The sequence below is a fragment of the Rhinatrema bivittatum genome, chromosome 14 (genome assembly GCF_901001135.1).
Source record: "Rhinatrema bivittatum chromosome 14, aRhiBiv1.1, whole genome shotgun sequence".
NCBI lineage: Eukaryota > Metazoa > Chordata > Amphibia > Gymnophiona > Rhinatrematidae > Rhinatrema > Rhinatrema bivittatum.
Window position 1 is genome coordinate 48,826,013 of NC_042628.1, and position 288,358 is coordinate 49,114,370.

The 288,358-nt window shown below is 46.2% G+C and overlaps 2 protein-coding genes across 3 annotated transcripts; both read left to right on the forward strand.

Annotated features, from left to right (window-relative positions):
* Positions 1-4,897: 4,897 nt before the first annotated feature.
* Positions 4,898-159,904, forward strand: FAM234A (family with sequence similarity 234 member A). 2 transcript variants are annotated; one of them, XM_029576783.1, is made up of 13 exons: positions 4,898-5,251; positions 26,194-26,445; positions 41,513-41,793; positions 59,904-60,017; positions 61,170-61,358; positions 76,496-76,626; positions 94,089-94,221; positions 99,615-99,756; positions 102,181-102,321; positions 129,125-129,203; positions 138,026-138,178; positions 143,727-143,826; positions 157,421-159,904. In XM_029576783.1, the coding sequence occupies exons 3-13, from the start codon at positions 41,529-41,531 to the stop codon at positions 157,630-157,632; spliced, it is 1,659 nt and encodes a 552-aa protein (XP_029432643.1). In that variant the 5' UTR covers positions 4,898-5,251; positions 26,194-26,445; positions 41,513-41,528; the 3' UTR covers positions 157,633-159,904. The 2 variants fall into 2 exon arrangements, with proteins under 2 accessions (XP_029432643.1, XP_029432642.1); XM_029576782.1 differs by lacking the exon at positions 26,194-26,445 and having other exon boundaries at positions 4,899-5,251.
* Positions 159,905-217,177: 57,273 nt separating this feature from the next.
* BCAM (basal cell adhesion molecule (Lutheran blood group)) lies at positions 217,178-277,983 on the forward strand. Its single transcript, XM_029576354.1, has 16 exons — positions 217,178-217,460; positions 243,025-243,152; positions 244,137-244,353; positions 256,788-256,858; positions 260,839-260,935; positions 265,364-265,546; positions 266,809-266,933; positions 267,117-267,273; positions 267,767-267,882; positions 268,049-268,190; positions 269,393-269,520; positions 270,322-270,460; positions 270,709-270,744; positions 272,292-272,433; positions 275,556-275,667; positions 277,025-277,983. The coding sequence occupies exons 1-16, from the start codon at positions 217,394-217,396 to the stop codon at positions 277,028-277,030; spliced, it is 1,866 nt and encodes a 621-aa protein (XP_029432214.1). The 5' UTR covers positions 217,178-217,393; the 3' UTR covers positions 277,031-277,983.
* Positions 277,984-288,358: the final 10,375 nt, after the last annotated feature.

Sequence of the window (288,358 nt, forward strand, 5' to 3'; positions counted from 1 at the left end):
AAGTCGATGAAAACGAAAAAATATATTATTCCACAAATGGCAGGGATGGCAACTATTATACATAAGCAGTGTATTTCTATCTGTTGGTTTTTTAAAAATAGATGTAGAGAAGTGACCATCGATAAAAGAAACTGAGGTCCAAAAAGAAAACATTGTGCGGATGAATATTACATGAATTAAGCCAGTCTAAGAACATTAATTTCTGTTCCCTTCCAAATGAGAAAGGTGTCATCAATGTATCTTAGCCACAGCATAATAAATGGCCAAAAGACAGAGGGATTTAAAGAAATTTAGTTTCAAAGTCCGTGACATAAAGGCAGGCAATGTTGGGGGGGCTATGGTAGCCCCCCCTTGGCTGTGCCTTTAATCTGTTGGTATATAGTTTTATGAAATGAAAACAAATTCTGGGTTAGAGCAATGCATGTTAAAGCTACCAGAAAGGGTATTAAAGGGGGTGTGATGTCTATGCAGGATGTAAGAGCTGATTGAACAATGGTATTGCTTCTTTTTGTAAAATGTTTGTGTATGATTCAATATCCATAGTGACCAACACTATCTGGGAAATGATATCAGGTAATCAATCAGAAAGATGAAGTGGGCCAAGTCACATAAGAATTTGTCATACTGGGTAAGACCAAGGGTCCATCAAGCCTAGCATCCTGTTTCCAACAGTGGCTAAACCAGGCTACAAGTACCTGGCAAGTCGCCAAACACTAAGTAGATCCTATGCGATTGATGCCAGTAATAGCAGAGGCTATTCCCTAAGTCAACTTGATTAATAGCAGTTAATGGACTTCTCTCTCTTTTTTTTTTTTTTTTAATTCTTTATTGATTTTTAAACATGACAATGTGAAATAAAGTTTACATCAATGTATCAGCAAACTTAAATTCCCATTAAACAGTTATAAAGAAACAGAAAAGTCTGAGATACATAAATGGAACAAAATCTATTGATCATGTTACAATATACGGAGAACTATTGCAGCTTACTAAATTATTCACTTGGTTGGGTAGGTGTTGCTGGCAATTTCTTTAAACTCTCCAAATAGTTTTTCATTTGTTCAAACATAGAAACATAGAAATGACGGCAGAAGAAGACCAAATGGCCCATCCAGTCTGCCCAGCAAGCTTCACACACTTTTTTCACTCATACTTATCTGTTTCTCTTAGCTCTTGGTTCTATTTCCTTTCCACCCCCACCATTAATGTAGAAAGCAGTGATGGAGCTGCATACAAGTGAATATCTAGCTGATAAGTTAGGGGTAGTAGGGGTAGTAACCGCCGCAATAAGCAAGCTACACCCATGCTTATTTGTTTTACTCAGACTATGTTATACAGCCCTTATTGGTTGTTTATCTTCTCCCCTGCCGTTGAAGCAGGGAGCTATGCTGGATATGCTTGAGGTATCAATTTATTCTTCTCCCATGCTGTTGAAGCAGAGAGCCATGTTGGATATGCATCGAAAGTGAAGTATCAGGCACATTTGGTTTGGGGTAGTAACCGCCGTAACAAGCCAGCTACTCCCCGCTTTGTGAGTGTGAACCCTTTTTTCTTCTCCCCTGCCGTTGAAGCAGGGAGCTATGCTGGATATGCGTGAAGTATCAGTTTTTTCTTCTCTTGATATTGCATTAAACATTTACACTGGTATCTGATGTTAACCTGTGCCCCCATCTTTCTAGCTTCTTGACTTAATCTAACAAAAAGTTTTCTACGAACTTGTGTGTCCTTTACAATGTCCAGATATATCTGTAATTTTTGGCCAAGAAACATTTTATTTCAATTTTTCAAAAAAGTTCTTAAGACCAAGTCTCTATCTGATGGAAAATTAAATGAGACTAAGAATGTACCTCATTGTTCAATTTGTTCTTCCGAGGGAGTTTCTAAATAAGCCGTTAAATCTAAGAATGAACTTCTCTTCTAAGAACTTATCCAAACCGTTTTTAAACCCAGCTACACTAACTTAACTGCACTAACCACATCCTCTGGCAACAAATTCCAGAGTTTAATTGTGCATTGACTGAAAAAGAATTTTCTCTGATTAGTTGTAAATATGCAACTTGCTAACTTCATGGAGTGCCCCCTAGTCCTTCTATTATCTGAAAGAGTAAATAACCAATTCACATTTACCCGTTCTAGACCTTTCATGATTTTAAAGATGAACATATGGTTTTGCTAAAGGGACCAGAGTTCTTAAAAACAGGTCAACAAACCGGGATAAAACTTCTAATAATGAACCTATACCAGATACAACTGCACGTACCAGGGGATTAATTAAAGATTTGTGGACTTTCGGGAGAATATAGAAAACAGGCATACAAGGAGAGGGTTCAATCAGAAAATGTGCCTCCCGTGATAAGGTGAGCATCAGATGCCTGTCTCACCAGTTCAGAAATCTGCACACTCAGTCTGCTAGTGGGATCTTCAGTGTGTGGCAAGTAATAAGAGCGGACAGCTAATTTCCAATGCACTTCAGAGGGATACTTTGACAAGTCCATCAAAACAATTCTTTTACCTTTGTCTGCTGGTTTGATTATAATAGAGGAATCAGAGTGGAGAGATTTTATAGCCAAACAGTTGTTTCTAGTAAAGTTTTGAAATAGCCATTTTTTCTTATTCTCAAAAAGATGCAAATCAAAAAGAACAAGTCTCTCAAAGGATGCCAGTAGTGGGTCTACCAGGTCAGGTTAGACCCACAATGATTTTTGATGAATCTGTGAACCTTCAGGGGTGGAAGGCCTGGTGGCAAAAAAGAGCTTAATATTTAGGTTTCTCAGAAAGCATTGAAAAAAGAGATGGGTTTCAAAGGGGTCATAGTATGGGAAGGGGATGAAGGACAGACCCTTTTCAAGGACAACAACTTCTGATGTTTTCAAAGTTTTTGAAGAAAGATTAATGACTAAAGAAGAGGGAATGGTTATAACCATGGATCCTTCTGGATGTGATGCTATGATTTGGTTAGACATAGAGCCCTTGTAGGGCTCTGAGGATGGTTGCAGCCACATGGATGTGGTTGGTGTGGTAAGAGATGTTCTGAGCATCGGTCCAAAAAAAGTAGGCATGTTGAAAGTAGATGAAACAAAGGAAGATTAAGTGAATTGTGGATTCTCCGGAGGCTTCGTCTGAAGAGGCAAAAGTGACCTTTTTCTTGGGAGGCTTGGGATTGGACAGCCATGGGTAGATATTTCCTTGTGTATAGTCCTGTTCATCACAGATAATTTTTTTTATATTTAAAAGATTTTAGTTCTTGTTGTAACTTTAGATTGTTGCTGAAATCAGTGAGTTGTGAAGAAAAGTCATCGGCATTGATTTGATGCTGCAGAGAATCAATTTATGCTGTGACCTGTTCCTGAAGAGCAGATGATCATCAAATCAAAACTGCACTTATTTAGAATCTGGTTCCACCAGTTCAAAAAGTGTGGGTCGTCTATATCCATTTTGGATTCTTTAAGGATCCATAAGCCACATGATAGAATTTCTGTTTTGGGGGTAAGTTGTTCTAATCCTTTATATATTCTCTTTCCATTTTCTACACATTCTGTGCTTAATATTCCTTCTCTGTGATTTTTCAGATTTCATACCGACTTACCATTTTCTTTTTCTCTCTCTCGAGTATTTTACTTTCTGCAGGTGTTTGTCTTTTTTTTTCGAACGCCTTTTTGCATTATCCTATATCATTTGATACTTCTCTTACATTTTTAAATGTCTGGAACCACTGAAAATATATTTTTCTAATATAAGCTGTCTTCTATACAATTTGACAATGTAAACACTTCACTTTATACATATTTGTTTATGAAGGACTTTATGTATATATTGTTCTTCCTGTTTTGTTTCCTGTGTATTTGAATATATTTATGTATATATTTGTTTATATATATATATACTTGTGTATTTCCAGTTATTGATGTCCTTTTGTTATCAACTTGACTTTTTGTTTTTAAAAAAGTTTCCATTTTGGCTAGGTGCCCTCCCGATGCAGTTTTTTTGAAACATGGCCCATGGCGGGAGACTGTGAAATTATTGACATGAATATTTTTGGCTGGATGCTGATAGCTTGAATGTTTCGCTTGCTTAGAATACAAATAAAACTTTGAACTGTTTGGACACTAGTTGAACTTTCCATGTCCTTCCTTTCCTTATTGGTTTCTCATTTTTGATGGTTGGACCTTCGCCTATTACCTTATTTGCTAAAACTAAAAGGTGACATAAGAGCAACTAACTGTCTTGATACGAAAATAAATTGAGAAGAAGAAAAAAAGGCTACTATCTTTTTCTAAAGAAGTAGCTGAAAAGGTAAGGAAAAAAGGGTTGGCGTTCATAAATAACGAGATCAAAGAAAAAAAGGAAGGCAGGTGACTGTCTAGAAAAGCTAATAGAAGAAAAAATAGCAAATATGGTAAACCAGGGAGCTTACTTTTTTTTTTTTTTAAGATCGGTTAATGATAGAAGGAAGCACAAAAATAGCTTTGTGAGACCCAAAAGTGACAGGGAGGAATAGATAGAGGCTGATGAGCAGCAGCACTACAGCAAACTACACAAATAGGATTGGAAGTGAGGTAAACATTTTTTTAAGGAGCTAGCCAACCTAAATGTAGATAAAGCCATGGGGTTAGATGGAAATACAGCCGTGGGTATTGAGGAAAGTTAGAGAAGTTCTTATAGCTCCCTTGGCTGAGCATTTCAAGGCTTCTAGAGAGTCAGGTGCCATTAGCTTTGGTAAACAGGTCGATGTGTTTCCTCTTTACAAAAGTGGAAGTAAGAAGGAGGCTGAGAACTACAGCCCCTATCATCTGACGCTTGAAGGCGCAGGAATCACATAAAGCCCAGGTTCCCTTAACAGTCCTAATTCTGAAGACAAAGTTCAGGCGGGAGCACCGAGGCATGCTGGGATTTGTCGCGCGATTACCGAGGACTGCCGGGAGGTGGTTCGGGGAAGTTCTCACTAGAAGAAGGCTGGGGCGCCCGAACCCCGAAACGAAAAAGGGAGTCGGTAACAGACCCAGTCCGAGGCTCACAGCTCAGGGAATCCGCACCCAATTCTGAGCTCGCTTCCCTGAGGACCGTTTGAAGCAGGCTTCGCCACAGCGCGGATGGTGCCGGGACCTGTAGTTCGGCTGTTAAAGTTGCGTTATCTCGTGCGCATGCTCCGTGGTTTCCAACCGAGGGAGGAGGAATTGGAGGAGTAGTGTGAGTGAGAACGACGGAGAGAGTGGCAGGCGCTGAGGAGAGTCTAGTAGGTGATATATAGCAGGTGAGTTCAGGGAGTCAGGGGTGGAGGAAAACAGAAGGTGAATCTCGGGGATGGAGGGTTTGAAAGGACAAAGAGTGACTATGGGATAGTTTAGAGGGAGGCGGCGGTGGTGTCGGATCTATTTAGAGAGTGAGGGGGATAGGGTCCTCTGGGGAGTTGGAAATACAGAGGGTGATTCTGGGGAAGGGGATGAAAGTCTGAGGAGGAGTTGAGGGTGAAGAGGTTGAACTTCAAACCCCTTTTTAACATTTTTCAATTGACTGCTGTGCTAACAGTAAATAATGGCAGATAAAAGACCTGCTCCATGCAGGTTACCCTTCCCCCCCCCCCTTCAGAAAGTTAACATATGTTACCCCAGTGCTTTATTTCAGTCCTCCATATGCTGAGTTATATATGAAAAATGCATCGCATACACACAAGGTGTTTCTTTAATTCTAAAATTAGCCGTCCATAACCAGTACAGCCCCATTTGAAGAAGGGACCTACAAAACCCTGAGAACATATAACATTCTTGTATTCTTATGGTTCAGAAGATGTTAATTGTCCTCTTATATCGTAAAACTGTGTGACTTGTTTTTAAAGCTAGCAATTTTATATGGGGCAATAAAATAAATCAAGATAATTCTCAGTGGCCCTGCTGACAGAGCAAGAGTCAACAGGATATAAACGCAGACCTGGGTATGCCATAGTATAAGTAAAGACCAGATTTAATAATTTATAAATGTAATAATTTTGCTGACATTTATCATCTGGACCAACAGTTCCCAGGTCATTCCTTAAAAAATAAGGAAGTGCCAAAGGCTCAAAGTTTTAGAGTGATAAAAAGCTTTATATATTATCCCTGGACACTAGATTATAACAGAGTTCTGTGTTGTAGTTTATAGAACTGATTTCATATGGACCTATATTCAGGATGACCCAAGGAGAGAATATTTTTATTTTATAAAATAAGCCATAATGAAACCAGATTTAATTTATGTAAATTGGCATGTATAGAATTCATCAAGATAACTAATGAAGGGAAGAAATGTTTTCTGGATCTAATGGAAAAAAGTGATCATGTTGGGACGGTAAACCATATACATGGCATAATAATTCTTTAGTGTTTTAATAGGTATGTTTTAATATAATTTTCATTGTTAATACCTTTTATATTATAGTTTACCATGTTTAAGGTATCTACAGCGTTCATGACATTAAGCAGACATTACTTTTCAAACCTATAACCAATATCCTATAGAGAAATGTAAACAATGTTCAAGATTGGTTTAATATTATATAAACTAACATCAAAAGTGGAGTTGAAGTGGGATTTTAAGAGACAGAAATTGGAGCTATTTTGATTGACACTAGTAGCCGGGTACATTTATATCCTGTTTCTTAATGAGAGCCAAAAGGCTTTTATGTGAGTCGTTGTTTTTTTTTTTGTCACCAAGCTGTGCTTTGTCCAAAATGACTTTGTATCATGAGGTAAAGTCACATTTTCTGTAAAAGCCTGTAAACCACCAGTTTTTCTATTGAAACAGATGACATACAAAATTCTTAGGTGGGGACATTTGTTTTAGAAAAGAAATAAGTGCCTCTGATCTGTGAGGGTAAATAAAATGTGTGTGAAGGCAATGTTTAGTAGAAAATATGGGATGATGTGTTTTTAAAAAAAAAAAAAAAAAAAAGGAAATTAATTATAGAAAGAGAGTTCAATTGGAAAAGGTGAATATAATAAAGTAAAATCGTTTAGACTAGTGGTTCTCAACCTTTTTTCTATTAGGACTCATCTGAGAGACGATGCTCACATGTGTGACACACTGAACACATGACTATCATGGGACTGAATATAAGCATATGCTCTGCATCCACAGAAGTTCCCCGCTACCTAACAATGGGTGTAGAGCAGAACTAAGGCATTTCTCTGTACAACTTGCCATACAAAAAAGATATTCTGATTCTGGTATGTCTTAACAACCACATCACAAACTCCCTCTACCACCAGGTGCATTGTAAAATAATATAAACAAATCCCACTTTGTACATGTCTGTCAAACCTGCCATACCTCAGCAGCACTAACTCCAAGAAATGAAACAGCAATAGCCCTACCCATGAAAAGGCAGCAATTCGCCACCAGTGCAATATAATATTGAACATAGGAAATTGCCATGCTGGGTCAGACCAAGGGTCCATCAAGCCCAGCAACCTGTTTCCAACAGAGGCCAAACCAGGCCACAAGAATGTGGCAATTACCCAAACACCAAGAAGATCCCATACTACTGATGCAATTAATAGCAGTGGCTATTCGGATTAACGAAAGAAGGCTTTCGTTAATCCGAGCTTGACTGTTATTTACTATGTGTGTTTTGTAATAATTTTAAATCGTTCTCACCTTTTCTATAATCTCTTACAAGTTAGCCCTGTTATTTGCCCTGTTATTTGTAACCTCTTGTTCGATGTAATTTCCAACTTTGGTTCTATGTAAACCGACGTGATATGTACCAGTACATGAACATCGGTATATAAAAGCCTTTAAATAAATAAGTAAACTTGATTAATAGCAGTTAATGGACTTCTCCAAGAACTTATCCAAACCTTTTTTGACCCCAGCTACACTAACTGCACTAACCACATCCTCTGGCAACAAATTCCAGAGCTTAATTGTACATTGAGTGAGAGAGAATTTTCTCCGATTAGTCTTAAATGTGCTACTTGCTAACTTCATGGAATGCCCCTTAGGCCTTCTATTCCCTGTATGTACCAGGATCAGTCCAGACGGTCGGTTATGTCCCCCGTCCCGCAGATGGAGTCAGAACAAAAACTCTGGGGGGAGGTCCTATATAACCTCACCTCCCTTAGCTCCCTCTTCAGTATCTTCTGACTCCAGCAGATGTGAGCAGGGGACGGTTCGTCCCCAGCACAGGGATTTAGCTTGCTAGGTCTCTTGTTGTTCTGGAGGGATCAAGTTAAAAAAAAAAAAAAAAAAGGAAGTTGCTGAGGGAGCAGGGGGAGTTTGTGGACAGGCTTGTCGTCTTCTTCCTGTCTCCCTTCTTTCTGCCCTTCCCTTGTGTGGGGGTAAGTGTGTTCTTTTTTGTTGAATTTCCTTTTTTAGGTAATTTTGTTGTTGGACATAAAAAACTCCCCGGTTCTGGGAGTTTTGTGTCGGACCGTGGGGGCGCGCGGCTGGTGCTGATCCCCCCCCCTCCCCCACCGCGGCGGTTTATTGCCGGATGACCCGCGGCCCCGCGACGTAACATTCCCCGGGGCCACCCACCGCTGGGAGGACAGATTCCTCAGCGGCGTCGCTCAGGTCGGCGGGGCGGTTGGTTCGCGTGCACGGTCTGGCCGGCGGTGGGGGGTTTTTCCCGCCGATACTCGCCTGTTCCTGCCTCTTCCTGTGCCTGACGATGTCGAGGTCTATGGCTTGCTTCGAGTGCGGTCGGCAGGGGGGCCGACTATCGCAAGGGGGGCTCTGCACGACCTGTCTTCCCGCGGGGGAAGACAGGGATAGCCCGGGAGACGGCACAGGAGCTCGCGACGAGGACCGCGCGGCTTGCAAGCACCAGGCCCCGTTCCCGCTGAGCGCGGGAGCGGCGGCCATTTTGTTTGCAGAAGGCGAGGCTGGCGTTTCAGTTCGGGCCGCGGAGAGCCCGGTCCCGGCGTCAGCGCCCGTTCTCACGCCTAGTGGGGAGCAGGAACAGCATTTCCCGGGCGGGGAGGCCCCGGACCTTCCCAGTCCGGGGGTGCACGCGTTCTCTCCGGAGTTCGTGGTGCTGATGCATAGGGCCTTTCTTCAAAGCAGCAGTCTGCCCCTGAGCTTTCCTATGGGGCTTCCTTCTCCCACACTGGCGCGCACGGTTCTTCCCTGGGGGGGGGGATCCTTCCCACGGAACGGTGGCCATCCCTCCGAGGAGCAGCTGGGACCTGGCTGGGGACACACGAGGAGCGCACTCGGGACCAGCGACGGACCTCCTACAGGATCCAACAGGGGATGACCCCACCTTGACAGCTCAGATGGAAGGGGACAATCCGAGGGTCCTTCGCATTTTCCAGGCGGATGAGCTGGATGAGCTTATCCCTCATATTTTACAGGAGATGGACATCGATGCCCCTCCGGATCCGGTCGCTCCTGATCCCAAGGTATGGAAGGGGGATCCCCTCCTCGCGGGTCTTCGTCCCATGGCTAAGGGCTTCCCCACTTGCCCTACTTTTTTGCAGTTGATCTCCTGGGAGTGGGATGCGCCGGAGGCTTCTCTCAGGGTCAGTAGGGCAATGGAGAAGCTCTATCCCCTTCCGGTAGATTTCCTTGAGCTTTTGAAGGTCCCGGCCGTGGATTCGGTGGTTTCGGCGGTCACGAAACGAACCACCATCCCGGTTAAGGGTGGTACGCGCTGAAAGACCTACAGGACAGGAAATTGGAGCTGTACCTTAAGAGGATCTTTGAGGTCTCGGCGCTTGGGCTGCGAGCCGCTATCTGTACTTCCCTGGCTCAGCGAGCGGGTCTATGGTGGGTGCAGCAGCTCCTCACATCACAGGACTTACCTACGACTGAGGCTCAGCAGGCGGACAGGCTGGAGGCCGTGATAGCCTATGGAGCGGACACCCTGTATGACCTCAGGGTTCTGGCGCAGTCCATGGTAGCGGCGGTCTTGGCAAGGCGACTGCTGTGGCTGCGCAACTGGTCTGCGGACGCCTCTTCTAAGACCCGTCTGGGGTAGCTTCTATTCAAGGGTAAATTCCTCTTCGGGGAAGATCTGGATCAAATCATTAAGTCCCTCAATGAGAATGCGGTGTACAAGCTCCCAGAGGATAGGCCTCGGTCTACGAGATCGTTCAGTTTCTCCAGGAACCGATCTCGCAACCAGCGCCGATCCAGGCCTGCGTGGCAACAGCAGCCACCTAGGACTCCGTCCTCATGCTCTCATTCCTGGAACCGGTTCTTTCGAGGGCGCAGGCCCGGAAAGGAGGGCCAAGGATCAAGCACCCCTGCGAAGACTGCGCAATGATGCCAGGCCGACCCACGAGTCGACTTCTCGGGTAGGGGGTCGACTTCCTCTTTTCTTCGAAGAGTGGGTCCGAATAACGTCGGATCAGTGGGTCTTGGATACCCTAAAACACGGCTACGTATTGGATTTTGTTCACGCGCCCAGGGACAGGTTTCTTTTCTCTCCTTGCGGGTCCGCCCACAAGAAGGGAGCCGTTCGGCAGACACTCGACCGCCTCCTATCCCTCGGGGCGATAGTGCCAGTTTCCGCAGCCGAGCTGGGCCGGGGACATTATTCCATCTACTTCGTGGTACCCAAGAAGGAAGGTACATTCCGACCCATCCTGGATCTCAAGACCCTCAACCGGTCTCTCAGAGTGCCCCATTTTCGCATGGAAACACTTCGCTCGGTCCTGGCGGCGGTTCGAGGGGAGTTCCTCGCTTCGCTGGATCTTACGGAGGCGTATCTTCATATCCCGATCCATCGGGATTATCAACGCTTTCTGCGCTTCAAGATTCTGGGACAACATTTCCAGTTCCGCGCTCTGCCTTTTGGTTTGGCAACGGCTCCACGCGTCTTTACGAAGATCATGGTGGTGGTAGCGGTGGCCCTGCGTTGGGAAGGGATTCTGGTGCATCCTTACCTGGACGACTGGCTCATCCGGGCAAAGTCGTGGGCCCAAGCCTTCCAGGCAGTGGATCGAGTAGTAGAACTGCTTCAGTCCTTGGGTTGGATCATCAACTTTGGCAAGAGCAGCCTGGACCCTTCTCAGACATTGACTTTTCTGGGCGCGCGGTTCGATACAAAGGAGGACAAGGTATTCTTGGGACCGGAGAGAATGAGGGCGCTGCGCGAGCTGATACTGCGTTTCATGGCTCTAACGACCCCAACGGCATGGGATTACCTGCAGGTTCTGGGGACCATGGCCTCCACGATCGACCTGGTGCCGTGGGCCTTTGCGCACCTCCGGCCCCTCCAGAAGGCGTTGCTGGTTTCGCGGGATTTTCAAGTGGTTCTGCCGCTTCCGGCACTTGCTCGCCTCAGCCTCCGCTGGTGGCTGCATCCTCGTCACTTGGCCCAGGGGGTGTCCCTGGAGGTTCCGGACTGGGTGGTGGTGACCACGGATGCCAGTCTCACTGGCTGGGGAGTGGTCTGTCGGGAGAACTCCATCCAGGGCAGGTGGACGGCGGAGCAGTCACGGTGGCCCATCAACCACTTGGAGACGAGAGCGGTTCGCTTGGCTTTGTGGGCCTTCCTACCTCTGGTGCGGCATCGGGCTGTCAGGATCCTCTCGGACAACGCGACCACGGTTTCCTACATCAATCGTCAGGGAGGCATGAGGAGTCAACATGTCTCGTGGGAGGTGGACAAGCTGATGCAGTGGGCGGAACTTCATCTCCTTTGCCTGGCAGCCTCTCACATCGCAGGCGTGGACAACGTTCAGGCGGACTTCCTCAGTCGACAGCACCTAGATCCCGGGGAGTGGGAGCTCTCTCGGGAAGCGATGCGATTGATTATTCGTCGGTGGGGGAGTCCCCACATGGATCTCATGGCCACGGCAGACAATACAAAGGCTCCTCGATTCTTCAGCCATTGGCGAGAACGCGACGCAGAATGGGTCGATGCGCTAGTCCTTCCGTGGCCCAGGCGGATCCTCTTGTATGTGTTTCCGCCTTGGCCCCTGGTGGGAAAAGTGATTCGTCTGATAGAAAACCATCAGGGACCGGTGATCTTGGTGGCCCCGGAGTGGCCCCGGCGCCCGTGGTTCGTGGACCTTCTCAACTTAGCGATGGAGGGGCCGTTACGTCTCTGTCATCTCCCGTGGTTGCTGCGACAGGGTCCCATATTTTTCGAGGAGGCCGATCGCTTTTGTCTTGCGGCTTGGCTTTTGAGAGGCGTAAGCTGAGGCGTCGTGTCTATCAGGAGGCGGTGATTTCGACGCTGCTTCGGGTTCGAAAGACATCCACTTCCGTCACGTATGTGCGCGTTTGGAAGGTTTTTGAGACGTGGTGCGGGTCTCACGCTATTCATCCGACCCACGCCTCGGTGCCTCAGGTCCTTGCCTTCCTACAGGATGGGCTGGACTTGGGGCTCGCATATAATTCCATCAGGGTACAGGTGGCGGCTTTGGGAGCTTTCCTACACAAGGGGGATGAGTCCTTGCTGTTCTCCCACCCGGATATCTTGCGTTTCCTCAAAGGAGTAAGGCACCTGAGGCCACCCACCAAGCCACCTTGTCCTTCTTGGAATCTCAACCTGGTGCTCCGAGCTCTCAGTGGGCCTCCTTTCGAGCCCCTTCGTGCTGCCACCCTCAAGGATCTCACTTTTAAGACTCTGTTTCTGGTGGCGATCAGTTCGGCGCGCCATATTTCTGAGCTCCAAGCGTTGTCCTGTCGAGATCCTTACCTGCGGTTCACGGAAGGGGGGGGGGGTGTTTCGTTGCGTACGGTACCCTCGTTTCTACCTAAGGTTGTGTCTGCCTTTCATCTCAACCAGTCGGTGGAGCTTCCTTTTCAGCCGCGGACTCCAGAGAGCTTCGTAATTTGGATGTCAAGCGATGTTTGATGCGGTACTTAGAGTTCACTAATGAGTTCCGGGTGTCGGATCACCTTTTTGTGCTCTGGTCGGGGCCTAAGAGGGGTCATATGGCTTCCAAGGCCACGCTTGCCAGATGGTTGAAAGGGGCGATTGCCTCCACCTATCTCGGCGTTGGCCGGTCTCCGCCGCTGGGGGTTAAGGCACACTCCCTTAGATCCCAGGCGACGTCCTGGGCGGAGAGCACGTCAGTATCTATGCAAGAGATATGCAGAGCGGCGACTTGGAAGTCCCTCCATACTTTCGCAAGGCACTATCGCTTGGATGTAAGGGCTCCAGTTTTTGGATCCTTCGGTGATAGGGTCATTCGAGCAGGGCTGTCTTCGGCCCACCCAGAGTAGGGAAGCTTTGGTACATCCCACTGTCTGGACTGATCCTGGTACGTACAGGGAAAAGAAAATTATTCCTTACCTGCTAATTTTCGTTCCTGTAGTACCATGGATCAGTCCAGACACCCTCCCTGTTTGTTTGTTGGGGGTTGTGTGGTTATGCCTCTGCTCGACTGTACTTCTGCTACTCTCCTGAGATCCCTGGGGCTCCAGGGTCTGTCTTGTTTCACAGTTCTGTTTGTGCAGGTTTCCCTTGGGGGTTAGTGTTTTCGCCAGTTTTAACTTCGTTTAATATGGCCTTTTGGGCATTGGAGGAGCTTGATCCCTCCGTTTTCCTTTCTTCTGGGCTTTGTTAGTCTGATTACTGAAGAGGGAGCTAAGGGAGGTGAGGTTATATAGGACCTCCCCCCAGAGTTTTTGTTCTGACTTCATCTGCTGGACAGGGGACATAACCCACCGTCTGGACTGATCCAAGGTACTACAGGAACGAAAATTAGCAGGTAAGGAATAATTTTCTTTTATCCGAAAGTGTAAATAACCGCTTCACATCTACTTGTTCAAGACCTCTCATGATCTTAAAGACCTCTATCATATCCCCCCTCAGCCGTCTCTTCTCCAAGCTGAACAGCCCTAACCTCCCTAGCCTTTCCTCATAGGGAAGCTGTTCCTTCTCACAGGACAAGCAGGATGGTAGTCCTCACATATGAGTGACATCATCAGGATGGAGCCCAATCACAGAACACTTTTGTCAAAGTTTCTAGAACTTTGACTGGTACCTACTGGGCATGCCCAGCATGACACTAATCCTGTATCCAGCAGGGGTCCCCTTTCAGTCTTCTTCTTTCCGCACAGTAGTAGCCACGCAGGTTAAGGAGCTCTCTAGAGATTCCTGACAGGAATTTTCCTCACGGAAACTTCTTTCAGAATTTAAAAAAATTTCTACCCCATAGGGGCCCCCTACCGATAACAGTACTCTGCGGTCGAAAGGTAAGGTTTTACCCTAGTTGTGGTCGATTCCCGTCGAGTTTTCCCTTCAGGGCCTACCGGCCATCGACCGCACCGCAGCTAAATGTTTGTCGAAGCCATGGCATCGGGTTTTTGTCGGTGCCCCGATTGTCCTCGGACAATGTCCATCACAGACCCGCATAGGGTTTGTGTATTATGTTTGGAGTCTGACCATGACATGAAAACTTGCACTAAATGTGCCCATATGATGCCGAAGGGCCGTAAAGCCTGCTCAAAGAAGATGGAGTTTCTCTTTCAGTCAAAACCCTCGACTCCATCGACCGCTTCAACTTCATCTGAGCCGAGGCCATCGACCTCTCGACAGCAGCGAGACACCGGTATGGCCCGACCGGCATTGACTACTCCAAAGGTGTCTATTTCTTTCTCATCGCCTCAGGAGAAGGACCGAGGGGAACACTGAGAAAAGCGTTGACACTATCATCGGAAGGCTCAGTCCGCTGATCCAGGCAGCCCTCTGCATCGGCCTCGATGGAGCCACCAATAAAGAAATCCCGTCCAGAGAAGGCCCCATCCTCCTCTGCAACTGGGTCACCGAGGTGTTCCCCACCTTAATTGGTGCAGGGAGCCGCGACTCCACTTTCACTGGTGGATCCTCCGGCTACGCCAGTGCTGCCTCCTACTCCGGAGCTGGGGTTCCACACCCCCAGGCTTCTGCGAGGAATTGGATTGGATGATCCAAGAGGCCATTGGTAAGGCACTTCAGGGCTTCCAACCTCCATCGGCACTAGTATCGATGCCATCCCCAGTCACTGACCCGATTCCCACGGCGCTCGCACCGCTGCTCGGCAGGCTGGATGCGTTGATCGGTGCTCTTCCACCGCTGGAACAGAGGACACCGGTATGTCCACTGCCTTCCACGCCGATACCTTTGTCATCAGAGGATGAAGAAACACAGGTATCTATACCACCGTCTGGGATCTTACCACTGACTCATCCATCGGTGCCTCCATCGATGCCGTCGGTGCCACCTCCTATGCTTTTGGTGCCTAGACCTGGTCCTTCGGGAATAGCACCACTACTCCCCTCTGGAGATCCTACGGGAGCTGGTGATCAACCTTATGATCCTTGGACTGGTGATTCCTCCCAGGATACAGATAATCTGCCATCAGAGCCCTCTCCCCCTGATGAGAGAAGACGTTCTCCTCCAGAGAATTTGTCTTTCTTTAATTTCATTAAAGAAATGTCTGAGACTATTCCATTTCAGCTTCAGACAGAAGAGGACACAAGATGCTGGAAGTTCTCCAGTTTCTTGATGCTCCTAAAGAAATCATGTCTATTCCTATTCATGAAATCCTCATTGATCTACTAAAGAGGAATTGGGAGCACCCAAATGTACGGTACCACCTGTCAACTGTAAGACAGATGCCACCTATCTTGTACAGGCAGCTCCTGGGTTTCAAAGATCACAACTGGATCATCACTCTGTGGTTGTAGAATCAGCCCAGAAAAAGGGAAAATGTTCCAAACCTCATTCCTCCAGGGAAGAAACAGAAATCCCTGGAAGCATTTGGCAGATGAGTCTTTCATGGATCAATGCTGATATCTCGTATTGCTTCCTACCAATTATACATAACCCAGAACATAAGAAATTGCCATGCTGGGTCAGACCAAGGGTTCATCAAGCCCAGCATCCTGTTTCCAGCAGAGGCCAAACCAGGCCACAAGAACCTGGCAATTACCCAAACACTAAGAAGATCCCATGCTACTGATGCAATTACTAGCTGTGGCTATTCCCTAAGTAAACTTGATTAATAGCAGTTAATGGATTTCTCTTCCAAGAACTTATCCAAACCTTTTTTTGAACCCAGCTACACTAACTGCACTAACCGCATCCTCTGGCAACAAATTCCAGAGCTTAAAAATGTGCTACTCTATTATTTGAAAGTGTAAATAATCGCTTCACATCTACTCGTTCAAGACCTCTCATGATCTTAAAGACCTCTATCATATCTCCCCTCAACCGTCTCTTCTCCAAGCTGAACAGCCCTAACCTCTTCAGTCTTTCCTCATAGGGGAGCTGTTCCATCCCCTTTATCATTTTGGTTGCCCTTCTCTGTACCTTCTCCATCGCAACTTTTTTTGAGATGCGGCAACCAGAATTGTACACAGTATTCAAGGTGTGGTCTCACCATTGAGCGATACAGAGGCATTATGACATTTTCTGTTTTATTAAGCATTCCCTTCCTAATAATTCCTAACATTCTGTTTGCTTTTTTGACTGCAGCAGCACACTGAGCCGACGATTTTAAAGTATTATCCACTATGATGCCTAGATCTTTTTCCTGGGTAGTAGCTCCTAAAAGGCCTGGATGCTGGCAAGCATGAGGTCCTCGCTGCGTATGACATCTTTGACACTGCCTCCAAGGTCTCCGCGTCGGGGTTTAGTGCTAGAAGGTGGGCCTGGCTGAAGTCCTCCGACTTAAGACCAGAGGTACAGGACAGATTGGCTGACCTACCCTGTGCTGGTGATAACCTCTTTGGGGACAAAATTCAGGAGACTGTGGTGCAGCTAAAGGACCCACACATCAAACTAAACAAAGAATCTGGTGTATCCATTAACATCAATATTGCTGTGGAACCACGCACAATTTTTATTGCGTTTGTAGGACCTCTGTGCTACATGGGTATGTAACATGTACAACCCATCTGTAGTTTACAGGTCCAAAATTACTTTATTTTACTTGAACCATACTCTTCCTTAGAGTTTTTTAGACAATTTTTAAAGTTATTTTTCTTTGTTTTATATAAAACTATTCAAAGACCCCACTAATCAAGGTATCATAGGAATACCGTACTATCAATGTATGTGAAAGCAACAGCTCTTCACTTCAAATACACATTCAGACCCAACTCTGACAGACCTTCCAGAACCTCTGGATATGAGGACAACTCCACCACATGTGGAAAAAAGAACATATTTGGGAGCATTGCTGCCAGCACGTAGGTAATCGACCCCCGAGACCATCTGGCTATACGAGCCGGGGAGTAATGCCAGCGATATAAGAGTTTATATCTATTCTCCATCAAGACAGCTGACATAGAAACCCGACCTAGATTACGAAAACATTCTTCCCATTGGCCCCTATCCCACGTGACCCCCAGGTCTGACTCCCAAGCTGTAATATGGGTTCCTTGAATACCATCTTGATCTATCAATAATTGATATATTTTTGAGAGATGCTTTTGAACTTTACCAGCCAAGATGCAGTACCCTTCAAAAAGAGAACGACCTTGCTGTAGATCTGTCTCCACTGCTTTGGTACTAATAAACAGGCCGATACAGTAAAAGTCGTGGGCGAGCATGACTTTTAAGGGGTAAAGCTAGCTAGTCGAAAACGTGCGTCCAAACGCGGGTTAACAGTGCGCTCCACCGGAGCCGCACTATACTGTATCGGCCTGAAAGTGTTTCAACTGGGCATAGGCTAAAAAATCAAACTTAGGGAGGCCATATTCCTGTCGTAAATGATCAAATGCTATTACTCCATTATGCCATAACTGCCCCAAACAAGTAAGCCCCAATTTCTCCCATCGAAGAAATACTGAATTTTAATCTCCCACCAGCAAAATCTCTCAAATGATGGATAGATGAAAGCAGCGAATATTGTTTGCTCCACACCAGTTTGCGTTTCTAACATCTCCATAAACGATAGGTTCATTGTAAAGGGGGTGGAAGGTCTTTGAGAGCCTGATTGGAGAGTCCCTCCGACCAAACCAGGGTGTGCAATGGGGTGTCCTCTATCAAGGGCTGTTCTGTTTCTACCCATTGCTTGGTGGAATTAGGATCATGGCATTCAATTACCGAATGGAATTGAACGGCCACATAATAGTGCATTAAAGACGGGAGACCCACTCCTCCCTCCCTTCTGCTGCTATATGACACCATCTTGGCTACCCGCTACATTTTCTTCAAAAGGGATTTCAACTCATGTTTTGGGAGGAGACAAGGTAAAACCTGAAAGAGATATCCCAGTCTGGGTAATATATTCATTTTAATGGTATTTATCCTACCAAATCAGGAAAGCTGAAGTCTGTCCCATTGGTTGAGGTCTCTCATGATACTTCGCATGAGGGGTTGGTAATTATTCGGAATTAGTGCCGCAATGTCAAGCCCTAAATTTACACCCAAGTAGTGAATGGGCCCCTGTACGTACCCGGATCAGTCCAGACTCCTGGGTTTTGCCCCCTCTCTAGCAGATGGAGAAAGAAGTTAAGGCAGAGTTTTGTTGCTAATCTAGGATGGTTCCACCTACAGTCTGGCAGTATTCTTCTGTCTCCAGCAGGTGGAGGAGGTGCAAAACCTTCAGTCTGTGGTTAGGGTCTAGCTTACAGCTAGGATAGAGTTAGGCAAAAGTTTAAAAAAAAGAAAAAAAAAGATAGGGACAGTTTCTTTTCAGGAGACAGACCGCATTGTGTTCCCGCAGGTCAGGGTCTCCTGTTTCCCAGGGGGTTGTGAGGTCCTGACAGGACCATCCCCCCTGGTTACAGAGGCAGCTGGTGTTGCGGGCTGAGGACCCATTTGCCAACACGCTCAGGTACTGGGGGTGATACTGGGGAGCCCGATTCACTCCCCCCCCCCCCCCCCCCCCCAGTAGGTTCAGGACCCAGAGGCTGCCGAACAGGTACATGTTTAAAAAAAAAAAAAAACGGCATTTTTTCTTGTTAGTGCGGCTTGATTCCCGTGGCCCTTCCGATCGTGGGGTGTGTGTGTGTTTTGGCACCGTTTTGCCGTGTTTTCGGGGGGGTAGTTTTATTTTGCTCCCATGCCACGTCGGGCCTGCGGCATGGCACGAGCACGCCTATCGTGGGACAGCCTATGCGCTGCGTATTTATTTATTTATAATTTTTATATACTGAAATTCCTGTATAAGATACAAATCAATCCGGTTTACATAGAACGGCAAATTGCCCTGGTCTTAAAAGCCCGACCAGGGCTTTTTACATGGAACAGTAAACAGTGAGTCTCCATAAGCTATACAAATAACGAGTTAAACAGTGAGTCTGAATATAACAAGTTGATGATAAATACAAATTAATAAATTAATAATTCAAATAAACAATGGTTTGCCAGATGGATTAACATGAAACAGAAGAACAGGGTGGAAGGGGGGGGGGGGAGCCGAAGAGGATAAAGATGAGGGCATAAAATGGATAGATTGCTGGATCGCATTCTCCGGGGGTGGAGGAAGAAGGGAGGTGCGGAAGGATGGCAAGGGGAGAAGGGGTTAGGAAACTTGAAATTAAGGAAGAAGATCGTGATAACCTAGTTACATTATGTGAATGGGAAAGCTTGCCTAAAGAGCCAGGTTTTTAGCTTTTTTTTAAACTCTGGTAGTCTAGGTTCGAGGCGTAGGTCTGGGGGGGGAGAGCATTCCACTGGTGAGGTCCTGCAGTTGAAAGTGCTCTCTTCCTTAATAATGTTTTTGCAGGAGGGGCAAATAGTGTGCCTTTGTAGGCGCTTCTGATGGGTCTAGAAGATGTATACGGTCGAAGTTGTGTCCTTAACGTGATGGGTGTGGTGTTGTGTATTGCTTTATGAATGATAGTGAGAGCTTTGAATAAGATCCTGTGTTTGATGGGTAGCCAGTGTACGTTGCGGAGAATGGGGGTGATATGATCTCTTTTATTGGTGTTTGTGAGGATTCTGGCGGTGGCGTTCTGCACCATCTGTAGAGGTTTGATACTATTGGTGGGGAGTCCGAGTAGGATAGAGTTGCAGTAGTCGAATTTTGATAAGATGATAGATTGTAAAACTAGACGGAAGTCGTTGAAGTGAAGTAGCAGTTTTAACTTTTTGAGGACTTGTAATTTGTAAAAGCAGTCTTTAGTGGTGATATTTATACATTTTTTAAAGTTTAGTTGGTTATCCAGCCATGTTCCTAGATCCCTGACGTCCGGGGCGAAATCAATGTTTAAGGTAGTGGATTGTGGGGAGCTTGATGAGTTGATACGTGAGTCGTGTGAAATAAGTAGCATCTCCGTTTTGTTGGAATTTAGAACCAGGTTAAGGCTGGAAAGTAGTTTAATTGGTTGTAGTCAGTCCTTCCAGTATGTGATGGTTTTTTGAAGAGACTCTGTGATTGGGATGAGAATCTGTATGTCATCCGCTTAAAGGTAATGGGTGAGCTTAAGATTTGAGAGAAGTTGGCAGAGGGGAAGGAGGTAGATGTTGAAGAGGGTGGGTGAGAGTGAGGAGCCTTGAGGTACACCTTGGTCTGACAGGACAGGCTGAGATTCCTTGTTGTTTGTTCTGACTTTGTAGGACCTGTTGCACAAGAAGGACTTAAACCAGCTGAGTGCAGTACCTTTGATGCCTATGTTTGCTAGTTGGTCTATGAGTAGTTTGTGATTTACCGTATCAAAAGCTGAGGATAGATCAAGAAGCACCAGAAGGTATGATTGTTTTTTCTCCAGGTTCAAGATGATGGTGTCCATGAGAGAAAGCAGAAGGGACTCAGTGTTTAGAGATTTCCGAAAACCGTACTGAGCAGGAGAGAGAATGTTGTGTTCTTCTAGGTATTCTGATAGTTGCTTGTTGACTGCTTTTTCCGTCAGTTTGGCAATCAGGGGAAGGTTTGCGATGGGCCAGAAATTAGCTGGGTCGGATGGTGAGGCGTTTGTTTTTTTTCAGTAGAGGTTTAAGAATTGCAAGTTTTAGCTGATTGAGTACTGTGCCTTGAGCTAAAGAGGTATTGATGATATCCGCAATGGGTTGTACGATGGTGTTTGGGATGGCGGTGAGCAGGTTTGTAGGTAGTGGGTCCGATGGATGGGAGGATGGTTTGATTTTCTTGAGGGTGTTTTCAATCTCCATGGCGGATGTAGGTTCGAAGGACTCTAAGCTGAAATTCTGATGAAGGTTGTGTTTCCGGGGGTGAGGGTGCCTCTGTGACCCCGAAGGGGGTTGTCCTCAGGGTCCAGACCGTTATGGGTGCTTTTGGGGAGCTGCTGGCTGCGATTCCTGGGCAGCGCAGGAACGGGCGCCATTTTAGGTCCCTCGAGGTCGGCGGCTGCGGGCGCCATTTTGCCTCCCTTGGGGCCGGTGTGTACAGCAGCGCAGGCAGCACCTGGGGAGGAGGACCTTCCTCAGAGTTTGTCCCCTCAGCGTGGGGTCTCTGAGGGGGACAGGCCTGCGAATAGTGGCAGGCATAATGCAGAAGATACTGCTGCAGGGGACACAGATGATACATCATCGGAGTCTTCATTTTCTTCCGATTTTTATCCTGCTTATGCATAAAGCTTTTAAAGCTCGCAAGGCGAGTAAGAAAAGGCCTCTCCTGGACTCCCAGCCCCAGCCTCCGAAGCGGGCTCAGGCTTTTCAGGACACGGGTTCCTTGTCTGACCAGCGGCCTAAGCCCTTAAGAACCCCGGTGGCTAACCCCGATTCTTCCTCAGACTTAGACCAAGATGACCAGGAGTTGCCTTCTCAGCCCCTGAGGGGGGTAAAGGGAGAGATCGAGCAACAGCAAGGCGGTCTGAGGGGGGTTCATGGGGCGGACGGGGATGATCCGAAGGTGGTCCGTCTTTTTTCGCAGAGATGAACTGGGACCCCTTATCCCTGCTATCTTGGGGGAGCTAGGAATCCAGCTTCCTCAGGAGGAGTCTCACCTAGGAGCTACGGACCCTGTGGTGTTGGGTCTACGGGGGCCTCCTTCGTCCTTCCCCTTCCATTTTTTCAGCCATGGATTTACTTTTTTAATGAGTGGGACACTCCGGACTTGGGCTTTAAGGTGGCGAAGGTGATGGATAAGCTCTATCCCCTACTCGAGGAGGCCTTGGAGCTCTTGAGGGTTCCTAAGGTGGATGCAGCCGTGGCTGTGGTCACGAAGACGACCACTATTCCGGTCACGCGTGGAACAGCCGTTAAGGACCTGCAGAATCGTAAGCTGGAAATTCAGCTTAAAAAGATTTTTGAAGTATCCGCCCTGGGGATCCGGGCAGCTATGTGTAGCAATTTTTTGTTGCGAGCAGGTCTGCGATGGGTGCAGCAGCTCCTTGCCAATGAGTCACTATCCCAAGAAGAAGCTCTACAGGCGGGACGCCTGGAGGCCGTCATTGCCTACAGTGTGGATGCTTTTTACGATTTGCTTCGTACATCAGCTAGGACCATGGTGTCGGCAGTGTCCGCACGACGTCTTTTGTGGTTATGCAACTGGGCTGCGGATGTATCTTCCAAGGCTCAACTAGGCTCCCTGCCATTTAAAGGTAAGCTGGTCTTCGGGAAGGAACTGGAGGACCTGGTCCAGTCCTTGGGCGAGAACAAGGTACATCGTCTGCCGGAAGATAAGCCGAAGTCGAGAGGAGTTTTTCCTTCCAGGTCTCGTTTTCGCAGAGGTCGGAGGGCCTGGACTTCTCGGGGATCAGTTTTCTTCCTTTCGTCACAACCGCCAGCAGGCAGCAGTCCTACACTCCGTCCTTTCGGGGGTGGCGTTTCAGTAGGCCTGGATCCGGCCAGGGCGCACCGGGTGGAAAAACCTTGCAATGATGGGCAGCCGGCTCATTCCTTGGTCCCAGTAGTGGGCGGCAGACTGACTCTGTTCTACGAGGAGTGGGCCAAAATCACGTTGGATCAGTGAGTCCTTTCTGTGATAAGACACGGTTACGCGTTAGATTTTGCACGCATGTCCCACCAGTGGTTCCTGGTCTCTCCCTGCAGTCAGACACCAAAGTGCAGAGCGGTACAAGAGACTCTACAGCAGCTTCTCGACCTCGGAGCCATCGTGCCGGTGCCATCGGAGGAGATTCGAAAGGGCCGGTACTCCATTTATTTCGTGGTACCCAAAAAAGAAGGAACCATTCTAGACCTCAAGCGGGTTAACAGATGCCTGCAGATTCCTCGCTTCCGTATGAAAACAGTAAGGTCCCTCATTGCATCGGTGCAATAGGGGGAATTTCTGGCATCTCTGGATCTCACCGAAGCCTATCTGCACATCGGCATCCGGGAAGATCATCAACGTTTTCTAAGGTTTTCCATCTTGGGATGCCACTATCCGTTCCAGGTCCTGCCGTTTGGACTAGCCACTGCACCCAGGACATTCACCAAGATCATGGTGGTGGTGGCGGCAGTGCAGCCCCGCAAGGAGGGGTATCTTGTACATCTGTACTTGGACGATTGGCTGATCAGAGCAAAGTTGGACTTGCGTTGCCAAGAAGCAATTGATCTTGTGCTGCAATTGTTACAAAGGGTCCACTGGCTCCCTCCCAGTCCTTGGAGTTTTTGGGGGCTCTGTTCGACACTCATAAGGGCACGGTATCCCTAACGGAGGAGTGTATGGTCAAGCTCCAAGGTCAGGTACAGGCCTTGCTAACCAAACACTTCCCAATAGTTTGCGATTACTTACAGGTGCTGGGGTCCATGACCTCAACTCTGGAATTGGTTCCTTGGTCTTTCGCTCATATGCGGCCCTTACAATCAGCGTTACTCTCCCACTGGAACCCGGTCTCGGAACAGTTTCATATTCATTTGCCTCTGACGGAATGCGCTCGCTCCAGCCTAGGCTGGTGGCTCAACCCAGACAACTTAAGACGGGGGGTGCCGTTGGTGATTCCGGATTGGACGGTGGTCACGAAAGATGCCAGCCTATATGGCTGGGGGGCAGCTTGTCAGCGGAAGTCGGTGCAGGGCATGTGGTCCTCAGAGGAGGGCCTGGTGGTCCATCAATCACCTGGAGACCAGAGTGGTGAGGTTGGCTCTGCAAGCGTTTCTTCTGATTCTCCGAGGCAAGTCGGTACCGGTTTTCTCCGACATTGCGACCACGGTAGTTTATATCAACCGTCAGGGAGGAACGAGGAGTCAACCCGGTCGCGTTGGAAGCTTGTATACTGATCACTTGGGCAGAATGGAACTTAATCAGCATAGCGGCCTCCCACATTGCTGGGGTAGAAAACATTCATGCGGACTTCCTCAGTTGACATTGTCTAGATCCTGGAGAATGGGAGCTCGCGGACGAAGCCTTTCATCTCATCTGTGCCCATTGGGGAACACCCTGCATAGATCTGATGGCGACCTTCAAGAACGCCAAGGTGCCACACTTCTTTGCCCGCCACAGAGAACCATGCGCAGAGGGTGTGGACGCCCTGGTTCTCCCCTGGCCAGTAGGTGTCCTGCTTTGTGTTCCCTCCTAGATTGCTCATAGGTCAGACTCTTCGCAGAATAGAATTACATTCGGCGGAGGTGATTCTAGTAGCTCCCGAGTGGCCGAGACGCCCATGGTTTGCAGATCTGGTCAATTTGACCATCGGCGGTCCCCTGAGGTTTCAGGCGCTACCAGACAGAAACTGTCCCAGATCAAACAGAATGAAGCCATTCAATTATTGTCTACTCTGCGGATATACACCCATCTTTCTTGAATTACAAGTGTCCATGCTACCTGAAAAGGTCATACAGATCGCATAATCAATTTGGATTACTCCCTTTGCAAATGAATCGCTGGCAATCTCAACCAGCAAAAACAATAGGAAATCAGTGTTGCTGGCAAAAACTACATCAGCAACTGGCAAAACCATGCTAAAGTTTTTGATGGTTCAAGACCCAATATCAAACCATTAAGTAGGGGGCAAAATTCAACTATTTCCATCAGTTTGGAACCAAATTTTTATTTTTTATTTATTTAGGGCTTTTTTTATACCGACATTCATGATACCAATCATATCATATCGGTTTACAAGAAACAATGGTGAAAAAAACATTAACATCAACATGAACAATAGGCGAAGGGAGAACAAGTGAACAAAAGTTACAATAAAACAGGGGTACATGAACTGGGAGGAGGAAGAGCCAGAGACATGGCTAACTCAGAGATAAATAGTATCTAGTCGTAATTCAGGATTATAATAAAACATATACTCAGGGACTGGATTATTTCAAATATATACATATCATATACTCAGGGCTGTAATAATATCAAATGTTCCTGACTAAATAGTGTCAGTTCATAAAACTCAGGACTAATTAATGTATAGTCAGAAGCCAAGTCAGGGATGTGGTACGTCGACTGGAAAACCATGGTGAGTTGTTATAGTTGTGGCGGTCATAGATCGGGGAAGGCTTGTAGAAATAGCCAAGTCTTGAGTTTCTTTCTGAAAGTCAGTATGCAAGGTTCTTGTCTAAGTTCTGAGGGCATGGAGTTCCAGATGGTTGGAGCCGCTGTCTAGAAGGCTCGAACTTTGGTGGATGAGAGATGTGTGGATTTGGCTGGGAGGGGGGGGGGTGTAGCGAGCCCTTGTATGCTTCTCTGATGGGTCTAGAAGAGAAGTGCAGCGTGAGTGGGTAGTATAAATCGATGGGTGTTCTGTTGTAAATGGTTTTATGGATGATGGTGAGACACTTGTGAAGAATTCTAAAGTTTACTGGGAGCCAATGCAGGTTTTTTAGGATGGGTGTAATGTGGTCTCTTCTGTTGGAGTTTGTTAAAATTCTAGCGGCCGAGTTTTGTAGCATCTGAAGTGGTTTGGTGGAAGAGGCGGGAAGGCCTAGCAGAATGGAATTGCAGTAGTCTAATTTTGAGAATATAATGGCTTGAAGTACCGATCTGAAGTCTTGAAAGTACAGTAGCAGTTTGAGTCTTTTTAGTACCTGAAGTTTGAAGAAGCAGTCCTTGGTTGTGTTGGTGATGAACTTTTTTAGATTTAGCTGGTTATCAATTATAACTCCGAGGTCTCTTGCTTGGCTGACCAGGGTGTTTGTGTGACTTGACTGTATGTTATCATTGTGGTTGAGAGATATAAGGAGCATTTCTGTCTTAGACGTGTTAAGAACAAGGTTTAAGGTGGTAAGGAGGTTGTTGATATCTCGGAGGCAGTTGTCCCAGAACTTCAGTGTTTTTGTGAGGGATTCGGTTATTGGGATCAGGATTTGGACATCGTCGGCGTAGAGATAGTGTTTGAGTTTAAGATTCGTAAGCAGCTGGCAAAGGGGGAGAAAGGTATAGGTTGAAAAGTGTAGGAGACAGAGAGGAGCCCTGTGGGACATCTCTTGTAGTGTTGATGAGCGGGGATTCCTTATTGTTGATCTTTACTTTGTAGCCTCTGTTCGTGAGAAAGGAGTCGAACCATTTGAAGGCCGTACCTGTTATCCCGATGTCCGAAAGTCTTTTAAGGAGAGTGGAGTGATTCACCGTGTCGAATGCTGCCGAGATGTCGGAGTATTAGAAGGAAGGAGTGACCAGAGTCCATGCCCATGATGAGATGATCTGTGAGGGAGATGAGGAGGGATTCGGTGCTTAGAGCTTTGCGAAATCCATATTGCGATGTGTGGAGGATGTTGTGATCTTCCAGGTATTCTGATAATTGGCTGTTGACAAATTTTTCTATGATCTTTGCCAAATATCAAAGGACCAATGGGTCTTAATAGTACAGCAGGGTTACTGTCTCTAAATTTCATATGCCAACCACTAACCCCTTATACAGCTGTGCCACAGTCCAACCCCATTCACTTTCCATTTTTGTAACACGAGGTACAACAGCTCATGCTGTAAAATGCAATTTAAGAAGTACTTTCCTTTCTTCACAGTCGAGGGTTTTACTCCCAATACTTTTCAATTCCTAAGAAGACTGGAGGTCTAGAACCATCCTAGTTCTCCAGAATCTCAATTAATATCTTCATCGGGAGACATTCAAAATAAGAACAAAAGACTTGCCATATTGGATCAGACCAAGGGCCCATCAAGTCCAGTATCCTGTTTCTAACAGTGGCCAAGCCAGGTCACAAGTACCTGGCAGGATCCCAAGGAGAAGATAGACTCCAAGCTGCTTATCCCAAGAATAAACTGTGGTTTTCTGCAATTCTGCCTTAATGGTTAATGGACTTTTCCTCCAGGAACTTGTCCAAACCTTTTTTAAATGCAGCTATACTAATAGCTTTTACCACATTCTCTGACAATGAATATGCGTTGAGTTAAAAAAAATTCTTATTAGTATTAAATGTATTTACTTAGTAACTTCATTATGTGTCCCCTGGTCTTTGTACTTTTCAAAAGAGTACATTGATTTAATGTTTACTTGTTCCTTGCTTCTCATTATTTTATAGACCTCTATCATATCTCCCCCTCAGCTGTCTCTTCTCCAAGTTGAAGAGGCCTAATCTCTTTAGCATTTCTTCATAGGGGAATTGTTCCATCCCCTTTATCATCTTAGTCGCCCTTCTCTGTATGTTTTCTAATTCTGCTATATCTGTCTTAAGATGTGGTGACCTGCACACAGTACTCGAGATGAGGTCACACCATGAGCGAAAACAGAGGAATTATGATATTCTGTTTTATTCTCCATTCCTTTCCTAATAATCCCTAACATTCTATTTGCTTTCTTGGCTGCTGTTGCACACTGAGCAAAAATGACTTATTTGAGTATGATCCTTCCATTCATTCAACAAGACAACTGGGTGTACATTCTAGTTCTCAAGGATGCTTATGCACATATACCATTACATCCTTTACACCTGGGGGAATTCTGCACCAAAAAATTAAAAATTCTGTGCGCATATTTTCTAAATTCTGCAAATTTTGCACATTTGTCAAAATAACACTATTTTTTGCAAATTCATTCTGCATTTCAATGCAATCCAATATTTTCATTTAAATAATAGTATAGAAAACATAGAGCCTTCCCATTTTTCTCACTTAATGATTTCCTTCTGGTGAAAGTATCAGACTGTACAGAGAGGAGGTCCTCCCTGCCTGGAGACTACACCTACAGAGCTAGGCGGTCTCCTGTGATCCTGACCCATGTCGTGCTTCCGAGGATCATGCTCTTCCTCTTCTGGCAGGCTTGTGGAGCCATTATTGATTATTGCCATGATCCTGCCTGCGATAGCATTTAGAGCGGCAGTGTGGCCTGGATTCTGCAAGGTGAAGGGGGAAATCTGTGGGAAGGGGAAATTCTGCATTCCACAGTAGCACAGAATTCCCCCAGGACTTAACCCTTAATTTCCTTACCTGGATGGCTAGCTTAATAGGCCCATCAAGAGAGAGAGACTCCAATCATCAATCCACCTTCTCCAGTGCCTTGGATTCATGATCAATTTTCAAAAATTAATTCTAGAACCAACTTTACGAATTCAATTCATTGGAGAAGTTATAGATACCATACAAGTATAAGGTATTCCTTCCTTCAGACAAAATACCAATGCTCTGCAAAATTGCCAATGTACTGCTAGAATCGACAATCACAACAGCATGTTGCCTTATTATACTCTTAGGACACCTAGTAGCAGTGATTCACATAGTCCCATTAACATGCTTGCACATGCGTTCTCTCCATTGGAGGTTGAGGACTTGCTGGAATTAGCTCCTTCAACCTTTACATACAAAGATCACCCTCACACAAGAAATAAAGGAAAAGATATGTTGGTTACAACCATCCAGATTGCAGGAAGGAACTCCCTTTCATCAAGAACCATATCAAGTGATTTTGGTAATTGATGCCTCCACCATGGGCTGGGGAGGACTCACAAGCCACTACAAAATGCAAGGAAGGTAGTCACTTCAAGAATGAAGATTACAAATTAACTTACTGGAACTCAGGTGATGCACTATGGGCATTCATTGACATCCTCAGGAGAAATACATATCAATACAAACAATCAAGTAGCAATATTCTACATCAACAAGCAAGGAGAAACTGGCTGTTGGATGCTGTGCCAAGAAGCCCTTCATATATGGCTATGGGCAATACAAAACTAGGCAACACTTCAAGCCTCTTATTTGTCTGCCATGGTGTATGCAATGCCTGGTAATCTCAGCAGAATAGTCCACCTGCAAAAATAGTCCTTGAATCAATCCATAGCCAACTGTCTGTTCAGGCTATGGGTCTCCCATGTATCAACCTTTTTGCAACAGAACCAAAAGTTAAATCAATTCTCCTTTCGACAGAGTACTCTATACAAAGTTCCAGACACCTTCCTAATCCCATGGAACACAGGCCTTGTATATGTTTTTCCTCCAATATCTTTCATAGGAAGGATTGTCCAGAAACTCATGAGAAAATAGGCCTCGATAATTCTCATCACACTGGTGTAGCCCATGCAACTGTGGTATGCTTATGTAGTTCAACTTTCCACCCGACCTCCCAGTCAAATGGGAGACTATTCCTCATCCCAAGTAGGCAGCTCTCTTTTGAATCCAACTCTGCCAACCCTCAAGCTGACAGTGTAGACGTTGAGTGCATGATTCTAGCACAGTGGTTTCTTTCAGAACCCATTCAGAATGTATTCCTCTCAGCAAGAAAGCCATCAGTGAGGCAAAATTATTCCTTCAAGTGAAAAAGTTACACAATTTGGTATATACTGAGAACCAAGACATTTCTTGTCCTATCTTCACCATCTTTCATGAGCTGGATTCATTGACACATCTGCGCATGTCTGTCTCAGCACTATCGCAGCTTAACGTTGTTTGAGCAATGACTACCTATTTCCAGGCATCCTTTGGTCTCAAAATTCATGAGGAGTCTCTTCTAACTACACCCACCAATTCGGAAGCCATTGGTTCCTTGGAATATCCAATGTAGTCCTCATGCATCTAATGCCAACTTTTAACACCAGAGATTGCATCTCTGAAATACTTAACCTGGAAAGTTTTCTTTTTAATAGCTGTTACTTCTACTCAAACTAGTGCTTGCAAATCATTGACAATTATCCATCTTACATGCAGTTCTTCCATGATAAAGTGGTACTCAGGATGCATCCCAAATTTTTGTCAAAGGTGATGTCTGCTTCCCATTTAAATTAAGCAATAGTTTTTCTGATGTTCTTTCCAAAACCGTATGTTCATGAAAGTGAGAAAACATTGCATGCTTTGGACTGCAAAAGAGCTCTAATGTACTACAAATGTACGCATTCTCACAGGAAAATGTCCCAGCTGCTTTTTTTTTTTTCATTCAGTCCCAACAGAGTGGGCACAGTTGTAACCGAAAGAACACTTTTCATTTAGATTACAAGTTGTATTCAACATTGCTAGACAGCAGCTGGACTCAGTCTCACTAATCCAGTTAAAGCTCTTCGGGTACAAACATCTTCCTCCATTGCACACCAGAGAAGTTCCAATTAAAGGTATTTGTAAAGCAGCTTCCTGGTCTTCGGTGCATACCTTCACACTACTGCCTAGATGCCTTGGCCTCCACAGACAGCAGTAGGACAAGCAGTGTCGCACCACTTCATACGTAAATAGTCTGCTTCCACGGTGGAGTCTGGGTTGCAAACACTATGCTTCAACCCTCAGCTTGGGACTTTCCACAGGTCATAGCTAATTCAGCTCTGCTTAACAATGGAAAAAATAATTTGCTTACTGTAAACAGTGTTTTCCATAGATAGGATGAAAAGCCATGAGCTGCCCACCCTCCTCCCTGGACAGCAGACTATCCATAATCTAGCTTTGGAACAAACTGAGGAGACTGAGGCAACACCCGTGCAGGAACTCCTGCACATGCTCAAGTCGAGTTCAAAGCTCTTCGAGCTTGGAGAGACAGTTTTTCAGTGTTGCCTGATGACATCAGCTACAGATCATGGCTAATTCATCCTATCTATGGAAAACACCTTTTACGGTAAGCAAACTTGCTTTTTTTTGGGATCCTGGATTGGTCACAGCTGGAGACGGACTGAGCTTGATGGACTTTTGGTCTGACCCAGTATGGCATTTCTTATGTAATAAGTTTCTATGTTCAGTATATTTTTAAAGAAACATTTTAGTAGGAATTCTCGTAAATCAAATATGGAGTTGTCTGATTGGGAGAAATGTTGCTTATTGGGTGTTTGCTGTATTAATTTTGCAAGTTCATCTTTGCATGAAGTGTTTGTTTAGTCTGCCTTACTAGACTCAATCTGGGCATGTTTTCCCTTGGATTAGGAATGTAGTATTAGTTGAGCTACATATTTATTTATTTGAATTTTCTATACCGGTGTTCGTGTATCAAATACATATCACATCGGTTTACATTGAAACAATGGATGCAAAATAGCATTACATAGAACAGGGGTTACGCGGAACTGGGATCCATGCAGATAAATAACTGGGGTTAAATACAAACTGCTAAAATGATAAATGAGTATAGCACCAACAATAAATGGAATTAAGAATTAACAATAATATTAAATTAAAGTTAGCAATAAATATGAAATTAAAACTAAATATGAAATAAAGAACAAATAAGTAGTTAAGCTGAAGAGCATACATTGAACTGTGGTCCAGCTCGGGATGACAAATCTCGAAGTTATGACAGAGGTGGGGGGAGGGAGACGGAACAAAATGGGGAACCTGGGTGAGAAGGGGGGGGGGGAATTTTGATTTATTTATTTTTATTTAGAGCTTTTTTATACCGGCATTCATGATATAAACATATAAATGGTCTATATAAATATAAATGATATATTTATACACATGATATAGACATATAAATGGTCTATATCATGTGGCATGCAAAAGACATTCCCCTTAACATACCACTCCCTCTATAAAGCTGGCACTGGGTTTTGTTTTCAAAATTCTCAAGCCAGTTCTGCTAATCTCATGATGTGAGAGTCTGAGAGTTGACCTGCAAGTTTTGAAAATGTGCCAGCATTACAGAGAGAGAGCGGAGTACTGTGTGGCAGGAGGAAGTAGGATCCACAGGATTTTGTCAGGTGAGCAGCCAGAAAAGCCAGAATCTGTTACACCTCTGCCTCCATTCTCCCCCACCATGACACAAGATTTTTCTGGGGACATCTGATGCCCTCCTGCAGTGGCATGTGCTGTAGGAATTAGGCTTCCCTTGCTCCCCATCCCTAAAAAGGCTGCAAAACGTCATGTCCATGCATCCACAGAGGCAGAGGCTGGCACATCATCACCACCTTGGGAAAAGTGGGGTTTTCTGCTACTGTGCCAAAAAAAGCATTGCTGAACCCTAGTCTATTTATTTCTATAATCTTCTTCTCTGGGTGCTCATGTATATACTTGACTGCAGTTTTTGCAGCACTTCCTGTAATAGGGCACTGTTTTCTGTAACCAGGCTACCTGAAATTATTTTCTGGAGACACACATTCTCTCTCTCTTCCCCCCCTTAACATTTCTATAGTGCTACATGAGATACACAGCTCTGTACAAACAACACATAAGAGACAGTCCCTGCTCGATAGAGCTTACAATCTAATCAAGACAAACATACAGGGTAAAAGAGACTTAGGAGTTTCTCTGTGTCTCAGAGAACTTGTTTGGTGACCCAGGAAAATATATCACAATCTCCTAAATATCCAGCTTTTCCTGGGATTAGTACAACTAGCAAATATTTTACTCTGCAAAACATGACCCTGCATAATGTTTCCCTGTACGTACCAGGATCAGTCCAGACGGTGGGTTATGTCCCCCGTCCAGCAGATGGAGTCAGAACAGAGCTCGAGAGTGTCACCTCATATGCTAGCGCACCCTCTGCTGGAGCTCTGTATCTTTCTGACTCCAGCAGATGTGAGTTGGGGAAATCAGGCTTTCCCAGAGTGACAGGTTTTCGACTTTCTTTTTGCTCTCCTTTGAGTTCTTCCTGTCATTTTTTCCTCTTAACAAGTTTGGATCAAGTTAGTATTAAAAAAAAAAAAAAAAAAAAGTTTGTAAGACAATTTTCTGTCAGGTTGATTTTTGAGGAGGCGTGCCTTTCGAGTTCTATTCTGCCTCCTCCTGCTATTCTCTACTTACGCTTTTGGGGTAAGTGTTATTTGGTTTGCGCCTTTGCCTTTCAGCTGTGTCAGCCGGTGGAGCCGGCTCCTGCGCGCGTTCATTTACAGTCCCGCGGCCCGGCACATCTTCCTCGGGCCTGGGCGCGCCGGCTGGGGGGTTTCCCGCCGGTGCCTGGGGACTTGTTGGGCGGGTTGTGAAGGCCACTTCGGCCCCCCCGCGGTGCGATCCTTTTCGGCCCCCCCCCCCCGAGGCTTCTCTTTCGTCGCGGCGTTCGATGCCGCGTTTCTCTCGGTGCGAGACCTGCGGCGAGCAGGGGTCTCGTTTCTCGAGGGAGGGGGTTTGCCCGCGCTGCCTTCCCGAGGAGGAAGGCGCCGCGTACGGCTCGGGTGCGCTCCCGACGCCCCCCTCCCCGCTGCCCGGGAAGCGTGGGCCGGCCATTTCCTCGCCAAGGGCGGGAATGGCGGCCATTTTGGAGAGGGATCCTGGCGCGGCAAACGGCCAGGAGGAGGATGCTGCGGCTCGGGGTGTCCCTCGCCTGCAGTGTAGCCCCGAGGAGGGTTTGCCGAATCGTCTGCCTCAGGAGCCCTCTACTTCTGGTGCGCCTCCCGGTCTGCCGTTTTTCTCCCCGGATTTTATTTTAAAAATGCACAGGGCATATTTACAGGGCCTAGCAGATCCGGGGGGTGCTAAGCTAGCATTACCGCCCACCGGGTCTCCGAGTCCGGCTGGGGCAGTCCCAGGAACCTCTGCTTTGCCATCCCCGCCTCGAGCTGTGGGAGCGGCTTCCACCACGGGATTCGACCCCTCGGACCCTCCGGATCCGGCGCACGCGGATGGACAGACGGAAGGAGATGACCCGCGCGCCCTACGAATCTTCCACAAGGAGGAGCTGCAGGATCTGCTTCAACAGACGCTGCAAGAGCTGGATTTGGATCCGCCTCCGGATCCTCCGGCGCCAGTGGCTCCAGCGGTTGTGACGTGCTCCAAAAAAGGGGATCCAGTCCTGGCCGCGCTCAGGCCTCGGGCGAAGGCTTTTCCGGTTCATGAGTCTTTTCTGCAGCTACTTACTGGAGAATGGGACGCCCCTGAGGCGTCTTTGAGGGTCACCCGTGCCATGGAAAAATTGTATCCGTTGCCGGAGGATTTCTTAGATCTTGTCCGGGTTCCTAAGGTGGACTCGGCGGTCTCAGCGGTGACGAAGAGGACGACAATCCCGGTAACTGGCGGTACGGCCCTACGGGACACGCAGGACCGCAAGCTGGAAACATTCCTCAAAAGAGTGTTTGAAGTCTCGGCCCTAGGCATGCGTGCCGTCATGTGTACTTCGTTGACCCAGAGGGCTAGTCTACTCTGGGTTCAGCAGCTCCTGACGTCCCAGCAGTTGCCTCCGGATGAGGCTGCTCAGGCCGACAGCCTAGAATCTGCCATTGCATATGGGGCGGATGCCCTGTATGACCTCTTCCGTGTGCTGGCCCGATCCATGGTCTCGGTGGTGGCAGCTCGTAGGCTCCTATGGCTTCGGAATTGGTCTGCGGACGCCTCTTCGAAGTCGAGTTTAGGGTCTCTTCCGTTTCGGGGGAAGTTTCTCTTTGGCAATGATCTGGATGAAATCATCAAATCGCTGGGAGAAAACTCGGTGCATCGTCTACCCGAAGACAGACAGCGACCCTACCGGCCGTTTGCTTCCACCAGGACCAGAGCTAGGGCACAGCGACGTTACAGGTCATACCGACAGCCGGGCCCTCGCGCCGCCCCCAGCAGACCACAGCCTTGGTCGCGTTCCTTTCGCGGGCGGAGGCCCGCGAGAGAGGGCTCGGGGCAGGGAAATCCCCCCGCCAAATCCACCCAATGATGCCAGAGCGGCCCACTCCTCCAGTCCGCCCATCGGGGGCCGACTCACGGAATTCTTCGAGGAGTGGGCAAATATCACCTCAGACCAGTGGGTCCTGGACACCATCCGGCACGGTTACGCCTTGGAGTTTGCCCGCCCGCCACGAGACAAGTTTCTTTTCTCCCCGTGCGGCTCCGAGCTCAAGAGAATGGCGGTCCAACAGACTCTAGACCGACTTCAGGCTATAGAGGCTATTGTGCCCGTCCCCTTCGCCGAGGTGGGCTCGGGGCATTATTCCATCTACTTCGTAGTTCCCAAGAAGGACGGATCGTTCCGCCCCATACTGGATTTAAAGGAGGTCAACCGGTCACTGCGGGTCAGCCGTTTTCGCATGGAGACACTGCGGTCGGTAATTGCCGCAGTGCACCGGGGGGAGTTCCTGGCGTCCTTGGATCTGACGGAGGCGTATCTCCATATTCCCATACGTCCGGACCACCGGCGTTACCTTCGCTTCAAGATTCTCGGACAGCATTTTCAATTTCGGGCCCTGCCCTTCGGACTTGCGACAGCTCCTCGGACCTTCACCAAGCTCATGGTAGTGGTGGCGGCGGCCCTTCGAAAGGAGGGTATCTTAGCGCATCCCTACCTGGACGACTGGCTGGTACGGGCAAAGTCCTTCTCCCATGGTCAGGCCTCGGTTGCCAGAGTCTTGGAGGTCCTTCGCTCCCTGGGCTGGGTCGTGAACCTTCTCAAGAGTTCCCTCGTTCCATCTCAACGCTTGGATTTCCTGGGCGCGACCTTCGACACTCAACAGGGCATGGTATTTCTGCGTTCCGACAAGGCCCTCTCCTTAAGGGAACACGTACGTCATTTCGCGGCCTTGTCGGAGCCCACCGCTTGGAATTATCTGCAGCTCCTGGGAGTGATGGCTTCCACGATCGACATGGTGCCTTGGGCATTTGCACACCTGCGTCCCCTGCAGGCGTCCCTGCTTTCTCGTTGGAAACCGGTCTCACAGGAGTATCAAGTGATTCTGCCCCTTCCTCCGGCGGCGCGGGACAGCCTAAAGTGGTGGTTGGTTCCGGCTCACCTGGCTCGCGGCGTTTCGCTCGAAGTTCCAACTTGGGTGGTGGTGACCACGGATGCCAGTCTCGTGGGCTGGGGCGCCGTCTGCGATCACAGCGCCACACAGGGACTGTGGGCCCCGGAGGAGACTCGGTGGCCGATCAATCGACTGGAGACCAGGGCAGTACGTCTAGCGCTCCAGCGCTTCCTCCCTCTGGTTCGGAACAGGGGGGTGCGGATTCTTTCCGACAACGCGACCACCGTGGCTTACATCAATCGTCAGGGCGGAACGAGGAGCGATCACGTCTCCGCCGAAACCACGCTACTGATGGCATGGGCGGAACTCCATCTCGCGCGGCTTGCGGCCTCTCACATAGCCGGGGTGGACAACATCCAAGCGGATTATCTCAGTCGGCAGCGGCTGGACCCCGGCGAGTGGTCTCTCTCCGCCGCGATGAAACTCCTAGTTCAATGCTGGGGGATGCCGCGGCTGGATCTGATGGCGACGGCTTCCAACGCCAAGGCCCCGCGCTTCTTCAGTCGCAGAAGGGAGCGCGGCACGGAGGGAGTAGATGCTCTAGTACTGCCGTGGCCAGAGGACCAGTTGCTCTATGTTTTTCCACCCTGGCCCCTAGTGGGCAAAGTCATTCGCAGGATAGAGAATCACATGGGCCTCGTGATTCTAGTGGCTCCGGAATGGGCCTGACGTCCCTGGTTCGCGGACCTGCTACTCCTGGCGGTGGACGGACCGATTCGGCTGGGTCACCTTCCCCGGCTCCTGCACCAGGGTCCGGTATTTTTGACCAGGCAGAACTCTTTTGTCTTGCGGCATGGCTTTTGAGCGGCGCCGCCTCCGCCGCAGAGGCTACCCGGAGGCGGTGATCTCGACGATGCTTAAGGCCCGCAAGCCTTCCACTTCCGTGGCCTATGTTCGAGTGTGGAAAGTCTTCGAGTCCTGGTGTGCCGGTCATGAGGCCCGGCCCACGGAGGCGACGGTTTCACTAATCCTTCAGTTCTTACAGGACGGGCTGGATAAAGGCCTCGCTTATAATTCTCTCCGAGTACAAGTGGCGGCCTTGAATGTCTTGGTACGGAACACGACTTCGCTTCTTCTACATCCGGACATCGCCCGGTTTCTGAAGGGGGTTCAGCATTTCCGGCCTCCGGTCAGGGATCCCTGCCCGTCGTGGAATCTTAATGTAGTACTCCGGGCACTGGCGGGTGCTCCATTCGAACCTCTCCAAGGGTCTACCCTTAAAGATCTCACTATGAAGACAGTCTTCCTCTTAGCGATATGCTCCGCCCGGCATATCTCGGAGCTTCAAGCGCTATCCTGCAGGGAGCCCTACCTGCGTATTTCGGATGCCGGGATCTCTCTTCGTACAGTGCCATCCTTTCTGCCGAAGGTGGTGTCGCCTTTTCATTTGAACCAGACGGTTGAGCTCCCGGCATTCTCGCCAGAGGATTCTCGGGCTCTTCGACACCTGGACGTGAAGCGAGTGCTCCTCCACTACTTAGAGGTTACCAATGACTTCCGGGTTTCCGACCATCTGTTTGTTCTCTGGTCAGGACCTAAGAAGGGTTCCGCCGCGTCGAAGACAACCATTGCCCGGTGGATCAAGGATGCCATCTCGGCGGCCTACATTGGTTCTGGTCGGGACCCACCCAGGGGCGTTCGAGCCCACTCTACTCGCTCGCAAGCAGCATCCTGGGCTGAGTCTCGTTCCGTCTCTCCTCAGGAGATCTGTCGGGCGGCGACATGGAAGTCGCTGCATACGTTTGCCAGGCATTATCGGTTGCACCTGGCTCCTTCGGGATCTGGTCACTTTGGCGATCAGGTTCTCCGAGCAGGGCTTTCAGGGGCCCACCCAGTCTAGGGAAGCTTTGGTACATCCCACCGTCTGGACTGATCCTGGTACGTACAGGGAAAAGAAAATTATTCCTTACCTGCTAATTTTCGTTCCTGTAGTACCATGGATCAGTCCAGACGCCCACCACTCTGGGATTTCAAGCTCCTGCTCGGGTTTCGACTGTATGGCTGTCTTGTTGCTGTTTTTTCCCTCATCTATTTTTCTTTCGGGGTTACAGCTCCTCACAAGTTGACTGTTACGACCTGAGTTGCAGGTCGTCTCTGTTATTGTTCTTGATGTTTTACTTACGTCAGGTTTCTTGATCCAACTTGTTTTTTACCTTGCTATTTTCAGCTTTGTTATTCATGATACTGAGCTCCAGCAGAGGGTGCGCTAGCATATGAGGTGACACTCTCGAGCTCTGTTCTGACTCCATCTGCTGGACGGGGGACATAACCCACCGTCTGGACTGATCCATGGTACTACAGGAACGAAAATTAGCAGGTAAGGAATAATTTTCTTTTCTCTTCCGTATTGAAGAGATTTGATTCCTTACAGGCTGTTTTACTTAGTATGCCATCTGCAATTAAATTGGTAGAAACACAATATTAGGCTCTTGTATTGGACCTCTCCTCAGAGATCTAAGATTACTGAAGGATTAGTTAATTGTCAGAAAACTTTGTAAAGCCTGGCTTTTCAGTTCTGCTTTTTATTAACTTTTTTTTTCTATGGCAGGTGAAACATTTATTATATCCTGATTGCTTTATATAACTTTTATATAACATTTATTATATATATTTTATTTTATATAATATAATATATAATTATATAATATATATAATATATATATATTATATATATATATATATATATAATATAATATATATATATTATATATATATATCTATATTATATATATATCTATCTATATTATATCTCTATCTCTCATTTATATAATCTATAATTTTATATAATATATAATTTTATATAACATTTATTATATCCTGATTGCTTTATATAACTTTATTGTTAAAACTAACATGTACATTTGTATATATATCTCGTATCATCATCCCCTGCCCTATTAACCGCTACCTGTTAATGTTATTATTGTAAAGCTTGTTCCTAAGTTATTATTATTATTATTGTAAAGCTTGTTGCTAAGTTATGTTACATTGTGAACCGAGGTGATGTTTTGCAAACGTGCCTCGGTATATAAGAAACCATTAAATAAATAAATATATGCACTTTGTTGGCTTACTGTGCTATAACTGATATAATTCCCTCAGTGGTAATGATGAGTTATAGAATTCTGGTTGTCGCATCTCAAAAAAGATATAATTGTGATGGAGAAGGTACAGAGAAGGGCGACCAAAATGATAAAGGGAATGGAACAGCTCCCCTATGAGGAAAAGACTAAAGAGGTTAGGTCTTTTCAGCTTGGAGATGAGATGGCTGAAGGGGGATATGATAGAGGTATTTAAAATCATGAGAGGTGTAGAACGGATTAATATGAATCAATTATTTACTCTTTTGGATAATAGACTAGGGGGCACTCCTTGAAGTTGGCATGTGGTACATTTAAAACTAATCGGAGAAAGTTCTTTTTCACTCAACGCACAACTAAACCCTGGAATTTGTTGCCAGAGGATGTGGTTAGTGCAGTTAGTGTAGCTGTGTTTAAAAAAAGGATTGGATACGTTCTTGGAGGAGAAGTCCATTACCTGCTATTAGTTAAGTTGACTTAGAGAATAGCCACTGCTATTATTAGCAACAGTAGCATGGGATAGACTTAGTTTTTGGGTACTTGCCAGGTTCTTATGGCCTGGATTGGCCACTGTTGGAAACAGGATGCTGGGCTTGATGGACCCTTGGTCTGACCCAGTATGGCATGTTCTTAAGATGGCCCAGGTTTACTTATAATGATCCTCTTATGTTTAACATACTGAGTTATGATATTAACTCAGTACATTATGTGCTTATTTTATTGGGTCATTTTATTTATTTATTTGATCTTATCTATTGACCACTTAAAGTCCATATTGTGAGCCTTGGGGATTCTGTTTTACTATTCCTGTTCTTTAGAAACCTTGTATATTCTTGTTTCTATTTTTGTCATAAATGATGGTTTAGATTTTATTTGCATGTTATAAGTAAGTTTGTTTACTATTGCTTTGTATTATATTTTATATGGTTTTGTAATGCAGCCGTTTTAGGAAGGGTGGTTGACAAGTCCAAATAAACTGTATTCTGCTATATATTAGTCTAGATGAACCTGCTCATGTTTAACTTACATATGTTTTTTTTAATGTGTACAGACTGTTGTGAATATAATTGTTTTAGCCCGTGGTTAAATATTTTCCTGCTTTTGCACATCTTGCAGTAGAACAGGTGACTGGGTGAGTAATAAGCTGAGTAATTTTGTCTCAGGATTTGATTGATTTCAAAAACCACTAAGCTTCACCATTGCATTTTGCTGGCATCAGCAAATGTATTTCCATGATCACAGACACAGTATATAATTGTATTAGTTTGGGATAACAGAAAGAAAGGAAACAGAGGAGCCAAAGGAACAGAAAAGCTGATGAACAGGATGACAAAGAAGTTGGCTGGCACAAATCCAGAATGCAATTTGGAACCATGCTTGGGAAGCAGTAAGGAGCAAGTGGCATCCTCTGAGGACTGGGTTCTGCATTTGGGAATTGATCAGGAGGAGTATTTTGGAGAGAATGAAGACAAAGTTGGGGGAGACCATAGAAAAGATGGTCATAGTACTAGAAAATGAAGAGTTGAGAGCATGAAAGAGGATCCTGCAAGAAGCTAAGTTAACGGGTTGATACAAGAAAACTTTGCGGGAGAGTGGGCTCTCCCTGCGTGTGCCCAGGCCACTCTCCTGGGTGCACGATCGAGTAAATAAATTAATGTAAATGAGGGCCCACGGTAAAAGGAGGCGCTAGGGTTACTAGCACGTCCCTAGCGCTTCCTTTTTTACAGAAGCGGCGGCTGTCAGTGGATTTGAGAGCCGATGCTCAATTTTTCCGGCATCGATTCTCGAGCCTGCTGACAGCCACGGGTTTGGAAAATGGATGCCGGCTAAATTGAGCGACTGTCTTCCAACCTGCGGGCTGTGGGCAGATTTTAAAGTGTTTTTTTGTTTTTAAATTTTTTGTTTTAAATTTTTTTTTTTTTTTTTTACTTTTGGGGCCTCCGACTTAATATCGCTATGATATTAAGTCGGAGGGTGTACAGAAAAGCAGTTTTTTCTGCTTTTCTATACACTTTCCCTGTGCCGGACGAAATTAATGTCTGCCTTTGGGCAGGCATTAATTTCTGAAAGTAAAATGTGCGGCTTCACTGCACATTTTGCTTTCTGTATTGCACGGGAATGACTAATAGGCCCATCAACATGCATTTGCATGTTGCAGGCGCTATTAGTTTTGGGGGAGTTGGCTGTCCGTTTTCGACACATTATTACCCCATACTGTATAAGGGATAAAAATAGCGCGGCGAAAACGCGCGGCCAAACGCTGTAGTAAATGTGCATAGATGATGAAAAGGTAGATATACCAGCATGAGAGAGATGATCCATGAAAAATCATTCTGGATTAAGTAGTGATAGAGAAAAATCAAGTGTAACAGAGGACCAGGCATGCATCCTCTTCTCTTTATGTGCACACTGTTGGGTATATTATGTCTTTTTGGCCATATTATCCTTAGGTCAGTGCATTTAGTCTTTAGCTGTTAGAAAGTGAAGACTTCTGATGTAGTGGAAGTCAGTGCCTTGGGTTAACACTTAAGCTTTATTCCTCTGTGCACAGTAAAGTAGCCTTTGAACAGGAATTAAGGGAAGCAGGAATCAGTGGAAGGATCCTGAAAGTTCTTTTCTTGATCGTGTGACAGTGAGGCAAGCTGCAATGGATGTCACCACACACTGTCATTACATTATCTCATTTCTTTCTTTGCAGGGCTTGCTGTTTCATCATGCCCAACAATGACCTAGAAGCAGAGATTCATCCTTTAAAGCGGGAAGATGAAAGACCACAAGAGAACTATGAGCGTTCAAGGGACAATGGGGCATTGTGTGAAAAGAAGTCAAGATTTTTTGATATGTCCTTTGTACGCATGGCTGCCTTCTTCATATCATTATTCTTGTGTCTGGCTATGGTGTTTGTCTTCTCATTTATCATACCATGCCCGATTAGACCTGCGTCAGAAAAGGCATGGAGCAAAGATTACCAAAATGCAGGTGAGTTTGGTGCAATGAACTCAGCTTATATGCATTATTTGCAATCTTGGTTTTGTCTGGTTATTAGTTGATCTAGGATTCTAGTTTGAACCTTTTAACTGTCTGGCAAGGTGCAAGTTTTGGTAACATTTGAAAATCCAGGGAGAGATAGTGGACTGCTGGCATTTGGAGGCACCCATTTTCTGTACTGTTAACCTGGTATATCACCAGTCTTGAATTCACAAAAAATCTTATACATTGGTTAACACTGAACAACTTCCATATCTCTAAATAGTTTCTCTGCTAATGCAAATTGCTAATGCAAATTGCTAATGCAAACCGACATGATGTGTCCTACGAATGCCGGTATATAAAAAAAGCTTTAAATAAATAAATAAAATAAATAAATAAATTGCTGCAGAATTCCAGTGGGATTTGTCTCCCCAGTTAGTAGTCACAATAGATTAAAAAAAAAACAAACCCCAAGTATTTTAATTTTATTAAGCAGTGTTCGCGTGAATGGATTGTTTCTAGTGGTATCATGATCAGACGTTGATCAGATGTTGAAATCTGGAAATGAGCAAGGATAATTGAAAGAAACAAATGAAAATGAGAGAGAATGTGAGAGAAACAAAGGGAAAGAATGAGAGAGGGGAAAGATGGATAGAGAAAAAGGAATGGTAAGGGAGTTAAAAGCATGGTATTGGAAAATAAGTGGCATAAAACCGTATGAAGCAGAAAGGTGCAAGGAAGAGACTCGCACTGTGTGGGACAAAAAGCCCCTGAGATACAAGGATGCAAAAGTGAAGCAAACAGAGGAAGGAGGAGATGTGATGGTGCTGAAGTCCAGAATAGAATAAAATAAATAAATTGTGGCCCGGCTGCGGATCCCCAGGGGTCTCTTCGGGTGCGGGTGGTCCCGAGTGAGGCCCCCCCCCCCCTTGACTCCCCCAGTGGACCCGGTCCTTCCGGACCCTGACCCCCTTTCTGATTCCGTGGCTACCTTCCCTCCCCTGGAAGGGGACGATCCCAGGGCCCTCCGTATGTTCCAAAGGGAGGAGTTGGAACCCCTCATCCCCTTTGTCCTCCAGGAATTGGGGTTGGAGGGGGCCCTCTGCGGATACCCTTACGGACTCCTTGCCCAAAAATATGGACCCGGTCCTGGTGGGACTCAGGGCTCCAGCAAGCACTTTTCCATTTTATCCCATGCACAAGCTATTGTTCCTGCGGGAATGGAAGGCTCCTGAAGCTGGACTCCGGGTGGGACACGCTGTGGACAAGCTATACCCCCTCCCGGAGGACAGTTTGGAAATGTTGAGAAATCCCTCAGTGGATTCCTACGTCTCTGCGGTCAACAAACACACTACCATCCCGGTGGAGGGATCGACTGCCCTGAAGGACGGACAGTACCTTAAGCTTGAAGCGCACATGAAACGCATTTTCGAGGTCCTGGCCCTGGGGGTCCACGCGACTGCCTGCAGCAGTCTCATGTTGCGGGCAGGTCTTAGGTGGACCCAACAGTTACTCGGGGCCCAGGACCTCCCGTCGGCAGAGGCGGAGCGGGCCAAGCATTTAGAAGCCGTCATCGCCTATGGGACTGATGCACGCTACGACCTCCTCTGCGTCCAGGCGAAAGCGATGGCCTCGGCGGTGTCCACAAGGCGCCTCCTGTGGTTGTGCAATTGGTTGGCTGACCTATCCTCCAAAGCACGGTTGGGCTCGCTGCCCTTCAAAGGAAAGTTGCTGTTTGGTGAGGACTTGGAGAAGCTTATGGATTCCTTGGGGGACAACAAGATCCATAAGCTCCCGGAGGATCGTCCGAGACCAGCACGCTCCTTCATACCCTCCCGTCCTCGTTTCCGGGGACAGAGAAGGTATACCCCACGCGGACAGGGTGACTCCACGAGGGGTTATTCTTCTCGGTCTCAGTCTTGGTTGCAGCCCTTTCGTGGGCGTCGTCCCTTTTGCGAGAGCCAGCTCGCGCGCTCCACCCCTAAGCCTGCCACTCAATGAAGGTCAGCCGGCCCATTCCTCGATCCCGTTTCTGGGCGGTCGCCTCTCTCTTTTTTTCGAGGAATGGGTCAAAATCACGTCGGACCAGTGGGTCCTCGACATTGTACGAGACGGGGTACGCCTTCGAGCTTTTCCGCGACCTACCGGATCTATTCCTATTCTCCCCTTGCGGGCGCTCCAAAAGAAAAGCGGTGGAGCAAACCATCGCCAGACTACTGAGCCTGGGCGCAGTTGTCCTGGTCCCGGAAAGAGAGCTTGGTGCAGGCCAGTATTCCATCTACTTCGTCGTTCCCAAGAAGGACGGAGCTTTTTGGCCAATCCTGGACCTCAAACAGGTCAACAAAGCCCTCAAAATTCCGCGTTTTCACATGGAAACCCTGCAAGCAGTCATTGTGGCGGTTCGCCCCGAAGAGTTCCTCGCCTCGCTCGATATGACAGAGGCGTGCTTCCATATCCCGATCCACCGCGATTACCAAAAGTATCTTCGCTTCCACATTCTCAACCGGGATTTCCAGTTTCGGGCCCTACCATTTGGCCTCGTGACCTCGCCTCACACCTTCACCAAGATCATGGTGGTGGTGGTGGTGGCAGCCCTTTGTCGGGAAGGCGTTTTAGTTCATCCCTATCTGGATGACTGGCTTGTGCGGGCCAAGTTGGAGGTTCTCTGCAAACAGGCGGTAGATCGAGTATTGGCCCTCCTCGCGTCTCTAGGGTGGATAGTAAATTTTTCCAAAAGCAACCTGCAGCCCTCCCAGGAGTTAGAGTTCCTGGGAGCCCACTTCTTGCCTTGTTCGCGGGCCCTCAAGTTGATCGGCCAGATCCGGGACTTGATCTCGCTGCCTCTTCCAACGGCCTGGGACTACTTGCAGGTCCTAGGGTCCATGGCCTCCACCATCGACCTAGTCCCCTGGGCCTTTGCTCATATGCGACCGTTACAGAAAGCTTTGCTATCATGTTGGCAGCCGGTGTCAGAACAGTTTCACATAGTCTTCCCTCTTTCACCCTCTACCATCGCCGACTTGCAGTGGTGGCTTTCGCTCCCCCATCTTCTCCGGGGAATGCCCCTTCAGTCTCTGCAGTGGACGATAGAGACCACGGACGCCAGTCTCTCGGGCTGGGGTGCGGTCTGCCTGTCCCGGTCCACTCAGGGTATATGGTCACCCATTCAGACTCACTGGCACATCAGTCGGCTGGAGGCCAGGGCGGTGCGTCTGGCTCTGCAGGAGTTCTTGCCCCTCATACACAGCAAAGCGGTAAGAGTGCTGTCCGACAACTCCACCACCGTGTCGTACATCAATCGTCAGGGGGGCACCCATAGTCGCCTGGTAGCCCTGAAGTCAGCTGTCTCTTTGCCTGGGTGGAACGACACCTGGATTGTCTGGCGGCCTCCCACATTGCGGGCAAGGAAAATGTTCAGGTGGATTTTCTCAGTTGCCAATCGTTCGATCCGGGAGAGTGGGAACTGTCGTAAGCAGCCATGGACCTGATCGTCAGAAGGTGGGGTCAGCCCCACCTGGACTTAATGGCGACCATGTGCAATACCAAGGCCAATCGGTTCTTCAGCCACTGGAGGGACCACGGCTTGGAGGGAGTGGATGCTCTGGCTCTTCCTTGGCCCACGGACGTTCTTCTGTACTTGTTTCCTCCATGGCCCCTAGTGGGAAAAGTTCTCAGGAGAATAGAACTCCACAGGGGGCCCGTGGTTCTGGTAGCACCAGAATGACCACGCAGGCCATGGTTCGCGGTTCTTGTCATCCTGGCGACGGACGGCCCTCTGCGACTCAGCCATCTTCCTTGTCTGCTCCGGCAGGGGCCCGTATTTTTTGACCAGGCCCTTTCGCTTCTGTCTAGCGGCCTGGCTTTTGAACGGCGGCGTCTAAGATGCAAGGGCTACAAGGAAGAGGTTATCTCTACTTTGCTTCAAGCTCGGAAGCAGTCGACTACTCTAACCTACGTGCGTGTCTGGAAGGTCTTTGAGACTGTCTGTGAGGAGTCAGGTGTCTCAGCGCGCTCCGCCCCCGGTCTCGTTAGTTCTTTCTTTTCTGCAGAGGGGTCCCTCCAAGGGCCTCTCCTTCAGTTCCCTTCACGTGCAAGTCTCCGCTCTTGGCTCTCTCCTCGGACGGGTCGAGGGTCATCCTTTAGCGGCTCACCCGGACGTGGTTCGGTTTTTGAGGGGAGTAAAACACCTGTGACTGCCCGCTCGCGATACCTGTCCTTTGTGGAGTCTTAATCTGGTCCTACGGGCCCTCTGTTCTGCTCCGTTCGAACCCCTCCGCGGGTCAACGGTAAAGGACCTTACACTCAAGACCGTCTTCCTTGTTTCGATCGCCTCCGCTCGGCGGGTCTCTGAGATTCAAGCGTTGTCCTGTCGGGAACCCTTTTTGCGATTTTCTGACTCCGGTGTTTCTCCCAAAATGGTGCCTTCTTTTCTTCCAAAGCTGGTGTCCGCTTTCCATGTCAACCAGTCGATAGAGCTTCCAGCGTTTTCCCCGGAGGAAATTACGGGTACCGCTGGTGGCGACCTTCGTAAACTGGATGTCAAACGCGTTCTACTCTGGTATCTTCAGGTTGCCAACGACTTTCGGGTCTCCGATCATCTCTTTGTCCTCTGGAGTGGTCCCAATCGCGGCAAGCCGACTTCCAAGACCACTATTGCTCGAGGGTTGAAAGAAGCCATTTCCTCGGCTTATCTCTGCCAGGGATGGACTATTCCGGAAAGCTTAAAGGCCCACTCGCTATGTTCTCAGGCTACTTCTTGGGCGGAGAGTCAATCGGTCTCTCCACAAGAGATTTGCAGGGCCCCCACCTGGTCGTCCCTGCATACCTTTGCTCGACACTACCATCTGGATGTGCAAGCGCCGATGTTTTTCTTTTGGGCGGCAGGTGCTTCAAGCGGGACTGTCTTGGTCCCACCTGGGATAGGGAAGCTTTGGTATATCCCACGGTGTGGACTGATCCGGGTACGTTCAGGGAAAGGAAAATTAGTTCTTACCTGTTAATTTTCGTTCCTGTAGTACCACAGATCAGTCCAGACGCCCTTCCCTGTCTGTTTTTTCTTTTTCTGTTCTCTCGAAGCTTGTTCTGCAGATTCACAGATTTTGATACCTAATTGTTTGCTATAATCCTGAGCAATTACACCAGAAGCCTTGGTTTTTCCAAGTATCAATTATATGCAAGAGCGTATAGTCCTACTATTTTCTCACATGGTTCTACAGTTGCTCCATTGAGCTTTCTAGTTACTTGCTTGATCCTGTTCTGGTTTTATTGTTTTCTGCTTTGACAATGGTTATACTGAAGGGGTTACAGGGTAGGCTCTGTCCTCATGTAGGACACCCTTTCAGTTTTAATCTGTCTCCACCTGCTGGAAAGGAGGCTCAACCCACGGTCTGGACTGATCCGTGGTACTACAGGAACGAAAATTAACAGGTAAAAACTAATTTTCCTGTAAAAAGTGAAGGGGGAGGGAGCGAAAATTAGAGGAAAAACCAAGAAACTAGAAGAACAAAAGTAAGAGGGAGGAAGCGAATGAAGGAAACGTGGGAAAGTTGGTACAGAGGGAAAAGGGGAAGGAATAGAGGTGGATGGAGAAGGAATATTAGAGGGGGAGGAGGAGGGAGGGGAGGGAAGGATGGGGCAAATTGGAGCAATGCTGTCTCCTACCTATTTTTGACAGTCTTGCGTTCATGTTACCTTTCTCCTCTTCTGTCCACATTGCTTCAAAAAGGCAGTTGTAATTCTAGTCTTGAAAATGCCTCTCCTGAGTCACTGTCTCTGTCCAGCTGCACCTGGTCTTTGTCCTTTTATATCTCTTCAAATCTATTGAACTGATAGTTCACAAAAAACCTCACAGATTTTTCTCCCCTTGCTTTCTCTTTGTGATTGTAAGCAATCTGAGTATTTTTAGAACATTGCATTTGAAACTGTTCAAACATGCCCTAGGTGCTCCTGTTTTATACCTCCCTGTATTTTTGGGGGGTGTATTCATTCAGTCAAGCACTCCTCCTATGCTTCTGTTCTCTCTGCATTCCTCAGCAGCTTTTGACACACCAAGCAATGAATCCTTCCTTTGCCTTATCTTCCTGTTCCATATGGTATTTCCCCCTTCTTCACAGCTGATGGAAACAGAAGACACATTTGGTTTGTCCTCGACCTGGTTGAGTCCTTTGCTTCCGGGACTACAGTCCTTTGGGGCTGCTTTCCCCCCCTCTCCACTAGTGGAAGCCTGCTCCTGGGAATCAAATCTCTTCATCCTGAAAGAGCCCCCTCACATCTTCCCCCCCTCCTTAGGGGGGGGGGGTGTCTGGTGACTACGTTGGTAGGGGGAGTTCCTCCATTTTAGGGGATTAGGAACCCAGGATAGGTAATAGGGCTGGGGGATGCTCCTTCCCCCTCCAAGTTGCTTTTGCTGGCTCTTTTCCCCTTTCTTTTTCCTTTCTGCTCTGGGATGGGACTTGCATAAAGTTGGGGGAAAAAAAGAGGAGGAGAAGCAACAGGAATTCCTATACCCCATGTGGAGGTCTTCCCAGCAAGAGTGAATACTTTTTTATTTCCCCCCCCCCCCCCCCCCCCCCGCCTCTGGTCCCCCTTGAGGTTCCAAAATAAGAGGAGAGAGAGAAGCTGTGTATCTGAGCACCATGGCTGTTTGGGATGCAGGCATGGCAGAACAATAGTTCTCCTAGGTCAAGCAGGATGGTAGTCATCACATGGGTGACATCATCAGATGGAGCCCGGCATGGAAGACTTTGACTGGCACACTCAGCATGCCACTATCCATGCGTCCACGCAGGGTCCCTGTTCAGTCTCTTGTTTTCTGCGAAGTTTTGCCTTGAGGTAGTGGAGCTTTTCTCTTCTATTCATTTTGGGGGCCAAAATGTCTGATCCATCTATTCTGGCATCAGGGGCGTTGACACCCGGAGGCTGGGGGGAGTCGCTAGACACGCTGTCCCTCTCCACTCCTCCATCAGGATCCTCTCGAGAGAGAGGGGCCAGAGATAGGCCATCTCCAGTGTCCACGCATTCCAAGACATCAGGATCTTCGCCTTCCTTGGTGCCAGGGAAAGACCGGACTGAGCATCGAGGGAAGCCCTGCAGGCATCGACACCAGTCACCGTCTGTACATGGCACTAGGACGGGTGCAGCACCGGAGCGACCCCTTGTAGAGGAGGCTTCAATTTCTCTCAGACCCGGGATACCAGGCATTCCCCACCGGTATCGGTGCTGGGCACCAAGCCTCCTCAGGCCTCCAAGGAGGCTCTGGTGACGCCGCCTTCTCCTCCTCCTCCTCAGTCCGTTCTGTCTTTATCAAGTTTTCAAGAGGAGTTGGATCGCAGAATTCAGCTAGCGGTATCAGTAGCCTTGCGGGGTATCGAACCATCATCGGCACCGGTTCCCATGCCAGTGCTGGAGCCTGCGTTCTCTCTTGGCACACCTGCTTGAGGTCTAGACGTCCTTTTGGACGTACTTCCGACTCAGCCGGTGCCCGGGGTACCCTCGGCCCAGTGGCCACCGATACCCTCCTCCTGAGCGATTCCTCCAGTTTGTGGATGCCCCAAAGGAAATAGAAGCAGTCCCAGTCCATGATATTTTCAAGGAGCTACTCCTCAGGATCTGGGAACACTCTGTGACCATTCCTCCAGTAAATCGGAAAGTGGATGCCACTTACTTAGTGCAACAAGCGTTAGGGTTTGAGAGGCGCCACCTCCCACACAAATCTGTTGTAGTGGAGTCCGCCCTCAAGAAAGCCAAGTGCTCCCGCACCCACGCCTCTCTTTTTCCATCTATCCTAGTCCTGCAGTGGCAAGCTTCAGCCAGGGGCATAGACTGCTGCTTTGTCCAGAACATGATACACATGCACCCAGGGTTGACCCATGATGTTACTGTATAGCACGATGGCTGGGACTCCCTCTGCACCTGATGAGGGGGGGGGGGGGGGGCTATGAAAACAGTAGTCTCTTTGCATGTTAAAATCTTGGCCTTAACTGCAGCAATCCTACTCTGCAATATATACTGAATCATCACATCAGTTCATATGCTCATGAAAGTGTTCAGCTTTTCTTAAAAATGTAAGATTTTGACAACACCATGTAGAAGATTCCATAACCTGATAAGCTTAACAGTAAAACAGTCCTTCCTTAAAATCAAGTTAAAATTTACAGCATGAAGCTGGCAGCACAGGAAATGTGGTCACTGTGTGCTCTGTCTAATCTAATTGTAAATCATTGACAACATCAGTTGTTAGTTATCCTGAGAGAGCCTGAAGTCTAATGGATGGAAAAAGTACTCCTTTTCAAAAATAAATTGTATTGAATTGTTGGCAGTGGAGAGAGCCAGCGAAATGGGTGCATAAGGAAAGGTATAAGCTGCAGGAGCCATTCTACAGCAGTGTTTGCTTTCTTATCTTTGTGAAAGAATGAAGTCTCCTCTGAGATTCACTGCCTCCAAGTTGCATAGAATAAAACTAATCTTTTTAAAAGCTGTTCTAATATCTGAGTTAGATTTATTTCTTTCCAGTTTTATACCGTATATTCTGAAACATCTCAATGCAATGGACAATTTAGAAACATTAACATAGAAAAATATACTGTACAAAATATATTTTAAAACAATCTACAAAGACAATCGGTACATTCACAAATATAGCCCACATCCTATAATAGGCCATCAAATAGATAATCTATAATATCCTATTTCTTAGCACCCAGACAGATGGATTCAGAACCAGTGGGTTATGCACCTCTGCTAGCAGATGGAGACTGAGCAAAGCTGACATCACAGTATATATACTCCTGCAGTGACGATAGCCTGCCAGTATTCTCCGTCTCCAGCAGATAGTGGACATGCATCTCCCTACTGGGGATTGTTTTAAGTTCTAGAAGGAGAAAAAGAAGGAAATGTAATTTGCCCTGCTCTCCTGAGGTGATACCAATTGGTCCCTCCCCCAGTTGAGAATTCCTGAGGTGATTTCTGTGGTTCCTCAGATGAGTATCTTGGTTCGTTAGCTGGTTTTTCAGCCGGCATAGACTTAACTGTTCAAACAACTGAATGGCAGCGGTTGCAGGAAGCTGAGCAAGATGGTGATGGTATATGCCTTCTTCCCCTGCAGCCGGAGACTGATTCTGTACTCAGCCAGGAAGAGCTGAGCTCAGGTAAATCTTTAAAAAAACAAACAAACACGAAGGAGGGTTTTCTGCAGGGCTCCTCCTTTTTCCTGTCTGTATGCTCGGAGTGTCGATCCAGCATTGTTCCTGCTCCTGAAGGAGTTAAAGGGACATAGGCAGCCTGGTGGGTTGAGGGTCTTTTTGGGTTAGGCCCCACTCTGAGGCTTTTCTCTGTGCACTGCATGGTAGGCTGTGGCGGCCATTTATGCACCCTTTTTCCTGCGCGTTAGACTGCCTTCTTCAGGGTGTCTGGCTGTGTGTCTAAGTTGTGCACAGAGTTTTTGGACCCTTAGTTGGATGCCTGTGTGGGCGTCCAGTTGGTAGCGGCATCTGATTTCGGCACACGCTTGCCTGTGCACTTGATCTGGGCTAGGATGCTCAGGTTTTGGGCGCTTATCGCGCACAGGGTTGTGTGCTCAAACTTTGGGACACCTAAATTTTGCATGCCTAGATTTGGGACACCTACATTTTGGACACACTTTTTTTTCCGCGCAAATTCAGCTAGACGCACACCTTTCAGTCGCCTATTAAGCATACTGACATATTGATGGTGCCTATAACTAAGCGCTTTTCCCTCTGTACTGCCTGTCCTATTCAGGCATCTCAGCCTAGCATGCCCACTATCTTTTGCCAGTGCTGCTTAGAAGCTCAAAGTGAATTACCTTTGTCTGATTTTGCTAAGCCTGGTTCTTCCCAGCCTGATGAGGGCCTGACCTTGAAACTCCCTTAACTAGTTTGTCAGCAGGGGAAGGTAGCTCAATGAATACAGTACAGGTGCCTCCTGGTTTTGGCATGGATCCTTCTGCCTTTTCTTGGGTGGAATATTTTCAAGGATTTTAATCCTTCCTTCAGGCACAGTCCTTGGCCCCGACCAGTCTTGCCAGGCTAGAGTCGCAGGTGGTGACATCCCGCACACCTGACGCTGCGGTTAAGTGCCAAAGTACTCCTAGATTGGCAGCTGGTCTTCTCGATAAGGACCCAGATGGCATGGATGATGAAGCCGATCCTTACTCCCTGGAGGATGGGAAAATTCCTCCAGGACTGGAACTGTATAGGGCTATGTTGTGGTTATTTCATAGAGATGAAATACCAGTTCTGATTTCCCAGACATTAAAGATGCTGGAAGTACCAAGGGTTGATTCTGAGCCAAAGAAGGAATCCCATTTTGATTTCATTGTGTAAAGCCTATTGGGGCAGATTTTACAATCTACGCACCGGCGTAGATTTGTTTGCACAACCCGGCATGAACAAATCTACGGATGATTTTATAACATGTGTGTTGTTTGAACTTATTTTATCCCTATTTATTAGTTGCCCCTCAGTTGTTCTTGAACTTTCATGTTTTCATTCTTGTTTACATTCCTATTTTTTCTTGCCTCTGCCTTAGTTATTATATTCAACTCTCTTCCCTTCCCCTGTTACAATGTATTTTCTTTGCTTTTGTTAATATGTGAACCGGCATGATGTGCCTTTCTAATGTCGGTATATAAAAATTACTAAATAAATAATAAATAAATCTCAAAGGGGTCAACAGTCATTTGCAGTGACTCATTTTTGCATGGAAACTTTGTGCTCAGTGGTAATGGCAATGCAGTCTGAGGAGTTTCTGTCCTCCTTGGATCGGTCAGAGGCATACCTGCATATTCCCATCTGGCTAGAGCACAGTTTTCTGGGATTCATGGTCTTGGGTCGTCATCAGTTTTGAGCAATTCCTTTTGGTCTTGCCACTGCGCCTAGAATCTTTTCCAAGGTTGTGGTGGTGGCGGCAGAGGATGAGATCCTGATACACCCATACTTGGATGACTGGCTGATTTGGGCCAAGTCATCCAAGGTGATCTCCCTGTTGCAGGAGCTCGGTTGAGTGGTGAACCTGGCCAAGAGCTGTCTTCAGCTAACTTAGTCGCTAGAGTATCTCAGAGTTTGGTTCAGCATGAAGCAGGGCAGGGTTTTCCTGCCGGAAAGTTGTATTCAGAAGTGATGGCATAGGTGCGTCTATTCATGAACACAATATGCCAGACAGTGAGGTCCTATCTACAGGTGCTTGGACTGATGGTGACCCTGGAAGTGGTGCTGTGGACGAGAGCACGTACGTGCCCTCTTCAGTGCTCCCTGCTGTCTCGTTGGAGCCCTCAGTCTCAGGACTATTCGATTTGGCTACAACAGACGATGGAGATCTGCTCTTAACTACAGTAGTGATTACAAGTGAATCATCTAAGAAAAGGGGTTTCCCTAAAATCTCTGGACAGATGTGAGCCTCCAGGGTTGTGGAGCTCACTTTCAGGAACTGATGGTGCTGGTGTCCATAAGTGACAATGATCAGTGTGTGAAGAGAGATGAAGAAAAGGCAGCAATATTAAACAAATACTTTAGTTTGGTGTTCACTAAAGAAGACACTGGAGAAGGACCTTTGCTGGTTGACAAAACCATTGGTGGAGATGGGATGGATGAAACTCAGTTTACAGAAGAGAATGTATGGGAAAAGCTAGGAAAACTGAAAGTGGACAAGGCCATGGGGCTGGATGAGGTTCATCGCAGGATACTGAGGGAGTTCAGAGTTGGGCTGGCGGGTCCGCTCAATAGATCCACTGGTTCTGAATTCATCTATCTGGTCTAAGAAAAGGAAATTTATCAGGTAAGTAGTAATTTCCCACTGTTTTTTATTTAGAAAACAGTTTGGTTGCTTTCATTTATAGTTTTCTTTCTTGTCCTTCACTCAAAGGACTTAAAATGAGTTACAAAGTATACTTAAAAATACAGTTACAAATCTCTCTATATATATATAATACGCCTCCATCTGATGTCTGTCTGTGCCTAGTCATTTGCTGCACTCTTCCTGTTCAGGCTGCCAGGAGCCACTGTGAGACGCGTGGACAGAGGCCCACATGTCTGTGCCCTGTTCAGACTCCTCACTTTGCTGCGCTCAGCTACAGTGGCTACATCCCTGCAGAAAAGCCATCGCACCTGAGAGCCACTCTAATGTTGCCTGCAACTCAGCGGGTGACATGTTAATACCAACTAGTATACAAATAATGAGAGCATAACAACATACCGTGTTTCCCCGAAAATAAGACATCCCCCGAAAATAAGACCTCGTAGAGGTTTTGCCAAATTGCTAAATATAAGGCCTTCCCCGAAAGTAAGACCTAGCACATAGTACATATAAAACGATCGAATTAGCTACGGTATTCCCTCGCCCCTGCCGTTTTGCCCGCGTTTAACCTGCTAACTTACCGCCTACCCTTACCCCTGCGTTAGAGGCAGGGGTAAGGGTAGGCGGCAAACTTTCCCCCAGCCCCCGCTCACCTGCCCTGGCTGCGTCAGGGGCTGCCCTGGTCTCCGGGGCAGCCCCAGTGCTCTCCCCACTTCCCGAAGCAATGAAAGCACAAAAAAATCGAAAAAGCAAAAAAAAAATAAAAAAGCGAAAAAAAAAAGTTGCAAGGGAAAGAGGACGGGCGATCCTACCCGCGGGACTGCCAGTCCTCTCCCCTCCTCCCAAAGCAAGGCGCGAAAAGCAGCCTTGCTCCGGGAGGAGGGGAGAGGACTGGCAGTGTAAAGCAACGATGTGACTTACTTTTTTCACAGCCCTCCTCCAGAGACGGACTTCGATAGACACAGATCGCGGCTCTCCTGCCTCCCGGTGGCGAAGATGGATGCCTGCACCGGCGAAAGCGGCCCCTGTACATGCGATTGGGCCGCTCAATGCGTGATGTCACGTGCCGTGACGCCAAACGTCGTGACGTCACGCATTGAGAGGCCCAATCGCATGTACAGGGGCCGCTTTCGCCGGTGCAGGCATCCATCTTCGCCACCGGGAGGCAGGAGAGCCGCGATCTGTGTCTATCGAAGTCCGTCTCTGGAGGAGGGCTGTGAAAAAAGTAAGTCACATCGTTGCTTTACACTGCCAGTCCTCTCCCCTCCTCCCGGAGCAAGGCTGCTTTTCGCGCCTTGCTTTGGGAGGAGGGGAGAGGACTGGCAGTCCCGCGGGTAGGATCGCCCGTCCTCTCTCCCCTCTCTCTCTTGCAACTTTTATTTTTTTCCGCTTTCGTTGCTTGCTTCGGGAGGAGAGGAGAGAGGACTGGCAGTCCCAAGCATAGGAGAACCGTCCACTTCCTGGTACCTGTCATTTCAAATGACATTTGAAATGACAGATACCGGTACCAGCATGTCTGTGAAGCGTTAGGCCAGCGCACCCAGGATACTGTATAGCGCTCTATACAGTAAAATGGGTTGCGCGGGCCTAATGCTTCACGGATGCTTCTTACCGTAGACGCAGCTTGCATTTTTTAAAATTACTGTACCGGTATAAAGTTTCAAGCCAAAGTATGGTATTACAGTAGGGGGCGCCGCGAGCAGTGGTATCCCGAGGGGAGCCAATGCCCCCGGGCGCAGGGAGGCTCATGCGGCCGTCAGTGACACGCATGTAGCAGGCAGATCGGCAGGGCCGTGGTGGAACTCACATCACCACGGCCCGAAGAAAATGATCGCGTTCAAACACGCTGATGCTCCTCCTCCTTCCTGCCTGCGCGACCCCGGAAATAAGCGTTGCCGGAGACGCGTGGGCAGGAAGGAGAAGGAGCATCAGCACGTGCAGAAGAGAAGCGCTTACGGGCCGCCGCAAATCATTGCAGCGGCCCAGGAAGAGGCCCCGGCAGCAGGGCCGCTGTGGCCCGAGAAGAGGAAGAGGCCCCGGCAGCAGGGCCGCTGTGACCCGAGAAGAGGAAGAGGCCCCGGCAGCAGGGCCGCTGTGACCCGAGAAGAGGAAGAGGCCCCGGCAGCAGGGCCGCTGTGACCCGAGAAGAGGAGTGTTGAGGTCCTCCTGGTGGCCGGAAGCCGCAATACCATCCCTGCTGTACAAGTGGTCCAGGAACTGCTGTGGGAAATCGTTCCAGTCTGTGGGAGCCAGGTACTTTTCAGCCCTTTTTTGTGGCCCTGTGTGTGAGTCAGGCAACCAGTGTGCCATTTTGATTCTTTAGGGGGTGTCTGCTTCTCTGCTGAAAGGTCTAAAGTACAAGAAATAAACAGTACTGGTACTATATTTTTACCCCTAGACATGAGCGCAAAAAGAAAGAGCTATTCCGTCGAGTACAAGAAAGGAATCGTGGAAGACTCTCAGGGCAAAAATCTTACTGCTTTCTGCAAAGAGAAAATGTTGAGTATCCGATTGGTCCGAAAATGGCGAGCAGATTACGGTAACCTCAGTCAACAAGTGGACAACGGAAATGCTAAAAAGCGCAAGTGTGGATCAGGTCGGCAACCATTATTTGCCGAGCTGGAAGACCTGATCTGTGAATGGGTTGTTGACAGGAGAGCAAAGGCTTTGGTTGTGAATAGGGCTCAGATTCAAGAAGTTGCCCTTGCAATGGCACCACAGTTCGATATAGCCCCCAAAGAATTCAAAGCATCACAACACTGGCTGGATAGTTTCCTTCAGCGAAGTGAACTGTCTTTAAGAAGATCCACAACACTGTTTAAGCTGGAAGATGCTGAAATTATTAAACGTGCATTTGCATTCAAGTCCTTTATTGATGACGCTGACTTATCTAAATACAATCTTTCCAACATGATTGCTATGGATGAAACTGCAGTTTTTATGGGCCAAGCATCTCAAACAACAATTGAACAGCGTGGTGCCTCCTCAGTGTACATTCCCTCCACTGCTTACGAAAGTGCACGTGTTACCTGTATTTTGGCAATTCATCTGGATGGCACTAAAGTCCCACCTTTAATCATTTCTAAGGGCACGAAGGATAAGATTGAATGTGTTTCAGGCATTTTTATTCTTGAAACTGAAAAAGCCTGGGCCACACAAGCAGTTATAAGGAAGTGGGTCGATTTAATGCTTCCGCTTGTTATGTGAGGGAGCCAAAGAGGTCTGCTAGTCTGGGACGCAGCCAGCACACACCGCACTAAAGACATGAAGACATTTCTTCACGCAAGAAGAATAGATTCAATAATGATTCCCGCAGGAATGACGGCCTATCTCCAGACTCTTGATATTGCAATAAACAAGCCATTCAAGGACAATTTGCGCATGCAAATTAATGACTACATTGAAAATAGAATGGAGAGAAATCAGCGTGGAAACTTTGTGAAGCCTAAACTGCAAGAGGTTGTGTCTTGGGTGAAGAATTCATGGGAGAAAATCACGAGCAGGCTACCTTGACAAAAAGTATTCATTTAAGGACAGTGCTATTGCTAGACATGAGAGATTTGGGCCAATAATTCTGAAAGAAATGCAGTTACAAGAAATTCACCAGGAAATTCAGGGTTTAGATTGTTATGATGATGTGCCAGAAGATGATGACATGACTGTCATAGAATAAATCTTGGTTTGTGTTTAAAAATATGGGGATCTGTAAATGTACCGTAAATGATTGTTGTACGGTACATAGAACTACCGCAATGTTAGTAACAAGAAATTCTTGATAGGATTCACAGTTAGTTGTCATCACAAACCAGCATAACCAGAATATAATAAATGTTCATTTTTTTGTTCAACAATATACCGGTATGTGAATTCTTCTTCATGAAAAAATAAGACATCCCCTGAAAATAAGGCCTAGTGCATCTTTGGTAGCAAAAATTAATATAAGACACTGTCTTATTTTCGGGCAAACAGGGTAACTCAGAGGCAACTGACAATCAATACAGCAAGTGAATCTTATTATGAAATCATTTGGTGGGTATTGAGAAGGTCAGGGATATAGGTGCCAGGTTTTGTATTTGGAAGAATCTATTTGCTCTGAATTGTTTTTCTTTTGATATTGTTGGCAATAAAAATTTCAAAAAGGAATACATTCAACCCCATATGATCTCTCAGTGCTGTTTAAAGGAGCCCACCACTTATGACATCAACTATTAAACTTGTAGGCTGGGCAAGCAAAGGAAATTGCCATCTCAACAATAGGCTTAAATGTTTGTTCATATAGGTGGTATAAAAAAGTTGTAAAGAAATAAGATGAAAGTAGAAACAGCAGCCATATCCATCTTCTAGTCACTCATCAGACCCCAGATTCCAGTTTTAGCTTAGGAGCATTTTTAGAAGTATTAAACATTCCTCGAATACCTCTGCTGAAGCTCCAGAAAAGTAAATTGCCATTCCAAGAAACCACTACAGGTTAGGCCAAAGCAATATTCAGCCCTTGATCACCATTCCTAAACTGAGGACCTAATACACAGAGCAATGGGGAAAACAGTCATGATTTTAGTTGGTACCTAAAGTTGCCTAGGATCAATTTCATGTGATAGTCAAATGTGCATTCTTGGTTGAAAGTAAGCAAAGCAAGTTTTTTTGTCTGGGGTATAAAACTTTACCTGGGATATATTTGTGAAATCTACATACTTTTATTTTTGTGCATAAAACAACTTAGTTTGGGTATTTGCTCCAGGTTGACTTAGAATTCTGAACCTTTTGGTGGTGTATCTCATTTAGGTTTTGCCAGTAAAAGCTAGCAGTGTGGAATGTCCTGCAATAAATGTCTTATATTGTTTGTCATTTCACATTATGTAGTGTCGTGACTCTGTTAATACATTATTTTGAAAGACAAAGTGGTCCATTCAATCTGCACAGTTTAGACTACTTCTTTCTGGTTCTCTCTAACTTTGGATAGATGAGCATATTAGTTCACATGCTTAAATCAACACTAGCTACCTCCCATGTCTTTTATTGAACTTTCAACTGTGTCCTACAAATGTCCATTATTTGTTTTTTTTTTTTTAACTGTACATTGCTTTGGGCTACTGCTTTATAAGTTGGCAGACAATTAAGATGTTTTAATAAATAAATGTCCCAAGCATAGCCATATTCTGTTATAGTTCTGGACTCCACTGTCTTCACTGTATTTTCCTCTCTTGATTTTTATCAAACCAATATTTAATCCAAGACGCCCCCCCCCCCCTTTTTTTTTTTTTTTTGGTCTGACTACCAAGTTGTAACAATGCATACAGCCACCAAAACATCCTGCCGCCTGATGTTCCTTGATGTTTGCTTTTAGCTATGGTTGCTCTCTGAAAGTTATCCCAGCCTGCTCCAAAGCCTGATGCAGTCATATTGCTGTTGTAAGGGTTATACCTACGGCAGCCATACTGCTACTGTTAGGGACATAACCTAACCTGACCCAATTTTACCTCCACTGTCTGCCCATTGTCTTTTTTGTTTTCCCCTCTTTGGCTCTATTATTGCTCTCTAGGTTCGTGTGTAATTTAGTTAATGGATATTTTAAGTACTATGCAATAATTATCTGCAGATGCTTGGAACAGCCTTATCTTAGGGACAGTAAGAGCAAAACCAGTAATTCAAGTAATGCAGAGTACTAATAATCATGTTATAGTCCCGGAGAAAACTGGAATTTGGGGAGGTTGTTGGCAAAGGGACCTATATTTTCTCAGAAGCTCAAATACATCATCTTTAGATAACTCTTATGCTGGTCCAGGATCCATAGTGTTAGGCAAGCAAAGATAAAACCGGAGATCAAGTAGGATTTGTGGTGTACAGTAGGAGGGAAGAAAGATAGCCCTCTGCTGTCAAGTTGTCTGTTTGCAAAGGAAGTGATATGTGTGGATGTCTTATTAATAGAAAGAGAAGTGTTTAAGATATAATACCTATCCTCCTTATGGTGCAATTTACGTTTGCGCTCCTTGCGACTCAAATATGGACTCAAATCAGTCCCTCCTGATGCAGCTTTCTAGCAAAACACGGGGTCCGTGTCGGGGGACCCGTTTGATAACCGCTGTCTACAGAAGATAAGCAATGGAGTTGCCGTTTTAAGTGCTTAAGAAATAAATGATTTAAAAATTATTTTCTAATTTTTGTTGATATTTGGACTGTACTTATTTTTTGCATCTCCTTTCGTGTGTGGAAATTTACATTCACTCCAGATGTATTGTATATAGTCAGATGTTAATGTATTATTGACTTATGCTATCAGATGTGTATGTTGGAATTGTATTTTATTTTGACAGTGACATACAGGTTTTTGGCTATGGAAGATGTGAACGAGGACAAAGTCCAAGATATTATTTTCGTTTTCAAAACATCCAATAGTAGCGGCTTCAATAAATCCTGCTCAGATGAAGGTAACTTGTACTCAATATAATTTTTAGACTGAAAAAATTAAAGATTTGTCTAATTCAACCCTTTTCTGGTTATTTATTGCAACTGATCTTGCTTTGGTAGTGTCTCTGGATCATCTGGGGTGGGTAAAACAAAACAGTCTTTCACAGCTAGTTGGAGAAAATGGCTTCATGATCCTCAAAACATTATCTCCCCGGACCAACATCTAAACTCAAAGCAGATCATTGTACATGCCATGTTTTCTGGGTTCTAGTAGCAACTCCAATCCTCTTTACATATCCAGAGATCAGCAGTTTGCACATCTGACCCTTAAGGGCCTCAAAACAATCTGATGAGCAGGTCATATTGTTCTAAAGAGAAGTTCTTCCAATTGAACATCCTAACAATCTACCATTTCCCAATTGTTAAGCTGATACATTTTTACTTACAGTAAGAAGACATGGCCATTGCTAGAAGCTTGAAAAATCCTTGTATATCTTCCTTTTTTTTTTTTTTTTCAATTGGTTTAGAATTTGTTGGCGGGTCATTGAAATGGAAAAGCTACCATCCCTGTCTTAATGACACCAATGAAGAGGTTTTGCTTATTTGTAATTGTTTGGTTGACTCTCTTTTCAGGTTGAATCATACAAAGTGGCATCAATAGTTTGATTAATGTTGCCCTTTTGTTCAGATTGTTTTTGTGTGTCAGATGCTGCTGCTTATGTATCGTCCATTATTCTCCTGACCCATTCGATATCTGTAAAATATAGAAAATTGTCAATAAACATTATTTAAAAACCCCCCAAACTTCCATGACTTTGTATATCCCCATTACTGCGGAGAGGAGAATAGTCAGGGTACGGGTGGTGAACAGAAGGGATTCCAATTAAAATCTTCTAAATGAGGGAAAATGTGCCTACCCTGCTCTGCTTGATTAATAAGATTTAGTAGTGTGCATTTGTGACAAAGTGACGTAATAAAAAAAATATGAGCAATTTGACTGAAAGCTCATCTTTATTTACTCAGCTGGGAAAACTGCTCAAGGGGTCGGAGAGAGGGGGGTAGAGTATGCAGCACTATACTAGATCAAGTGAAGAGAGGCAATCCACAAAGCTTCAGGCAACGTGCTGCCACCAGGACAATATTTTAATCAAATACCTGTTTCATTTTTGCAGGCTTTTCATCCCCATGTGCCTTTGTAACTGCTCTGTCGGGTACCAATGGCAGTGTGGTGTGGGAAGAGGCAGTCACTGAAGATATTATGTTCATTGAGTGCGGCATTGAGAGGCTTGGTGAAGCGCATTTTCCTGGGTGTCTTGTCATTGGAAAAGATAATGACCTCATCGCAGTTGATTCTCACACTGGTGAGGACTTTGTTCAGCAGAGTGCATGTTGGATTTCTCTAGTTTCTTAGCGCTGCTGCTCGCTTGGTTTCATAGCGCACTGAAAGCGCACAAGAGTAGATAATTGAATTACCTGTGGTCTGGCCAACTCTGAGGGGTTTGCCACAATACCCAATGCAAAATTGTGACCCCCTCAAAAGCACCTGCACAAATTTCCACCTGCTTTTTATGTGGGTGTTTTTCTTTTTAAAGCAAAACACACACAGCTTTGAGTATCTAAAACTACATGCATTATGGGGAAGGGGAACTTCCCTAACCTCTCCCCTGGGATGCCTATAAAGTACATGTAGTTGGCATATATGTGTATTTTTTCCTGCGTAGAGGGTGGCAAAAATCAAAATGGCCCCTTTCCACGGGTAAAGCTCTCACACCTGTGGAAATACCTCAGACCTAGTTATGGAGAGGGGTACCACAATGGTTAGTGCACTTTGCTACCACACAAGTAACAAATATGGGAGCTGCAGGCATGAGCATGTTCCTTAACGAGCATTTATTATCAAGAATTCTTCAGACAGAACTAGTTGTTAACCAGAGCAAAACACTCAAAAGGAGATACTTCTGTTCATTTATCCAAAGGATAGCACTCATGGCTGTGTACATGAGAAAGCTGTGAACACTGTCCATAATCAGTTTGTGGAAATAAGTAAGGAGAGCAGCCTTGAAGAGGGGGATAATATGGTCACAAGGGTGTAACAGTGCTCATAGGGATAGAAAAGATAAAACTTTGTCAGTGCAATAGACATAATTCTGTATTTTCCCAAGATAAACGTTTTCCATGATGTACCACTAGAGAAACTTCTCAAGCTGAAGGCATGGATGCAATTCCCCACAACTCACTCCAATTGCCAGTTGAATTTTCTGCTCAGTTGTCAGCAGCATTCTCCATTTGCTGAGGATTTGTATATTTTTTTCTAATATTTTTCCTTTGCAGTTTAGCTCCTTTACTGACAAGATGTTTGTCATCTCTGTGGCCAGAAGGAATTTTCTTTTTTTATCCAACCAGACCAGTCCAGACACCTAGGTTTATGCTCCCCTACAGGTAGTTGGAGACAGAGGTTTGTTGACATCACCCTATAATAGGATCCTGTACTGCATTCAGCCCGCCAGTATTCAATGTGAACAAGCTAACAAATTAACAAACTACAATCCTGAAACAAAATATAAAAGAAAAAGAAAAGAAGAGGAACAGCTGCAGCAGCAGTGTGAGTTAATCTGCAACTGAGAGAGAAGCAGAGGTGCTTGTAGGGTGTGGTGGACAGCCTAATCCATGGAGTGCCTTATAGTATATGTTGGAGAGGAATGCATGGCTGCAATACAAGAATGCAAACATGGCAATCTGTAGTCATCGGGCAGGAACCGGGAACAGTTCTCTGTGCTCTCAAAGCAGGATAGAAGAGGAGCAGCGTGATAGCTGGGAATTGCTGCTTCGGGGGATTCCTCAGTAATGGGGCCAACTGTGCAGGCCATTTCTGCCAGCCCAATGGATTTCTGAACTGCATGCCTTGTTGTTCAGGGAGCTTTTCTTGAGATTCTCAGAGGAGGTAGTGTTGATTTGGATGGGTCTTTCTCTTCTCCCTAAAGTGGTTTTACAGTTCTATTTCAATCAATCAGTCAATAGTGCTTCTTTCTTTTAAGAGGGAGTCCTGTCCATATGGCTTTGACTGGCTACATTGTTTGGACAAGCTCAGAGCCGCTCTTAGCTATCTGAAGGACACAAATGGTTTTAGGGGGTCAGATAATCATCTTTTTTGCTGTTTGGTGGCATCAAAGGCATTTATAGCGTAGTATTCCCCAAAGAAACCTACGCTCAAACAACTCAGGACGTTTAAACATCCCCCCCCCCCCCCCCCCATCAGAGATGCTCATCTGACAACAACCAGGGAAAGAGCTTTCTCCATCGCCTCCCCTAAAATTTGGAACTCCCTCCCAAAAGATCCGAGAACCCAACATAGCCTCAAAACCTTCAAAAAAGACCTAAAAACATGTCTGTTTCGCAAAGTCTACACTGACATTCATACTTCTGGTCATCCTAACACCCAATCGAACCTTCAACCATAACCACAAAAATAACTTGTCTCCAACCAACACCAAACAAGCCCTGCGTATTTTTTTTTCTTCTAGACTGGTAATGTTTAACCTCTATTTTATATGCATCCTGTTATACCTTTTCACAATTGTTAAGAAAATTACAACTTGAATCTTGTAAACCGTTATGATGGCTTCACTGAATGACGCTATATAAAACTCAAATAAATAAATTTAACGGTTTGTTTTTTTTTATACCGGTATTCGTTGGAACATCATATTGGTTTACATATAACTTGTAACAGGAGAGTACATGGAAGGGGGAAGCAGAGCTTAATACCAAACATTGTAGTTAATATTTACAAATAATAGAGGCAGCTATGAATGCTGGAAAAAGGGGGATGGGGGGGGAGATCAAGGGAAAGCGAATGCACTTACTCATTACTTGTATTAGGAGAGTGCGTTGGGAGGGCGAATGAGATTTGGGGCGGGGAAGTAGCGCTTGAGATTGAGCATTGCAGGTATTATTTACAAGTGGCAGAGACAGCTAAGGTGCTGGCAAAGGGGGGGTGGGGGGAGGGAGGAGGAGGAGAGATTCAGTTGCGGGAAATAGGAATATGACATAATAGGGAGCAGGGGGGAGGAGTGGGAGGGCTAGGGGGGGAATTTAGATAGGGGGTTGAGCTTTGGGGATTAGTTGCGATGGGCATAGAGGTTACTCAGGGAATGCTTGTTTGAAAAGCCATGTTTTTAGCTTTTTTTTTTTTTTTTTTTTTTTTAATTTTTTGAGTACATGTCTCAAGGTGAAGGTCTGGTGGCATTGAGTTCCAATGGGTGGGTCCTGCTATAGAGAAGGCTCACTCTTTTGTGGATGTCAGGCGATAGGTCTTGTGGGAGGGGATGTGTAGGGTGCCTTTGTGTGCTGTTCTGGTGGGGCGCTTGGAGATGTGTAGGTGTAGGGTATTGTCAGGCCACTTCATATTGCTGTTGTGAATGGATTTATGTATGATGGAGAGGTACTTATAGAGGATGCAGGTGGGGATTGGGAGCCAGTGAAGTTCCTCGAGGATTGGAGTAATGTGGTCAGTTTTACGTGTGTTGGTTAGTATTCTACAGTAGTCAATTTTTGTAAGAATCGTAGCTTGGAGGACGGTGCGGAAGTCATTAAAGTGTTAGAGTGGTTTGTTTTTTAAGGATGTGGAGTTTGAAAAAGGAATCTTTTATAGTTGCGTTGATGAATTTTTAAAAATTCAGTTGGCTTTCAATGGTAACTCCAAGGCTTTGTGCATGTGGCTGGAAGGAAGTTGTAGATGTGTATGGATTCTTGTCTATCAGGTGCTTGGTGATATGTTGCGAGATGATGATGACTTCAGTTTTTGCTGTGTTCAGGGCAAGGTGGAGGTTGGTGAGGAGGTGGTTTATCTTCTAAGGCAGTTCTCCCAATTTTTGATAGACTTGATAGGGAATCTTGGATGGGAATGAGAATTTGAACATCATCCGCGTAGATGAAGTGTGGGAGGCCAAGATCTGTGAGGAGCTGGCAGAGGGGAAGGAGGTAGATGTTAAAAAGGGTGGATGAGAGTGAGGATCCTTGGGGGACACCTTGAGTAAGTTGGGTGGGGGTGGATTCGGAGTTTCCAATTTTGACAAGATATTGCCTGTTCTTCAGGTATAAGGTGAACCACAGGAGGGCTGAACCAATGATACCAATTTCTGTGAGACGTCTGATTAGAGTCTCATGGTTGACGGTATCAAAGGCAGCGGAGATGTCAAGTAGGGCAGGGATGTAGGAGTGACCATGGTCTATACCTTTGAGGATAGTGTCTGTAAGAGAGAGCTGGACGGTTTTTGTGTTCAAGAATTTACAGAAACCGAATTGGCTGGGTGGGAGTATGTTGTGAGAGTATGTAGTAGATTAAGGAGGCAGTAAGTTCGGCTTACATAGCTGTTATTGTCCAAAGGACTTGGGCGCATTCAACTAGAGTGCAGGCTTCGTTGTGGGCAGAGCTCCATTTGATGTCTCCAGTAGAGATTTGCAGAGTTGCTATGTTTACCTCCTTGTGAAGCATTATCATCTGGATATCTGAGCCAGAGAAGAAAGACTCTCCTTGACTTTCAGGTGTTTAGAGTGAATTTCGAATCCACAATGCAGAATATGTACAGCTTTGGAAATCCACTGTTGGCTTAGTTAATACCTATTGGTTTCACAGTTAGGGGTTCAGGAGTCAAAGTCCTCCCTTGAATGCCCCTTTGTTAGTAGATGGGTAATGAATGGTTTCAGGATTGTAATTGTTAAATTTGTTAGCTTGGTGGGGTGCTCTCGCCGCAGAGCAAGATGGCCGCATAACTTTGAGCTCCCGCCCACCCCGAGCCTACTAACAGCATTTTTGCAGTTATAAACCTGACGAACCTGATTTATTCTAGCAGCGATCGCTGACTATTATACCAAAGATGGCACAGAAAAAAAAGGGGCCTGATTTGAAGCAATTTGCCTATACAAACGATGCTGACGCCGCCGGCGGGCCTAGTGGAGATCTTGAAGCCCCAGATTTGAGCAGACGCCATCTTGCTGACGAGTAGGAGCAGGGGGCGCTCGGAGATGCGACCTCCGATCTTCCTACACGGGAGGAATTCCGACGCTGGTTTGGAGATCTGCGTCGCGAAATCAAAGAACACAAACAGGATTTGCTCCATGCCATGGATGAACTTAGGGAGGAGATGGCAGAGATCGGGAGGAGAACGGATGAATGTGACGTGAGGCTGGAGGAGCATGCTATCCGGATCAAAACGCTACAAAAAACCTCAGACCAAACGCAGGCTGATTACACAACTTTAACTGCAAAATTGGAGGACCTGGACAATCGTGGGAGACACCATAATTTACGCTTTAGAGGCATTCCAGAAGATGAGAAATATGCTGATTGTGGGGCTACTATTCAAAGATTCTGCTCCTTTTTACAACTACAAAATGGCGCCGGGTCTGACGAAACTCCAGCGGCCACTATTGAACTCGACCGAGCCCATCGCTCTCTGGGCCCAAAACTACCCGGTAAGCCTAGAGACATTATAGTATGCTTTACTAGATATACCACCAAAGATAGCATATATCAAATTGCCAGAAAACGGCCTTCATGGGCATGGGAGAATAATAACATTCAGATATATGCTGACTTATCACCAATGACTCTCAAAAAACGGATGGAATTCAAAGAGGTCACTGCGGTGATGCGCAAAGAAGGTCTCCGTTATCGTTGGTTATTTCCTTTTGGAATTGCGATTACCATAGATGGCGCAACGACAAAAATTGAGACCGTGGATGGAGCAGTGGCACTCTTGAAAGCGGCAGGGCACCAAGTGCAGCATGCCATCACAGCAAAGAAGACATCTACCTCTATGATGGAAACTCCCAGGTGGCAGAGGGTGAGAAACGGAGGTAAAAGGTTGCGGAGGCACTCAGGAGATCCCGCCTCTGACCAGGACAAGGGGAAAGGGTGAAAGGTATTCTTCAGCTGGAGGGATCTCAATATTTCACAGTCTCATGGACCGGGGCACAAGATTGCCACACCTATCGGGACTGAGTTTAATGCACTGGTTTTGTCAGGTTTATTGTCAGTTTCACTGTTGGTTATTTTTCTATATGCAGGTATGCTGGCGGGACCGCTGTGCGACCTGTTCAATAGATCCCTAGAAACGGGAGTGGTGCCGAGTGATTGGAGAAGAGCGGTGGTGGTCCCGCTTCACAAGAGTGGGAACAGAGAGGAGGCTGGTAACTACAGACTGGTTAGCCTCACTTCAGTGGTGGGAAAAGTAATGGAGTCACTGTTGAAAGAGAGAATAGTGAACTATCTACAGTCCGGAGAATTGATGGACCAGAGGCAGCATGGATTCACCAGAGGAAGATCCTGTCAGACAAATCTGATTGACTTTTTTGACTGGGTAACCAAGGAATTGGATAGAGGAAGAGCGCTCGATATCATATACTTGGATTTCAGCAAAGCTTTTGATACGGTTCCGCACAGGAGACTGGTGAATAAAACGAGAAGCTTGGGAGTGAGTGCCGAGGTGGTGACCTGGATTGCAAATTGGTTGACGGACAGAAGACAATGTGTGATGGTAAATGGAACCTTCTCTGAAGAGAGAGCGGTTTTAAGTGGTGTACCTCAAGGATCGGTGTTGGGACCGGTCCTGTTCAATATCTTTGTGAGCGACATTGCGGACGGGATAGAAGGTAAGGTTTGTCTTTTTGCGGATGACACTAAGATCTGCAACAGAGTGGACACGCCGGAAGGAGTGGAGAGAATGAGACGGGATCTAAGGAAACTGGAAGAGTGGTCGAAGATATGGCAGCTGAGATTCAATGCCAAGAAGTGCAAAGTCATGCATATGGGGAGTGGAAATCCAAATGAACTGTATTTAATGGGGGGGGGAAGGCTGATGTGCACGGAGCAGGAGAGGGACCTTGGGGTGATGGTGTCTAATGATCTGAAGTCGGCGAAACAATGCGACAAGGCGATAGCTAAAGCCAGAAGAATGCTGGGCTGCATAGAGAGAGGAATATCGAGTAAGAAAAGGGAAGTGATTATTCCCTTGTACAGGTCCTTGGTGAGGCCTCACCTGGAGTACTGTGTTCAGTTCTGGAGACCGTACCTTCAAAAAGACAAAGACAAGATGGAGGCGGTACAGAGAAGGGCGACCAGGAAGGTGGAGGATCTTCATCGGATGACGTACGAGGAGAGATTGAAGAATCTAAATATGTACACCCTGGAGGAAAGGAGGAGCAGAGGTGATATGATACAGACTTTCAGATACTTGAAAGGTGTTAATGATCAAAAGACAACGACAAACCTTTTCCTAAGGAAAAAAATCAGCAGAACCAGGGGTCACGATTTGAAGCTCCAGGGAGGAAGATTCAGAACCAATGTCAGGAAGTATTTCTTCACGGAGAGGGTGGTGGATGCCTGGAATGCCCTTCCGGAGGATGTGGTGAAGACCAGAACTGTGAAGGACTTCAAAGGGGCGTGGGATAAACACTGTGGATCCATAAAGTCAAGAGGCTGCCAATGAAGAGTGGGTGACTCGCCAGAATGATGGCTACTGCCTGGAGTCAATACCCTTATTAAATAAACATACACAGGCTTGACTCCAACATCGCTCTAAGCTTCAACAGCAAGAGGAAATGTGGAAAAAAGGATTCACACTCACAAAGAGGGAGTAGCTGGCTTGTTACGGCGGTTACTACCCCAAATCAAATAAGCCTGATACTTCACTTTCAATGCATATACAGCATAGTTCTCTGATTCAATGGCAGGGGAGAAGAAAAGAGGGTTCGCACTCACAAAGCGGGGAGTAGCTGGCTTGTTACGGCGGTTACTACCCCAAACCAAATGGGCCTGATACTTCACTTTCGATGCACATCCAGCATGGCTCTCTGCTTCAACGGCATGGGAGAAGACTTATACGTCACGCATATCCAGCATAGCTCCCTGCTTCAACGGCAGGGGAGAAGAAAAACAACCAATAAGGGCTAATAACATAGTCTGGGTAAAACAAATAAGCATGGGTGCAGCTTGCTTATTGCGGCGGCTACTACCCCAAACTAATCAAGCTAGATATTTCACTTGGATGCAGCTCCATCACTGCTCTCTACATTAAAGGTGGGGATGGAAGGGAAATAGAACCAAGAGCTAAGAGAAACAGATAAGTATGAGAGAAAATATGTGTGAAGCTTGCTGGGCAGACTAGATGGGCCATTTGGTCTTCTTCTGCCGTCATTTCTATGTTTCTATGTTTCTATGTTTCTATGTATGAATAGTAACAAATGGGGCTCAGGGGTGGGTAGGGAAGGGCTCTGCGGGTGATCACGTCCTCTATAGCCTACACAGGGGTGCATTTAGCACGGGTCTGTGGAGAGCACTGGGAATCTGGTGGGGAGGGGGGGGAATGGGGGGATGGGAGCAGACATTACAGCACAGTTTCAGTTACCTGTGTATACGGAACTACTGAGAGTTACTGTTACTTCATTTTCTTATCCACAGCAAAGTCCTACTGTTGTTTTATTTTATCAAGTCTATTGGGGGGAGAGTGAAGGTTTCAAGATGTACGGGGACTTCCAGTCAGAAGGTTATATGGGAGCGCTAGTTGAGCGCGTACATTCTTCTTACTATCCTTATGGCGAAACTCACCTTATGATCTTTAAATGTTAAAGGGTTAAATAGTACCCAGAAGCGGCGGATTTTCCGCAATAATGTACAGCGCAGTGGGGCCGATATATTGTTTCTTCAGGAGACGCACCTTAAGAAAAGGTATGAGCATTTATTATCTTGGGCCCAATACCCACACCAATTTCATGCAGCGGCCTCTAAGCTAGCAAAATATACGGGAGTGAGTATCTTACTACATAAAGACATTCAGGGCACTGTAACAAATATGATAGCTGACCCTTTGGGGCGTTATGTGGTCATACAATTGTTAGTGGAGGCGACTACCTATACTTTCCTTAATGTTTATGCTCCTAACACAAATCAGCATACTTTCATCACTCAGCTAGGAGCTGTGTTGGATCGCATAGCCCCTGAGCATCTGATTATAGGGGGAGACTTTAATCTAACTTTACAACCCCATATAGACAATTCAGCGGGAGGGGGAGGGGGAACATCGAATGATCGCAAGTTTCTCCGAAAGTTTGTTCAGGATAGAGACTTGCTAGACATTTGGAGGCACCGCAATATTAATGTGAGGGATTACACTTTCTATTCACATCCGCATAATACCTATTCCCGTATAGACTATTTCTTAGTGGACAAGACGTTAAGTTTACAGATTATAAGACCAACTATAGGCCCCATCACTTGGTCAGATCATGCCCCTATAGGTTTAATATTGAATTTAAGCAATAAGAAGGCTGGTCTCCGCTTTTGGCGCCTAAATGACACACTGCTAGATGAGTCATTCTGCCAAACTTTACAGGAAGCTATCGCAGATTATCAGGAATTTAATACAACACAAACCCATTCCTCGCCAATATTGTGGGACTGTTTAAAAGTGGTCTTGAGAGGTAGATTAATATCACAAGCTTCTTATCAGAAACGGGTGAAAAGCGAAAAAATTGAGGCACTATTGTCTGATATCTCTCGCCTCGAAAAACAACACAAAGCTACTCTATCCTCTAGGGTATATGCCACACTTCAACGCGCTCGTAATGCCTTAGGCTTACTAAGAGCCGGGGATATAGCACACCAACTACAACTTGTGCGACAGGAACACTTTGAATGGGGTAATAAGGCGGGACGCCTCCTAGCTCGGAAATTGAAGCGCCAAGTCGCACAAAGCCAAATTACACGGATCAAAGCGTTAGATGGTTCTATGTTGGACTCTGCTGAAGCTATTCAACATAGATTTCGACAGTTTTATGGTTCCCTCTACTCAGCGGATAACCAAATTACTGAGGCTAGTATTGATACTTATCTTGCAAACATTGATCTCCCAAAACTTTCCGAGATTGAAAGGCTGCGATTTGAGAGTCTTGTTACTCCCATGGAAATATTGCACGCTATTAAAGACCTTAAACCACATAAAGCTCCCGGGTTGGACGGGTATACAGGTTCATTTTACAAGAAGTTTGTCACTCAGATTACCCCTTTTTTAGTAGCAGCTTTTAATGACTTGCAGGGGGAGGCAGTTTTACCTTCTGAAGCAAACGTAGCAGGTATAACCATATTGGCCAAACCCGGGAGGGACCCTGCAGAGTGTGGGTCGTACCGCCCAATTTCCTTGATAAACATCGACCTGAAAATACTCGCAAAAATTCTAGCTAATCGTCTCAATTCAGTTATGAATAAATTGGTGCACCCAGATCAGGCTGGATTTATTCCAGGGAGACAGGCAGCAGACAATGTGAGGAAAATTATGGACCTTATTTGGCAAGTGACACGGACTGAAACTCCAGCGATCTTGATGGCGGTTGATGCTGAAAAAGCATTTGACATGGTCCATTGGCAATTTCTGTTTAAAACATTGGAAAAAATGAACTTTGGTCCCAAATTTCTCAATTGGCTTCTTAAACTATATGACCGGCCGAGGGCTAGGGTGAAAGTCAATGGCGTATATTCTGATCCTTTTCCAATTGAGAGGGGAACTAGCAGGGCTGCCCATTATCCCCATTATTATTTGCGTTGTTTTTGGAACCTTTTACCACTAAAATTAGGGAAACGGGTACAATCCTGGGCGTCCAAGTGGAAGAGACAGACTATAAGCTGTCACTCTTCGCGGACGACATTTTGTTTACTTTATCCAATCCTAGACAGTCCCTTCCAGGGGTGGTAACGCAACTTATGGAGTTCAGTTCCGTGTCCGGCTTTCGCTTGAACCTTGAAAAATCAGAGGTCCTGAATGTTTCTCTACCTCCAGACCAGGTCTCTATATTGCAGCAACAATTTCCTTTTAAATGGGCGGGAGCAAAGATAAAGTATTTAGGAATTATTATAGGGCCTAAATTGACTGATCTATTTAGATTGAATTATACCCCACTAGTGGCCAAAGTGTTTCGAGATTTAGATATTTGGGACAATCTCCCTGTTACATGGACAGGACGCATAGCAATTTTAAAGATGTCAGTTTTACCTAAATTCAACTACCTGTTTCAATCGCTACCAATCCCAATACCGACCGCACTATTGAAAAAATGGCAGAGACGTTTTTTCGCATTCCTCTGGAAGCGGAGGCCCCCTCGCGTAGCGCGAGCGACATTATATCGACACAAATTGAGAGGTGGGATGGGGGTTCCGAATTTACAATGGTACCATGCGGCCGCTCAAATTAGTTGTATACTATCTTGGTATAGAAAAAATGAGCGACCTAGATGGGTGGTCATTGAACAAACTATATTGGGATCCACACCCCTCCAAGCTCTTCTCTGGCAACCTAGGTCGACATTAAGAATAGGGGGACTTCTAACTCCTACTCTACATACGACTCTTCAGTGCTGGGGAAAAATGGAAGCATTTGTTAATAGGAAACCGGCGATATTTTTTCCACACTCACTTATATTACCATACTCGCTTCCTTCCGGGATGGGACTCGACTTATGCTCAAACTTGGAAGACGAAGGGGATTAACACTGTGGGTCACATGTGTAATACTGATACTGTGTTGTCCTTTTCACAAATTCAGGAAAAATACTCTATACCATTCTCAAATCTATATTATTATCATCAAATTCGGCATTTCCTGATTCACGAACGAGTTCTGGTGGAACTTCAGAAGGGTAAATCCCAGTTTGAGGGCTGGTGTGACCTAGCGGACCGCATTCAGGGGGGATTGTCTAAGGTATATTTGTTATTGCAGGGATCCTTACCGGGGAAACCGGCCTACACTCATAAGTGGGAGGCAGAGTTGGGACAGACAATGGCAGATGAGGAGTGGGATCAGATATTCTCAAATACTAAGCGTAGTTCTATTGCAACCTCTCTTACTGAAAATGGATATAAAGTGTTATTTAGATGGCACCTCACTCCCTCTAGACTGTATAAAGCGGGCCTCAGACCGAATGCTCTGTGTTGGAAAGGGTGTGGTATGGAGGGAACATTTCTTCATCTGTGGTGGGAGTGTATACATGTACAGAGACTGTGGAAAGATGTTATGGCTGTAATTTTCTACACTCTACACAAAGAGGTTACTTTAACTCCCGCACAGGGATTACTTAATGTACCCGTTGATGGTTCCACAGCTGAGAGTAGGTTGGTTAATCAATTCTGTATCGCAGCTCGCTGTATCTTGGCAGCTTCTTGGAAACAGGTCAGAGTTCCGGATAAGGAAGTTCTTTACCAGAAACTTGATGTAATGTGCTCCATGTCCAAGATAACGGCTCAAAAGCGGAATCAGCAATTGCAGTTTCAACGGATATGGCAGCCATACCTTACATGGCGAAATGACATGCTTACACATGCTAGTTAGCATGACTCTTCCTGAAGATCATTGACACCCAGACTTGTTCAGATGATATCTTTGATCATTTTAAGTTTTATTATTAAACCAATCTTAGACAAATAAGACACTCATACTCAGTTGCGGTATCATATGAGAATTGTTTATTTGCTCAAGTTGCATATCTCCTAATTTCTATAACGAGTGTGGACATTGGCAGTGCACCCTGTGCTCGGTACCTGTCTTTTTCCCTGATGTTTTAGCTTTTCTCCTCAATGTACAGTGGATTGTACTTAAGTGGTGTTTGGTGTGATATTATCAGTAACTTCCTTATATATATATAAGGTATATAATTGTATACGTAATTGTTTTCTACATAGTAATGTCTGTATACACAGCTGCTCTGGTTATGTTGATGTTAATACTGTCTAATAAACTTTACATTACAAAAAAAAAAAAAATGTGTTAGCTTGGTTACATTGAGTATTGGCAGGCTGAGTGCAGCATGGGACTCTATTATAGGGTGATGTCAGCAACCTGTTCTCTGTCTTCATCTGCTGGTAGGAGGAATAAATCCAGGCATCTGGACTGGTCTGGCTGGATTCAAGGAAAGGAGGAAATTTATCAAGTAAGATTAAATTTCACCTTGTGTTTCAGTAACCTCTTAGTTAATTATTTTTTGTCAAATCACCTTTCTCAACACAGCGCAAGGGCTTTTCATTGGCTCAAAGCTCATGTGGCTATCAGCTCTTGTGCATACATAATCTCTAAATGGAGAATATTTGTGGAGGTAAAGCATTTTTAGTAATGTTCTACTCTAATGAAAATTATAGAGGAAAGAAGTTATTCCTCATTTTGATGGTTTCAGGAAATATGATAGGATGCCTTATTGTGCAGTCTTATACAAAATAATGCCAAAAAGTATCTCAGAATAATCTAATACAATAGAATGGTACCACAATATCAAGCCTTTCCTCTGTATAACACAGTATATGAGCATGCTTGCAATGGTGAGTCTGGCTCTGCTTCAAATGTTGGAGATGTTAAGAAGGCCACTCATGTATCCTGTAAGGAGTCGCACAAGACTTCCGATAGCTACTGTTACTTACCAAGTAACCAGCCATCACCGTATTTCCCTTCGGGAAAATTGGTTCCAAGTGATGAACGAGCCAGGATGTGGGAATCGTGGCAGTTCCCTGGAAACCTCGATACTACATTCAGGATCTGTTGATGCGCATCACTTACCATCTGCACATTCATTGAATGGGAATGACTTCCAATTACGGAATGCACTCTTCTGTTCTGAGCTGGGGGTAAGTGCGATATGGGTGCAGTCTATTGCACCTAATACATTAGGCATCCCAGCTATGTCAAAGAATCCATGCCGGATCTCCTGCAGTTGCCCTGGGTCCACTGGGAAATGAATATACTATTGCATACGTTTCATCATAGCCCTCAAGACTTGTCCAAAGTGCCGTGAGACTGAGGACTGATTCATCCCACAAACCAGTTCTAATGTATTCTGGAATCTTCCTGTGGTGAAAAAATGCAAGCGCACAGTAGTTTTGCCAGCCCAGGGACCACATGGTTTCGAGAGGCAATTGGATCAATAACATTGCGCAGGTCCTCATACAGGGTCTCAATTGCACTAGAGCTGAGACAGTGTGTTTGCACCACTTCTGACTCAGGTAATCCAAGGAGAGTTGTGCGTTGCTGAATAAGACGCTGCCTGCAAGGTCTACGGTTGGCTCTGGGCTGCACCTGAAAACATAACATAAGACATGCCATACTGGGTCAGACCGAGGGCCCATCATGTTTTTTAAACACAGACCAACCACATCCTCAGCTTATCACAGCTGTGTGGCAGGTGGGATCCAAAGCACATGTGTTTAAACAGATCCAAAACTTAACAGGGTTCATAAAAGGCCTTTGTTAATTAAAGACGCCCAAGAACTGAGGCTTTCACAGATGACTTGGAATTTGGCATCCATTGTTCTAATAATGGCCGTTCAACTTTTAAGTGTCCTTTTGACAATGTTACTGATGCCGAAGTCCAAGGCGTCTTGTCATGGCCTCGGAACTGGACGTCCAATAGACAAGTTTTTAATAAGAATTTAAAAGGATTTAAGCCATTTGCTAACCTGTGCTTGCGCCGCTAGGTGGTTCTCTGGTCTTCTGACGTTGGCAGGATTATTTGCTATCGCCCTCCCTTTTGTGGCTGCCTTAATTCTTGCTTGCAGACGCAAGAAGAAGGTCAGCACAATAAGGAAGTAAACAGTTTCCATTGAAAAGCAGGAATCCTTCAGGAACTGCCAGCTACCACTAGCTCCAGTACAATAATGCCAGGGTAAGGCAGGTGCAAAACTTTGAACATAAAATACTCGCTAAGGATGCACAAAATTTTGGCGTGTATTACTGCATCGGGTACTAATAGATAATTGTCACATATAAGTAAGATTAGTATGCCTTTGGCTCTATTCCCTACGCACAGATTTTGTGCACACGTTATGGATGTGCTGATACAGATATTGCATTGGCATTTCTTTAGCGCTTAAACAATGTGCGTCCAACTGCGCACTCACCACTGCGGTAAACGGAACGCATCAGCCCCATAGTAACATAGGTAAATGACAAAAAAATAATTGGCCCATCCTTTCTGTTCAGTTATTCTGTTTACATTGCTAAGAATATATCCCAGCTGCCAGATATAGAGCATGACAGCATATAGGATGTCGCTGCTTATCAAAGTAAGATTTGTACATATTGAAAGGCTGATGGGGTACCATGCGTATCCAGAACAGGGTACAGCTGAAAGAGCCTGATGAAGGGGATTTCTTAATCCATTAAAAAAATTGTTTTAAATCATGTCTGTGCCAATAAATAGCATTATTAAAACCCTATAATCTCCATAGCATGGCCAGCATCAGCCATCAATCCTACAAACTTTTTAAAATTGTTATTTATTAGAATTTTAACTTGTAAATTATCCTATGGATTTTTTAGCCCCCCCCCCCCCCCCCAAAAAAATTATTTTCCAGCAAATGGTGGTGGTTTAATAAATGCTTGAAAAGTAATGTTGGCGGGTAGAGACAGAGAGGGATGGAGGACAGAATGAGATGTGTTCATAACTAATACAAATGCATCTTTTCCAGGTAAAACCTTATGGAAGAAGCCCAGTCATTTTAGGGCTTATTCTTCTTTAATGACTCCATTATTAAAAATCCCAGATGTGGATGGGGATGAGATCCAGGATCTGCTGATTTTTACTACAGACCAAGACAAGGTAGATATTTGTTAAGTCTTCAAAATCTTTTCCAAAAGATTTTATATATGGAGCAGTTGAACTGAGTGTCAGCAACTGATGATCATGATGGTGTTAATAAGGGAAGATTAGAGGCTCCATGTTTTGCATCTTAGGGCTAAAGTCTATGAGTACTTTGTACCTATGTGGGCTGTTTTGAAAATGATCTTTCCTATGGACAAATTCGGCCTGCCCTTTCCTCAAGGGTTTAAATAGGTACTGTTTAAAGCATTTGTAAATATCACGTCCCCTCTCCCATCCCCACTTCATACCTTTCCCTGTCTTCTGGCTTCTTTTTCTGAAATCACAATGGAGGAAACTGCCCACATTATCTTCTCCAAATTCAGTACCTGTTCCTCTGACCCATTCCCACCCAACTCACATCTATTTCCTCTACAGTCATCCCTTCCATCTCAATCTCACTTTCAACTGCAATGTTCCTACTGCCTTTAAACATGCTGTAATCCTACCACTCTTCAGAAAAACTCTCACTGGACTCTACCTAACCTGCCAATCCTCATCCCCTCTCCCTCGGTCTTGATTTTCTTTCGAGCCATTCTTGATTCATTCCAGCCTAGTTTTTGCCCTTGCCAAAGTCTCCAATGATCTGCTTATCGCTAAAACCAAAGGCCTTTAGCCATATCCTCATTGACATATCTGATGCTTTTGACACTTGCTCTCTCTACCTCTTCCTTGATACTCTGACTTCACTTGGATTTCGGGAGTCTGTCTTATCTTGCTTCTCTTTTGCACTCTTAGCATGTTCTCTGATGAGAACTCCTCTACTGCCATCTCACTACTAGCTGGTGTGCCTCAGGCTCTGCCCTGGGTCCTCTTTTCTTTTCTCCTTATACTAATTCCCTCGGTACTCTGATCGCCTCCCATGACTTTTAACACCATTGTTCTCCTGATGATTCCCAAATCTACCCCTTCGCATCAGAAATTATTTTAAAATTTAAATGATTATAGAACCTTTCAATTGTACGTAACTGAGTCAGAAATTGCAATAAAGACATCATACAAGAAAAAGAAACAATGAATATAGTATTTCTCACAGAACAAGTAGGATGGTAGTCCTCACATATGGGTGACATCACAGGATAGAGCACAATCACAGAATACTTTTGTCAAAGTTTCTAGAACTTTGGCACCTACTGGGCATGCCCAGCATGGCACTAAACCTGCAGCCAGCAGGGATCCCCTTTCAGTCTTCTTTTTTCCGCACAGCAGTAGCCACGTGGGTTAAGGAGCTCCACAGAGATTCCTGACATGAATTTTCCTCACAGAATTACTAAAAACTTTCATACCCCACAGGGGTCCCTTCTTTGAATTTTTGACTCTGCGGTACTCCGGTACGTTTTTACCCATTTTCGGTCTGTTCCCGTCAAGTTTGGCCCTCGCGGCCCACTGGCATTCGACTGTACCGCGGCTAAATTTTTCAAAGGCCATGGCGTCGGGATTCCGTCAGTGCCCGGACTGTACTCGCATCATGTCCATAACAGACCCGCATAAAGTCTGTGTAATGTGTCTCGGGTGTGAGCATGATGTCCTGACTTGCACCAAATGTGCCTTAATGACACCAAAAGGTCGCAAGGCCAGAATGGAGAAAATGGGACTTCTCTTCCGTTCTCAAACTCTGACACCGTCTATTGCATCGAAGTCGTCAGAACCGGTACCGTCCACTTTGAGCCAGTATTGGCCACTGGCCGGTGACCGTCCGGTGTTGACGACTTCTTGGCCTTTGTTGACCTCTACTCCCCCTCAGGACTGAGGGGATCGTAGAGAGAAACCAGCATCGACACCGGAAGTCTCAGACCATCGATGAAGGAAAATCATCGACCTCGCCATCGTCCGAGCTGCCATTGAAGAAACCCTGTCCAGAAAAGGCACCGACCCTTTCTGCGACCAGGTCACCGAGGCAACCCTCACCCGGACAGGTATCGGGAGTCGCGACTCCGCCTTTAACGGTGGTCCCTCCGGCTATGGCTCTGTCGCCTCCTTCCCTTCCAGAGCTGGGGCTGCTTGCTCCAGGTCTCCTTGAAGAACTGAACCGGATGGTTCAGGAGGCCATCGATAAGGCGATGCACAGACTCCAAGGTCCCCCGACGCCGAAATCTGTGCCGGTCGCGGAACCAACCGTCGATCCCATTCCGGCAGCATTGGCACCGCTGCTCTCGAAGATGTAAGAGCTCATAGCCGCTTTTCCACCGATGGATCCTGGGTCACCGATGGCTCCGGTGCCTACCCCGCTTACCCTGTCATCGGGAGGGGAAACACCGTTCCGCATTTCTCCATCGGGTGCCACAGATCCATCCATGGATGCCCTTGATGCCTTCATTGCTGCCTCCAGTACTACATAAGAATATGCCATACTGGGTCAGACCAAGGGTCCATCAAGCCCAGCATCCTGTTTCCAACAGTGGCCAATCCAGGCCATAAGAACCTGGCAAGTACCCAAAAACTAAGTCTATTCCATGTTAACATTGCTAGTAATAGCAGTGGCTATTTTCTAAGTCAACTCAATTAATAGCAGGTAATGGACTTCTCCTCCAAGAACTTATCCAATCCTTTTTTAAACACAGCTATACTAACTGCACTAACCACATCCTCTGGCAACAAATTCCAGTTTAATTGTGCGTTGAGTGAAAAAGAACTTTCTCCGATTAGTTTTAAATGTGCCACATGCTAACTTCATGGAGTGCCCCCTAGTCTTTCTATTATCCGAAAGAGTAAATAACCGATTCACATCTACCCGTTCTAGACCTCTCATGATTTTAAACACCTCTATCATATCCCCCCTCAGCCGTCTCTTCTCCAAGCTGAAAAGTCCTAACCTCTTTAGTCTTTCCTCATAGGGGAGCTGTTCAATTCCCCTTATTTTGGTAGCCCTTCTCTGTACCTTCTCTATCGTAATTATATCTTTTTTGAGATGCAGTGACCAGAATTGTACACAATATTCAAGGTGCGGTCTCACCAAGGGAGTGGACAGTGGAGTGCCTCAGGGATCTGTATTGGGACCCTTACTTTTCAATATATTTATAAATGATCTGGAAAGAAATACGACGAGTGAGATAATCAAATTTGCAGATGACACAAAATTGTTCAGAGTAGTTAAATCACAAGCAGATTGTGATAAATTGCAGGAAGACCTTGTGAGACTGGAAAATTGGGCATCCAAATGGCAGATGAAATTTAATGTGGATAAGTGCAAGGTGATGCATATAGGGAAAAATAACCCATGCTATAATTACACAATGTTGGGTTCCATATTAGGTGCTACAACCCAAGAAAGAGATCTAGGGTTCATAGTGGATAACACATTGAAATCGTCGGTACAGTGTGCTGCGGCATTCAAAAAAGCAAACAGAATGTTGGGAATTATTAGAAAGGGAATGGTGAATAAAACAGAAAATGTCATAATGCCTCTGTATCGCTCCATGGTGAGACTGCACCTTGAATACTGTGTACAATTCTGGTCGCCGCATCTCAAAAAAGATATAATTGCGATGGAGAAGGTACAGAAAAGGGCTACCAAAATGATAAGGGGAATGGAACAACTCCCCTATGAGGAAAGACTAGAGGTTAGGACTTTTCAGCTTGGAGAAGAGACAACTGAGGAGGGATATGATAGAGGTGTTTAAAATCATGAGAGGTATAGAACAGGTAGATGTGAATCGGTTATTTACTCTTTCGGATAGTAGAAAGACTAGGGGGCATTCCATGAAGTTAGCATGGGGCACATTTAAAACTAATCGGAGAAAGTTCTTTTTTACTCAACGCACAATTAAACTCTGGAATTTGTTGCCAGAGGTTGTGGTTAGTGCAGTTAGTATAGCTGTGTTTAAAAAAGGATTGGATAAGTTCTTGGAGGAGAAGTCCATTACCTGCTATTTAGTTCACTTAGAGAATAGCCACTGCCATTAGCAATGGTTACATGGAATAGACTTAGTTTTTGGGTACTTGCCAGGTTCTTATGGCCTGGATTGGCCACTGTTGGAAACAGGATGCTGGGCTTGATGGACCCTTGGTCTGACCCAGTATGGCATTTTCTTATGTTCTTATGTTCTTAACCGCTTTACACTAAACCTCTGCAGGACCGGGCAGTACTCCGCACTCACCCTAAGTTCTTACCTAAGGTAGTATCAGAGTTTCAGTGAGAGGAGAGGATCACCTTGCTGGTGGCTGAAAGGAATCAGTAAGTTTTTGCTTGGGACATTGTCTTTTTTAAAAGTATTGGGGCAAAGTTAACTATTTGGGAATATTATTTTGTGTGTTTGTGCTTTTAATAGTCAATAAGGCAGTGAATAAACAAGTTAGACTGTATTTTTAAATAGTCAATAAGGCAGCTAGTAAGCAGTAGGTAGTGTGTTTATTTTTAAAAGTCTGCAGAACTGAGTGTTCTGCAGACTTTTAAGAACTGAATGTTTGTATTAAAAAAAAACAAAAAAAAACCCCACCCTAAAAGTAGCCAGAAGCTAGAAATAAGCTAGGAGCAGTGTATACCTAAGTAAAAAGGTTGAAAAGTTCAGCTCAGCTACTCACCTTGGAAAAGTGTTGAGGTAGTGTGATTTGGTTTGAATAGGTACCAACATTTGTTAATCAAGAGAGTAGTGAGTCACTCTGGCTGACTAACTGAAGTTAGACTGTTTATATTACCCACCCCTAGCTCATCCTTTAATTTATAGGCAGGTGACACTTTCACCAAAAAAAACCCCCAACAACAAAAACTTTATTGAAAGTTTGATCAGACCCCGGTAGGCCACTACCAGACATATAGTGACTTCACTAATACATTTAAAGGACGTTAGACACATTCCTCCTCCCATAGCAACCTAAAATTTAACTAGGAACTGATCAAAACTGAGATGAACAGCAGTCCAGCAGCAAGAGGGGGGCTTCCCAGTCTTTTGAATCGAGTGTCACATGTATGATTTTTACCCACCGGTGAGAAGTTGTACATGTGCATGCGATGCAAAGAGCTCCTGGCTCTCAGAGAATGAGTCCGATCTCTGGAGGCTAGAGTGGCAGACCTGGAGGAGCTGAGGCAGACAGAGAGGTATATAGATGAGACCTTCAGGGACATAGAAGCCAAGTCCCAACTTTAGACTGGCAGCCTTAGTGCTGCCTTGGAGGAAGAAGATCTCATGATTGGAGAGCATCAACCGGGTGCAGCAGGAAAGGATCCTGTAGCAAGGACCTGCTCTCCAGGTGATGCATTGTCCTTTCGCACTGAGGATATCTCCCCAAGGCCTTCTGCCCAGGAGGAAAGGGTTAGGTCGGCCGTCATAGTTGGTGATTCGATTATTAGGAATGTAGATAGCTGGGTGGCTGGTGGGAGTGAGGATCGCCTGGTAACATGTCTACCTGGTGCGAAGGTGGCGGACCTCACGCGTCACCTAGATAGGATTTTAGACAGTGCTGGGGAGGAGCCGGCTATCATGGTACATGTGGGCACCAACGACATAGGAAAATGTGGGAGGGAGGTTCTGGAAGCCAAATTTAGGCTCTTAGGTAGAAAACTTAAATCCAGAACCTCCAGGGTAGCATTCTCTGAAATGCTCCCTGTTCCATGCGCAGGTCACCGGAGTCTCAATGCGTGGATGAGACGATGGTGCAAGGAAGAGGAATTCAGTTTTGTTAGGAACTGGGGAACCTTTTGGGGAAGGGGGAGTCTCTTCCGAAGGGATGGGCTCCACCTTAACCAGGGTGGAACCAGACTGCTGGCACTAACCTTTAAAAAGGAGAGAGAGCAGCTTTTAAACTAGAACAAAGGGGAAAGCCGACAGTCACTCAGCAGCACATGGTTCACAGAGAGGTATCTTCAAAGGATACTAATGATGCATTAGAATTAGGGCATCCCGACAGTGAGGTTCCAATAATAAAAAAAAGTAGTCCAAGTGCCAGTACTTAAAAACTCACCTGAGCTAAAAAATTCTAACTTATCCCTATCAATTAAAAAGCAGAATGAAAATACAAAAAACAAACTTTGAAATGTTTGTATGCTAATGCCAGAAGTCTAAGAAGTAAGATGGGAGAATTAGAATGTATAGCAGTGAATGATGACATAGACTTAATTGGCATCTCGGAGACATGTTGGAAGGAGGATAACCAATGGGACAGTGCTATACCGGGGTACAAATTATATCGCAATGACGGAGAGGAGCACCCGGGAGGCGGTGTGGCGCTTTATGTCCGAGATGGCATAGAGTCCAACAGGATAAACATCCTGCATGAGACTAAATGCAAAATTGAATCTTTATGGGTAGAAATCCCTTGTGTGTCGGGGAAGACTATAGTGATAGGAGTATACTACCGTCCACCTGGTCAAGATGGTGAGATGGACAGTGAAATGCTAAGAGAAATTAGGGAAGCTAACCAAATTGGTAGTGCGGTAATAATGGGAGACTTCAATTACCCCAATATTGACTGGGTAAATGTATCATCGGGACACGCTAGAGAAATAACGTTCCTGGATGGAATAAATGATAGCTTTATGGAGCAATTGGTTCAGGAACCGACGAGAGAGGGAGCAATTTTAGATCTAATTCTTAGTGGAGCACAGGACTTATTTATTTATTTATTTGGAACTTTTATATACCGACATTCATATACAAAATATATATCATATCGGTTTTACATCGAAACATGAATCACATGAAAGAATGCATTACATCAAACAAGGGAAGCAAGAACTGGGATGCATTACATCGAAACAGGGATACAAGAACTGGGGTCAAACATTGCAGGAAAAAGCCTCGCTCTTCCTGCGAGCAAGAAACTGAGAAACGCACAGTATCACATTTCCTGGAAGTACATAACTGGGGAAATAGTCAACTTTACTAGAAAAAGAAGAAGAGAGGGACAGAGCATGTGAAATTAGGTAGGAATGGACAAATATGTGGATTATTAGAATATGAAAGAGGAGGGGAATATAACAAGAGAAACTGATGAGGAATGGACAAATATGTAAAAAACGAGAGAGTTGGAATAAAGGCCAGAGGATGAAAGCAGGTTTAATAACAAGGGGGAGAGAAGGATGCATAGCCTGCCAGCAGGAAATGCAAGATCAGAGACCGAAAAAATTGATTAAATAAACTAGTCCAGTTGGTAGGGAAAGAAATGGTTCATGTGTATTCGGGATAGAGATGTTTCATCTGTGTTGAGACTCTTTTTGAAAGTTGTCGGGCATCTTTCTTGCCGGAGATCCGGGGGGAGAGCATTCCATTGCGGAGGACCAGCTGTGGAAAGAGCTCGTTTCCTGAAAGAAGATTTAGCAGGTGGGGCGTAGAGAGTGTCTCTATGAGCCGATCTAACAGGTCTAGTGGGTTGTGGAATCAAAGAGGGATCTTTAGATCTAGCTGGGTCAGATTGTGCATGGCTTTGTGTATTGACTTTAGGACTTTATACTGAATTCTAAATTTGATTGGGAGCCAATGAAATTGCCGCAATATAGGTGTAATGTGCTCCCTTTTGTTGGTCTTGGTCAGAATCCTAGCCGTAGCGTTCTGTAACATCTGCAAAGGTTTGATGGTGTTTGCTGGGAGACAGAGAACAAGAGAGTTGCAGTAGTCTATTTTTGAAAATATAATGGCTTGAAGAACTGAGCGGTAGTCTTGGAAGTGTAGGAGAGGTCTAAGTCTTTTTAGTATTTGTAATTTGAAAAAGCAATCCTTTGTGGTGTTAACAAATTTTTCTAAGTTTAGCTGGTTGTCCATAATGACTCCAAGGTTTCTCACATGGGCGGAGAAGGTTGGTTGAGCAGTGAGTTGTTTGGCTACTGTGTTGTTGACGTCCTGGGAGATGAAGAGGAGTTCTGTCTTGTTGGTGTTAAGGACTAAGTTGAGGCTTGTGAGAAGGTGGTTGATTGATTGAAGACACCTATTCCAGAAGTGGAGCGTTTTAGGGAGTGAGTCCGTAATTGGGATGAGAATCTGAACGTCATCGGCGTATATGTAGTGATTTAAATTTAGATTTGTAAGGAGCTGGCAAAGCGGGAGAAGGTAAATGTTGAAGAGGGTTGGGAAGAGAGAGGAGCCTTGGGGGACTCCCAGGGTGGAGCTGACAGGATGGGATTCCTTGTTATTGATTTTGACCTTGTAGAACCTGTTGCTAAGGAAAGACTTGAACCAACTAAGCACAGAGCCTTTATTTATTTATTTATTTATGGATTTTATATACCGGGAGTTCCTGTATACAATACATATCACTCCGGTTCACAGTTAAACGGTAATAACTACTGCCGTGTAGCAGTTTACATGGAACAAATCAGAAACTTGATCTAATAAGCATAAGCGAAACTAACTAGTTACAACTTTAAACATATAAGTAAGGCAATATAAATCTTAGCTAAATAGTGTAGAGAATAATACATTAGAACCAAAGGACCAGCGTTGTTATGGGTTGTTATATCAGATTGTTCTTAGCTCTCTGGGAATGCTTGCAGGAAGAGCCAAGTCTTTAATTTCGCCTTAAAAGTGGTATGGCACGGCTCCAGGCGGAGGTCTGGTGGTAAGGAATTCCAGAGGGACGGGCCCGCGGTTGATATAGCGCGTCTTCTCAGTGAGGATTTTGCGGGCTGAGTAATCATTCTGTTTTGGTATGCACTTCTAGTCGGCTTGTCCGAAGTATGTAGTTGCAGCTTGAAGGTTAAGTTGAGTGGGGATATGTTATGAAGGGCCTTATGCATCATCATGCTGCTTTTGAACTGTATCCTGTATTTAATGGGGAGCCAGTGAAGGTGCTGGAGGATCGGGGTGATGTGGTCTCTTTTTTTGGTGTTGGTGAGAATTCTTGCTGTGGCATTCAGCACCATCTGGAGGGGTTTTGTAGAGCAGGCAGGAAGTCCTAGCAGAAGTGAATTGCAATAGTCTAGTTTCGGGAGAATGATGGCTTGGAGTACTATGCGGAAGTCTCTGTAGCGTAGAAGTGGCTTTAGTTTCTTTAAAACTTGTAATTTAAAGAAGCATTCTTTGGTGGTGTTGTTGACAAATTTATTGAGGTTGAATCTGTCGTCTAATATCACACCCAGATCTCTGACTTGTGGTGAGGTGGTGTATCCTGAGGTGTCTGGAGAATTGCTTGAGGTCTGTGAGGTATGTTTTTCCGGTGCTATTATCAGGATTTCTGTTTTGTTGGTGTTCAGAACCAGGTTGAGGCTGCTTAACAGCTCGTTGATGGATGAGAGGCATTTATTCCAGTAGGCCATGGTCTTGTGTAAGGTGTCCTTTATGGGGATGATAATTTGAATGTCATCCGCGTATAGGAAATGGGTAAGCTTGAGGTTGGAGAGTAGGTGACAGAGTGGGAGAAGATAAATGTTGAAGAGGGTGGGGGAGAGTGAGGATCCCTGTGGTACTCCCATATTGGCTTGGATGGGATGAGATTCCTTGTTATTTATTTTGACTCTGTATGTTCTGTTCTCTAGGAAGGATTTAAACCAGTTGAACGCTGCTCCTGTGATGCCGATATCTGTGAGTCGTTGTAGTAAGCTGGTGTGATTCACGGTGTCGAACGCCGCTGACAGATCCAGGAGTGCGAGAAGGCAAGGATGGCCTTTTTCAAGATTGAAGATGATGGTGTCAGCTAGAGTAGTTAATAGTGATTCGGTGTTCTTATTCTTCCGGAATCCAAATTGGTTATTGGTGAGGATATTGTTGTCATCGAGGAATTCCGAAAGTTGTCTGTTAACCACTTTCTCCATAATTTTGGCTAACATAGGAAGGTTTGCTATAGGTCTGTAGTTAGCAGGATCTGTTGTGGGAAGGTTGGGTTTTTTGAGGAGCGGTTTGAGCCTTGCAGACTTGAGTTGATTGGGAACTTGGCCTTGGGCGAGAGAGCGGTTAATGATGTCTGCGAGTGGCTTGGCTACGATGTCAGGGATGGAGCTAAGCAGGTTTGATGGGATATGGTCCAGAGGGTGAGAAGATGGTTTTATCTTCTTGAGAATGTTTGCTATTTCCAAGGTGGACGTGGGTTCGAGGGATGTGAGCTCTGGTGTGTGAGTGTTAGGTTGAGGAGCGGGTGCTGTAGATGCTTGCGAGCTATGGAAGCTGGTGACATTAGTGTGCGGGGGTGTCCCTTTGAGAGGGGCAACGAGAGTGGTAATTTTTTTGTCAAAGTAGTTGGCAAGCTCATCGGCTTTTTTAAGAGCTTGGTCGTCTGGGATGCACGGTCCAGGTGGTTTTGTGAGGGCTGAAACATAGGCGAAGAGTGCTCTTGAATCAAATGAGAAGTGGTGTATTTTTTTGGAAAAGAATTCTTTCTTGGTTTTGTTGATTTCGGTTCTGTATGTGTTAAGACATGATTTGTAGTTGAGGAGGGATGTTTTAGTTGGGTTTTTTCGCCATTGGTTTTCTTTGCTTCTAAGCTCGTGTTTGCGAGACTTCAGCTCTGTAGTGAACTATGGCTTCTTGTTGTCTTTGTCTGGGTTGATGGTCTTTGTTTTCATGGGACATACTTGATCAGCGATCTTGTTAGTGATGTTGAACCAAGAAGATGTAGCTGAGTTGGTGTCTGTGAGGTCTAGATTCTTTAGTTCCTTAGTCAGATGTTTGCTTAGGTGATCTCCTGAGCACTGTTTTCTTACCGAAATGGAGATAGTTTGAGTTGTGTGGGGTGGAGGTTCAGGTATCTCTAAAGTAGATGTGATGATGCTGTGGTCAGACCAAGGTACTGTGGAACAGGTAGGGGTGGAGTGAGATGAGAGACCTTCGTTTATAAAGATGAGGTCTAAGGTGTGACCTGCTTTGTGGGTGGGATCTTTTACTATTTGTCTGAAACCCATATGGTTGAGGGAGGAGAGAAGAGTTTTACAGTTAGAGGATTGAGGTTGGGCATCCACATGGCATCCACATCCTTTGCCTATGTCAGCTAGCCGTTGCACGAGAATTGAGTGGTTCACAGTGTCGAAGGCAGCTGATAGGTCAAGGAGAGCGAGAAGACAAGGTTGTTTGTTTTCCATGCTCAGGAGTATGGTGTCTGAGAGTGAAATTAAGAGAGATTCTGTATTTAGAGACTTGCGGAACCCGAACTGAGCTGGAGCTAGGATTTTGTTTTCGTCCAGAAATTCGGAAAGTTGCTTATTGACTATTTTTTCTAAGAGATGAATGGTAGGTTGGCTATTGGGCGGACGTTAGCCGGATCTGCAGGAGACAAATTGGGTTTTTTCAGTAACGATTTGAGAATAGCAAGTTTTAGAGTGTCCGGAACTAGTCCTTGAGATAAAGAACAGTTTATGCCGCAATGGGCTTGGCAATGGTTTTTGGGATGGAGGAGAGTACGTTTGAAGGAATCGAGTCTGATGGGTGTGAGGAGGGTTTGTACTTCTTGAGCAAGGTTTCTATCTCTAGTGAAGAAATGAGCTCAAAAGCTTCGAGACTTGTGTTTTGTTGTAGAGAGGCGGAGTAAGGAGGAGGGGATTGTACCTTGTTCATGATTAGCGGGTATATGAAGTTGTTGATTTTTTTTCTCAAAGTAGGAGGTGAGCTCTGAGGCTTTGCTAGATGCTTGGTCGTCCGGAATAGTTGGAGGAGATGGTTTGGTGAGGGCCGAGACATAGGAAAACAGTGCTTTAGAGTCAAAGATGAAGTGATGGATTTTCTGGGCGAAGAAATCTCTCTTTGTTCGGAGGATAGCGAACCTGTAGCGGTGCATGAGGGATTTATATGCTGCCTGGGTCATAGAAGAAGGGTTTTTTCACCAAATGTGTTCTCTACTTCTTAGTTCTTGCTTGAGGGTTTTCAGTTCAGGTGTGTACCACGGTTTCTTGTTATCTGAGTTAGGATGTAGAACTTTAGTGGTTATGGGGCAAATTAGGTCTGCTACTTTATTAGTGATCTTGAACCAGGAGGAGGTAGCTGCGATTGCATCGGAGAGGTCCAGATGATCTAGTTCTTTGGATAGAAGGGAGCTGAGGTTGTCCGTGTTGCATAATTTCCTAAATTGGATAGTGGATTTATGGGGAGAATGGGGTGTGGATTGCTTGATTTTCAGGACTGTGGTGATCATCTTATGATCGGACCAAGGGACCGGAGAGCTTGTGGGGGTGGATGAAGGGGTGAGACCTTCATTTAAGAAGATTAGGTCCAGGGTGTGTCTGCTTTATGGGTAGGGGTGTTAATGATTTGATTGAAACCCATGTAACTAAGCGTAGAAAGGAACGTGTTGCAGTTGGAAGAGTGAGGGGTCGAATCAACGTGAAGGTTAAAGTCTCCCAAGATTATAGCCGGAGTGTCCGTGTTGATATATTTAGCTATGAGTTCAGTAAGGGGACAGGTCTGATTCTAGAAGCCCTGGAGGGGCGTAAGTTAGACATATTTGAAGATGTTTGGATTTAAATACTGAGAATTCGAGGGTGGAAGATGAATTGGAATGTAGTAGTGAAAATCCTAGCTCTTTTTTTGCAGTTAAAAGAAGACCGCCACTTTTTTTTTTTAAGTCTAGGGATTGAAAAAACGTCATAGGTATGTATCGGAAGTTGGTTGATTAAAGCCATGTCCTCGGGCTTCAGCCAGGATTCGGTGATTGCACAGATGTCTGGTTTGGCCTCCAGAAAATAGTCGTAGAGGATGTGGGGTTTTTTCGTGAGGGATTGTGCATTAATTAGGGTTAGTGAGAAAAGGGTGAGGCCCAGAAGTTGTTTAAGCGGAGAGATCATGATAGGAATCAATCTTTTTTGTTGAATGGTGGGAAAGGTAGTATTTTTTAAGTGGTTTATGCGGAGGTTGTTGATGATAGGGACTTGTTGATGATAGGGACTTGGTGAGAGAGGTAACGGTGGTGGGGCTGCTTGGCAATAGCGATCATAATATGATAAAATTTGAATTAATGACTGGAAGAGGAACAGTATGCAAATCCACAGCTCTCGTGCTAAACTTCCAAAAGGGAAACTTTCATAAAATGAGAAAAATTGTTGGGAAAAAACTGAAAGGAGCAGCTACAAAAGTAAAAAATGTGCAAGAGGCATGGTTAAAAAATACCATTCTAGAAGTACAGTCCAGATGTATTCCACACATTAAGAAAGGTGGAAAGAAGGCAAAACGATTATTTTATTTATTTATTTATTTAAAAACTTTTCTATACCGTTGCTAAGTTATATACCATCGCAACGGTTTACAAATAGGCACATAGACTAAAGCATGGTTAAAAGGGGAGGCGAAAGAAGCTATTTTAGCCAAAAGATCTTCATTCAAAAATTGGAAGAAGGATCCAACAGAAGAAAATAGGATAATGCATAAACGTTGGCAAGTTAAATGTAAGACATTGATAACAGACTAAGAGAGAATTTGAAAAGAAGTTGGCCGCAGAGGCAAAAACGCACAGTAAAAACTTTTTAAAATATATCCGAAGCAGAAAGCCTGTGAGGGAGTCAGTTGGACCGTTAGATGATCGAGAGGTGAAAGGGGCACTTAAAGAAGATAAGGCCATCGCGGAAAGATTAAATGATTTCTTTGCTTTGGTGTATACTGAAGAGGATGTTGGGGAGGTACCCGTACTGGCGAAGGTTTTCATGGGTAATGATTCAGATGGACTGAACCAAATCACGGTGAACCTAGAAGATGTGGTAGACCTGATTGACAAACTGAAGAGTAGTAAATCATCTGGACCGGATGGTATACACCCCAGAGTTCTGAAGGAACTAAAAAATGAAATTTCAGACCTATTAGTAAAAATTTGTAACCTATCATTAAAATCATCCATTATACCTGAAGACTGGAGGATAGCAAATGTAACCCCAATATTTAAAAAGGGCTCCAGGGGCGATCCGGGAAACTACAGACCGGTTACCCTGACTTCAGTACCAGGAAAAATAGTGGAAAGTGTTCTAAACATCAAAATCACAGAACATATAGAAAGACATGGTTTAATGGAACAAAGTCAGCATGGCTTTACCCAAGGCAAGTCTTGCCTCACCAATCTGCTTCACTTTTTTGAAGGAGTTAATAAATGTGGATAAAGGTGAACGGGTAGATGTAGTATACTTGGATTTTCAGAAGGCGTTTGACAAAGTTCCTCATGAGAGGCTTCTAGGAAAAGTAAAAAGTCATGGGATAGGTGGCGATGTCCTTTCGTGGATTGCAAATTGGCTAAAAGACAGGAAACAGAGTAGGATTAAATGGACAATTTTCTCAGTGGAAGGGAGTGGGCAATGGAGTGCCTCAGGGATCTGTATTGGGACCCTTACTTTTCAATATATTTATAAATGATCTGGAAAGAAATACGACGAGTGAGATCAAATTTGCAGATGATACAAAATTGTTCAGAGTAGTTAAATCACAAGCAGATTGTGATAAATTGCAGGAAGACCTTGTGAGACTGGAAAATTGGGCATCAAAATGGCAGATGAAATTTAATGTGGATAAGTGCAAGGTGATGCATATAGGGAAAAATAACCCATGCTATAGTTACACAATGTTAGATTCCATATTAGGTGCTACAACCCAAGAAAGAGATCTAGGCGTCATAGTGGATAACACATTGAAATCGGTTCAGTGTGCTGCGGCAGTCAAAAAAGCAAACAGAATTATTAGAAAGGGAATGGTGAATAAAACGGAAAATGTCATAATGCCTCTTTATCGCACCTTGAATACTGTGTACAATTCTGGTCGCCGCATCTCAAAAAAGATATAATTGCGACGGAGAAGGTACAGAGAAGGGCTACCAAAATAAGGGGAATTGAACAGCTCCCCTATGAGGAAAGACTAAAGAGGTTAGGACTTTTCAGATTGGAGAAGAGATGGCTGAGGGGGGATATGATAGAGGTGTTTAAAATCATGAGAGTTCTAGAACGGGTAGATGTGAATCGGTTATTTACTCTTTCGGATAATAGACTAGGGGACACTCCATGAAGTTAGCATGTGGCATTTAAAACTAATTGGAGAAAGTTCTTTTTTACTCAATGCACAATTAAACTCTGGAATTTGTTGCCAGAGGATGTGGTTAGTGCAATTAGTATAGCTGTGTTTAAAAAAGGATTGGAAAAGTTCTTGGAGGAGAAGTCCATTACCTGCTATTAATTAAGTTGACTTAGAAAATAGCCACTGCTCTTACTAGCAACAGTAACATGGAATAGACTTAGTTTTTGGGTACTTGCCAGGTTCTTATGGCCTGGATAGGCCACTGTTGGAAACAGGATGCTGGGCTTGATGGACCCTTGGTCTGACCCAGTAAGGCATGTTCTTATGTTTTTACTACCTACCTACCTTTCCCAGGCCTCACTCCAATCCGCGAGAACAGGCTCTGCATACACTTGTTTGTAAACATGCTCTAGCCTTCTATCTAGACCGTACAGCTGCCCACAGGAAAAGCACTCAGTTGTTTGTCTCTTTCCACTCCACCAAATTGGGGCAGCCTGTGGGTAAGCAGACTCTCTCCTCCTGGTTAGCGGACTGCATATCCTTTTGCTATCAGCAAGCAGGCATTCCACTTGAAGACCGTGTTAAGGCACACTCTGTGAAAGCCATGGTGACTTCAGTAGCGCACCTACGCTCGGTGCCACTTCCTGACATTTGCAGGGCTGCTACCTGGAGTTCCCTCCATACCTTTACAGCCCATTATTGCTTAGACAGGGCCGGAAAACAAGATTCCATCTTCTGCCAATCTGTCTTGCGCAACCATTTTACAACTTGATGTACCAACACCCTTCTGCCTGCCCATTAGGGTTCAGGATGCCCTCTACCAAATTCTTCCCTAATCCTTGTGCCTATTGCATATCTTGGGTACATTTGGTACATTTCTCGGACATCCTCAGCTCAGTACTCACCTATATGTGAGGACTACCGTCCTGCTTGTCCTGTGAGAAAGCAAATGTTACTTACCTGTAACAGGTGTTCTCACAGGACAGCAGGATGTTAGTCCTCATGAAACCCGCCCACCACCCCGCTGTGTTGGGTTCGTTTTCTTATTTCACTTTTCGGCACTGTCCTACATAGACCAAGAAAATGGATAACTTTCTAGCTCTTAGCAAGGTGGAAAACACTGCCGCTGAGAATCCACATTGCAGCAAGAGAGCCCTTTCAAAGACCATACTGGAAGACAATAATAGTCAGATCTTTGTGTGCGCCATAAGTTGAAGGGGCAAGACCACCAGAAGCTGCTGCAGATCTGCATACCATAGTGTCCTAGGCCAATCTGGAGTAACCAAGAGCCCCATTCCTTTCTGGTGTTTAGTTTTTTTTGTTTTTTTTGTTTTTAAATCAATCTGCCCAACATGGACCTTGGAGGAAAGGCATACAACAAATTGTCTTCCGGACACTTCTGCACTAGGGCATTGATCTCCACTGACTTCAGATCTCTCCTGCGACTGAAGAATTGTACAAATTTCACATTTTGAGAAGTTACCACAGGTCTAGGATTGGGAGACCCCAGCGATCCAGAATCAGCTGAAAGGACTGAAGGGGGACTCCTGCTGGCTGCAGGTTTAGTGCCATGCCCAGTAGGTGCCAGTCAAAGTTCTAGAAACTTTGACAAAAGTGTTCCGTGATTGGGCTCCATCCTGTGATGTCACCCATATATGAGGACTAACATCCTGCTGTCCTGTGAGAACACCTGTTACAGGTAAGCAACATTTGCTTTTCTTTAACCCTACCCCCTGCCAGACAAGCAAAGTGAAACAAAACAAAAACATTCCACAGTCTCCGAATCACTGCATCAAAAGCTGGAGCCAACCTCGACATCAGAAATTTAATCAGGAATACAGTCACAAATTTGTCTGCATGTCTGATATCACTGCTTGGATAGCCCACTGCCACTTTAAACTCAACATTTTCAGGTCAGAACTCCTTATCTTGCCCCAAAACTCACTTGTCCTCATTCCCCTTTCTCTATTTCTGTGGATAACACAGTCATTCTTGGGGTCATCTTAGACTCCTCTCTTTCGCTCGCTCTCCCTCCTCTACACATATCCAAAACACTGCTAAATTGTCATTTCTTTTTCTGGATCACCACAATCCACCCCTCTTTTTCTGAACACAATTCCAGAATCCTCATCTCCTGCTTAGACTACTGCAGCCTGCTTCTCATAAGTCTCCAGTGAACCATCTCTCTCCACTACACTATTCAGAATTTAGTTGTGTGAAATACTTTCAAGTGCCTGAAAGGCAGAGTATAAATCAAATACATGTTTCACCAGAGTCACTACCCTCTTATAATTTGCTTCTGAAGTCACTACATTGGCTTCCTGTTTCCACATAAAGATCAAACACCTTTTACTCACGCCTCACTACCTCGCCTCTTTTTATTTCTCCCTATACCCCTCCTCGTGAGCTCCATTTATTGGGCAACTCACTTCTATTCATTATTCATACATTTTATTTTGAGCCAATCTGTTCTAAATTGAAAACTTAACATATTTCAAATCCATAGGTAAACTGTCTAGTATAATTAGTATGTGATAGAACCTATCTAAATTATTTTAATGCATTTTTTTCTTTGCATGATTTTTGTAGATTCAAGGCTACTTCTATTCAGGAAGAAATGGAGATGTTATAGGACAGAATGGCAGCCTGAGCCTTAATGGAACAACTGGGTACTTGTTGCATGTCACCAAGTCTGGCACTCGCTATCTTCTATTTTACAAGGGTAATTGAACCATTCCTTCACACTATCCCATCTAACCAACAGTGAACTGCTTCATTCTGTAGAGAAAGCTCTTCTTAGGTCTTGAGGTTTTAGGAAGCATCTGCAATATCCCGTCATGAAGGGTTCCCTATTTATTCTGGATGCCATCATCATTGCATTATTTTGGCAATCTGACACACAGGTGAGCACAGTGTAGGTTCTTCCTTTTGCTGCACAGCCTGTGAACATAGCAGGGAAAGGAAGAAAACAAAGCTGGCTTACTGCAGTAATAGAGGTGATACTGGAGGAATTGGTAATTTATGCTGAGAGTGGTGAAGCTGTTGGGTATGTTTCCAGAGGAAGCGGGACCTGACTGCATCCATGTACATGTTTCAGAGGAAGTTAGATGAGCTCCTGGAAGACAAAAAGTTGACATCCTTTCTTTAGATTTCAAAGCGCTGATCTATGGAGCTTACCTTTCTGGGACCGTGAAGGAAATTCTGGGACCGTTTTGCTTTTTGTTCTTTTATCTGGCTCACCACAGGGGAACTGCCAGAAAGCTGCCTGAAGAAGATGAAATTGTTGCTCTGCAATCTAATGTGTTTGTTACTGAATTAGTAATGCTGAAACTTCTTTTTTTTCTTTTTGACCCAGAGTGAATTCACAATAAGTAAGGTAGCAAGTACACTTGATCTAGAGAGATCAAACTTATGTTTTTTCTCTTACATTTTAAGTGTCTCATTAATGTATCTAACTGTGTTGCTTCTAATTAATTTTCCATTGATTTATGCACTGTTTATATTGTACTGGTGGCTAAATGGGGATAGCCTAAAAACAGGTTGACCATTCCACTTGCCACACTATCTGTTCTCTCTCAGAAGGCAATTGTGTATATATTGTCTTTCAACTTATCCGTCTGAGCAGCTGCCATTCCAGTTTGAAATGTTCAGTAGTGTGCAGCATCTGTTTTTATTGTTGAGTACTTCAGTAATGCTGGTATTGAAATAAAGATGTGAATAAATGGCAAGATAATTTCTATTTTTCCGTTGATAAACAGGCTGAATTAGCCATGCTTTTCGGGTGATGTCACTGGCGCTTTCACAGGCATTCTCTTTGAGTTACTGCGCCTGTGCAGCATTTCCCAAGCGAAGCTCGATACCAGTCTCTTCAGTTTAGTTTTTTTTTTCCATGCTCAGGCATGGACACGTTTCTTTTCTCTGCGCCTCTTCAGGTTTTTCTATCCTTATTTCTTCTTCTTTGCGTTAGCGATTTCCCCAAACAGCACTTTTCAGTGCCACAATATCGGGCCCCAAAAACCCCGGCTTTAAATATTGTCAGTGCAGACACAATGTCCATCACTGACAACCATAATTTCCTAGTTTGTAGACAGATGGACTCAGGACCAGTGGGTTTATGCTCCTCTGCCAACAGATGGAGATGGAGCAAGCTGCAATGACCCCAGCCTGCCAGTATTCTGTCTTCAGCAGATGGTGGACATGCATCTCCCTATGGGGATTGCTTTGAGCTTTTTGAAAGGAGAAGTTTGAAATTCTAAATTCAGAAAAAGAAAGTCCCGCACTTCTGCGGTGATACCTAAAAGTCCCTGTTCCAGTTGAGAATTCCTGAGATGATTTCCGTGGTCCCTCAGAGTTGTGCCTTTGGTCCTATAGCTGGGTTTCCCAGTGTGGACTTAGCTGCTAATTCAGTTGAAAGGCAGCGGGTGCAGGAGGCTGAGCATGGTACTGACGGCAGATGCCCTCTCCCCCTGCAGCTGGAGACTGTCTCTGTACTCAGCTGGGTAAGTGAACTCTCAGGTAAGGTTTAAAAATAAATAAATACATTAAAAAAAATTTTAAAAAGTGTTTTCCCTGAATCGGAGACAGAGGGGTTTCAGGACTTTCTATGGTCTCCGTTCTCCGCGCGCCGTGCCAACATTCATTCCCGCTCCCATTGGGGTTGGGGAACTAGGTAGCCTGGCAGGTTGAGCAGCCCCTAGTGGGCTAGACTTTTTTCTTGCACGTCGTGTGGTAGGACATGGCAGCCATTCTCGCATGCTGTTCTGCTGCCCTCTATAGACCATCAGTATGTGCAGTGTGTCAACTCTGCGCACATGTGCGCTCTGTTTTTGGGCGCACTTTATACATGCACAAACTTTTTTTACGCGCTTTGCTTGCTGCACAGGTTGTGCATGCGCCTTGCTTGCTTTCTTTTAGGTGCTTTATTTTTTGGATGCATTTCATTTTTGAGCGCGAACCATTCCGACGCACATTTACTGCAGCGATGGTGCCAGTAAGCAAGAAGCCTAAGTGTCTTCCTATTTGTGTTGCCTGTCATATTAGGACTTCTCAGCCTGACCTGGTTTCTAACCTGTGTAGGCACTGCTCAGATGCTCAGGGAGAGTTGCTTTCTCGGATTTTGCTAAGCCTGGCTCTTCCCATTCTGATGATGGGTTTGTCACAGCTTTGACTGGGGGGGACGCCAGATCTTGGTTCTCCCTTGACTGGCTTCTCTGCTGGCGAGGGCATTTCTGTGGAGCAGCTCCAGTTCCTTCTGGACTTGGTCTGGACCTGGCTGCTTTTTCTTGGGTGGAATTTTTTCAAGGCATACAAGCTTTTCTTCAGACGCAGCCCTCTGCTTCCCCCGTTTCTATCTGGTCGGACCCTCAGCTGGTGGTTCCTCCCTCTTCCAGTCCTATGCTTAAGCGCTGGGGCTCGACTCTGCTCCCTGCGGGTGTTCCCGATAGGAATCCGGTTGGCACTGATGATGAGGTTGATCCTGATTTCCTGCAAGATGGAAAAATTCCTCCAGGGCTGGAACCGTATCGAACAATGTTGTGATTATTTCATAGAGATGAACTGCTGGCCCTGATTTCCCAGACCTTGCAACAGCTGGGTGTTCCTGGTTTGGATGCTATGGCAGAGCCGAGGAAGAATCCCATTTTGGTTTCCTTATGTAAAGCCTCTTCCCCCCCCCCCCCCCCGTGATGGATGCCATCCAGGAATTGATTGCTATGGAGTGGGATGCCCCAGAAGCATATTTTAAAGGGGGCGGACTTTGGAAGGCCTGTACCCCCGGATCCGACTGTGTGAGAGCATTTACATTTTCCCAAAGTGGATGTTCTGGTATGTGCCATGTCTAAGGGGACGACTATCCCTGTAGAGGGAGGAGCGGCCTTGAAGGATGTACATGATAGAAGGCTTGAAGCTGTTCTTAAACAAGCCTTTGAGACAGTGGCGATGAATTTACAGATTGCCTCTTGTTGTGCCCTAGTGGCAAGATCTTGTCTGCTTCTCTCTCAGGAGGTTGAATGTGGAGGGAATTCCAGAGCGGTTATGGAGCCTGCTATGCCTTTTTAGCAGACGCAGGCTGTGATTTGGTCCGGACCTCAGCCAGAGAAGTGGCTTCAGTGATAGCGGCCAGGTGTCAACTCTAGTTGCGAAATTGGTCAGCTGATACAGCTTCCCAATGAAGGTTTGCCAATCCACCTTCCAGAACAGGAAATAGGGGGATGTCTTTCTCTCTTTTTTCGGACCAGTGGTCCTGGAGGTAATACGCAAAGGGTATGCACTGGAATTTTGCAATATTCCTCGGGATGTGTTCATGGTGTCCCCTTGCCACTACCTGCAGAAAAACAGGCAGTGGAGTTCTTGCTTCAGAAGCTCCTTAGGCTGTGGTTCCAGTGCCCACGTCTCAAGAATGTATGGGGTGATAATTCCATTTATTTTGTTGTGCCCAAGAAGGAGAGCTCCTTTTGTCCCATCTTGGATCTCAAGAGGGTCAATTGTCACTTGAAGGTGACTCATTTTTGAATGGAAACCTTACGCTTTGTAATAATGGTGGTGCAGTCGGGGGAATTTCTGACCTCTTTGGATATGTCCGAGGCTTACCTTCATATTCCCATCCGATTGGAACACGCTTTCTATGCTTTGTGGTGTTGGGACACAGTTATTGGTTTCAGGCGCTGCCTTTTGGTCTAACCACCGCTCTCTGAACATTTTCCAAGATTATGGTAGTAGCGGCGGCAGCCCTGCGAAAAGAATGTATCCTGGTGCACCTGTATTTGGGCGACTGGCTGATTCAAGCCAAGTCTCAGTGACACACAAGGTGATCTCCTTATTGCAGGAGCTCAGTTGGGTGGTGAACCTGACCAAGAGCAATCTTCAACCATCCCAGTTGGAGTATCTGGGGGTCCGGTTCGACAAAGGACAGGACCGAGTTTTCCTACTGGAAGTTCAGATCCAGAGATTGATGTTTCAAGTGCGTCAGTTGATGAACACCATACGCCCGACAATGTGCTCCTACTTACAGGTACTCAGCTTGATGGCAGCTACCCTGGAAGTAGTGCGTGGGCAAGGGTGCATATACGTCCTCTTCAGCGCCCCTGCTATCTCGTTGGAACCTCCAGTCTCAGGCTTATGCGATTCAGCTCCACTTGCCGATGGAAATCTGCTCTTGCCTCCAGTGGTGGTTGCAGGAGGATCATCTGAGGGAGTTCCCTTGTCCTCTCTGGCCTGGTTGATACTCACGACTGATGCAAGCTTCCATGGTTGGGGGCCCACTCTCTGGCGTTAACAGCCCAGGAGCGCTGGAATGCTGAATAGTCCCACTGGAATATCAAATGCCTGGAGGCCTGAGTGGTACGGCTGGTATGCTTGCGGTTCAGCCACAGACTGGAATCAAGCGGTTCGCGTAATGTCAGACAATGCGACGATGGTGGCTTATATCAATCGCTATGGAGGAACCAAGAGCCAACAAGTGTCGCAGGAAATAAACCAGCTGATGGAATGGGCATCTGCAGTTGAACTCTGCCTCTCACATTGCAGGAAAACGGTGTTTTCTGTAGATAGCAGAATGAATTAGCCATGTGTTCCCTCCCTCCTCCCTGGACATGTTTCTTGTCTCTGCTCTTTCTATCATAATGCTATCTTCTAGCTTTCTCCCTAACTGAAGAGACTGGTGTCGTGCTTCATGCAGGAAGTGCCACACAGGCGCAGTAGTTCAAAGACTTTAACTCAGAGAAGAGAATGTCCGTGAGAGTGCCATTGGTGACATCACCGAAATAGCATGGTTAATTCTACGGAAAACACAGTTTATGGTAAGCAAACTTGCTTCTTCTGTTTGATCTTCTATCCCACTTTATTGAACCCAATGTGAACACGCAAAGCAGCTTACAAATACATTAATGGAATTAATTTTCATAAATATAATTCATCTAACATAGTAAATAGAAAAAGAAATCATTCTTACCTCTCGAACAAGTTGTATTGCACACTGGCATTTAATAATACTGAACCAGGTTATGCCTTTTGGGGATGTATACAGAAATCCTTTGAGCTAACATTGACAATGAAACTGCTAGAACAAAAGTAAGAAAGATATACATTTATTTTTAAATGTGCTCCTTGTTTCCACAGGCCATTCTATTTATGCTTATGCCCTGGGGGATCTTTATACTTTAGCAACTGGCATATCAACTAAACCTAAAACTATCAAGCAAGATCCTGAATGGGAGAAGAAGTTGAACAGTGCAGGATATATACCTATTCCTATATCCAGGTATGTCCAAGACCTCTTCTGTTCTTGCCTCTATTGTCTATTTTACTTTTTTTTTTGTTTTATATCTCTTTATAAATTTTTCCAACATGCAAGAAAACGCATAAGAGGGATATAATACAATACTCTCAGCATCAGGACCTAATGCATTACTAAATCCAAAGTATCTATCACCAGAAAGGAATGACTCAGTGGGAGGTGATTGCACAGATACAGCCAAGAATCAAAGAAAAAAGGAGGAGAATACAATTAGGTAGAAACAGAATTCTCTAGATAAGAATAATAGGGACCCCAAATAGCTCAATATTTAAACTGCCCATACCGGAGTGCATTTTGAAGATTTTAGATATCAGCAATGTGGCGGACTTGGCGCTGCCAGTACTCAAAGCTTGGGTTCCTCTTCCAAAAAGTTGCAGTAGTAAATCGGGCCGCTAAAAGTAATTGGCTCAGCAGACATTGAAATTTCCTCAGGACTAAAGAGCCTTCCCACCTCCCAAGCAGGCCTATGAGGGGAGCTAAATATATGGGAACACCAATGATAATCAGCAATGACAGCAGCCACTTCACGCCAGAAGTCTCAGACTCCCACACAGTACCATCACATATGTATATAAGTACCTCATTTCCCACAGCCCCTCCAACAGTATGGGCTGTAGTCAGGAAATATAGTAGAGTAATAGACAGGCATTCTATATGTTCTCTGCAATTGCTGGACCATTAATTCAACTCGCCGTTGACAAAGAGAGCTACGATGAGCATTTGACCATATGATTTTCCACTCAGGCGGGGAAAGAGAAGTAGCCAAATCTTCGTTCCATTGACAAATCAAACTACCAGAAGTAACAGAGCCAAATTTTCCATGAAGCACCCCCCCAATAGATTAGTGTTATGCCCTTTACAAAAACATCAGGGTCAGAAATATAACGCTGCAGCCCACTTAACTCCGGTAGAGAAGACCGTTAAATCAAACAACTGAAAGAGGGCAGCATGAAATTGCAAATAGCATGGGAATTTGCGGGAAGATCAAAGTCAGAGATGAGGGCTTCAAAAGTAAGGAACTTCCAGTCTTCCGAAAGCTGGGCTAGCCTAATTAAGCCACACTCTCTCCAAGTCTTCAACCCTGGAGCAAAGGGTAAGGCCCGATATCGTAGTGTTGCCACATATGGGCCCCATCAAAGAAACAGCTTCCCTAGTGAGCCCCAAATATCCCACAACTTGTCCCCAGACCTGCAACATGTGGGCTAACAAAGATCTGCTCCTAGTTATTCTCCTGCGAATTGAGGAAGATTGGGACATAAAAGGGAGTAAAGCAAGGTCCATCTCATCAGACTGTTCTAGGGACCGCCAAACGGCACCAACATGCCTAAACCATACCTTAAGTGGAAGTGAGCGGGCTACCCAGTAATAAACCCTTAGGTTGGGAAGCACCATCCCCCCTTGTTTCTTAGGAAACCACAACTGGCTAAGCTTAATGTGTGGACGTTTATACCTCCAGATAAATTTTGGGAATCTTTCTAGTTATAAAGTCAATTATGACAAATCGGAAATCTTCCATATAGGGCCCCATAATGTTGTCCCAGTAAGCATGGTGAATTTCAGGGTGGTCTGCGATGGGTTCACCTATTTGGGTATTTATATTCCTCGAGACCTCAGGCTCGTTACTATGAAAGTCTATTGGCTGATATACGCCAGAATGTGCAAAAAATGGATGGACTTACCAATCTCTTGGGTGGGATGCGTAAATCTAATAAAAATGAGTATTTTGCCCCGACTATTATATTGTTTTTAATGTGTTCCCTGTGATATTCCAGACTGTAGGTTTGCACAAAGAGTCTGTAGACCTTATAAAAACTAAATAATATATTTTGGTAAGGACTCAAACAGAAATTGCCATAGAAGTGTGTGCACATGTGAAGGCTGGTAGGAGGAGATGGTTGTGACCACTTCTTGAAATATTTTTACGTTTTTTAAAAGTTTATTTTCACTACCCATGCTCAGGAGAGCATTCTAGAAGCAGAAAAGGGCCTGGATCAATTAGACTGGGAAGCAGCTCTCTCCAAGCACTTGAATAGTGTGCCAGATATAATGACAGTAATTACATATGAGATGCAAGGTTAATGAAATGCTGGTGCAATTTGCCAGTCCTGAAAAAACTCTTGCAAGAAAGATAGAGAGTGAAAACTACATTTAGAGGTTTCAGTAATGTGGCTTGCGAAAAATGAACACACTTTTAAAGTCCATTTGTAATTTCCAAATAATATATTGATGGGGAAAAATATCAGTCTTCAGTTGAATCCAGATGTTATAACAGTATGTATTTCTTACTTCACATTGGTAGTGATGGTTATTTATTAGACTCTTCTGCTTGTAATTAAAGATGCACCATAGTATAAGAAACATTATTAAATTACTCTTGTTTTACTTCAGTTCTGAAGATATTCGTTATCTCATGAAGGTGCCAGGAGAAGGGTATGAAAATCTGTTGGTGGTAACTTCTACCATATCTCAGCTGCTGGATGGACAAAGCCTTCATTCCCTATGGACTATAAACACAACCAATGTTCTAAGGTAGGTTTAATGGGCTGTACACAGAGACTTATGTCCCATGCTTTATCTGTAGGGACCTTCATTTTCAGTTTTTATTTTATATTGCCTGGGAATTTCTATGTTCCCTGTATGTACCCAGATCAGTCCAGACTCCTGGGTTTTGCCCCCCGCCCCCCCCCAAACAGATGTAGACAGAGCAGTTATCAAAACAAACTCCGCCTATAAATAGGCTGGTGCCACCTACAGTCCAGCAGTATTCCTCTGTCTGCAGCAGATGGTGGAGGTGCAAATCCTACAGTCTGGGCTGTGTGCTTAGTTGGTATCTTGTGTTTAGTTCTTTTGTTTCTGGATTATTTCAGCTTTATTTAAAAAAAAAAAAAATTAAAATTTTATATATATATAAATAAAAGAAAGGAACTTGTGGCAGCACAGTGGTCGGTAGCCTCCCAGGAGGTCGTTTGGTTCTGAGAGAACCATCCCCCACTGGTCTGAGGCAGCTGCTTCACAGAGTCGAGGGCCCTACTTATTTACTTAGCAGCTTGGGTGTGACACCAGGGAGCCTGGTTCACATTACCCGAAAGGATCAGCACCTTGACCCACTGCCGGGCAAGTTTTATAATTTAAAAAAAGTTTTGCTTTCATTTTCTCCCGCACTGGCTCTCTCTCCTTCACTCCCTGTCTCAGCACGAGGTTTGCCTTTCGTTTTGCTATTTATTCATTGAATTTTCTTTAATTTCTTTTGTCTTTATTTTCCTGTCACGACTCGATGCTGCGTTTGTCCGTTTGCTGCGCGTGCAGGTCGGTCCGCTCGCGGATCTCCAGGGAGGGCCTTTGCTCGGCTTGCATCCCGGGGGGGGGGGGGAGGGATCGTCGGGAGCAGAAAAATAAAATTCAATGGCAAAAATAGTTAGTCTGCCTGGGTCCCGGTCGGGGCGTCTGCCGCACTTCACTCTGAGGCTGATCAGTTCCCGTTCAGCACGGGAACGGGGGTCATTTTCCAGTCATTCAGGGTTGTGTCTAGTGCAGCGCTAGGGGAGGGGGGTTTACCTCCTCCTTTTTCTCCCCAGCAAGGTTTCCCAATGGACAGGGAACCTTTACAGCCTCGTTCCCCTACAATGGAGGATAGCCCCGAGGGGGCCTCCTCCTCCTCCTCTTCCTCTTTTTCGTCACAATTTTGTGTTGTTGCTTCATAAAGCTTACAAGGAGAGGAAGTTAGTGAAGCTGCAATCTGGTAAAAAGGTCGTTTCTCAAGGTTCTAAGCCCTCTGCTAAGAAATGGTCTACCTCTAAGGGAGGTGTGGAGCCTGCTCTGCCTAAGCATCTCAGTCAGTCAGGTGTTCCCCAGATTACTCGGATACTTCTAGTCAGGATTCTGATCCAGATGACCCACACCTCCAGCCCAAGCCCCCACAGGGGGTGGATGTAGACCCTGATTTACAGCACCAAGGCACAATGTGTGAGGCGCATGCTGCGGAAGGGGTTGACCCTAAGGTGGTGCGCCTCTTTAGAAAGGAGGAATTGGGTTCCCTTATTCCTTCTATTTTAGCTGAACTGGGCATTGAAGGTCCCCCTGCGGAGTCTAAACTGGGTGCTTTGGATCCGGTGTTGCTGGGTCTGAGAGGCCCTGCTTCTTCCTTTCCCTTTCATTTCTCGGCTACAGATTTGCTCTTCTGGGAATTGGGATACCCCAGACCTGGGATTGAAAGTGAGAAAAGCCATGGACAAGCTATATCCTCTGCCAGAGGATGCTTTACAGCTGCTTCGAGTACCCAAGGTAGATGTGGCAGTGTCCACTGTTACCAAGAAGACCACGATCCCGGTTACTGGAGCTACAGCACTCAAGGACCGGCAAGACAGGAAGTTGGAAGTGCAACTTAAAAGGATTTTTGAGGTTTCAGCACTGGGAGTACGTGCGGCTATTTGCAGCAGTTTCTCCTTACGAGCGGGTCTCCACTGGATTCAGCAGTTGCAAGCTAATGCTGCCTTATTGGATGAAGAGGCGGTCCAGGCAGGTCGTCTGGAAGCTTCGGGGGGGTACAGAGCGGATGCACTACTTGATCTATTGCATACATCGGCCAGATCCATGGTTTCAGCTGTCTCAACTCGCAGGCTCCTCTGGTTGAGAAACTGGTCGACGGATGTCTCCTTCAAGTCACAGCTTGGGTCCTTGCCTTTCAAAGACAAACTGCTTTACAGTAAAGACCTGGAAGATATGATCCAATCTCTGGAGGAGAATAAGATTCATCGGTTACCAGAGGATAGACCGAAATCCAGAGGCTCTTTTTCTTCCCGGGCCAGATTCAGAGGGATTCGAAGATTTCGCCCATCTAGAGTACCTGCGGCTCCTTTTCGGCAAGCTCTTAACAGGCAACAGACCTGGTCCCAGTCCTTTCGGGGCCTCCGGTTCGGCAGGCTTGGTATCTCCCAGTCTGCTTCCGGTGCAAAATCATCACAATAAAGGGGCACAGGTCCCTTCCTTGGTGCCGGAGATAGGGGGCAGACTGTCCCTGTTTTTTCGAGGAATTGGAGCAAAGTAACGATGGACCAGTGGGTTCTTACCATGATAAGAGAAGGCTATACTTTAGATTTTGCACGGCATCCTCGGGACCGATTTCTAATTTCTCCCTGCAGTTACGAAACCAAGCGAAGAGCAGTGCAGGACACTTTGCAACAACTTCTGCAACTAGGGGCCATCGTCTCAGTGCCTCCGGAGGCAAGAAGGAAAGGCCGTTACTCCATTTACTTCATAGTGCCAAAAAAAGAGGGATCCTTTCGGCCCATTCTGGATCTGAAAAGAGTAAACAGATGTCTCCTGGTCCCCCGGTTTCACATGGAGACGCTCAGTCATTACCTCGGTGCGCAAAGGAGGGTTTCTAGCATCCTTAGACCTCACTGAAGCGTACCTTCATATAGGCATTCGGTCAGACCACCAGAGGTTTCTTCGGTTTTCGGTACTGGATCAGCATTTTCATTTTCGGGCTCTGCCCTTCGGTCTAGCCACAGCACCCAAGACATTCACCAAGGTGATTGTGGTGGTGGCAGCCCATCTCCGCAGGGAAGGGTTGCTGGTGCATCCTTACTTGGATGATTGGCTGATTGGTGCAAAATTGAAAGCGCTTGCCCAAGAGGTGATTCAGAGAGTACTTCAGCTCCTGCAATCGCTGGGCTGGGTGGTCAATTTCGCCAAGAGCCGACTGGAGCCCACTCAGTCGTTGGAGTATTTGGGTGCTCTATTCGACACTCAGCAGGGCAGAGTTTTTCTTACCACAGAACGCATCTCAAAGCTACAAGTCCAAGTAAGAGGTTTAATGCTCAAGCACCCACCCAGAGTCAGAGATTATTTACAGGTTCTCGGGTCGATGACTTCAACATTAAAACTGGTACCCTAGGCCTTTGCTCACATGAGGCCTTTACAGTCCACCTTGCTTTCCCGATGGAACTCTGTCTCCAAGCTTTTTCATCTACCTTTGCCGCTTACGGAGGCAGCACGATAGTCTCGATTGGTGGTTGGTGATGGACAGTTTAACCCGAGGAGTTCCCCTGGAGGTGCCCGACTGGACAGTGGTCATCCCGGATGCCAGTCTCTCTGGTTGGGGAGCAGTATGCCGAGGGAAATCGGTGCAAGGACTTTGGTCTCCCATTGAATCGCTCTGGTTGATCAATCGACTGGAAACCAGGGCAGTATGGTTGGCGCTGCAAGCGTTCCATCCTCTCCTCCAAGGCAAGTCGTTCAGAATTCTCTCAAAGTGACCATGGTGGCTCACATCAATCACCAAGGAGGAACCAGAAGTCAACTGGTGGCTATGGAAGCTCGCCAATTGATCAGCTGGGCAGAACAAAACTTGGTGAGCATAGCAGCGTCTCACATCGCCAACATGGACAATGTGCAGGCAGACTTTCTCAGTCGTCACTGCCTAGATCCCGGAGAATGGGTGTTGGCGGAGACTGCCTTTCAACTCATATGCGATGCATGGGGCACGCCCAGCATGGACCTAATGGGAACTTTTCAGAATGCCAAAGCGCCACGGTTCTACGCTTGTCGCAGAGAGACAGGAGCAGAAGAGGTAGATGCCCAGTACTGCCTTGGCCCACCGGGGTTCTGCTGTACGTCTTCCCGCCCTGGCCATTTTTCGGCAAAGTGCTCAGGCGGATAGATATCCATCCAACAGAGGTCATTCTGATAGCTCCAGAATGGCCGAGATGTCCCTGGTTTGCGGACCTTCTCAATCTCACTGTGTATGGTCGGCTGCAGTTTCCAGTTCTCCCAGACCTGCTGCATCAAGGGCCTGTTTGTTTGGAGGAAGTGAACTGTTTCTGCCTAGCGGCATGGCTTTTGAAAGGCAGAGGTTAAGTCACAAAGGCTATTCACCGGCTGTAGTAGCTACGCTTCTCCTATCGCATAAGACTTCTACCAATCTCACATATGTTAGGATATGGAAAGTTTTTGAGTCTTGATGTTTGGACTGAGAGGTTGCGCCTACCCGGTCCTCTATGTCGGATATTCTGTGTTTTCTACAATCCTGTCTTTCTAAGGGTTTGTCATGTAGTTCCCTCAGAGTGCAGGTGACGGCGCTTGGTTGTTTGCGTGGCTCCATCCAGGGTGTAGCGTTAGCGGCACATCCGGATGTAGTTCGTTTTCTTAAGGGAGCAAAACACTTGCGTCCTCCAATTCGGCATTCTTATACGTCGTGGAGTCTGAATTTAGTCCTTACTGCCCTTTGCTCAGCGCCTTTTTTTTTTTTTTGTAAGTTTTTTTATTTATTCATAAAGCAAACAAAGTACATTTGTGATATATAAATGTTCACAACATTGCTGAAGTTTGATAAAAAACTGCAGTAACATTTTCAGCGACCAGATTAACCAAGTAATAAACCTCATAATTGACCTAAATAACTGGTAATGCAACACACAAGATATGTCAAAGGTACCATTTTCATGTCGTCATCCATTTATTGTTCACATTATCCCCCTTGATCCCTTCCCTCCCCCCCCCATCTGCCTCTCCCCTTATCCGAAACTCACACGATGTGGACTTCAATAAACCTGTTACTCCTGCTGTTGTTTCAAGTAACAGTAAGGCTCCCAGATGTCATGGAACTTATGGACACGATCGTTCCTAACAGCGGTGAGGTAACTCATCTGATAAATTCTGTCTACTCGGGTTATTATATTCATTAAAGTGGGTGCATCCGCCTTTTTCCATCGAAAAGCTATTTCACACCGTGCTGCAATAAAAATCTGCAGTGCCAGCAATCTATGCTTGTCCCCTGATATCCCGTCTAGTAAGCTAAGTAAACATCCTTTGGGGTCTAGAGGAATGTTCACCCCCAAGACAACTGGATACATGTCTCACAACTGATTCCCAAGTTTCCACTATCTTAGGGCAAGACCACCACATGTGAAAGAACGTGCCCTTCTTCCCACACTGTCTCCAACAGGAGTCACTAACATGTCGATTCATTCTGTTTTCTAACGGGCGCCAAATACCACCTGTATAGTTATTTGTATCCATTCTCCTTAATATTAGCAGATATAGAAATCCAACCCATTAACATATGACACTTATCCCATTCAGTATCAGATAATTCACTCCCAAGATCCGACTCCCACTGCCGTTGATATGGTACCTTGACCCTTGGGCTACTATTGATGAGCAGGTAAATTCGGGTTATCCCAGGACAAGCAGGATGATAGTCCTCACATATGGTAATATCATCAGATGGAGCCCTGACACGGAAAAGCTTCTGTCAAAAGTTTCTAGAAACTTTTGGCTGGCACACTGAGCCCACTGAGCATTGCTGTAAGCAAAGCAGATTAGGAGCTCTGGAAAATTTTCCCTCACTTTTTCCTCAGGGAAGAAAATATATTTTCAGTCACAAAATAATTGTCATCAGGTCTCCCTTTGACATAGTATCTGTGAATACATTTTTTAAATCATTTTTTGGTCGATTCCGGTCACCCTCACTATCGGTATTCACTGGTCATCGACCGTTACTCGGCCTAATTTTTTATCATGGCCTCCGGATTCAAGAAATGTCCGTATTGTAACTGGACTATTTCGATTACCGACCCCCACAATGTTTGTGTTTTGTGCCTGGGATCAGGCCATGATGTCTGGGCTTGTTCAACTTGTGCCCAGATGACACCAAAGGGCAGGCGTGCCCGTTTGGACAAGATGGAAGAGTTGTTTGAGAAAACCCCATCGTCAACATCGTCTCCAAGAATAACACCTCCCTCGTTCGCAAAACATCGAGGAGAAAAAAGGACCGGGAGTGCTGACACGCTGATCACAGTTCCCCCCTTGGGGGGGGGGGGGGGGGACGGGAAACCGGAGGGATTTAACCCGGAATTTGTGCTCCTCATGCATGAGGCGTTTTTGGCATGTCAGCGAGCACCTGTCAAACGACCTTGCTCTCAAGGGAGCACAGGACAGCCACCGGAGAAGCGACCTTGGGGGATGAGTTATTCTCATCCCTCCAGGGACCAGACCCGGCCAAGCGGCATGGAAATCCAGACTCCTTAGGCCCCGTCCATGGGGGTGGCTCCGGGATCGGACCCGGACAAGGCAGATGTCGATACAGATGTTTCCGATGACCCGGAGGCCCTGGCGGCGGAAGGGGATGATCCCAGTGTGGTACAACTGTTTAAGCGGGATGAGCTCCGTCCGCTTATTCCTCAAGTTTTGGAAGTGCTGGGGCTGAAGGTTTCCCAAGAGGAATCGGACAATGAAGGGGTTAACCCCATTCTAGATGGTATTAGGGGCCCGACTACTGCCTTTCCTTTGCCGAAGAAAGTTTGAAAGTTGGTGAACAGGGGGTGGGAAACTCCCGACGCGGATCTGAAGGTCGGCAGGGCAATGGCGAAGTTATATCCCCTGTCGGCAGACGTGTTGGATCTGCTCAAGATTCCTAAGGTGGACTCTGCGGTTTCAGCGGTAACCAAGAAGACAACGATCCCGGTGACTGGTGCGGCAGCGCTAAAGGACGTACAGGATCGAAAGCTGGAGATCCAGTTGAAGCGGGCCTTTGAGGTTTCAGTTCTGAGTTTGCGAGCAGCGATCTGCGCGAGTCTCATGCAGAGAGCGTGCCTGTGTTGGGTCCAGGAAACTCGGGGCAGTGTGGACACCAACAGCAGCGGGGCATTGCAGTCCGCCCGTTTGGAGGCCGGTATTGCTTACATGGCTGATGCTCTTTATGATCTGGTGCGGACCTCGGCGAGGACTATGGTGTTCCTGGTTTCAGCACGTCGACTCCTCTGGTTAAGGAATTGGGCGGTGGACTTGTCCTCAAAATCCCGGCTGTGCAATCTGCCCTTTAAGGGTCAGCTTCTTTTCGGGGAGGAACTGGACCAACTGGTAAAGTTTTTGGCGAATCCAAGGGCAATCGTTTGCCGGAGGACAGAAGATCATCAAAGAAGTCCTTCCCACCGCGTTCTCGTTTTCGGGACAGCCGTCGCTATAGGACTAGTCGGTACACGTCCGCAACCTCTTCTAAGCCGCCTCCTGGTCATCAACAGTCCTTTCGTGGGGGTCGGCGACCCGGCAGAGACGCCGGACGACAAGGGGCTCCAAGCAGCAAGTCGACCCAATGAAGCCACGACTGCTCATTCCGCCGTCATAGCTGTTGGTGGCAGATTATCCAACTATTACACGGAATGGGCAAGAATTACATCAGACTGCTGGGTTTTGGAGGTCATCAGGGACGGCTACGCCTTGGAATTTTCGCGGCCGGTTCGGGAGGTCTTTGTGGAGTCCCAGGTGACCTCATCCCTCAAGTGCGAGGCGGTCCGGGTAACTCTGCGGCGGCTTCTCGACCTCTGAGCGATTGTCCCGGTGCCGGAAGCACAACGGGGCCAGGGCCATTATTAGATTTATTTTGTAGTTCCGAAAAAGGAGGGCACATTTTGTCCCATCTTCGACCTCCAACAGGTGAATCGTTGCCTTCGCATCCCGCATTTCCGGATGGAAACCTTGCGCACAGTGATAGCAGTGGTGTGGACGGGAGAATTTCTGGCATCATTGGATCTCACGGAGGCGTATCTTCATATACCAATCCGACCGTGTCACCAGAGGTTCCTCCATTTCAAGGTCTTGGGTCAACATTTTTAGTTTCGAGCCCTTCCTTTTGGTCTCGCCACAGCCCCCCGCACATTCACGAAAGTGGTGGTGGTAGCAGCATTTCTTCGGAAGGAGGGCATCTTGGTTCATCCATACCTGGACGACTGGTTGATTCGGGCGAAGTCACAAGAGGAATGCAAGCGGTCAGTCCCCACGGCGTTGACCACGTTGAGATCATTAGGTTGGGTGGTCAACGTCCAGAAAAGTCACTTGGAACCCACTCAGGAGCTGGTTTATCTGGGAGCTCGATTTGATACCTTGCAGGGCAAAGTGTTTCTGTCGGCGGATCAAATACTGAAGTTGCAAGCCCCAGGTTTTCTCCCTGTTAAGGAGGCAGTCTCCCACAGTGTGGCATCATCTTCAGGTCCTGGGCTCCATGGCTTCCACCCTGGGGTTAGTTCCCTGGGCATTTGCTCACTTGCGGCCACTGCAGCAGTCATTGTTGGATCGGTGGAGTCCAGTGTCGGAACAATATCATCTACCAATGCCTCTCCTACGGACGTCCAGACTCAGTCTGGCATGGTGGCTGTCGCACGACAATCTGGAGCGGGAGGTGGACTTGGACACTCTGAATTGGCTGATTATCTCCACAGATGCCAATCTCTCCGGGTGGGGGGCGGTGTGCAGGAGGAGATCAGCTCAAGGTCTCTGGTCACAGACGGAGAGTTCCTGGTCCATCAATCATCTCGAGACGCGGGCGGTGCATCTGGCCTTGCAAGCCTTTCTCCCCTGGATTCAGGGCGCGATGGTGCGAGTCTTCTCCGATAATGCAACGACAGTCTCGTACATCAACCATCAAGGCGGCACCTGCAGTCCCGCGGTTGCAATGGTGATGTCAGCTACCAATTCTAAAACCATACCCCAACACTCAAACTTTAGGGCAGATCCACCGAACATGGAAGAAGGTGCCACAGTCTCCACAATTGCACCAACAGAGAGCAGAGATCCCCAGGTAGATCTTGGCTAACTTCTCCGGTGAAGGTACCACCTGTATAATAATTTGTAACCATTTTCCAGAATCAGTGATGAGACAGAGCTTTTCCCCAACACCTGGTAACACATACCCCACTCCACATCTTCCAAGGTAACAGAAAGGTCAGACTCCCAAAGCAGAACATGTCTCGGTTTATGATCAAGATCTCCAATGAGTAAGGTATATAGTCTAGAAATCATCTTGTCTAGTTTATCTGCTCTATCATACAAGACTTCAAACATCAATGTACTGCTGCCTAAGTCTATAGCTATCCTGTTAGGTTGAACAAACGATGCTAATTGCAAATAAGAGAACTGATACTTTTCCTCCAGGGGATATGACTGGCGCAGTACCTCAAAGGATAAGTCTGAACCTGCTCCCCAAACATGTTACAGTCTCTCAGTGCCTCGAAGCTTCCAAGAAGCTGCAGCATTGTGTAAATCCCCTGGTGGAAAATCTTTATTATATAGGAAAGAGGTAGAATGCCAGTAGTCCTTATCCCCCACTAGTCGAGTGCAGTACCGATGCCAGACCCTCAGGGAATGACCAGTGAAAGGTGAGCCCCTGCTGAATTTACGCTCTAATATACCCACACACCACACAACAGTGTCTAATTTATTTGTTTGTTTATTTAAAATCTTTTCTATACCGTCGCTAAGTTAAATACCATCGCAACTGTTTATATGTAGGCATATATTTAATGTAGGTAAAAGTGTACTATAGTACATTCTAACAGGTGCCGTCAAAGGTTCGGTTACAATATATCATTAGACATAGTCATTTAGTGAAGTAGTTCATGACCAAATTTGGGACTCCCAACCCTCCCTGACTTTCGGGTCTATGCAACACTGATCTCGTGACCCTGGGTGGGCATCTTTTCCAAATAAAGTGCATCAAAGCCTTCTGCCAATCTTTAAGTACCCAGGAAGAGACTTCCACTGGTAAAGTTTAAGAAAAATAATGGGGGTGGGAGAACATTCATCTTAACCATAGAAATTCTACCAAACCAAGTCAGTACAAATCTGTCCCACCTTTCCAAATCCCTAAACTGGAATATAATTTAAGGAAAACAAGGTAGACAGTTCAGACCCCAATCAAACCCCTAAGTACTTCACAGAACCAGAAGCCCATCTAAAGGGGAGCGCCTTATGTAAATACTCCACCTGTATTCCATCTAACGAAAGATTTAAAATCTTGACCTTGAACCCCGACACAGAGCCAAAACCTCTCATGTCACCAAGGAGGGTCAATAGGGTTCGTTTGGGATCTGTCAAGGTGAACGGCAAGTCCTCCATAAATTGTCATTTTGTATTACTTCCTGGTAACCATTACCCCTTTAACAAGATCAGAGTTCCTGACTGTCCATGCAAAGGGTTTCAAAGATAGCGCAAATAAAAGGGGGGACAATGGACACTCCTGGCGAGTACCCCTGCGTACATCAAATAAACTCGAGTAACTCCCATTGACCCTAACCCAGGCTTTGGTGATCATAGAGCGCTCTAACCCAGGTCAAAAAGGAGGAACCCAGTCCAAACTTTATACTGTGCATACTTTTAGGTAGCTGAAAATCCACTTAGGGAGATAAATGCCATTCTACCTGTGTAATTTCTGATTTTATTCATGTAGTTTCTGACTGATCTTTGGAAATGTATCCTATAAGGTAGGATTCCTGTAAGAGACCAAAATTAGATTCTCCATCGACAAGCAGGCACATAACTTGTGAGTGACATAATCCAATGAATCTGATGAGGATCTAGCTCTCAAATTTTACTAAGCATGCTCAGGAGTTTCTGAATGCACATGCTACTTACAGTGTTTTGATTTTTTGGCCTTAGTGGACTTATTCTCATTGGCACATTTCCATCATCCCAGTCAATGTTGGCACAGGCTATTTTTGAGGAGGAGTTGGATAGAAAAATCCAGCAGGCCTTGGAAAAGGCACCGCAAGGCTTCGGTGCTATAGCATCGATCTTCGAGCCTCTGCTTGATTCCTTGTGGGTGCTCAGGACTTGCTGAAGCAAATCAGGGGTTGGCCAAGCAACTTCTTCAAAATTAGCAAGATTCCCTCCAGTCATTAGTGGACAAGGAGTTAGAGTGTGGAAAGCACAAGGTCTGTTGATCTTTGTCTGTGGAAGATCCCCAGGGCACTAAGCCATTTATTTTCTTCAAGGACATTCAGGATGGTAATCTTCATGCATAGGTGACATCATCCAGCACGGAAGACTTATGTCAAAGTTTCTAGAGCTTTGACTGTGCTTCATTAAGCATGCCTCCCGCATGTTATCCCATGCATCCATGTGGGATCCCTTTAGCCTTTCTTTTTCCGCGAACACTTGAGTCTCTGTTTTTGTTGCATCACACTTTTCTTTCTGTACCTTTTGGTTTTTGCCAGATTGTTTGTGTGGGAGTCCTGCAGTTTTGTTCTTTGTAGTTTCCCTAGGTAAGACTTTTCAGTCATTTTTCTAAGCTTTCCTTTGTTCCACGGCAGTGTGCTGTGTGCACCTGCTGGCCATCGTGTCACCGCTGCCATTGAGTTTGATTTTGCTTTCCTTTGTTTCAGCTGAATATGTCTAGCAGGTTGCAGCAATCTCCCCAGTACATAAGACCAGAAGAGATTGCCTTCTAGGTCAGGCCATGTGTCCATCAAGCCCTGCATCCTGTTTCCTCCAGTGGCCAATCCAGGTCACAAGAACCCAACAGTAAATGGATCCCATGCTGCTAATATGCTATCACAGACCACCATGATAGGCGTATAGCATGAAACCCACAGGTGTCACAAATGTGCAACCGTGACCCCCGAAAGGATGTCTATCCTAACTGGAACTCATGGAAAAGCATTTTGGGCACTAGATGACCAATGCAATGGAGGCATTGACATCTAAGGACCTTGGAGCTGTGTAGTGCTGTCAGCTGATAGGGAACCAGAGACAGGCCTTAATCTGACTCTTTCTAATGAAAGAAGGCATCTGGTTTCACCTCTTCATCACCAGCATCGAGGGAAGCCTAAAAGCATTGACATCGGTCTCCAGTGGTGCCCCATGCTGAGAACTCCCCCCCCCCATAATCAGTCCCATGGCAAGAGTGCTCATCTTCTAAGAAGGCTAGAGACTCTCAACACCTTCCACTGGTCCAAGTGTCCTCCACTGATCCCACCTCTTTGTTCCAAAGAGCACATGGTTATCCCCCCTGCCTCCCAGTCAATGTTGGCAAAGGCTATCTTTGAGGAGTAGTTGGATAGAAAAATTCAGCAGGCCTTGGAAAAGGTACCACAAGGCCTCTGTGCTATAGCATCGAGAATACCAAGGCAAGTATTGTCGATCCTCGAGCCTCTGCTTGATTCCTTATGGGTGCTTGGGACTTGTTGAAGCAAATGCAGGGGTTGGCCAAGCAACTTCAAAATTAGCAAGATTCCCTCCAGTCACTAGTGGACAAGGAGTTAGAGTGTGGAAAGCATACAGTCTGATTGATCTTTTTCTGCAGGATTGGAGCCCATAGACTCACCTGTCTGCATGCCTTAGATCTCCACCCAGAAGTGCAGAAAAGACTTGCTGACTTGCTGTTTACAGAGGGGATATCATTGGAGACAAAGTGAAAGACGTTATCACGCAGATCAGAGATCACTGTATAATGTTCCAGCAGCTCTTCAGTGGCACTCAAGACCAGGGCAGAGGAGGCACTTTTTCCAGCCAAGAAGACACTATCCTCCACTCCTTAATTCTGTACCCAGCAGGCTCCAGTGCCTGTCCAAGAAGGCAGCATACAGCAATCCATTCTGTACCAGGGATGGAGTTTTGACTGCATCAACCAGTATCCCAGTAACCATGCTGGAGGACCTTCCAATTGGGAAGAGGCTGCCGTTTTAGGTAAACAAGTGACCCAGTGTAACTTCGGATGTGTGTCCCCTCGTTATCAGGAGAGGGTACGGATTAAATTTTCGTCTCTTAGCAAATTGGCTCCTGGACCCCAATTGTGGGGTCCAGGAGCCAAGGCAAAGAGGGGAGGGATTCTACTCAAAGTATTTCCTGTTTCCAAGGAAACAGGTGGGCTGGGTCCCATCCTAGACCAGTCTTGAAAAAATTCATCAGGGAAAAGTTCAAGATGGTTTCCCTAAGCACCTTAATCCTTTTTCTTCAAAAAGGAGACTGGCATAAAGAAATTTGGTTTGGCCAATCAGTCCTTCAGAATTTATTTATGCATTTTTCTATTCTGCAACTTCCAAAACCATTTTCAAGACAGATCATACAAATAAACATTCATAAATAAAATGACAAATAACATACAGTAAAACATCCTAACAGATTATGAGACAAAATAAAACACTATTATTTAAAATTAAGTGGACAAAACATATATTCTCACAGGACAAGCAGGATGGTAGTCCTCACATATGGGTGACATCATCAGGATGGAGCCCAAACACGGAAAACTTCTGTCAAAGTTTCCAGAACTTTGACTGGTCCCTACTGGGCATGCCCAGCATGGCACTAACCCTGCAGCCAGCAGGGGTCCCCCTTCAGTCTTCTTTTTTCCGCGCAACAGTAGCCTCACGGTTTAGGAGCTCTGAAGAGATTCCTGACAAATTAATTCCGTGAGGAAAATTCCTAACTTAAATTGCCCCACAGGGGTCCCTCCTCTAACTTTCTCAGGCCGCGGTACTCCAGTAAGTTTTTTGACAGTCTTCCGTCTATTACCATCGAGTTTGGCCCTCGCGACCTACTGGCCGTCGACCGTACCGCAGCTAGATTTTTTTCTATGGCCATGGCGTCGGGGTTTCGTCGGTGCCCGGACTATACTCGCACCATGTCTATCACAGACCCTCATGGAGTCTGTGTAATGTGTTTAGGCCGTGAGCATGATGTCCTGATTGCACCAAATGTGCCCTCATGACACCAAAAGGTCGCAAAGCCAGAATGGAGAAGATGGAACTCCTCTTTCGTGCTCAGACCCCTACGCCGTCCATCTCATCGACGTCATCTGAACCGGCACCGTGGACGTCTAGACAGCATCGTCCACCGTCCGGTGACCGTCCGCCATCGACGTCTTCACTGTCATCGACGCCCGCTACTCCCCCTCAGGATCGCAGGGAGAAACATCGACATCGTAGGACTCGGACCGTCGAGGGAGCGAAATCATCGACCTCGCCACCGTCCGAGCCACCGTCGAAGAAGCCCCGTCCAGGAAAGGCACCGACCATTCCTGTGACTGAGTCACCGAGGCCACCCTCACCTGATCGGGGTTTGGGAGACGCGATTCCGCCTGTAAAGGTGGTCCCTCCGACTGTGCCTCTGCCTCCCTCTTCTGTTCCGGAGCTGGGGCTGCTTGCTCCAGGTCTCTGAGAAGAACTGGACCGGCTGGTTCAGGAGGCCATCGACAAGGCGATGCAACGGCTCCAGGTTCCTCCGGCACAGAGAGTGGAACCGGTCACCGACCTGATTGCACCAGCGTTGGCACCGCTGCTATCCCGGATGGAGGTGCTCATGACAGCCCTCCCACCGGTGGTTCCTGGGTCTCCGATGGCTCTGGTGCCCTCCCCATTGACAACTTCATCGGGAGGAGAAACACCGTTTCGCATTCCTCCATTGGGAGTTCTGCCTCAGCCATCGATGCCAATACGTCCCTCGCCACCGATACGTCCATCGGCTCCATCAATGCCGGCACCGATGCCTTCTGCGCCATCTTGGGTGCCCCCGGTGATTCCTTCGATTTTCTCAGAGCCTCGACCGGGTCCTTCAGGTATCCAACCCCCTTCTCGTCCTACAGGTCAGTCTGCTGATCCTTATGACACCTGGGGTGATGATACTTCCACAGACACTGATGACTTACCTTCACCTCCTTCTCCTACTGAAAGTAGAAAGCGTTCTCCTCCAGAGGACCTTTCTTTCATTAATTTTGTGAAGAAAATGTCTGAATTAGTCCCTTTTCAACTTCAGAAGGGACAGGATTATAGGCACCAGATGATGGAGTTGCTCCAATTCCTGGATGCCCCCAAAGTGATCATTTCCATTCCCATTCATCAAGTTCTTCTTGCCCTCCTCAAAAAGAACTGGGAGAACCCTGGATCCATTGCTCCAGTACACAGAAAGGCTGACACTACCTATTTAGTGCAGTCAGCCCCTGGCTTTCAAAAATCTCAGCTCGACCACCACTCAGTTGTGGTAGAGTCGGCTCAAAAGAAGGCAAAAAGGTCGAAGCCTCACTCATCTACCCCACCTGTTAAGGAACACAAGTTCCTAGACAATATTGGTCGACGAGTGTTCCAAGGGACCATGCTCATCTCCCGAATTGCGGCTTACCAATTTTATATGACCCAATATAATAGGGTCATCTTCAAGCAGATACAGGACTTCTCTGAAACCCTGCCTGGACAATTCCAAGCCCAGCTTCAAACCCTTGTAAACAAGGGTTTTGAGGCAGGAAAACATGAGATTACGACATCTTATGATATCTTCGACACCTCTACTAGAGTGTCTGCAGCTGCTATTTCGGCAAGACGATGGGCCTGGCTCAAATCTTCTGACCTTCGCCCAGAAGTACAAGACCGGCTATCTGACCTACCATGTGTAGGAGACAATCTGTTCGGTGAACAGATCCAGCAAATGGTAGCTGAATTAAAGGACCATCATGAGACCCTTAAACAGCTTTCATCAATACCTTCCAACTTCTCCTTAAGACAGCCCTTCAGGAAGGACTCTAAGAAGTCGTTCTACCGCCCGAGGAAGGCCTATCCTCCTCCAGCAAGGTCCCGAACTGCGAGACCTTATCAAAAGTCTCAGCCTCGCCAAGCCCGAAAGCAAAAATCACAAGCAGCTCCCCAGCCGGGGCCTGCTTCAGGTTTTTGACTTCCACTTGGAGAGCAGCAGCCTTATTCCTCTGCCAAGCATACCAGTAGGAAGTCGATTATGCCACTTTCACAACATGTGGCAATCACAACCGACCACTGGGTGCTAGCAATCATTGCTCAGGGTTACCACATGAACTTTCTCACTCTGCCACCGGACTCACCACCTCTGTGGATGTGGAAGACATCCGACCACTTTATTCTTCTGGATCAGGAGGTTTCCCTCCTTCTCCATTTAAAAGCAATAGAACCGATCCCACTCTCGCAGCAAGGCCTGGGGTTCTATTCCCGGTACTTTCTGATCCCCAAAAAATCTGGGGGATTTCGTCCAGTTCTGGACCTATGTGCTCTCAACAAGTACCTCCAGCGAGAAAAGTTCAAGATGGTTACCTTGGGGTCGCTTCTACCTCTTCTACAAAGAGGAGACTGGCTTTGCTCTCTGGACCTCCAGGATGCGTGTCCACATATTGCGATAACTCCAACTCATCGCAAGTACCTCAGGTTTTTAGTAGGCCCAAAGCACTATCAATACCGAGTGCTTCCGTTCGGCTTGGCATCGGCACCACGAGTCTTTACCAAATGTCTCGTGGTGGTCGCAGCTTTCCTCAGGAAAGAAGGTGTTCACTTCTACCCCTATCTGGACGACTGGTTAATCAGGGCTCCAACCCATCAAGCCGCTCAGTCGTCCCTCGATTTGACCCTACACACTCTAATTTCTCTAGGATTTCTCGTCAATTACGAAAAATCCTATTTAGTCCCATCTCAAACCTTGTCGTTCATTGGGGTAGACTTGGACACCTTGCAGGCAAAAGCCTTTCTACCCCAACAATGAGCGCTAACCCTCCTGTCTCTCGCTTACCAGTTGCAGTCTCAGCATACAGCCACAGCTCGCCAATTCCTCGTCCTTCTAGGACACATGGTGTCCTCAGTCCATGTTACACCTATGGCCCATCTGGCCATGAGACTCATGCATTGGACTCTGAGGTCACAATGGATTCAAGCTGTTCAGCCTCTGTCGACCATTGTCCACATCACCGACTCACTCCGTCTGTCTCTCGCCTGGTGGAAAGATCAGAACAATCTCTCCTCCAGGGTTTGCCCTTTCAAGTGCCAGATCCTCAACTCATTCTCACCACCAACGCTTCCAACCTCGGGTGGGGAGCCCACATGGACAATCTACAGACACAAGGGTCTTGGTCTCCAGGGGAAGCCAAACATCAAATAAACTTCCTGGAACTTCGAGCAATGCGATATGCTCTCAGGGCTTTTCAGGAACGCCTATCAAATCACATCATCCTGATTCAGACGGACAACCAGGTGGCCATGTGGTACATCAACAAGCAGGGAGGCACAGGCTCCTTCCTTCTGTGTCAGGAAGCTGTGCAGATTTGGGCGGAAGCGCTCTCCCACTCGATGTACCTCAGGGCCACCTACTTGCCGGGAGTGAACAATGTCTTGGCAGACAAACTGAGTCGCGTCTTCCAACCACACAAATGGTCTCTCAACCCCTCGGTGGCGACCTCAATCTTCCGACAATGGGGATACCCCCAGACAGACCTCTTTGCGTCCCCTCAGAACCACAAAGTGGACAATTACTGCTCCCTCATTCGCAGCAAACACTCTCAGCCCAGAGATGCATTCTCCCTCTCATGGGCAACCGGTCTGCTTTATGCATTTCCTCCACTTCCTCTTCTCTCAAAGACTCTCATGAAGCTGCGTCAGGACAAGGGAACCATGATCCTGATAGCACCTCACTGGCCACGCCAAGTGTGGTTTTCCATACTTCAGGATCTCTCCATCCGCAGGCACATTCCCTTGGGAACGGACCCGCATCTGATCACTCAAAACAACAGATGCCTACGCCATCCCAATCTTCAGGCCTTGTCTCTGATGGCATGGATGTTGAAAGGTTAATCCTTCGACCACTTAACCTTTCAGATTCAGTTTCTCGTGTCCTGATTGCTTCACGGAAACCTTCCACAAGAAAATGTATTCCTATAAATGGAAAAGGTACTCATCATGGTGCACCTCGCAGTCCCTTGATCCGTTTTCCTATCCAATCCCAAGGTTTTTGGACTATCTCTGGCATTTGTCGGAATCAGGTCTAAAGACCATCTCCATCAGAATGCATGTCAGTGCGGTAGCTGCCTTCCATAAAGGTGTTGGGGATGTTCTATATCTGTACAACCCCTCGTAACACGCTTTTTAAAGGACTTGCTCCATATCAAGCCACCTTTACGTCCTCCGGCCCCTTCTTGGGACCTTAATCTGGTTCTCGGTCGGCTCATGAAACCACCATTCGAGCCTCTTCACTCCTGTGACCTGAAATATCTCACATGGAAAGTGATTTTCCTTTTAGCTTTCACTTCAGCTCGCAGGGTTAGTGAGTTACAGGCCCTAGTTACCTATCCGCCTTACACTAAACTCCTGCAGGACCGGGCGGTACTCCACACTCACCCTATGTTTTTACCTAAGGTAGTTTCGGAGTTTCACATTAATCAGTCCATCATACTACATACCTTCTTATCCAGGGGAACAGGCTCTGCATACCCTTGACTGTAAATGGGCTCTAGCTTTTTATCTAGACCGTACAGCTGCCCACAGGAAGAGCACTCATTTATTCGTCTCTTTCCATCCCAACAAATTAGGGCAACCGGTGGGTAAGCAGACTCTCTCCTCTTGGTTGGCGGACTGCATATCTTTTTGCTATCAGCAAGCAGGCATTCCTTTTCAAGACCATGTTAAAGCGCACACTGTGAGGGCCATGGAGACTTCAGTAGCACACCTACGATCGGTGCCACTTCCTGACATTTGCAGAGCTGCCACCTGGAGTTCTCTTCACACTTTCGCAGCCCACTATTGCTTGGACAAAGCCAGAAGACAAGATTCCATCTTTGGCCAGTCTGTCCTGCGTAACTTATTTCCAACGTGACGTACCTATACCCTTCTGCCTGCCCGGTGGGGTTCAGGATGCCCTCTACCAAATTTCACCCCAGTTGTTGTGCCTGTTGCATGCCGTTGGGTACATTTGGTGCATGTTCAGACATCCTCAGCTCGGTACTCACCCATATGTGAGGACTACCATCCTGCTTGTCCTGTGAGAAAGCAAATGTTGCTTACCTGTAACAGGTGTTCTCACAGGAAAGCAGGATGTTAGTCCTCACGAAACCCGCCCGCCACCCTGCTGTGTTGGGTTCGTAACGTTTTGTTTTATTTTTTGGCACTGCCTGTAGCTTTCAAATAAGACTGAAGGGGGACCCCTGCTGGCTGCAGGGTTAGTGCCATGCTGGGCATGCCCAGTAGGGGTCAGTCAAAGTTCTGGAAACTTTGACAGAAGTTTTCCGTGATTGGGCTCCATCCTGATGATGTCACCCATATGTGAGGACTAACATCCTGCTGTCCTATGAGAACACCTGTTACAGGTAAGCAACATTTGCTATATGAAAATATCACTGATAAAGCTATCTATTTTAATGAAGCATAAGTTTCTACCTAAAAATTTTTAAATCATTTTCCAGCTGCAACTCTACAAGGAGTATTCCAAAGAATAGGCCCGCGCACGAAAAAATTTGCATGCAGGTGAATTGAAGTTTGTATAAATGTGGCATAGTTACAGAAAGTAATACTTACTAGCAGATCTCAAAGCTTGGTTAGGTACATGAACCTTTATCTTGTCAGCCAAAGTACAGGGAATATCAACATAAAGTAGTTTATGAATATTAACCAGCATTTTGAATTGTGACCTCCATTTAATCATGTAGCCAATGAAAATCAGACAATTTAGGGGTAATATGCTTTGTAGTCTGAATACCTAGGAGCATCCTTGCAGCTGCATTTTGAATCAGCTGAAGCACCCAAATATATTTTTGTGGTAAGCCCACATACAGACTATCACAATAGTCTAATTTATTTTATTTTATTTTATTTAGGTTTTTTATATACCGGCATTCATGATAAATTCACATCATGTCGGTTTACATTTGAACAAGGAGTGCAGGATAACAATAAAACTGAAACTAGTGCATAGGAAATGAAGTTACAATGAACAAGGGTAATGGAACTAGGAGAAGAGAGAGAAAGACATAAGTTAACATCATAATTAATTATTTACAGAGCCGGCGTGGATACATTCTTTGTGTAGATGACGTGAGATTTAGGAGTGTTCTGGGAAGGCTTGTTTAAATAGCCAGGTTTTAAGTCTTTTTCGGAATGTAGGGAGGCAAGGTTTGTGGCGAAGATTCGTGGAGATGGAGTTCCAGAGAGATGGTCCGGCTGTCGAAAAGGCCCATTCTCTCAGGGTTATATGCTGTGTGAATTTCGTATTGGGTACCTGGAGGGTTCCTCTGTATGCTTCTCTGGTCGGTCTTTTGGAGTTATGTTGGCTGAGAGGGTGTTGAAGGTCGAGTGATGTAAGGTGGTGGATGGTTTTGTATATGATGGTGATGGACTTATAGATGATTCTGAAATGGATGGGGAGCCAATGAAGATTTTTTAGTATGGGGGAGATGTGGTCTCTTCTTCTGGTGTTGGTGAGGATTCTTGCTGCCGCATTTTGGACCATCTGTAGCGGTTTAGTGTACGACGAAGGGAGACCTAGTAGTATAGTGTTACAGTAATCTAATTTTGCAAAGATATTTGCTTGAAGAATTGTTCTAAAGTCATGAAAATGGAAAAGCGGTTTTATCCTTTTCAACACTTGGAGTTTGTGGAAGCAGTCCTTGGTAGTATGGTTGACAAATGCTTTCATGTTCATCTTGTTGTCAATTAAAGCTCCTAGGTCTCTGACTTGGGGGGGAGAGTGAGTTGCTTGGAGAGGTGTTGGCGTTGTGGTTGATTTCTGGAGAGATTAGCATGAGTTCAGTTTTGGTGGTGTTTAGGACAAGGTTTAGGCTGGCGAGCAGGTCATTAATTTTTACAAGGCAGGATTCCCAAATTACCAAACAGAGTTTGTAATACAGATCCAAAAAGATCCTGAGATAATTCTTTAAAAGTCTTAGCATTTTACAAGCTAAAGTTGTTATCTTGATCATGTTATTTAAGTGTGGTTTCAAAGTCAATTGAGAATCCATAATTACTCCCAAATTCTCAGAGGAGAAAGCAGAGTTGCTTACCAATAACAGATGTTCTCCAATGATAGCAAGATGTCTGTCCTTATGAAATTCACCCATCTCTCCTTGGAGTTGGTTTCTCTGTTTTGTTTTTTTTTAATGCTAAAATCAAGACTGAAGTGATCCTGCATGGATGTGTGGAATAATAGCTTCCCTGGGCATGCTCAGTGAGGCACAGTCAAAGTTCTAGAAACTTTGACATAAGTTTTATGTGTTGGGCTCCTTCGGAAGATGTCAGCCATGTATAAAAACTGACCTCCTGCTGTCCCCGGAGAATACCTGTTAAAGGTAAACAACTCTACTTTACCCAGCCTTGAGGCCATCGATGTCTTTGATTGGTGCGGAGCTTGCATTTCAAGCTACTTGATGTAGCATGCCAAAGTGCCATCAATGTCAGAGTAAATCACTTTGATGCAAAAGCCCCTGTATTCTTATATGGGACACTGTAGAGTGCAGATTCTCTTCAACCTTGAATTTGACACATCCACCACCATTCTGTAAAGAAATATTTCTTAAGATTACTCCTGAGTCTACCCCCTTTCAACCTCATCTCATGACCTCCATTGAAAAAGGATCACATCCTGTGTATGGAAATATTTGAGATATTCGAATGTCTCTGTCTCATACAGATTACATTCTGGCACTGTGTCCCCAGAGGGTCAACAATCCAAGTTTATACCTGAGGCAACAGAGGGTAAAGTGACTTGCCCAAGGTCACAAGGTGTGGTGGTAGGATTTGAACCCTAGTTTCACTGGTTCATTGCCCACTGCTCTAACCACTAGACTACTCTACTCTATGTTTAGGTCTTTAAGTCTATCCCCATACGCTTTACAACGAAGACCATTGACCATTTTAGTAGCCACCCTCTGGACCGACTTCATCTTGTTTAAATCCTTTTGAAGTTGTGATCTCCAGAATTGTACACCGTATTCCAAGTGAGGTTTCACTGTGGACCTATACAGGGGCAGTCATCTCCCTTTTTCTGCGCTCTCTCTATGCAGCCAAGCATCTTTATGACTTTTACCATTGCTTTATCCACTTGTTTAGCCACCTTAAGATCATCAGATACAATTATTCCCAAAGCTTGCTCTTCCTTTGTGCTTAGAAGAATTTCACATCCAATACTGTACCTTTCCCTTAGGTTTTTGCATTCTTAATTAATTACTCAGCATTTTTTGCCATTAAATCTTAGCTGCCAAACTTCAGACCATTCCTCGAGCTTCACTAGATCTCTCATGTTTTCCACTCCTTCCTGGCTATCCACCTTGTTTCAGATTTTGGTATCATCAGCCAAAAAAACAAACCTTTCCCAACAACCCTTCTGTTATGTCACTCACAAAAATGTTGAAAAGGACCAGTTACTGAGGCACACTGTTAATAAAAAAAAAAAAAAAAACAACCCTCCTTAATTTACCTTCATTGCCTTCCACTCAGCCAGTTTCTAACCCAGTCTCTAGGATCCATACCAAGGGCATTCAATTTATAAGTCTGTGCAAAACCATGTCAAAGGCCTTGCTGAATTCCAAGTACACTACGAACAGCACTCTCCCTTGATCTACTCTCTGGTCCCCAGTCAAAAAAATTGATCAGATTTATCTGACAAGATTTACCTCTGGTAAAACTATGCTGCCTCAGATCTTGCAATCCATTGAATGTCAAAAATTGTAACATCCTCTGTTTTAGCAGTGATTCCATTAGCTTGCTCACCGCAGAGGTCAAACTAACTGGCTTGTAGTTCCTAGCCTTCTCCTTACTTCCACTTTTATGAATATGAATGTCTACTCTTTTCCAGTCCTCCGGAACTACTCCAGACTTTAAAGAAGGATTGAAAAGGTCAGCTAGCAGAGCTGCCAGGACAGCTCTAATTTCCCTTAGTAACCTAGGCTATATCCCATAAGGCCCCATCACCTTATCTATTTTAAGTTTAGTTAGCTCCTCACAAACACACTGTTCTGAAAATAGTGTGAAGTTTACCTCACTTCCAATCTTATTTTTGTTTCTTTCAGGTGGTCCTGCTCCAGGCCATTTCACAGTGAACACCAAACAGAAATATTTGTTAAGCAATTTTGCTTTTTCCTCATCAGCCTCTGCATATTCCTCCCTGTGAGACAGTACCCCTAGTGTTCCCCCATTTACCTGTGCAGGACTAGGTTATTCACCTGGTCCACATTAAATGCCTTAAGGAGAATATGCTCTATGGGCGGGATCCTGCAGGGCAGGTAGACTCAAAGGGCATAACCAGAGACTGGGGAATAAGAGCTGGGATCCAGATGGGGATACCCAGACCAGGCCCAGGTCTCTGGGAAGAAGGCAGCTCCTGTAATGTAACACTGTCCAAACACTGAGCTGAGATAAAGCAGTACAAACTGTGAGAAGAGAGAGTACATTGTCTAAAAGTAAAAGCAGTCTACTGTTGTGTATATGATTGAAGCTGTGAATAAAGATTCTGTTTTAAAGAAAGGCTGGAGTCAGGCTAGTTTTGTTTCCAGGCCTGTGGGAATCGCTGCTCATCCCACATATGGTGTCATGCATGGGATTTTCTCTAAAACTTTGCACAGAGAAACACCAGCCTCCAAGAAACTGTTTGCAGTATGGAAAAAGTTGTGAAGAGGACCTGTGGTTCTAAGCGTAGTACAGAACACAGGGGACCTGTGGCTATAAAACAGAACAGAGTGCAAGGGTGCACAGAGCATGATAGCTTGTGTGAAAAGGTGTGGATCAGAAGCTGCACTGAAGAAAAAAAACTCCCAAAGTTTAAAAGTTTCAGGTAGAGAGGAAACTGTGAGTGGGCCTGGTTGCAGAGACAGCCAGGAAGTAGTAGATTTGTACCGGCTAACGGGAGAAGCCCAGCTGGAGTAGATAGGGATTAAAAGTGATTTACTTAATGCTGGTTATGCAGGCTTTTTTTTTTACCTTGAAAACAGAAAAGATAGCAAATATGGTAAAATGGGGAAATCACTTTTTTTCAGATATGTTAGTGATAGGAGGAAGTGCAAAGTGGTATTGTGAGACTCTGCAGTGAAGGGTAGGAATATAGAGGCTGACAAAGAAAAAGCAAAATTGCTTAAAAAATGTTTGGTGTTCACTGTGGAAGGGCCAGGAGCAGGATCACATAAAACAAGATATCTAGCTGCTGCTGAAGTACATACCTTCAGTCTGTGATATTCTAGTGACCTCTGAGAAGGGTACATTTTTCTAGCCTGCTAATAGTTTCTCAATATTCTTATTTATTACCACACACTCTTCCTGTGTTTTTCATTTAATTCAAGAATTTCTGCTGTACATGGCCGTGTCCATTAGGCAAACTAAGGGGTCGTCTGGGGAGCTAAAAATTGCCAGGACAAGCTCCTGTCCTGATGGCTGAAGACCCAGGGAAAAAAGGCCCAGCAGGATCGCAGCCAACAAGCAGGGGGGAGAGGCCCAGTCAGTGAGGCCATGGCTGGAGCTCATCCCACCTGCGACTGACATAGCAGAAAAGAAAGGGCTGTGAGCTACAGACAGAGCCAATCCCACCCATGGCTGAAGAGTCAGGGGAGGGAGGCCTGAGAGAGAACCCATCCTGCCCGTTGCTGAAGGAGAAGAGGCCGAAGAGAACTGTGGGGGGAGCCATCCTGGCCAAAGACAGAAGCCTAGAATGAAAAACCAAGAGGTCTTTCATTGTATGTGACTGAGAGAGAATTAGTGTGGTGTGTATAAGAGGGACAGTGTCTGTGTGATGGAGAAGAGGGCACCTGTGAGCAGTGAGGGTGTGAAGGTGTGTGTGTTATAGAAAGGGAACATATGGGAGTGTGTGAGAGTGAACATGTGTGTGTATGAGTAAGAGAAGGAACCTATATGTGAATTTATTTTATTTAAATTCTTTTACTATACCATAAGAAAATGCCATACTGGGTCAGACCAAGGGTCCATCAAGCCCAGCATCCTGTTTCCAACAGTGGCCAATCTAGGCCATAAGAACCTGGCAAATACCCAAATACCCGATACTCAAGACGAGGTCTTATCGTACCGGTTTACAATAGAACAGGGGGAAACCAATTAACAACTATATAGAAGGTAAAGTTACATTAAACAGGGAGCGAAAACATGGGAATTCATGGGAAAACATGAATGAGAGAGAGATGGAGCCTTTGTGAGTGGGAGTGTGTGTGCGTGTGTTTGAGAGAGAGATGGTATGTGTGTGTGTGAGAGAGTGAGGATTAATGACTGAGTGAGAGAAGGAACCTGAGGTGTGTGTGAATGAGAGAGAAAGGGAGCTTGTAAGTGAAGGGTGTGTGTGTGTGTATGTGTGTGTAACAGAGAGAGCCTATATAAGGGAGTGAGGGTTTGGGTGAGAGAGAAAGGGAATGTGTATATGTGAGAGTGAGAGACTGTATGTGTAGGAGAGCCTGTGTGCAAGAATATGTGCGTGTATGTGTGTGAGAGAGAGAGGATAAATGTTTGTGCGCAAGAACCCACCCCATCAGGGCATCTGTTAATCAAAGTTCCCAGGTATAGAGTGTTGGTGGATTTCTATCCTTGTTTGATGTGTTGCATACACATCAAACATCATTGGATGATGTTTGATGTGTATGCTGTTTTGCAATATTTTTTTGAATTTTTAAAATATGAGTTTTTAATTATTGAAAGTTATTTTGTTTGTCAACTATTTTGAAATATTCTTTTTCAAAATATTGGTTTTACTATTATTGGCTGTTATTGGGAGGAAGGAGGTTAGGGTCGAGGCTGGGGTAGGGGGGTGGGGTGATGGCAAGACCGAAGGTTTGCCTAGGGTGCCTAATACCCTTGCACTGCCCCTGCTGCTGTACCATAATAATAATAATAATAATAATAATGTGTACTTTTTGCTAGAAGATGTTATATCAGAGACTGTATTAGCAGCAGCATTTTAGCATTAAATAAATACAAATAGTCAAATCTTCAGTAGTGTCCAAGTTTACGGTACAACTTCTGTATCACAAACCGTTGTCAGACCTTTACAGTAGTTTTACATTAACCAGCATTGGGTTTTAGCTTTGGATTGTCACTAAACTGAAACTGCAGAGCTGGTGATGTCACTATTGAGGTCATAGGTTCTGGATCTTTTTCCTTTCTGCTTCATGTGGGCAAGCAAGCGAAACATGCCCATCAGTCTGTGAGATTGTGGCAGAATTTGGAGAAACAAAACTGTCAGCTAAGAAAGAAATCTATCTTTGTCAAGTTCCATCAACATGAAGAAAGAGAGACGTAAAGACATGGAAGCGATATGTGTGCAGCCTCCAGAGATCTAGGTGATGCGCAAGGAGCAAACCTTTCTCAGAGGAAACAAAATTCTAGCGCGAGAGGTAATAATAGGATATAAAGGGATACTCGAGAGTAATATCGGAACATATTTCTTTGCAAAAAGTGTAGTGGATGCACAGAACAGCCTCCCAGTGAAAGGTGGTGTAGATAAAATCAGTAACAGAATTCAAGCACAGATGATCCTTAGTTATAAAGGAGTAAGGTGGAAAACTGAGACTAAACTGGGGCCCTTAGGCAATGCAATAGGAATTAATCTGAGCGGATTAGATGGCCCTTATCCATAGTCATGTGCTCTGTTTCTATGTAAGGAGCTGTATTTTTTTCTTGCTTGCAGTTGAATGACCAAGGAATGGCGCTTTCACTGCCTTTTCATGGTGCTGCTTCAAAGAGCAAGACCCACACTGTCTGACAAATATATATATATATATATATATATCATCAAATCTGGAATAACTTTTTTTCTGCAATGACTTTCATGTCCTTCATCGCTCTGTTCTTACTCTGTTTAGTGAGCCCACGCTTGGTTATTACAAAAGAAAGGCTTTGAGTATCATCATTGAAGTGAATGTTGGGGACAACAGAAAAAAGGTATGAGCAGTTCCTTCGGAGTGTGTGTATAATATATTTTTTTGTCACTGATCTTTGTTGTCTTATTAATTAAACTGAAAGAAGACTTGAGGCCTATGATGCCAACTACTAATTGCCTAGCAGTTAGCCGAGTGTGTTAATCTAAAGGAAGATCTGAAAACAAATTTGGTATGTGTGTCATTGGGGGAAAAAATGTCCATCCTAAATCCAAATACGGTAATCTGTTTAAATTCCTGGATCTCCACTTCTGCCTTCAGTCTGACTATATCATTGCACCGACTGATGGGTGTTTTCCCTCCAGAAATATGTCCAGGATCCTTTTGATATTTTGTACTTTCTGGGGGGGGTAAAAATGCTGAGTGAAGCACACCCTTAGGAGGTAATTTTAAAAAGTTACACATGTAAACATGCTATCATAGCAATTTTCAAAAGCCATTTACCCACTTAAATGCAGTGGACTCAGGTAAATCCTATGAACAATTCAGTGGCACATGCAGCAATTTCCAAAAGCCCACTTACACGGGTAAAGTGCATTTATACATGTAAAGCCCACTTTTAAGCATGTAAATGCTTTTGAAAATCAGGTCCTTGATGTTGAGACATTGTTTCTGTTGGCAAACTATTCCAGTGTTTCACCATTTTTTGGTGAAACACTGGTGCTGAAATCTATTTTCTCTTATCCTGGGAGGATGCCCCTTGTTTTGTTTTTAGTTGCCGAGTACATAGAGACCCTCTCCTCTATGGCCTCATTGACATATTGGTACAGGGGAATTAAATCCCTCCTCCACTATCATTTTTCCTAATGAATATAGCCCCAGACTAGACAGTCTTTCTGCATGCATAAACCCTCATGCTGATCTTTATTGGCCTAGCAGTTTGTTTTAAATACTTTTATGTAATAGAGTGCAGGAGTAATGGTTAGAGCACCGGGCTGAGAACCAGGGAAGCCAGGATTTGAAACCCGCTTGTCCCATTGAAGCTGCGTGTGAGCTTGGTCAAGTCGCTTCACCTTCCATTGCCTCAGGTGCAAACTTAGGGGGGGTCATTTACTAAGCGTTTTTCCCATAGACACAGAATGGGAGAAAACGTTTAGGCCCCTTAGATTGTAAGTCTTCTAGGGAAGGAACCTATCAATTGCACCTGAATTTGTAACTCACCTTAGCTCAGATTTGGAAAGGTAAGTAATTAAATCTAAAACCCAAATCTAAATGTGGTGGTGTTTTGGGGACAGGTTCTCAAAACTGAACCCCTATTCCAGATGTGGCCTGAGGGCCATTAGCCACCATGGCAGGGTACTAATCTTTGTCTCTTGGAAAGATGCCTCCCCTTTTGTTTAGCTGTTACTGCTTAGCTTGACTCTTGCAGGCTCCAGGGGAGGAAGCAGTATAACTTTCATAGCTGCTAGGAAAAGGACACAGAATATCTGCTTCTTGAAAGTCTTGGCATGGAGTAACAGGGTCCACAGAGGTGGGTAAAAGACAGTGTCTGGGTGTCAAACCAAAGGGCCTGATTTTTAAAGCATTTACACATGTTAAACTGAGTTTTCCTGAACATACCCAGATCAGTCCAGAGAAGTGGCTGTGTATCCCTACCAGCAGATGGAGTCAGAGAACAAAGCTTTGGGCACTGCTATATATATACAAGAGTGCCACCTGCAGTCCCTCAGTATTTCTCTGACTCCAGCAGATGGCAGAGATGCACTCCTGCAGTTTTTAGTTTGATTTTTTCAGTACGAACATAAGAAATTGCCATGCTGGGTCAGACCAAGGGTCCATTAAGCCCAGCATCCTGTTTCCAACAGAGGCCAAACCAGGCCACAAGAACCTGGCAATTACCCAAACACTAAGAAGATCCCATGCTACTGATGCAATTAATAGCAGTGGCTATTCCCTAAGTAAACTTTATTAATAGCCGTTAATGGACTTCTCCTCCAAGAACTTATCCAAACCTTTTTTGAACCCAGCTACACTAACTGCACTAACCACATCCTCTGACAACAAATTCTAGAGCTCTACTGTGCGTTGAGTGAAAGAATTTTCTCCGATTAGTCTTAAATGTGCTACTTGCTAACTTCTTGGAATGCCCCCTAGTCCTTCTATTATTCAAAAGTGTAAATAACCGAGTCACATCTACTTGTTCAAGACCTCTCATGATCTTAAAGACCTCTATCATATCCCCCCTCAGCCGTCTCTTCTCCAAGCTGAACAGCCCTAAACTCTTCAGCCTTTCCTCATAGGGGAGAAGGCCTCGATTGCCGCACCACCGCTCACAGCCACGACGCGGGAAAAATTCAGTTAGGAAGGCCAAAACAAACCGTTCCTAAAAATCAGGCCCTTTGGTTTGACACCCAGACACTGTCTTTTACCCACCTCTGTGGACCCTGAGACAGACCACACTGTTACTCCATGCCAAGACTTTCAAGAAGCAGATATTCTGTGTCCTTTTCCTAGCAGCTATGAAAGTTAGTTAGAATTTTTTTCTTTTAGTTGCGGTCGCTTCCTGAGGTGTTAGGCACCTTCGTGAGCCATCCCTCAGTGGAAGCCGGGCATCCAGGGGATTGGATAGCCCAGTCAGGGTCTCGCCCACCACGGGTTGGTATGTGAAGGCCAGGGGCTCCTGGTTACTCACCACTGACACTGCCACAGCTGCTCCCTCGATCCCTGCTAGAGCATTCCCTGTTTTGTCTCAGTAAAGTTTACAAACAAAAGAAAAAAAAAAGAGCAAAGTTTCTCAGTCTGAGCGTCTGGCCGGATGCCGTCGGCTCTGAGATAAGGAGTCTGTGCAGGGGGATCGGGCCTTCGGAGACCGTGTGGGGAGGCTGTTCGCTGGTTGTTCCCTCAGCTCCCAGAGCTCCGGGCTGCTGTGGAAGGGAAGGGGTGAGTTTCTCTTTTAGGCCAGTTGGTTTTGCTACTTCGCGGCGGCGTTTTCAGTCAGGGGCAGGCTATTTTTCTCTTGGCTGGCCGCGGCTCGGTGGCACATGGGTTTTTTAATCTCAGAGTCCATGTCCCACACAGGAACCTCAGATCTGCCAACAAAGCCCTCCTAACTATCCCCTCAGTAAAAACTGCAAAACTAACACAAGTCAGAGAAAGAGCACTATCATTGGCCGGGCCGATACTATGGAACACCATGCCCACATAGGTAAGATTACAGAGAGACTTCAAGACTTTCAAAAAGAGCTTAAAAACATGGCTCTTTAGAGAAGCCTTTTTACAAGGAGAGCGAAAGAGAGAAACGCTGAAAGCTGTACACACAAAATCTTTATACAGCACTAGCACAGTATATGTATGTACGTCATGGTTTGTTTACTACACCCTTAATTGAAATGTATAAATAAGTATTTTATTGTAATCACAGGACAGATTAAACAACACTGAACATATAGCCTTTATTATGAAACTATGTTACAGAACTTATAAGGCACCACCCTAATATTAGGAACAGAAACATGTACAATTTACTATATGTGCCTCTATGTAAACCGTTGTGACGGTAATATACTGAATGACGGTATAGAAAAGATTTTAAATAAATAAAATAAATAAATAAACTGTTTGTTTTGGCCTTCCTGACTGAATTTTTCCCGCGTTGTGGCTGTGAGTGGTGGTGTGGCAATCGCGGCCTTCTCCCCCTTAGATCCACGAGGCGGCACGCTTTCGCAGTTGGGGCCGTGCTCAAAATCGCTGGCCTGCCGCGTGTGTGGCACATGGGGTCAGGCTCTGGATGTGGCCTTTTTATGCCCCGATTGTGATCCAGAGTTAGAGGACTCGTTGGGACCGGAAGACCCCCCCCCCCCCATCGGGGAGGGACCGGGTGCCCCAAACCTAGAATCGCGGGAGGAGGATTCCCCTCCCGTTTTAGCTCCTGTAGGGGAGGACCCCACGGGAGGAGCTAGTGCTGCGCCTCCAGTCGTTTCCCTGGAGGGAGAGGGGGCCCTGGAGGGGTTTTCCCCGGAATTTGTCCTCCTCATGCTTGAAAACCCTCGGTGGTAAAGAGACCCGGAATCCTGGGAGATGTCTGTCATCCACCTGGGAAAATAAATCGGGGCGCAGAACCTAGGCAGCACCCTATAGATCAGGTTTGACCGAGAGAGGATTGCGCTCAGGGCCCTCGAGGCCCGATGCCGGGGTCAGGATCGACTCTGCCTACGGGAGCGAATGTGGGGACGGACCCGGATCAGGCGGACGTGGTTACAGACAATACAGATGACCCCGATACACCGCCTGCGGAGGGAGACGATCCCAGTGTGGTCCGTTTATTTAAAAGGGAGTAACTGCATCCCCTTATTCCTCAGGTCCTGGGCCTTAAGGTGTCACAGGAGGAGTCTGACAATGAGGGGGTTAATCCCGTCCTCGATGGCATTAGGGGTCCCACTATTTCTTTTCCTCTGCCGTACGCAAACTGGTGACCTGGGAGTGGGAGGCTCCTGATGCAGGACTGAAAGTGGGCAGCGCGATGGCTAAACTATATCCCCTACCAACAGAAGTTTTAGACCTGTTGAAGATTCCTAAGGTGGATGCTGTGGTCTCGGCAGTCACTAAGAAGCCCACTATTCCAGTCGCTGGGGCGGCCGCCCTGAAGGACATGCAGGACCGGAAGCTGGAAATCCAGTTGAAGCGAGCATTTGAGGTCACAGCTCTGAGTCTTCGATTGGTGATCTGCGCCAGCCTGATGCAGAGAGCATGTCTGTGTTGGGTTCAGGAGGCGGCTGCCAGTGCCGGTACCAGCAGGGTGGGGCATTACAGACCGCTCGATTGGAAGCGGGTATCGCATATGTGACAGTTACTCTGTATGATCTGGTGCGGAGCTCGGCGAGAAGTATGGTATCCATGGTGTCGGCACGGCGTCTCCTCTGGTTGAGGAATTGGGCGGCGGATTTGTCCTCTAAATCCCAGCTGTGCAACCTGCCTTTTAAGGGCAAGCTCTTTTTTGGAGAGGACCTGGATCAGTTGGTGAAGCTGCTTGCAGAATCCAAGGGCAATTGGTTGCCGGAAGATAGATCATCCAAGAAGGCCTTTCCTTGACCTCGTTTTCGGGACAACCGTTGATACAGGACTAGCAGATATACCGCACCAGCCGGCTACAGGGCGCCCAGCAGTCCTTTTGCAGGGGGGTTGCCGACCTGGTAGGGACCCAGGGCATCTGGGTGCAGGAAGCAGCAAAGCCCCCCAGTGAAGCCACGAGCACCCATTCTGTTGTCGAAGCTGTCTGAGGCAGATTATCCAACTTTTACACAGAATGGGCAAGAATTACCTCGGACTGTTGGGTCTTAGAGGAAATCAGAGACGGCTATGCCTTGGAATTCTCACGTCTGGTCCCCGGGGGGTGTTTGTGGAATCCCGAGTGGCCTCACACAGCAAGCGCGAGGCGGTCCGGGTGACCCTGCAACGACTTCTCGACCTCAGAGCTATTGTCCCAGTTCCGGAGACACAGCAGGGAAGGGGAGGTTACTTGATTTACTTTGTGGTACCCAAAAAGGAGGGCACATTTCATCCCAACCTCGATCTGCAAAAAGTGAACCGATGCCTTTGGATTGCTTGTTTTTGGATGGAAACTTTGAGGACGGTGATGGCGGCGGGTCAGAAAGGGGAGTTTTTAGCGTCCCTGGACCTCACGGAAACGTATCTTCATATCCCTATCCGGTTGAGTCACCAGAGGTTTCTGCATTTCAAGGTGTTGGGACAACCCTTCCAATTTTGAGCCCTTCCTTTTGGCCTAGCAACAGCTCCTCGAACGTTTACAAAAGTGATGGTGGTGGCGGCAGCATTCCTTCAGAAGGAGGGGATATTGGTCCATCCGTACCTGGACGACTGGTTGATTCGTGCGAAGTCTCGGGAGGACTGCGAGAGGTCGGTGCGCATGGTGAGGTTCACGTTGCAGTCACTGGGCTGGGTGATCAATGTCCAGAAGAGTCACTTGGAACCCACCCAAGTGCTGGTTTATCTGGGAGCCCATTTCGATACCTTACAGGGAAAAGTGTTTGTCGGCAGACTGAGTAACGAAGTTACAAGACCAGATCCACTCGCTTCTTCGGAGGACCACTCCCACAGTATGGCATCATCTACAAGTCCTGGGCTCCATGGCCTCCACCTTGGACTTGGTTCCATGGGCATTCGCTCACTTACGTCCATTACAACGTGCACTTTTGTCTCGTTGAAGCCTGGTGTTGGAGCAGTTTCACCTGCCAATGCCACTCCTTCGGGAGTCTAGAGTCAGTCTGTCGCGCGACAATCTGGAATGGGGGGTGAGTTTGGACCCTCCGAATTGGCTGATAATCTCCACCGATGCCAGTCTCTCTGGTTGGGGAGCGGTATGTGCGGAAAGGTCCACTCAAGGTCTCTGGTCAGCGACGGAAGGATCGTGGGCCATCAATCAACTTGAGATGAGAGCGGTACGTCTGGCCTTGCAAGCCTTTCTACCCTGGATTCAGGGCAGAATGGTGCGAGTCTTCTCCGACAATGCGACGACTGTGGTGTACATCAACCGACAAGGGACGCGAAGTCCCGCTGTGGCGCTAGAGGCACGATTTCTGTTCGCTTGGGCGGAACGTCATCTCGGGGGCATTGCCGCCTCGCATGTCGCAGGGGTGGAGAACGTTCAAGTGGATTTTCTCAGCAGACAGCAACTCGATCCAGGAGAATGGGAACTGTCCACCGATGCGTGGAACCGTATTTGCGCCAGTTGGGGAGTACCTCAGTTGGACCTAATGGCAACGTGGGCGAATGCGAAGACGGAACGTTTCTTCAGCCGTCGACGAGAGCAGGGCTCGGTGGGCATCGATGCTCTCCTGTGTCCTTGGCCCACGGGAATTCTTCTGTATGCCTTCCCTCCCTGGCCACTCATAGGTCGGCTTCTCTGTCGCATAGAACTTCACCCGGGAAGGGTGGTCCTAGTGGCGCCGGATTGGCCACGTCATCCGTGGTTCGTAGACCTTGTGCGTCTGGCTCTCGAAGGCCCATTGCAGCTGGCTCATCTTCCGTGTCTGCTCCGTCAGGGCCCATATTTTCGGATCGGGAGGATTACTTCTCTCTCGTGGCTTGGCTTTTCAGAGGTGACGTTTACGCTTGAAGGGCTATTCCGAGCAGGTCATTTCCACTCTTCTGCAAGCGCGACGCCCAGCCACCTCTATGGCTTATGTGAGATTCTGGAAGATCTTTGAGTTGTGGTGTGTATTCAGCAGGCCTTTGACCCATTGTCAGTCGATGTTCCTCGGGTGTTTGACTTCCTTCAGCAGGGGCTCGCTAAGGGGTTAGCGTTCAATACCCTTTGGGTACAGGTTGCAGCCTTGGGTGCCTTGAGAGGACGGTTCAACAGCTGTTCCTTGGCAGCGCACCCAGATATTGCTCGTTTTCTTAAAGGGGTCAAACATTTGCGGCCTCCCGTCCGCCCGGTATCCCCAGATTGGAGCCTGAATTTAGTTCTCCGGGTCTTCTGTGACGCTCCTTTCGAACCTATCTGCAGATCCTCTCTGAAGAATCTGACTTTGAAGACTGTGTTTCTGGTGGCCATTTGCTCGGCTCGTCAGATTTCGGAACCACAGGCGCTGTCGTGTCGGGATCCCTTTCTGCGGATTTCTGAAGATCGGTGTCTTTGCGGACAGTTTCATCCTTTCATGTAAATCAGACGGTGGAGCTACCTGGGTTTCCACATTGGTCCCGGGACTCTTCTCAGGACAGAGATCTTCATCTCTTGGACATGCGACGAGCCTTACTGCGGTATCTGGAGGTTACCAATGACTTCCGACGCTCCGACCATTTGTTTGTTCTTTTTGGTGGACCAAAGAAAGGAGACAAAGCGTCTAAAGCGACCATTTCTCTTTGGATTAAAGAAGCCATTTGTTCGGTGTACATAGCCCATGGACGGCAAGTTCCATTGGGTCTCAGAGCTCATTCCACTAGAGCCCAGGCTACTTCCTGGGCAGTGTCAGCTGTTGTCGCCTCAGGAGATCTATAGGGCGGCGGTGTGGTCTTCTATTCACACTTTCACTAAGCATTATCGATTTGACGTCAAGGCGTCTGATGAATCATCCTTCGGTGAGAGTGTTCTGCGTGCGGGTCTTTCGGGTTCCCACCCAGTATAGGGTGGCTTGGGTACATCCCACTTCTCTGGACTGATCTGGGTATGTTCAGGAAAAGAAAATTGGTCTTACCTGCTAATTTTCCTTCCTGTAATACCACAGATCAGTCCAGAGGCCCACCCCTTTCTTCAGATACCGAGTTTGGCTATGTGGGGGGGTTTTTTCACGAAACTTTTTTTTTTTTTTTTTGCAGAATGGATTGATGGAGCAATTCGCAGTTGTTTTGGGTTTTTTATCTGGGACGAAGTGGTAGTCTGGGATTGGTTGGTTGCTACCCTTTGCTCATTAGTTCTGTTAGCTTGGGCTTTGGTACAGGACAATACTGAGGGACTGTAAGTGGCACTCTTGTATATATAGCAGTGCCCAAAGCTTTGTTCTTTGACTCCATCTGCTGGTAGGGATACACAACCCACTTCTCTGATCTGTGGTATTACAGGAACGAAAATTAGCAGGTAAGAACCATTTTTCATTTATATGTGTAAATGCATTTTACCCATGTAAGTGGGCTTTTGAAAATTACTACACTATATGCCATTGAATTATCCATAGGTTTTACCTGCATTAAATGCACTTCACACGGGTAAATGGCATTTGAAAATTGCTATGATAGTATGTTACATTTACATGTGTAACTCCTTTGAATATGTGTAGGAGGGGCACAGTGTGCCATCTGTGAGCCCTCCTGTGGGAAGTATGGCCAGCTATCAGAGAAGTTAGTCTGTTCCTCTTTATTTTTACCTCCTAGGTGGTCATCCGGAGTATTGGTTCTGGGGAAGTGCAGTGGGAGACTGAATTGAAGTCAGGACCCCAGAATCCAAAGCCAGCAGTGTTGCATGCTGTGGATGGCAGGTCCGTCGTCTTGTTTTGGGGCGGTTCTCAAACATACAGCAATGAAACGGTATGCAAAAACTTTACTTTTCATAAGTGCAGCTATTTTTTATTTTATATAAAGTGATTAGATTAAAAATATATGTATTTGTTGCATTTATTCCGCTACATCTGAAAATTCAATCCGTGTGGTTCACAGACATACATATGTCATGCTTAACCAATAAGCCTTACACTTTTGATGCTACCACAAGCTTGCTGGGCAGACTGGATGGACCGTTTGGTCCTTTTCTGTCATCATTTCTTTGTTTCTATATATTTCTGTGTTGGGTCAACCATGGTCCATCAACCCCAGCATCCTTCCTTTGAAAGTGACCAGTCCAGATCACAAGTACCCTGTGGATCCCAAAAACTAGATCTATTTCTTGTTACTCACTCCCAGAGCTAGCAATGGCTTTCCCTAGTCTACATGGCTAATAATGTGCTCTAGATTTTTTCTTCAGGAACTTGTGCAGACCTCTTTTAAACCCTGCTGTGCTAGTCGCCTTGACTTCTGGCAACAGATTCTACAGCTTCATTGTATGCTGAATGAAAAAGTATTTTCTACAATTTGTTTTAAATCTGCTGGTGGTTAGTTTCATGGTGTGTCCTTTAGTTTTATTTGAAAGGGTAAATAATCCTCCTCTTATTTATCTGTTCCACCCATTCATGATTTTATAAACTTTATCATGTCCTCTCTCAACCATCACTTTTCCAAGGTGAAGAGCCCTAACTTCTGTAGCCTCTCATCATAGGGGAACCATTAAAATCCGTTTATCATTTTTCTTGACCTTCTCTACACCCTTTGTAGTTCCGCTGTCATCTTTGAGAGCAGTCGATCAGAAATACACACAATACTCGAGGTATGGTTGCTCCATGCCTCTCTACAGAAGCAATATATTCTTCATTTTATTCTCCATTTCTATATGCTTTTTTTTTTTTTTTTACCTGCATCCGATCTGGAGCTGAAGATTTCAAAGTATTCTCCACAAGGACTCAAAGGTCCCTTTTCTTGGGTAGCGACTTCCATTGTGTGTGCCTGTAATCGGGATTATTTTTCCCTATCTGCATCACTTTGCACTTTTCTAAATAAATTTCATCTGCCATTCAGATGCCCAGTCTCTTAGTCTCACAAGGTCCTTCAGTTCCTCACAATTGCTGCTATTTTAACAACTTTGTATAATTTTGTGTCATCTGCAAATTTGATCACCTCACTTGTTCCCTTTTCCAAATCATTTATGAATATGTTAAACGGCATAGGTTCCAGTTCAGATGCCTGGTGCATTCCCCTATTGACCTGTTTGCATTTGGAAATCTAACCAACTAAGGACTGGATTTAAGCTTTTCTCCCATTCTGTGTCTATGGGAAAAATGCTTAGTAAATTACTCCCTAAGTCCTATCCTCTGTCTCTTATCCTTTAACTAGTTACCAATCCAGAACAGGACACTACCTCCTATCCCACGACTTTGTCATTTCCTGAGAAATCTCTCATGGGCGATTTTGACAGATGCCTTCTGAAAATCCAAATATACTGTATCAATATATCATATCAACCAGCTCATCTTTACACCTTTAAAAAAAAATCTGATAAATTGATAAGGCATTTGTTAAAACCATGTTAGTTTTTCCCCATTAAGCCATGTCTGTTTTTATGGCCATAAATTTTGTTTTTAAAAATGGCTTCTACCATTTTGCCCTGAAAACCATATCTATAAACAATCTTTGCCTGTTTGTGAGTTATAACTATGAATGTCACTTTGTAAACCATTGTGATCTATATATGGAACAACAGTATATAAAATGTCTAATTTTAAATAGTTTTATCATAGTTGGATGAAAAGTAAAAGATATCCATCCGGTTCCGTTGTCTTCAAGGGTCAAGCATGGGCCAGATTTTTCTTGGGTGATGAGCTAGCAAAGTAGCATTGGCAGCCCATTGCGGAAAAACGCTGAAACATGTAAAAAGTTAAGATTTGGTCTTCAAAAACAGGATTACTGGGGGTAATTTCGAAGCCAGTGACATGCGTAAACGACTGCTCTGAAATTGACCCGAACCCTAAAGTTGCATTCTGTGAGGGGAAGTTAGAGTGGGGTTGCCACTTTCCTGCACAGGTTTTTTTTTTTTTTTCATTTTAAAACATCTGCACCTAAGTTAAGCCTTTATGTGAGTGAATGTGTGCATGTACACAGCCAGTTACCCAAGTAGTTTCTTGAAAATTTGGATTGGAAATACTCCTGTACAGTGTTGACATAGACTTTATTGCTCTGCAGCCTGTTTGAGCCTTGCCCTCATTTTTTATATATGTCTGCACTTCCTTATTCAGGGTTGGGTGCAAATATTCTCCATGTTATTTGTATCTGCGCCTCGGCCTTCTTGTTATATGGTTCTGTTAAGTTAATCCCCTAAGTTTGATGTAAACCGGCCTGATATGAAGCTTGTCATGAAGTTCGGTATAGAAAAATGTTAAATAAATAATAAATAAATAAATAGAAATATTTGTTTTCTGAGTTGACTGTAGATGTTATCAGTATTGTCTGTTTCATGTACTTGGAGCTTGCAAGTCTTCCATTCCTGTTCCCTTTTCTCACCTTATTAATGACAATCCATTCTCTAATTACTCCGCTTTGGTCATTTGTCCTCCCTCTGTTTAAACTATGTACATCTGGGAAAGGAACCCACTGTATGTGTCAAATACAGAGAGGACCTTATGGAGCAGGTGCATGAAGCCAAAAATATCTGCCAGTACTTCCAGAAAATATACTACTGAATCTTCTGCATGTCCTGGACATCAAGTACATGGAGCAGCATAGCATAAACTAGGATACCTTTTATACAGCCCCTGTACCCCAATACAGTACACATCTCTGCTGAAACCTTAGTGGTCAGTAACCATCCACACATTTCTTCAATTTCACATCTATACTTTCTGTGCCCATGCAGATCCATTATAGAAACCATCTCTCAACCACCCCTGAAAACGGAGGGCCTCTCATGGATCCTTTCCTCAGATTCTAATTCCTCTTTGTTTTCAGTTGATAAAGCCTTGCTGAGATTATATTCACTATATGCATGCCAGTCAAATATACTCTCTTCAAACTCACCCTTTCCAGGAAGGCAGCACTAGAATCCTCAACTATGAAAAGACTTCTTTTGTTCAAATTCTCTCTCTGCCGGAAGAAGAAACCACCACCACCTGAAACAGTTCTCTTTCTGCAGTTCAGCGTCCTAGGCAGATGGCTTTAAGGACTCACAACACTTCAAGGCATCCTTCATCCTAGTACAAATGCTGTAGTGATGTGAGCATTACAGATACAAATGGAAGCAAAATCTCAGGAGGTCTGACTTGCATGCTGGAGATTCTGCTCCAGGAAATGACCGCAAATTTCCAACAGCTTTATGGGAAGTACTCTGGAGCTTTGGACCATTCCAGAGTGGGCTGAAGGGTCATAAGCTTAAGTGAAGGAATTTGTAGTTTGCAGGAGAGGGTGGGACTGTGTATTACAAAACAGATCTAAAAAGCATACACAGAAATACTAGAGATCCTTTTACTAAACGTACACTCCAGACAGATTACAGTCACCAAGTCCTACTTGGAGGCATTTTTCAAGCTCCCATCTAGGTGCAAAGTCTATGAATATAATCTTGTACCTGATTTTCAAAGAGAAAATCCACATGTACTTTCCTGTAGAAAATTGTCATTGGTGCAAAGGCTATGCAGACATGCACCTGTTTTTGTGAATAGATTTGAAACTACAGTCTACCTGGGTTACTTTAGGGGCCCCGGGAAGGCCGCCTCAAATGTAGCTGAAAGTGTGCCTGTTGTGAAACAGAACCCCTGTTTTTAACTACATTTTTTTGGGGAGGGAAGGGGCAATTTTAAAAACTGACAGTGTACTTGGTTAAATAGATTTCTGTCCATGTAAATGTCTTTTAAAATGTGTTCTCCCCATGACTAAGAATAGATTCCCTAAATATACATATATCCTAAGAACTTAATCGCACAAAATGGCTCATCAAATTCTTACAGTCACCAGTATAAAAATAAACCAGTTGATACAGTCATTCTAAACCTGTTTCAAGCCACATTTCTATTTGAAAGGTAGAAAAATCCAAAATCCTTGGACTAAAATTTCCTTTATCAACCACAGCATTAAAAAAAAACAAAACTTTTTTTTTTATATATATAATTTAATATGGTTTAGCAGCATGGACAAAGATATTTCTGGAATAGACTCAGACCATAATGGAATTCTACTGTCATCTTTGGTTGTCCTACTGAAATCATCTCTACGAAGCACTCTAGAATGAGAGACTACGTCACAGCTTCAGAAGATCCTTGGCTATTTTAGCAAGCACTCAGCTGTGACACTAGAAGGTATCGAGGAAAATTGTTTAGGCAAAGAAACGAAGGAGTGGAACACCTTATATCACTGTCGTCATCCTTGGGGGGGTCATTTTTACTGCTGTAATTTAGTTTGAAGGCCTTGACCAGGAAAGAGGTGCTTCATATCAAGAGACCCAGAAGCTTCCAGAAACTGCAGATGCACCAAACATGCCAAAAACGCCATGAAAATACGTAAAGAAAATCTTTATTTTTTTTTGTTTCTTGACTTTTGTTTTCATATAAAGAGAATATAGAAATCTTTTGAAAAGTGTTTTCTCTCTGGCCTTTTGACTTGTTACAATGATTGCAGACATTTCAGTGGTGGAATGTTAGTCTTTTAATTGAGAGCTGCTTTGACCAAAAGGGGCTTTTTGTAAATTTCTGGTTAAGAACATAAGTTGCCATACTGGGTCAGACCAAGGGTCCATCAAGCCCAACATCCTGTTTCCAACAATGGCCAATCCAGGACACAATTGGCCAGAATTAGTAGATCCCATGCTACTAATTCCTGTAATAAGCAATGGCTATTCCCCAAGTCAACTTGACTAATAGCAACTTAGGGGCTTCTCCTCCAGGAACTTGTCCAAATCCTTTTTTAAAAGCTGTATGCATGTGAGTCTGAGGTGAATAAACTACAGTCCATGGGCACTTTGTCCATCCCGTGGTGTCAGGTCCAAGGCCGTAGCAGCAAAAGCTTTTCACGTCTAGCCAGCAGTGGGATTGTGGGTAATCAGACATTCATTAAAACCACTCCCACTCCACCTTCAGACTTTTGGAATTCCAGGGACCACCCCTCCACTCACCTTTCATGAGACTTTTAGACAACCAGGGAACACCCAACGCCCTAAATCCTTAGACTTGTAAACTTCCATGAGAGACTGGGGACTCTCATTTGTGCCCGCAGTCAGGCTCCTCAGGCCAAAAAGATTTCCCCCCCTGACATAAGAAATGTTATAATCAAACTAGGCCCAAAAGGTATAACCACTAAGACATATATGTATGGTCTATGCTTGATGGGCTGATGACCAATAAGAAAGTTCATTCAGCATTGTACAAACTGCTTTATATACTATAGCAGTTTGTGGCATCAGCCTCAGAACACAGCTGGGTCAGTGTTGGGAAATACTTATACCAGACATCAGTCGAGTTGCATGGAACAATCTCTAAATCTCCCATTTTCCTCTTTCTTTCAGGAATTGCCTGTAAACCAAAATTTATACATGTTTCATCCTTCACACCCTGAGTATCTCCTGCAGCTGAACAGCAGCACCAAGAGTATAGTGATCTTTAATGGTAAGTGTATAGTAACTGGAAAAAAATGAGTTTTTGAGAGAAGCCCACAACTGAACATGCTGGTGATCCTGTTAGGGTTCAGTAGAGTGACCTCAGGACTGCCAAGAACATAACTAGTCTCAAGACCCAGCACCCAAGGGCATTAAGATCCTTAGGTCTGGAATTTACTCTCATACAGGCAGTCAGGGTATACTGAGTAAATGTCAAGCTTGAGAGGCAGTTTACTTGTGTGCTGTGTCTTGAGGCAGGACTAAGTTGAAAGATGGGGGAATGGAATACTCAGAATAATAATCCTACTAAACTGTGAGGGATTTATATCCAGAGTAAAGCTTACATTTGTTGTAGACTTCAATGTGTGTGCACTCATCATGAAGTTTCTAATACTAGATAACAAGTTTCTGTAAAAAAAAAAACAAAAAAAACCCACAAGAATGTGATGGATCACTGAGCCTGTGAAACTTTGAAACCACACAAATTTTGCTCACATTATAAACTTGGTACAGTGTATAGAAATTGTGTGCTCTCCTAAAATGTGGCTTTTAGAGTCAGTCTAAACAATGAATATTTGACCTAGTGTTGCATAGGAGCGGCAGTAGCCACAGAGGCATTCACGGAGCAGGATGCCAGTGGCCAGTAGTTGGTGTTCCACCTTCACGGAGCGGAAGGATGGAGGGCTGCTATCTCAAAAAATAAAAAAATAAAAACAGGGGTGGGTAAGAGTATGGGGTAAGGGTGTGGCCTGCTTGTTACAGCGGTTGCTACCCCTAATTGAGCTGGACGTTCACTTGGATGCAGATACGGCGCTGCTCTCTAAATTGGTGGTGGGTTGGAGGGGAATTAGGGCTGGAGGGTACTGGAAGCCAATAGTAACAGGTGGGAGAGAAAAAAAGGGGAAAAATGGATAAAGTGGGCATGGGATAAACACTGTGGATCTATCAAGTCTAGAGGGTGTGAATAAAGAGGAGGCATTCAAACACTGCACGGAGCGGCAGTAGCCACAGAGGCATTCAAACACTGCACGGAGAGGCAGTAGCCACAGAGGCATTCAAACACTGCACGGAGCGGCAGTAGCCACAGAGGCATTCACGGAGCGGGATGCCAGTGGCCAGTAGTTGGTGTTCCACCTTCACGGAGCGGAAGGATGGAGGGCTGCTATCTCAAAAATAAAATAAAATAAAAACAGGGGTGGGTAAGAGTATGGGGTAAGGGTGTGGCCTGCTTGTTACAGCGGTTGCTACCCCTAATTGATTAGGGCTGGAGGGTACTGGAAGCCAATAGTAACAGGTGGGAGAGAAAAAAAGGGGAAAAAAATGGATAAAGTGCGTAGCTTGCTGGGCAGATTAGATGGGCCGTTTGGTCTTCTTCTGCCGTCATTTCTATGTTTCTATGTTTCTATATATCCACACACAAATCGCAAGTTGAACAGCAGGCTACAGCTATTCATATCTGCTGTAACATTTGATAGATGTTAATGCCCGTTTAGGAATACTACCCATCATTATTTGCTGATTTATAGCTATGAATGTTACTTTGTAAACAGTTGTGATAGTCACGGCATATAAAATGTCTAAATAAATAAATAAAAATATAGGGTTCTCTTGACTTAAGAAACGAAAGTCTGTATGTTCAGGGAATGAGCAGTAGCAGAACTTGAACGTGTGTGACCCTGTGCTATACATTTCTTAATGGCTATGAATGCAAAATATAACTGGACTAGCAGTAATTGCTATTCAAATTACTAAGTGAAATATTTACTGAATAATCTTCCAGTGAGTATTGAGGAAAATATTAGAGGGTGCTGACCAGCCTTAACTTCTTCATTTAAAATTTGGCTCCTTTTAAAGGAAAAAAAAATTGTCTGGCTGAAGACAACCCAAAACAGCAGTGGTACCACAGTATCAGACTTCCAAGAAGGCTAGGGAGACTTGCATGGTTAAACCCCAGACTTCAGTAAGCATGGGCAGGCCACATTTTTTTTTTTTACCACAGCATCACTAACCTTATGGGCTGTGGGGAATATTACAAAACTTGGTAATAAGACACAGAAGGGGGGTCTAGAGGTTGACTTAAATATTGGTTTTGTAATAAGCAAATTGGTAGGTGGATTTGCTTCTTATAAGAAGCTGGTAGGACATTTCAGACATTGGTGGCAGATTTTGAGCATACTTGGGACAGATATGGAGGGTAGTGGGGAGGGACAGGAAGAAAAGAGAATGAAGCTGGTGTTGGGTTGGGATTTATATATGCATCTACCCAAAGTATATGACTATAAACTGGATGATGTGCAGAAAAGATTCAATGTCCACACAAACTTTTTTTGTGGTATAATTTTTTCATTGTAAATGGCAACTCCACAGTGTATAAGTAACAGCATTCAAAGATGCAAAGGGGGTCCCCCGACACGGACCCGTGTTTCGCCGCGAGGCTGTGTCAGGAGGGACAGACAAATTCTTAGTTGTTCTTTGTATAGGTCAGAGGCTGGCGTCACTGGGAGTGCCACCTGGAGTGCCAGCCTCTGAACTGTACAAAGAACAACTAAAAATTCATCTGTCCCTCCCGACGCAGCCTCGCGGCGAAACACGGGTCCGTGTCGGGGGACCCCCTTTGCATCTTTGAATGCTGTTACTTATACATTGTGGAGTTGCCGTTTACAATGAAAAAATTATACCACAAAAAAGTTTGTGTGGTCATTGAATCTTTTCTGCACATTTTCTCGTGTCTGCTGTGATTAGCTGCGTGCAGAAGCGCTCCTCTTTGCTGTTTGGATTATAAACTGGATGAGCCATTTTGTTCCTTATCTGCCATCATTTCCTGTGTTTCTTAGGATAGCTAGCTCTGTGGGGCCAAGTGTGAGATAGTAGATTGCATTAGTTATCCTAGGACAAGCAGGATGCTAGTCCTCACATATGGGTGACATCAGTAATGGAGCCCTATGTACGGAAAAACTGGTACCAGAGTGCCTACTGAGCATGCCCAGCATGCCATGATATTCCCTGCCACAGGGGTCTCCCTTCAGTCTTCTTTTTTCCGCGGAGCAGTTAGCCTCGCGGTTCCTAGGAGTCCTGTGGAGAATTCTCCACAACTTTAAACTTTTAAAAAGTTTAGAAAAACTTCAGCCGCAAGGGTCTCCCCTTAGTATACCATTGCGGTAAGTTTTTCTCCTTCTCTCGTGGTTCCGTTCCGCTTTTGGACAGAGTTTTTGTCCCTGGTCATTGGTTGTCGACGGCTGTCCGGCCTAAAATGGCTTCGGGATTCAAAAAGTGCCCTAAGTGCACTAGAAACATGTCGATTACCGACCCCCAGACTGCGTTCTCTGCCTTGGTGAGAACCACGATGTTAGGGCTTGCCCCTTGTGTGCCACCATGACATCGAAGGGATGTCGTCTCCGGCTGGAGAAGATGGAACAACTGTTCAAAATACAGCTCTTACCGGCACCGTCATCCTCAGCGCAATCGTCTCCGGCTGGGTCGATTCGGAAGGTGGTGTTGAAGAAACGAGTCCCAGGTGAGTCGGGAGATGCTCCTCTTTCCTCCCCCTCGCCAACGTCAAAGGCATCGACATCGGGTAGCGAAAAAGCCCAGGAAAAAGAAAAGCATCGTAGGCCGCATACAGCGACCACCGACCCGATTCCCGGGAAGCCATCGACAGAAATCGAATTGACGTCTAAGAAACCCCGGCTCGACGTTCAGGCTTCGGAGCCATCGACAGGGCGATCCCCGCCGATTCTGGCGCAGGGAAACGTACCTTCTCAGGGCTCTGAGGAGGTACCGGCATCGCCACTACCGCCTCCCCCCATGGGTGCTCTGTTCTCACCATCCATGCGGGCGGAACTTGATGTTTACATACGTGAAGCGGTACGGGACACATTCCTCGAAGCGTTACCGAGGCCTCAACCTTCTACACCAGCGATGCCATCGACACCGATTCCGGTACCGACGGGGGTCTCACCCTCGATACCGATGATACCACCCGTTCCGGCACCGGTACCCTCGATGCCGATTCCGGCCATTCCAACGCCAGGGCCATCGATGCCGTTGCCCAGCAGCGCATGGTTCGGAGAGAGGTATCTTTAAAGGATACTAATGATGCATTAGAATTAGAGCATCCCGACAGTGAGGTTCCAATAATTAGAAAAGTAGTCCAAGTGCCTGTAACTAAAAACTCACCTGAGCTAAAAAATTCTAACGTATCCCTATCAATTAAAAAGCAGAATGAAAATACAAACAAAAAACAAACTTTGAAATGTTTGTATGCTAATGCCAGAAGTCTAAGAAGTAAGATGGGAGAATTAGAATGTATAGCAGTAAATGATGACATAGACTTAATTGGCATCTGAGACATGGTGGAAAGAGGATAACCAATGGGACAGTGCTATACCGGAGTACAAATTATATCGCAATGACAGAGAGGAGCACTCGGGAGGAGGTGTGGTGCTTTATGTCCGGGATGGCATAGAGTCCAACAGGATAAACATCCTGCATGAGACTAAATACAAAATTGAATCTTTATGGGTAGAAATCCCTTGTGTGTTGGGGAAGACTATAGTGATAGGGGTATACTACCGTCCACCTGGTCAAGATGGTGAGACGGACAGTGAAATGCTAAGAGAAATTAGGGAAGCTAACCAAATTGGTAGTGCGGTAATAATGGGAGACTTCAATTACCCCAATATAGACTGGGTAAATGTATCATCGGGTCACACTAGAGAGATAACATTCCTGGATGGAATAAATGATAGCTTTATGGAGCAATTGGTTCAGGAACAGACGAGAGAGGGAGCATTTTTAGATCTAATTCTCAGTGGAGCACAGGACTTGGTGAGAGAGGTAATGGTGGTGGGGCCGCTTGGCAATAGTGATCATAATATGATCAAATTTGATTTAATGACTGGAAAAGGAACAGTGTGCAAATCCAAGGCTCTCGTGCTAAACTTTCAAAAGGGGGAAACTTTGATAAAATGAGAAAAATTGTTAGAAAAAAACTGAAAGGAGCAGCTACAAAAGTAAAAAAAAATGTCCAAGAGGCGTGGTCATTGTTAAAAAATACCATTCTAGAAGCACAGTCCAGATGTATTCCACACATTAAGAAAGGTGGAAAGAAGGCAAAACGATTACCGGCATGGTTAAAAGGGGAGGTGAAAGAAGCTATTTTAGCCAAAAGATCTTCATTCAAAAATTGGAAGAAGAATCCAACAGAAGAAAATAGAGTAAAGCATAAACATTGGCAAGTTAAATGTAAGACATTGATAAGACAGGCTAAGAGAGAATTTGAAAAGAAGTTGGCTGTAGAGGCAAAAACTCACAGTAAAAACTTTTTAAAATATATCCGAAACAGAAAGCCTGTGAGGGAGTCAGTTGGACCGTTAGATGATCGAGGGGTTAAAGGGGCACTTAGAGAAGATAAGGCCATCGTGGAAAGATTAAATGATTTCTTTGCTTCGGTGTTTACTGAAGAGGATGTTGGGGAGGTACCCCTAATGGAGAAGGTTTTCATGGGCAATGATTCAGATGGACTGAATCAAATCACGGTGAACCTAGAAGATGTGGTAGGCCTGATTGACAAACTGAAGAGTAGTAAATCACCTGGACCGGATGGTATACACCCCAGAGTTCTGAAGGAACTAAAAAATGAAATTTCAGACCTATTAGTAAAAATTTGTAACCTTTCATTAAAATCATCCATTGTACCTGAAGACTGGAGGATAGCAAATGTAACCCCAATATTTAAAAAGGGCTCCAGGGGCGATCCTGGAAACTACAGACCGGTTAGCCTGACTTCAGTGCCAGGAAAAATAGTGGAAAGTGTTCTAAACAACAAAATCACAGAACATATAGAAAGACATGGTTTAATGGAACAAAGTCAGCATGGCTTTACCTAGGGCAAGTCTTGCCTCACAAATCTGCTTCACGTTTTTGAAGGAGTTAATAAACATATGGATAAAGGTGAACCGGTAAATATAGTATACTTGGATTTTCAGAAGGCGTTTGACAAAGTTCCTCATGAGAGGCTTCTAGGAAAAGTAAAAAGTCATGGGATAGGTGGCGATGTCCTTTCGTGGATTGCAAACTGGCTAAAAGACAGGAAACAGAGTAGGATTAAATGGGCAATTTTCTCAGTGAAAGGGAGTGGACAGTGGAGTGCCTCAGGGATCTGTATTGGGACCCTTACTTTTCAATATATTTATAAATGATCTGGAAAGAAATACGACGAGTGAGATAACGAAATTTGCAGATGACACAAAATTGTTCAGAGTAGTTAAATCACAAGCAGATTGTAATAAATTGCAGGAAGACCTTGTGAGACTGGAAAATTGGGCATCCAAATGGCAGATGAAATTTAATGTGGATAAGTGCAAGGTGATGCATATAGGGAAAAATAACCCATGCTATAATTACACAATGTTGGGTTCCATATGAGGTGCTACAACCCAAGAAAGAGATCTAGGTGTCATAGTGGATAACATATTGAAATCGTCAGTACAGTGTGCCTCGGCAGTCAAAAAAGCAAACAGAATGTTGGGAATTATTAGAAAGAGAATGGTGAATAAAACGGAAAATGTCATAATGCCTCTGTATCGCTCCATGGTGAGACCGCACCTTGAATACTGTGTACAATTCTGGTCGCCGCATCTCAAAAAAGATATAATTGCGATGGAGAAGGTACAGAGAAGGGCTACCAAAATGATAAGGGGAATGGAACAGCTCCCCTATGAGGAAAGACTAAAGAGGTTAGGACTGTTCAGCTTGGAGAAGAGACGACTGAGGGGGGATATGATAGAGGTGTTTAAAATCATGAGTGGTCTAGAACGGGTAGATGTGAATCGGTTATTTACTTTTTCGGATAGTAGAAAGACTAGGGGGCACTCCATGAAGTTAGCATGGGGCACATTTAAAACTAATCGGAGAAAGTTCTTTTTTACTCAACGCACAATTAAACTCTGGAATTTGTTGCCAGAGGATGTGGTTAGTGCAGTTAGTATAGCTGTGTTTAAAAAAGGATTGGATAAGTTCTTGGAGGAGAAGTCGATTACCTGCTATTAAGTTCACTTAGAGAATAGCCACTGCTATTAGCAATGGTAACATGGAATAGACTTCGTTTTTGGGTAATTGCCAGGTTCTTATGGCCTGGATTGGCCACTGTTGGAAACAGGATGCTGGGCTTGATGGACCCTTGGTCTGACCCAGTATGGCATTTTCTTATGCCGATTCCGGTGCCAGCACCGATGAAACCATCGATGCCGATTCCAGAAGTCTCCATGTTCCAGCCTCTCATGGACAAGTTGGACACCTTAATCCAGGTTTTTTCACACACACCTCAGGATGTGGATCAAGATGTTCTTCCAGAACCACTACCTGGTCCTTCTGGCATTCTCCAACCTCGGAGGCCCCCCAGTGGACACTGGAACTGAGTCTGACGCAGACGTCTCTTCAGATGAAGATATGTTGTCCCAACCTTCACCTCCAGAGGATAGGAGAAAATCACTTCCGGAAGATCTTTCTTTCTCTAATTTCATCAAAGAAATGTCAGAAACCATACCTTTTCACTCCTTTCAGAACTTGATACCAGACAGAAAACCTTAGAGGTGTTACAGTTCGTAGATCCACCTAAGGAAATACTGGCTATACCAGTACATGAAGTCCTCCAAGAGCTCATGTACAGATTGTGGGAGCACCCTGGTTCAGTAGCATCGGTTAACAAACGGGCAGATGCTACATATCTCGTCCAACCCATACCTGGCTTTCAAAAATCTCAACTACCACACCAGTCGGTGGTAGTTGTCAGCCCAGAAGAAGGCTAAAAGGCTTAAGACACATGCTTCCACACCACCAGGAAAGGACAGTCTGTTCCTGGACAGTTTAGGAAGAAAAATCTTTCAGGGTGCAATGTTGGTCTCAAGGATAAATTCTTATCAATTATTCATGAACCAATACCAATGCAACCTATGGAAACAGGTAGAAGGCCTTACCCAAGAATTTCCAGAACAATTTCAGGAGGGTTTCTCACGACTCGTGCATAAAGGCCTAGAAGCAGGCAAGCACGAGGTCAGAGCCACATATGACAGTTTCAAGACGGCTTCTAGATTATCAGCCTCAGGAATCACGGCTCGTCGATGGGCTTGGCTAAAATCTTCTGAGCTTAGGCCAGAAGTCCAGGAGAGATTAGCCGACTTTCCTTGTTTGGGTGAAAACCTATTTGGAGACAAGGTCAAAGAAGCAGTGGTGACCATAAAGGACCACACAGAAACCCTCAAACAGCTGTCACTGATTCCTCAGGAGACACATCAACCTTCTAGAAGACCTCCTAGAAGAGAAATTAGGAGACCTTACTACCGTCCACGACGATACTACCCTACCAACAAGTCGGACTAGACAAGCACGTCCCACTCAGCGTCCTCAGGTTCGGCAAAGGCCTACTAGGCCCCAACCACCTGCTCAGACTGCATCTACATCAGGCTTTTGAAATTCAACCAGAGAGCAGAAGCCCTTTTCAAAATCCTCTTCCACAATTACCAGTCGGAGGTCGCATAACCTATTACCATCACACCTGGACCTCCATCACAACATACCAATGGGTACTCTCAATTACAGCTCAAGGGTACCGATTGGATTTTCTCACTGTACCAAACGAAAATCCACCTCTCTCATCTTGGACAGTGAATCACCACTCCAAAATACTAAAAGCAGAATTATCCACCCTTCTGAGAGCCAGGGCCATAGAACCAGTTCCCGGGCCTCAGCAGGGCAGAGGATTCTACTCCCGGTATTTCCTCATTCCAAAGAAAACCGTAGGCTTTCGTCCCATCCTAGACCTCAGAAATCTCAACAGATTTCTCAAAAAAGAAAAATTCAGGATGGTATCGTTAGGCACCATGCTACCTCTTCTTCAAAAAAGGAGATTGGCTCTGCTCTCTGGATCTTCAAGACGCCTACGCTCACATTCCCATCTTTCCTCCTCATCGCCAGTACCTGCGATTTCTGGTCAAAGGACAACATTTTCAATACCGAGTGCTTCCATTCGGCCTAGCCTCAGCAGGCCGAATGTCTGGCAGTGGCGGTGGCACACCTCCACAAACAAAATGTGCATGTATTCCCTTATCTGGACAATTGGCTCATCAGGAGTCAGACACAAGAAGGAGCTCTCAATTCCCTCAAGCTCACAGTCAACTTGCTTCACTCCTTGGGATTTCTCATCAACTACCAAAAATCCCAATTCACACCATCTCACCTGCTACACTTCATAGGTGCAGATCTAAACACCATCATAGCAAAAGCTTTTCTCCCAAGAGACCGTGCTCAAACACTCGTTCTCCTGGCACATTCTTTTCTAAATCAATCTCAAGTTACAGCTCATCAGTGCCTCACCCTACTCGGACACATGGCCTCCACAGTTCATGTCACTCCCAAGGCCAGACTGACCATGCGCCTAATGCAATGGACACTCAAATCTCAGTGGATTCAAGCCATTCAACCACTGTCCACTCACATTCAAATAACGCAAGAACTATGTTCCTCCCTCCTCTGGTGGACATCAATGAACAACTTGCTCAAAGGTCTACCTTTCCAGCAACCAGTTCCACAAGTGACTTTAACTACAGATGCATCCACCTTAGGCTGGGGAGCACACATTGGTCTTCTGAAGACTCAAGGCAAGTGGACAAAACTTGAAGCTTCTTTTCAGATAAATTTCCTGGAGCTTCGAGCTATACGTTATGCGCTGCATGCGTTCAAGGACTGCCTTTCACACAAGACTGTGCTGATTCAGACAGACAACACAGTAGCCATGTGGTACATCAACAAACAAGGAGGGACAGGTTCCTATCTCCTTTGCCAAGAAGCAGCTCAGATTTGGGACTGGGCCCTAGCACACTCCATTCTTCTACGAGCCACTTACCTGGCAGGCATCCGCAACATAATAGCAGATCGCCTCAGTCGTCAGTTCCAACCACACGAGTGGTCCTTGGATCCAACGATAGCAACCAAGATCTTCCAACGCTGGGGTCAACCAACAATAGATCTCTTTGCATCCCATCTGAACTACAAAGTGAACAATTACTGCTCCCTGTTACGACAGGAGAACAGCCTACCAAAGGACGCCTTTGCTCGCCTTTGGAACTCAGGCCTGTTATATGCGTATCCACCAAAACCACTCATAACCAAAACTCTAGTGAAGCTACAACAGGACAAGGGGACCATGATACTCATAGCCCCATACTGGCCTCGGCAGGTATGGTTTCCCACACTGCTAGACCTCTGTCAGGGATCCAATTCGCTTGGGAGTAGATCCCAGTCTGATAACTCAGGATCAGGGTCGGCTGCGCCATCCCAACCTTCAATCCCTGTCCCTGACAGCATGGATGTTGAAAGCTTGATCTTACAACCACTCAACCTTCCAACCACTATCTCTCAAGTGCTGATAGCTTCACGTAAACCTTCCACTAAAAGAATTATTCCTACAAATGGAAAAGATTTACTTTGTGGTGCACTCAGAAATCTTTAGATCCTTTCACTTGCCCCACTACCTCACTACTAGACTACCTATACCATCTTTCAGACTCTGGTCTTAGGACTTCATCTGTAAGAGTACATTTGAGTGCAATCTCAGCTTACCATAACAAGCTGGGAGATGCACCTATTTCTACACAACCTCTAGTAAGTAAATTTATGAGAAGTTTAACTCACTTAAAACCTCCAGTTCATTCCCCAAGCATACAATGGGACCTGAACGTAGTCTTAGCCAGGCTCATGCGTTCTCCATTCGAACCCATAGATACCTGTGACCTTAAATATCTTACATGGAAAACTGTATTCTTCATAGCCATTACATCAGCTAGAAGAGTCAGTGAACTACAAGCACTTGTCACATACGAACCTTTTACAAAGTTCCTATATGACAGGGTGATTCTCCATACTCATCCAAAGTTCCTTCCAAAAGTAGTCACGGAATTCCACCTAAACCAATCTATAGTTTTACCAACATTTTTTCCAAGACCTCACTCTCACCAGGGAGAAAGAGCCTTACATACCTTGGACTGTAAACGTGCGCTATCCTTTTACTTAAACCGCACTACAGTCCAAAGGAAATCCAGTCAACTATTTGTATCTTATGATCCAAACAAACCAGGTAAAGCAGTGGGTAAGCATACTTTGTCAAACTGGCTAGCAGATTGCATACAGTTTTGTTATGAAAAAGCAGGCCTTACTCTTCAAGGGCGAGTAAAAGCACATTCAGTCAGAGCAATGTCAACTTCAGTAGCACACCTTCGCTCAGTACCTATTCTGGACATTTGTAAAGCAGCAACATGGAGTTCTCTTCACACCTTTGCAGCTCACTATTGCTTAGACAAAGAAGGAAGACAAGATTCATCATATGGACAATCCGTCTTAAAGAACTTGTTTCCAGTTTAACCCCAACTCCTTCCACATCCAACCTGCTGTGATCTTCGGCTGATTCATTTCAACAACAATACTTCACTGTTGCCTCAATCCCAAATGACTCAGCCTCTAGCTTGCTAATCACCCATATGTGATTGTCCTGGGATAAAGCAAAAATAAAATAATAAAACGTATCGGACCCAACTCCGCGGGGTGGCGGGTGGGTTTCGTGAGGACTATATCCTGCTGTCCTGGGATAAAGCAAAATTGCTTACCTTGTAATAGGTGTTATCCCAGGACAAGCAGGATGCTAGTCCTCACATATGGGTGACGTCACTGACTGAGCCCTAAGCGGGAAAGCTTTCTGTCATCTCAAAAGGATAGTTGAGGTCTCAGCCCTGAGCATAAGAGCTGCGATTTGCAGCAGTTTTATGCACAGGTCATGTCTGCGTTGGTTCCAACAATTACAAGAAGCGTAACCTGAGTCAGGAGCAGCTACACAGAAGGTTGAGCATTTGGAGACAGATGTGGCGTATGGTGGCGATGCTTTGTACGACTTGTTCAGAACATCTTCTGGGATCATGATGTCTTCTCTGATTGCGAAATTGGTCTGTGGATGTGTGATCCAAGGCTCAATTGGGAGCTCTCCCTTTTAAGGGCAAGCTCTTGTTTGGTGAGGACCAGGAGAGTCCAAGGTACACAAATTACCAGAAGATAAGCTGAAGGGCAGAAGATTTTTTACTGCTCGGTTCTGGTTTTGTGATAATAGGAGATTTTGCGCAGTTAAAGGTCCTTCAGGCCCTCAAAGGCAGTGCTCACCCAGATCTCAGTTCTGGAGGCAGTCCTTTCAAGGTTGTCAGAGACCACCCCAGGACAGCACCACAGCAGGCACAGGTGGTGTAAAATCCTCGCAGTGCAACAAGGATGGTCCACTCCTCAGTCCCAGCTGTTGGGAAGTGCCTGGCGCTGTTTTACGAGGAATGAACCAAAATCACCTCGGACCAGTGAGTTCTAAGTGTGGTAAAAGATGGCTACACATTAGAATGTGCTCGTCCAATTCAAGACACTTTTCTTGTTTCCCCTTTCACCAAATGGCTAATGGTTCATGAAACACCAGACTGCTTGTGGCTTCTGGGGGCCATAGTCCCAATTCCTCGAGAATTCTGGAGTTTAAAAAAAAAAAAAAAGATTAAATACTTAGAAGAAAATTTCCTCCCATCCCACAGCAACTGAAGAGAAGATTGGGGGGAGGGGGGGTGCTTTTCACCCATGGTGCCATTTGCTTTAAATCCGGCTCTGATCTTCACTGATGAGGTTTATGCACATGCGACTTACCACTCTTCACCATTACAAAACAGAAAGCTAAAATTTGACAGCAGGTGAGGACCAATCTAGTTTGCTCAATTACTTTCTACTACAGTGTCTTAGACCCCAGTTGATCTCTGGCTTTTCCCTCACGTCTTTGCAATTAATGATCCCGTGCTTTCTTTAATTGTTATTGTTTTTGCGTCTATCACCTCCACTGGGAGGTTATTACATGTATCCATCATCTTTTCTGTGAAAAAAAATATTTTCCTGTGTTATTACTGAGTCTACCTCTTCAGAGCCTCATATCATGACCACTAGTTCTTTACTCTGAAAAAGGTTTGCTTTTACCAGCTCAGGGGCCGAATTACTGTTTTGTAACATTCTTTAGGCCTCTGATTAAATCATGGACTGAAGAACATGTAAGTGACACAAAATAAATATATCCAACACATTGAATATACAGTAGCTACCAAAGCACACACTAGATTTATTGATTTTCGTTTTCAGTTTTTATTGAATTTTTCGTGGAAATTTATCACTGTTTATTACAACAAACAAAAAAGGGAGAAAATAAGAGGGAAAAAATTAGCCTGTTTTTTCAATTTTTGTTATAATAAACATTGATAAATTTCCAGGAAAAATAAAATGAAAATTGAAACTGAAGGTCCCTAACTATATTGTATAATTGAAGGGAAGAATCAGACGCTAACCTGCAGCATGAGGGCTAAAAATCAGGACATTTCCGAACATTTTATCCACCCTCCTTTTTTTCCAGACAGTATCCCAAAAAATCTGTACAATCCAGAAAAGTTCTGGATAATTGGCAGCCCTTACCTACTGGTCATATTTTCACTTTTGAGTTCTAGAGCTGGAATATTTAGAGGTAATGTTTATTGTATGGATTTATTTTTCAGCTCTGTTGTTTGAACATGGCCGACATGCCTCCTATGTGCTGCTGACTGGTCCTCTGGCGAGTGAATTTCCAGGAATTGTGTCTGTTTCTAAGCAGAAACTGAAAGAAGACATCAAGACAAGCAGCGCAATGCGACTGAGTCAGGAGGGCAAACATAGTGACGAGACGATCTTGGACTTTTTTTCCAGCCTGAGATACAGCAGTGATGTATGACACACTTATCTGTAGCACAATTTCACTGCGTGAGACATAAAGGTCAACAAATAAGTTGTAGGTGATGCTGTTTTTTGGACTAACTTAATATTTCTGTGAAAGTTTCACAGGTATTGTGACCTCATCAGTGCCACAGTCTGTTTTTTGGTTTGTTTGTTTTTTTTGTTTGTTTTGGGTTTGTTTTTTTTAATTTGAACCTGCAACCATCTGGATCCAAAGCAGCGACTCTAAAGGAGCAGCTCCACTAGCTGAGCTGGAAATCCCTATCTACATATTTGGTTGCTATTATATATCCCCTCATTACTCCACTCTGTCACAAATACATTTGATTGTGGCACAGGGGATCCACGTTCTGATCCCCCTCTATGGAGGCAGTTGAGTCTGGGCACACCACGGAGGTGACGTGCTCATGCCCAGGGAGGGGCATGGCTGCCACTGCCGGCTAATGAATGGCCTTGAATGTGTTTATTGGAGGAGGCAGCTTTCAGGTAGATAAAGGTTCCCATAGCTGCCTATTCATGCCATTGGGAAGGGGGGGGGGGAGGGGGAGAATAGGTTGTGTGAAAGGCAGTAAAAATGGGAACAAATGTGGCAAGTTAGTCCAGTAAAAGGTGTCACCTACAACCTGTTTGTTGACCTTTAGCTCTATTACATCTAGGTGGATTAATGTGGCAACCACATGACTTTATTCAGGCTGCAGGAGCAAAAAATGCCTTAACATTATCAGACGCCCTAGAATCACCCAAGCAAGAGAACCACTTTTAAACGCTCCTTATGTTTCAGATGATTACCATTTGTGGTTTCTGGTGAAAAATCAGAGCATGGTTGTAAAATGTTAGAGAAGAGCTACACCCAAAACAAGCTGCAAAAGAGAAGATGTTGTCCCTGGTGCTCCTTGCAAATCAGCAATATGGTGTGAAACACCCACAGACCATCCAGGCAAATGAAATACAGGTGTTAAATAACTAAATACAGTATTTCAAGAATTCTAACTTTAAATTGGTCAGCTAACAATGAAAGTCACTTTGGGGAAAAAAGATTTGTGTTGTCAACATGAGGCAGCTGTGTAACTTCCAGTTCATCCTAGCTCAGTTTACTGGTAAAGGGGAAAACAAATTCCTTCTTTCCATGTTCAGGTTCTGGGCAGATGGAAATCATATCAAAAACAGCAAACCAATTTTTACGGGCAATCATTTATATAATTGAAAATCACACTACAAAATTCAAAATACAATCTTCTCCAATCGTAGGACCCAAATTTTAAAAATAGGTAAAGCGTTTTCATTGTAACCAAAAATAACTATACACCAACTTCTTAAAGTGCAAAAAACATTCCTGCAGTAATGAAAGTCCCTAAGACTGGAGGGTGGTTAGGTCTTAGTACATGACCCTTGGGCCTGGGGAGAGAGGGAAGGTGGCTGCCATTGCTGAAGCACCCCCTGCTGGCCAATGAGCAGCGCTGGGAGGAGGTGCCCCCTCTAGCCCTCAGGTTGGCAAGGGTTCCTACAGCTGCCCAAAAATGCCATCGGATGCAAAAGCAAGGGAGGAGTGTTTAACTGTAAAAGGGGGAAGAAAAGCTGTTCCTAAGCACCACTCTACATCCAGCTGCCCCGAAGTTCCTATTTTGAGAGGGAAAAAAGGACACGGAAAACTTCAGACAGTAGATTTAAATACTGAGGGATCAATTTTCAAACTGTTTGCCCTGGAACACAGTCTGAAGGGACTTTTTAAGCACAGACTCTGCACCAGTTTTCAGAGTAAAGGTGCAAAGTACTTGCCAATGTTTGCATAGGTTCGTTTTCCTTGGAAAATAGCACCTCAATCTGAAACTGCAATGTAAGAGTGTGATTTTCTTCCGTCACCTAACTACACCTCCAGGAATACTGCCCCTCCTATATATAGCTACTTCTAGCTGCATTGAGGGAGAGCTGTACTCTGGAAAGGTGCTATTTACCTGCACAGATGCTCTGAAAATTGACCACACAAAGCATAAAACAGCTTAAGAAACACTTGGGAGGAAGAAGAGTGAGAAAAGGAAACCCTAGGCAATTACAGGCCGATACAGTAAAACCCGTGGGAGAGCCAGCACTCCAAGGCGAGCGCCTGCTCTCCCAACGCGCACTCAGGCCACTTTTCTGGGTGCGCGATCAATTTTTAAATGAGGGCCCACGGTAAAAGGAGGCGCTAGGGACACTAGCACGTCCCTAGCACCTCCTTTTTGACAGAAGCGGAGGCTGTCAGCGGGTTAGACAGCCAACGCTCAGTTATACCGGCGTCGGTTCTCAAACCCGCTGACAGCCACAGGTTTGGAAAATGGACGCCGGCTAAATTGAGCGTCCGTCTTCTGACCCGCAGGCCGATTTTTAATTTTTTTATTTTGGGGCCTTTGACTTAATATTGTTATGATATTAAGTTGGAGGGTGTACAGAAAAGCAGTTTTTTCTGCTTTTCTGTACACTTTCCCAGTGCCGGCAGAAATTAACGCCTGCCTTTGGGCAGGCGTTAATTTCTGAAAGTAAAATGTGCGGCTTACCTGCACATTTTACTTTCTGTATGGCGCGGGAATAACTAATAGGCCCATCAACATGCATTTGCATGTTGCAGGCGCTATAAGTTTTGGGGGGGTTGGCCGTGCGTTTTTGACGCACTATTACCCCTTACTGTATAAGGGGTAAAAATAGTGCGTTGAACGCATGGCAAATCATGGGCTAACAGTGCACTCCACCGGAGCACACCTTACTGTATCGGCCTGATAGTAAGAAGGTGCGAGGGAAGAGGGGGCGTGAGACCCAGGACATCAGTAAACCGTAGCAGATTATGTACCGACCAGGTTGATGTGAAGTCAATACCCCTCCTCATGCACCAGAGCACCATCCACTGGCTCACTGGTGAGCAGAGGACCCGGGTTCAGGTCCCAGGCCAGTCAGGGTCAGGGATGCCTCATAGCCTCTCATGGCAGGGAGTCTCAGCCATTGTGTAATGGCTACAGATAATGACTAGATTTCAGGCCCATGTCTGCAGGGCTCCAGAATGAGCCCTGGTGCATGATATCTGGTTAGGTGAGTTAGGGGAAGAAGTTATGAATGAAGGTTCATAGTACTGTAGCCCAATAGAGGCTGGTTCTAGTTGAGCTAAAAGCTTCAAAGGAACAGAAGTATACTGCTGTGAAAAAATATATATTATGTAGATGTGTTTTGCGTGTGTGTCTATATATATATATATATATATATATATATATATATATATATATATATATATATATATATATATATATATATATATATATATAATATATAAACACATATACAGATCTAGAGCTGACCTTGCCACTGTGTACAAACATTTCACACCCTTTATTGCTTGTCTATTTACTGTGCCCAGAACTCTCGAGTGTGCTACAGTTTTTATTAACACTATATGTGAACATGCAGGCAGACAGAGAAGCTCTTTACTTAAAATGGTCTAAAGCTTCAGCAGGTCAATATTCAGACTTATCCAGCTAACTTACATGGGATATTCAGCAGCATGGATATGCTGCTGAATATCCCCGTATTTACTGCAATTTAGCCAGATAAGTCTTATTCAGCTAGGTTTAGCCCCTGCTATGGAGCAGGTGTAACTTATCCAGTTAACTTAACCAGTTAAATCTCAATATCTCTACTTATCCGGTTAAGTTAATTGGATAAATAGTGCTCCTAGTTATGCCCACTGCCTGTCCACTGGCTATCCAGGTAACTACTAAGCTGGATAAGTGACTTATCCGGCTAAGTGGTGACTGCTTAGTATAGCTGGACATTCAGCAGCCTCCATTTAGCTGGATAAGTCATACTTATCTGGCTAAGTAGTGTTGGAATATCAGGCCCCAGAATTTTAGAAGGAATTAAAATTTTTGATAGCTGAGGTTTAGGGTGCCTTTTCTTTGCTTTTCTCATCTGAGGATGAATGAATGTTTATTTTATAATGTTCTTGAATTTACAGTTTACTTTGTGCCTTGATTTCAGTGTGAAGCACCTTACCATAATTCAGAAGAGCTAGGGACAGCATTTTCTGCTTTGATTTTTCATCTCTGCAGATAATGTTACCAGCTCAGCCATAGTTTCGTCCTATTTAGGGGTCTGAGCTGTGATGCATCTTTATTTTCAAAATTAAAATAGAATTTTTAAACCTGTGTTTGGGAAGAATGGAAATAATTTGGGCAAAAAAAATGCTATTTTGCTTTTAAAGATTGAATCTGAGTGATTACCCTTCTGGATCGTGTGGGTAACGTTTTTATATTATAAGTGTTTTTCATTTTTTGAAAATTTACTACTAAGATTGTATGGAATTTGACTATTTATTGGTTACACTAAGTTGTGTGTAATGTGATACTGAATAAATCTCTCCATGCACTCTTGGAATAATAAGCTTGAGTGTACTGGTCATTGTGCGTACAGGTCATTCAGAAAGCTAAACCCAGCCCGTCATGAACTCAACACAATCCCAATTCGAGCACTAAAGGAAATAGCCCAAACCATTGACCCAACCATCACGGCAATCATAAATAAATCTCTTGAAGAAGAGATTAAAAATCTCAACAATTAAACCCATAATCAAAAAAAAGAACCTCAACCCAGAGGAGCTGAACAACTACCACCCAATCTCAAACTTACCCCTCCTCGCCAAATTGACAGAGAAAGCTGCACTCAAACAACTCAATGAGCATCTCGAAACGAATAACATCTTACACCCTACCCAACACGGTTTCAGAAAAAATAATAGCACAGAAACCCTGCTACTCAAACCTATCAAACACAAGAATAAGAGGCTTTGACAATGGGCTAAGATACATCCTCATCCTACTCGACCTCTCCGCAGCATTTGACACGGACGAACATGAAAGCTTAATCTCCAGACTAGCTGACATCTGTCTTTCCGGCAAAACCCTCGACTGGTTTACATCTTTCCTAAAAAACAGATTCTTCAAAGTAAACATCAACAACCACTCATCAGATGCCATACCTCTTGAAACAGGAGTACCCCAAAGATCTGCACTCTCAGCTACACTGTTTAATATATACCTCCTGCCTCTTTGCCAGCTCCTCTCAAGTCTCTGCGTAACATACTACATGTATGCCGACGATATACAATTAATCATTCCCGTAACAAATACCCTTGAAAACGCTTTGAAACTCTCGGCCACCTACCTCGACACCATAAGAAACATGCTAAACCACATGAAACTATGCCTTAACATGGGCAAAACTGAGTGCATTCTGCTTGAAAGGCAAAACTCAGGAATCAACATGAACCACAACATACAAATCGACAACACAAACATCAAATTAAAAGACAACGTGAAAGATTTAGGAATATGGGTAGACCCCAAGCTCAACTACAAAAAACACATCTCAATGAAAATTAAAGAGAGCTTCCACAAACTACTAATCCTCAAACACTTAAAACCACTACTATATCTCCCCGAATTCAGAACCATTCTGCAATCTCTCATTCACCAGCTTCGACTACTATAACTCACTCCTGATAGGACTACCCAAAACCACCTTACGGCCTCTTCAATTACTACAGAACGCAGCAGCCAGAATCCTCACCGGTCACAAAAGAACTGACCACATCACTCTGGTGCTAAAATATTTACACTGGTTACCGGTAGAAAAAAGAATTTAATATAAAACTCTAACCATCATACACAGGACATTACACAACAGTGAAGGCACAGGCCTAAACAACATTATCCAGAAACACTTCTCTCAACGCAATACGAGAGCATCAAACAAATCACAACTAAACATACCATCTGTCTCAAACGCCAAACTGACCACTGTAAGAAACAGAGCCTTTTCAATAGCAGGGCCCCTCCTCTGGAACTCACTAACTGAACACTTAAAACTACAGAGCAACACTAAAATATTTAAAAAAGATCTCAAGACCTGGCTCTTCAGACAAGCCTTCAAAGACTGGATCGGCTAATCACCCACTCCACAAAGGACACCACATACTATTACTAATAGTTAAACACTACTACATATAGTTAATATCATTACAACTAACATTTCTCTACATCCGATGATAACCCCAATCTGTTGTTAAATAAGCTGTTAGCTTTAACCATTCTGTATTCATTGCTATAACCTCTCCTTATCTGTTATCTTTCGTGTTGTTATTCCAGTTGTTTCCTCAATTGTATTTCGTTGTTTTACCTGTAAACCGTAGTGAAGGCATCTAGCTAAACTTCGGTATATAAAAGCGTATAAATAAATAAATATTGTACTTCAAATTGGATCCAGCAACCTCTCAACCATTATAGAATAGCTTGTTCTTTGTAGTGAAGCTGATTCCTGATGATGATCAAGATGGTAAGAAGACATCTGAGCTGACACTGTTGAATCTTTCATCTGACATAGTAATGTAGTCCTCAGGCTGCTCTGCACAAGATACTTTATGAGAAATCTGTAAGAGTCGGCTGTGTGACATCCTTTGGCACTAAAATCGGACTGATGCAAGAAACATCCTAGCAGGGTCGGTGCTAGCTTTTTTACTGCCCTGTGCAAACAATTACTGAGCTGCTTCCCACCCCAGGTTCATTCATTGTCTGTCATAGGCCAAGCAAAAAAAAATCCCTGCTCCCTCTAGGGATAACCAACTTTAAAAACTACCCCTAACCCCTGGAACCCATGGCTGATGCAAGGGTATTAGGTGCCCTAGGCAAACCTTATAGCCTTGCACAATACCCCTTCACCCCTCCCAACTTCCCACCCTGGTCTGTTACACACTTACACACACACACACACACACACTCTTAGGAGTCATGTATTTATAACATGAAAATATCAAAGTACAGTATTCTGAGGTAAAAATATCACGTACATTATATTTACATGAACTGCTGTAATGCCAACCAGAAACCACTTGGAACCCATATGATATTAGGCCTATTATATTGTGTGTGGGCTTGACCCTTCGAAAGCCCAAAGATACTTCCTATTAGAAGAATACCTCACCTCAGTCACATGCAGAACATAAACAGATCCTCACCAAATACAGACTAGAGCAACCATAAAGTGGAAATATAAACGTGACAAAACCTGAACTGGAAACCAGAAGAAGCCAGACTCTATCAAAATTAAGAAATAAAATAAATATATAATCATAATAGTAAAAACATAGTAATAATATTCCAAAAACAGATGACAAATAAAAAATCAAATAATTAAAAGCTCAATTACATTTTTTTAAATGACCCAAACACCAATAAAATATTTCAAAACAGTAGACACATTAAATAACACACAAAAAATAAAATTGAAAAGGATTTTAAGAATTCACGCTCTCCATACTTGGGAACTTTTGATTTCCGGTTGTGGATTAGTGGGTGTGGGATGCACAAACTTTCTCCTTTCTTTCTCTTATATATATATAGATAGATAGATAGATACAGATAGATAGATACAGATACACATACAGAAGCTCAAACACACATATGCTTCCTCTCAGACAAACCCCCAGGCGTCTCCATCTTTTCTTTGGTTTGGATCTGCCAGCAGCCCCGGGCCCTCTTCCTCATTTCCACTGCTAGCAGGTTGGGATCCACCTGCTGCCCCATTCTCTCTCTCTCTCTCTCTCACATACACATATGCAGACCAGGCAGTCAGGGTCCACATGTCATTCCTCCTCCGCAGTTTCATATAGTAAGCCAATGGTTAAAATTAGTTAATGAGGCTGAAAGCGGACAATCAAGTTTAAGATTTAAAAGCAGCCTCAAAAAGGAGGGTGGGGTTTTTTTTTTTGTATTTAAATTTTTATTGAGACAATGTTAAAACTTACACCGTGTAACATAGATGGACAGAAATACAGGGATAATAAGAATACAGGTAATAACATAAACAGTATCTGTAGCAAGATATAATCATATAAGACTGATATGTATCGACCCCACTGTATCATCAAACATCTGTGATTGTATTCCTAAACAAACTGTAAAGACAAGCCAACTGGCTTCCAACCTGGTAACAGTGTAATACGCATAAAACTTAAACCGTATTGACAGAGCAAAATGTTGTCTTATTATTTAAATTTCCCCCGTCCCTCCCTCAACCCCATTCCCTTCCCCAGAACTCCTACAATGAGATATTTCACACTAGTAGCAGAACAGGAGCTGATGAACCCTATTCCTTGTGGTGAATTAAGAGGGCTCCTGCCATAGTCTATAAGATCTCCAGATTTGCATGAACTTCCCATAGGATTTGTGGAGGTGTGCTGTGATTTCTGCTAAAGTATAGATTTTCTGTAACATAAATTGTACTCCTCCAATAGTGGGTATATGACTCGCCTTCCAGCGGTGTGCTATATGTAGTCTGGCTGCAGTAAGAATAAAAGAAAGCAGCCTATTATCGTAATCCCCCAACTGTTGCAACGGTTGGCCCAATAAAGCTTGCCTAGGGAGAAGAGTTATGGAAATCTTGAAAAGCTGTCTTAACCATCGCTCAAGCTCCTGCCAAAAGTCCCGAATCAAAGCACAGGTCCACCACATATGGAAGTAGTCTCCCCTTTGTTGACAACCTCTCCAGCATGTATCAGATATATGTGGTTTCATTTTATACAGTTGCGTTGGACAATAATGCCATCGATATAACAATTTGAATGCATTTTCCATCATAGAGGCTGCTATAAGGCCCTTACCCATTCACCCAAAAATCTCCTCCCATTCTTTCTGAGTTAAGGTACATTGGAGATCAGTCTCCCAAGCTATCATTTGCCTAGTTTTACTAAAGATCTGGCAACCCAGGAGTGAGTATATTTGGGATACTAATTTTGTGGCCTGATCAGCCTTCTGGCACAGCACCTCAAAAGCAGACTTATTTATTTGAGGTTCTTTATATACCGACATTCGTTTAGTAACATCATGTCTGTTCACATTTAACAAAACTTAGCAGCAGCGCTGGAAAAGATAGAAGATAGCGGCAGTGCTTTACAATTAATATTCAACATAAGGACATTAGGAGCTTATAACAAAGAAAAATTGGAGCAGGGAATGCAAACAGTGAAGGGGAGGGAGAGGAAAAATGAGAGATGGAAATAAGAAGAATATATTAAAATTAATACATAGGATAAATACATTAAATACATTAGGTAAAATAGATTACTAGGCATCAACTTTATAACAATTAGGTAAAATAGATTACTAGGCATCAACTTTATAACAATATTGGAGAGGAGTATTCTATGTAACTCGAGAGGAAAATGCATAATTACAAATTTACATAAGTTTGGTCTCAGGGAAAAACAAGGGGGGAGAAGCTGGAGGTGATGGTGGGTGCTTTATGTGAAGGCTTTTAAGAATAGCCATGTTTTAAGTTTCTGCTTGAATTTTTTTGGGCATAGTTCCTGACGAAGGTCAGGTAGCAAACTGTTCCAGCAGGAGGGGCCAGCTAAGGCAAAGGTACGTTTTCTGGTTGTGTCGAGTCTGGTAATTTTGTGAGGGGGTAATTGGAGTGTAGCTGCGTGTTGCGGTCTGGGGGTTCTGGAGTGTTTGCGGAACTGTATGGCATTATTGAGCCAGTTCATGTTCTCAGTGTATAGGGTCTTATGTATTAGTGATAGGACTTTGAAGGTGATTCTTTGAGCAACTGGTAGCCAATGCAATTCTTTAAGTATGGGAGTGATATGATCTGACCTTCTTGTATTGGTGAGGATACGGGCTGCAGCATTTTGTAACATTTGCAGCGGTAGGATGGTGGAATTGGGAAGGCCTAACAGGAGGGCGTTACAATAGTCAAGTTTAGCAAATAGTAGGGATTGCAGCACTGTGCGGAAATCACATTGGTATAGGAGGGGTTTAAGTTTCTTAAGGGTATGCAGTTTGAAGTATCCATCTTTTATAGTATTATTGATGTGTTTTTTAAAATTAAGATGGCTGTCTATAGTGACGCCTAGGTTTTTGACATGTTCAGTAGAGATGGCTAACGGGAGAGGTGAGAGTGTGGAGGATTCTTTGTTGTTGCCTTTGTTGGGGGAGATTATCATGAGTTCGGTTTTGTCAGGATTGATGGCTAAGTTGATGCTGGTGAGGAGTGCGCTATATCTGAGAGGGCAGTTTCCCATTTTCGAGGACATTGGTCAGCGAGTCAGTGATTGGGATGACAATTTGTACATCATCAGCATAGATGAAGTACAAGAGCCCAAGTTCAGAAAGGAGGTGACAGAGGGGGAGGATGTATATATTAAATAGGGTAGAAGATAGGGCAGAACCCTGGGGTACTCCATAGTTTATGTTGTATGGTTGTGATTCTTTGTCCCCAAAGAAGACTTTGTATTGTCTATCTTGCAGGTAGGATTCAAACCAGCGCAGTGGGGTGTAGGCTATACCTATTTCACTGAGACGGGAAATGAGGATATTGTGGTTTATGGTGTCAAATGCTGCCGATATATCAAGCATGGCTATGAGGTAGGAGTGCCCTTTGTCAAGCCCAGTGAGGATGGCGTTGGTGAGTGAGATGAGAAGGGTTTCGGTGCTAAGATGCTTACAAAAGCCAAATTGAGTGGGAGCGAGAAAATTATGCTTTTCCAGGTAATCTGTGAGTTGTGTGTTTACAATTTTTTCAAGAATTTTTGCTAGGAAAGGTAGATTGGAAATGGGCCGGTAATTAGAGAGGTCAGAGGGCTCAGCTTTGGGTTTCTTTAGTATGGGTTTAATGATGGCTTGTTTCATTGGTGTAGGAACTTCTCCATGGGTAAGGGAGCAATTGATAATATTAGCAATGTGTGGAGCAATTATTTCAGGGATAGATATGAGGAGCTTTGTAGGAATAGTGTCACTAGGATGTGTGGCTGGCTTCATTTTTTTAATGGTGTTTTCAATTTCTAAGGAGCCGGTTAGATCAAAGGAATTGAAAGTGGCATGACGTATATTGGGGATGGGTTTGGCAGGAAGATTGTTGTTAGGAAATCGGGTCATGATTTTTGCGATTTTCTCATGAAAGAATTTGGCAAGTTCTTCACTTCTCTTTTCAGCGTTTTTATCCATGCAGGGTGTAGTATTGGGTTTTGTCAATTGGGCTACATATGTAAATAGCGCATTTGCGTTAAATTGCAAATCATGAATTCTTTTGGCATAGTATTCCTTTTTTGCATTGTGAGTTTGTTCACGGTATTTGTTTAAGGTTGTTTTGTAAGCATTACGTCGTGAGAGGGGTCATTACGCCAGTCTCTTTCTAGTTTCCGAAGGGTGCATTTGAGAATTTTTACTTCGGGAGTGTACCAAGGTTTTTTTGTTGTATTGTGGGGTTTGATTTTCTTAGTGCGTAGAGGGCAAATTTCGGTTGCAACGGTATTAGTTAGAGAGTGCCATGTTGCGAGTGCAGTGTTAGCATCAGTTAGGTCAAGGTTGTGCAGTTCCTTATTGAGAGCATTGGTAAGCTCATCTTTTGCACATAGCTTGCGCACCTGAATAGTTTTACCTTCTGTTGTTTTATGAGATACATTACGTTGGAACGTAAGGGTGGTGTGAATAAGGTGGTGGTCTGACCAAGGAATAGGGGTGCAGGTGGGTGAGGTGGCATTAATGGACTTGTCCTGCTGTAGAGGACCACCGATTGCGGATGTGTGGGCAAAATGGCGCAATTGAAGATACGGAAATATATCCGCATTGGTGAGATGGCATTTAGATTGTAGTTCCGAAAATGGTATCAAATCCAACCCACTCCATATGGAACCCCAGGTGTGGATACCCTTCATTCTCTACACCTGAAAAGCTGGTTTAGCATACCCTGGAGAGAATTTGCAATTATCAAACAAATATGTACTCTGATAATACTCGTTAGAGCCCACAAATAAGTGTTTCTTGGCATCCCAAAGGTCCAGGGTGAGCAGCATAGAAGGCGGAAGTACATCCCTTGGTCGAAATTGCCACGTAGATTTAGGTTGCCAAAGGATACTAGTGAGTGGGATAGTGCACATTAACTGTTGGCTAAAATGCACCCAGGGCTTTACCTCTTGAGTCTGTGCCAATCTACGAGGGTCTTGAATTTAGCAGCCAGGTAGTATCGTTTGAGATCAGGGACACCCAGCCCACCCTGTTGGCGAAATTGAAAAAGAGTGGATTTGGCTACCTTGGGCCTCCTTCCACCCCAGATATACATCATTATCTGTTTCTGCCATTTAGATAAAACATTTTTCGGTATTGCTATAGGAAGACTGTCATTTTTATGGCAGCTATCCTTCCTAGCCATGATATCCGGTATCGATTCCACTCCTCCAAGTCCAACAGAACCTTAGACTACAAGGTGTCATAATTTATATGAAACATGTTTTGTTGAACGCTGATATATATGCCTAGATACTTTATTTTCTGTTGGGCCCATTTAAATTTGAAATGACTACAAAGCCTTAATTCCAGAGAAGGTTGTATATTAATATTAAGGATCTCGGGCTTCTCCCAATTGATCCGAAATCCGGAAACCTTATTGAACACTTCCATCTCTGAAATGAGGCCAGGCAACGAGGCTTCCGGATCTGTTAGCATAAGCAGGATGTCAACAGCAAAAAGGGACAACTTCGAAGAAAATCGTCCCACTTCAACTCCTTTGATATTGGGATTCCTCCGTATACTAATGGCCAGTGGTTCTAGAAATATAGCAAATAAAATAGGGGACAGCCTTGTCTAGTTCCTTGTCTCACCGGAAATGAGTCCAAGTACCCTCCATTTACTTTAATGCATGCACGTGGCTGATTATATAATTGTTGTAGCCATTGCAAAAAATGCTCACCAAATTTCATTTTCCTCAGTAGAACAAAAAGATAAGGCCAATGCACCATATCAAAGGCTTTCTCGGCATCCACCGAGAAAGCCAAGGTAGGGATATCCTGCTTTTTAACCCACCATACCATATCCAATATTTTTTTAATATTATCACTAGCTTGTCCTGGGATGAATCCTGCCTGGTCTGGGTGAATAAGATTAGCTATGAAGCTATTCATACGCGTTGCCAAAAGTTTTAAATCAAGATTTATTAAGGATATTGGCCTGTATGAGCCGCAAAGGGTGGGGTCAGCCCCTGGCTTGGCCCAGCACCATAATGCCGGCTGTATTGGCCGAGGAGGACAAAGAAGCCCCTTCCCGAAGAGCCTTATAATATTTTGCTAAAACAGGAGCTAAAGTTTGAGCAAAAACCTGGTAGAATCTGCCTGTATAGCCATCCAGACCAGGGGGATTTTCCCGGTTTCAGGGATCTTATAGCTGCTATAATTTCAATCTCAGATATTTCTTTATCCAACATGAATTGTTGTGCGTCAGTCAGTGTCGGGAGAGCCACTGCATCCAGATAGCTACAACTGCCCTCTGGATTGATTGTTTCATCAGAAGCATATAAATGAGAAACTGATGAAACGTTGTCGGATGGATTTATTGTCTGTCAACATAGTGCCATCTAAGTGTTTTATTTTTACAATTATTGATTGTGCCTGCTCTTCTTTAAAGCGTAGGCTAATAGTCTCCCTGCTTTATTTCCCCCTTCAAAGTATTTCTGTTGCAAAAGTTCCATTTGGTGGGCTAAGGTCGCCGAATCTATGGCTGCTATTTGATTTCTGAGAGAAGTTATTTGGGTAAATGTGGCTCTGTGTGATCCCTGGCATTTATGGGTGCGCTCTAATTTCTTTAGCTGAAGAATAAGATGGGCCCTAGCAGTATCCGTTTGCTTCTTTAGAAAGGCCGCTCTGGCCATGAACTTACCCCGAAGTACCACCTTTAGACACTCCCACACTGTCACCTTACTCACTGCTCCCGTATCGTTTATAGTTAAGTAATCCTGAATGTCATCCTGTATTTGGGAAACAAATTTGGCATCATTTAACAGGGAATCATTAAATCTCCAGAATTTGTGGCCCTTATTGTATTCTTGAAGACGGATGGAAGACCAGACCGGAGCATGGTCAGACCAAAGAATAGGCTCGATGTCCACCTCCGCCACTCTAGAGAGTAAACTTTTGCTACACAATATCATATCCAATTGAGAATAACTCTCATGGGGGCTAGAATAGAAAGTGTAGTTCCGCGCAGTGGGACATCGAGCTCTCCAGATATCCGCCAGACCCTGGTTATTTATCAGCGCTTTCAAAGCCATTCTAGCCGCTCTGGGGTCGCTGCTCTGGCTTTTGAAGTATCTAATCTGTGGTTAAGAGTGATATTGAAGTCCCCTCCGACCAAGGAAAGGCCCTCCAACTTGGTGGCCAACAGCTGGCTCAGAGAGCGAAAGAACAGTTCTTTATGTACAGTTGGTCCATACAAGGAGACTAGTGAAAACAACTCCCCACCCATTAATATTTTAATGATAACAAACCTTCCCTCAGGATCGGAAAAGGACTCCTTCAGCTCAAAGTGTAGGTCCTTATTCATCAGAATGCCTACACCCGTATACTTAGTGGTAGGTGAGGCTGCCGCCCAAAATTGGTGTGGGAATCTAGCGGATCTCAGCAGACCCTGATGATGTTTCCGCAGATGAGCCTCTTGTATAAAAAAACACATCTGCCCGTAAACGCCCTATTTCCTTTAACAGCAAACTATGCTTGCGGGGTGAGTTGAGGCCCTTGACATTTAAAGTGAGAAATTGAAGAGTCGCCATCACAGAATTCGAAGATCCTCCCACACCAATGCAAAATCAACCCTTCCCATAATAAGTTCCTCCGGAGTACAATGAGTAGATGGGATAGTGTGAATCACATTGAAATTCAGAGTGGGTGAATTTTCTGACAGAAGAACCTGTAGGGAAGCTCCTGGGCCACTCCCGTGTGCATAAAAAAAATCCCCTTTTTCTTGTAGGAATATAAACATGGCTAGTGCTAAAAATTTACCCCACCCTCCACCATCCCCACACTTCCATTTCCAGGGATAAGACACCCTCATCCCAAAATAGTGCAGGAGGAAATGAAATCATACCCCACGTTGCATCCACCAGGCACCGCATATATATGCTAAATAATCTGCCGCTGTACTATATAGAAATGGTTAGTCATGAGCCTATAACCATCAATCAACCTGCAAACAACTAAACATAAAGAGTTCCAAAATTGATCGATGCAATGATTCTTCCACTGGGTGCTTGCGGACCAGAGCCAATCTGTGAGAAATCTTCACGCTGGGGCCTCGCTTCGATCTGCGCCCACTGAATTCCTCTGCAGCCTCCGTCTGCCTTTTTGGGCCCTCTGCCACCGGGCTGGCAAAGGGATGGTAGTTTTTGCTGGTGATTCCGGCCTGGCGGCCTTTTGCGGTATTTCAACTGATATGCCCCGCTCTCCAAGAATCGCTGCTGCTTCTCCAACTGCGTTGACCCGATAAGTCACCCCCTCCAGTTGGAATGACAATCCTCCAGGAAAAAGCCATCTGTATCTAATATTGGCTGTGATCAGCTTGGATGTGACACAGCGGAATTCCTGTCACTTCTGTAATGTTGCCGCAGCCAGGTCAGCGAAAATACCGATCTCATGTCCTTCCCATTGCCAGGTACGTTGCTTCCTTGCAGCATTGAAGATTTTTTCTTTCTGAACATAGGAGTGATAGCAGACCACTATGTCGTGTGGACTAATGGTAAGCTTTGGTCCTAATGTTCTATGGGCTCTCTCGATCAGAATAGCAGCTTTGTCACCCCCCTCATTAGGCTCAGCCATGTCAAGGAAGAAAGTTGAAATGCGCTCCACCACATCTTTGCAATCACTAAAATCTTCAGGGTCAGGGAATGTTGCTGCGCCGACTTCGATTTTCACGGTCTTCCAGTTTGTCAGACAAAGATTTTGAATAAGTCTGCAAGGCCTCGTAGTCGCGCTGCAGATTAACCCAGCCCTCACTCTGTGTGTCCAGACGCACCTCCGCCTCATCTATTCTTCTTCCGTTTTCAGCAGTATCCTCCCTAAGATCAGCGATTAAAGCATAGACTTCCGTTTTATAATTTTTAAGGTCCTGCCTTAATTCGCAAAACCACTGCCTCATTTCTGCCCTGGTAGGGCATTCGCTGTCTCACTCACTGGTGTCAGCGTCAGGCTCCTCTAGTTCTGCTATAGCGGCCGCCGCCATCTTAGGCCGATCGTCCTCTGCTCCCTTCTGATAGGAATATTTCCTCAGAGCGGTAAGTTTGCGCTTCGCCAATGTCAGCTTTTTGCACAGCACAGTTTGAGATATCTCGGGAGGCTCTTTATGTGGCTGTGTCTTCCAATAGCGGCGCAAATTAGGGCCGGGTGGAACGGAGCTCAGGAATTAAGCTCCTCGCATGAGGAGTAATGTCACTTCCTCCAGGAGGGTGGGTTTTTAGATGGGATTTAAACAAGACAAGAGAGGAGACAGTTTAGGAAGTCTATTTCAAGCACATGGTGCAGCCAGGTAGAAATCATGGCATTGAGAACTGGCAAAAGAGAAGGGCATAGATAGGAGTGGCTTGTCTAATGAGGAGGGGTGTAGAAAGAAAGAGACGAGAAGGAGAAACCGGAATAAATATTCAGGAGTATATTATTCCCAATCTAATGGACTTTCATTGGCTGCCAGTACAGCATCATGTACAATTTAAAATGGCACTTCTGGTCCATACAATGTTGTAGCTTGATTAATTTCCTTGGATTAATGCACTGTTATGCAATTATAATTCCACGCAGCACCTGCGATCTGCGCAGAGAAGTCTTTTAGACATTCCTTTTATCCTTGAGAGGTCCTGATTGCATAGGAACAGGCCACCCTTTAGTGGTGATTTCTACTCCACTGAAGGCCCAGAAGAATTCTACTTCATTGCTTTATGTCTGAGTCTGGATTTATCGAGAATTGCTTCAAGAATTGTCGGGTTTACGACCAGCAGATAATGGCACCATTTTAACTTTTCTGCAGAAAGGTTTGGGTAAGGGGTTAGTACTTGTCACCCCTGAAGGTTGTGGTAACAGCTTTGTCCCATTATAGAAGTTATAGCCGGGGATCTTGGTAGCTTCTCAGGTTCTGTGTGAGGTTAAATGCATTCCTGTCCCTTTAGAGCCTTTAATTCCCACTGGTACCTTAATCTGGTTCTCAGAGGTCTGGTGGTTTCCCCTTCAAACAGTTGAAGACTATTTCTCTGAAGGCTCTCTCGAAGATGGTGTTCTGGTGGCCATTCACATCACCAGCCATATTTAAGTGGCAAGATCTGCAAACAGAGCTCCAGTTTTTTAAAAATGTTATTCTTTGTTTCTGGATACTTTCAAGCAATGACTTTTGCACTGCCTACAAATAAGCAAGGCAAACAGCTGGTGAAATCCTCCTGATCCCCCATGTGGATGTGCACGCTGCTGGATGAACACAATCTCCCCTCGCTGTTACATAAAGAACACATAATGCACTTGCAAATATTAATGTTCTTCATAACATAGTTGCAATATGTAAGAATATACACATTTACAGGGAAAATGACACAGACATCAAATTAAAGACTAAGTACTCTTATGAATCCAAAGTGACCCTCTTTAAAAAAAAAAAAAAAAAAAAAAAAAAAAAAAAATTTAATACCTATGTACCAGAGAATATTAGTCTGTGGTGTAGATATTCTCTGTGGAGTGCATTTTTTTTAAATAACATTTTCACATGGAATTGAAAATTGTTGAAAAGCATGCTAATCTGATCTCCACAAGAATACAGTGTACACAGCATCTAGATCCCTGTAAAATAAAGCTTTAGTACGCAGCTCTGATTTATTCTTGCAATGAAAAGTTTGTTCTCTGCTTGCCCCCTTTTTCTGATAAACTCATGGGATATACAAAATGGACAGCATCTTGAATCTTGGAAAACAAAGGTCCCTCCCTTTATTAAGTTCTTTTTTTTTTTTTAAAGTATGAATATCCATTTCCCAGGACATTTATGCAAGGCTGGCTGCAGATGACCTCACTACAAATGTTACAACTAATGTGTTTGTTAGTCACTAGTTTAAGTTGTTCATGTTCAGCTTTGAGACCATTCTTGAGCGTATAAAAAGACAATTTCAACTTTTTTAAAGTAAATAAATAATAATTCATTTTGAGAGATCACAGGCAGGCATACACTTAAAAAAATAAAAATCCTTACTGCAAGTACAATGTGATTATTGATTATTGGAGAACTCAATGCTCTGCTATATCTCGAAAAGGGAGCAGTTTAAATATGACTGTATATGGAGCTCTGATAAAGAAGCATTATAACCTAGACTGAGAGTTACTCAAGACATGACAGAGCACGTGTATTTTGCCTTTATTAAAATCACTCATGTAGGGTTAAAAGCATAGAGTTCTATATGTGTAAAGATGTTATCTGTGGAGTGGTGACGAGCTGTGTACTTGGTTTGCTTAGTTAGTAGTAGTACTGTATAGCTTTTGACTTTGAACTGCTGACTGTATGTTGTATGCCAAAAAATTCTTAATAAAGTTAAAAAAAAAAAATCCTAAATGGAAGAGATAGCACTCCTTGCTGAACAAGACCCCAACCACACACACTCGCTTATTAGGGTATCTGGTGCAGCAGCTTTAAATTATTCTTTCAGGTTAAAAAGAGTCATGGGCTTGCCTGTTTCACTTAAAATGTTTTCAGGCTCAAAGCTCAGGTTCTGGCTGCTCGTTTTATGATCACTGATGTAATAGACACATTTATCAAGTGAAACTAATAGTTTTTGCTTCAAACTGTGGGAGCAGAAATAACCATTCCTTGCAACTAATTTGATCAAAAATTCTGGAATAGAAGAGCTGATCTCAAGGCAAGCTCTGGTTTCACATTACAAAGAACTTACCCAGGCTCTTCTCTGAGGAATGTAGGAAGAAAGGTTTGAGGGTTTTTTTCAGTTAACAACTGCACATTCAAAGAAAAATTCTTGCTATGGCTAAGGTTATCTGAAAACCTACAGTGCAACAAAATGGTAAACGGATTCAGATAAACAATTTAGTAATGTTTAGTCCATTATGTTGGAAAGGATGTGGGGTTCCTATATTTATATGTGGTGGGGAGAGTGTGGTAGCGGAGACCTTTTGGGGGGAAGCTTGGTAGAATGAGAAAGTTTGAAAATCTACCCCATAAGACGCGCACATGAGTCCACGTGTATGTAGTTCCTGGCGTGCGCGCATGGATGTGTTGATTTTATAACATGCGTGCATTGCTGAGTGCATGTTATATAATATGATTCCCACATGCACATGCGCACCGGATTTTTATATTGGTAAGCGCAAGCGCGGGGCGGGTCACGACTCATGCACTCAAGGGGGGATTTTGGTTAAAAACGCACAGCGACGCAATTGGGCCTATGCCAGTTTTTTCCCAGTCCTTTCCAATTAAGGAGCGGACTGGGAGAGAATTTTCCCATCTCCCTACCTTATCTTCTTCCCTTTTCCCCTTCTCCTCCCCGACCCCTAAACCTACCCTATCCGGTATTTTTCTTAGGCCTTGCCCCTGTTTGCTCTGCCGGCACTTCTGTGAATACCGGCAGATATGCGCGTGGCTGGGCTGTTTTGAAAATGCGCTTGGCGCGGCCACAGTGTATGTGACAGGATTTCCGCACGCCGGCGTTTTAAAAGCAACCCGTACAGGAATGTCAAAAGATTTGTCTGCTCAGTTATGTTTGTTGGGAAAATGGGATTCTCTGAATCTGGATAAAAAGCAAATACAATTACTGTCACATTTGTTGCATGCTGCTAGGATCACTATGGCATATTATAAGAACATAAGAACATGCCATGCTGGATCAGACCAAGGGTCCATCAAGCCCAACATCCTGTTTCCAACAGAGGCCAAACCAGGCCACAAGAACCAGGCAATTACCCAAACACCAAGAAGGTCCCATGCTACTGATGCAATTAATAGCAGTGGCTATTCCCTAAGTAAACTTGATTAATAGCCGTTAATGGACTTCTCCTCCAAGAATTTATCCAAACCTTTTTTTTGAACCCAGCTACACTAACTGCACTAACTACATCCTCTAGCAACAAATTCCAGAGCTTTATTGTGCGTTGAGTGAAAAAGAATTTTCTCTGATTAGTCTTAAATGTGCTACTTGCTAACTTCATGGAGTACCCCCTAGTCCTTCTATTATTTGAAAAAGTAAACAACCGATTCACATCTACTCATTCAAGACCTCTCATGATCTTAAAGACTTCTATCATATCCCCCCTCAGCCGTCTCTTCTCCAAGCTGAACAGCCCTAACCTCTTCAGCCTTTCCTCATAGGGGAGCTGTTCCATCCCCTTTATCATTTTGGTTGCCCTTCTCTGTACCTTCTCCATCAATGTTGAGCCATTGGAAAGGGATAAAAACTTACTTTTGGACTTAAAAATAGCCTAACTGGTTATGATAACATTTGGGAGAAATATTGGAAATGACGAAGTATGATTTTATGAGTTTATAAGTTATGCTTATTTGTATACAGTTATGAAGGCTGAGCTTTTTTGGGGCAACATTTATTGTATGATGCTTCTTTACATAATTTTGATTTCCTTTCTTCCAATTGTGTGTGTTAACTATATATGATCTTTGGTGTCTTTAAATAAAAAAAAAAAAAACCAAAAAAAACCAAACAAACAAGACAGAGCAGTACCCTTATGAAATCCAGTAACTTCTATCAGGGTAGTGTCTCTAAATGAATTAGTTTTGCACACACCATGACAGGAGCGAACCTTACTCGTAAGCCAGAGTAGTTGGACATGGTCTCAGTCTCTCAGATTTATTGTTAATGCTCTTACATTGTGCCAAAGACAGCCTTGTTCTGGAGCTGCTTGGAAGATCCTTTTAATCAAGCTGGTGGTTCTCAATACAGATGGGAACATCTCTCTATTTTCTTTGTCTGTACATTTCTTGATTCTTGAGAATCTTTTCTCTCTTTCCATGTGTTGTACAGAATAGTTGCTTGGTACTGACACTTCTCTTGGTTCTTGGTTTTTCTCCTTTACCCCAATGTCCATTTTTCTTGCAGCGCATCTTATCAATTGACGTGGGAATGTCCCAGGCAGGGGCGGTTCTATAATGAGGCAGGGTGAGGTAGCCGCTTCAGGCGGCAGAATTTTGAGGTGGCAAAAAAATGTCCCCCTCAGAACGCCACTTTGGCGTCTGCCTCACCCTGCCGCGGCTGCCTCACACTCATACCTAAGAGCTTTCTGGATTTGGCCCAGAGACTCTGGAATTCTGAATGAATTGCTGGGTCTCTGGGCCAACACCTGAAAACTCGGGGTGTCGCCTGCAGAAGGTAGGAAGAGAAAAGGCCTGGAGCAGCACACGCTCGAAGAAAGCCAAGCATCGGTGCCCGTGCCCCTGTAAGAAAAGGTGAAGCCCGGTGCTGCGCAGCAAGGAAGACGAGCAGGAGCGTTGCCCTTCTCCGCGGGAAACTGAAGACGCAGGAGGAGGAGCAACAGTGTCGGGCCGCAAGCCAAAAATAAAACAAGGGCAGAGCGAGCTGACTCTACTGGAAGAGGAGGAGGAAGTGGAATGCATGTCCTGCAGGCCTGGGGAAAGAGGAGGCTCCTGTGGCTAATGAGAATCGAGGTGAGAAGAGACAATGAGAGTGCATGTGCGTGTGGAAGAGGGGGAGAAGTGAATGAGTGTATGTGAGTATATGCATGTACGAGTGTGTGTGGAAAAGGGAGAGAGGGGGGAGGGCGTCATCTCATCCCTCGCCTCAGGCAGCAGATTGCCTTGAGCTGCCCCTGGTCCCAGGTGATCACAACGTCTTTATTCACTGCAACTCTTTCAGGGTCATGATCTCAGTGTTCTGCTTTAGCAACGTTATAACATTGGAAAAATAAGAAAATTGGCTTTTTGTAGTTTAGAACAGAAAACTACTAATGCTGCCTTATTTCTTATTCAGTTCAAGGAAATTAAAAAAAAAAACAAGTTATCATAATTATCGTCTAAATTCTGGACCAAATATTAACATACATTCTCAGTTCAATCTCATGTGATTGTTAAATACTTTAGATGAACTTCTCTGCAGTTCAAATGTGTGATGACAACAGTTGCTGATATTGAGGGTTTTGCAATGATGCTCTTTATGGGCCAGACAATGTTCTCCAAAATAAAATAATATTTCCTCTCTATTCTGAATAAACTCACAACAAATCCTCTGAAAATCCCCCTCAAAACTGTTGGCCTACCACTCATAAAATGCAGGCAATATATTAATATTGTTACTAGCTTGAAATAAAAACAGGAAATATCTAAAAATCATCTTAGCTACCCTTGATAAAAAATAAAAAAAACAAAACTTGGATAAGTAGTATTCTTCAGGATATTGCTGGAAGCGCAATTAAAATCTCACCGCATAGTATTATTCCTCTCGAAAGCTCAGGGAGGTCTGGGAGTCCCAAACCTAGCCTGGTATAATTCTGTGTCTCGCTTGAGAGGCATTATAGATTGCATAGGATTGTATCTCCTGCAGCGTGGGTGCATCTGGAACAATCCATAATTGGACAGATGCCTTTATCAGCCTTGATGTGGCTGCCCAGACAAACCTGAAATGATTTGGTTATGATCCCCCCCCTGCAGTGGAAGCCACATTGCACATCTGGAAGTTTTGGAAGTCTTCTCTGACAGGTGACCGTTCTTATTAGCTCTTCACTATATAATAACAAACGATTCTCACTGGGTACAAACTCTGCTTTATTTCAATCATGGAAAAAGAAGGGTATAATCAGACTTGAACATATTTGGGGATCTCAGAACATTTTAGATTTCAACACATTACAGCAAAACTATGACATCCCAACATCAACCATTCTTGCTTATAAACAATTACACCATTTCATGCATCCTCCTAATATCTATAGCTTGAGGCAAGGGGTATCGATGTTCGAGTCTATGTGCAGAAATGCTGATAAAATGGACAAAATAATATAAAAAATCTATACCTTATTAAATAGAGATCTTTCTGTTAACCCTAAACATATTAGCACCTGGGAAAATCACTTAGAAATAACTCTCTCTGATGAAGAGTGGAGAGCAGTTTATGGGGGACTTAGTAAAGGCCTCATATCTGCATCCCTGATAGAAACAGGACATAAAATCCTGTTGAGATGGTATCGCACGCCAGTCAGCATCCAGCGATTCAGCCCTAACTCATCCGACAGATGTTGGAAAGGATGCATGGAGCTTGGCTCCTTTTTCCATATGTGGTGGAATCGCCCTAGGATACAAAACATTTTGGCAAATGGTATCCAAGTGGTTGAATGATATTCTTCCTTCCTCCTTGCACCTGTTACCTCAGTGTACCATTCTCAATAGACAACAAACAACAGCAGCGGTTTGTGCAACAAATCATGGTAGCTGCCCGACATTGGAGGGTACAGACCAACTCCTTCACTTCCCATGTTGATGGCAAAGGTTGACTCTCTTTATCAGACTGGGAAAATGTATGCCCAGTGATACAATTTAGTGCCCAAATTTAAGGCAATGTAGGCCCCATACATATCATGGAAACAGGCGCAAGGACTAACTGGTTAAATGTTGTATATCCTATTCCTGACTAGTTAAAATGCTTTAAAGGAAACTATCTTTAGTTCTCTCAATGCTGAGCCTCATTAATATGTCAGACAGACTAGTACGTTTGTTAATCTATCTGGAAAAGATAACTGGAAAAATGAGATGGGATCATATGTTACATGAATGTCTTGTGGGCAGGGATATTAAAGTAATGGAAAATTAAGAAAATCAGCGGAAGAGGTGCCTTTATGTACGCAATGATATGGTACTTGTTCTCTTTGTTCTGTTTTTATATATATGCACTTTTTCTCAATGAAAGAGTTAAATTAAAAAATGAAATTCTCAATGAAACAGTTAAATTAAAAAAATAATAAATCTCATGACTATATCTCTGTACCTCTCCCTTTCTCTATCTGACTCACTTTCTCTCTGCTTGCTGACATGAAACCAAAACTTCCTCTCTTATGTGGTTTATTGCAAAAAGTATAACCGTAAAAATCTACAATTTCAGTTTGGCCTCTCAATCCTACATAGGCAGCTTGTTATATACTTTTCATTTTTTTTATAACATACATTCACAGCCAATCAATACATTATTCTTTGATTACCAATTTACATGCATCATATTCTCATGACATCATCACCTCAAAGCCAATCATGGATGGGATTTATTTCTTTATCCAAAGATATACTGATTAGTAATTAGTATGATGTAAGCTATAATATTCCACTTTCCTCCAACATAGATCTTATCCACCATTTTAGCTCCAAGGACAAGATGTCCTTTTGTCCTCCATCTTAGGTGGAGCATCATGTGATGTATAAGAAAATGCCATACTGGGTCAGACCAAGGGTCCATGACACCCAGCATCCTGTTTGTAACAGTGGCCAATCCAGGCCATAAGAACCTGGCAAGTACCCAAAAACTAAGGGGCAGATTTTCAAAGGCTACGCGCGTAACCTGAGAAAATCTGCCGCGCGCGCACCGAGCCTATTTTGCTTAGGCTCGGCGGCGCATGCAAGCCCCGGGACGTGTGTATGTCCCTGGGCTTGCAAAAAGGGGCGTGCTGGGGCCCTGGGCAAGGCGCTGGCCCAGGAGCATGCTGGGGCGGGACCGAGGCCTCCAGCACAAGTGCTGTGCTGAGAGATGGTGCGCCGGCAGCAGGCCGGCGCACACAAGTTACGCCTGCCCAGAGGCAGGCGTAACTTGAGATAAAGGTCAGAAGGGGGTTTTAGTTAGGGCTCGGGGACAGGTTACATAGGGGAAGGGAGGGGAAGGTAGGGGGGGGGGGCGGAAGGAAAGTTCCCTCCGATGCCGCTCCGATTTCAGAGCAGCCTCGGAGGGAACAGGGAAAGCTATCGGGGCTCCCCTAGGGCTCGGCGTGCACAAGTGTGCACCCCCTTGCGCGCACCAACCCCAGATTTTATAACATGCGCGCAGCTCCGTGCGCATGTTATAAAATCGGGCGTAGATTTGTTTGAGCCAGGTTGCGCGAATAAATCTATACACTCGCGCTGTTTTTAAAATCTGGCCCTAAGACTATCCCATGCTACTGTTGCTAGTAATAGCAGTGGCTATTTTCTAAGTCAACTTAATTAATAGCAGGTAATGGACTTCTCTTCCAAGAACTTATCCAAATCTTTTTTAAACCCAGCTACACTATCTGCACTAACCACATCCCCTGGCAACAATTCCAGAGTTTAATTGTGCGTTGAGTGAAAAAGAAATTTCTCCAATCAGTTTTAAATGTGCTGCATGCTAACTTCATGGAGTGCCCCCTAGTCCTTCTATTATTCGAAAGAGTAAATAACCGATTCACTTTTACTCATTCTAGACCTCTCATGATTTTAAACGCCTCTATCATATCCCCCCTCAGCCGTCTCTTCTCCAAGCTGAACAGCCCTGACCTCTTTATTCTTTCCTCATAGGGGAGCTGTTCCATCCCCTTTATCATTTTGGTCGCCCTTCTCTGTACCTTCTCCATCGCAACTATATCTTTTTTGAGATGCGGCGACCATAATTGTACACAGTATTCAAGGTGCGGTCTCACCATGGAGCGATACAGAGGCATTATGACATTTTCTGTTTTATTCACCATTCCCTTTCTAATAATTCCTAACATTCTGTTTGCTTTTTTGACTGCCGCAGCACACTGAAACGACGATTTCAATGTGTTATCCACTATGACACCTAGATCTCTTTCTTGGGTGGTAGTTCCTAATATGGAACCTAACATCGTGTAACTACAGCATGGGTTATTTTTCCCTATATGCATCACCTTGCACTTATCCACACTAATTTTCATCTGCCATTTGGATGCCCAATTTTCCAGTCTCACAAGATCTTTCTGCAATTTATCACACTCTGCTTATGATTTAACTACTCTGAATAATTTTGTATCATCTGCAAATTTGATTACCTCACTTGTATTCCTTTCCAGATCATTTATAAATATATTGAAAAGCACAGGTTCCAGTACAGATCCCTGAGGCACTTCACTGCCCACTCCCCTCCACTGAGAAAATTGTCCATTTAATTCTACTCTGTTTCCTGTCTTTTAACCAGTTTGTAATCCATGAAAGGACATCGCCACCTAGCCCATGACTTTTTACTTTTTTTAGAAGCCTCTCATGAGGAACTTTGTCAGATGCCTTCTGAAAATCCAAATACACAACATCCACCAGTTCACCTTTATCCACATGTTTATTAACCCCTTCAAAAAAGTGAAGCAGATTTGTGAGGCAAGACTTGCCTTGGGTAAAGCCATGCTGACTTGTTCCATTAAACCATGTCTTTTTATATGTTCTGTGATTTTGATGTTTAGAACACTTTCCACTATTTTTCCTGGCACTGAAGTCAGGCTAACCGGTCTGTAGTTTCCCGGATCGTCCCTGGAGCCCTTTTTAAATATTGGGGTTACAATAGCCACTCTCCAGTCTTCAGGTACAATGGATGATTTTAATGATAGGTTACACATTTTTTCCCTTTTTCAACTGGAAAACATGTTTATCTGCTATGAAATGGGGAACACTAGCAGTTTCATTTATGATTTATTTATTTATTTATTTATTTATTTAACAGTTTTTTATACCGACCTTCATAGTAGATAACCATATCGGATCGGTTTACATTTTAACAAAGGGTAAACTGAGGTAACAATTCTTGGTAAATAATAGATAACAAAGGAAAAGGAATAAGTCAAAGTTACAATCAACAAGGAATGGAAAACTTGGAGGCTTAAAGACAAGCTGGAAGGAAGATAGAGGCAGGTAGAATAAATATAACATGATACGAATAATTTAACGGGTTAGAGCATATGCTTTAACCTGGAAATGCCAGTGTCCATTGTTCAGGAGGAAGTGTGTCAGAGTCCTTGTAAGAAGTGAGGCTCAAACTAGTGAATATCTGGTGGATCTGGGAAGGCTTGGTGAGGCTTGGTGATGTCATACTCCAGGTGTGGGCTTAAGATAATTATTGATTTCAGACAGTTGTGACTTAATCCTTCATTTTTTAATCAGATCATAAGACTTTAGACACATGCAAAAACAAATTGCTTAGCTCTGCTTTCTGTTCCATAGCATTACGCTTTGCAGACCTGCCCTAGTAATGAAGACCCTAAGACACCCAGAGGGTCTTTTCTATTCTAATTGCACAGTCTCACCTCCAGTCAAAATCCAAAACTAGTCGAATTCCAGCAAAAGTCTCTTCTCGAAAGCTAGAGACAGATCCTTCCAGACAGGGCGTGCACTGTAAAGAATTTCCTCTTTACCAAAACCCCAACTTAGACAGGGATAACCAAAAGCAGCTCCTCACTCTCTGGAAACCAAACCAAAAAAACACACTTCTTGCTGACATGATCCTCCCTTCTAGGCACGGAATCAACCATCTCAGACATCTTCAGGGGGAGGTGCTGATAGGATGGTATCTCCCTCCCTCCCAGGGGGTCTCTATACATCATTTTATTGGTCCTGTTTTGGATACTTGGGGTAAGGCACTTCTAAGCAGTTGGATCTCTCCAAATCATTTCATTAAACAAGTTTTTAAAAGATGACAGATCCTAGAATTTGACATTGTTAGTCAGATGTTTGATCAAGGGGATATTCTCTCCATTCATCAACTACAAAGATTAGGGGGATGTGAATCGTTTTTTGACGATTTAAAATATTGTCCGATAGATTTTAAATCGTCAAAAATCGTTAGGGCCATGATACAATACCAATTCCCCCGATTTATCGTTAAAAAATCGTAAATCGGGGGAAGGGGGAGGGCAGGAACTTACTTACTTGCCCTAAACCAATGGCAGGAAAACCGGCACACTAAAACCCCCTAAAACCCACCCCCGACCCTTTAAATTAAATCCCCCACCCTCCCGAACCCCCCCCCAAATGCCTTAAATTACCTGGGGGTCCAGCAGCGGTCTGGAACGGGCTCCTGCAATTGAATTGTGTTGTCTTCAGCCGGCGCCGTTTTGCAAAATAGCGGCCGCAAAATGGCGGCGGCCATAGACCAACACGATTCGACTGCAGGAGGTCGTTCCGGACCCCCGCTGGATTTTTGGCAAGTCTTGTGGGGGTCAGGAGGCCCCCCCAAGCTGGCCAAAAGTCCCTGGGGGTCCAGCGGGGGTCCGGGAGCGATCTCCTGCAGCGAATCGTTTTCCGTACGGAAAATGGCGCCAGCCATATGCGTACGGCCAGCGCCATTTTCCGTACGGAAAATGGTGCCGGCAGGAGATCGACTGCAGGAGGTCTTTCAGCGGCGGTCCGCACAAAAAAGCGCACAAAAGGCGTTACATGGAACGCTGTTCCATGTAACGCCTTTTGTGCGAAAGTTTTGTTATATGTAAACCGACCTGATTCGATACTTGTATTGAGAATGTCGGTATATAAAAATCCGAAATAAATAAATAAATAAATAGATTTCTATCATCTAGGGAGGGGATGCGCTTAAGAAGATAAAGATGTGGGAAGAAATTTTAGGTCATGGAATAGCTGAAAAATCTTTCATCGAATTAAGGGTAATTCTGTATGCGTTACTGCACAGGAAAATGGTCACAAAATTCTGTACCAGAGGTATTTCGTGCCTGATAAATTAAAGAAGATGGGTCTAATGAGTCGAGATAATTATTTGCGTGAATGTGGAGCAAAAGGCACCTTTTCCCATATTTGGTGGGTTTGTCCTAAAATACAAAAATTCTTTCTTGGATATATCATTTCACAGGAATTAATTTGCCGTTAGACCCTTCAGTTACATTACTGAGCAAGGGGATTTTCCCCTGGTAGAAAGGGAGGCATTAGTTTGGCTAATCATTTTGTTAGTTGCAGCCAGGCGAAACGTGGCCTGTAACTGATTGTTCCACACCTTCCCTGGCTGCGTGGTTACGTCTGCTTTGGATAGTTTCTACAATGGAATCATCACCTTTCAGGCGATGTGCCAAAGATTTGGGAGCCTTTTTCACTCCAGAGTAACGCCTCTATTGCTCTCACTTTAATTGGGAGATATGTGGTTTGGGGAAAATATCTAGTTATATAGTCATTGAGTGCAGCAATGCACTGATTGGGGTGTCCTGCTATTTTTATGGTTTCTTGTTATCAATAGATTTTCATTGCATTGGTATCCAGATATAACTTGAAAAGTGAAATGTGTTCTTTTTATTGTTGTTCATGGTCAGCACTGTTGCTGTGTAATCTTAGATTGGTTTTTAAGCTGACATTGTAATGCATTTTACTTAATAAAATTTCATAATACAAATAAAATAAAATGTCCAGTATTTCTGTGGATGCTTGTAGCAGCTTAAAGGTCATAAAGAGATTTTTAGAAGTAGAATGGTAATATATATTTTAATTATTTCTTTAAAAAATATTGACCCATTACTGCTTATATTTTCCCTAATGATTTTGTAAGCTCTTTCCCTGGGAACTTGTTTTGAAAATCTGTGAATACTGAAGCTCCAGCTCCCTATTAAAAAAAAAAAAAAAAAGTCCTCCTTTTTTTGCATCTAAACTTTTATGCCCTCTAGCTTTGAAATTAGAATACTGAATTCCGTTTGAGAATGCAAAGTAAGAGAGCGACTAAGATAAGCCCAGGTCCGGGAAGCAACAGGAAAAATCTCATCAGCTCCCCTGCATTATGGCCACAAAAAGGAGTTGCACTATGGACTCAGACTAACAATACCAACCTTTTCCCACAGGAGGGAGCTCCAAGCCTAGGTAACCATGAACTGGCTTTCCACAGCCCATTCAAGGGAAATACGGCAGTAGGGGAGTTGGGGGGGGGGGGAAGGGTGTGTATGTGTGAAGAGGGGGGGGAGGGTGTGTATGTGTGAAGAGAGAGGGGACCCTACTGTTCAGGGATTTGACTAAAGTCAAGCAGGGAGTCTGTGGTAAATAGGAATTAGCACTCTGGATTTCCTGGCTTCTAATCCCAACAGACTTCAAGACTCTTTGTATGCTAAAGGGATACGAGTTTACCAATAAAAACAAAAGTAATACACATTGGGCCGGATTTTAAAAGGGTTACGCGCATTAGTTATGCGCGTAACCCTTAAAAAAGCCCCTTGCGCGTGCCGAGCCTATTTTGCATAGGCTTGGCGGCGCGCGAGCAAGCCCCGGGACGCGCATAAGTCCCAGGGCTTCGCAAAGGGGGCATGGCGGGTGGGCGGCATGAATTTCGGGGCAGAGTGGGAGGCGTGTTGAGGTGTGACGCCGGCCCGGGGGCATGCTCAAGGCCTCCGGACCAGCCCCCGGGTCGGGTGATGGCGCGCCAGCAGCCCGCTGGTGCGCGCAGAGTTACACCTGCTTCGGGCAGGCGTAACTCTGCCGACAACGGTGGGGGGGGGGGGGTTAGGGAGGGGAAGGTGCGGGGGGTGGAAAGAAATTTCCTTCCAAGGCTGCTCCAATTTCGGAGCAGCCTTGGAGGGAACGGGCAGTGCGCATAGGGCTCGGCGTGCACAAATATGCACCCCCTTGTGCGTGCCGACCCCGGATTTTATAAGATACGCGTGTATCTTATAAAATCCGGCGTACTTTTACGTCTTCCAATATAGACCCCAAACCATTTTGGTCACCTTTCTTTGGACCATCTTCATCCTGTCTCTGTCCTTTTTGAGATATGGGCACCGGTTCTGAACACAGTACTCCAGGTGAACCCTCACCAAGGACCTGTACAAGGGCATAAGAACATAAGAAATTGCCATGCTGGGTCAGACCAAGGGTCCATCAAGCCCAGCATCCTGTTTCCAACAGAGGCCAAACCAGGCCACAAGAACCTGGCAATTACCCAAACACTAAGAAGATCCCATGCTACTGATGCAATTAATAGCAGTGGCTATTCCCTAAGTAAACTTGATTTAATAGCCGTTAATGGACTTCTCCAAGAACTTATCCAAACCTTTTTTGAACCCAGCTACACTAACTGCACTAACCACATCCTCTGGCAACAAATTCCAGAGCTTTACTGTGCGTTGAGTAGAAAATAATTTTTTCCAATTAGTCTTAAATGTGCTACTTGCTAACTTCATGGAATGCCCCCCTAGACCTTCTATTATTCGAAAGTGTAAATAACCGAGTCACATCTACTCATTCAAGACCTCTCATAATCTTAAAGACCTCTATCGTATCCCCCTTCAGCCGTCTCTTCTCTAAGCTGAACAGCCCTAACCTCTTCAGCCTTTCCTCATAGGGGAGCTGTTCTATCCCCTTTATCATTTTGGTTGCCCTTCTCTGTACCTTCTCCATCGCAACTATATCTTTTTTGAGATGTAGCGACCAGAATTGTATGCAGTATTCCAGGTGCTGTCTCACCATGGAGCGATATAGAGGCATTATGACATTTTCCGTTATATTAACCATTCCCTTCCTAATAATTCCTAACATTCTGTTTGCTTTTTTGACTGCTGCAGCACACTGAGCCGATGATTTTAAAGTATTATCCACTATGATGCCTAGATCTTTTTCCTGGGTGGTAGCTCCTAATATGGAACATAACATCGTGTAACTACAGCAAGGGTTATGTTTCCCTATATGCAATACCTTGCACGTGTCCACATTACATTTCATCTGCCATTTGGATGCCCAATCTTCCAGTCTTGCAAGGTCCTCCTGTAATGTATCACAGTCTGCTTGTGATTTAACTACTCTGAATAATTTTGTATCATCCGCAAATTTGATAACCTCACTCATCGTATTCCTTTCCAGATCATTTATAAATATATTGAAAAGCACCTGTTCAAGTACAGATCCCTGAGGCACTCCACTGTTTACCCTTTTCCACTGAGAAAATTGACCATTTAATCCTACTCTCTGTTTTCTGTCTTTTAACCAGTTTGTAATCCACGAAAGGACATCTCCTCCTATCCCATGACTTTTTAGTTTTCGTAGAAGCCTCATGAGGGACTTTGTCAAACGCCTTCTGAAAATCCAAATACACTACATCTACCGGTTTACCTTGATCCACATGTTTATTAACCCCTTCAAAAAAATGAAGCAGATTTATTAGGCAAGACTTCCCTTGGGTAAATCCATATTGACTGTGTTCCATTAAACCATGTCTTTCTATATGCTCTACGATTTTGATCTTGAGAATAGTTTACACTATTTTTCCCGGCACTGAAGTCAGGCTCACTGGTCTATAGTTACCCAGATTGCCCCTGGAGCCTTTTTTAAATATCGGGGTTACATTGGCCTCTCTCCAGTCTTCAGGTACAATGGATGATTTTAGTGATAGGTTACAAATTTTAACTAATAGATCAGAAATTTCATTTTTGAGTTCCTTCAGTACCCTAGGATGCATACCATCCAGTCCAAGTGATTTGCTACTTTTTAGTTTATCAATCTGGCTTACTACATCTTCCAGGTTCATAGTAATTTCGTTCAGTTCGTCTGACTCATCACCCCTGAAAACCATCTCCGGAACTGGTATCTCCCCAACATCCTCATTAGTAAACACTGAAGCAAAGAATTAATTTAGTCTTTCTGCAATGGCCTTATCTTCCCTAAGAGCCCCTTTAACCCCTCGGTCATCTAATGGTCCAACTGACTCCCTCACAGGTTTCTTGCTTCAGATATATTTTTAAAAGTTTTTATTATGAGTTTTTGCCTCTATTGCCAACTTCATTTCAAATTCTCTCTTCGCCTGTCTTATCAATGTTTTACACTTAACTTGACAATGCTTATGTTTTATCCTATTTTCTTCAGATGGATCCTTCTTCCAATTTTTGAAGGGTTTTTTTGGCTAAAATAGCCTCTTTCACCTCACCTTTTAACCATGACAGTAATCGTTTTGCCTTCCTTCCACCTTTCTTAATGTGTGGAATACATATGGACTGCGGCTCTGGGGTTGTATTTTTAAACAATGTCCAAGCCTGTTGAACACTTTTAACCTTTGCAGCTGCACTTTTCAGTTTTTTTCTATTTTCCTCATTTTATCAAAGTTTCCCTTTTGAAAGTTTAGTGTTAGAGCTGCAGATTTATTTATTGTCCCCCTTCCAGTTATTAGTTTAAATTTGATCATGTTATGATCACTGTTGCCAAGTGGCCCCACCACTGTTACCTCTCTCACCAAATCCTGCGTTCCACTAAGAATTAAATCTAAAATAGCTCCTTCTCTTGTTGGTTCCTGAACCAATTGCTACATGAAGCAATCATTTATTACATCCAGGAAATTTATGTCTCTAGCAAGTCCTGATGTTACATTTACCCAGTCAATATTGGGGTAATTGAAATCTCCCATTATTATTGCACTGCCAAATTGGTTTGTTCCTCTGATTTCTCTTAGCATTTCATCATCTGTCTGACCATTTTGTCCAGGTGGACGGTAGTGTACTCCTATCACTATACTCTTACCCAACACACATGGGATTTCTACCGATATAGATTCTACTGAGCATTTAGACTCTTGTATGATCTTTATCCTGTTAGACTCTATACCCTCCCGGACATAAAGTTCCACACCCCCACCAAGTTGATCCTCCCTATCATTGCGATATAATTTGTACCCTGATATAGCACTGTCCCATTGGTTATCCTCCTTCCACCAAGTCTCTTTGATGCCAATTATGTCAATCTCATCATTTGCTGCTATACACTCTAACTCGCCCACTACCTCCTTTTTCTTACTGGTTATTCCTCTCTCTATGCAGCCCAGCATTCTTCTGGTTTTAGCTATCGCCTTAGCACATTGCTTTGCCATCTTCAGATCCCCAGACACTGTCACTCCCAAGATCCCTCTCTTGATCCATGCACATCAATCTTTCATCCCCCTTCACATACAGCTCTTTTGGATTACTACAACCCAGATTCATGACTCTGCACTTCTTGGCATTGAATTCCAGCTGTCAAATCCTCGATCAAGCTTTCTTAAATTACTTTTCATTCTCTGTATTCCTTCAGGTGTGTCCACTCTGTTGCAGATCTTAGTATCAACTGCTAATAGACAAACTTTACCTTCGATCCCTTCTGCCAAGTCGTTCACAAAAGTATTAAACAATACTTTTGTGAACGACTTTTGGGATCACAAAAGAACTGATCCCAAAACCGATCCCTGTGGTACTCCACTTAACACCGTTCTGTCTTCAGAGTAGATTCCATTTACCATTCCACGCTGTCTTCTAGCCATCAAACAGTTTGTAATCCATGCCACCACCTTGGTGCTCACTTCCGTATCTCATTTTATTCACAAGCCTCCTACGTAGGACCGTATCAAAAGCTTTACTAAAATCAAAGTAAATCACATCGAGCACTCTTCCCTGATCCAATTCTCTAGTCACCCAATCAAAAAAATCAATCAGATTTGTCTGGCAGGACCTTCCCCTGGTGAATCCATGCTGCCTCGGGTCTAGTAATCCTCCTGACTGTAGATAGTTCACTATCCTTTCCTTCAACAGAGTCTCCATTACGTTTCCCACCACTGAGGTGAGGTTAACTGGTCTGTAGTTTCCAGCCTCCTCTCTGCTCCTACTCCTGGGAATTGGGACCCTCACCACTCTTTTTCTATCCGCGGCACCACTCCCGTTTCTAGGGATCTATTGAACAGGTCCTTCAGTGGACCCGTCAGCACATTTCTGAGCTCCCTCAGTATCCTGGGATGTATTTCATCCGGCCCCCATGGCCTTGTTCAGTTTCAGTTTTCCTAGCTCTTCCCATACAATTTCTTCTGTAAACGGAGTTTCCTCTACTCCACCCCCATCTATGTTCTTGCCAACCAGCAAGACCCTTCTCCAGGGTCTTTAGTGAACATTGAACTGAAGTATTTGTTTAATATTTCTGCCATTTCTTCATCTCTCTTCACACATTGCTTTGCTCCTTGTCACCTTTCAATTTCACTGTACCACTTCGGACTTTCCTTCTCTCCCTGATGTATCTGAAAAATGTTTTGTCTTCCACTTGACCCTTTGCTGTCCTGATTTATTTCTTCATCTCCCTCACGTTCACAAACTATTCTTCCCTGTGTTCCTCTTTTTGCCATTATTTTTTCAGCCACCTCCTTTGAGAACCAGATCACTTTCTTATTCCTTTTATTTACTTTTCTAACACAGAGATTTGTTGCCTTTAACAAATAGATGAACCTTTCTTTTTCTACTTCTTACAATGTAGACTGCCACAATTCTTAGATATACATGACCAGAAAATGATTTTTTTTCTTTTCAAATATCTTTTTAACTCAGTTAATACATTTCTTGACTTGCTTACAAGTACTAAAACTCTCTTCCTTAGAATAGAATGAGCAAACAATGACGTTACCACTTATGCTTCCTGGTAAAATGTCATCCTTTGCTCATTCTGTTCTGACCTGAGGAAGGGAGTTTTAGCTCTCAAAAACTGGACAAGAAATGTATTAAGTTAGTCCAATAAAAAGGTATCACCTTCAGAAATGTTTTATTTTTTTTGTATCTGTTAACTTTGTTTCCGTGTATTCAAGTGGACTAATGCGGCAGCCACACTACTTCATACTAAAAAGGGTGATTTAAAGAACCGCATTGACTATGGGTGACTGAGATAAGGGTGATAGATCTGGAGCTGTGCAGAGAAGGTATTTAAGGCCTGAGAAAGGTACCAAGGAGTTCATTTGCTGACAAGAGACCAGGCCTTGCCTTAGCCGATTTATAACTGATACAAGTATTGACTTTTTTAGGCTTGGTGGGAAGTGAAGGGCAGGAGATTGTGTGAAAAAAAAAAATAGGGTGCTCCTGAGAGGTTGAAACCTGCCTTGGGCTTCTCTGAGCCCCCTGCCTCTGTCCCAGGACCTGTAAAACCAGGACTGACTTATCCACTCCTGGAGACTGGGGGTCAGGTAAGTGGCTTTGAATTCCAGGGAAGCCGAGGCTATGGGCAGGGGCAGTTGCAGGACACCCAGGGTTAGGGTTGCTTTTGGCGACCCCTCCCCCCCTTCTTTTTTTTTTTTTTTGTGCTCGCATGCTCGCAGACTCTGACTGACTCAAAAGGCCAGGCGTTGTGGCTCCCCAGCCTGATGCCCAGGGCGTCGCCCTTCTTGCTGACACCTTGTGATGGCCCTAGTTATGAGAGACCCCGGAGCAGCTGATGACACAGACAGACCTGTCTGCCTTGTGGCCCTGTGGAATCAGGCTGTGCGCACGCTCTCTCTCTCTCTCTCTTTCTCCCCCTGCCCAATGGCTTTATTGACATGAAAACGTAACATATTAGATGACAGGCAGATAAGCACAAGTGGTCCAACTTGCCTGCCCACTTACTTTCCATTCCTAGCCGAGGATATAACCCAGCTGTCAGCTGTACAATCTCGACTGCCTGCAGGCATGACAGTTTGTATATGTGTTGGCAAAGTAATAATTAATAAAGGAAAGAAATACTAGGAGAAAAGAGAAATAACAGAGACAATTCCCGGGTTTTGGTGATGCTTAGGATTGTCTCTTCTCAGATTACATTTCTGGCCAGATGGCAGGATACAACATATTTTGCGGCTGTGGCTGCTGTTTCTACTGTTTCCCTGAGGATTATTTATTCTTTTGTGGAAAGTCCTTTGATTTTCTCCGTCAGATGTGGGAAATGTGCTTCTCTCTCTCTCCCTTCTTGTTCTACCCTCTCCCTCCTCTCCCTCCCCTGCCCCAGGATTCAAAGTTCTGGGTCCTACCAGTTTTATCCCCAGGTTTAGTATCCTGTTTACATCTGATATGCACTCAAGCGCAGGAATGCCATTAACTCTAAGGCACTTCTCTTTTCTCCAAGCCCCTGCCCCTCTCCATCCCCCCCCCCCCCACACACACACCTGATGTCTCTCCAAACCTCAGTCTACCACACCCTTACACTGTCCCCTTCTCCACCACTATCCTCCTCCCCATGCAGAGCCGGTACACGGGTATTAAGCACCGGAGGCAAACCTTCAGCCTTGCACTCATTCAACTGCCCTTGTGCCTATGAATGAGGCGTCAACCTCCAGGAAGGTGTCTGGGTTCTGTAATATGGGCAGATTTGAGTTGGAGGAGAACAGTTCCAGGTGTCGGTGGCTGCCTTGGTGAAAGCAGTGAGTGGTGCCATGAAGAAGAAATAGCCTTGAATGAACTGCTGGTAATAATGAGAGAATCAGAAGAAATTTAGCAACATAGAAACATGATGGCAGAAAAAGCCCATATGGCCCATCCAGTCTGTCCATCCATCCAATTAATTTAGCATTATAATTCTTCCCATCACTTCCTTGGAGACTCCCTGTATTATCCCATGCTTTCTCAAATTCAGATACTGTTTTGTCTCCACCACTTCCACTAGGAGGCTGTTCCACACATCCACCACCCTCTCTGTAAAGAAATATTTCCTAAGATTACTCCTGAGTCTACCTCCTTTCACCCTCATCTCATGACTCCTCGATCTAGAGGCTTCTTTCCATTGTAAAAGGCTCACTTCCTGTGCATGTAAACCTTTGAGATATTTGAATGTGTCTGTCATATCTCCTCTGTCTCACCTTTCCTCTGGGGCATTGTTGATGAAATTGCAGAGCTTTGAGGTCCACTGGTCGCAGCCAGTCCTGAACTGCAGAGAGTTTGGAGGGGTCCATCTTGAGACCTTGCACAGCAATAATGTCTTTGAGGAAGGGGAGTTTGGACTGTTAAAAATTAGCTCATCTTGAGTTTAGCATAGAGGTCTTGTTGCCTTAGGTTTTTACTTGCTCATAGGGGTAGATTTTATAATTTTGCGAGCACGTACTTTTGTTCGCGCACCAGGCGCGAACAAAAGTACGCTGGATTTTATAAGATACGCGCGTAGCTACGCATATCTTATAAAATCCGGGGTCAGCGCGCACAAGGGGGTGCACATTTGTGCAACCTGCGCGCGCCGAGCCCAGTGTGCGCTGCCTGTTCCCTCCGAGGCCGCTCCGATTTCGGAGCGGCCTCGGAGGGAACTTTCCTTCGTCCTCCCTTCCCCTACCTAACCCACCCCCCCGGCCCTATCTAAACCCCCCCCCCTTACCTTTGTTGCACGATTTACGCCTGCTAAAAGCAGACATAAATCTGCGCGAGCCATCACCTGACCCGGGGCTGGTCCGGAGGCCTCGACCACGCCCCCGGACCAGCACCACGCCCCCGGGCCCGCCCCCGCAATGCCGGGTCACGCCCCCGAAACACCACGTCATTTAGGACACGCCCATGACAAGCCCCTTTTACAAAGCCCCGGGACTTACGCGCGTCCCGGGGCTCTGCGCACGCCGGCCCATAGTGTTTAAGAAGGGGCATGGAGTAAATTAAGATATAGTCAAGATACACTAGGACACAAGAATTAAGAAGATTTCTGAAAACATCATTGACAAAATTTTGAAATACTGTTGGGGCATTTCATAGGCCAAAAGGCATGACTAGGTATTCATTGTGGCCATCATGAGTGTTGAATGCCATTTTCCACTTTTCAGCCTGCTTCTTATGAACACATTGGCAAATGGTGGCATAGGCCTGTGTGAGCCCAAGTACTTTAGGAAGCTCAGTGAGGGTGATAGCCACTGGCGGAAGCACAAGTTGCAGGCAGTGTTGGAAGCAGTGAGCCCCCCCAGGTTTTGAAGTCCCTGTAGAGCCAATCAATGTTGGGAGTATGTTTCTGCAACCATGGCAGCCCCAAGATGAGTGGATTCATGGATGCTGTACTGGTCTTTGGAACTTTGGTATCAGGCGGATGGGTCATTGGAGGGAGTCTCGCTCTTGAGATCTCTCCTGGAAATGTATGTCTACCTTAATACATAGGGAGATCAACTCGTCCAAATTGGTAGGTCTCTCACAGCTCACCAGTTCATCTTTTATTTGGTCTGAGAGACTTTGCCAGAAAACAGCAGTCTGGCTTTCCTTGTTCCACTGCAGCTCCAAAGCCAATGTGCAGAACTGGACCACGTACTGCCTCACTATCTTGGATCTTTGGTGCAAATGAAGCAGGTCAGCAGCGGCTGAAGTGGATTGGCCTGGCTCATCAAGGACCCTTCTAAATTGGACTAGGAACTCCAAGAGGTTGGCAAGAATCGGGTCATTCCTCTCCCACAGGGGAGATGCCCATGCCGGCACCTGACCAGACAGGAGCAAAATAATAAAGGTCACTTTGGCCCAGTTGGCAGTGAAGCTGGCGGCCTGCAGTTCAATTTGTATGAGGCCTTATTTAAGAAAACTCCAGCAAGCCTTGGGATTTCCATCGTAGTGAGGCAGAGGAAAGAGACAAGGAGCAGATCTAGAACCAACTGTCAAAAAAGCTGATAGGCGTAATGGCAAACCTGGAGAGACGTGCTGCTTTCTGAAGTGTATGGTCATGGATGGATGTCATTCCTGATGTTGTCTGTCAGTCAGAGATCACCAACTGCACGATTTTCTTCACACTGTTCTCTGGACAGAAGCAGATTGGCCTATCAAGGCTTGGGTATGCCCTGGTGGGTTAGTCAAGGAAATCACATGGTTGATGTTGGTCATAGTGACCCCATGCCTGCAGAACCCTGAGGCTTCTCCTTCCTGCTACTTCATTTTTCCTGTGCAGCGACAGCAGTGGTAGTGGTGGCTGCATGGACTTGCTCCTGCTGCCCCCCTTTCTTTCACCAGCTCTCCTCTCATTTGCTCTGCCTCTGCCAGCGGGAGGCACCATGCAAACCTCCGGCCGCTGCCTCCACATTGCTCTCAACCACCGGCTCCCCTCATGCTTGGACTGTGGCAAAAGATGTTTTACAAACTCCAGCAATGAGGCCTTCTCCCCCCTTTCCACACCCACCCCTGGGTCAGGAGCAGCAACAGCGAACCCACCCAAATCCTATACTTTTGGAGCCCTGCCTGAATCTCCCTGATCACTAAAGTAAGTAAAATCATTTTTTTGTTTTACTTATGCAGAGGCAGAGGGGGAGAAGAGTGAGAGAGCAAATGTGAATCAGAGAGCAATTGTATGTATGTAAGTGAGCATGTGAGTCATCATATGAGAGCATGAGTATGCACTTGTGAATGAGCATAAGAGAGTGAATGAGAATGTTAGAGAATGTGTGTATATAAGAGGGAGGAGAAGGTTTATGCATTCCTCACGCCTGACTAGTCCATGACAGTCTCAGGTGAGTAGAATCGAAAGTTCCCAGGTATGGAGACTGGGAGATTTTTTTCATCCTTACTAGTTTTAATTATTGATGTCTGCTGTTTTGAAATATTTTACTGGTGTTTGGGAAATTTTTTAACATTTTTATATGAGTTTTTATTTGTGTTCTATTCATCAGCTGTTTTGAAATATTCTTTCTATTTGTATGGTTTTACTACTATCATTGATGTTATATATTTCTTGGTTTTGTTTTATGAGGAATGGGGCAATTCTGTTTTTCCATTGTTGCACTGTATACAGAGTCTGACTTAAGATTTCCAGTTCAGTTTTTGTCTCCATGTTTCTATTTATGTTATGGTCTCTTCTGTATTTGGTGAGGGTCTGTCTGTGTTTTGCATGTGTAACTCAACTAAGGTATTCTGCTAGCATGCAGTTTTTGTGTAGGGATCTATAGCAGCCTGATTTGTTCTGTTTTCCTAATATGAAGTGTATTGGAATTTTAAGGTCTGGTGTAATGTTTGCAGTGTTCTTTTTCATAGGTAGAGTTGTTACGGTTTGAGTACTGGCAGTTAATATTGTTCTTGTAATGCAGTACACTTAAGGCTTTGTGAGTGCTGAGCCCATACCAAACATGTGTTATAATATGCCTAATGCTATATGGGATCCAAATGTCTTTATTATTTTTTTTGTACAGGGTTTTCTGATTGGCACCACAGCAGTACATGTAAATAAATGCATGTTGTAAGTGATGTTTTTACTTCAGAAGGTTGTATTTTGAATGTCCTTTTTCAAGTAAAATCTGTTATAATAAATGCATCATTTTTAATTGAGTGGGGTGGACGAGGCTGGGGAGGTGCAAGGCTGTAAGGTTGTCCTAGGGCACTTAATATTCTTGCACTAGCTGCACTAGCTCCACATGGGAATCCTGTGCTGCTTTGGGTCAGTGGCTCTTCCCGCTCCCCCACACACGGAGAGCAAGAGAGCGTTTGTGTGTGTCTACGTCAGAGAGTGAGTGCCTGTGTGTGTCTGTTTCTGAGAGTGTATGCTTTGACCCTTGCCTGGAAGTGTGGTTGTCTTATTAGAACTACAGTAAACCAAATCAGTAAATCAATCAATCAATTACATGGCAATTAGTTCAAGAGCTGATTGGTTGGCAAGAGACTCTAACATCAGACAGGAATGCAAGATATGTGTAACCAATCTTGTGGAGGGCCCAGCCGATTTCATGGATGGATGGAGGACTGCAGCTCAGTTTATTTACCCTTGGTCTAGGGCAGGGTTGCTCAAACCTGTCTTTAGGGGCTCCCCCCCCCTCCCCCCATCCTCCCCAGCTAGTTGGGTTTTCAGGATGTCTCTAATGAATATGCATGAAATGTATTTGCATGCACAACCTCCTATGTGTGCAAATATTTCCCATGAGTATTCATTAGGGATATCCTGAAAACCCGACTGGCTGGGAGGTCCGAGGACCCCTGATCTAGGGTGTGCTCTACTACTTGGTTATTTAGGAAAAAAAGTTAAATTTATGGAGATCTTTTGGCTCAGTTCTGCCAGGTTCCAGATCACATGAGGTACCTCTCAAGGATCAGCTTGGCTTGCTTTTGGGAGCCATTGAAGCATGCGCTGTAGGGAAGGTGCACAAGGGAGTCAGACACATATCTGCAGGCTGGTTTTGAAAAAATCCCCTGGACTGATATTTTCCTGACGTCCGCCCCTGTCTCTGGAGGTGGCTTTATGTTCCACAGTATGGCTCCAGGCAATCCCTGCATTCCTCGTCTGACATTGTCAAATGATGCTTGGTAAATACATCTTTCTCCATGGAGAAGCAGGATGAACAGTCCCACATGTGAGTGACGTTATCACACGGCACCATAATGATATCTTACTGGCTAGAATAGGCCTAGAAGGTTCTGCACACGTGCAGTAGCCCTGCACCAAGCAGTCCTCAGCAAAGCTCCCTGTCTTTTTTTATCCTTGGAACAGAGAAGTATTTGGCACAGCTTCTCACTCTGCAAGTTACCTCAGATTTATTTTCTCATTTAATTACCTGATTTTTAACTTATTTCTTTCTTTGTTTAAAAAAAAAAAAAAAAAAAGAAAATCTTGATTTGGCATTGGCCCTTTTTATAATGAGTCTGTTGAAAGACCTCTGGTTTTTAAATGTATTGTGCTGTAATACTAAGCTTTCCCTCACAGACACACATGCGGACTGCATTAAATGCTTGGGAATATACCATGATTTCACTAATTGCTCCACTTGTTCAAGTATGTCTTGGGACCTTAAAGCAGCATAGGCTATGCTTACAGGACTAATTTCAAATAATTCTGAATCCCATATTCTTATCTCCAGTGAACAGCTACAAAGGTTTAGCTATAAAGCCATTCACTAAAGGGAAAAAGAAATATAAACTACAGGACACTCACTATTTCCACTGCTCTGCATTCAGACAGTGCCAAGGGCAAAGTGACAGCTGAGAACTCAGCCTTTGAGGCATAGAGTCTCAGCTTCCTTATCCCAAAGGCCCTTCAGTCTCAGCTGCTGGTGTTTGGGATGGTGTCCTCCTAAAAGGGCATAGCTCAAACACACGGTGCCTTCTCTCACGCCAACCCAGTTAGCATCAGGAGTTGCTTCAGTACCTTCAACAGTGCCAATGCTTAATCCCTCAATGCTGAGAACTCTTGCTGTTGCTGCCGAGAACCGATATTCTCGATGGTAAGGATGGTTGAAGCTGCTACTGCATCAATGTCAAACCAATCAACTTCAATGCTAGCAACATTCACAAGCTCTACTATTGTTTGTCTGGCCCCATCAGTGACCTTATCCTTGATATCAAATGAAACATCAATATCAAATGAAAAACAATTGACATTGAAGAAGTCAAGATGCGAGACAAAAGCTTCGGTAGTGTCACCAGTCCATTCCCACCAGTCACCTCAAGACCACCTCCTCCTCTGTTCACCTTGCTTCCTCCTCAGTGCAGCAGGAGTCACATTCACCTGTGTCATACAATCATGTGCCAGGAATACGTGATAAGAATGATCTGATCAAAGTCATTCAGGAAGACACAACAAGGTACCCTATTGGATGGACATGTCATCTCCAGGGTTAGCTTCCAAGACATGACAAAAGACATCCTCAGGCCAGTTTTTCTGGGCAAGGAACTTGGCTGAGGCTGCGGAGTCAAATGGAACATTCTCAGAATGTGAACCTCCATGGGAGCCAGAAGATGACTTTTAGGTCTGCGTATCAGATCAGGAAGGGTTTCAGAAGGTGTCGCCAGGTCTGCTTTCTAAAGACTCACATCCCCTAAGGAGTTCTTTGTCTCCAGATGACTTGTTCTTCTCAGCTTTTCTAAACACCATAGCACAGACTATCTCCTGAGACTTTCATGAGGAGGCAGAACCAAGATAATCAATGCTAAGCATTCCCCAGTATTGCAGTGTCCCTAAAGACACAGCTGCAGTTCTAATCCATCAGATCCAAATGGACCTGCAACTGAAAAATTGGCAGGCACCTCTCATGTGCAACCTGTAACAAAACAAATAGACACTAAGTATAAGGTTACACCATACCAAGGTTTGATAACATTCAGCTATCCCACCAGTCAATGATAGTGAAAGCTGCATTAAAGCAAAAAGAGTGAGTAATCAGACTTCAGCCCTTCCAGGCAAAAAGAATATTTCATTCCATAATGCTGTCAGCACAAATATTGTCCTACAAGCTTCTCATGATACAGTGCCTGCACACAATACTTGAGAAGGTGGAGGAAAAGATCCAGGAAGTCTCCAACTTTATCCCAGATGTTACAGCCCAAGACATCTCAGAGAATATGGAATGTAGCAAACACCTCGTAAGGACAGTGTATGATAATTTTGATATTATCACCAGGGGCTCAGTGACTGGAGCATGTAGAATGATCTTAGCTAAAAGCCTCAGAGCCAATGTGCCTTCCTTAGGTGACAACCTTTTTGGGTCTCAGGTTAAGGAGACAATGAACCTTATAAAGGACCACTGAACTACCTTGCAGACCCTTTGCACAGCAGCAAAGGAACAACAGCAGCCCAGAAAAAGGTTCCAGCTCCATTACTAAACGGGGGGCAACCTTTCTTACCAGCATAATAGATACAAAAGGCCCTGCAGAGCAAAAAACAACAAAAACAGAGGCAGCGTGATTGCAATCCTAAAAAGTGTGACTTGAATGCACAGCCTAAGGCCTCTTTTTGACTCTCCACAGAGAATACTGCCAGTGTCCATGCCTTGGGAACAGGTATAGTGGGTGGCATATTAATTCTGTTTGCCCACTTATGGCCCTGACAACTTCTATTTCGTGGGTCCTTTGTATTGTGAAGCAGGAAAACAGACTGAGATTCAGTCACCCCCCTCCCCCCCCCCCCCCCAACCAAAGAGACCTCCACCAAAATGGTCCAGCAGGAACAGGAGTCTTGATGGAGGAAGTAGTCACTTTACTGAAAGTGAAGGCTGTAGAAAATATACCCACAATGCTGATTGGAACAGGATTCTACTCCAAATGCTGATCCTAAACAAGTCTGCTTCACCCTATCTTAGATCTTCAAATCCTAAAGAAACTCTTATACAGAGAAAAATTCAAAATAATTACCTTTTGCCAAGTGGCTAGACATGGTGACAATCCATCTCAGGAAAGAATGAATATTCTTGTTTCCCTACCTGGACAACTGCCTCATAAAGAGCAACAATGAGATCTCCACCAAAGAGGCCAGAGACAGAGTGATTAACCTCCTAGAGAGTCTGGGGTTTGTCATAAATTACAAGAAGTTGCAGCTGATTCCATCTTGTTGCCTGTAGCTCATAGGGGCAGTGATGAACATGAAAAAGAAAGAGGTAATTCTTCCTTGTGAATGAGTGAACAGTAGGCTAGTGGTAGCCAGCAAACCAGTCATATCTGCAAAGATTTCCTAACAATGCTGGAGCACATACCCTCACTGAACAGATTGGCCATGAGACGAGCACAGTGACTCCTATCCTCTCAGTGAACACAATATTGCCAGAACCTCAGCCATTCCATAACTATAACCGGAGAATTCAAGATATCATTAGGATGGCAGTTTGTCCAGGGCAACCTGAAAGCAGGTTGGCCCTTCCACTTACCATCATATCAGGTAGCCCTCAAGAGTTGGGGAACGCATACCCAGGTACTTCACATGCAAATAACATGGCCCACTCAGGACACCAAACTCAGCATAAACCTGCTGGAGCTTAGAGCCATAAGACTGGCTCTATAGCATCCCAACACATCTTGTCAAACTAAATAGTGCTTGTCCAGAGAATTAGATTGCAATGTCTTAAGTAAACAAATGGGGATGGGCTTGTAGCCCACTCTGTTTCAAAACTATCAGAATATAAAAGTGGTCCATAGCCCATACAACCAATCTTCAGAGCCACATATCTTCTGGATTCCAACAATGTGGTGGTAGACAGGTTCAGCAGGATTTTGTATCCCCATGAGCAGTCTCTGGATCCCCAAACAGCCCAGGACATATTCTGGCAATAGGGAACTCCAAGAATAGACTCATTCACAACACAAATCAACAAGAAAGTAGAGCGGGTAGTGCAGAATGCTTTCTCCATTAACTGAGGGCAGGTTCTGCTAAATGTATACCCACCAATCCCACTTACAGCAAAAACAAGAACGAAGCTGAAAGCAGACCAGGGAAACATGATCCTCATAGCCTCTTCATGGCCCAGACAGGTCTTGTTACTGTTCCTTCTTCAAATGTCAATAGAAAAGGCAGTTTGGCTCAGACCATTGCTGAATCTGGTTTGGATACTCCTGCATCTGAATCTATCAGCATTAGCACTGACAGCCTAGATGCTGAGAGGGCTAGAATCTCATCATTTGGCTGCTCTTGCCAGGTCTCAGCAATACTCTTTGCAGTTAAGAAACAAACCACCAGGGATTTCTAGGTTTCAAAAGGTGCAAGATTCACAGTATGATATACAGAGAGAGAAGGATCTCTCTTCTCTTGTATCATTCCATATATACTCGACTATCTGTTTCACCTGTCAGAAGCAGAACTAAAGACTAACTCTGTGCGTATGACGAGTAGCCTAATGCTTAGAGCAGCGGGCTGTGAGTCAGGGAAGCCAGGGTTCAAATCCCACTGCTGCTCCTTATGACTTTGGGCAAGTCACTTTACCCTCCATTGCCTCAGGTACAAACTTACGGGCCGATACAGTACAGTGTGCTCCGTTGGAGCGCACTGTTAACCTGCCATTTGATGCCCGTTTTCGATGCGCTAGCGTTACCCCTTATTCAGTAAGGGGCCGAAAACACACGCCCAACCCCCCGAACCTAATAGCGCCCGCAACATGCAAATGCATGTTGATGGCCCTATTAGGTATTCCCGTGCGATTCAGAAAACAAAATGTGCAGCCAAGCTGCTCATTTTGCTTTCAGAAATTAGCGCCTACCCAAAGGTAGGCGCTAATTTCTTCAGGCACCGGGAAAGTGCACAGAAAAGCAGTAAAAACTGTTTTTCTGTGCACCCTTCGACTTAATATCATGGCGATATTAAGTCAGAGGTGCCGAAAGTTTCCAAAAGTAAAAAAAAAAAAATTTGAAGTCGGCCCACGGCTGTGGGTCGAAACCGGACGCTCAATTTTGCCGACGTCCAGTTTCTGAGCCCGTGGCTGTCAGCAGGCTTGAGAACCAAAGCTGGCAAAATTGAGCGTTGGCTGTCAAACCCGCTGACAGCCGCCGCTCTGGTCCAAAAGGAGGTGCTAGGGACGCGCTAGTGTCCCTAGCGCCTCCTTTTGCCTGTTTTTACCGCCGGGCCTCATTTGAATAGAGCATCACACGCACAGGAGAGTGGCCTGTGTGCGCGCCGGGAGAGCAGGCGTTCGTCCACTCTCCCGTGGACTTTACTGCATTGGCCTGTTATATTGTAAGCTATCTGGGGACAGGGAAATACCTACAGTATCTGAATGTAATCTGCTTTGAAATGCCTGAAAGGCAGAATAAAAATCAAATAAATATCTCAGCATGCTGTCATCCTACCATGACTAGGAGGTTGATAAGTCTATCTCCACCACCCTGGCTTCAGGAAGGGGTTGTTGCACCTGAGATCACCCTTAGCATTGTGGGATGCTAAAGTAGCCCTCACTAGATTAATGGAAGAGCCATTTAATTTGAAGGATGCATTCTCCTTGAAGCACCTAACCCTAAAGGTTGTCTTCTGCATTTCAGTGACTGCTGCAAGAAGGATACTTCAAGCCCTGGTCACCTACCCTCCATACACAGGATCTTCACCAACAAAGCAGTCTTGCCTATACATCCTAAAATCTTACCAAAGGTAGGTTCCAGTTTTCACTTCAATCAGAATATCAGTCTGTATACCAGTGGTCATTTTCTTAAAAAAAATAAAAATAAAAAATTGAACAGTCAGGAGCCACCTTTCAATGGTGAATCAGAAGCAAATTCAAAAAGGTTTCAGGTTGATAACCTCCCAGAAAATCCTCTACTGCACATGTATCTGGCAGAGGTGACACTTCATACACTAGAACAGGGATGGCCAACTCCAGCCCTCACGAGGCACAAACAGGCCAGATTTTCAGGATATCCACAATGAATATGCATGAGAGAGATTTGCATGCACTCTCTCCCAAATATTTTGAGGCAAATCACTGACAATAAAGAATTTAAGAAATCTTTAAAAACCTATCTTTTTAAAGAAGCATTCACAGTATTGAGATAACAGTTTCTACTAATATAACAGTTCTATAAACTGTTTTAACAACAGACGCAGTAAAACAGAGACTACTTATATACCGTATATTTTCTTTTATTTTTTCTCGGTTTCTTCGTTCCTCCTGACTGTTCTTGATTTTTTGTAATTTAAGTGTAGGGAACATAGTTTAGGGCTGTCTAAGAAGCCACAAAATATAGGGCCTTATTATAAAACATTGTATCTTTCTCCAACTGTTTAATTATTTTGTTTAATTATTTCATTTGCATTTTATTTTTACTATTAATATTTTATTTGAAATAAGTTTTTATTACATTTTAGTTTGAGTTGATCTTATATTATTAATATTGTAAACCGTTTTGTTGAATCTCTATTGTTAAAGACGGTATAGAAATGTCTTAAATAAATAAATAAATAAATCTCATGCATATTCATTGGGGATATCCTCAAACTTGGCCTGTTTGTGGCTCTCGAGGACTGGAGTTGGCCAACCCTGCACTAGACTGTAAACGAATGTTGTCCTATCTAGCAACAATGGACATTCAAGCATCTACCAAACTCTTTGTCTCCCATGACCCAAATAGACCAGGGAGACCGCAGAACAAGGGAACAACAGCGAATTGTTATAAAAAGGCGGCCCTTTTCTTGGAAGGCCACGTGCACCAGGTCAGAACAATGGCTGCTTCCATGGCTTCTATTCAAGAGATCTGGAGTTCAGCTCACACATTTGAGGCTCATTATTGCCTAGAGGCTGGCTCCTATCAGATCAGTAAATCTAAATAGTCCTCAGGAATCTCCTCCTGCTAACTCCCAAAGTAAGCGTTATCTTGCACATTGGGGAAGCAAAGGGATGTCGAGACAAATCCTTTGCGCGGGACTCCACGTCCTGCTTGTCCATGGAGAAAATGGAGTTGCTTAGCTGTGACTGGTGGTGTCCATGGTCAGCAGGATTAACAGGACCCACATTCCCCTCTACCTCCCCATAGAATTCGATCCCCTTGTTCCTTTTCCATAAATTATGTTACAGGCTGAGGGCTTCATGGTGCAAACCTTCTTGGTTATTCTAGACAAGAGATTACTCTCTGTGTATGGTTCTGGGTGATCAGTCACCCACATGTGGGACTGTTAATCTCGCTGCCCAAGAGGAACATCAATTATTTATTTCATTTTGTAATTGCCTCGCCTCGGCTCTAGGCAATGTACAAAACCCAATTTAAAAAAGGTGAGCAACGTTGTTTTACTGAGCATGGTTTTTTGTTTTTTTTCCCCCATCCATTTTTGCAGGACCTTCTATGGTCACTGCTCCTGCTGGGTCCGCCGGGTCAGGTATTGACTTCTGTTTTTCTTTTTTCCATTCTTGCAGGTTCCTCTGTGGTTGCTCTTCCTGCTCCTGATGCTTCTGGTATTGCTGTTCCAGCTGATGAGGCCACTACTGCTCCTGCTCTTGCAGCTTTGCCTGGTGGGCAGCATTGCAGCAGATCAAGACGTCACCTCTGCCTCTTCAGCCAAACCCGAATTGCATTTTGCGGCCTTATCTGCTGTGAACAGTGCACTCTCTTTCTCAGACTTTAGTACTAATGGATTACGTGCACATGCAACCTTGCACTTTATGGAAGTTTTCTTCAACAAAAATTTGTAAATATTTTTTTAAGGAGGCTGCTGTTTTCTTTTTAGAGTAATTTACAAGCAGGTTTCCATTGCTGCCAGGCCAGGGAACCTTGCATTCAGCTGTTTCTTTAACTGACACCTAAATTGAAAAAGCAGTTTTGTGCTAAAAAAAAGTTTATTTTGTGTTCTCATGTAAGTGAAACAATAGAAAAGAAAGATTAAACCAAAATCAGCACAGTGTCTGTCCCTCCAGCTGTTTTTGTTTTTTTGTCTGCAGCGCTCTGAAAAAAAAAAAACCAACCCAAAAAACCCCTAGAGAGAAATATCCTTACCACGTGGAGAACCTGCACTCCCACAACCACAGCATAGCCCCCCCCCCCCAAAAAAAAATGTATAACTGTTATAAAAGCAACATGTGCCAGCTCTGTGGGTGCTTGAGCTGTGTGTGTGAATGGGAGCCTGCCCATAATATTGTCTCCTGCACGTCTGTGAATGGGAAGCTGAGAGCTCTAAGCTTCAAGGCCATGGAGAAGGCATAAGGCAAGTGCTTCTCTTCCTTCTACTGCTCCTACCTCCCCCAGCAACCCATTGGCTGGCTGTGGAACGTCTGAGCAATGGGCTGCAGGGGGACCAGAGAGTCCCAGCAAGGTACAGTGGAGATGGGGAGGACTGCTGACAGAGGAGCTACGAGGGGGTCTGGGAGAGGAACCGAAAGAAGGAATTCTGAATGGGAGAGGAGAGGAACTGTGAGGGGTAGAGAGGCTGGAGGGCCGAGGGAGAAGAGTAGCTGAAAGGAGGAGAGGGGCTGGAAAGGGAGTGAAAGAAGGAATCCTGGCTGGGAGATGAGAGGCACTGTGAGAGGAAGGAGGGGCTGATGGTGGAGCTGTGGAAGGAGAGAGGGCTAAGAGAGGGGATACGGGCTGGGAGAAGGGGATACAAGCTGGGAGGGAGGACATGGGCTGGGATAAGAAGAGGAGCTGGGTTGAGGGGGTTAGGCAAAGGGAACTTAAGAGGGAGAGAGAGGGGTGAAGAGGACTGGGACAGAGAGGAGGGGGCTGATAGAGGCGGCAAACCAAGAGAAGGGGATCATGGTGGAGAGAAGAGGTATGAAGAGGTGAGGAGAGGGATTGAAGTGACAGGAGGAGATGAGAGAAGATAATAAGCTGTGGAGAGACAGCTGGTGAATAAAGCATGATATACACATGGAAGAAAAATGATAAAGACATTGGAGGAAGACCAGAAGATAATTTTTATAAGGATAGGTATGAGGAGGCAGAGAGGAAACCAAGAGAAAGCACAAACTTCAGACACAAAGGCTGGAAAATTAGTGAAGATTTCTGTGCTAGCTGGGATGGGTCCATGTTGAGGGCCAGATGGTATCTGCCCTTTTCTTCCAGGACTGCAGTTATTGGGGCAAATAAGGCATTTTACTGGAAGGATGGAGAAGGGGGAGGAGGTTGTGGTGACGTGTGATGCCATGGACTTAAAAATTGCTCTCCCTTAGCAGCTCCAATATTGAAAGGGGCTGCGGTCAGGGCTTCAGTTGAGGGGAATGGAGGGGAACACCATTCCCCTTGTTCACAAAAATAAAAACAATTCCCCTGTTATGTCCTACATGAGCCTGAAGTTATCAGGCCCGACGTCACCAGGTGTGCAAACTGTGCAATTGCACAGGGCGGCACACCCAGGGGGGGCAGCATCAGGAGCGGGGAGAGGCCCATGCTACTGCCGGTGGATCCAATCCCCCCGACGGTGAAAGAAGCAGGAGGCCTGTGCGGACGCCAGTGGACCCCCATCCCACTGGCAGATAAAGAAGCAGGAAGCTCATGCAGCTGCCAGAGGGCTCCATCCTACTGGCGGCAGAAGAAGCAGGAGTCCAGAGCAGAAGACTAAGCCCGGCCTTCAGCTCCTCCTCAAGTGCTGGCCCTGCTGTATTCAACACTTGCGATGCTATCACTTCCTGTATTCTCAACTGGCGATGCAGGAGATGAGAATACAAGAAGTGCTAGCACCGCGAGTGTTGAATGACTGCAGGGCCAGCACGCAGGAGGAGCTGCAGAACGCCTGCTTTCCCCAAAGTACAGGCTGATGGCAGCAGCAGTAGAGCAGGAATAACCCATAGAACATGACTGCTTAGGTTGCCTGTGTGTGAGTGAATGGGAAGCTGTGCTGGGTGCATGTGTGTGAATGGGAGCCTGCCTGGGATGGGTGTTATGTCTTTTTATGTGAATGGGAGCCTGCCTGGGGTATGTGGGTGTGAATGGGAGCTTGTCATGTGTGTGTGTGTGAGAGAGAATGGGGCTACAGATAGATCCCAATCTGCCAGCAGCTAAGATGGAGGGCCCAGGGCTGCTGGCAGATCCCCAATCAAAGAAGAGCTGGAGATGCCTGGGGTTTTGTCTAAGAGGGAACGTGTGTGTGTGTGTGTATAAGAAAAGAAGGAGAAAGTTTGTGCATCCCACTTCCACTAATCCACGACAATCTCAGGGTGACTGGAAATCAAAAGTTCCCAGGTATGGAGCGCGTGAATTTTTAAAATCCTTTTAGGATTTATTTGCTATCTTTTGTTTTGAAATATTTTACTGTGTTTGGGACATTTAAAAAAACTTATATGAGTTTTTAATTATTTGATCTTTTATTCATCAGCTGTTTTTGAAATAATATTATTAGTAAGTTTTTACTATTATGATTATATATTTATTTTATATCTTGATTTTATTGTTTGAGGAATGGTGATGGTTCTGATGTTCATTGTTTACCTGCGTAGAGTGTCTGGCTTCTTGTGGTTTCCAGTTCGTCTGCACGTTTGTATTTCTACTTTATGGTTGCTTTAGTCTGTATTTGGTGAGGGCCAGTTTATGTTCTGCGTGTGTGACTGAGGGGAGGCATTTTCCTAATAGGAAGTAGTGTTTTAGGCCTTTTGGAGGGTTAAGCCTATACGTCACACTAGGCCTAATACCATATGGGTTCCCAGTGTGTTTTTACAGGGATTTCTGGTTGGCAGCAGGACATGTAAATATAATATAAGTAAATATACCTAAGAATGCTGTCCTTTGATATTTTTCATGTAAAATGTTATAAATGCATAACTCTTCTGTGCATGGCTATAAGGTTCGCTTAGGGCACCTAATATCCTTGCACCAGCCATAGGTTTTGTGGGGGGGGGAGGGGGTAGTTTTTAAAGTTTGTCACTGGAAGGAGATGGGCTCTTTTTGGGTGAGCCCGAGAGAGACAATGAATGAACGAGTGGGGAGGGGGCAGCACAGCAAAAACCTGTCCCCGGCCCCGGCAGTTGTTGTCAGGGTTTGCAAGCTGAAGTTCGGAAGCACCACAGAGGGCTGTGGGGACTGCTGAGCTGCCAGGGCTCAGGGCATGCGGGGAGTGGACTCCTCAGGCCTGGGACTGGATCTGGCCTGGAATGCGAGAGCGGGGAGAGGTGCCGCAGGGGATGGGGGAGGCAGGAGCAGTTCCAGGAAAAAAAAAATGTAACCCCCTTTTCAGTGGTGGTCCTGAATGCAGAGGTTGCACAGTTGTCCCCCTGGGGCCATTTTCTCCCAACTCTTTTCTTACAACAAACAGTGCACTTTCCTCCAGGGTGCTGAGGTTCTTTCTGGCGGGGAGGAGGATCCAACCTCCGGGTCCTAGGCTCACAGGGGTGGATACCAACACAGTCTCTTAAACGTTTTCCTCTCAGATGCATTCACGCTTGGGATGTCCTTTCCTTGGGGGCACCTTGTAATCTCACAAAAAGACACTGGACACCCTGGTGCGGTGCTCCAACCAAACTTTACTGCAACTAAAAATATCTTCGATCCCGTTAGCACAAAATCAATGTTCCAAAAGGGGCCTGCTCGCTGAGCCCATGTCTCCTTTGGTGGCAAACCCCAGAGAAAATCACCCGCTCTCCAGATGGTGTACAGTGGGCTCCGAGTATGGACTGGGATCTCCTGATCACTCCCTCTAATGCTGCTCTGGACCTCTGGGTTAGAGTCCCCAAAACTGCAAAATCCAAACTCTTTCTCCTTCTCACGGGCAGGAACTGGTGACAAAAATTCCCCTCAAAAACTGAGACTCACTTCCCCACTAGGAAGTCGCTGCTGACCCTCTCTCTTTGCCTGACCCGCTTCAGGCGGTGGAAGAATTCTCCTGAGGCAGGACCAGGCTCTGCTCAAACAGAAAAGCTCTGCACAGAAATCTGCCTCTCGAGACTCTTCTTCCCACAGGCCCAGACCGTGGGATGCAAGGCCAGGAATACACTTCTCTCCCCGAGAGGCAGGCTCTGAGGTCTGGAATGGGAATTCACTTCAACACTCTCCTTAGGCTTCAAAATGCCAACAGAAACGCCACAGGACTCGCTCGCTGCTCTGCCTGCAGACCAAACTACCTAATCCCAGCCTAGGGCTTAAGCCAGGGCAGTTTAACTAGTGTGGGACTTAGAGGGTCCTGGGCTCAGGGAAGGTAGAGCAGGGAAGTGACGCAAGCCTGTGGAGGAGTGGGAAGCGCAAATCGAGAGGTGAGCTGAGCGTGCCAATGATGTGGGAAGCCTAACGTGCGGAGGAGGAGTGAGGGGTGGGCATCGGTGAACCACCCTACAGAGGAGGCTTGCCAGCTAAGGATGGGTAAAGAGGAAACTGGGGAATGTAGGGTTCGGAACAGAGAAGAGTGGATCACGAATATATTTACTTTCGTATTTATTGAACTTATATTCTGCATATTCCATGGGTCATAGCAGATTCCACAGCAGGCTCAGAGGTTGTAGGGAGTGGAGCAGGCAGACAGGTATTAACCCCCCCTCCCCCCCCAGCAAATATAAAGGATGCTCATGCAGGAGGGGAAGAATGGAGAAAGTGCAGAGGGAGGAGGGAATGTGAGAGAAAAGGGAGGGTTGAGAGAGTGGTGGGATGGGCGAAGGGTTGCCATTCTTCATGCCTCGTTTGGGGTCGGGCAGTCCTGATTGTGTGGGCCTGAGCCCAAAGTGGGTGGGCCACGGCCTACCCAGGCCCACCCGTGGCTACCCCCTGAGAAAGAGGCTCCACAAGTTCAGCATGCTGGCTTACTTAGCGTCCGATTCCACGTCTCCCTCCCCCCCCCCTCACGGAAGCTGGCAACGGGTACTGTGAGAAATGATGGGATTCATCGGAAGGTCATAGCCGACTACTTCTTATCTGACTTCGGCGGCCACTTTCAGAGACAGGAGCCAAGTTTTGAAAACGACTGGGGCAGCTGAACTCCACTAAAATTACAGAGAAAGCAGTGAGTCATGAGTGTGACTGACCAGCCTGGATTTAAATGTCCAGAGGTGAGCAGGTAGTGAGGACATGGGGAAGAGTCGTGAGACCAAAGCCAAAACTAAGGAATTCTAAGTCCCACCAGTCATTCTTCTCCCCAACCCCAGCTCATCCCCACCAATCTCCTACCCTCCTCTCCCGCAGTCCTGCCCGACACCAAACGAGGCATGAAGAATGGCAACCGCTGACTCATTCAGTGCGGTGGCTGAAGAAGGAGAGAGCCCGCTGAAGCAAGGCCGCCATGGGAGCCTTTGTGTGTGTGAGAGAGAGAGGAAGGGAAGAAGATAGGAGAGAGAAGAAACTTATGGGCCGATACAGAAAAACCCGCGGGAGAGCCGGCGAGCGCCGGCTCTCCCGACGCGCGCCCAGGCCACTCTCCTGGGCGCGCGTGACCCTTTTGGCCCCTTTTGGGGCCTCCGACTTAATATCGCTATGATATTAAGTCGCTATGATATTAAGTCGGAGGGTGTACAGAAAAGCAGTTTTTTCTGCTTTTCTGTACACTTTCCCGGTGCTGGCCGAAATTAAAATGTGCGGCTTGGCTGCACATTTTACTTTCTGGATCATGTGGGAATGACTAATAGGCCCATCAGCATGCATTTGAATGTTGCAGGCGCTATTAGTTTCGGGGGGGGGGGGGGGTTGGCCACGCGTTTTCCACGCGCTATTACCCCTTACTGTATAAGGGGTAAAAACAGAGCGGCGAAAACGCACAGCCAAACAGGGGCTAACTGCGCTCAGCCTGAGCGCACTTTGCTGCATCGGCCCGAAAGAGAAGAGTGACCCTTGAGAAAGAATTAGGAAAAGTCTGACAAGGGAAAAGAGGAAAAAAGAGATCTGGACCAACTGATTAGAAAAATGAAAAGATCAGACAACAAAGGTAAAAAAAAATTATTTTGAGATTTTAGCAGTTGGAATATGCCATCTTTGTGTACGTTCATTTCTTATAATTTTGTATTTTGCTCTTTTGCTTTCCATTGTTCAGAGTCTGGTTTCTCAGGCTTTCTATTTCGGTTTTGTTTGCATGTTTCTATCGTTAAATTGTAGTCCCTTATTTCTGTATTAGGTAAGGGTCAGTCTGTGCTCTGCCTGTGTGTGACTGAGGTGCAGAATTGCTGCTAGCGTGTAGTTTCTCTGAAGAGATTTGTAGAAGTCTGGCTTGTTCTGCTATCTCAGTAGGTGGTGTATTAATGTTCTAGGGCCTGATGGCTGTTGTAGGCTACTTAGGAACTCATCGTAAGATGCACGCTAAGGCCTTATTGATCAATAAGAGTACAACTAGTAGGGTTCAGACCTGCATGCTTACTGCCCACCCAAAACCTCAGTTCTGGCTAACTCCCTGGTGTACTGTAACACTCCACCAGAACAGGTCAAGCTGCGGACATGGCTCAGTGACCGAGCTGGTGCCTCATGAAAGCGTCTGCTGCTGACCACAGTGCGAGGGGGAGAGTCCGCAGCCCTGGCTTGCTTCCACAGGTGGCATCACCTACCTAAAAAGGAAGAAGGTTATAAGAATGATACTCTTAAAGACAGATTTCAAAAACCCCTATGTGCACCAAAGCCGGGAGATACGCGCTCGTTTTGGGCTGTTGCGTGCCACACGGATTTTAAAAAGCGTGCGAGTACACGCATAGCTCCTGGTGCATGCGCAACTCAAAATATCGGGAGTGGGCGTGCTCTGGGTGGGACATGGGCGTTCTGGGAAGTTACCTTGAAATGTATGCGTAAGCACACGCCGGGGCCCCCTACCATCTAACTTTATTTAGCTGAGTCAGCAGGGTTTTAAGGGCTGGGGGTAAAAGGGTAAAAGGGAGGCTGAATAATAGGGGGGTTAAGAAGTCCAATCCGTTAACGGGACGAACTGGGAATGCTCATCAGATTCCCAGACCCGTAAAAGTCAGGGCCCTCGCTGGATGCTGTTTGAATCCAGTTTCCCTTTTACCCTTTGCTGTGGAAGCAGAGGGCAATGTTGGAGTTGCATTGAAATTATCAGGTTTATTGGTTAAGGGTAGTAACCGCCGCATCAGCAAGTTACCCCCATGCACCCTGTTGTTCATTCCCATCCTCCACAGTGTTTATCCCACGCCCCTTTCAATTCTTTCACTGTTTTCGCACAGCTGATTTTATATCATACATGTCTATACGATGGAGAAGGTACAGAGAAGGGCGACCAAAATGATAAGGGGAATGGAACAGCTCCCCTATGAGGAAAGACTAAAGAGGTTAGGATTTTTCAGCTTGGAGAAGAGACGACTGAGGGGGGATATGATAGAGGTGTTTAAAACCATGAGAGGTCTAGAACGGGTAGATGTGAATCGGTTATTTACTCTTTCACATAATAGAAAGACTAGGGGGCACTCCATGAAGTTAGCAAGTAGCACATTTAAAACTAATCAGAGGAAGTTCTTTTTCACTCAACGCACAATTAAACTCTGGAATTTGTTGCCAGAGGATGTGGTTAGTGCAGTTAGTATAGCTGTGTTTAAAAAAAGGATTGGATAAGTTCTTGGAGGAGAAGTCCATTACCTGCTATTAATTAAGTAAACTTAGAAAATAGCCACTGTTATTACTAGCAACAGTAACATGGAATAGACTTAGTTTTTGGGTAATTGCCAGGTTCTTGTGGCCTGGTTTGGCCTCTGTTGGAAACAGGATGCTGGGCTTGATGGACCCTTGGTCTGACCCAGTATGGCATGTTATGTTCTTATACTCGCGTATGTTATAAAATGGCCACTTCTGAGGGCAGGAGCCAGCATACGAGTGAACATGTGTGCCCACGTGACTGTTTCAAAGTTACCATCATAATATTTATATAACGAGGGATACTGGAAGCATGCAGCACTATACAACAGTGACAACAATTCAGCAACAATTAGCGTCTAGCCCAGAGAGCTTAAGATGGACAGTTGTACATACCGGGAGTGATGTACAAGGGGGATAACAATTGTGTTGGTGTAAGTACCTTCCACAAAGAGCTTACAAATTGAGTTCTATACTTTTTAAAACTTTCCCTTCGGTCATCCTTCACCATCCTTCCCTTCTGTGAAATTATTTATTTTATTTATTTATTAAAAAATTTTCTATACCGTCGTTAAGTTAAATACCATCACAACGGTTTACAGAAGGGTACGATAAAGAGAAATATGGGTGGTATGGATTACAAATTACTCGTGTGCCATCATAGTACGGTAACAATGTAAAATAATAAACTAGGTGTGTAAATTAAACCTGATTGTTAGGAACAAATTAGGCAGTTTGATTTTAACATTAATATGCTTATGTAGGTTACTAAAAACTTCTAGCTTGGTGCATCTTTATCGCTCAACAATTATGACCAAGAGGTGACTGGGAATCATGGAAATTAGCAGAGGGGGTGGGGGAGGGGCCGCCTCCCAACCAGATTGCCCTTGTCCTAGTCCTGTGTCCACCCCCCCTCCCCCTCCTTGCTTTGGGGTCGTTGTGCTCCTGGAAGAAACTTCAGTGTGGGGGCCATAGAACCAGCAGGTGCCCAACCTCCCTGGCATGGGCTTCCTGTTACCATGGAAAGCAGTGCAGGGGGCAGGGTCACCACGGAGGTGGTGCGGTGACAGCAGCAGCACTAGAGCTATGAAAACTTGGCGCCAGAGGCAGCGTCTTACATTACCTCTGCCTAAATGTGTAGATACCGAAACGTAAAGATCAAGAAATAAGTTGTAAGTAAGACCTTTTCATTTATTTATTAGTCTCCCTGGTGCCAGGTTCTAGGCAACTTACAATAAAAAACATTCATATAGCATGGACAGAAATACAATAAAAACAACTGAGAGATTAACAGCGAGTCATTGGCCTTAAGTACATTTGGGTCTGACTCTTTTTTTTCCCCCTCCTCCTCCTAGCAGAGCTTTGCAGATTGTGGCTCCGTCCCTGGCAATATCCCATTTGGACTATTGTAAGGCGTTACTGCTCAGCCGCTCTGTATCCCATCCCAGCTACTGCACAGGTTGCAGTTATTGCAGAATAGGGCAGCAAGGTTCATTCTGGGAGAGAGAGACAGAGAGAGAGAGAGACACAGATACAGAGAGACAGACAGAGAGACAGGCAGGCCAGTGCTCTGACTGCTGCACTGGCTGCTCATTTCCAACCCACTCTTAATTTAACTCTTGGGGCTTGCTAGAGAGAGAGAGAGAGGTACCAGCTGAGCTGGGGTTGGGAGGAATTATTCCGGCCCCCAGCTTTCAGCCACTGCTTCTGCATCGTGGCACAGGATGCCAGCCAGAAGATGCAAGGATGGAGCCCGATTCCATGAGCTCTAGGAAGAAAGCGAAAACGTGGCTCTTTCTTATGGGTTAATGAACCTTGGTGGCCCGCAAAAACTCAGAAGGCAGAAAATAACGTTTTCAAATGGAAGAAGTTTAGCACCTGTTTTTTGTTGTTGTTTTTTAATAGTTACATGTATTTATTTATGTAGCTTTTTGCTGTGTTTTAATGTTTGTTTTAACACGTGTATCCCAGTATTGGGTTTGTAAGTACCCCGCGTATGAGTGTTCTGTAAAGGTAGCCCCAGATGTATTTAATCCAATAAGAAGCTATCAGGCAGGTACCAATGGTTGCTTGACCTTCCTTGCCTATGAATGAACGTTATTATTGGTATTGCTGCTCCTACGCGGGATGCCAATGCGCTCGCTCAGGAATCCGGTGTCGGCAGTGCAGGGGCCCAGAGTTTGCTGCAGGGGGGGGGGGGCCTGGCGGACGTGGGCTCGGAGCTCGCATCTCTCTGGCTCGGGAGCAATCGGCGGTAGCGCTGTGCCAGGCGCGGAGGAAGTGATGGAGGGCGGGGGTGTGGTTAGGGAGCGCGATACATCGCGATTTGTTTAGCGCACCCCACATGTACGCAGCACTGGAGAGAGCCCCATAGGATGGGCGCTGTGTGCTAGGGGTGTGGCATAGGGTGGGCATCCGTGCTTTAGGAGGCGTGGCATAGGGTGGGCCCGGCTCTCAGCTCTAGGGGGTGTGCTAGAGGCTGGACTCTCTGCTTAGGGACTGGCTGTGGCACACGGGTGATCTCTCTCGATCACTCCTCACTGCACTGCAATCTCTCCTGCTCTGTTGTTGTTCTCGCCTTTCCTTTCCTCTCTCCCTCCACTTCTCTCTGAGTCCGGGGGTTGGGTCCTTTCTGGTCCGGCACCGGCCCGGCATCGCTCTGGACTTCGTCGGAACTGCAGGAGCTTGGACCCCAGCGGGTATGGCCGGGACCTCGGAACTCGATCTGTGGCGGATCCTCCCCTTACTACACTTGCTCTTCTTCCCAGGTGAGATCCAAGCTCAGCCCTTTTTGGAGGCAAATCTGGGGAGAGGGGCGAGAAATGTCAGCAGCCCGAGGCTTCAGATCCTGTCCCACAAGTACAGAGAGGAAAGAACTCCCCAGATCCTAAATCAAGGGAACTAGAGCCCAAAATATCGGGCTCTGATCCTCCCCCCCCCCCCAACCAGATCCCAACGTATAGGGGGGGAAGAGACTCCCCAGATCCCGAAATTCGGAGGTGAAATCCCCAGGTTCCCAGATATAGGGGGAAGGTTCGCAAAAACCTCCAAACAATAAGCTTCACACATTCAATTACTTTGCTTCCAAAATTTGGAACAAAATCCCCCCAAGTACTTCGTGTGGAATCTGGTTACCTTCCCTTCCTTAAAAACCCCCCAAAACTTGACTGTTCATTGTCAGCCAGACCTTGCCTTGGACTGCCCTCTTTTCATTACCACCCTCTCTACCCTAACTATTTGTGACTCTGGGTTACTTCCCTGAGATTCCTCTTACCTCTTTGCTTTTCTTCCCTGTTGGTATACAGTGTATTGTTTTTAATCATTTTGTGCCTAACTTACATCTTATTTATATGTTTGCATTATCCATGTGCTCAATGTGCTTCACCTTTATTTTTAATCCTTATTCTACCTCATATCTGTGTATATGTAGCATTTTGTGCTCAATGTCTCTTTTTATTCTGCAGTCTGCCTTGCGCCTTACCCCTAGAGAGAGGCAGAATATCAAATGCAAATAAATGAATAAGTAAATAATAGAAGAGACAATCCTAAAAACTAAGATATAGGGGAAAGACTCGGAGAGCCCATGCAGGGGAACGAATTACATAGCTTGCCTTGCGGCTGAAGACAGGGTGACAGAAAAGTCCATGAGATAAGGGAAACCCCCAATCCTGAAAATAGTGTGGTGACCCCCCCTAATCCTGAAACGAAGCAGGAGAAATCCCACAGGTATTTCAGAAACAGTCCCATTCCAGCTGGATGACCTTAGAGCAGTTTTCTTGTGTCTTCGCTGTAAGAAAGTTTCTAAAGGGGAGAAAGCAATCATCATTATTATTATTATTACTAAATTGGAGCAGAATAAACTTAGGCACGGGTATAGATAAAGTACCATGCCAAGGTTAAACACGTTCTGTGGCAGAGCCGAGGATTAGAATGGGAGGCACGGTGTACTCTGCCTGATGACTAATTTAGGAAAACGTGGAAAATGAAATAAAATGACCCACCTGAGGTTACAGGCAGTGGAATAGCCAGGATTTAGCACTGAGGTACAGGGGGGAAAAGTGACCTGCCCTAGATCTCGCCCAGGGCTGGATGTACGTCTCACAGGCCTCTCTGTGTAGGATCTTCAGCACCTGCCACACCCCTCACCTGCATTGCAATTCTCCTCGCTGTACGCACATCCCTACTGTGCTTAATGGCAAATCGAGCCTTGGTTCAGTAGTAGAACCAAGGATGAGCCCTGAGACACCTAAGGTTAAAATGACCCTCCCAAGGTCACACAAAGAGACAATGGTAAAGCTGGTGATTAGAACTGAAGCACAGGGGATTAAGTGATGTGCCCAAGGTCATACAGAGTGTGAGTGGTAGAACTGAAGCATAGGAGGGTAAAGGGACCTGCTCAAGGTCATGTGTAGAGCATGAGTGGTAGAGTCAAGAATTAGAACGGAGGTACAAGAGGATAAAGTGATCCACCCCAGATGTAGAGGGGATAGGAGTTCTGGCTTTTCATTTGTGCTTTAAACACGAACCCATCCTGTTATCTAGCTTGAGGGAACTACAGTTTAATTCGTTTGTGTCAGTCTCCCATTTTTCTTCTGTCTTCGTGCACCTGCTTTCTCCTGTCGCCTCTCTCCCTTTCTTCACTCTGCCCCCTCTATTCTTGCTGCCTCACTTTCTGCTCACTCACTGGCTCCGTTTTAAGCTGACTAATATAAAGCTGTCGGGAATGAAATACGATTGTATGTTTTTGTGTAACGGAGACAGTGGGTGCTGTGTTGCTCTGACAGAAATGCAGTTGCTAAAAAGCAAAACAGGGAGGTAGTTAGGCTGAGATAATATGTTTAAAGACCTAAGTGTGGGCCAAGGAAAGACTTTAGTAGCCCCGAAAGCTTATACATCCTGACATTTGGTAGCTGTATAAAGCTATCCTCTGTGGCCAATGTGTTGGTTTGTTTCCAATTATATGTAATCTAAACAGTTGCTGTTTCCCTGAAGCCTGTTGTAGTGACTTTTGGAAACCAAGTATATGAAGTTAATCTCATGCCTATTTATTGAAGACATTCTGAAAACCCGACTGGCTGGGTGGTCCTCAGGATAGGTTTGGGAGCCTCTATTATCATCTGCAGCTATCTCTGCCCTGCTCCCAAGGTGCATCTAGGGTGGCCAGTGCAGCTCAGCTTGGAGAGGCAGAGTCAGTCCAGGTTTTGCCCACTTGCATGCAGGGAGATGCAGTCCTGCCTACTATTCTTTGGGAAGAAGGCTCTTCAGTTCCATGCTTGCAATGTGATAGAGCCAGGACCAGATCAGCCTCTTTGGTTTGACCTTGGAGAGTTGGCATAAGCACATGATACTCTGCAGGGCTGTGTGCTGAAGGGAAGGCAGACCAGAGACAGGGTGGAGGAGTAGCTGAGTGGTTAGAGCAGCAGGCTGGAACCAGGGAAGCCAGGGTTCAAATTCCGCTGCCACTCCTTGTGACCTTGGCTGGCCACCCTTCATTGCCTCTGATACTTACTTAGGAGATAATTTTAAAAGAAGGTACCCGTGTAAATGTAACATACTGCCATAGCAGTGCACTTACGTGGGTAAATCCTATGGGCAATTCAATGGCATATATTGTAGCAATTTTCAAAAGCTCACTTATGGGTAAATTGCACTTACATGTGTAAAATTCAGTTTTAAGCAGGTAAATGCTTTTTAAAATTAGATTATAAACCCTTTGGGGACAGGGAAATACATTACCTACTGTACCAGAATGTGACTCGCCTTGAGCTATCGATGAAAACTCATGGTTCCATCTAAAAATCTAGGGTCAAATACTCAAAGATATCTAGTTATGTAAGTTATCTGGATATAGCTTATCTGATTAACTTAGAAGGGATATTCAGCAGCACAGCAGCTGTTGAATATAACCAGATAAGTTCTAGTTAGCTGGATAACTTGCATCCGGATAACTTTACACTTGCTATTGAGCAAGTCTAACATATTTGTTTAACTTAACCAGATGAGGCTGAATATAGGCACTTATCTAGTTAAGATAACTAGATAAGTTGCCCCAACCTCGATCCGCCCATTGCCTGCCCTCAAGATATCTATCTACTTAGCTGGATAAATACTTATCCAACTAGGTGCTGGCCCCTGAACATTGCTGGATCTTCAACGGCTGCCATTTAGTCGGATAAATCCCTATATATCCAGCTAAGTATTACTAATTATCACCCATGTAATCACTTATACAAAAGAACATAGCAAAAAGGTTTAACAAGTTGCAGGTCCCTACCCTCAAGAGTCTGACCTCTGTGTAGCTGTGTATGTGGGCCTGGGTCCCAGGTAGGTGCTGATTAACGGGCCGATACAGTAAAGCGCAGCCACGGTTACCCTGTTTTTAACCCACTTTGGACGCACATTTTGGACGCGTAAGGCTAACCCGCGATTCAGTATCCGGTTTTACGCGTCCTTACCGCTTGCCGAAATGGACGCGTATCCATCTCCGCCCGCCACATGTAAGTGGGATGGGGGGGGGGGGGTGGAGGAGTTTGTAGCAGGGGCGTCACTACGGAATGGCAAGAGGTGGCACCCCAAAAAAATGACTTGCCACCTCTTTGCTACTCCAGCCTCAGCTGACGTCTGTAAGCCGGTCGTACTGCACCTTGAGCCTTGGTGCCTGCTTCCTCCCTTGAGCCATGCAGCTGAAATACCCTCTGTCTGAACTGTGGGGCTGTGTATCTGAGGAGCCCCTGCGCAGTTCAGACATCAGCTATTTAGAACCGCGCAGGGCCCACACAGTTCTAACAGCTGATGTCTGAACTGCGCGGGGATCCGTCGATAAGGAAACGCGCAGTTCAGACATGGAATGTTTTCACTTCATGGGTCGCAGGAGGGAGGAAGTACCATGTGCCCAAGCTGATAGGTGCTGGGCTGTCAGTAAGAGGGAGAGAACGGACAGTGCAGGTGAAGAACTGGAAATGCAGCAGGGGACAGAGCAGGGACCTATAGATTTGGTTGTGGGAGGGGGGATAATGTACGGGAAGAATGTGGACTGGGAGGGGGAGGGAGAAGAATGGGAGGCAGGGACTTGTAGGGAGAGTAGGAAAATGGAAGGGACTGGAGGAGAGAGGAATGGGATGTAGGGATTGGGAATGGGAGTAGGGTATTGAGGGGAGAGCATGGGAAGAATATGATTTAGAGACTTGTAGAGAGCAGGGAAGAACAGGGACTTGGGGATTGAGGGGCGAGCGTAGACTTGGGGATTGGGCTGAGGGGAAGAACTGGAACTCTGTCACAGGGTAGGGGGGCAGATCAAGGGAATGGGGAGGGTGGGGACGTGGGGAGACAGAGGGACTCGTCAGTTGGGTGGGTATGTGTCGGAGGGTAGTAAATTGCTTGGGGTGTATGAGTGAGAGTGTGAGATGCGATAAGAGAAGGGAAAGAGGGGTTGAGAGATGGTGTGAATGAGCTGGAGGACTGGAGTGAGAGTGAAAAGCAATGGAAAGGGATTGGTGTGCTGTGAAGGGGTGTAAGAGGAAAGGGAGATGAGTCTGTGAACGGGATGAGAGGAGGTGAAAATGGACCGTAAAGGCAGTGAAAGAGGGGTAGGAGGTAAGCCCTACCCTACCAGCCCTAGCTCCTTCCTCCTTGGTATCCAGCACAGGCTGGATACCAAGGAGGAAGGAGCTAGGGCTGGTGAAGAGGAAGGTGGATGAGGGCTGAGGGTGAAGGAAAATGGGGGTTCTATGGAGTAGGGGGAATAGGAGGCTGGGGAAGGAATGAGAAACAAAGGAAATAGGGCTTGAGTGGGGATGGGACATGGAAAGCAGGTAGAAAGGTAAGAGATGAAAAGAGTGACACTTGGAGAAGGAGAAAAGAGGGATGAAATTTGGCTATGAGTGGAGAAGAAGAGAAGTGAGTAGAGAAGAAGAGAAGATAAAAACTGATAAAAATGATGAAAGGGAAAGATCAACATTTGAGATGAAAGTAGGGAAGAAGACAGGCGAGAGAAGAAATGGAAACTAGAAAGGAAACCCTGGAAAAGAACTTTGGAGAAGACTGAAGAATGACCAGCACCAACCCAGTCACAAAAATAAAATGCCCAAACAACACAGGTAGAAAATTATATTTTATTTCAGTTTGTAGAAAGTGGAGCATTACAGAAGGTAATGCATTTCTGTTTCTTTTTCTTTGGTGTTGGACTTCATGCAGCCTGGCTTCTCAAGGTTTGCATTACTTTTTTAAAATTGTGGTCCCTTATTTTGTATTAGGTAAGGGTCGGTATGTGTTCTGCATGTCTGACTGAGCTGAAGGATTCTGCCAGCTTGTGGTGTCTGTGTAAGCATCTGGCTTGTACCGTTTTTCCAGTAGGAGAGGGTATTGGTATTCTAGGGCCTGTAGTAATATTTGCAGCGCTGCCATTTCCCAGGTGCTATTTTGAGTCCTGGGAGTTAGTGCTGTTCTAGCGCAGCAGGTTTGCTAAGTAGGTTCTGAGTGTCTTCCTTTTTTGCAACGTTTCTGGAAGTGGAAGGTGTTTGTGTGGCTGTGACGGAGGTGACACCAGAATCTGAATTGTATGGGGAAATGCCCCATAGCCATTGCTGGGGGAATTTCTGTGGATGCAGTGTGTTACAGAAATGGAGGTGCGGGGTTTATTTTGAGATCCTGTCCCTTCTTGTATAGATTCCAGACTTCATTCCCATATCCATACGGCAGAGTTGGCTGAATGATGATAGCAAATAATTTTAAGGGCAGTTTTACTGGAAGCTTGAAACTGGACAGTTTCTTATACTTGCATGGAAGGCCCTTTTTTTCTGATTGTGCTTTTTTTAATAGGCAATTTGAAGGCAGGGGGCTGAGCTGCAGAAATGTCATTGTGGTCTGCCCCCTTGTACTTCTGTCTAGAGATGCCACTGATCTGTAGGGATGGAGGGGGCTGTGCAGGATGAGCTGAAGTCCGCGGTGTGCAAATGCTTCCAAGAGTTTTCAGCAGGCCAGGAAACTAAAGGAGTGGTCAGCTCTGTGTGTGGAAGAAGGTGGGACCCCCACCAGGAGAACAGCCAGAACCTGTTTAGGGGGACAGAGAAAATGTCCCAGTTGACTTGCTTGGCCTGGGAGAGTTTGCACCTTAGAGTGCCTCTCTCCCAAGCAGCAGGGAGCAGCGGCTTTGTTGATGGAGCAGCCCCATAAATAACTTTTCTGCCTGCTGAACCAGGTGACTTTGGGTGAAACAATAGAGCCCCTTTTAAATCACTCTTGGAAACCGGATTCACTTCTTTTTGCGCTCCAGGACATCGCGTGGCAAGGTTGTCAGGGCAAGGAAAAGGTTTGGGGGGGGGGGGGGGGCAAAGGGGGTAGATCAGAGAGAATAGCATGAGGCAGGGAAAGGGGCAAAAGGGGGAAGGAGGAGAGGTGGAAGATGTGGAAGGAGCAGGATGGGAGGAGGCTGAGGACAGGAAGGATATGAAGGACGGGGGAAGCAAGACTAGGGAGAGTTCGACAAAAGGTGGGCAGAGAACAGGGGAAGGGAGGGTAATTGGGAGGCAGGGAGGATGCAGCTGAGGGGTTCATCATTAAACCAAAACGATACAGAATGGAAGGAAATTCTAGTAGAAACCCTGCACCTTCAGATCGTTAACAGACACTTTGTGCCCACAGAATCTCCCCCAACAAAGGGTGCAGAGCAGGATCAGGACTCCCCTTACTACTTACTCATCATCTAAAAAAAGAATATTCAGTTTTTGGTGGCACTTTAATCGGGTGACAAAAACTATCAGTCCTTCGAGAAGCAGCAGCCAAAATCAAGAATGGAAGCCCCGTCCATAAAAATCATTTTTGCAAAACAAAAAAAAAAACTGGAAGTACCAAGAAGCCAGACTCTGCGTACAGTGCAACACTAGAGAAAGAGAAACAGCAATCCAGCGCCGTGCAAAATTATAAAGATTTCTGAGATGCACATTTCCCAAAGCTGACCGAGAAAATCAGAGACTTCCTGCAAACAAATGAGCAGGAAAAACTTTATGATCCTGGGGGAAAGAGGAGAAACAGCAGCGAGAGCAGCAAAATATATTGCCTCCTCCCATCAGGCCAGAAAACGTGATCTAAGCAGGGATAACACAAAATAGCACCAGATCCCTGGGATCCTCTGTACTTTGTAATTGTTCCTTTTTATTACTTCATGTATTACTTTAGCCACACATATACAGACTGGCAGGCCAATCTGGGAGGAAATCTTAAAACAAAGCACGTGCGGTCATTCGCATACTGGGAATTTCTCGGTTCTGCTCACCCTGGGGGGGTTACTTCTGCCAGCGGCACTAACCTTCTGTCATCGCCCTCCCACAGACATTTACATTCATTCTTCCCAGTCCACTCCCTTCCTTCCCTCTTCATCCAAGGATGCCCAGTGTTGTCCCTGCTTCATCCCCTGTCTCCTGCCTCTCTAAGCCCCTCATTCACTGGTGCCTCAATAAGTGCCTTGATCCAGCTCCCTCACCCCCATGACCTTCATATGCTGCTTCCCCCATGGGACAACTGTCTCCCAGCAAAGGCCATTAACCAACACCTGCCATCATCATCCTCCGTCAGACAGGCTGCAACCATCTCCTCCTCCTGGTTGATTGCTTCCCTTAGGCTATTTCTTCTGCATCTGGGGGCTGTGCTGCAGTTGCCTCCATGTTCCTCCAGGTCCCCCGTGCGGCCGGGCCTCCTGCAGGCTGCAGCTCCTTCAGCACATCCCTGAGCCCTCTGCCCAATGCGTGGCAGAGAGAGCAGCAGCGTGCATGGGTGCCTGAACCGACAGCAGCGGTTCCAGGGCCTGGAGAGGAGAGAGCGCAAGCCAGCAGCGTGCCTGCATCCTCTGCTCACGTCAGCACCTGGAGATTTCCGAACCTGGTCCGGAGACCCCCAGCAGCTGGTTTCAAAATCCGGAGTCTCTGAGCCAAACCCAGAGAGTTCCCAAGTATGGTCTTTTGCACCTGTTTTTCCCAGGGTCCCAGGGGGGTAGAGATGTGTGCTGCAAATGTATGCATAAAGATTGAAAGTTGTATTTATTTCTTTGAGTTATAATTCTAATATGATTACCTGGTACATATCATAAATCCTAAAGCAGGTTACAATAAACCTAGGTTGACAATTTTATGATTAATTTCTAACCGAATCCTTCAGTGGAACACAGTTCCATAAACATTGGGCCAAAACATGAAAATGCAGATTATCTGGTACAAATTAATCATACTTCTGGGAATGCCGGGACCACCAACAGAGCTTTCTGGGAAGATCGTAGTGATCCCTTTGGCTCACAACGTGACAGCAGCTCTGCTAAAAATGGTGGCTGCTTCTAATGCAGGCATATCCAAATTAAAGCAACAATTTTAAATTGGATTCTCTGCTCCACCAGGAACCAGTGCAGTGACCAGAGAATGGAAGTGACCGGCCAAACCCATCTTCCCTCCTGTCAAACTTGCTGTGGTGTTTTGCAGCCAGGCGTAACCGTCTTAGTCGTACCTGGGAGCCCCTGATAAAAGGGCATTACAATAGATAGTTCCCCCAGTGCTAGTGCACGGGCCTCAAGCAGCAACTGCTCTGATTTCTCCAGCCAGGCCTGTAACTGACAAATATACCATAAGGACATAAGTGCACTCTTCACCACATGGGATATCTGGGCATCCATCTGTCACTGCGAATCCAGCTGCACACCCAAGCTATGGACCATGCCCTCCGGTTTCAAACTATGACCCAAGATTGTGGGATAGATAAATGCTCCCTCTTCCCTCTGCTCACCCAAAGTAACTCTGTCTTGGCCGGACTAAGCTTGGCCTTAAAGCGCTGCAACCCAGTTGCTGCCACTCCTAAGCAGACAGAAAGATTTGGTCACCATTTCCCGCTGCCACTGACTCTGTCAATGGCGAATAGGTGGCGGTCCTCCCCAAACCCTGAGCCACCTCTACCCCGGGAAGCATATAGAATTATAGTTACTAAGGCAAAGGGGTGACAGCGCTGGAATACTGTGGGACTCCCAATGCCAGAGGAGAGGAAGCGGACGGCCACCCGTCCCACAGAATGCCCTGCGCTCTCCCTCCTAAGCGCTGCTTTGAGCCACGGTGCTGCGGGCAGGCCCAGGGTAATGCGGATAAAGCCCTGCTTGCATGCTGTAAATGGCTTTGAAAAGTGTCCCGAGATGTAAGCGGGAGAGGGCTGGGGGAAAGGGAAGATGGCGGGGAGGCTGGGGGAGGGCGCTGTAACAATAGCCTTTTCCCGAACAAGCCCCAACGCGCTCTTTAGTTTAATTGGAAACACCAAATCCCCACATTCCTGGCACATCAGCACCAGTCTCCCAGCCCCTCCCTTTCCCAGCCCGTCTACCCTGTCCTCCTCCTCCTCCTCTCTAAGCCTAGCACCCCTCCTTTTCTTCTCCTCTATTCTCTCTGCCTTTTTCTGTTGCTCTTCTCACTCTCCCCCTTCCCCCCCCCCCCTCCTCTGCCTCATCGTCCTTTCTCCTTTCCTCCACTTGTTTCCCTCTCCCTCCCTGATGGATGGGAGGGAGTGGAGGGCTGCAGTGGGAGGTGGAAGGAACAGGGGGTCCCTACACTTTTTAAACAAAGGTCCATGTGGGACTTTTCTAATCGGGTGGGGTGGGAGGGGGACCTGTTCCTTGGAGTCTGGCCCTTTCAGTGACTTCAAATGCTAGAAAAGGGGGGGGGAGGCGGGCAGCAGGGCTCCTGCAGAGAGGGTATGGCAGATAGGGAGGGTACGGGTAAATGTATTCCTAGGAAGTCGGCAACCCTGCCACATCCCAGGAAACCCCTCCACCTGCCTTCCTCCCCCCCTCCCCCACCCCAGCATCTGCATCTGTCCCCTGCGAAAGTGGGGGGTGGGAGGGGGAATTTGTGGCGCACCCACCCCCGTACACTCTCTTCTTCCCTCCCCTCGCTCTTTCTCCTTCCTCCCACACCCCTCCTCTCCTCCTGTCCCCTCCTTTCTTCTTCACTCCCTTTCCTCATCCCCCTTTTGCCTCCTTTCACCCCTTCTCTCCTTCCCTCTCCCCTCATGGGACTTCTCTTCTGCTGGCGGGGGGTGGGTGTTGGAGACCCCCCCTTCCAGCACTGCCCGTTTCTGCCCAGTGCTCGATAGAAAGGAGGGAGGATGAGAGAAGCAGAAATTACAGAGAACCAAATAGGGAGAGGGAGGGCCGGCCTTCTGCTTAATTAAATAGAATTATATAGTTGTCTGTTTTGCTTTTAGCAGGAATGTTTTTATGAGATTAAAATATCCTGTTTCTGTGCTGGGATGAGCGGAGAGAGACTGCTGACCTGCTGAGGGGCTTGCGGCGAGGCTGCTTGCCGACTCTGTGCTGAGACTGCTGGGCCTCAGCAGACCGTGGCCGGGTCCCCGCGGCTTGTGGCAGGACTGATGCGGCAGCAGCACAAGCCGGGAGCTTCCCCTCAGATTGTTCTCTTTGGAGACTGCTGAATGTAGCAGCCTTTGGGGAGGGGGGAGAAAGGAGACACTGGGCCTTGGAGGAGAGGGAAAGGCTTGTACAGAGCCCAGAATGAAGGAGGGAAGCTCAGCACATCAGAGGCAGGTTGGTTAATTTTAAACAGAATTCCTGGTCAGATGCCAGAGGCTCCAGCTCTGAGAGCTCCCTGCATTTCCTCCCCCCCCCCCCCCCTCATCAATCTCCTGGCATTGTAGAAAGTGCGCAGATCGACCATCGCCCTTCAGACCAGTATTAGGGAATAGGGTGATCCTGGGAAATCATATGCTGATCTTCTCTAGGTCAGCACCCCCTGTGGTTCTGATGTAGGCATCTGGTCTGTGGTGGGCACGGGGTATACCAGAGAATACAAGGGCTGAATGGGCATACCTGGTACTGTCTATTGTCAGTACGTTTTTTGCCATCTGGGGTGTTCCAATTTTGTAAATAAATGGAGGATTTATATGTCCAGTGAAAGCCCAGGCCCCCTCCTCACTCTCATCCATCCCATGGGTGCAATGCCTACAGGTGACAAAATGACAGCCCAGAGCCCCTCCTCACTCCCACCCATTCCACAGGTGCAGTGTGGAGGCAGCACAGTGACATCCATGGCCCCCTTCCCCCAGGTGCAGTGTATGAAGATAGCGCAGTGACAGCCCAGTGCCCCTCCTCACTCCCATCCATTCCACAGGTGCAGTGTGTGGAGGCAGCACAATGACATCCATGACCCCCTTCCCCCAGGTGCAGTGTATGAAAATAGTGCAGTGACAGTCCAGGCCCCCTCCTCACTCCCACCCATTCCACAGGCGCAGTGTGTTGAGGCAGCACAGTGACACTCCAGGCCCCCTCCTCACTCCCACCAATTCACAGGTGCAGTGTGTGTGGAGGCAGCACAGTGACATCCATGACCCCCTTCCCCCAGGTGCAGTGTATGAAGATAGCGCAGTGACAGTCCAGGCCCCCTCCTCACTCCCACCCATTCCACAGGTGCAGTGTGTGGAGGCAGCCCAGTGACATCTATGGCCCCCTTCCCCCAGGTGCAGTGTATGAAGATAGCGCAGTGACAGTCCAGGCCCCCTCATCACTCCCACCCATTCCACAGGCGCAGTGTGTGGAGGCAGCACAGTGACAGTCCAGGCCCCCTCCTCACTCTCATCCATTCCACAGGCGCAGTTTGTGGAGGCAGCGCAGTGACACTCCAGGCCCCCTCCTCACTCCCACCCATTCCATAGGTACAGTGTGGAGGCAGCACAGTGACATCCATGGCCCCCTTCCCCCAGGTGCAGTGTATGAAGATAGCGCAGAGACAGTCCAGGCCCCCTCCTCACTTCCACCCATTCCACAAGCGCAGTGTGTGGAGGCAGCACAGTGACACTCCAGGCCCCCTCCTCACTCCCACCCATTCCACAGGTGCAGTTTGGAGGCAGCACAGTGACATCCATGGCACCCTTCCCCCAGGTGCAGTGTATGAAGATAGCGCAGTGACAGCCCAGTGCCCCACCTCACTCCCATCCATTCCACAGGTGCAGTGTGTGGAGGCAGCACAATGACATCCATGACCCCTTCCCCCAGGTGCAGTGTATGAAAATAGCGCAGTGACAGTCCAGGCCCCCTCCTCACTCCCACCCATTCCACAGGTGCAGTGTGGAGGCAGCACAGTGACATCCATGGCCCCCTTCCCCCAGGTGCAGTGTATGAAAATAGCGCAGTGACAGTCCAGGCCCCTTCCTCACTCCCACCCATTCCACAGGCGCAGTGTGTTGAGGCAGCGCAGTGACACTCCAGGCCCCCTCCTCACTCCCACCCATTCCACAGGTGCAGTGTGTGGAGGCAGCACAGTGACATCCATGGCCCCCTTCCCCCAGGTGCAGTGTATGAAAATAGCGCAGTGACAGTCCAGGCCCCCTCCTCACTCCCACCCATTCCACAGGTGCAGTGTGTGGAGGCAGCACAATGACATCCATTACCAACTTCCTCCAGGTGCAGTGTATGAAGATAGCGCAGTGACAGTCCAGGCCCCCTCCTCACTTCCACCCATTCCACAGGCGCAGTGTGTGGAGACAGCGCAGTGACACTCCAGGCCCCCTCCTCACTCCCACCCATTCCACAGGTGCAGTGTGTGGAGGCAGCACAGTGACATCCATGACCTCCTTCCCCCAGGTGCAGTGTATGAAGATAGCGCAGTGACAGTCCAGGCCCCCTCCTCCCTCCCACCCATTCCAGAGACGCAGTGTGTGGAGGCAGCGCAGTGACACTCCAGGCCCCCTCCTCACTCCCACCCATTCCACAGGCGCAGTGTGTGGGGGCAGCGCAGTGACACTCCAGGCCCCCTCCTCACTCCCACCCATTCCACAGGTGCAGTGTGTGGAGGCAGCACAGTGACATCCATGACCCCCTTCCCCCAAGTGCAGTGTATGAACATAGCGCAGTGACAGTCCAGGCCCCCTCCTCACTCCCACCCATTCCACAGATACACTGGTACAGACAGGGTTGACATTTGACCCAGGTCAGCCCTTATTTATTTAGATTTGGTAAATCGCCTGCCTAAGGCTCAAGGGATGTATAATCTAAGAAATGTTGTAAAACTACAGAACCAAATTACAAAATCAATAACAATAATAATAAAATAATCCCAACAGGCTAATCCAGTTCTGGCTTTGCCGTTTCACTTCTAGAGACTTGTAGTCTTGCCTGACCTAGGGAAATTGGAAGTACAAGTCCACAGATGCAATAGAACAGAACCAGAACTGGATCAGCCCCTCAGGTGGCTACCCCATATAACAGGCGGCAGAATGATTTAATTTAAGGGAGCCGTACACAAACTGAGGGGGTCAAAGGTCAGCTGAGGGAGCCCGCTGCAAAGAGGTTTCCATAGTTACTGCAGGACTACCCGGTGTGAAGCTCTGAAAAGGCTGGGGGAGGGGTTCACAGGACGAGAGGTAGCCGCCGTCCGTCACCGGGGGCCAGCAGTAAGCTCTTCCCATAGCCCCCCCCCTTTTAATGCTGGGATAATGCCTCCTGCTTCTGGGCCTGCTTCTCCTGAGAAGGTGCTGCCCCCGCCCCCGCGTGTCTGAGAGTAGCAGATGGGATTATGAGCAGGGCTGTGCTGGGCCAGGTCCCGGCACAATAGGTCTCAGTGTGATGGGGCTGGGGGTGGGGAGGAGGGGGAGGGAGTGCTGGGGCAGGGCTTACACAAATATGCGCTTCCAACAGGTGCCTCCTTCCCAGGCTTTCCCCACCCTCGGGCCTCAGACAGGCGGCCGCCAGCACAAATCATACCCTTCCCTTTCTCCCTGTTACCCTGTCTGTGGGATCCTCTTTCTCCCTCTGCATTATTCTCTCTCTCTCTCTCTTCCAGGCCTCCCTCTCCCCCTGTCCGCTCTATGGTCTCTCATCCTGTCTCTCCCCATTGTCTCGGTCTTGTCTTGCTTCCCCCATTCCATTTTTTTTCCTTGCTCTCTCCTTCTCTTCCCCCATCCAAATCCTGATTCTTCCATTTTGCCTGTACTCAGCTCTGGAGAATTGGGGGTGGGGGCTATTATGAAACAGACCTTCCCTGTTCTTTAGCCCTGGGCAGGTTGGGAGCTGCTTTTAGTGTTTGACTGATGAATTCCTGACATTTTTTTTTTTTTTGGTTTGCTTGTTTTCCTTTGAACTGGTAGAGCAGCCAACTCGAAAGTCAGAGGTCGCAGGACTTTTACCAAGGCCTTATCATTGTCACCAATATCAGTGTCTCTGGAGTTCTGCACGACCCAGACATGGCCCCCAGGATTAAAAGAGATAGGGCTGGGCAGAGAGGAGAAAATAGCTTGGGGGTCTACGGGGAATGTCGGAAGATGGAGGATACCGAGGACGGTGGAATAAAGTGAATAGCGGGAGCTCGGTATCAGCGGAAGCAGGAGCTGGGTGTGAAGAAACGTGCTGGCTCCAGAGTTGTTACAGAATCGTTGAGTCACAAAATGCTTGCAATAAGCAGGCGGCCTGGAACAGAGCAAGCGGACAGTTCTGTCCTCGGGATTTACCAGGGAAGTTTGAGCTGCTGCTGGCACCGCCAGTGCCATACCTGTTGGATTTGGATTATAGATTTGATTATTTGCCTTTCCAAACCTGAGCTCAGGATGCAATAAGTGTTTCCCTACACCAGAGGGTTTACAATTTATGAGCCCGATATTCAGAAAAAAACTTAGCCGGATAAGTGGTGCTGGGTTATGGGCTTTAGCCGGACAACTCAGGCAGAGAATGGGCAGATGGGGGAGGAGTCGAGCTAGCTGGATAAGTTATCCTGCCACAGGGCCGTCCTAAACATAGCCATATAAGCTGCTGCACCACTGGCTATTCCCAGCAAAGTTAGCTGTATAAGTGTATCTGGCTAATTTGCCGAGCCACACAGTGGCTCAGTATGGACCCCTAAGGACCTTATTTACTAAGCGCTTTTCACCATAGACACAGAATGGGAGAAAAGTCTTAGTAAACCAGGCCCTAGGTTTGTGGAGCATCAGTGGGAGAAGCAGAATTTGAAGCTTGGCTGCCCAGATTCTCAGCCCACGGCTCCAACCACGAGGCTGCTCTTCCACTTTGTGGCGGGGTAGGGTGTGTGAGGGAAGCTTGCACTGCTGCTGCCGGCGCTGTGCCTGTCCTGTGGCGGGGTAGGGTGTGTGAGGGAAGCTTGCACTGCTGCTGCCGGCGCTGTGCCTGTCCTGAGGCGGGGTAGGGTGTGTGAGGGAAGCTTGCACTGCTGCTGCCGGCGCTGTGCCTGTCCTGAGGCGGGATAGGGTGTGTGAGGGAAGCTTGCACTGCTGCTGCCGGCACTGTGCCTGTCCTGTGGTGGGAGCAGAGTGTGTGAGGGAAGCTTGCACTGCTGCTGCCGGCGCTGTGCTTGTCCTGTGGCGAGGTAGGATGTGTGAGGGAAGCTTGCACTGCTGCTGCCGGCGCTGTGCCTGTCCTGTGGTGGGGGGCAGGGTGTGTGAGGGAAGCTTGCACTGCTGCTGCCAGCGCTGTGCCTGTCCTGTGGCGGGGTAGGGTGTGTGAGGGAAGCTTGCACTGCTGCTGCCGGCGCTGTGCCTGTCCTGTGGTGGGGGCAGGGTGTGTGAGGGAAGCTTGCACTGCTGCTGCCGGCGCTGTGCCTGTCCTGTGGCGGGGGCAGGGTGTGTGAGGGAAGCTTGCACTGCTGCTGCCGGCGCTATGCCTGTCCTGTGGCGGGGGCAGGGTGTGTGAGGGAAGCTTGCACTGCTGCTGCCGGCGCTGTGCCTGTCCTGTGGCGGGGTAGGGTGTGTGAGGGAAGCTTGCACTGCTGCTGCCGGCGCTGTGCCTGTCCTGTGGTGGGAGCAGAGTGTGTGAGGGAAGCTTGCACTGCTGCTGCCGGCGCTGTGCCTGTCCTGTGGTGGGGCAGGGTGTGTGAGGGAAGCTTGCACTGCTGCTGCCGGCACTGTGCCTGTCCTGTGGTGGGAGCAGAGTGTGTGAGGGAAGCTTGCACTGCTGCTGCCGGCGCTGTGCCTGTCCTGTGGCGGGGGCAGGGTGTGTGAGGGAAGCTTGCACTGCTGCTGCCAGCGCTGTGCCTGTCCTGTGGCGGGGGGCAGGGTGTGTGAGGGAAGCTTGCACTGCTGCTGCTGGCGCTGTGCCTGTCCTGTGGCGGGGGCAGGGTGTGTGAGGGAAGCTTGCACTGCTCCTGCCGGCGCTGTGCCTGTCCTGTGGCGGGGTAGGGTGTGTGAGGGAAGCTTGCACTGCTGCTGCTGGCGCTGTGCCTGTCCTGAGGCGGGGTAGGGTGTGTGAGGGAAGCTTGCACTGCTGCTGCCGGCGCTGTGCCTGTCCTGAGGCGGGGTAGGGTGTGTGAGGGAAGCTTGCACTGCTGCTGCCGGCACTGTGCCTGTCCTGTGGTGGGAGCAGAGTGTGTGAGGGAAGCTTGCACTGCTGCTGCCGGCGCTGTGCTTGTCCTGTGGCGAGGTAGGATGTGTGAGGGAAGCTTGCACTGCTGCTGCCGGCGCTGTGCCTGTCCTGTGGTGGGGGCAGGGTGTATGAGGGAAGCTTGCACTGCTGCTGCCAGCGCTGTGCCTGTCCTGTGGTGGGGTAGGGTGTGTGAGGGAAGCTTGCACTGCTGCTGCCGGCGCTGTGCCTGTCCTGTGGCGGGGGCAGGGTGTGTGAGGGAAGCTTGCACTGCTGCTGCCGGCGCTGTGCCTGTCCTGTGGCGGGGGCAGGGTGTGTGAGGGAAGCTTGCACTGCTGCTGCCGGCGCTGTGCCTGTCCTGTGGCGGGGGCGGGGTGTGTGAGGGAAGCTTGCACTGCTGCGGCCGGCGCTGTGCCTGTCCGGTGGCGGGGTAGGGTGTGTGAGGGAAGCTTGCACTGCTGCTGCTGGCGCTGTGCCTGTCCTGAGGCGGGGTAGGGTGTGTGAGGGAAGCTTGCACTGCTGCTGCCGGCGCTGTGCCTGTCCTGTGGTGGGAGCAGAGTGTGTGAGGGAAGCTTGCACTGCTGCTGCCGGCGCTGTGCTTGTCCTGTGGCGAGGTAGGATGTGTGAGGGAAGCTTGCACTGCTGCTGCCGGCGCTGTGCCTGTCCTGTGGTGGGGGGCAGGGTGTGTGAGGGAAGCTTGCACTGCTGCTGCCAGCGCTGTGCCTGTCCTGTGGCGGGGTAGGGTGTGTGAGGGAAGCTTGCACTGCTGCTGCCGGCGCTGTGCCTGTCCTGTGGTGGGGGCAGGGTGTGTGAGGGAAGCTTGCACTGCTGCTGCCGGCGCTGTGCCTGTCCTGTGGCGGGGGCAGGGTGTGTGAGGGAAGCTTGCACTGCTGCTGCCGGCGCTGTGCCTGTCCTGTGGCGGGGGCAGGGTGTGTGAGGGAAGCTTGCACTGCTGCTGCCGGCGCTGTGCCTGTCCTGTGGCGGGGTAGGGTGTGTGAGGGAAGCTTGCACTGCTGCTGCCGGCACTGTGCCTGTCCTGTGGTGGGAGCAGAGTGTGTGAGGGAAGCTTGCACTGCTGCTGCCGGCGCTGTGCCTGTCCTGTGGTGGGGCAGGGTGTGTGAGGGAAGCTTGCAACTGCTGCTGCCGGCGCTGTGCCTGTCCTGTGGTGGGAGCAGAGTGTGTGAGGGAAGCTTGAACTGCTGCTGCCGGCGCTGTGCCTGTCCTGTGGCGGGGTAGGGTGTGTGAGGGAAGCTTGCACAGCTGCTGCCGGCGCTGTGCCTGTCCTGTGGCGGGGTAGGGTGGTGTGAGGGAAGCTTGCACTGCTGCTGCCGGCGCTGTGCCTGTCCTGTGGCGGGGTAGGGTGTGTGAGGGAAGCTTGCACAGCTGCTGCCGGCGCTGTGCCTGTCCTGTGGCGGGGTAGGGTGTGTGAGGGAAGCTTGCACAGCTGCTGCCGGCGCTGTGCCTGTCCTGTGGCGGGGTAGGGTGTGTGAGGGAAGCTTGCACTGCTGCTGCCGGCGCTGTGCCTGTCCTGTGGCGGGGTAGGGTGTGTGAGGGAAGCTTGCACTGCTGCTGCCGGCGCTGTGCCTGTCCTGTGGCGGGGGCAGGGTGTGTGAGGGAAGCTTGCACTGCTGCTGCCGGCGCTGTGCCTGTCCTGTGGCCGGGGCAGGGTGTGTGAGGGAAGCTTGCACTGCTGCTGCCGGCGCTGTGCCTGTCCTGTGGCGGGGTAGGGTGTGTGAGGGAAGCTTGCACTGCTGCTGCCGGCGCTGTGCCTGTCCTGTGGCGGGGGCAGGGTGTGTGAGGGAAGCTTGCACTGCTGCTGCCGGCGCTGTGCCTGTCCTGTGGTGGGGGCAGGGTGTGGGGGGGGGAGGGACTTGATTTCTGCTGCCTGTGCTAACATAGGCCCTGTTCAATACCTTTGTGAAGAATATTGTGGAAGGATTAGGAGAAAAAAAAAAGTCTTTTTGTGCTTGAGGCTAAGGTCTGCACCATAGTGGACATGCGTGAAGAAGTACCGAAGATGGAAAGAGATTTAAGAAAGCTTGTAGTGCTCTGAATTCCTTGGTTGCTAAATTTTAATGTAAAACAAAATGCAGAGTTATGCCCAGAAATCCAAGGGGTGACACCCTGATATCTACAAAGTAGGGCTGATACCTTGGGTGATATCTGAGGATTTCAAGGTAGAAAAACAGTGTGACAGTGCGGTGGCAAGAGATGGTAGGATGCTACTCTGCGTAAGGAAGAGTGTGAGGAGTAGAAAAAAGGAGGTGATTATGCCATTCTACGGCCATTAGTGTGACCTCCCTTGGATTATTGTGTCTGGTGGCCTTACCTTGGAAGTGATTGAGAGAAGGGCTACCAAATGGTACAAAGTCTGCATCAGAAGCCCTCTGGAATGAGACTTAGAAATCTAAACACGTACACCCTGGAAAAGAGGCAGGGAAAATCTGATCGAGACATTTAAATATCTGAAAGGTATTAACAGTGTAACACAGTAATAGTTGGCAGAAGAAGATCGAAAGGTCCATCCAGTCTGCCCAGCAAGCTGTACATGGTGGCAACTGCCACTCCGTGCAGATCCCCCCCCCCCCCCCCCCCGCCCCCAAACCCTCCCTCAGGGACAACAACTGCCGCTCCATGCAGGTTTATCCAAGCCTTATGTTAAGGGTAGTAATATTTACAATCAAAACCAAGCAACTGTCAAACCCACAATAAAATTACTGTTAGCAACATTTTATGCGGGTGCCTAGTCTTTTTGATAATTCAGACAGTGCTGCTTGAATGTGCTTTGCTTTTGGACTTGGCTGTAGAAGCAGTCCTGCGCTACGTAATGCGTTTTCCCCAAATGTCTGCGTATCAGTACCTTGAACTGTAAAATTGGGGCCCAGGGTTGGCTGGCGTCTGAATCCAGTTCCCCCCGCCACCAAAGCGGAGAGCGATGTTGCACTTGCATGAAAGTATCTTTCTATTTATTTTATTTAAAACCTTTTCTATACCGTCATTCAGTAATACACCATCACAACGGTTTACAATTAGGCACGTACATAAGTTTGGTTTATAAATTATCGAGAGGGTGCCAATACATTTTTCGGTTACATGTTACAATAATGTAATCTATATGGAAAGCGGATTGGAATTTCCATTTATATGATGGCGGGGGAACTGGATTCAGACGCTAGCCAACCCTGGGCCCCAATGTTTACAGTTCAAGGTACTGATACGCAGACATTTGGGGAAAATGCATTATGTAGCGCAAGACTGCTTCTACAGCCAAGCCCAAAAGCAAAGCACATTCAAGCAGCACTGTCTGAATTATCAAGGCTGCAAACGCAAAAGTGTTTAACAAATAATTGCTCTGTGCCACAGCTTAGCCTTGAATTTGTGGCCTTAATTTTATGACTGTCACCCCAGGCCTTATGTTAAGGGTAATGCCGTTCTGCAGGTTACTCCCAAAGTTAATATAGGTTACCCTGTTTCTTCATTTCCAGCCTCTAGGGATCTGCAGTGCACCTCTTCTGGCAGGTCATTTCAGGCCTCTCTGTGAAGAGATATTTTCTAATGTTGGTTCTCAGGCAACCGTCTTGGAGTTTATTATTGCGACCTGCTGTTCTATGGAAAAGATTCAATGTCTCTGCATCATTAAAATCTTTCAGGAATCTGAAGGTCTGTATCATACCTTCCCTGTTCCTCCTGTCCTCCAGGGTATATGTATTTAGATCCTTCAGAAACAGACCCCAAACCATTGTGGTCGCCTTCCTCTAGACCGTTACCATTCTGTCTCTATGCTTTTGGAGATCCGGTCTCCAGAAATGAATACAGTACTCCAGGTGAGGCCTCACCAAAGTCCTGTGCAAGGGCATGTTGCCTCCTTTTTTTCCTGTTGATTATTCCTCTCTCTGTTTTATTTATTTATTTTATATACCGTCGTTCCAAATAAAGATCACAACGGATTACAACATAACATACATATTATGGCATGGCTTATACAATGACCTAATGTAAGCACATAACATACATATAGGCATGAACATTGACTTCATGTAATCAGGTGGGATATAGATCTTCGGGGTGTTCTAGAGTTTCAACTAAAGATACAGGGATAAGAGGTTAGTGGTTTATAAGATGTTTCAGATTTTTTATTTTGACGTCATCAGGGTGTGATGGGCTGTTTAGTTCTATTGTTAGTTTGTTAGTGTCTCTGACCTTATTGGTGCTTGTTTTGAGCACAGGAAGTTTTAAGTTGTCCTTATTAGTGTTTGCTCTCTCTATGCAGCCCAGCATCCCTTTGGCTTTAACCACCGCCTTGTCACATTGCTTTGATGTCTTCAGATTTACAGACTCAATCACCCCAAGGTCCCTCTCCCAATCTGAATCCATTAGTCTTTCGCACCCCCATCACATACAGCTCTTTTGGATTACTCCACCCCAGACTCATGACACTGCACCTCTTGGCATTGAATCATAGCTGTCAAACCTTCTACCACTCTTCAAGCTTTCTTAAAGCAGTTTTCATTCTTTCTATTCCTTCAGGCTTGTCCACTTTTCCCTCTAGTCCCTCTGCAGTGACCCTCATGAAGACATTGAACAGAACCGGTCCCAAAACTGATCCTTGAGGGACTCCACTTAACACTGTTGACTCTTCAGAGTAGGTTCCACGTTGTCTCCTGTCAGTCAACCAGTTTGCAATCCACGCCACATCCTTGGCACCCATTCCTAGGCTTCTCATTTTATTTATGAGCCTCCTATGCATGACCATATCAAAAGCTTTGCTAATATCCAAGTAAACCACATCGAGTGCTCTGCCTTGATCTAATTCTGTAGTCAACCAATCAAAAAAAAAATCTATCAGATTTGTTTGATAGGACCTTCCTTAGGTGAAACCATGTTGCCTTGGTTCAAACAGTCCCCCTATATTGTTGATACTTCATATCCTTTCCTTCAACAGGACCTCCATTAATTTCCCCACCACTGAAGTGAGGCTAACCGGCCTGTAGTTTCCGGCCTCCTCTCTGCTCCCACTGTTGTGAAGCGGGACCACAACCGCTCTTCTCCAATCCCGTGGCACAGCTCCCGTTTCCAGGGATCTATTGAACAGGTCTTTCAGTGAACCCACCAACACATCTCTGAGCTCCCTCAGTATCCTGGGATAAACCTCATCAGGCCCCATGGCTTTGTCCACTTTCAGTTTTCCTAGCTTTTCCCAGTAAACAGAAGTATTTGTTTGATATTTCTGCCATTTCTTCATCTCCGTCCACACACTGCTCCTTGTCACCTTTCAGTTTTACTAGACCCCCCCTCAGGCCTTCCTCCTCTCACTGATATATTTGAAAAATGTTTTGTCTCCTCACTTGACCTCTTTGGCAGTCCTTTCTTCCTTTTGACGTTTTGAACAAAAAGAAAACCTCTTTCAAGGGAACGGACGTTCTAGAATGAGGAGATCACGATATGAGGCTCCAAGGGGGTTAGACTGAGGAGCAACGTCAGAAAATATTTTTTTTTACACAGAAAGGATGGTGGAGGAATGGAACTCCCTCCTGGGGTGAGTGGTGGCAGTCAAAACAGTAATGGGATAAACACAGAGAGCCCGATGCAATAAAGTGCTCCCAGCCTAGAGCGCAGGCTTACACACGGTTGGGCGCATGTTTTGGATGCGCTAGACTAGCACCTGATGCAATAAGGAGATTAGTGCATCCAAAACGCGCATCCAAACAAATGTATAGCTGATAGCGCTCATCACATGTAAATTCCATGTAGATGAGGCTATCAGCTATTACCTCCCCGATGCAGGAAAGGGCTGGGCACCCGACGCACCCTTTTTATCGCGGCAAATTTAACTCAGGCCCGGGAGGTGCCATAAAGTCAATCCAAGAGTCAAGGGCTCATGAGAAATTAAAAAATAGTGTCCTCTGTGGTTCCTCCTAGTTAGTCTCGTTGTGACAAATTTACTGCTTGTGGTGTTGAAAAATAAAAGGGTATGGGCTTGATTTAAAAAACAAATTCCGGTTGCACAGTGTGCACGCACAATAGCAAAGGGCGCTTAGCTACAGGCCTCCAGCAACCTCAGCCCGAGGCGGGGTAAGAACGGACGCTCGTACTGAGCACCCGTTGCAATTGAGGGCGCCCGATGCATTTGAGCGCTAGGGACATACAATTCTTTCCCGGTGCGTCCTTTTTTTTTTTCACGAGGCCCCTCATTTGCATACTGCATCGGGCGCCCAGGGGATGTGGCTGTGCGCTCGTTAGGAAAACTGGCGCTCAATACGAGCGGGTGCTCAATGTGGAAAGAGCAGACGATATGAGCGTTCCTAGCACTGTACGGCCAGACTGTGTGGTGAAGAGGCTACCATGGCAGAATCAGCTGGCACCAGTGACTTTCTGACAGGGCTGCATGTTCTGGGCATCCTCGTGAAAGTGCAGGCGCTCGCATAGCCGGGTCTGTCTGGCAGGCTGCGCAGGGGACCTGGGATGCTGGATGTTGCTAGTTATTGAGATTATCCCAGAGCCCTGTGGTTAGGCATGGGTGGAGTACAAAGGAGGAAAACAGAAAAGATTGTCCTGGATAAGCAAATTTTATTTGATTTATAATGTTTTATGTAGCTGGCAGCTGGGATGCATCCTTACCAGAGGGGACAGGATAACAGGGCTGGCTGAGATGCTCTTTTTCTGCTGTCATTTACAATGCTATGTTACTACGTACGATTGCTGTTTGTGCTGTGCCTGTTCTGTGGTGGGGCCGTGTGTGTGAGGAGAGCTTGCATTGCTACTGCTTGTGCTGTACCTGCTCTGTGGTGGGGTTGTGTGTGTGTTTGTGTGTGTGAGGAAAGCTTGCACTGCTGCTGCCTGTGCTGTTCCAGCTCTGTAGTGGGTGTGAGGAAACCTTGCTGCCTGTGCTATAGTGGGGTAATGTGTGTGTGTGTGTGAGGAAACCTTGCTGCCTATGCTATAGTGGGGTAATGTGAGTGTGTTTGTGTGTGAGTGTGTGTGTGTGTGTGTGTGTGAGGAAATCTTGCTGCCTGTGCTATAGTGGGGGTAATGTGTGTGTGTCTGTGTGAGGAAACCTTGCTGCCTGTGCTATAGTGGGGGTAATGTGTGTGTGTGTGTGTGTGTGAGGAAATATTGCTGCCTGTGCTATAGTGGGGGTAATGTGTGTGTGTCTGTGTGAGGAAACCTTGCTGCCTGTGCTATAGTGGGGGTAATGTGTGTGTGTCTGTGTGAGGAAACCTTGCTGCCTGTGCTGTACCTGCTGTACCTGCTTTAGGGTGGGACTGTGTGTCTGTGAGGGAAGCGTACACAGCTGCCTCCCACCTCTTCTGTGGAGGGGCATTGTGTGTGCGGGGGGGGGGGGAGAGGTTTGCATTGCTGCTGCCTGCACTGTACCTGTCCTGGGGCTGGGCAGTGTGTGTGTAGGGGGGGGGGGGGGGGGGGGAGAAGTTTGCATTGCTGCTGCCTGCACTGTACCTGTCCTGGGGCTGGGCAGTATGTGTAGGGGGGGATGGGGTGGAGAAGTTTGCATTGCTGCTGCCTGCACTGTACCTGTCCTGGGGCTGGGCAGTGTGTGTGTGTGCGGGGGGGGGGGGGGGGAGAGGTTTGCATTGCTGCTGCCTGCACTGTACCTGTCCTGGGGCTGGGCAGTGTGTAGGGGGGGGGGATGGGGGGAGAAGTTTGCATTGCTGCTGCCTGCACTGAACCTGTCCTGGGGCTGGGCAGTGTGTGTAGGGGGTGGGGGGATGGGGGGAGAGGTTTGCATTGCTGCTGCCTGCACTGAACCTGTCCTGGGGCTGGGCAGTGTGTGTGGGGAATGGGGGGAGAAGTTTGCATTGCTGCTGCCTGCACTGTACCTGTCCTGGGGCTGGGCAGTGTGTATGGGGGGGTGGATGGGGGGAGAAGTTTGCATTGCTGCTGCCTGCACTGTACCTGTCCTAGGATTGGGCAGTGTGTCTTGCAAGATGTAAGCAGACATGCCAGTGTAAATTATACCTTTAAAACTGACTTTAGCTCTGAGTGGAGTTGGTTAAATATGAGGAATGGTGACATTACAAAGCCTCTTTGCCTCTCATTCCTTCTTCTTCTATTGTAAATATCTCTCGGGTTTCTTTTACCGTAGAAATAACACAGTAGTGAGAAATGTCAGACAGAAGCAGTTAATTCATTATTGATTTTAGGGGATTTACAAGCACAGGAAAGTCAGACTTTACTGAACAAAAAGGAATTATTGGCAGACAACTAAAATAAAGCCATTAACGCAGAGGAAGGGGTGGGCTGGAGAGAGAGGGAGAGAAATGATGTCCTTCTCCAGCACTTAGAAGGAAGGGCGGTGGTGGAAAAGAGAGGCCTCTCTGCCTGGCACCCCAAGAAGGGGACGCTTATTAAACCTGGCTGGCCGTGCTCAGTACCCCCCGTTATAACTGAGGCGAGCTGTCAGAGACGCACCCCCTCCTCTCAAACGCCAGCCAGCCAGGCCCTCGCTGGAATGCTGGGAACAGGCTCCAGTTTTTATTAGACCCATGGTGCGTCTGTGCATAACGTAGCGGAAAATTCATTTTATTTTTGATTGTGAAGGTTGCTCCCCAGGGAAAACAAGCTCTGTGTACAGTTCCACTGTTTGTTGCTCTGGGAGGAGGCGCTGGAAGGGCCAGCAGCAAAGCGGCAGTGTGGGCCGGAGGGGGGGTCAGAGGGCAGGAGATCAGCTGCTTAGAGGAGCAGTAAAGGCCTCATCTTTCATCTCAGCTGAGTCCCAGCACCCTTTGCAGCCCCAGCACCTAAGAGAGATCCCACCCCTGGGGAGCAACTTTTCCAACGTTTTAGGAAGGGGAAATCTTGCCATTCTGATCGCTATAACAGATAGATCTGAATGTAGTACTTCTCCTGACTAGGGGTGATCTGGATTTTTATTTTTTTTTTACCTGTAGCTGGATGTTAACTCTCGCCTCCCCTTCTGCCCACAGGTTCCTCTGTGGCTGGCAGGTGTAATCAGCCCTTGCCTTCTCTTCTCCCTGCAGGTTGCTTTGCAGAAGTGGTGGTGTCTGTGCCAGAAGACGTCGAAGCAAAACTGGGCAGTAACGTCCTCATCCCTTGTACTCACACCATCAGCGAGAAGCCCCACAATTACACTGTGCAGTGGTTTGTAGTGAGTATCGCAGAGGTGGTGGGAAGGCGCGCCAGCAGGTATACAACATTCAGCCTGGCCTGGCCTTGACAGTCACAGCTCGGCAGCAGGGATCTTGGTTTGATTTGGGTGTCACTCTCTCCCCCCTTGTCCCCCTTCTTTCTCTGTTCTATGTGGGTCTGGTTCTGATTGTGATCCTTGTGGCTATCGCTGCCACAAGGTTTGTTTCTGGTTCTGACGCTTATCTCTTGCCTTTCCCCTCTGTGCCCAGCCAGGATCTGATTAACATAAGAACATCAGGAATGTCATTGCAGGTCAGACCAGTCGTCCACTGAGCCCCGCATCCTGCCTCTGGCAGTGATCCTAATGGGGAGATGCCTTTCCTGTTGGTCCCAGATGTAAGAGGTGGCAGTCCCCATGTCTGCCTGGCCAATCATTTTTAGTGGACCTTTTTCTCCAGAAACTTATCTAACCAATTTTAAACCCTGCTGTGCTACTGGCTTTTACTACATCCTCTGCCAAGAAATTCCGCAGCTTAATTGCGCATTGACTGGAAATATACCTTTTTACATTTGTTCTTTTGTTTTTCCAAAATCTGTTTATTAACCAAAATACCTATGTACAAACAAGGAATAGCAAGTATATTACTGGCAACTCAACAACAAAACTTAAATTTGTTCTAAATCTGCTACTAATTCGTTTTATGGGGTGACCCCTGGTCCTAGTACTGTTTTGAAAGGGTAAATAACTGTTAACCTGTCCCACACCACTCAGGATTTTATTAACCTATATCATGTGATCTCTTTGGATCTGTCATCCTTATCCTTTCCATATAGTTTGCTTCTGGTTCTGATCTGTGTGAATCCCCTCCTCCCGAGGTTCTGTGCAAAGATCCAGTTCTGCCTCTGAGCCCCTCCACCCTGTATTCTATTTCAGGTCCACCTCTCGTTCTGGCTCCGGTTCTGACTCTTGCATGCCACTTGCTCTTTCTCTTGATTGCTACAGACAGATAAGAATGGACAGCGCAGGCGCATTGCGTATCGGGACGAGCGCGTCAGAATAACGGACGCCGACACGGAGTACACAGAGAAGGTCTCCATGGACCAGGACTTCAGTCTCAAGATCACAGGAGTGGAATTGACTGACGAGAGGATTTTCTACTGCCAGGTGATGGCTGGCCCAGCAGGGAGCAGCGAGGGCATGGCCAATCTGAAAGTCTACGGTGAGGCACGAGCCTGAGGGGTGGGGGGGGGGGAGTGGGAGGGCATGAGGAATATTGGATGGTATGGAGGGGGTTTGGGAGGGACAGCAGGGAATAGTGCAAGACTTGGGAATGGGTCTGACTAGGGATTATGGGAGGGAGAGTTGGTACACACTGGGACCGAGTGGGAGGGGGGATAGGATTGAGGGATACAAGAAGATTGTTGGGGCTCACTGGGACGGAGTGTGGGAGATGGGATTAAGGGATAGTTGAGCTGCTCTAAGGCAGGGTGTGGAAGGGTTGGATTGAGGGGGTATAGGGGAGAGGTTTGAGCTGCTGTAGGACACAAGCTTTCCATTTTCTTCACCTCTGGCCTAATAAATGGATGCTGGAGGAGGTGGGCAGAGCATGAAGGGGTGGCCGAGGCCTTGGTAAAGTGAGGGGGCGGCGGCAGATAAAAGGCTCTCCAGTTTCTGCCTCCCATCTGCACGATTCAGGTTTGCTGTTCTCTTTGGAAGGACATGAAAGGAATTCCTTTGGAAGTTGTGGCAGGTTACCCTGATGAGAAACTGCTCGTGGGCTGGGCTTGTGGTGGGGGTGCTCTCTGGAATTCAGACAATGCACTTTGTCTGAGAAGAGTATTCATCTCTGGATTAAACGGTCACTTTTCCCACTGTGGGAGGAGTAAGGGGCTCTTGGTACAGAAGCAGCACACAGGATGTCCAGTGAGCCCTTGGTCCTCTCTCCTCTCCTCCAGGCCTGAAACAGGTTCCTGCCAAACAGACTCCAAACAGCAGCTGAGAACACACAGCTAAAGTTAGATCAACAAGGGCAGGCGGGGAGGGGGAGAGAGAGAGAGACACACACACACACACACACACACACACACACACACACACACACACACTCTCTCTGCTTGCAAGAGCTTCTGGCCCTGAGATTCTCTCTCCTCCCTCTCTCTCTGCCCTTATCTCTCTCTGCCTACTTCACAGTACCTCCTGCCGCTCCCAGCCCCAAGCTGTTGTTTTTTTCTTTCCCAGCTCTCTCTGCCTCTCCCCCTCTCTTTGCTCTCTTCACTCATTACACTTCAGTGACCATCAGTCTCTGGCTGGCCTGTGACACTGTCTGCTCTCTCTGATTACTTGGCTGTAACCTTACAGGAGGTGAAGCTGGTTCTGCCTGCACCCGGCAGCCTTTATTTCTGACTCGGGTGCAGACGGTCACAGATGCTTGCCCAAAGGGTTCACCTCAGGCCAATGGGAACAGAGCCCCCCCAAAAAGGGGGCAGTAGTGGACCTGGTGCTTACGCATGAGGAAAGTATTCCTAATGTCCAAGCAAGTGGTCATCTGAGGTTCAGTAATCATCAGTGTGGGTTAATATAGGAGCAAAGGAAAAGAGGGGTCCCCCAAAGGTTAGGGACTTTATTAAACTGAGGGGAGGGTCTTCGGGAGGTGGTGGAAGGGTGGGGAGGCCTTTGTTGAGAAGAACAGTGGACTAAACTGAAAGGAAGGTGTGAGGGCATCAGATCTTTGTTAGGAAAGTGCGTAGATGTCAGAGGAAAAAGAGGCCAGAAAGGCTTTCAAAAGAGGTGGCGGGAAAGGTCAAAAACAGCAGCACTCAAAAAGTAGAAGGGATCTCAGGGGGGGGAAAAGGACAAGAAGGAACACCTGAGAAAGTAGCCGGGACAGCGGAGACACAAGCAGAGGGGAAAATGGCCAAGGCAGTGAAAGAAGGTGGCCAGACCTTTCCTGACCTGTCAGCCAAAGGCAGGGATTGCAAGACTAGAGGTGAAAAGGTGACCGAGCCAAAACCCAGCTGGGAAGCAACCCGCAGAGCATCTTCAGAGATGGAATTGAATGGGGATCAATTTAATCGGCTTCTTCCAGTTTGTAGATCTGCTTTAGTAGTGGTCTGTAGTTGGTAGACTTTACAATGGTGGGTGTTTCGAAAACCAGTCATATTCATCCTTTATCTGGCTATATTCTAGCCGGATAACTAATTAGTCAGATAAAAAGGGGGCATTTTAAGGGCATTCTGGGGAAAGGCTGAGATATCTGGCCAACCTAGCTGAATATCGGGGATATCTGGCCAGGTTAGCCGGATAGCGCGCTACTTAACCGGATATCTTGAAGAGATATCCAGCTAAGTAGCACTGTCATTACCAAAACCACCGAAAAATTAAGAGAGCTAATTCCCTCCCTCCCCTCCCAAAGCTTAATAAAAGGCTCTCATACCATATTTACCTACCCCACCCCAAACCTTTGTTAAAACTTAGGATGGGGCCGGCATTGTACGCCAGCCCCAGTCCCGATATTCCATTAAAGAGGCTCAGGCTGCCTCTCTTCCTGCCCCCCTCCACCCACCCACCCACAAGGAATCCTAGGGGTGCCAACCGCCATCCCCCCCCTTCCCGATACATTTTTGGTACGAGCTGTGAGCAAGGGACCCTCTACCCCGCTTTTGGCGCCTCCAGCACTATAAGTGTAAACCTCAGTGCAAGCTTACGGAAAAGATAAGGAAAGATAAGGAACGCCCTCTTTCATAAACCAGACGATCCAATTAGAAGATTCCTTTTGCTCCCACTACGTGCAGAATGCAGTTTTACACCGATCTCTATATTTGGTCACTCGTTTTGTGGTCGTCATCCCATCATTTGGTGAATCTTAGTTCAAGGCTCTCTCTTCAGGATCAAGGTAGGGCTTTCCTTCTGAAGTTCCTTGCACAAGAATTTGTATTTTTTTTCCACCTTCTTCCAGCTTCTTCCCTCATTAGCAAAATCCAAGGCAGGTTACTTTTCATTGCGTCTCTTTCTTAAGGCAATTAAAGAATGTGACAATGTATACAATTTTATCAGTCTGTTGGATCCTGGAGTTTACTAATTTGCAGCCTATGCGCTGATCACATCACAGAAAGACTGTAACTTGTTTTGTGATTTTTTCTGGAAGAAAACTTTAAGAACTGGTACAGAAATCACACAGAGATACCCGAGCTGTGGTAACACTGTCGTTTCAATTAATTGATCTTTCTTCCGTAGATCTAGTATAGGGGAGAAATTATCAGGTCTGATGATCTCCAGTTTTGAATTTAGTAGAATGCCCAGATTAAATTTTAGCAGGTTAAATTTCCAGGTGAATTGCCAGCAATTTAGGGTACAACTTGGGTAGTTCCAGGACAGTAGGCATGCTTGGGACAGATTGGAGGGCAATGGTGGTAAAAGGGTTGAGGGCACAGATAAAGACATGGGGGTCGAGGGAGATGATGATAGCTTGCGTAAGGACATGTAAACATGCATCTACCCAAACTGGATGAATCTCAACTGGGTAGACAATTTTTGCTTTCTCTGCCGTCATTTCTGTGTTTACTACCAAGGCCTAATTTGTGGGGGAACGGCCAGGAACTCAGTTCCAGGCACTACTTTTCAGGCTTAAGAGGCAGAGCAGCCAAGATGTTCTGATCCAGACCCTCCCCTCCAGGCAGACTGCAAGGAAGAAGTGGGGAGAGTGTGACCACTGGTGGAGGCTGGGAATGGAAGATACAGGGGTGGATTGCAGGAAAATATCAGCCCGGGGGATTTTTTCAAAACTGGCCCATGGGGTATCTATCACCCTCATGCACTTTCCCTGCAGCACATGTTTCAACAGCTCCCAAAAGCACGCCAAGTCAACCCTGGAAGCTGGTAGCATTGAGCCAAAATATCTCCAAAATAAACTTGATCTTTCCTAAATAACGAAGAAGTTGAGGACATTCTAGATCAGGGGTGAGCAGAGCTGCAGCCCCCTGCTCCATCCATGCAAATTGGTGGGGCCCCCTACACATCTGCTTATCTCTCTTATAGAGATATATCCTGGATTCTCACTCTGGTTCTTGAACCAGTTGCAAGTAATGACACTGCCAGCCAGTGTCAGACACACACATGGTCAATCACAAACAGATTTTTAGATTGCAGAAACTTTATTGGCACATACACATAGACACCCACAAAGACACATACTCTTTGTCAGACACAAAAATACACCCCACACAGAGTGTGTGTGTATGTCAGAGAGAGAGAGATATACCTACCCACACACACACTCTCTCTCACAAAGTGTGTATGGGTGTGTGCTTCTCTCTCACTTTCTCTGAAACAGATACACACGCACTCTCTCCGACATGCTACTTTTGTGCTGCTTACACAGTGAGTGCCCCCAGTACAGCACTGCTGCATCATGGTGTAAAGTTTTGGTTGCTGCCAGCCCTTCCCCATTCTGTAGCAGGCCCCTCCCTTTCCCAGTCTCATTCTCTAGGAGACTCGCTGGTTCCAGAGCCAGCTGCTTCTCTCAGAGCTCAGTACAGTCACCTCAGACAGAAGTATCCCCAACACTGCATAGGCACTTCCTCCTGGCTTGTCCCCTTCCTTCCTGTGCCTGTAGCTTGCCTCCACTTCTGCAACCCTCTCATCACTCTAGTGCATTCCCATTGACTGCAGGCTTTTATGGTTCCCAGGCTGTGCTCTGCCTACCGACTCCAGGGGAGAGGAGTACCAGAAGCGATCCATACTGTTCCCTGGGCTTATAAAAAGAGAAAATTAAGCCCTGGCCGAGACTGGGGAGAGCCACTAACCCAAAGCAGCTGATGAATAGAACATCCAATGATTAAAAACATATAACATTGTTTTCTTAAAGTTTACAAACATCAATAAAATATCTCAAAACAGCAGCACATCAAGTAACACCTAATAATTAAAACTAAAGCTAAAAAAAAAAATCCCTTGCTCTCCATACCTGGGAACTTTAGACTCCAGTCACCCTGAGATTGTCATGGGTTAGTCATGGGAGGAGGAATAGCCTAGTGGTTAGAGCAGTGGACTATGAACCAGGAGACCATGGTTCAAGCCCTGCTGTTGCTCCTTCTGACCTTGGGCAAGTCACTTTACCCTCCATTGCCTCAGGTACAAAGCTTAGATTGTAAGCCCTCTGGGGATAGGGAAATACCTACAGTACCTGAATGTAAACCTGTGTGATAACTTGAATGTCGGTTAATAATAATGGATAGGAGGTATGCAGAAACTTTCTTCTTTCTCTCATATATGCACACTCTCTAGCATACATGTTCATTCTTACACAGACTCCCTTATATTCTCTCACACACATGCTGACTGGCTCATAAACTCTGGCTCACTCATGTTCACTGGTTTAAATAGTCTTTTTTCTCACACATATGCTCATTGACTCACTGTTGTCTCTCACTCACACACAAGCTCTGAAAACCACAGCAAGCCTGATTGTATTATTATGCAGTGCAACAACAGAAAAGCAGAAACATCATCATTCCTCATAAAACATTAAGCAATAAAGTCAAGAAATACAAAACATCATTCATAATATTAAAACCATACTAATAAAAAGAATAAATATGTCAAGCAGGCCACAGCCAGGATGGGCTCTGCCATGGCCATGCAGGCCTCTCTCCTGGCCCTGCGAGTTTCTCTTTGGGCCGCAGCTAGGGCTGCCAACATTTCCAGGACTGGACACTTGAGGAATGGGGATGGGGAGAAGAGACAGGGTGTCCCTCATTAGCAGAAATTTTATATCCAGCCTGGGAACTGCCTAATCACTGCATCTATGTATGCAATAAAGGGCAATAATGAATTGACAGGCTGCACATAGGCAACAATTTATCTTACAGCCTCTCAGGGCAATGAAGGGGGCCTCCTGCCACTCAGCTGCTCCCCATTTCAATTTCTCGTGGATTATAAGCGGGCGTTGGTGGGTAGCACAAACCTTTCCCTGTGTCCCTCTCCGTACGCACACACATTCATTCTGTCACACACAAACAACACTCACTCATACATGCTCCCTCTCTTTCACTCATGATCTCAGAAGGTCAGAGTCATGCTGGGCAGGGAAGGCGGAAAAGAGGGGAGAACCTGGGCTGTCATAAGAGGCAAGCAACTGCGCAGAGTGCCAGCCCCAGGGGGCACTAAAGCACCTCATTAGGGGGCCCGGCCACCATTGTAGTAGAACAAGCGTTCCTTAGCCCCCATGTGGCTGCCAGTCATGTCATCCAAGGAGGTACTGCCTGCCCCCTCCCCTCCAGGCATATTACTTACATTACCCAGGGTACTGAGCAGCCCAGCAATAGGCTTGAGGGAGGAAGGTACAGCCTATAGAGCAATTTCCCAGACAGCTGCAGCTGTCAGCCGGACTGAGCAAGAGACCCTGTGACCCACTCCCTCCCTCCATGCTCCCCTCTGTATCTCAGCCCCATCATGCTCCCCAGGTGTCTATCTCCCCTTTCCTCCCCTTTTGTCTCTGTCCCCCCCCCCCCCCCCCCTCGCTGTCTCTCTCCTTCTCTCTGTCTGTTTCTCCACCTTCTCCTGTCCCTGGCCCAGCATGCTGTGAGAGGGGAGGGGTCATTGCTACAGAAATCTGTGGAGTGCCTGGAGCTCTGCTGTGCCTCCCCCCCCCCCCCCCATGCTGTCCAATCAGGATAAGAAAAGAGCTGGGGGCAGGAAAACAAGGCAGCTCTCCTCCGAGAGGCCCCCACCCTGCCTGTCTCTCCCTGTAACTGAGAGAGGAGGAGTTACCTGCAAAACCCGGACTTTTAGCGTCTGGTGGGGGCTTCTGACTGGATGCTGCACAGCGTGCCTGAGAACCCTAGCAGCTGTCCCTCCTCTTCCTCCGGGAAGTTAAAAAAAAAAAAAAAAAGTCATGTGATGGAAGCAAGGTGATGGGGAGAGAGTTCACAATGTGCCCGGGCCCTGCTCCCTCTCACCTCCTACCCCCATGCCACAATTCCTCTCTCTTTTTTGTCTACAAATTGAGCCCTGGTTACCGTGTAATGACAGAACTTTGCTTTTGGCTCAATTTAGTTTGTATCTATTTTAGAAAAATTATTGATTAGGGTCTTTAACTCTTCAACAGAGCTATTTGGGTTAGAAAGAGTTAAGCAAATGTCAGCAGCATACATAAGTGGTTTGTATTCAACATCATCTCCTCTAATGCCTGACATCTTCCTGATTTGTTTGGTAGCAAGTTTCAGTGCTTCCAGTGCGAAATGATGACACAACCTGAGAGGCCACTGCTACTAAGGGAATGCTAACTTCTGTTCTCCTGGACAGAATTTGTGCATACATTTTGTCGATATTCATTAGGGATCTGGGTCTTTAATTTTTCCACTTTGCTGGAGTTTTTCTTCTTTCTAGGTATCAGAGTAATAATTACTGAGCTTCCATGATTTAGCAGATATTCAAACTCTTTGATTTCCCTAAATATCTGGAGGAACGTTAATAGTGGAGTGGAGAAGCAACCTAGTGTTTAGAGGAGCAGGCTGCAAGCCAGGAAAGACAGGATTTAAATCCTGCTGATACCCCTTGTGACCTTGATCAAGTCACTGCACCCTCCATTGCCTCAGGGCCTGATTTACTAAGGCTTTTCTCCCACTCTGTGTTTATGGGGAAAAATGTTTCGTAAATTAGGCTCTAACATTGTAAGCCCTCTGGATGTAACTCACATTGAATGAAAAGGCATGAGTTAAGTCTAAATAAATTATAACTTCATCTTTGCATGACCTATAAAACTCACTGGGAAAGCCATCTTTCTCGGGGGCTTTTCCTGTTGGCAACAATGAATAGACCTGCTGAGGTTCTCCTGCACGGTGTCATCAATCTTTGTTATCTTGATCCCTGCAAGAACATTTCCTACCAAGGTGCCATTTCTTAAGACATATATATTCATATAAAATTCTTTGAAAACATTCGCTATTTGGGATGAATCTGGAAGCAGCTGATTATTTTTGCAGGACAGATGAGAAATGATAGGAGACTCTTGCTACTTTTTGATTTGCACTGCAAGTAGTCTACTGATAACTTTTCCCCTCTCTCATAGAGTCATTGCTTCAACCGAAATAATGCATATTCAACTTTCAGCTGGTGACTTGTTTTTTATGCTGCTAATATTTTTTTGATGAGTTTGTTTACTTCAGGATCTAATTTCTATACCCACATCCTTTTTTCTTTTTGTTCGCTGCCATTGTTATTGAACGACTTCTAATAAAGGGCTTACAAGCCTCTCAGAATATCCCAGGTGAATGGAAAGAATCCTCATTGAGCTCAACAAATTGCTTTACTGCTTTCTTGATTTTCTCAGTTTCAGCAGAATCTTCTAGAAGGCTCACAGTCAGATGCCGCTTTAGTGGACATGGATGGTTCTAAGATTGTGCAGAAAATGGGGGCTTGATCGAATGACCGACATGCAGCACTCAAGAACCGGTAACTCTAGTTCTCGAGTGCTGCATGTCGGTCAGGTAGCCATGATATATGCATGAGATGCATTTGCATGCACTGCTTCCACTGCATGCAAATACATCTCATGCATAATAATTGCGGATATCCTGAAAACCTGACCAATTTGCCTCACTGGAGGACAGGAGTTGCTTGCACCTAGGATAGAACCAATATTTCCTATGTGGCAGTTCTGCACAAAGCATATCAACTGCCCAGAGAGCAGAAAGTAAACTGTTCTGGCAAATTAAATCGTCACTATTCATATTCTGAGCATAATGGACTGCCTATCATTATTTTTGAATCACCAGGTTTGAGTATTGCTATAATTCGTCTTCCATCAACATTGGAAATTTGCTGAGTTAATTTTATAGGAAATCCTTCTCTGTAGAAGGATTATGAAACCACATTTTTACTGTTACTCTTAGTACGACTAACTGTAAACACGTTGCCACCTAATCTAGTTTCCGTTTCAGTGCTTCAGTTTCATAGAAAAGGGTCTTTTGTAAGTTGTGATGTCTGTACCTAGGGATTTGAGGCAATTAGGCATTTTCTGTTTTTAATATAATGATTTACCCATGCCTGTTCATGGATATTATTTTAATTAACCCACATTATTTATTTATTTGTTTGTTTGTTGCGTTTATTTATCTCATTTTTATATTCCGCTTTTCAGTACTTCATTAGTGATGTTTGTGGAAGAATGGTCGTTCCTGCAAAGGATTTCTTAGTGATGATGATAACATCAGCCATTTCTGATCCTCTTCAGGCCGACTGGATACTTCACTAGTTCTCATGTTCACTTTAGGGCTATTTGAAAACGTGACCTGTTTACGTTCCTCAAGGGCTAGGAGTGAATGCGTTTGCGCTGGGGAATGGAAGCGATGGCTGTTGAGACCCCTCACTTTCATCCCCCCGTGTGACTATCCATAGGAAAAACTCACGTTGTCAGTTTGAATGATAACTTTCCTTACCTGTAGTTTGATGGCTTAAAACCAGAAAACTCCCATCAATAACTAATATAATGTGTACTTAAATTACCTGTGTAATTTCCCTTTGAAAATTAGCTGCAAGGTATATGGGTACAAAAGTATCTGCAGACCTTGCACCTCTGCCCCTCATAAAGGATCAGGGCTGAGAGATTGGGCAAAAGACATGGTTTTGTTGGTTTTCAGTATGGGAAGAGATGTGCTTATCTACCCAAAATTGTAGAAAACCAAGGAGGAAGACAACTGGGGGGCAGGGAGGGGGATCGACTCTCCTTATCTATATTACAATTTCTGTGCCATTCATTGCTGAGACTTCATTGAGTCCATTGTTGAAGGCCATATCTCAAAAAGGATGTAGAGAAGGCAGTCCACAGAGTCTGTTCCCAAATCCCTGCAAAAAGGAGACTGAAGACCTAAATATGTATCCGTGAAAAAAGGGGAGGGATTATGACTGAGACATTCAAATACCTGAAATGCATAAGGGAGGCACACATAGCAAGAATTTTTCAGTGGAGGAGTTTGAGAACGCAAGCTCATAATGTGAGGCTCAAAGGCAGCAGACTCTGAAATAACATCAGAAAATATCTGTTCACAGAAAAGGGTGTTCATGGAGGCAAAAACGGTAACAAAGCTCAAGGAAGCCCAGGATAAGCACAGAGAAGAATGAAGGGAAAACCAGAGATCAGCTGGGGTCTGTGGCATTGCAAATGGAAGCAAACTGGGTGGACTTGATGGGCCTTATATCTGCCGGCGTGTCTCGGAAGCAAAAGTCTTCCCAGAAGAAATGGAAATTTTCTCCAGAGGAGAAGTCGAGCACCGAGGGGGCACCCGCTTAACCACACAGCTAGAAAGAAAAGCTGGCAGCTGGCTCTGTTCATTTTTGATACTTGTCCGTGGTCTTTATATGGAGCGCCTTAGTTGAAAGAATCCCAGGCCGAAGTTTGCAGTTTTGCAGCTGTCAGCATCTGGAATCCCATTTTGGATACACTCCCTTGAGGCAAAGCGGTACAGCAAGTTACTAAACTAAATGAACCTTTCCTTTTACAATGAGTTTTGAATGATTTTATTTCCATATTTCAAAAGTTATGAAGAGGCTGTCGTTTAGTTTTAGATTTTATTTTATGTGTTTGTTTTATGTTTATGGTATATGTAAACAATATAAACTGCCTAGAAAGGATCTTATACTATAGACCATATATATAAAAAATATATAAATTCAGCAAATCACAGCTTGTGTCGGGGGCGTGTCTCTGTTATGCTCTAGATGGCATGAGTTTTGAAGAACAAAGTTTTGCCACACTGGATAAGTATTATGGATGCTTCCAAAAACTAATTTAATGGTCTGTGAACATATTTGTTTGCTTTTGCTTTTGACTGAAGCCTGAAGTGGGTTACTTGATTTGAGTGAATTTAATTACAATTCTTGGAAATGTTATTAGTCCTTATTGGGCAAGTGATAAGTAAGAAGTTGTGCTGATTAGTAGCTTGAGCAGTTTATCCGCAGAAGCAACCAGTCATTTTTCCATCTATAGCTAGAGCAGCAGGCCGAGGACCAAGGAAGTGAGGGTTCAAATCCCGCTAATGCTCCTTGTGACCTCAGGCAAGTCACTTTCCTCTCCATTGCCTCAGGGTCTGAGTTACTAAGGCTTTTCTCCCATTCTGTGTCTATGGGAAAAATACTTCATGGGGACAGGGAGGTACCTACAGTACCTGAATGTAACTCACTTTGAGCTACCAATGAAAAAGCCTGAGCTAAATCTAAAGCAAATAAATATGAGCATGCCCTAGGTTTAATGACTAATTTAATTTTCAGTTAATGATGGGAGAATCGTTTCCTTTTCTCTTTATTATAAACACGTTTTTACGTAGCACACACAGAGTTTACTTGTATTGATTTTGTTATGAATTTGTATGATCTCCTTATTTTCTTCTTTTTGGAAGTATTAGATTTTTACTTTTTTTTTTTTTTCTAAACTTCTCGGTGTGCTAACTCTATTTTATGCTCATTTTATTAGCTGCTTTATTCTCTCGAATAACTTCACATGCACAAATATTCACATCCATACAAGTTGACACTCTGGCAAGCACAGACACTTTTAGAGATGGAGCCACATGGACAGACGTGTTTACGCAAGAACACGTTTACACGCAGGTAACACGGACAAGGGCTCAGACTTTCCATATGAACACAGACTGCTGTAGGCAGGAGCATGTTCATACATTCCTCCTGGAGGAATTCGGTGTTGCGCAGAATTTTTGCCGAATTCTGCCTTTGCCCCACAGAATAAGGCATGGGGACCAGGAAGCAGTAGCAGCAATGGCCGTGGAGGCCTACGTGGGCCGGAAGGGAGGAAGGAATAGCGTCGGGTGCCAGCTGGACGTGAGAGAGGACCGGTGGCGGACCGGAAAACTATTGGGAGAGGTGGCATTGGCTCACGCAAGCCAGAAGATCGGAGTCTTTAACAGTCCTGGCCTGCATGACCCAACCAAAGGAGGGAGCAGTAGGGTTACGGTGAAGCCTGAATGTGCGAGGTAGACAGCGAGCTTGGGGAAGGAAGGAGAGAGCAGGGCTTCTTGCTAAAGATGGATTGGCAGACAGACCGGGGATCTTGCTGGGGGGGAAGGGGCATTTTCTCCAGGAGTCAGGCCTGGAGGGGGGCAGAAAGAAAGCCGCGGGTCTTTCTAAAGGGTGGGGCAGATAGAGAGGTGGTCATGCTTGGGATGAGGAGAGGTAGTTTAAGCGTCATGGGGGGGGGGGGGGGGCTTGAGCCTGGTGGGGCAAAGAGAGAAATCTGGTGGGGGAAAAGGGATGGGAGAGGGGGAGATAGTGAGTGGGAAGTTCATCCAAAGGGGAGGAGAGATCAAGCATGGGGAAGGGGTTCAAACCATAAAGAAGACAAGAATCTGGAGGGACCAGGCCTTATAATGGGGAAATCTGCAGAAGAAAATACCATTTTGCATTGAGTAATCACTTTGTTCCGCACTGCATTATATATTAGCTATTACTCAAAGACAGTGTTGTGTAATCTGAACAAATAAAGCCTGCAGAATTTTAAAATGTGTACAGAATTTGTAGACATTTTGCACAGAATTTCCCCAGGAGTAAAGCATGGATGTGATGGAGCTAGCACCTTCTCGTCCACCACACCATGTCTTTCAGAGATGAGTTTTAACAGTTTCTCTTTCTCCTCTTCTCTTTCAGCAATCCCTGAACTCCAGGATGTGAAGAAAAATGTGGGAACGTTGTCTGTTACTGAGTCTTCTGCGTCTGAGGTAGAGAGAATTACTGACTAGAGTTATTAGCACTGGGAAGGGCTTACTGTAACCCCAGAGCTGTTCCTCCTGTCCCACGCTGGGAGGGACCATCTCATGCACTACAACCCTCCTGGAGTGACTGGCTCATGCACTACAACCCTCAGGAATGGCTCCTCCTGGAGGGACTGTCTCGTGCACTACAACTCTCATGAATGGCTCCTCCTGTCCCACATTGGGAGAGACCCTCTCATGTACTATAACCCTCAGGAGTGGCTCCTCCTGTCCCACACTGGGAGGGACCATCTCATGCACTACAACCCTGAGGAGCAGTTCCTCCTGTCCTACAGCAGAAGGGACTGTCTCATGCACTACAACCCTCACGAATGGCTCCTCCTGTCCCATGTTGGGAGGGACCATCTTGTGCACACTAACCCTCAGGAGTGGCTCCTCCTGTCCCATGCTGGGAGGGACCATCTTGTGCACTATAACCCTCATGATTGGCTCCTCCTGTCCCATGCTGGGAGGGACCATCTTGTCGCCTATAACCCTCACGAATGGCTCCTCCTGTCCCATGCTGGGAGGGACCATCTTGTGCAAATTAACCCTCAGGAGTGGCTCCTCCTGTCCCACACTGGGAGGGACCTTCTCATGCACTACTGCCCTCAGGAGTGGCTCCTCCTGTCTTACACTGGGAGGGACTGTCTCATGCACTACAACCCTAAGAGGCAGCTCCTCCTGTCCCTTGCTGGGAGAGGCCGTCTCATGGACTGCAACCCTCAGAGGTGGCTCCTCTTGTCCCATGCTGGGAGGGACCATCTCATGCACTACAACCCTCAGGAGCAGCTCCTCCTGGAGTGACTGTCTCGTGCACTACAACCCTCAGGAATGGCTCCTCCTGGAGGGACCATCTTGTGCACTACAACCCTCAGGAATAGCTCCTCCTATCCTCCGCTGGGAGGGACCTCTCATGCACTATAACCCTCAGAAGTGGCTCCACCTGTCCCACACTGGGAGGGACCTCTCATGCACTACAACCCTCAGAGGCAGCTCCTCCTGTCCCTTGCTGGGAGAGGGACCCTCTCATGCACTATAACCCTCAGGAATGGCTCCTCCTGTCCCACACTGGGCGGGACCGTCTCGTGCACTATAACCCTCAGAGGCAGCTCCTCCTGACCCTCGCTGGGAGAGGGACCCACTCATGCACTATAACCCTCAGGAGTGGCTCCTCCTGTCCCATGCTGGGAGGGACCCTCAGGAGTGGTTCCTCCTGAATGGACCGTTTCATGCATTATAACCCTCAGAGGCAGCTCCTCCTGTCCCTTGCTTGGAGGGTCCATCTTGTGCACTATAACCTTCAGGAGTGGCTCCTGAATGGACTGTTTCATGCACTACAACCCTCAAGAGTGGCTCCTACTGTCCCACACTGGGAGGCACCATCTCATGCACTACAACCCTCACGAATGGTTCCTCCTGTCCCACACTGGGAGGCACCATCTCATGCACTACAACCCTCACGAATGGTTCCTCCTGTCCCACACTAGGAGAGACCCTCTCATGCATTATAACGCTCGGGAGCAGCTCCTCCTGTCCCACACTGGGAGGGACCGTCTCATGCACTCTAACCCTCGGGAGTAGCTCCTCCTCTCCCATGCTGGGAGGGACCGTCTCATACTTTCTAATATTCCAGAGCTATTCCTCCTGTCCTTGTCACTTAATCTCAAGGCTGACCATGGAGTGTGTGGTTTGGGGAGAATTACCTGGAATGCTTCACTTCAAGACTGAAGAGTGGGAGGGGAGGAGGGAGCAAGGCAGGTATTCAGAATTAGGGCACCCATAGTGTTCTCTCTGAAGGAGAGCATCTCCTCTTTCTCCCTCATAAGAACTTAAGAACATGCCATACTGGATCAGACCAAGGGTCCATCAAGCCCAGCATCCTGTTTCCAACAGTGGCCAATCCAGGCCATAAGAACCTGGCAAGTACCCAAAAACTAAGTCTATTCCATGTTACCGTTACTAGTAATAGCAGTGGTTATTTTCTAAGTCAACTTAATTAATAGCAGGCATGGACTTCTCCAAGAACGTATACAATCCTATTTTAAACACAGCTACACTAACTGCACTAACCACATCCTCTGGCATCAAATTCCAGAGTTTAATTGTGCGTTGAGTGAAGAAGAACTTTCTCCGATTAGTTTTAAATGTGCCTCATGCTAACTTATTGGAGTGCCCCCTAGTCTTTCTATTATCTGAAAGAGTAAATAATAGTGATGTGAATCGGAACCAGAATCGGTTCGGATTCCGGTTCCGATTCACATGTGGGGTTTTTTTCATCGGGCCCGATCGCGGTTTTGTTTATTGGCTGCGCCCGAGCCAATAAACCCTCCTGACCCCCACAAGACTTGCCAAAAGTCCAGCGGGGGTCCGAGAGCGACCTCCTGCACTCGGACCGTCGGCTGCCAGTATTCAAAATGGCGCCGATAGCCTTTGCCCTTACTATGTCACAGGGGCTACCGGTGCCATTGGTCAGTCCCTGTCACATGGTAGGAGCACAAGATGATGCCGGCCATATATTTTCAATTGTCCGAAGCCCGATTCACATCCCTAGTAAATAACCGATTCACATCCACCCGTTCTAGACCTCTCATGATTTTAAACACCTCTATCATATCCCCCCTCAGTCATCTCTTCTCCAAGCTGAAAAGTCCCAACCTCTTTAGTCTTTCCTCATAGGGGAGCTGTTCCATTCCCCTTATCATTTTGGTCGCCCTTCTCTGTACCTTCTCCATCGCAATTATATCTTTTTTGAGATGCGGCGACCAGAATTGTACACAGTATTCAAGGTGCGGTCTCACCATGGAGCGATACAGAGGCATTATGACGTTTTCCGTTTTATTTACCATTCCTTTTCTAATAATTCCCAACATTCTGTTTGCTTTTTTGACTGCCGCAGCACACTGAGCCGACGATTTCAATGTGTTGTCCACTATGACGCCAAGATCTCTTTCTTGGGTGGTAGCACCTAATATGGAACCTAACATCCCCTCCCCAGCAGCATCCCCCCACTTTCTCCACCCCCTAAAGTATTCCTCATGCTGTTCCATCCTTGTGTCCTGCCCAGGAGCATCTCCCTATTTTTATCTCTCTTTGCCCTCTGCCCAGGAGCCCTGCTCCCTATCTTCCCCCATGCTCAGAAGCCCTCTCTTTTGCCTTCCTCTGCCCTCATTCAGCAGCTCTCTTTCTCTCTCCTCCCCTACAGCAGTTCTTTTTATCCTCCCACCCTTCGCAGTTCTCTCTCCCCTTCCCCTTTGGCTGTTCCAGGACCTCAGGCTAATGCCTAGGATCTTTAAGCTGCAGCAAAAGCAAGCAGAGAAGTTCAGCATGGGCTCTGTAAGCCTGCGCATGCTCACAAGCATGCTCAGGCTTAAAGAGTCCCCACCTTTCCTCCTGCACAGGTTTCCTGTTACTAAGAAAACCTGTACTAGGGGTGAGGGCCACTGCAGGGCGTGCGAGTGCTCTGCCCTGAAGTTTTCGGTTTTGGCTGGTGTGGAAGTGCATCCTGATGTCTGCCCTGCCAGGCAGGCTGCAGCAACCCCTATCCCACTGCTGCTCCCAGCAAACGGAACAGATGTGGGAAGGCACCCCCAAAGCACAGGGCCTGAGGTGGGCACCCCGATGTCTTTAAGAGAGAGATCCAATCTTATTTCCTGTCTTTTCTGTCCCACTCTGGATTGGTCGTATTAAGATACCACAAAACCAGTTAGGCCCCTCAGTTACCAGCTTTGGTTTGTTTAAATTTATCAGACCATACCAGGAAGATTCCATGCTAAATCGCCCATCTGAGTTCTTTGTAAACAGGCATGATGTGCTGCACGAATGTCGGTAAATAAAAGTTAATAAATAAATAAATAAATAAATAAATGTTTTCATTCCTTCCTGTGTGTGCTAGCAGAATTAGTGAGGATGAAGGAGGTGATGCAATGCTTTCCTCTTCCTTTCAGATTGGAACATGCGTCGGGAAGAATGGGAATCCAGCTCCGAAGATTACCTGGTACAAAAATGGCAAGGTGCTGCCCGCCACGACCGAACGCAGTGATGGTGAGGAAAAGCCCAGCCTTCTGATTAGTGGCATCCTGCGATGCCTCACATTGCTGTGTCAGTACACACGTTATAGGAGCGATGCAGAGAGATTGTGAGTGCTGTTTGGGTGCCCTTACCAGTGATGTCTCAAGCATCTGAAAGCAGTGCGCCCCTGCAGGAGTGCCATTGCCTTGTGCTTATGGCTCACTGATCCACAGCTCGTGTCTGTGCCTGGAATTCAGATAGCAAAGAAGGGTCACCGCAGGTATGTACACGCTGTCCCACCCAGCAAGACAGATCATCACCCTGTCTCGTGTGGAGATTCATAGTACTAATATGTATACACTGCCCTGCACAATGCGACACTTTTAGGACATCACTCTGTCTCACGTGGAGATGCAGGATATGGCTCTGAGGGAGAGTGTGCACATAAAAGCTTCATTTATTGATATCACAGAAATAAATCAAATACCATATTAGGTACCAGAAATAATTACTGAGAGAGGCCTATCCACAAAGTCACAAGGCCAGGAGAAAGATGATAACACCTCCTGGGAAAACGTATAGAGGGGAAAAATAAAAGCATTGTGTACAGAGGTGTCACTGGTAACCGAATACCTCAAAGGATGGAGGGCCTCATAATAATAATAATACAAGTCTAAAAACAGACCTTACAGTCATATGCTTCAATAGCAAAGTGAAAACACCAGCAGAAGCACAGAGATAGAAAGGGGAGATACCCAAATAAAACAGACAGATCCCAAAGCAATTCTTCAGGGACCTGGTAAAGAACATTAGTGCAGTCAATATCAATGCTAAAACAGGACGATTCTAGAGAATTGTATCTGAGAGTCCTGTAGCACACATCAGAGAAGCAGAATAGTTACCCAGCAAACAGGAGAATAAGGAAAAGGGAAGCATCAAAACTATGAAAAGGCCTGAAGTAATAAGAAAGGGGCTGGAAACCAGATTAAGATGGCGTGCCCAGCTTTTGGCTCAAATATGCAATATCAAGACCTGGCAAACTGCAAAAATGAATTGATCAGAAAGCCAGAACTAACATCACAGTGGCTGATGACAGGAAGAGCATTACTCAAGTAAGGTCCCGAAAAATGACCGAGCAGTCATGCGCCCACCTACAATAGATACAGCTAGAATATGTGATCTCATAGACTTTACTAACATCATGGCAGCAGAACAACAGAAGGGCCAAAAAGGAGCATGTGGAAAATAAAGCCATCATGGCCAGATGCAAGAAAAATTGAAATCTCTGTTTAGCATGGCCTGACTACAAGAAAACTTTCAATAGCATTCCACACCCTGGGATAATAAATTGCCTTGAAATATAAAAGTACATCAAGTTTACCATGAAAATGTGGTGGGCTGCGATCCATCTGAATTAGGAAGAAGGGCACTATGTCACGGTAACTTCAAGATCCAGGATAGTGACTCTTTGTAAGAGGAATCTTTCTAGTGTGGGTCCCAAGCTCCGGAACTCAGCACCGCCGCGTCAAATTGCTTCGTTTTTAGGAAGAGGGTGACATTTTGCTGGTTCCCATCTTAAGTTATCATGAAGAGGTAGGTTACTTTTACAAGAGGGGAGGTAGATTATTTTTATGTGTTTATTTGAATGTCATTTTCTGATTTTTGTATTTTGTATCATTGATTGGGTATTTTATGTTGTAAACTGCACCGGCCAGATCTGGTACTGAGTGAGCAGATTATAAAAGCTGAGAAATAGCTGTTACTACTCTAGCACTGAATCCACTTAATTATTAACCCTTGAACTACAGCTTTAGCCTGAATCCTAGCATCACTAATGATCAATAGATGACATCACGCCTATTTGTAGATGAATTGAAGTTTTACAGCTCCTGTTACTGAAACAACTATGAGTAACGAAGAGCTTTGCAGATGAATCTGGTTGATATTTGCCACAGACAAATGTACTAAGGCAATCTTCCCTAAAGGAAAACTAAGTAAAACTGAAAATATCTCAATAACTGAAGGCTGTAATGCAGAAAAAAACGTGAGCAGGGAGGTGTATATAAATATGTAGGAGTAGAGGAAGGCGCAACAATCCAGAACAAGTTGGACAGAGAAAAGATCAACAAAGAGGACTTCAGGAGGAGACTGAAACTGGTACTGAAAAGTGCTTTAATGGCATGGAATATGATTCAAGCTGTCAATCAACTGGCAATCCTTGCACTCTCCTGCAGTTTTGGAATTGTAGAGTTGGGTATCAGAACAAGAAAACCTCCTCCATGTCCACCAGGTAATATATAAAAACTAGTGGTGGTCTAGGCCTTATAGAAATAGATTACACACACGGAGAGCATCCAAATACTCAAAAAGAGCTCAAGCACGAAAGTAAACAGCCAACAGTCTCCATACTTGAAAATGAGCAAGCATTCTGACAAATAGAAGGAACGAGTCAGAATCTACCAGCACAGATAAAGAATCAACAGAAGGTCCAAAGCAAAAAAAAAAAAAAAACAACCCTCTCTCAAGAATCAGACAGGCAAACAAGAAAAAACAAGTGACAAAAGGCAACTGGAGAAATACAAAGAGTTACTTCAGCAGTCGCACACAGATCAAAAGCTGAGACAGGAATAGCTGAGGAGGGTGAACGTAAACCTGAAGATGAGAAACTGATGACTGGAGCACAGGACAGTGGGCTACTGACCAGATGGTTCAAAGCCTGCAGAGAAAACAATGAAAGAGGAATGCAGTCTCTGTGAAAGAGAACCGAAACAGTTACACATCCTTTCGCCGGCCGTAACTTGCTGATGCCAGAAGGCCTGCACAGAGAAAGGCAGAACAAGGTGGCACGGCTCATCCGCTGGACACTGTGCAAACACCGTAACATCGCTGTGACAGAACACCACTGGCATGACGGCTCTGACAGAACTGCAGAGCACAAGAAGTCTGTGATCATCTGGGACATTCCCATTTCAACCGATGAAAAGCTTGGTGCAGGAAAACCAGACACCGTGGTAAAGGAGAAAAATACAAGAAAGGCACTGCTAATAGACAGCAGTGTCCGTACCAAGTGACTATTCCATGCAACCTATACTGAGAGACAACAGATCATCAAGTGCCAAATGATGCAATCAGAGACCAAGCAAATATAACAGAAAGATGCAGAAATAGTCCCAACTGTGCTGGGTGACACCGGCCTGATTAAAAAGAACTTCCAGGTGCACCATATGTCGTCTGTACACATGTCCTGTGAACTCCAAAGGAAACTCTCTTTGGCACAATGCAAGTATTGAGGTGAGAACCACCAGTAGAGACTGAAACTCTACCCAGCATATCCTGGCTTATGAGTGAGGCTCATTCCTGTTGTGGTACATACAAAACATATCCATTGTCCATCACTCTGTCTCACGTGGAGATTCTCATTACAGATATGTACACGCTATCCCGCACAGCGAGGCATCTCAGTCCATCCCTCTGGCTCACGTGGAAATTCTCATTCTAGATATGTACACACTGTGCCACATAGCAAGGCATCTCAGCTCATCACTCTGTCTAGCGTGGAAGTTCTCACTACAGATATGTATATGCTGTACCACACAGCAAGGGTTGTCAGTTCATAGCTCTGTCTCACGTGGAAGTTCTCACTACAGATATGTACACACTGTCCCACACAGTGAGGCATTTCAGTTCATTGCTCTGTCTCACATGGAGATTCTCATTCTAGATATGTACACGCTGTCCCACACAGCAAGGCATCTCAGTTCATCACTCTGTCTCACGTGGAAGTTCTCACTACAGATATGTACATGCTGTCCCACACAGTGAGGCATTTCAGTTCATTGCTCTGTCTCACATGGAGATTCTCATTCTAGATATGTACACGCTGTCCCACACAGTGAGGCATTTCAGTTCATCGCTCTATCTCACAAGGAGATTCTCATTCTAGATATGTACACGCTGTCCCACACAGCAAGGTATTTCAGTTCATCACTCTGTCTCACGTGGAAGTTCTCACTACAGATATGTACATGCTGTCCCACACAGTGAGGCATTTCAGTTCATTGCTCTGTCTCACATGGAGATTCTCATTCTAGATATGTACACACTGTCCCACACAGTGAGGCATTTCAGTTCATCGCTCTATCTCACAAGGAGATTCTCATTCTAGATATGTACACGCTGTCCCACACAGCAAGGTATTTCAGTTCATCACTCTGTCTCACGTGGAAATTCTCATTACAAATAAGTATACGCTGTCCCACACAGTGAGGCATCTCAGTTCATTGCTCTGTCTCACATGGAAATTCTCATTACAAATAAGTACACGCTGTCCCACACAGTGAGGCATCTCAGTTCATTGCTCTGTCTCACATGGAAATTCTCATTACAAATAAGTACACGCTGTCCCACACAGTGAGGCATCTTAGTTCATTGCTCTGTCTCACATGAAAATTCTTGTTACAGATATGTACTTGGTGTCCCGCACAGTCAAAGAGGCCTCAGGTCTTTATTCTATCTCAAGCACTCTCTATCTGAGACCCACCAAACAGGACAAGGACTCAAAGTTCAACTGCAGGCTCGAGTACTGGATGCCACAGGGAAGGATGGAGAGCGTGGACTCTGAAAGGTTCGATCTCAAATTACACTGTAAGTATGGGGGAGACAATTTGAGACCCACAGGCCTCTCACCACCCTTCACATACTGAGCCGTTAGTGCAGAGGGGACAGTGTGAGACTCAATCCCTCTTGCCACTTTTCATACACTGTACTGCAAGTATGAATGAGATAGTCTAAGAACCCCAGTCCACTTCTCACCACACTGTGCCGTAAGTACAGGGGAGACAGTCTGAGACCCCAATCTCTCCTCCCCACCCATCGCACACTGTGCCTTAAGTACAGGGGAGACAGTCTGAGACCCCAATCTCTCCCCCCCACCCATCGCACACTGAGCTATAAATACAGGGGAGACAGTCTGAGACCCCAATCTCTCCCTCCACCATTCGCACACTGCGCTGTAAGTATTGGGGGGGGGGTCAGAAGTCCTACACACTGCGTTGAAAGTATTGGGGGGGTTCAGAGATCCTACACACTGCGCTGTAAGTATTGTGGGGGGGGGGGGGTCAGAGACCCTACACACTGCGCTGAAAGTATTGGGGGGGTCAGAGATCCTACACACTGCGCTGTAAGTATTGAGGGGGGGGGGGGGGGTCAGAAGTCCTACACACTGCGTTGAAAGTATTGGGGGGGTTCAGAGATCCTACACACTGCGCTGTAAGTATTGAAGGGGGGGGGGGGGTCAGAAGTCCTACACACTGCGTTGAAAGTATTGGGGGGGTTCAGAGATCCTACACATTGCGCTGTAAGTATTGGGGGAGGGGGTCAGAGATCCTACACACTGCTCTGTAAGTATTGGGGGGGGGGTCAGAGGTCCTATACACTGCTCTGTAAGTATTGGGGGGGTCAGAGGTCCTATACACTGCTCTGTAAGTATTGGGGGGGGGGTCAGAGATCCTACACACTGCGCTGAAAGTATTGAGGAGGGGGTCAGAGATCCTACACACTGCTCTGTAAGTATTTGGGGGGGTCAGAGGTCCTATACACTGCTCTGTAAGTATTGGGGGGGGGGGGTCAGAGATCCTACGCACTGCGCTGAAAGTATTAGGGGGGGGGGGTCAGAGGTCCTACACACTGCGCTGTAAGTATTGGGGGGGGGGGGATGGAGGGAACAGTCTCTCAGCTTTGGTTTAACCTCTCCATTCTGATTTACATCTTCTTATTCTGGCTCCCTCTCCCTGATTCTTTGCCTTAATTTTTCTCTCCCTCCCTATCTCTGTCTCTCTTTTCCTCCCTGTTATCTGCCAACATCTCCACTCTCTCCGAGGTCTCACTGCAAGTTTCTCCCTTCACAGATTATACGGAGAATGTAAACTTTGAGCTCCTTTCACCTTCGCCAATCAAAGAAGGCGACACCGTAACCCTGAGATGCCAAGCTGATGGGTTCCCCCCGCCTCCGTACGACTTCTCTAGAGTGCTTGTAAGGAGCCCCCCTCATATCATGAACTCCCAGACTCCCTGCGTAGTCTTCCTCCCCTACGCTCCCTCTATGCTATCCCCTCTGTTACCCCCACCTCAGCTCCCCGTCACGCTCTCCCCCTTCCCCACATGCCTTGGGCTTTCTCCTCTGCTGCTTCTTCCGCTCACCTGCTCTCTTCCACAGGATGACATTACTGAGGAGATTAAGTCTAACCAGGAGGGGCTGCTGGTCCTGGAACCCGTCACCAAAGCCAGCAGTGGGACCTACCGATGCCAGACCCTGGACTTTGACAGCCCGCCTGAGATCTTGCTGACCAAGGACATAACCATCTCTGTCAATTGTGAGTTTTGGGGAGGGACGGGTGCAAAGGGGTAGGGAGAGGATAAAGGGGAGCACATGGGAAGGGTGGGAGAGGTGGCATATTAGTGAGACATATATTCAGGAGATGGCATAGGGGCACACGGAGAGGGATAGGGCCACATTAGAGGGAAGGCAGAGGAGATGGGGGAGTGAGAGAAGCACATGCAGAAGGGGAGTAGGAGAGTACAAATGAGGGGAGGGAGAAGTGGCACATGGGCAAGGGGGAATGTGAATAGGGATGGTATAGAGCAGATGAGGCCATACATGAGACTTTTATTGTTCTCACAGAGTTACTTAGCCTCCCTTTGCTGGTCTTTGTTATCCTTGGAAAGCAGTAAGTTAATCAGTAGAAGTCAGCTGGCCGAGGAATCGGAGCACCTAGCCATGTCGCCTTCAGCCCCTTTTCCAGCATGTGGCAACGTTTGCTGCCTGGGTTGTTATTAACGGTCGTTCTCACTGTCCCTTGCTTGCAGATCTGGACCCTCTGGTCCTTGAGCCCTCTAAGGTGGCGACAGTGTCCTATGGTGGTGACCTTGAGCTGTCCTGCTTCGGCCAGGGCTCTAAGCCCCCGGTGCTCACATGGAAAAAGGTACGGAGGGGCCCGCGCCCTTTTCCCAGCTTCTTCCCAAGAAGCCCTTGTGATCTGTGTCCGAGACTGTTGTACCTCAATAGCAAGAGCCCTGGGGGTAGGCCCCAGGGCTGCACCGGGCTCATAGGAACTCTGTGAGCAGCACATCCCTGTTCTCTGGTTTCAGGGGAAGGAGCTCCTCTCTCCCAGTGGCACCCTCACTCTGACGTCTTTGAACTATCGCTCGGCGGGGCCTTACACATGTGAAGCGTCCGTTCCCGAGATCCCCGGGCTGCACAGGAACCAGAGCGTGCGCGTGATTGTGGAAGGTAACTCAGCAGATGGGCGGGGGAGTGAAGGGAAGGGAGGGAGAAGATGGGAAGAGTGGGGGTGAATGTAGTGAGGAGGAAACAGGGGGGGGGGGGCAACGTGATGGGGTGAGTGAATGGGGGGTGATTGGGAGGTGATTGGGAGGGAAAGGAGTGGAAGCTGATGAGGTTGGAGAGTGGATGAGATGGAGAATGATTGTACGGATGAAAGGGAGGCGAGGGGAACGTAATGGGAAGTGCGAGTGGTGGAAAGAGAGGATGGGAACGAGAGGATGCAAGTGGTAGGGAGGAAGGAGAGGGAGAGTCCTAGCTGGCTTTTTCTCGCTTTCATTGTTGCTGCATAGCTGATGTTCCACACTTTCATTTAATGGCCAAAGAAGCCACTGTGAGCCCGATATTCAAAAGACCTAGGCCTAACTTTAAGAGTTAAAGCTCTTTAAAATATTTCCTGGGCTAAATGCCTAAATTTAGGCTCCTTCAAAGTGGGCATGACCAAGGGAGGGGACAGGTCGGGAGAGGAATTTAGGCCATCCCGTGCTGATTTTCAGCACTAGACGCCTAACTCGGGCAGCCCAGTCTAGGTACTGCTAGAACAGCCCAAAATCTGAGCGCCCGCAATCCCCCCCCCGTCTGCCGTATTTAAAATTAAATCGCTCCCTCCTGGAAAAAGGTAACAAAAAATCCAGCAAGGAGGATAGCAACTCCAATCCCTGCCGCTACCCGGCAAAAGCTTACACAAACTGAGCAGGGCCGACCGTCTTTCTGATCCCCATTCCTGCCGGCCAAGAGATAAAATACAAATCCTAGAGCGCATCCCAGGGGGCTCCTCCCATCTCCCCTCCCAGTCCCAGGAGGGGGATTGGCCACCCTGAAAGGTGCTGTAACTGAGTCAGGAGGACATTAGGTATGGGTATTTTTGGGGTGGTCAGGCAGGCCCTTGGGGCTGGGAGAGGGGATCGGAGAGGCTGTTAGTCCTGTAATTATTTTGTTTTGGGAGGCAGAAAGCTTTAGCTGCATGGTGCTAATGTCAGCGCTGGGTGGCTAAGTTCAGGCACCGTGAATTCTCATTTGGGCTCCTATATTCAGACCACTCATTAAGCACCTCGCGCTTGATAAAAAGTTGGGCTCTGTGTGGTGTGAAAGAGGAAGGGACGGAGAGCGAGAGGTGGAGGGGAAGAATCTCATATGTCCTTCCCGTTTAGGGAAACCCCAAATTGAGGAGAAACATTACAAAAGCCACGTTTCTACAGAAGGTGAAAACGTAACGCTGACCTGTTTGGTTTTTGGGCACCCTGCCCCTGAGATCTCATGGAGTCTGCCTGGAGTGCAGGTGAGTGGCACACAGGGCGCTCGCCAGCGTCGCGGCATGAATGCTCACCCAAGCAGTTCCCCCTCGTCCTGCTGGGGGCGTGCTTGGACCTGTCTGGCTAGGCCAAGTATTCCTTCAGCATATCGGCTGTGAGACAGGTGGCACTGCGTGTTATTGTAACATATCTTTCGTAAGACAGAAGAGACCTTTTAGAAGGGTTTGAATGTTCCTGTTGAAAAGCCATTCACCTGGATTGAGGGAATTTTCTTGGCTGGCCAGGCATCTTTGACCCTAGTCAGAGAACCGCAGCAGGAGTAGAGGAGGAGAGTGAGAGAGAACAGAGGAGGAGGGAGAGGTAGCCAGGAAGAGGGCTGGGAAGGGGAGGGCAGAAGAGAGTGAGAGGCCTGAAGGGGGGAGGTGGAGGAGATTTAGAGAGCTGTACTGCGGTCCTCCAAAATGTATCAGCGACTGCACACGCCCTCAGCTTAGAGGGAATTATGGTGGGGGGGGGGGGGGGGAGGGGTGTTCATTCACCAGGGAAGAACTTCACCCATCATAATCTTGCAACCCTCCGCATACCCCTAAAACCATTATTTGTGGGGAAGGAGCCAGGAGTACATGCCTACCATATTTCACTGCTGGCAAGTAGTTCCTGAAGGACTGTTTACATCCCTGCTTGACGCAGATCTGCCAGGAGATAACGGGGACTTTGTGGAAGGAATGAGTGTTTCTTTAGTAATTTCTCTTGAGGTGGCCATTGTGGGTTAATGTAGGAAGAGCGCTGGACCCTGCTTCCCTGATGACTTTCTACCTTCTCTTCAGCCCTCCATGAGCCACTCAGGAAATGGTCTAACAAGTACAATCACGGTGGAAGTTACTCAGAAACTGATCCAGTCAGGAGTCTCGTGCAGTGCCAGCAACAGCCATGGAACCACCCAGCACAAGTTCCATCTTTTTATCGGTGAGTGTTGGGAGGGACAGACTGCAGGACACACAGTGCCCCTGTCTTGCCTATGGGCGAGTGGTGGTGGAGAAACAGCACAGCATTTGTCTATCAGTGACTGCTGGGGGGTAAAGGAGTGAAAGGAACAGAAAGCAAGGCCCCACTGCAAATCTTCTCTCAGTGATTGCAGAGTGTGGCCTGCTGGGAGGGATGCTGTCATTCCTGCTACATGGTGCTCACATCTGCTCTCTGCCTTTCCTCCTCAGTACCCAGCACTGCTGCTCCCTCCCTGCCTCCTGGAGGTAAGAATATAATGCAGGCTGTCTTCTGTCTACATGTATACCTTCCGCTGCCAGACCCCCTACACCCATCTCTCCTCTCAGCACTCTCCTTCTACTCCCCTCCACCCCTGCCATATCTTCACCTCTTTTACTCTCTCCTCACCCCTCCCAGATTGCATGGCACTTTGTCACTAATACCCACTGTCTTCCCCTGTTTATGCCTCCATTAGTGGAACCAGTGCAGAAAACAGGTCAGTTTGCTTTCTGCTGTGGGGTTCTACTGTCCCGAGAAAAGGGGCAGATTGCTCGATCAGTGAAGGGATTGACGAATTTGCAGTGACTCGTCAGTACTGCAGTACTGATACATGAGGCGGGAGAGGGGCTGTGGGCTTGATTAATGGATTTACAGTGAATCGTCAGCACTGCAGTACTGATACATGAGGCGGGAGAGGGGCTGTGAGCTTGATTAATGGATTTACAGTGACTCGTCAGCACTGCAGTACTGATACATGAGGCGGAAGAGGGGCTGTGGGCTTGATTAATGGATTTACAGTGACTCGTCAGCACTGCAGTACTGATACATGAGGCGGGAGGGGGGCTGTGGGCTTGATTATTGGATTTACAGTGAATTGTCAGCACTGCAGTACTGATACATGAGGCGGGAGAGGGGCTGTGGGCTTGATTAATGGATTTACAGTGACTCGTCAGCACTGCAGTACTGATACATGAGGCAGGAGAGGGGCTGTGGGCTTGATTAATAGATTTGCAGTGACTCGTCAGCACTGCGGTACTGATACCTGAGGCAGGAGAGGGGCTGTGGGCTTGATTAATGGATTTACAGTGAATTGTCAGCACTGCAGTACTGATACATGAGGCGGGAGAGGGGCTGTGGGCTTGATTAATGGATTTACAGTGACTCGTCAGCACTGCAGTACTGATACATGAGGCGGGAGGGGGGCTGTGGGCTTGATTAATAGATTTGCAGTGACTCATCAGCACTGCGGTACTGATACCTGAGGCAGGAGAGGGGCTGTGGGCTTGATTAATGGATTTACAGTGAATTGTCAGCACTGCAGTACTGATACATGAGGTGGGAGAGGGGCTGTCGGCTTGATTAATGGATTTACAGTGACTCGTCAGCACTGCAGTACTGATACATGAGGCGGGAGAGAGGCTGTGGGCTTGATTAATAGATTTGCAATGACTCGTCAGCACTGCAGTACTGATACATGAGGCGGGAGGGGGGCTGTGGGCTTGATTAATAGATTTGCAGTGACTCGTCAGCACTGCAGTACTGATACATGAGGCGGGCTGTGGGCTTGATTAATAGATTTGCAGTGACTCATCAGCACTCTGCAGTATTGATGCAGGAGGAGGGAGAGGGGCTGTGGGTTTGATTAATGGATTTGCAATGACTCCTCAGCACTCTGCAGTACTGATGGATTTGCAGTGACTTGTCAGCACTCTGCAGTACTGATGCAGGAGGAGGGAGGGAGAGAGGCTGCTGTATTGATATGTGAAGAGGGAACTGGACTGCAGGTTTGATTGACGGTTTGGTTGATTTGCAGTGAATCAGCAGCAAGGTGGCAGCAGCATTGCAATTATTGCAGTGATCATCTCTGTGTTGGTGCTTCTCCTCTTGGTTGGGCTTTTTTATTTCCTGCAGAAGAAAGGGAAGCTGCACTGTGGCAAGTCCGAGAAGAAATCCCTGTGAGTACTGCTCAAGAGATATAACACACCTGCCCCAACTGTCTGGCTGTCCCTCTGCTTTTCTCACCAATCCTGCCTGTCTCCCTGATTTCAGTGGCCTTGTAATGTAGTAGGTGATGGCAGAATCCAATCCAGTCTGCCCAGTTCTTCCAATCCACCCTGCAAGTATCTATCCCAGCTGCCAGCCATAGAAGCCTGAGCACTTGTAGGATATCATTCCTTATCCAAGCTAGTTTTTGTCATCTGCCTCATCGGTTCTTTCCCATTCTGGATCTGGTAATCATTTCTACAGACAAATGCTGCACTGATAAGCATACACATTGCCAGACCCCCTACGTTTACTATCAAGTTATAGAACGAAACTAGTGAGGTTGTTGCCTGAACAATCGACCAGCTACATCCACTTGGCCTTGCTGGACGGCACCTGGCCATTACCAACCTGCCAGCACCAACCCAGCTGGTTTCTGAGGAGTGGTGGCCTGCTGGTCTTAACCCGGCTATCCCCGTGGTCCCTGGTGTTGCTAGGTTGTGCTTCCTTTTATCTGCCTCTTGTTTTCTCCTTCTTACCTATTTTGCCTCTGCTCTTGAGGGAGTGGGATGTTTGCAATACTACAGCTTCCCACCCGTGTCCCTAGCAGCGTCCTTTGTATCTGGATTCTGGATTCTGGCCTTGTGTCACAGAAATGCCCTGCGAGCAGGATTCCCTTCTGGGCTGGGCTTGAAGGTGGATCAGGCTGGGAACTAGGGAAGCCAGGGTTCAAATCCCAGTGCCTGAGGCAAGTCCCTTCACCCTCTGTTGCCCCAGGTAGAAACTTAGATTGTGAGCCCTCTGGGGATAGGGAAATGCCCACAGGACCCAACACAATCCGCTTTGAAAGGCGGAACATAAAATAAACAGCTGTTTCTGCCACCTCTGCCGGCAGGTTATCCCAGCTAGCTGCCACCCTCTCAGAAAAGAAATGTTTCCTCCCAACCTTCGCCCCTCCAACTTCAGATCCCTGGTCCTTGAAATTCCTTTTCCATGAACAACTTCACCTTCCTGTGATCCTCTGAAGCCTGTCAAATATTTGCTTGCTGTATCCTCTCCTCCCCCTTTCTTAAGCCTTTTTGTGTGCAGGCTCTGAGCCCTCCTGCCATCCTTCCTTCCTCCCCCTCTCTTCTCAGTATCACCTGACATGACTACAGCTCTCCGACCAAGAGGCTCTCCTCCGTCTCTCATCTGGCTCTCTTCTGCCCTCAGTGGTGTCACCTCGTCATCCAGTCTTCACTTAACTCTTAATTGGCACAAGTAATCGGACCCGATCCTTACTAAGCGGCATTTCCCCTACAGCTTTTGTTCTGTTTTTATTGCTTTGTTATAGAATGGTTAAAATCAATAAAGAATTGTCTTTAAGAAACTTCCCTGACATCCTAATACTTTTACACTACATACTTGGGCTCTTGCATGCTAGATAGTTTTGTGTAAATGTGTCTTCTTGCCTGTTCTCCTGTGTCTCACGGACTTGTCCTGACTGTTCTTCCATGGAGGTCTCCTCCTGCAGGCCTGTCTCTCTGTCATTTCTATCTATCCAGTCCTATCTCGTCCCGTCTGGTCAGTCAGTCTGTCTCTCCTATTGACCTCTCCTGTTTGTTTTACTTTCATTCAGGGGTCATCCCTTTCTAGGGTAAAATTGCACCTAGCGCATTACAATACATAAACATAAGCATAAAATACGTATACACAAATCAATTATCAATTACAGCACCGTAAAAAAAACCCCCAAAAAACAGAAAAATACATTAATAGCAGATCAAAGAGTTTAGGAGTCTAACCTTGTGAGTCAGGTGCCTAAATTGGATCTTTTGAAAATGTATTAGGTTGAATCCCTAAGTTTAGGTTCCTGGTTTCACTTAGGGTCCTAGAAAGTGCGTAATTACTGGGTCGAGATAGGGCAGGGGAATTTTTAACTAAAAACCCAGTGTAGGTACCTAAATACAGGAGGTAGGCTCTCCATATATACTGTGTTGATACAAACTCACCTTTTCTCACAGAGGGATTGGAGCTTAACTATGCATTACTAATCAAAGAAAAATTCTGCTCTTAAGAACATAAGAAATTGCCATGCAGGGTCAGACCAAGGGTCCATCAAGCCCAGCATCCTGTTTCTAACCGAGGCCAAACCAGGCCACGAGAACCTGGCAATTACCCAAACACTAAGAAGATCCCATGCTACTGATGCCAGTAATAGCAGAGGCCATTCCCTAAGTCAGCTTGATTAATAGCAGTTAATGGATTTCTCCTCTAAAAACTTATCCAAACCTTTTTTAAACCCAGCTACACTAACTGCAGTAACCATATCCCCTGGCAACAAATTCCAGAGCTTAATTTGCGTTGAGTCAAAAAGAATTTTCTCCGATTAGTCTTAAATGTGCTACTTGCTGACTTCATGGCATGTCCCCTAGTCCTATTATCCGAAAGTGTAAATAACCGATTCACATCTACTCGTTCAAGACCTCTCATTATTTTAAAGACCTCTATCATATCCCCCCCATATCTCAACCCATTTATAACAAAAGCCAGAGCAATAAGCAATTAATAATAGTACAACCACTGATAACCTTATACTCCCATAACCCAATCCCTGCACTAGAAGCCCCAATCCCTCAGTCTTTCAATTGCTCCAAAGGAGGTCCCACAAGGGTGACCCCCTCAAGTTCGCCCTTTCAGCAGCAACCTGGTGACATCTTCCGAGAGGGAGCAGGTTCACAGTGGGCTGCCAGCTGGAGAAAGGGGGAAACCCTCAGTAAAGCACCCGTCTCTGGCCTGTGAACCTGTCCTCCTATGGACCTTTTCTAATCTCTCTCTCTCTCTCTCTGTCTTATGAACCTGTAGTCATGGCCATGTGCCTTTCTATGAATATGTCTTCCTATCTGCCAGGGATCACCTCCTCCTCTCTGCCCCGGGGAGCTTCTCTTTATTTTCTCTCCTCCCCCTGCCCTCTCTCATGGCAATCTTCTCCTTCTCACACTGGTTCATTTCCTTCCCCTGTGCATTAGTGCTGCTGTCACTGCTTGCACTGGGTCACCTGCATTGTGGAGGCTGCTCGTTACTTCTTGCCCCCGTCTCCTTGTCTGTTCTCTAGGACTCATAAGGAGGCAAACACGAATGAGCTCGCTGTTGAAATGAAGACAGACAAACGACAAGAACACAGAGGCTTGCTGGCATCTGGTGGAGGTGGACGCTCAGGAGATCAGGTCAGAGATCATTAAGTGCCCCGAACAAGGCCAGTATGGTCTGTTAGTTAACCTAGGTGGCTGCCTAGAGTGGCAAGCTGCAGGAGGTGGAAAAAAACTGTCACTGGATCCTTCACTCCTGCAGCCGCCTCCTCCCGCCATGGGCCTCCACCTCCAGTCCTTGCACCTCTTTTCAATTCCTCCAAATGCCCCATTCCTATCCCCTTCTGGGTTGGTAGGGGGTAAAGAATAGAAGCATGTAGTGGGGGAAGGGAGTCCGCAAGGGAGGGTCTAGGTGATGGCGCCAAAGTTTGAAGCCTTGAAGGGCAACAAAATTCCTTGCTCCTACCCTGGAGAGCACATGATGAGGATTATCCACTACCTAGTGAGAGAAATGCATTGAAAGTACTTTTGAATTAGCATTGATTGCGACCCCAGGTCCATAATGTTATATGGAGATAGAAGGATGTGAGGACAGAGGGAATTCCTCAAGGGGTAGCAAGAATGAATGTGTTAAGAAAACTCAGTGGTAATCTATTTGCATCTGGAAAGGAAAAGGAGGGGCTAATAAGTCTTTGGGGGCTTTTTATTCTCTGCTGTGAAGTGATGATGTCATTTCCTGTTAACTAATGATAGAATTTCCTTAGTGCTGTAAAGAATGAAAAATATTTGTGTTTGAGCCCTAAGCAGCAGTGAGAACATGTTGTTGTTCTCTTGGCTTGGAACAGCTGGTGAGGTGTTTGTAAGGTTTATCAAGGTTTTCGTAGTGTTAGTAAAGCTCGGCGCTCACTGCCTCAGGGGCCTGTCCTGCAGTGTACAGGCTTGTCAGGATACCGAGTGCTTTTAGGGGTGCAGTCGGAGAATAGTGCAGGTCTTTGGGCTCACTGAGCCCTCTCAGGGACCCTCCAGTTCCCAAAGTGCTCCAGAACATGGAGGTGGGAGGGAAGTTGCGGAGCTAGATGGAGATAAGAAGTCTCCTTTTCCTACTGAGAAACCAAGAAACTCCCCATTCTGGCAGGTACAAATTCAGGATCAGACAACACTTTTTCTGTCCAGTAACAACATGCAGACATCATGCAGTGGAATATTGTACTCCAGACCTTATCAGGTCCCAAAGCGTTGTTTAGATGCCCAATAGAACTACAAATCCCAGAATGCCATGCACTTAGACAGAAAACACCACAACAGGAGGACAAAGCACCCAGTGTCAAGTCCCCCTGACACAATTTCTCTGTGACAAAGGTTAACAAAGCCAATAAAGCTAGCATGAAAATGATTAAAGCTTTATAAAATTGTAGGGAAGAGTTTGAGCTGTTGTTGCCTCTCTTAAAATATCTTTGATTCTTTACTTCCCCCCTCCCCTTCTGTGATTGGACAGTGCTGAGAGCTTCCTGCGGGGTCGGCCATCTTGGAGAAGTTGTCGAACCCAGTTCTTCTTCACTCCTCTTATCCCGGCATCTGTCCAAACACAGCTTAAAAGGCTGCATGTTCTGAGTCGTCGCAACACTGGACTTTTGGATTATTCTCCAGCCACCTCCCCTTTCACTTTAATTTTACCAAAACGACAAACTGAAGGAAGGAAGAGGCTCCTGGCTGTGATCGGATTGTGCTTCTCTTCACAACATCCATGACTGTCGTCCGTCTGTTCAGTCTGGAACCCGGGCACCAAAGGCCTGGTCGCCAACAGGAAGACTGTAACCATTTTAGAACTGTGTTGTTACCTCCTTCTTGTTCCGTTTTGGTTATCCCAGCATGTCTTGGTGAAGCTCAGTAGGTCAGCAAAGCAGCAACACTTAGTTTTGTTTTTTTAATTTTCCTCTGTTTAAAGATTCTTATGTGAAATAGCTTCGGTAGTAGGGTGTGCTGAGGACTCCGTGAACACTGGCACATAATTTTATTCCTATGTTTTCAGCTGCCAAACTCCCCCCCCCCCGCAACTTTTCCCCTCCCACAGGACCCTGTGAGCTATCGCTTTGCTTTCTCCATATAGGATAGGTAAGACTACAACTCTCAGAATGCTTTGCAGCTGGAACTGAAGGGCCAAGCTGGGTTAAGGCTACCCCAGTGTTCCTGGGGCCTTGGGAGGGGGTGGAGGACCCCAGCCTATGAAGCTGGATGAGGTTTCAGGGAATTTGGGGGAGAGCTCTCGTCTTCTCCCCTTGCAGTTGAGACACAGCTCTCCATGAACACGTCTGAGATGTACATAATGAAATGTTTATTATGGAATCTTTTTTAACTCTTCTCCTTTGGTCAATACACTGGTTTTATGTATTTTATTATCATTATTATTGTAATTATTAATTTTTGTATTATTTAACAATGGTTGAGGGTTCTGAGGCCAAATTGTTTGTCTCATTGGATTAAGAATGTGGCGTGAATGCCCAATCCCACAAGAGCAGCTCAGGCCCCACCCCCCCACCATTGGCCAATAAGAAGCATCGGCGCTGCCAGCAGTTGGACTGCAGGGGTAAAAGCCTGTCCCTGGGCAGATACAGCAAGACTCCCGGTACCAGCCTACGGTATCAGTCACTGAAACCTGTGGCTGGAGGGGGAAAGGAAGGCAGCGTCCATGGCCAGCCATAGAACTGTCGTTCTGTGAGGCTAGATCCAGGCTCCGGGGAGAGGTTACACACACACACACAGCCGCCACTCTTAGCAGTGAGGAGGACAGGGAGAAGAGTCAGCGGAATGGCAGCCGTGGCCCCTGCTTTCTCGCTGTACCAGAGCCCATGTGTGCAACTGGCACGCTTCCATTCTGGGTAGGCCGCCCTCCCTCCCCACCCCGGCACTAGTAAGGGGGTAAGAGTGTGCATGACTGGGGGTAGCAGTTTGTTCCTCACTCCTTCAGCCCACAGAAGGGCTGAAGGAGTGAGGACCTCCGCCCCATCACCAAGGCGGGTGGTGCCCCGTGTGTTTGCAGCAGAAGGCTTGGATTCTTAGATACTGAAAGATTCCAGTAAAATGCCAGCAGTTAGGAGGGTAAAGAGAGGCGTGGCGGTGAGGAGAAAGAATGCTGCAGTGTGTGGGGGGCTGGGGGCACGCTTCATGCTTTCTACCTGCTGCCAAGATTCCTGCTGCGGCCAGGCTGAGAGCGCGCATTCATTAATCGCGTGAGTTAGGGCTGAGTCAGGAACGTCTGGAGATGATCAGCGGGGGAGCAGCTGTCTGTGAGGGGCACCAGGTGCACAGTCCAGGCCCTCCTCTGGGTGGGTGGGGGGGGGGGGGATCTCCCCCATGTTCTGTTTTCTGTGCCTGTGCTGCTATCCTTCTGGTTTATTTTTAGGTTCCAAACATGCTCTGTAAAAAAAAGAAAAACTGGGGCAAGCCTCCACGGGATGCCCACTGCTCCAATGTCACTTCCTCTTCTGTGTTCCTGCATTTAGCAGAGTGGGGGGAAAGTGGGGACAGCTGAGGCTGGGTGACATTCCCAGCCCGTGGGAAATCATTCCCTGAAGTTGTTTAGGCTGCGGATTCCTGAGGGTGGTAGGAGCTACTTCTGCCCTCACCCCTACCCCTCCAACGCTATTTTGGAGCTTTGGCACCGCAGCGGTGAGAGGACATGGCGGAGCGTGGGACCAGCGAGTTCCGCTCCTCCCGGAGGTCAGGAGGTTGGTGGCCAGGTGGTAGATGGTGGCATGGTGACATCACGGTGCTAATTTTACCAGCTCGGCTCCTTGAATTTCCATCCCTGCTGCTGTTTCTGGCTCCCAGGAGATAGTCCCTTGAAAGGTTTTCCAGATGTCAAAGGCTCCTTCAAGGTCGTCTTTTTCTCTTCCCTGAGCTCTGGGTGAGGAAATCCCTACACATTAACCACAGCCTGTCCTTTCCCTGCTCCAGAAACAGCGGTACCCAAGCGATGAACCTGAGGAAGCCAGCCCTTTGCAATTAGCAGCTGTAGGTGTGCGTTACCTCCTGTGCTTCCTCTGGGTTCCAGTTGTCATCCTGCCCCCCCCGTAACTATCGCTGCTCCTTGTCGATACAGTTTTAATCTGCTTCCGCCCCAGCTCTCTGGATTTCTAATGCTGTGTAATAATAGGAACTTTTATCCACAGCACTTCACAGACCCGTGGAAGAAATCTTGTTCGGATAATCTAAGACCACTATGTCCCCAATCAACTACCGAAAACACAACCCATCCTATTACTACAGGCATATACACGATACTACGCTCCTTGTACACAGGAACCCCCCACCCTTATTAAATCCCAGGCCTTAGGGGCATGACAGCTCCCCAGGTTCCTTCGGGCTCAGTTCCTGACCGGGCAGCGGAGTTGCCAGAAACAGGAAAGTTTGGGGTCGCGTAGGGACAAACAGCAGGCCACGGGAGCCCCTGACTGTAATTTCCCTCCACGGATTCAGGTGCAGGAAGCTGTACTGGCACGGCAATTTGTATGTGCTGCCAAAGTAATATGGAAAGCGATTAAACTATAAAAGAAGAGAAGCAAAAACTGCAATACTAATAACAAAATATAATACCAGGAATCGCAAAATACAATTACCCAGCGCAGAATGGACAATGAGCAGGACAGTTCTCAGCTTCAGCTTCTGGACTGCATTGTCCTTGGTCAGTTACAGTCCTGGCCTGGTGACAGGATACGACATATTTTGCTGCTCTCGCCGCTGTTCCCCCCAGGATTAGACGGTGCTCTTCCTGCCCATTCTTTTGTGGGAAGTCTTCTGGTTTCGGTGCCAGCTCTGGGACCATGCACATCTCTTTGCACTTTGCACAGTACAGGAGGAAAATACTTTTCTGCATCTCTTTCTCCAGTGTTGCAGTGCATGAAGAGTTTGAGCTTCTCGGAGTTCCCAATTCACCTTTTGTGTGCATATTTCTGTTTCTAATTTCTGGTTCCTTGTTTTATATTTAGAGAGGGTCTGTTTGTGTTCTGAAATGATGGATTCTGCAAGTGTGTGACTTCTATTGGCGGGTGGGGTGGGGGGGGGGGCAGGATCTATAGTATCTAGCTTGTTCTTTTTTTCTAAAAAGGAGATGTAGTGGGGTTCTAGGGCCCAGTGTAATATTTGCAGGGCTACCTTTTCATAGGTAGGGTTGTTTTGCTTTGAATCATGGGAGCTGCTGATTTTTTGGCATGGCAGGTTTGATATATAGTTGCGGGGGATACATTTTTTTGCAGGGTTTTGTTTGTGCTACTTTACAAAGTGACAGGTAGTGGGGGGAGTTTATGTTCCTGTTGCTGAAAATTCTTTTCTGTATGGTAAGTAAATCCTCGTTCTGATCTGTGTTCATTATTAGAAGTGTTGCTGTGGCCATGAAAAGGCTCATATTCAGCTGCTATGCAGCTCAGCAAAGTAGCCGGATAAAGTTATCCGGATAACTTAGCCTATATATATTTAGTGGTGTGGCCACACCACGAATATATATTTATCTGGCTAAGTGGCAGCTGCTGACTGCAGCTGAATATTTAAACTGCGTCATTTAGCCAGCTAACAGGTCGATACAGTAAAGTGTGCTCCGTCGGAGCGCACTGTCAGCCTGCTCTGGACGCGTGTTTTCCCTTACCCCTTATTCAGTAAGGGGAGGAAAACACGCGGCCCACCCGCGGCACCTAATAGCGCCCTCAACATGCAAATGCATGTTGATGGCCCTATTAGGTATGCGCGCATGATTCAGTAAGTAAAATGTGCAGCCAAGCCGCACATTTTACTCTAAGAAATTAGCGCCGACCCAAAGGTCGGCGCTAATTTCTTCCGGCGCCAGGAAAGTGCACAGAAAAGCAGTAAAAACTGCTTTTCTGTGCACCCTCCGACTTAATATCATGGCGATATTAAGTCGGAGGTCCCCAAAAGTAAAAAAAAGTAAAAAAAAAAATAAAAAATTTGAATTCGGCCCGCGGCTGTCGGGCCGAAAACCGGACGCTCAATTTTGCCGGCGTCCGGTTTCCGAGCCCGTGGCTGTCAGCGGGCTCGAGAACCGACGCCGGCAAAATTGAGCGTCGGCTGTCAAACCCGCTGACAGCCGCCGCTCCTGACAAAAAGGAGGCGCTAGGGACACGCTAGTGTCCCTAGCGCCTCCTTTTCCCCGTTTTTCCCGCGTCACCTCATTTAAATATTGAATCGCCCGCACCGGCGAGGGGCCGGTGCGCGCGCCGGGAGAGCGGGCGTTCGTCTGCTCTCCCGCGGTCTTACAGTATCGACCTGTTTGTTGGAACTTATCCAGCTAAGTGGCACTGAATATTGGCTTCGGAGGGTCTGTGTGCAGGGTTACGTGTGTAACTTTCAGGGGGATATTCAGTCAGACTTCCCCCATAACATATTAATGAGGGCAGAAAAGGTCCAAATGGTCCGTCCAGTCTGCCCAGCAAGCTTCAGGCTGGCACTGAATATACCTGCCTATGGTTATCCAGGTAGCTGTAGGTGCCTGATTTCTCAGAACAGACGTACCCGGCTCATTTTATCCACATAAAGCTGGATATCAGCACCACCCAGATCAATTTAAGCTATGCCCCTGGAATGCCCTCTGCCAATCCTCCTGGGTAAAATTATACCGATTAGTGGGGCAGGAAACTTAAATCTCGGAGGTTTGTCTGGGTAACTTGACAAACGCTTTTGAATATTGAACTCTTAGGGTCACTCCCTAAGCCCAGGGCAGTCACTGGACAAAATGGTGCTCCTGCTCAAGAGGTGCGTTCGATACTCCCCTTCCCCTTTCAGGCCGGCGCGCTCACAGACTGACTCAAAAGGGTGATGTAGCCTGCGCCCCCCCCCCCCCGGCTTAGCGTCCAGGGTCGTTCCTTGAAACAGTCCTGCCTGAACCCCAGCAGCGCACAGCACCTGTTCGAGGTATAGACACGAAGGGAGTCGGAGGAAAAGGGGTTGAAAGGCAGGACTGCAGGGGTTCTCTGTTTATGGGACTGTGAGGACCTGACGTGGCCCCGGAAGAGTTGTAGGGGCTGCTGCTTGGTGAGGAGAGGGCAGGGGAAAGGATGGACAAATTCACTGAAAGAGAAGAAACTGATCTGAAATGGAACATAAAAAGGGAGGAGATCCACAAAATATCAGAGAGAGAGAGAGAGAGAGAGAAAAAAACCAAACAAACAGGTAGAGAGCCATGGACTAGAGGAGGAGGGGGGGGGGGGGGGGGGAGAGCAGAGCAGAAAACAAACCCAGACACAGTTTCTGGAGCAGAATATTAAGTAAGCTCGGGGCTGGGGACGGAGGAGGGATAGGAAACAGAGGGAAGCTCCCTGCCTACTTAAGGTGCCAGATCCAGCTCGGGTTCAGACGGAGCTGGAAGTACAAAGATACAGCAGGAAGCCCCCGAGCAAAGGAAAACGTTGAGACCAAGTTCAAAGCCTTCTGGGCTGTCCCAGATAGAGAATTTATGTTCTGGAAAAGCTGCATGGGATTGGTTCATTCGGGCTCTTTCTGGTCTCTGTTTCACTTCTTAGCATGGCCTAGCCCAGATGAATTACATTGCTTGACAGGTTTTTTTTGTTTTGTTTTTTTATTCGGTAAGAAAACTTTGGAATCAGAGCATTGTGTATTTTGAGACTCTGCTGGTGAAACTTTTCCCAGGGGAGATTTCCCCAGATCTCGGATAAACTGCTCACTACAAATAGCGTGGGAACAATGTCTTAGATTTATCTGCCAAAAAAACCTAGTAACGTGGAAGGACTAGGGCTGCCGGCGCAGCACAGAAGAGCCGGTGGCAGAGAGGGAGGCACAAACCAACCACGGCGTCTCCCTGTGGCACCTACGTGGGGCCACTTCCCACGTGACTGGAAGCATGGGACGGCAGGAAGAGGACACGGCTGTGCTATGCGGCTCTTTCCGGCTCCCTCGTGGCTCTGTGCAACCCGCTGGGCTGCTGCCTCGAGAAGAGGTGGGTTTGGCTGGATCTACGAGGCGAGTGGAAAAAAAACCCAAAAGGGATCAGGAAAGCTTTAGTGCTGCCGGTACCTTGTGCAAGTAGCAGGAAACATGCCCTCGTGTTGATATGCTGCTTGCCACGGCCAGGGGCCACTGAGTGCTGTGGTCAGTGGCTCCTCTGACGCGGTGGCACCTAGTGCAACAGCACAGGTCCTATACCCCTCTGAGGATCAAGCTGAAGAAAGGAAAATAGGAGCAGGAATCAAACTGGGTGGGGAGCACAGGCAATTGAACTGGAAGGGGTAAGAGGAAATATTGACCTGAGCCTTCCCTCCCCAATAGCATTCATGCTGCAGCTAGCCCTGCTATTCTCAAGAAACTACACACACAAAGCAGTGGCATTACAAAGGAGGGCCTTGGGGGAGGGGGGGGGTGTGCTGATAGCAAATATAGAGAAGCCCATGCAGCCATTAGTGGACCTCATCCCACTGGTGGCCGAAAAACGAGAGAGGTCAGATGGCCACTGGTGGACCTCATCTCACTGGTGGCTGAGCAGAGAAGTGTGCCCTTGTCATCATCTGTGCCAGCCTGCGGTACTAAAAAAAAATAATGAGTAGCACTTTCTCTGTGCTGATCTCATGATGCTTGAGAACAGCAGGGAGGAAGTGCAGCCCTGCAAATTTGTAATACCACGGGGCTTACTCAAATGAGGCAGCAGAGCTTCAATTGCAGCGATCGGCTTTGCTCCTCCCCAACAGGAACGTGGCGGCAGTGACAGTGGCAGCAAAGAACTGAGAGAGGCTCTGAGGCTGCCGGGAAAAGAAAGAGATGGAGCCTGCCTTCAGTGTGTGTGTGAGTGAATGACTGGGTGCCTTCCAGGGGGGTCTGTGTGCATGTGTGAGAATGAATGGAAGCCTGCCTGGGGGTGGGGGGTGGGGGAGCGGTGTGAAAATGAATGGGAGTCTGTGTGTGTGTGAGAATGAATGGGAGCTTACCTGGTGATGTGTGTATGTATGAGGGAGCAAGTGAGAGAGTACATATGTGTGAGTGTGTATGCGAGGGAGCCAGTGAGAGTGTGCATGTAAGAGAGAGAGAGAGAACCAGTGAAAGTAAGTAAATGTGTGTGTATGTGAGGAAGCTAGTGATATTGAGTACGTGTGTGATTGTGAAGGAACCATGAGAGTAAGTGCATGCGTGTGTGAGTCAGGGAGCCAGTGAGAGTGAGTGCATGTGTGTGTATGTGAGGTAGCCAGTGAAAGAGAGAGCCTGTATGTGTAGGAGAGAATCTGGGGGAGAAAGATCTAGTTTGTGTGTGGTGGGTAGGATGGTGGGAGGGAGAGGGTCTGAGAACCTGTGTATGAGAGAGTATGGGTGTCTGTGCATTTGTATGAGAGTATGTTGTGCATTTGTATGAAAGCATGTCTGTGTGTGTATGTGATAGTGTATATGTGAGAGAGAATGAACATGCGAGTGTGTGTGAGAGGGTAAAGTTGGTGTATTCCCCATGCCCCTAATCCTTGACAATCTCCGGGTGACTGGAAATCAAGAGTCCCCAGAAATGGACAGCAGGGGCTTTTAAAATCCTTATTAGTTTACATTATTGGGTGTTATACGATGTGTCTTCTGTTTTGAAATATTTTATTGGTGCTTGAGGAATTTTAAAAAAGTATATGACTTTAATTAATAGAGGTTATTCTATTCATCAATAGGTTTGAAATATATATTCTTTTGTTAGTATGGTTTTACTATTATAATTGATGCTTTATGTTTTTTGATTTTATTGTTTTATGAGGCATGGTGATTCTGTTTTTCCTTTGTTACACTGTAGAGAGAGTCTGGCTTCTTGGAGTTTCCATTTCACTTTTTGTCTGCATATTGCTGGTTCTAATTTGTGATCCTTTATTCTGTACTTGGTGAGGGTCTGTCTCTAGCGTGAGGTGTCTGTGTAGGGATCTATAGCAACTGGATTTGTTTCGTTTCCCCAGCAGGTGATGTATTGGTATTCTGGGACCCAATGTGTAATATTTACAGTGCTGCATTTTTACAAGTAGGGTTGTTATTTGAGTCCTTGACATTACTACTGTTACATTATGATAGGTTTGCTGTGTAGATTTTGAGTGGTTTGTTTTTTTTCTGGGGTTTTGAGTTAATTCACAATGTGTCTGGCAGTGGAAGGTGTTTGTGCTGTTTTTACTGTGAGGTGTCACCCGAATTTGAAAATATTTTGTATATAATGAGCTGTTAGGGAAACATCCAAGCTGCATTGATGGGGACTTTCTGTGGATGCGCAGTGTTGCAGAACTGGAGGTGCAGGATCTATATTGACATTCCAGACTTCACTCTCATAGCCTCATTCAGCTAATTCTATATAGCTATCAAATACTTTTAATAGTAGTTTTACTGACGGGTGAAACTGGCCAGCTTTTTCAAAATTAGAAGACCCTTGGGACTTTCTTAGTGAGAGTTTTTTTTATAGCCAACTTTAAGGCAGGGGGGTCATGTGTGGAGGTGGGTGTGATGTGACCCCCCCCCTCCTTAAGCAATAGTACAAGAAGGAGGGGGAGGGGTGCTGGAGAAGTGCATAAATGCATTGACCCCCGGGCGCCAGAGACCCTTGGTATGCCACTGCTCTAAGGACAGGTTTCCCAGGGATCCAGCACTGGCTGAAAATCCTTCCCCTCCCAACCTCTGAAAGCACAGTCAGGCTTTCACAGCACATACTTACAGCTGCAGTAAAACGAGGCAGCCGAGCAGGGGGAGGGTTTAGCTTGGGAGAATAAACTGTTGTGCATTCATTTGGATTTTCAAATATCTGCGTGCTGTTCTACCCCTGATCTACTGCCCACAGAAAGAGCAGGTGCACATTTTGTGGGGGCTTTTTAAATGTGGAACTTTTACAGGCAATTTTCAACCCAAGGATCTACAAGGGATGTGCTTGCCAAACTGCCCATGACACTGCACGCTTCAAAAGTGGCCTTCTTTAAGAGTGTACACATCACACGCAATGTACAGCCATGCCTGCTATGCTCACCCCCACTACATACACAAACGCCCCCCTCCCCACGCAGACACCCACTGACCATACACACTCCTCCATCCGTGCACCCAGACGTCCGTCCCTCTTGATGGGATTTCAGATTCTGGAAAGGTAGGAGTGTGTCTCTCCCATCTCTGAGCACTGGCTGCTTACAGGAGGTAGTATTACCTGCCCAACTCCAGCCTCCCACCAGCAGAATCCATTCCAACCTTTTCTCCCTGCCGTGCAAGCTGCAGGACCTTCTGAGGATAGGCGTGGGGCCACTAGCACTAGAAGGAGAGGGGGGGGGGGTGTCTTGAGGGAAGCAGGGGTGAGAAGAGTACAATGGATGTCCCCTGACCCCCCCACACTGTATGTACTCCACCCTTCTGCTGCTTATACATGCACTGCCCTGGCCTCTCCTAAGGACAGTCCCCCTTCCTGTTCATTGTAACTCTTGCAAGGGGAAGGAGTCCACTGCAGCTCCTGAGCACTGCCCAGAGTTAGCTGAGCCCAGTGCAGCCAAAGTGCCGAGCTCTCCTGAAGGCCATGCTGCTGTCACACTACAAACGCCTCTTCCAGCTTTGGGAGAGTAGATCCCGACGGGCATGTTAAAGAAATCCACCACTGTAGCCCCTGGGCACATAACCAGCCAGGAGAGAGAGAGAGAGAGAGACCTCCCCACACATGTGCAGCAGACTGTAGCAGTGCACTGAGCAGAGAGCCAGATCCATGCACTGAACAGTGCCTGTCCGCCAGAGAAAGAGACATGTCGGACAGGAGCTGGGCACGGACTGGGCTGAAGAGGGCCCCCGCCACAAGAGAAACAGCCACTTGTGTCTGACAGCAAGTCTATGCAGCAGAGCCAGACGTGCTGGTGGTCAGTAACGTGCAGGCAGCAGAGGAACAGACGCAGGCAGGTGCCGGAGAGGGAATCTAAGAGCTGCCCTTTCCAAATGTTTTCCAGTGTGATGATGCATTTTAACACTTGAAGGCCCAGACTTCTCCTCCCTCTCACTCTACTAAACTTTCCCGAGGCTGGAAAGCAGTGGCTATGGGAGAGCCAGCGCATGCTCCCGGGCCCTTCTCACGCGAGGAGGGAGCGGGGCCTGTAGCTGCCCTGACTGCTGCCCCCACTTAGCCCATTGGGCAAGAGATCTATGTTTGGGGGGAGGATCTGTGTCTCGTGAGCCCAAAAGAACCCATCACCTAATGATACTGCAAGTCATGGGGTTAGCCAGATGGCATAGCAGTGCATGAGAGCAGAACTAGGCTAAATCCGAGCAGCACAATTCGTTTGGATCGGCAGTCACGCCTTCATGTTTTGGGCCAAGACGTGAGCTGTGAAAAGGAGATGGTGAGAAATTTCAGATTATAGCAAAAAAAGGAATGCACATGTGCTGGATGGGAAAGTACTGTAACTTGTAAATGCAATCAATTGATACAACCTTTAATAGACAAGGGAAGATCCGAAGCCCCTCCACATCTGATTTTCATTCAGCTAAAAGGCAATGACCTTGTGAGCTTGTGCAAGGGCGTCATGCTCATAATACTGAATTAGGCAAGCCTGGATAATAGCTTTAGTCCTGTAAGCTAGGATTTCCTGATTGGATATCATCCCCATATGGAAGAGATGAATTTGAGAAGAAAGCAGGCACACTGGGGGTTTCAGGACTTGTGTAGGGAGAGGAGCATGGGATGCCGACAGAGACTGCTATGACCGAATTAAACTAGCAGCTGGGTCGGTCTGGCAGGCTACAAGTTCAGTTCATAACTAGAAATCCTACCAGAAACCCGAGTGCTCACATAGTCAGGTCTGTCTGGCAGGCTGCACGGGTGTTCAGGCCGCAACCTTTTGATAAATGG

Coding starts and splice junctions, on each gene's coding strand:
- FAM234A (XM_029576783.1), top strand. CDS start 41,529: ATGCCCAACAATGACCTAGAAGCAGAGATTCATCCTTTAAAGCGGGAA. Junction 61,359..76,495: donor CGCAGTTGATTCTCACACTG/GTGAGGACTTTG, acceptor CATCTTTTCCAG/GTAAAACCTTATGGAAGAAG. Junction 76,627..94,088: donor TTACTACAGACCAAGACAAG/GTAGATATTTGT, acceptor TGATTTTTGTAG/ATTCAAGGCTACTTCTATTC.
- BCAM (XM_029576354.1), top strand. CDS start 217,394: ATGGCCGGGACCTCGGAACTCGATCTGTGGCGGATCCTCCCCTTACTA. Junction 256,859..260,838: donor CTGAGTCTTCTGCGTCTGAG/GTAGAGAGAATT, acceptor TCTTCCTTTCAG/ATTGGAACATGCGTCGGGAA. Junction 268,191..269,392: donor CGTGCGCGTGATTGTGGAAG/GTAACTCAGCAG, acceptor CTTCCCGTTTAG/GGAAACCCCAAATTGAGGAG.